This window comes from Vanessa atalanta, chromosome 11, assembly GCF_905147765.1.
Source record: "Vanessa atalanta chromosome 11, ilVanAtal1.2, whole genome shotgun sequence".
NCBI classification, from domain to species: Eukaryota; Metazoa; Arthropoda; class Insecta; order Lepidoptera; family Nymphalidae; genus Vanessa; species Vanessa atalanta.
Window position 1 is genome coordinate 12,730,879 of NC_061881.1, and position 244,334 is coordinate 12,975,212.

The 244,334-nt window shown below is 36.7% G+C and overlaps 3 protein-coding genes and 1 non-coding gene across 4 annotated transcripts; 3 read left to right on the top strand and 1 right to left on the bottom strand.

Moving 5' to 3' along the window:
- Positions 1–30,515: 30,515 nt before the first annotated feature.
- Positions 30,516–222,245, top strand: LOC125067541 (collagen alpha chain CG42342). Its single transcript, XM_047676202.1, has 25 exons — positions 30,516–31,156; positions 204,729–204,799; positions 204,964–204,999; positions 205,341–205,376; positions 206,100–206,135; positions 206,743–206,814; positions 207,293–207,361; positions 207,720–207,773; positions 208,352–208,531; positions 209,487–209,592; positions 210,251–210,460; positions 211,217–211,314; positions 211,439–211,573; positions 211,992–212,021; positions 212,153–212,200; positions 213,409–213,513; positions 214,183–214,227; positions 214,357–214,419; positions 216,390–216,416; positions 216,591–216,644; positions 216,741–216,767; positions 216,841–216,876; positions 217,190–217,324; positions 217,708–217,927; positions 220,126–222,245. The coding sequence occupies exons 1-24, from the start codon at positions 30,796–30,798 to the stop codon at positions 217,888–217,890; spliced, it is 2,217 nt and encodes a 738-aa protein (XP_047532158.1). The 5' UTR covers positions 30,516–30,795; the 3' UTR covers positions 217,891–217,927; positions 220,126–222,245.
- Trnar-ucu lies at positions 154,340–154,412 on the top strand. The gene has a single exon. It is a non-coding gene; the product is annotated as a tRNA-Arg (tRNA).
- Positions 222,246–223,311: 1,066 nt separating the features above from the next.
- LOC125067542 (protein toll-like) lies at positions 223,312–230,945 on the top strand. The gene is made up of 7 exons (XM_047676203.1): positions 223,312–223,725; positions 225,068–225,977; positions 226,052–226,221; positions 227,372–227,517; positions 227,588–227,728; positions 228,162–228,980; positions 229,055–230,945. Exons 1-7 carry the CDS (start codon positions 223,581–223,583, stop codon positions 229,751–229,753), a joined length of 3,030 nt encoding a protein of 1,009 aa, XP_047532159.1. The 5' UTR covers positions 223,312–223,580; the 3' UTR covers positions 229,754–230,945.
- Positions 230,946–240,195: 9,250 nt separating this feature from the next.
- Positions 240,196–241,818, bottom strand: LOC125067543. Its single transcript, XM_047676204.1, has one exon. The coding sequence runs from the start codon at positions 241,816–241,818 to the stop codon at positions 240,196–240,198; it is 1,623 nt and encodes a 540-aa protein (XP_047532160.1).
- Positions 241,819–244,334: the final 2,516 nt, after the last annotated feature.

Consider the following 244,334-nt stretch of genomic DNA (forward strand, 5'->3'; position numbering starts at 1 on the left):
AAAGTCAAACTCAATTCGTGTAATGTCCACAAAGTCCGCCGCGATGAATTCCGCACAATCCTAACGAAACTGCGCACCGCATCTCATGCGCACAAATTACGTACAATTACTGCTTAACTACGTTAAACCATTTTAAACTTAACTCCCCGACCCCTCTAACGCTTAACGAATCTAGACAACCGAGGAGACCAGATTGATATAGCCAGGGTTCTTCATTAATTGGTCGCTTTTAGACCCCCATCTTCTGGTTTATTGCGACTTCAGACGGCGACACAACGGCGTACATATAAAATGAAGCCGTAAATGCCGTACTTAAGGTTATAATTCGTTTGACCGAATCTTTGTTAGGGTTAGACGGAAAGCAATACAAATTGATCCCATCAGCATTGTTGGATCCCAGGATACGGTGTTTAAGGAGCGATCCGGTTGATAGTGTCAGAAATTACGCTATACTAACAGTGGGTTAAGCCGCCGGGTATGCTCTGAATTATAGGCGATTTAACCTTAATTACAGCCATCAAGTGATAGGCAAGTCGCTATGAAGATGCTTTAGCATTTATTTGTTTTTGGATCGAAACTTTCATAGACTACCCGAAGAGTTTTACATTATATAACTCAATTTTTTTTAAACAATGTCTACCCAACGTTTTGTAACAATGTAGTAATTGTATATTTCTTTTTGTGAACTAAATTCATGTTAACTTTCATACGGATCGATAAATCTGAAATCCAAATAAAAATATAACAAAACAAGTAATCTAAAAAGGGCTGGCGTAACACCGGCAGTAAACCTGCTATCTGTGGTTCGTATCATAAATAAAGACAGCGCCGGTGGGCAAACGCCGCGGTGTGACACACGGCCGCGATGCGTGCGTGCCAAACTACCCTTCCATATAGAGTAGAAACATAGGGAGTGTGGCGTAGGGCTGGCAATGTATACCTTACTTTTTTTTACATCATAACATACCTACAAAAGCAAACCTTTAGTTTATTTTAAACTAGCTGATTCTGCGGCTTAACCCGCGCAAAATTTATCCTATCACACCCAAACCGTCACCTCCATTTTACCACCTCGAGGGTAATATAAGTAACCTATTCTCCAATTCTGACATTATTTTCACATCAAATTTCATCTTAATCGGTTCAGCGGCTTAAGCGTGAAGATGTAACAGACAGTTACTTTCTTATTTTTAATATTAGTATATGTTCAACATATAAATCCGCCAACAAAAGTTTCAATAAAAATAAAATATTAGTGTGTATTTAAAGATCACTTTTACGCTCAGAAAGATTATTATACTTGTACAGGCTTACAATATATTACTTAGTTTATTTAACTATATTCCCGGTATTATAGTCAAGTATTGTTAATTATTCTTAGCACTTTATTTGATCTTTGGAAATCTTAGAATAAGATGTACTTGAACACTTCATATATTTTTAAATGTATATTTTGTTGTTTGCACCTACTAAGATACTATTGATAGTACTACTTAGTATTGTTGTGTTTTGTTTAGTATTGTTTGAAAGTTGAGCGATTCAACTTAAGTACAAGCCCAAGGTAAATAACATTGGCTCCCAAGGTTAGTGGCGCATTGGTGATTTGTTAATATTTCTTACGGCCAATGTCTATGGGCGGTGGTGACCACGTATGGTGCATAAAAAGACAAAGGAACAAACTTGTCTAATAATAATCCTGTAAAAATATTTAAAAGTGTCAGTTCTCGTGTATAAAGTGTCAACCCTACGTTAAATACCTAGACTGTTAATACAACTAGTCTGCGCTAGACTTTAGCATGATTTGGCACACATTCAGATTGCTCAATTGCACGACGAAATAACGTAGCTTTAGATTTCGGTGTACATTTTAAAATTCCCTTTTTCAGCAACAAATACCATTCCCATTTTTATCTTACTGCGTTTTATTTGAAAGCAAACGCACGACAATACTATATTTAAGTAATATTTAAATACACACATACAATTATCCCATTCGAATTATCCTAATACGATATATTATACAATTAATCTATGTACTGCAATTATGATTCTGTAATAACTCACGTGATAATAAGTTTTAAGCAACTCTTGAGTGAGAAACGTTTAAAGCGTATCCTTTAAACGATATAATAAATTAATTATTACAGTCAATGCCCCATATAACACTGACGTTTCACGATCGTGGAAATGAGTCTGGAGTTTGTTTTTGAAAATAGCTTCACAGAATCAATAGTTAAATAATAAAACATGAAAACTTTTTTCATTATATTAGCCTAATATTACATTAATAAGAATTCCATTCTTAATCTCGTCTTAGAATCAATGATTTGGTGCTCATTTGGATTAATTTAAAATGTAAGGATACTGCAATTATCTTCCGTGACAGTTTCAGCTTAGTAGTCTTGAAAGTTGAAAGTTGAAGTTTGTCAATTCGGCAGAATTTGCGTCGGTAGTTAAAATTATATCGTCAAGCGTCAAAACTGTTTTTACGATATAATATCAATTTTTAAACTCTTGATAAAGATGTAGATTTTAGCTTATAATCATGAGTTCAATTTCGGGAAAATATTACAGTGGTTTATGTGTTTAATTTGATAAGATTAAGATATCTTAATGGCTTATTTTTTAAGTATTTTTATTTTTTATAGCAAAGGCGGATTTCTTACATAATCATTGGGGTCTGAGATATTATGTCTCACTGGCTCACTCACCCTTCAAACCAGAATAAAATAATACTAAGTATAGCAGCTTGACGGTATATATGATGAGTGGGTGGTACCTAACAAGACGATCTTGCCCAAAGCCCGACCACCGAGTAAAGGTTTATATTGTTAAGTATAATCCGCTGGAGTAATTCGACTTGAAATCAATTAACACATAAAATACAAGAACATTAGAAACAGATAATATAAATCACTAACAACAAAAATGTATAAATGAATCCATTAAAGATTTAATTGAACAGTGACAAGCAATAAGACGTATCGCTAGACAAGCCGACAGTGACAAGACGGATCAGAAATAAATGGCTTTAACGACTTTACAGATTACCCTCTCACAAAGTATATAGTTGTATCGGTTTAATTTGAACTAGTAAAAGTCTATTCAACCAGATCAGAGACATAAGGCACCAATTTAAAAGCACCAACAGATCAACGCGACAAATTGTCGTTCACTAACGAGACTAGCTTATCTTTGATCGGGCAATTGTAAATAAATTTATGTTCCTAGATAACTTGTATACACCCGCATCCAAACTTGCGTTTCTTCTACTACGAGTTTATAATTACAGTTGCGATCAACTTCATCCACAACCATTACTGTTTCAGTATCGATGTAAATATTCGATTATTGAACAAACGCTTCGATGTATGGTATCGCAGTGTTACTGTTATTTATTTTCGGGGGTTTATTCGGAAAGGCAACGGCGACCACGGATCGATTGTTATCACTTGATTGCTCGATGTCATCTGACAACGCGCAGTGAATAGATAGCGAATGGAATACAATAGAATTAAGTTGTGTTAAATCAAAACGCAGCCAGGTCCGTTCGTGGAATAAATAACGAATGGCATCTGATAGAGATATATTGGCTCTCGTTTGCCATTGTTACGGAGGCGTAGGATACATGCTGTCACGTGTTGTGAAATGACAAATATTTTAATAGTCTACGCAGGAAGTGATTATTTAACCGCTTGTCTGCTTTCTTCTTTTTAAGATGTTATCGGCGATAGAATCATTTGCGGGAACACCGCAGTAGGTCCCATTCTCTCGCATAATCTTATTTAAATTGTTGCATTTATAGAGTGAGCCAATTTAAATTGTACAACGATATGTTTTATTACTTATTAAGTAAAATATTTCCAATAATATATTAAAAATGTGATAGTAAAATTTTTTTTGTTATATTTTTTCTTATTCCATTTAAAAAGGCCTATAAGAAACTGAAGATTTTTTTCTACCGGATAATTATGTACTATTACAACTTTTATTAAGGTATTTATCTATCTTATTATTTCATACATTTTTCTTTATAATTTATCTTTATCTAAAATCCTTTCTCAGCAAACCCCAGTTCATGTCCTATCATCGTCTCCCATCTTCGATAAAACGGTTCTGTAGCGTCGATTTGAACAAAACTGCGACATATTGCTCTTATTGACAAAACATTTCTTATCTGCATAAATAATCTAACATCAAATTATTTACAAAAGCTGAAATAGAAAACTAAGAACCATCTAACGTCTACGGACATGTGATGGAAATTAAATGTTTTTATTCCAATTAATTTTATCAAAAGCTATTACGACAGATTTAATTCAACAATATTTATGTATGTGTAATTTTTAATTTAAAAGTATACGTAGCAAATACTTTAAATAATTCCGTAAAAGGCTCTTAAAAGTAATAAGTTGAGAGAGTATAGTGTCGATTATTTTCTTGCACTGCAACCACACTGCGCCTAGTGGACATGCTATAACTCGCCGACCACGAAAGACGTCGGAGCTGCGGCACTCGCTACCAAAAACAGTACATTCTTACACGTGCCAAAACACTGCATACTGTTTAATTAAACGTAAACAATAAAGTACTTAAGTTTATTTACTGTATCCAAATTTACATAAAACGAAGTAACAGTGTGTTAAATATGTTTCCTTAAGTCCTAGACCCCAGTCAAGGCTCATTCGACCACACTGATCTAATGCGACTCGGTGAGTAAGTATATGGCAAGTTCTTCTTCCAAAGCACGACATAAATTTTAAACAATAGTTAAGCAAATTCAGTAGTATATTTCGAGTCTGTTGGTTTTGAACCCGCAATGTTCGATCAATATTGACACTTTCTAATCACAAAGCCATTTAGGCTCTGTAAAACAAAGTCGGGACGATAGGTTTTTTTTTTAAGTAACGATCACCGTAATGATTGATATATGAGATCCCTTCGAAACGTTGACGGAGAAATGAATTTTAATAGTAAGACAACATCACGGGTATGGTTTTGATAATATTGTGTTTGTTCAGAACGAGAGCCTTGTAAAAACATATCGGATGCTTGTTTGCTGTATCCGAAGACAAACGTCTCAATTTCGGAGGGCGCTTTGTTTAAGCAGGGGAACGTTTGATGAAGGGCGAACGAAGATTGTGATTTGGTCGGTCCGCCTTGAGTAATTGGTATGTTTAAGTATCGATTAATAGATGTTATGCTATGAACACATTATTAACATATTAGAGATAAGATACGTTATACGGATATACATAAGTTTCTTATTCAATAGCTTAACGTTCAAAAAGTGCTCTTTATGGCCTTCTTGAAATATAGGCAAAATCCACAAGCAAATACGTATAATTAAAGTTACTTTTATAAGTTAAAACCTTTTTTCCAAATATCTACAACTCTACAGCTACATAATATATATTTTTAGCGGTTATCTGACCACCTCTCTAACACCTTAAGCAATTTATATCTAGTATAAGAATTAACAATTATACTATATATAATGACTCAACAATTATAAAGAGGCAAAATTATAACAAACAATGAAACGGCTCGTATTATAAACTTGTAAATTATCTCAATTACTATTATGCACACTTTCAAAGCCGTTGAACATCAAAAACATCAAAATGAAGATTTCTTAATAACATCTCGCTTAAATACAACCCATATTCATAGCGAGCGAATTCCCTCCGATAGAGTCGACCCCAATAAGCACCCCTATATTGTAAGTCCTGGAGAGAAATGCAATGGGTCATACGCAAATATTTGCCCAACCATAAGATAGTTGGATGTTCACACAGGCAGCGGCTTAGACGCTATCGTTGTAAATACATTAGGAACTGTAATTTTAGATGAGTCTTCGTGGTTTTCTGTTTGACCTAAAGGTTGACTGGCAGAGAATGCCTTCTGGTATTAAGTCCGCATTTTGTCCCACTTACTTTGTAGTGGTAAAAAAAGTCATTAAATAAACAAATAATTTTAGATAAGCGAGTAATAAATTCTGTCATACAAAGACAAGTAAAACATCATCAAATAAATAGATGAAGATTCTTTTTGAGTAGGAGATTTGTATTACTCCATTCAACAAGAATAATTATATTGTATAAAATACATTATTTACAGGATATTGATGAATCTCTCACGAAGGCGCGCCCCTCCACGTTAAATATTATTATCGGCTTGCACTAGTATGAGTAATGCTAGTCCTTACAGGATGTTTTTCTGTGTGTGAAACGACTAATTGTAAAAACAAAGAAAAAGATTATATTTGTTAAGTTTATTTTATTAAAAAAACGCCGATAATTTAATTTGGAAGAGCCCCCGCTTAGAGTGAATGGATCTATACAATATTAATGTAATATAAAAAGAAAGCCGTTGCAGTGTAATTATTTAAGAAAATAACTATAAATATTTGTATGCGAATAAGTAACACCGAATATTTAGTATTGTAAAAAAAAATCACAAATTTGTCATAGTCGAACATTTAAATGAGACACGATATCACGAGATATTTTACAAGTTCCGTGTGAAAGTGCCTGTAAGTTTCATCCGAGTGAATTATCGAGATATCCTGCCTGTTTTAACACCAGATGCTATTTAGATGTTCTCGGCAACATTACTTCGCCCCATCCATTTGTCATAGCTGCTGATGGCTTTAATTTACTATGGGATGTGAGCCTAGGACCTTAGCCCATACGGATAGATTTATAGCGCCTTATATTAATAACTTTATCGTTTTAACGATAAGTATTATTCTAATTTTAAATTATTTATAACGCCCGTGACATTCCTATCTCTGACAATTTCATCTTTTATTATATTTTAATTGTATATTTGTAACGCAGTGTTTCATAGGTTTAAGTACTTGTACTCTCTTTTATTTAAAAAAAAAACTTTTTAAAATTTAAATATTTTTTTCAAGGGGCGCATTCATCAAACCATTTTTATATAAATTTAACTGTTGCTTCTAACTTGTTGTAAATGTATTCACAAAACTGCATGGTATAATTGGCTTGGTAGAATAAGCCCCAATATTTTACTCGAAAGAAACGAAAAGATTTTCCCAGTAGTGGGACATTTATCGGATGTCATTTTTAAATATTAATAATATAGATAAATAATTTATTATATATAAGGTATATTATTCTACACAAGATCGTACTGATGATAAGAGGAGGGAGTTAGTATTCTTGATTTGAATAGAGGATATTAATATATATTGTTCATATATGTAATATACAGGCCTATGTCCAGCATTGGATTAGTGCTGAGCATTTTGGCGGATACTTCTAGATTCTTTTTTTTACATTTTAATATGTACAGACATGTTGTCTGCGCCTTTAGTGTGAGTGGATTTTTTATTACCAGAATGTTTATGATGATATACAAAAAATTGACAAAAAAAGACCCGCTGAGTTTCTTTCGCCGGTTCTTCTTAAGACAGGGTATTTTCTTTTCCAAGCCGGTGGTAGTGTTTCATTTGACAATCAATAGGTTACTGTAATGCTTCTATTTTGAATAAAAAAAAAATGAGTTTGAGTTTAAATTGTCAAAAGAAAAGGCATATTATGATTTGGAAGCAGCGATCGATGGAAGACCATCATAACGTTGTCCCGATTTATAGAAACGTAATAAATAGCGAACCATCAGCTTTAGATAATAGCTCGTTCAGTTGCTCATGAATGAGGAAATTTGATAAAAGAAATTCCTTCAGATCTGAGGGAAATAAACCGTCGATGCCGCCCCGAATGTTCGGAGAAATCGCTTGCTAAATCGGATCGCTCACTATCCGCGCTGGCGGCCATTTTACTATGACGTTTGTTATTTGTTTTCTTCTGGGCTTTATCTGTCACTGTCAGGACGTCGTCCTCGGGGGAGTTTTCAACGCCGACCTATTCGAGATTATGATTTTCATTCTCCGAGATGAAAAATGAAACAACACGACTCGGTCGAGGTACATTTAAATTAAATTGTCTTGGTTAGGAAATTTGTGCTTTGATTTTGAAGAATACTGTTTTTTTTTTTTTTTTATATTCAAAGAAATACTAACAATGCACCAAATTGATTAAGGAATTAAGGAATTACTAGTGTAACTATTTATCTCTCCTATTAAGCTTATCACTTGTGTTAGGAGTGGGGACAACAATAGCCCAAGGGGTCAGGATCGAACCTGTGACTTTTTACATCGCTAAACGGCCCGTAAATCTATTGACCGCTATTGACACTTCTAAATTTATTATTTATAGATAAGTTTCAAAGATTATATTAATATAATATTTAAAACTTGATAGTACCATCGTGATATTGTTATATTAGTCAAAAATCTAATTAATATTAATTTATCGTAATCCAACAGATGCTATCGTATAGTAAATACAACATTTTACCTTAAATATTCAAAAATTGCCTTTGGATGGATGATGTTTGGATTGTAACAATACCAGACACATATAAATCTATTCCCGCATTTAAAGTAATGGTGGAATAAAGACACTCACAAACGTGAAAGAAACCTGAAAAATATCACATAAGTATTTTATATTTATTTATATTATATCAAATAAAAACCACCAAAAAACAATACAACAACATTAACGAGCCTTGCTTAAGAATAATTTTTTTACCATTATCTTAAAAATAAATCGTTCAATGGAAACTATAGGAACAGCATTAAATTTTATTCATCAATTTTGCGGAGTCATATACTCGCTGCTTAAGTTAATTGCGCAAAACATTATGTATTCGTAAGTAATTTACAGATAGTAATCATGTTGATTCGTGAATTATACAAATGTTCAAACATTGAGTTGAAATGTATAAATTATTTAAATTAAAAATTCAGTTCCAAATACATTAAATATTTCAGTTGTAAAATCTTTTTCGTAAATACATTTCGAATAGACGTGTCTCACAAATAAAACGAAACGACATTCGATCAACTCAAAACATTTCCATTAGCGTCTCAATGAATTTTTTAAGTCCGATTAGACAGATCAAAGTGAAGGAGAGACTGTCGAAATGAAACCAATTTATGAAGGCCAGATGTAGGAACACGAGCGGGGTTCGGATGGCGTAGACTGTAGGGGAAGTGTATATCTTTACACAGACGAATGAGTGCGGACAAAGTGCGCCGCGTGGCCGCGGTATCGCTGGACGGAGGCCGACGTCCCTCTCGGTAGCGCCATTCATTTCCTTCTATGTTTGCTTATCCAATGAGGCTCGGATTAAAACATCGGGACATATATTAGGTGCTGTTATGACATTTTAATGGATTGTTTATTTATGATACATTTACAAACGACAACGAACAGAATTTAGAGTTATTTAGAAGATTAAATTATTACTCATATCTACTCATGGTTTACACTGCTTGGATGTTTACGTTTCATGTGTTATTTTAATATTATTACTTACTAGTTGTAACCCACTCGCTTCGTTGGACGAAAGGCGGAGGCATGTTCAACGGAATTAAAACAAAAATCATAGCTTATAACTATCTACAGAGGATTCTGCGTCGACTGGTCAATCGTACCGATACGTTTAGTAGTATCACGTGATTGACGCACAATAAAAATACAATAAATATACATACATATATATAAACAGTAATGACAATTGTTTATTCAAATCGTTTAAGGTCTGTGAATTATTTTAATAAGCAGTAATTCCATATTTCGCCAAATATTTATAAACTAGTTTCGCCCGCGGCTCATATTGCGTTTTAGCTTGTGTTGGTTTCCAGGTATTATTCACACAATATCTTTATAAATGGTAGCCCATGTATTATTTTGATGTATAAGTTATATTATTGTAAAGTTTAATTAAAATCCATTCAGTAGTTTTTGCGTGAAAGAGTAATAAACATAAATACATACAAACTTTCGCCTTTATAATATTATTATCCACTTTTTATAAGTTGCTACTAAATTGCACTTCTTAATTATTTTTTTTATATATTATGTATACAGACATTTATAATCGTATCTTTTTACAGGGGTTTCTGTTGTGTTCTTTAATCGCATATTCATATATATCTCAATGCGTATATTAAATAAATTAATCTAATGTTATTCTTATAAACTATATTTTTTGCGTCATTGTATTAACGGTGGACCTTGCGCAGAGTAACGTTATAAAGTACCTACAAAATCAGCATCCTGTCAGCTTCTCGAAAATCGTAAGGTCTCTGTTCTTTAAGGCCATTTTGATGGTATAATTCCTTATCGCGTTACTTGGACCATTCTCGGCAACAATGAAGGGGACGGTTGCCTTATTGCAGGTATCTGTGTAATAAATACACTTTTCCCTGTGACGCGATGTTGCAAGAACAGCGTGGGATGCGCCATAGTGTAGCTGCGGTTTCGAAGGTGCACCTCGCCCGAAGGTAAACGTATTAATGAATCTACGTACCTACATCAAAATGCATGTTCATAATACTAAATACAGATGATAGGAATACAAAGCTGTGCAGACTTTATACTCAGTTGAAGGAGAAACCGCAACCTCTTGTGTAACCTAAAAGCCATAACTATTAACGACATAGCATTATAATATACACAGTTATGAAAGCCATTAGTAGCATATTTATGTTATCTATGCTACAATGATTTAATATATCTCACAATAGATTTTCTTATTATTTTCGGATTTGCTTTATGAATTCCGTCGATTGACATATATATTTTTTAGTAGAATTATTACTATATTTTAATAATTATTAATGAAGGAATTACTAATATTCCTATGTACCCCTCCTTTTATGCTTATCACTTGTGTTAGGAGTGGGGACGATAGTAGCCCAAAGGGTCAGGATTAATCCTGCGACCTTTTACATCGCTAGACAGCCCGTAAACCATTGCCGCTATTGAGGCTTCAATTTTGCAGTAACAATAAATTTAAACATGATTATAAACAAATGATATAAATTAAACTATATACGCTCTAAAGTGAACAATAAACACATATCCGAAGTGTAATCCAATATCACTTTAAAGTGTTTATTTTTCAAAGTTTCTCAATAATGTCTCGGTGTGGCAATCCAATAAACCCATACAAATTATTGCTAAACGTAAACAGTATACAATCGCTACCACCCACTTTTCACACACGATGGTCAAAAGTGTGTGGGAGGAAAAACAGATATCCACTATTATATCTACCACATATAGCAGTATCATATCAGCAGGACACCGGGCCTTATTTAGTAGACCTTTGACTTAAACATTTTATAGTCGTAAACGTCGCCATCACACTTAACTAACCATATCACTTAATGTAATGGTGCCTTCAAATCTTACGATATCTGTGTGTACTCACAACGATGCTGCAATATAATATACAGTGTAACTCCAGGCACAAGTGACATAACATTTTAAGTCCCAAGGTTGGTGAGGCATTAGTGAATGATTACAGCAGAAAATTTATAGGCCTTGGTGATGATCACTTCTCATCAGACAACCTATTTGAAATTCAGTTAACTTATATGAGTTAAAAAAATAAAAACAAAGTCTAGTAATAAGATTTATAATTATATATATTTTTTTAATAGTACTCGGGAGAAAATTGGCGTTATTGCTTATATTTACCGTCAGTTAGTCAGCAACTAAGCGTAAATACTAAACGCCCGCTCAGATTATGAGAAATATTATCTGTTTTTGACAATTATTTCAGAAGCTGGAAGTAATTGTAGGCAATTTGTATAAAACTTGATGACAAATAAATTTGAACTGTGACGTACAGAGAGACTGGCTGACTGGTTTATTAATATGGAAATGAATGCAGTAGATTGAAATTTTGCAAATAGTAAGAATATATCGAAAGTCGATTTGTAATAATAACGTCAGCATATAAGTTTGAACTTTTGAATAAATTATATGATTACACAAAAATAAAAAATCACCAAATATTTCAAAGACAATTTTTGAACAAAAATATTAACATACTCAACTCTCCCTTTGAGGAGGAGGTCTGGAGCTTATTCCACCACGCTTATGTATCACGAAATTGGATCAACTCAAAACATTTCAATGCGGGTTGGTAGATACAGGTTTCTTCACGATGTTTTCCTTCACCGCACGAGATGAATTATAAACACAATTAATATGTGAATGAAAATTAAGTGGTGCTTGCTTGGGTTTGGACCCACAATCATCGGTTAAGATGCACGCGTTCTAACCACAGCCATCTCGGAGCAAGAATACGAGTCTTCAAAGAAACTCATACGTGGACTTAATAAGATAAACTCAATGGTCTCAAATGGAAAACGATTTGAAAGGCAATCTCCGTATGATAATTTTATTTGATAGTTGACACAATAATGAAGTAGTCATAACACGCGTGGAAGCAATACCAATAGCGGCCGCTACAGTATCGTTAACGTACGCCGCCTCAGCGATAAATGTAAATAACACGCCAACAATGGCCTCGCAGTTTATGAACCCGACAATCTTACTAACTGATTTTAACAAAGCGTATTCTGTTACGATATTCATTTTGAAACGAGCTCAATTAAACTTTTATTTATCTGTGCTGAGGTTAGGGAAAGTGATTGACTTTTTTTTTATAACCAGAAGAAGTTTAAATTAATAATATTCAAAAACAGTTATTCGGCAAAAGTTTACAAAGAGTAAGAGGTAGGAATCCTTTGAATCTTAATTGATGATTATGATATTTATTAAAAACGACATTAAAAAATCTACATTTATGGGTTGAAATTCAGCCACGTGTACATCCACCAACTTATAATGGAAGCGTTGTAAGATAAGCTCCAAGCCTCCAATTTTTTTAACACGACAGAACGAGAGTCTAATCCACTATCCCACTCGTGGGGTATAGACAGGCTTTAAGTTAATATTAAGTATCGTGATTAACTCTTTTATGAAAAGTTAGTTGTTATTACTTTCACTTGGTGGGCTTTATGCTAGTCCATCTGGGTACCAGTCACTCATCAGGTATTCTGCCGCCAAACAGCAATACTTATTATTGATGAGTTCTGGTAAAAGGGCGGTGGTGGTGACCACTTAACATCAGATGGCCAATTGCATGTCCGCCTATTATATAAAAATTAAGCTTTTACAATCAATTTAATATTGCCACAAAATTAAATCTAGAGTGCCAAAATATTTCGCATATCGAATAAGTGAATATGTGAGTATTTTTAACACTGACTTCAATGTTCATTGCGTAATTTGAGATAAATATATAAAATCGACAAATTTTTTTATTTTTTTTTATGTCATAAGGTGGCAAACGAGCAGGAGGCTCACCTGATGGAAAGTGACTACCACCGCCCATGGACATCTGCAACACCGGGGGGCTTGCAGGTGCGTTGCCGGCCTTTCAGGAAAGAGTACGCTCTTTTCTTGAAGGTTCCCAAGTCGTATCGGTTCGGAAAAACCGCCGGCGAAAGCTGGTTCCACAGAGTGGTTGTGCGAGGCAGATTAACACATAATATTGCTTGAAAACATTATAGGCCAAGTACGATAAGGCTAGACAGATATTTATGCAGGCAGGTGGTCACAACTTATTCACCATCCAAACATAAATACTTTGTATTGCTTTATTCCAGTAAAATTTTCAGTGATCCATTTTAATTACACCAACCAGAAACAGCTTAGGTTCTATGGCATCGCATTGGCAGTGTCACGGGTGGTATAAGTTTAATGGCTTGCAGTGGTCTTAGGAAAAGGGATAAGAAACTTACCACAAGGTGACAAAGATGTGACAAGCGGTCACGTCGCCTTTCCAAAACAAATAAAATCGAGCCTTGGTGTATAGCAAATCATTATTACTATGGTATTTTGGTATCGTAAGTATAAGATACAATGCTGATGAAAATTTCCTATGTTCGTCCTCACCCTAAGAGGTCAACCCAAATCGTACCCTCAGATGCGGTCACATTTGTCCCACCCTTGTCTTCAAAGTTCCTAACTTAATTGTTACTTTGCCATTAATTCCAAACAACTTTATAGTTCAGACCTTATGTAATTAAGTCTTTAATTAAGACAACAAAACAGCTAAAGCGGCCAAGCCGACTGGATTGCAAAGAGTTCAGCCTCTGAGAATATGTCGAAAAACCTTAATTATTGGCTCAATGCAGGATTTGATCTTAAGCCACCGGGGTCTGCTGTTTTGTAAGCAAACCCAGACCCACGAGTCATAAAAACTATAGAAGTTAAGCTACTCAACTATTAGTGTAATGTAAATTTACGTGGTGGTAGGCTTCTGTGAAAATCCAACAGGTTAGACAGAACCTGCTCACCATCACCGCCAAGCACCAATTACTAGTATTGTTATGGTGTCGGTTTGAAGAGTAAGTAAGTCAGTATAACTACAAGCACAAATCATCTAATCTTAAAATGTCAATGGCTATGAAGGGTGATGACCACTAAATATTATGTAAAAAAAAAAAATAACTTTACCTAACTTTCTATAAAAGTATTGATTCATGATTGTAAACAGCAGTATTATCTTCATCAAAGGTGATATTTTAGAACCCATTTCCAAATGTATCAAGTACTTAAGATATCTTCTAACCACTAGATATGTTGTTTTAGAATTAAGTCATAAACTAAAAATAAAAGGCACACCGCTTTAACTAGACCTCGATCTCACGAATTATACATTAGAGCGGCGATACAGTTTAATAAAAAGAGCAATAAACAATTCCATAAAGATCAGCGGCGTTAATACTGTACTAAATACCGTCACGACTCCATTCAAATAACTTTATATGATTCAGTTATAGCCCGCAGCTTCATTTGTGTTGACTTTTGACGTAGAGAGGTCGATTGCTCAGGTTCGACTGGCCTTGGATTCTTCTATAACAGATTTCATAATCCAGAGTGCCAGTGTAATCACAGGCACAAGGGACATAACATCTTAGTTCTCAAGGTTGGTGGCGCATAGGCGATGTAAGGAATGGTTAATATTTCTTACAGCGCCTTTGTCTATGGGCAGTGGTGACCAAATATCTTCAGGTTGCCCATATGCTCGCCCGCCAACCAATGCCATAAAAAAAATCATTGATATAAGCTGAATTTTAACTTTTACTTATACTGCATATTGGTGTCTGCAGATAAATGTTGTATTAATGTTTACCACAATTACAAGCACGGGGTTAATAGTATCTGAGATCCCGTGGTCGGCGGCACTTTGACTCCGTAAGGAGTGATTAATATCACATATATAATAGCGCCACCTATAGGTGAATATTAGCAGCTACTAGACGTAGTAATGGGTGGTTCATTTGCTGCATTTGCATTTGCATGCGTGGACAGATAGAAACGAAACCTAATGTATAGATGCGCTTGTAAAACCTTTTTTAAAGAGTTAGATAAATAAATAAATGTAAATAAATATTAGACAACATCACATACATTACTCTGATCCCAATGTAAGTAGCTAAAGCACTTGTGTTATGGAAAATCAGAAGTAAGGTCGGTACCACATACACCTAGACCCAAGACAACATAGAAAACTAATAAACTTTTTTTATACATCGACTCAGCCGGAAATCGTACCTATGAAAACCGGTGTACACACTACTCGACCACAGAGGTCATCGGTACATAGATACGAATGATATTGCTTTGTAGAAACTATTTAGCTATATTTGAATAATATAGATGATATTATTAAATATAATTATCAGATAAATAATATACATAAATAGGTATCTATTGAAATTATTTCATTGTATTTAGTAAGCAATTATAAATATTATAAAATGATTCTGTTCTATCTTTTAGCAAGACAGGGAATTGTTGATCCGCTTTCCAAACGACCGCCAAAACCATAACAGATGCATGAAATCTTTGTTAGGTATATTTGTATACCCTTAAAATATAAATGCATGCACATGATCACAGTTAACATATTTATATTTACAATAACGTTAAACATTATTTTTGTTTAATTTATTTGTGGATTAATTCTTTTCAAAACAAATTCTATTCAAAATAAGTGCACGCGCGAGAGAAAAGTGGACTGTATTTTTGGTATAAAAGGGGTTGTTACCTCAAAACTCTGGGCTCTGACTTGCGAAGACACGTTCTTCTTGGGAGCGCTCCCTTGGTCTTCATACACTCGAAGAACACAGCCAAAGGGATGGGTGATATTATAGGAGAAGGATAAGTCCGTTACACAAGCTAATTTCAAAAGCGCGGCGCACTCACATAACACACGTTACCGCGGTTCACACCAGAAGGGAAGAGAGAAAAGAAAGTACGTCATTCGTCAAACCATTCCATAGACAAAACATAGACGTTTCAACGTACGCATATACCTAAATACGCTACAATAAGTGTTATTTATTAATTAAGAAACTTATAATATTAAGTTACCGACTTCGCTAAGTCAATACGTCCTTTCCAGTAAAAGTTATTTCTTTAATAACATTCCGCAGATATATTTAACGTGCCCTGTTAATGTTAAAAAACCTTGATAAATAAGGCTCACTACTCATAAGAGGATTACAAAGACGTTAAAAAGCATGTATCTGATATTCGTTAATATTTATGTAAGATAAATAATAACGAACTTATTTATTTAATTAATGTACTTATAATAGAGATGTCAATACTGAGTTTCGTGGCAGATCTGCTCGGGCCAATCTACTTAAAGATATATTGTAGAGGTGATAGATTAACATTGATTCAAGCCCGTGAAATTTAGATTTCAATACTTTTATGATTATAATAGCTAATAATGAACTGAGATGGCCTAGTGATTAGAACGCGTACATCTTAACCGATGATTTCGGGATCAAACCAAGGCAGGCACCAATAAATTTTCATGTGCTTAATTTGTGTTTATTATTCATCTCGTGCACGGAGGTGAAGGAAAACATCGTGTGGAAACCAGCATGTATCTAATTTCAACGAAATTCTACCACATGTGTATTCAACCAACAAATACAACCCGCATTGGAGCAGCGTGGTGGGAAATGGCAGTGGGAAATTTGCAGGTTGCTAATATAAAAAAAAGATTATAATTGAATAAAAAATATTTTGATTTTAATTATTTGGAATGGAGAGTTCTACAATACTCTCGAGACTACAATATACTCATCACTCAAGATATGTACCTATATTTTCAACGACAATTATAATTGGATAATATATTATTATATAATATTGGATAATATTATCCACAATTGCCGACTATGAACCTTTCTATTGATATTCCTGTCTGTATTTTACGATGTATTCATATTATTTGAATTCAATTAAACTACAAATATAGTGGCATTCGTATGCGAAACATTTCATTTATACATACTCGTAGTTTAACCGCAAAGCTATTTAGTAGCACCACATTAGTTTAGTGGATAACATTCAAAATAAAGTTAACAGTTTCTTGGGGTATTGTACAAAGTTCTAAATAAACATGTTACTAAAGTAACTTGTAATATAATGTAACAAACATCGGAACACCCACATTTCGGTGCACATGTTGTTGCCGGCTGTTACGGAGTTGCGGAGTTTGGTGACTCGAGCGACTTAGCAACTATTCTGGCACCAGACTTGATATATTGTTACACTTCAGGTTACCGACTTGCGATTTGTGACTCTGGTTTGGGGTGTTTAATTATTGATGATGTGCTAGAAATTCATTTAGACTGTTGTGAAGTATAAAGACAGTCTCTCCTTTTCATTTGGAGAATATCTCCGCTACGCTGCTACAATGCGACTTGATTATCCTATTCCCTGTAATGTATTTTTTCCGATACATATAGATCCTCGTCGTCTCTTCTCCGCCGTGTAAAAGAATAATTATAAATTCTAATAAGGCACATGAAAATTTATTGGGATCGCTCGTTTGAACTCAGACTCTTCCACTCTGAGACATCTCGACTCAAGAGTACATAGAATACATAGAAAAAAAATTATTTATTATTATTTGTCATATCAGTATTACAAGAATTGTTTTCCTCTGAAGGGACATATATTTTTTGACACTATTCCATACCACGACTTTTATTACTTTCTGCATTTGCATATTATTTAAAAAAAAATACCGACAATGCTGAGCAATAAAAAATTTCAAACTCGTCCTTTCCAAAAGTCATTAGTTTTACACCGAATTCGGAATCCCCATATTTTCAATTAAGATAAGTACACATATCCTCTTTATAAGTTAGATAATAAACGAAGTCTTTCACAGTGTAATAAATCCAAAATATATACGGATATATAAGATACGTCGTAAAGTATGCGAATCACAATCTACATAGTTGCTAAAATTGGCACAGTGTGCTCCAGACTTGACTTTGAATGCAAAACTTTATGATAGTAGTGATTAGAACGTCACGCGTCACCGCCAACCAATTTGAGGGGTCCAGGACAATTTGTCTTTTGTCAATTTGGAATTCGCTTGGGAGTTAATAGTTTCTCTAATTGATGTCACTTTGACACTCCGCTGTGATCTGCGTAATAAATTGATAAGTTGATTGCGGTCCGATCGCTTTTCGAAAGGCAATAAATTGGAAAAAGATATTAAGGATTTTGTAACGTCCTTCGCGTTATCTCTTCTCGCAGCTGTTGGTACAGCTTTTAATATTCGCGCGGGTAAATGTGGTAAGGAACCAGTCATGTATTTATATTTCTGAATACTATTATATTTCCTCTTGAGTGATGTCTTACTGTGAGCGAGCGTGGCCTAGATGAAGCAGTTGTTTTGAAGTAATGTTCAAAAATTTCGTGCGTCCCATCAGCATCGCGTTTGATTTTCTATTATAAGAGTTTCACCATCTAATTGTCAATAATCTTATTTCTTCCATTGGAGGTTAGTTTATATCTCGATTCCAAGCTTACGATTTAACGTGAATATCCTAAAGCATCTATTCTATGCGGTGATGAATTATGTTGTTGGTTTTTTTTAATATATATGTACTTATTTATGTCATCAATTTAAACAATTCTTATATTGTAAATATAAAGTTACGTTAACAAAGTCTTCAATTGTATATGAAGTAAGTAATTTCACCATCCCGAGGTAAACAAGGCCGACGAAAATGTAATTTTGAAGTCTTATAAAATTGGTATAATGGTTTTTGTTCGCAAAGTTCCAGATATTTACGAGGCAATATCTGTTAAACACGCAAGTCACAAGTGGGTGAGCGAGGCGACAATTCATAAAACGCTCAGTGGCTCAATTTACGCCCCAAAAGGCCGGCGACACACTCGAGTTTAACTTACTTTGCGTTTCTTTGAATGTTCTGCGTAAATATACGGGTACGTGCAGACTAGTAATATATATATCAATTATAGCACGTTAGTAATAAACACGCCTGTCGCTTTATTGACAATACAATTTAGACAAAGTCGTAATTTTAAAAAAAATAAAGAAGCTACCTGTGAATGTTCCACTGCTGGGTGTGCTCACCTCGTGCTCATACTCAAGCGAGGTTAATTATTAACACATATTAAGCACTTAAAAATACTTGCTTGGGTATCGGTACTCGGAATCAAGGTTAAAATTCATATCTTATAACCACTGGACCATTGCATATCTTCAAGTAAGCATTCCATTTTTAAATATAGTTCGAAAATATTTCGTGTTTCTTACATAATAGTGACATTAACGTTTTGCTTGACAAATCAATCGTTTCATGCAAGCAGACCTTAAGAACTTACCCGACCACCGTAAACAAACCCACGGGCTGATAACGTGACGTCGACCGTTCGGGTTTAAGGAAGATATTACATTTGCCGTCCTTCCCTCCGCATTATTTATACTTCCGTCTGTTTGTTTAAGACATTATGTCATTTTTGATAAATATTCTATAGTACTTTTTTTTACTACCTCTTTTTAATAATTACAATCTCAATTCTATAAATATTCATCGCGTCGCGGTTATTATGGTATCGTATTTGTTTTTGCTGGCATTTCGCGTAATAGAATATTAAATTATCTTAACCTATACCGCGACAGCTTAATTCTATCGTTGAAGAAAACACCGGAGGGGGTTTTGTATTAAAATTACAAGCTTAGGAGAAATCTGCGCTGTGATGACGATAATTTATTTCATGAGGAAACATATGTTTTAACTGAAAGATCATTAAGAAAGACAATGTACTTATATTTCCCACTGATGGCCAAAAGCCTTCTTTCCTTTTAAGACTTCAAACTAATTCCACGACGCTACTTCAGCGCATGTTAACGAATAGATATATTTTTGACCAATTATCTTCCAAAATATTTCATCAAGACAAATAAACATATACATAAAAACTAAGCACTTGAACTCCCAATGATTGAATAAAATTAAAAACATAAAAATCCGTACGATATCCGCGTTTTCCTCAAGCCCGTCAAAAACGTGTACGTATTAAATCTGAAAATAAAATTCCATAAAAGTAGTCAAGACAAAAATAAAGTATTCCGATAAAAATAAAATTCAGATATGAAGATACCGATCCAGGAAACATCAGTTTAAAGAAAATCCGGAGCTCGCGAGGGTTGCCAATCTGAATTTATATTACCCACTATAATACTTTTTATCCCCAAATAAAAACGGTATAGTCGAAGTTTTACGATTGTTCGACTCAAGTTGAACAATTGGCTCGCTTCAGATTTCCCTTGACACTCGTCCAGTTTTCATAATCATTAACCAAACTTCTAGTTTTGTTGGAGAATATTTTATAGATAGGGCTTGGAGTTTAATTACTGTAAACGCTATTATGAATTCAACATTTAAAAACACACCAATATCATTTTCGATTAATAAATCAATTAATCACAGATTAAATTCCGGAAAACGCTGTTTTCTTACTTTTGAAAGTCTGTTACCGAAGTTTATTTTCTAGCCCGTGGAACATTTTGTTTCATTCTTGGTGCCGTTGCAGTACAAAAAGAGATAAGTTCTATAACACAGACTAAATTACTGGTAATTTAGTATAGTCTAGAGCAGTCTCATCTGGTAAGAAATTATCTACTCATACTTCATTTTGAAGGGTAAGTGAGTGTGCATAGGAAACAGTCTCAGTTACCCTTGGCACAAATGACATGACGTATTAAATCTCATTACAACTCGCCCAACTTCCGACTATTAATAATAAATATAGACAAATCACTCGACTGTATAGAGTTAGTAACGCTTTAAAGGAACATTTATTGGCAATAGCTTATTATACAATAACTGAGTTCATGGATGACAATATAACATCTGGGCCATCTGTGGTTAAAACGCGTGCATCTTAACCGATGATTTCGGGTTCAAAACCAGGCAGGCACCACTGATTTTTTATGTGCTTAATTTGTGTTTATAATTCATCTCGTGTTCGGCGGTGAAGGAAAATATCATGAGGAAACCTGCATATGTCTAAATTTCAACGAAATTCTGCCACATGTGTATTCCACCAACCCGCATTGGAGCAGCGTGGTGGTATATGCTCCAAACCTTCTCTCTCCCTCTTCTCTAAGGGAGAGGAGGCCTTAGCCCAGCAGTGGGAAATTTACAGGCTGCTAATGTAATATAACATCTTGCAAATGAAACGATTACTCCCCGTTTCTTTCTGATACTGAAAATTGTATACGATTATAACATTGTACAGAAAACAACAGTTTCTTTTCTTTCCCCGTATATTTTCAGAATTCCTTTTCCATCTATCATAATACTTACACAATAAAACTATCACGAAGTATGGTAGTACTTCAGAGAATTAATAAATTTGCGAGTATTTATTGTTATATGTCTGTGGCAGCAGACAGAACCTTCACAACTATTACACTTTTATTCTCATAAATAAATGGTGTTCATTAAGCGCTCGTTCCAGGACTTGAGGTGTATTAGAACAGGCTTCGTTATGTCGTCCTGATGTAATCGCCTTAGTTAATAACAAGGAACTGTCTGTCCTGTCCGTATTTTCCTTATCCTATTGACATCTTTAACAATTGTACAGCAGGTTAATAGGCAATTATCTAGGATTATGATGTAAGTGCATTAGCTTCGTGCTGATGTAACATCGTTGGTATATTAAGCTACAGTTCGTTGTGTTACGTGTTTTGTTAATTAATATTAAATTGATAAGAACAAATACTGAATATATCTTAAATAATACAATCGCCATGATAGTCTTTAGAAGCAATACAAGGTATTAATTTTTTTATTTTCATCAAGTCTATTTATCTTGTCATTGATTTTAACTCACCGAGACAAATTAATGCATACATTCGCACTGAAAGTCAACCAATATAGGTTTCTATAGTTTAGCGCAAATGTAAAATAGTTTTTATTTTTTATTTTTAAATCTTCTTTTTTCTTTTTTTTTTTCATCAATTAATTTTGAATTAGATAGATAGATTCTTCTCTATCATCTAAGCCCCTCTTAAAACATAATTGCAGTTGTTAGTTTCTTAAATAAATAAATACAATTAAAACTCCCATTCGTCTTAAAGCTAAAATGGATAGATATGAGTGTAATAATCAGGCAACATTTTTTCTATGGGCAATATAATTAACTATTCAAAAAGAAAACCTACGCATCAAATTTATAAATTATTCCTTCATTTGAAATCAGTTAATAATTTACTGGGTGTTAATAAATTATCAACTATTATCGAATAATGTCAATTGAGTTATATTTATTAAAGAATTAATATCAAGTAAGAAGATTATCACATTATATACATAGTACTAAAGTCTTCGTCAGATTGAAACAAGTTGTTCCTCGGAGACAGATCATGCATGCGAGCCGTGAGCTGCGTTGTTCTTCTCTTAATAGTGCTCGTTTGTCTTGGATGTTGCAGATTGTGCTCCGGAAACTGCTGTTTTAAAATGTTAATGAGCTAACTGTGCAACATTATACGTTACCCCAGCTCAAGCGAACTTTTAGTCAATTATTTACTTTGATGTAGTACAGTTCTTAGTTCACTTTATGGAATATATTTTAAATTTATTAGAATAAAAATGTAATAGAAAAATTTATTGTATTTTCAGTCTTCATTAAGTCTTGAAAATGTTCTAATGGTTATCCACTGATTCTTTGAAATAAAATAAATCTACCAAACTACTACCCTTATACCAACGTTTATTTCTTTCCATATATTTTACAAGTGTTCCTTGGCCCAAAAGTAATCTGGAAGAGATTATTCCTTGAGGAACGAGGCTGCCTGTTGCGTCGAATGTAACTTTGTACATTCTAGTAACTTATTCGGTACATATCTACAAGAAGATGAAAGTCAAGACTATCACGTCAATAGTCTAAAATTAAAGCGGGTGAAACTGCGAAGCGCAGCTTATATAATAATATTATATTCTTGTTAATTTTTATGTAAATCGCTTTTAGAGTTTTTTCATTCTCATTTATTACTTTATTATAAAGATATATAGAAGGTGTTACACGCTTATGTTTTTTTTTTAAATAAAATTTAGATTGTATGTTTTATTATATCGAATAGAAGTTCGTCTTCTTCCCTGATAAACCAGGCTATGTACCAGATGTTTATTTTGTTTTAGCAATTTAAACTAAATGTTCAACAAACATAAATAAATAAATTTGATGTTTGCTTACATTGGATTGCTTTACATCTTGTAATGAACATCGTGATTGATTCAAAATTCAATGTCCAATACTTAGGAATTTGAGGGTAACTTTGGAAGTATACTGAGTCTATCTCAACAAAATATAATCATATATTTTTTTGAAATATTTTAATAAGAAAAATATATCTAAGAAATGATTCCAAAGAAAATAAACTAAGGCAAAATAAACAATTCATGTGGACTTAAGGAATACAAATCGTGCTGTGACCATTACAATAAACACGTGTTGTAAATTCATGATATAATTCTGAATTTGAATATTTTGTCACTGTCGTTTTGGTCTAAGTGTGACGTAACGTACAGTCTCATTACTTATGCCTTGAAACACTTTCCTCGTTTGCTTATCATAAAGCTCGCAATAAGAGTCAACAATATACTTTATGCCTCTTGTTCTTAACCGCGTTATTTATGGTGTGAACTAGAGACCATTAAATAATCCAATATATTTTAAACAGTTATTTTTGCTGTCATTTAAGGGAATATATATATAAATTCATCCATAAAAAAAACACGGGTTTTTTTTTATAGCATATCGTCCACACATATTTGGACGAGCAAAGGGGTAACCTAATGGTCACCACCGTTTATTACCATTTGCATTGAAAGAAATATTAACCATCCTTTACATCGCCAATATGCCACCAACCGTCGGAATTAAGGTGTTATGTCCTTGGTGCCTGTGTTATTGTGTGTGCCTTGCTCACTCACCGTTCAATACGGAACACAACAATACCAAATATTGCTGTTTGGCGATAGAATATCTGTTGAGTGTCTACCCAGACAGACTTGCACAGAACTCTACCACCAAGTAAAATATCCTTATTATATGCCCCCGCGATAAGGACACATACATTTAAACAGAAAATAGAATAAAAAAAAATATGAAGTAAATCTGCCATAATTGTATGTATCCATTATCGAAAAAGTTCTAAACTTCTTTAATAGGAGAGCAGGTTTTAGCGCAGCAGTAGAAGAGCATTACACTTAATAGTTGTGCATACTCAATCTATAAGAAGTTTATTTATGTTATAAACTCCAAAAATTTATATATATATATTATTTATGACTGTTTCACTTTTGCTTCAACTTGGTATTTGCTCTAGCATAAATTTAAAAATATCTAATACCGGCTCCATACGATCGTCTAACTGTCCAACATTCCAACATAACTCTAATCTGGCCAACTGACGAGTGATCAAAACAGACTCTCCACACAATCGTTCAAACTTCTTTCACTATGGAGGACGTTGAAATGATAGGTAGGATTCTGCGGTATACCTTGATACTCAAGTTTGGACGGTTTGTTCATGTTAGTCGCCCAACTCGATCTGTGTACGATTTACTGCCATCGGAGGGATCGCGCTAACACAAACCAACATCGTCAAACATTCATAGACTGTGGGAACATCGTGATAATCCGACGTAATTTATTTTTACACCAATACAATTAGCATTAGCAGCCCGTAAATGTCCCACTGCTGGGATAAAGGCCTCCTCTCTCTTTGAGGAGAAGGTTTGGAGCATATTCCACCACGCTGCTCCAATGCGGGTTGGCGGAATACACATGTGGCAGAATTTCGTTGAAATTAGACACATGCAGGTTTCCTCACGATGTTTTCCTTCACCACCGAGCACGAGATGAATTATAAACACAAATTAAGCACATGAAAATTCAGTGGTGCCTGCCTGGGTTTGAACCCGAAATCATCGGTTAAGATGCACGCGTTCTAGCCACTGGGCCATCTCGGCTCCAATACAACTAGGAACCACAATAATGTTTATTTTACCCTCTGTCGGTATTACAATGGTGTCAACATAATACGCAAGTAACAGTAACGGTAATATTATATTGACTTTTTATAAAGCAATTCGACAATTTACCGTGAAATATAACAAATCCTTACAATATTTCGATTCTAATTAATTTTTAATAGAATTGTTGGACCAACGATTTCATTGTGTGTTAAATACCTACCATCTTCAAATGTAATCTTTAATTTTTAACAAAGTTGTAAAGTGATGTCTAAATTATCCATCTGATTTCGAATAAAATATTTAAAACGTTTGATCACATTTAACGATATTGAAAATATCTTCATATCATACGAGATAAAAGTTTCAAACTCCAACTATTTATGGCTCGAATTTTATAAAGCCAATTAAAAGGCCGTAACGTTAAACCGAGGAACACGAGTTAAATTTTAGAATTGACCATTTAGATATTGATAAGGGAGTGGGCTGGTGCCACCTTCGATCGCTTGCGTTATGATTGCTTGAATATTGTTTGAACTAACTTTTTTGTATGGTTTTGTTTAGTATTTGTAAATATTTTACATACTTAAATATGTTAATTTAAGATATTCATCTTAAATCTTAATACTACATATTATTACATACATTATTTATAATTAAAATGTATTGATGTTAAGATTTTAACTCAACAACCAATATCCTTAAATGTACAAATATGTATTGTAACTGAGTACATTTATAGCAGTGTGATGTAATGCCTACAAGAAGTGTCATACCAAAATAACACCTAGTTTAAGCTTATTAATCATAAGTTTCAAGTATAACTAAATAATTTTTCGAAATTGTTGTGTCAGGTTCAAATAAAGATTTATAAGTATTTTGTGTCCTTCCAGCTCGTAAAGCAAGAATTGTCATATGGATTTCCTTATACTAAATCAAACCACATTGAGTTCTATGTGAATTATATTATAGAGTTAAGTAAATAAAATAAGCACTTACTAGACTTTTGTATCGATGTTTGTGTATTTTGTGGTATTTATACCTAAAGGCAAAATTACTTAGTTAATTTTAATGAACTCCAGAAAGTTATAGTTCTTACTCTGAGTCAGCGTATTGCATACATTTTGTTCAGGATTTCCCCGTATGAAACGTATGCGTTTGCTGGGTATTATTACAAAATAATATTTGTAGTGCCGATTGTCAAGAGAAAATTTCGCGAACGAAATAAACTCCTGACTGAAATAAATTAAATCGAGCGTTAGATCACTGTTAACCATATTCGAATATAAAATGTATACAACGTAACGACAGTCGATCCTATTTATTATTAGACATTTATGACGGTTGGTGTGTAAAGGTCCGTGACGCGCGGTCGGAGAGCGTTTTTTGTGGCGCTCACGGCTGCCACTCGGTTCTTAATGACTCTATTAAAGAGATTAATTGGCTTCATAGATTAAAAAAGAAGCTTTAAGTTATTTTTTTCATTCCTTACAAATTTAATTAATGTCGATACAGATCTTTGAGAGTAGGACGAACGGGTTATTAACTACGATTTGTTTTTGGGAAATTTGATATTTTAATTTCTGTCATAAACATTTTTGGTGTAATATACAATTATTATAGTAACAATAAATATGAGGCAATGATAGCTGTTGATGTTATCTGTACGTACATAAGAGTAGTGTGCCTCTTTTATGGCACGACTTATTACAATCAAATGAAATAAAGGTATGATCTCGGTTTTTTTATGGAATCTGTAGGCGGACGTACAAATATGCTGCTTGGTAAATGGTCATCACCCATAGGCTGTGAGGTACATTCACCATTCCTTACATCACCAACGCGCCACCAAACTTGGGAACCAAGATGTTATGTCCCTTATGCATGTAGATGTGACTGATTCGTATTTCAAACCGGAACACAGCTATACCAAGTATCGCTGTTTGGTAGCAGAATATATGATGATAGGGTGTACAAAGCTTTCACCAGCTAGCAGAGTAAGGTGAGCTGAATTTGAAATAGGAAGCTGATCGACATCGCGATACGAAAAGCCGTACACGCTGTTGCAAAAGCCAAATTGATCATTATTTAAAAATGCCACTGTCTTGTAAAACGTTAAAATATTCATTCATTAAATTAAAGAAGTCACGTGGTATTTCAATTTCGGAAATATGTTTATTTGATTTTGTTTTGTTTTTTACGTAAACGCACTAAAACAATCGTAATATATTATTGGAACACAAAACATCACGTAATGCCGCCAGGGTGACCAGCATATAAACATCAAAATTACCCCGAGATGTTTGGGTATGATCGTAATACCATAAGATATGAGATTATGTATAATTTTTGTATTACTTTTCGTAACGGTTAGGTTAGGTTACTCAATGAATTCAATGTCAATGAATGAACAACGAAAATATGATACCGGCTTAAATACGTTAAAGTATAGCCTAAAGTCATCATAAAAAATAATTACATTAAATAAACGACGGCAACGACTAAGAATTAAAATGAATGTTATTATTTTCTTGTGTGGAGAATAGAGTGACTTTATTGTTGACCAATATTTCCGAATACGCACCTCATTCGTTATTGTCTTGCTTGCGATTGTCGTTTGGCTTTTCTAAGATCAAGTCATAAAAATTTATATCTGAAATAACCTAGTAAGGTTAGTTTATTGTGAGTATTGTAACACAGTATAATACTTGAAAATGAGTCATTTAATTGTGTGTAGAAACATTGTTTAATTAGCACACAGACGCATTACGGTGTCTACGACACAATATTACGCACACCACTCTGTAAATATTGCTTCTCTTCATCGAACGCTTTGGTTTACGTGCGTGTCTGACTTTTCCTATTAGTCTGAGAGCTATTCTAGGTTCACGGTTAGGAACGCGTGCGTGCATGGTTGCAAGAATCGGGATTTTTTAATACATACCGATTTCATCATCGCAAAATTAAAAATACAAAATAAACGAGGTATTAGTTTGGGATAAAAATGTTTTTTCGTTATACATATATATGTCACCGTAAAATTTTTAGATTAAAATGTAACTCACGATTTTGTTTGTCCAAATATTGTGAACAGTATCATACTGTTTACAATATAACGGAATAATTCTCAGTAGAAATAATCGATCGAAAAATACTACCAAAATGTTTTAAAAATCCGTTCAAAATCTAAAAGATATATCACAATCACACGATTTTTACAATTTTTCGGAGCTCTATAAAGCTAAAGAGTTTGTTTGTTTGATTAAACTAATCTCTGGATCTTACAGACCGAAAAATATTTATTTAGAAAGTTTAAAGACTAGTACAATACCATACAATATTTTCAGCGATTGTTTGTCTGTGTATAAATTTAACATTAGGTGGATGATTTTTTCGATGTCTTTATACCACCATTTATTACATTATACGCTCTGCTCCCGTCCATACTATCTCAAAAAATAAACATATATCGAATTTTAAAACGATATCTATCTCTACCACATCGATCGGTTATTGTTGTAATTTAATATCATACTAGCTGTGCCCTCGACTTCGTGCGCGTTTGTATTTAACAAAAAAGTTATTGTTCTAGCCTAAGTTACAACATCTATCGGCCAGTGAAAGTTCCGTCAAAATCGGTCCAGCCGTTCTAGAGATTAGCCGGAACAAACGGACAGACAGTAAACATATGTACTGAGTATACATACATAATTAAGCAGATACTCCAATTTTATTACATGTATAGATTAGTAGAGATTCTACGTAGAGTGACATTTATCTTGCACGATATTAATATAGCTAAACCTTAAAAATACATACAAGCTCATTGTAAATTTAGTTTAAACACAGATACTTTTATGTTCAAAAAATGTAAAAAGTATTTCAAAATATAAATTTTCATAAGCTTTGATATATTTATAATAACGCTAATTGTCTTTTCTAATTCTTCTCGAGTGTATTTTTAGTGTAGTGCTACAATATTAAAAAAGACGTGTCGTGGGACAGCCATTAGGCACGTTGACGTAACTAACGGAAGTTACTTACGTTATATATTATGTATTAAGCAGACAAGACGGAATAATTCAGTGTTGAATATTGTTAAAAATAAAACAATAAGAATAAACTTAATAGTGTTATATTGAATTGTATACTAGAAAGAGACAGAGACAAAGAGAAAGAGAGGGAAGGCTCGCCTGCATGACGGTTTCTTTCTTACGTGATTTCTGCCAGTTTACTCTACTGTAAGCCGTATATAGGAACTTCGTTCCAAAAAAATATTGAATTTTATTCTAGAAATTAACTTTTAATACCATTCACTTTTATCTCCACTGATTGATCAAAGTAAGTTTTTAATGACTTACCCTCCCGGAACGTCTTGACTAGCGCTCGCCACGACACACTCCCTCTTTCCAAGTGAGTCGCTTTGCTCTAATCAGAGGTTACATGCGTTTTAGAACCTCTGCATACGTTTGTATAAAAACGGATGTTGTTTGAGATAAAGTGAAACTTCGACACTGATTTTTTCGATCACCATGAAAGATACTCATATGCCATATGTATGCTATTACACTTGGTCAGTAGTGAATCCGGGATTGTCGCTTGGATGAGAGTTAAGAGTAGAGAAAAAAATATCTTATTGTACTTTTGGAAGAGCAATACTTGCTAAATTGATTAATTAGGCTAATACTAATCAATGTCACTGTAAGATTTGTCACGAGAAAACTCAGATGCTCTTGACACCCTTAACCAGGCTGAGGCTGCCATTTATTTATAATATAATTGGTACATGTTTATACATGTTTATCTATTGTGATCTGTTCTTTACATTATGTGCACTACCTAGCGTATAAATAAACGAGTAAATAAACCTTATAAATAATATTTGAAATATTATAGTTATTCAAAATTAATTCATTCAAAATTATTAAATTAATTAGAATTTACTTTGTTAATATTCTAAACACTATTATTGCTCGTAAGGCGTATTATAGACTACTACACTAATTAAAATGTGTTTGTTATGTGCCATCATTAAAAATGTATCCCACGTAATGCGTATACCAAGCGCTAAGGACGAGGACATAAATCTTCTAGTGGTATGCAGATATGACTTTGATATTCCCAAATATCCGCGTTTAACGCGGGCTGATCCGAGGCATTGTCGCATCAAGTTCGTAATCCAGACGAAGCAGTTAGCAGACAGTGGCGTGCCGCCTGCCGAGTAGGAAGGGTGTGTACTCGCGCTCCTCGCGACGACTAGCGAGAATACGATCGAGTTTCAAAACAACGATACCACTTCGACTTAACGTTCCCTTAGCGCTTTTCGTAAATTCATTACAAAACAAATGCGTCTGCTTTGTGTTATTTTTGTACTATCCGAAAAATTTAGGGCTAAGAATATATTTTAATTGTCGTAAAAGCCGGACGCGTCCGTCGTGCGTACAATGTGTATTCAAACGAATTAGCGATGGAACAGCGGATCCCATGAAACTGCAGCCATGATATTCAAAATGGGGGTAAAGCCTCCGGGCAAGAGCCCTCCGAAAAAAGAGACTAAAGAGAAGAAAGAAGAGGAGAAATGTGAGGAAAGATGCCCCGATCCATGGATGTACTGTGTCGTGTTGTGGTGTGCGTGTGCCATGAGTCTGATATCGAGTGGATATAGTCTGTACAAGCAGCAGGGGCTGCAGGACAGGTTGTCGTTGCTGGAAGAGCAGCACTTGGCATTGAGAAGTGCGGTCTTGGAGCCGCAGCAACCCTTGGTCGAGAGGCTTAGAAGGGAGGTTCTCTCCAGGCCACCCGGTTTTTGGAGGGCGAAAAGAAGTATTCGTGATTATGGTGACTGCGTTTGCCCACCAGGTAAGTTCAAATTTTTACTATAATGAATGAAAGCCATCCTTAATTTTCAATAATAACTAAAAACGTCCTGGGTTAGTGAGATGACTAGATTTGTTGTGTAAACTTAATGTGTTTGAAAATAAACATTTCGAAAAAGCACCGCGCGTATCTCCTCACTAGCAAACTAGCTTTACAAATTGTAATGTTTCAAATAACCTAAAATAAATTCATATTTTCGTTTGATTGCTTAATTTTCAAATGTACTATATATTTAAATTAATTCTGTTTTCTTTTTCTTTGCTTATACTATATATTTTATTTAAAACAAACGTCTTTCACATATAACGTCTTATTAGCGTAATCAATGTAATTATTTTTGACCAATAAGAAAATTAGCTTGGAAAACAAAAATAAGAGGGAAAATACAAAACTTAAAACAACAAAATTGTTTATATTATACCTAATTATTTATTCTAAATGTTTTATACGAGAACACACAAAAACAATTGTCTGTGTGTAACAAAACAGAACCACAATATCATTTAAATGCTAAAAAAAAATATGAGTAGGTATAATATTTGTTACAAGCAAATAATATTATAGCTACATTTCAAACTCGACTCAGAAACATAAATATTGAGACTGGTCATACTCGAACAAATTGAATTGACAGGCAAACATACACTCGAGTATTTACCTCATCTCAATGCCGCGGTAAATGACTATTAAAACCGATCAACTCCATCAATATTTGTTCACTGGTGAAAGCATTTCCATCTGGTATATTCAAATTTCCTGTTACATTATTTAAGTTTATCCTCTTCGAGAATGTGCTTCATAGTCCAAGGTGATAGATGGCAGTTTCTAGTTCGTATTTAATGTTATTAACAATAAAAATAAGTTTATTAACAACACTGAGCCGAGGTTCAGTGATTAAAACACGAACCTTAATCGTAGATTACGGGCTTAAGCCCGATATAAGCACCATTGACTTTAGGTGTGCTTAATTTGGATTTATAATCACAGAGGTGAAAGAAAACATCCTTCAAGTAAAACCTGCATTATAACAGTGCGCCGATATAATCTCTACACCTTCTGCTCAATAATATAAACAAAATATACCCTGACAAAATAAATTAAAAATAAATATCGATCTCATAAAAAAATTACTTAATAGTTGTATTTTTTCTCCAAATTTAATTGGGACCAACCGAAAATAATCCCAAATAAAATAAGAAATTTTCCAAATCGCGTCGTAGCTGAAAGAGTTTTGAAAAGCATAGAAAAAATCCAGTTATATTTAACCCGCACATACTAACAGGTGAAATTATTCAAACGCTATGAGCGTTTAAAGGACTACGCGAATAAAACAATAACATCGATTTTAGACAATATCTATTCTAATTATATTATATTATATATTATATTATATATATATTCTATTATATTATATATTTTTAATTATTTATAATTATTTGAACATTTTTACTTGTCAGTCTTAAACGCAACGTAAAAACACATCACACTCTAACGTGGTTCTCCTGATAATATAGTTTACCAATCCCCTAAATATCTCTAAAATATACCAGAATCTACATCCATTTTAGCTGAGCATTTTTTAAATACTTATTTTATTTAAAATTGGTATGTTTTTGTCATATTGCTTCGAGATTGATTATTAAAATTAAATTTATAATATAATATTTCCTACATATAAATAATAAAATATAATTTGTTTGAATAATGAGTTCAGCTATTTCCCTTTGTAATAATGTGTAGTCAATAATTCAAAGAAATTATTGCTACTATGAATACTTTGTTATAGTTTGTAAATCTACTGTATCAGTTACTATCTTCAGATTTTGTCATGGAGGTGTAGGTAGGATATTTTGAACACTTAATAACGAGAGAATAATTGACATTCGTTGAGAATAAACCAGCACGGATACGTTATTTAAATTCCGACCGAATGTATTTTACATTTGAACATGGCAACGCGACATATTGTTTCAATCGTAGTATTGTTTTAAATCACATTCGTGTAACATTCGATCACACATTCGTTGGCGATTTGCATTCATTCAGTGTCATTATTTATATTATTAATGATCGTACGAAATTGCAGCGCACCGCGCACTGTGCGCGACCAATAAATCATTCTATTCAATACGAAACGGATCGTAATTATTCTGATCAATTGTATCTTTCATTATAATGATCCGATCCCGTAATAACAACTTGTTGATTCTGAAATATAATATTATATAGTTAACTATTTTATATATTTTATTATACATATGTAATACCATACTTAATTACTCTTATGTAGGACAATGTACATGCGTTTACATTAGGATTTCAGAAAACGTTCAAAAATCTTAAATTTTTAATAAAAATTAACATTTCAATTCTTAGACGAGCACACCTTGGGAATAAAACAATAGCCTCCAATTAACCTTAAATTAAAAAAAAAATGTTATTGTTATGAAACCCATTAAATCCCTAAATACTTGTTAGGTATGAGATAAAAAAATCGCCGCATTTTTTTCGCCGATTATTCTCAAGTCCGAGGCGTTCATTTACGAAACGATGCTTGATTTTTGGCTATTATTAATTAATTGTAACGCTTCTATTTAGAATAAAATTTTTGACATTAAATTGGTGGTCGGGTTTTGTGCAACCCGTCTGGGTAGGTATCACCTGATCATCATTTATATTATATTCAGATATACTTAGTATAATTGTGTTCCAGCTTGCAGAGTGAGCAAGTCAGTGTAATTCTGTAATTAGTTGTGCCTGTGCACAAGAGACATAAAATTTTAGCACACAAGGTTGGTAGAGCATTGTCGACGTAAATAATGATTATAATTCTCTATGACGATAATGACTGGGCAGTGGTGATCACCTACCCGTCCGCCTACCAAATATAAATAATTTAAAAAGAACTATTTACCCAATCCATATTAATAAACGCACGAATTCTATGTTATTGTGTGTATTGTATAACGTGTATATAGATTTTAATATATTTTGTATAAATTCAAGTTTATCCGATAATTAAACAATCATTTAAATCGATAAGTAAATGTATATTTTACTATGTGAGAAGAATAGTGTCACTCCTTCTCAATTTGTAGGTGTCATAGGAGCCGACTGAGAGAATGCTTTTTAAGTGCATTCGTTAATTGAACACTCAGGCGTCTCAACAACCCGTATGATGACGGAGATCCAACCCAAGTGGAATTAGCAAAAGCATTTCCAAAGAGGTCTGACATCAGAGATGCGACAGATCTCTAATTAAGAGGATAAAGTTGAAAAAATTTGGTATATTATTTAAATATTCGTCTTAACTATTATACTTATATTTTGACACTTTTTTCAATTTTAATCTTTTTTTATCGCGGTTAATATGGACCTCTCAATTTCGTACCAGTGGGTCTAAAAGGCCGACCTCTTCAAAAAAGCTATTAATTTTTTTGGGCCGCAATACGAAGTTAATCCCGGGTTGAAAGCTGTCAACTAACCCCATAGTTATCAGGGCTGCCCTCAGGCGCTGATCGAAAAAATGATAAACGGTCCGGACGGCGCGAGAACGCCGGGGGTGACACTCTTATTTAAAGGTTACGATAAGTCGCAGTTAATACGGGAACAGCTTTTTTATTACGGCTTACTTTAATACTGTGATTATTAGACCTTTTCTAAGTATCGAGATTGAAGGTCTCGTAATAATTCCCCAATTTATCGCCGACTTTTATGATTTTGACAAAATATTATTGTCAACAAGGAAAAATGCCAAACGCAGCCATAAAAATATTGACATTTCTGTTTTTCTGTTATATTCTGTACAAAGCTATCGGTATATCTCATTTTACTCTTAATTTATTCCATAATATTCAATTTAATGTAATAATATCATATATTTTTCTTAGTTTTTTTTTTACTATGTAATTAGTTAGTCGAATAAATAACCAGGCAAATAATTACAGAAAAGCAATGACTCCATTCAAATTCGTGTCCGCATTGTTTGGTTTATCTTCGTTGCATTTAATTAAAGCAGCTTTCGCCTGTCGCTGGGTAAATAAATGAATCCACTAATTTAGAAAATCCGTGGGAACGGCGTGCATTCGATAGAAAAAACAAACAAACTAGGGGTACCGAATACCCGGTCGCGATAAAACTGACGCGTGCATTTGACAGCGCCCTGCGGGTTGAGCCACACGCTTGTACTTAATGCTGTGTGAAGCTACATAAATACTCAATATTCAGATAAAAAACAACGCAAAGAACAGGAAGAACGTTCAAACGTGAGGGTTATATCGGAATATAATAAATATACTTCTTTTTTATCAATATACGAGACAATTCAAACCCTGTATGGGGTAATTTATAATAATAACTTGGTAAATGGTAACTGATATCATTAATTACAACTTTGAGACAGAATTAAAGGATATGTAATTAATAAGGATAATCATACTAAGGTCCTTATTGATGATTATCAGATAATATTTTTTTAAATTCTGTATTCCATTTATAAGGCATGAAGAGTCATCGGTGTCAATCATTTTCAATAAAACAATTCAGTTCAATTTCACATGAAATAGCTAAATGTTGGAAAAATATGTCGGCGCCGTGTTTCGTAACAATGCTTGACTCCATCGTGTTATCAGCGGCGGCAGTGAGTGCCGTACAGCGAATTGATCCGTGATCGCTTTCCAATATAAACCCGTGTCCAGTGTCCGCTCATTTGTTCAGCTTTACTCGGTAATTACATGCATTCCATTTTAGTCGCATTGATTACAAACATATTTCGTTTTTCATTGGAGTATTGGGCGATGTGTTCGTCCAACAATAGAGTTGATACCAATCTACAGTTTACTTCTGGTATCTGCTAGAATAAAAGTTATTTTGAATGAAATAATCACTGGAAAGTTTAATAAGTTATTTAGATATATATAGGTGTATATACTGAAGTACTTATAGTTGATGATAATACAGTACTCTTACTAATACTAAGTACTATTTACTAGTACATGTTTGTTACAAAAAAATATAATTTTTCTTCGAATATAAATAACGTTTGTCGTCACGGCAAGCGAGTCGGTTTTAGACTCAAGGCATGTCGATAAATTTCATATAAAAAATATATGATTCTAATTTTATTACTATAAACATTTCTCCAAGTATGTCTGTTACATCGTATCAAGTATAAACATATATTCTGTCATAATATAGATAGTTACGACTTGTTAATACTTCGCCTATCATTACGCCAGTCAACATAAAAAAAAATGTTTTGCTGTCTGTATTTTACAAAATTAAGAATTTGATTTTAGTGTGTAGTAAAGAATATATTATACCTATATGTGGTAAGTAAGTTAGCACAAAATATATTTTAATGCAGGACTTAAAAGCCAAAAAACCAGTGGTCAATCAAATCGCTTCTAACGATATCTCATTTGATAAATCAGGAAGATATACAGGAACAGATAGACATATATAGCTGGTATCATAGTCCGCCTTTGGGCTCAGTCGTAGTCGAGTAAAACTAGTCACGATGATCTGAAACATAAATTTAGCATTGGAGCGTTTCGCAATGGAACTCCGTACGTGAATCCTCTCATCGTATTATGGGCAGCGCTTGTAAGTGCCAATCCGCATACGAGTCGTCGACTCGTGATCGCTTCCAATACCGACATCCAATCTTCAGTACTATTTACTTGATTGTTCCGTAATTAGATTTTGTACGGCAGAAAAAAAAAAACAATAAAGTGGAAAGTTCAAATAAATCCAGCAGAACATCACCCATATCGAAATTTAAATAATTAATATAAAGTGCTTAGAGCGAGAATGTTCTCGAAACTATTGAAATTAAAATCAGGTCACTACATCACTGGCACAGCTTTATACCATTACAAGATCCACCCGCCTTTAAGTTCGTAGTTGTTTAAGTTGAGAATTACTGTTCGAAGGTAAGGTGTTTTGTTTTTATTTTTACTTTTAATAAAAAAACACTGTTACCTGTGTATAAAACATGCTCAGTGTCTTGTTACACTACAGGATAAAGTTTGGGCGGCTTGTGGTTTTCCTTGGAAGTACTTTTGAGGTTTCTATGTACTTAGCGATACCTGCCTGTTCCGACTAGTGTAGGCACTGCTACTAGTTTCAACAAAGAGTTATTCAATTGGAACTATGCAGTGCAGTGTAACGGAAAACGATACTATATTACGTTAAGCCTGTACAAGTGATATGACTCGCTACGCCAGCAACTTTGAGCGCGCGGACGTCGGAAATACAGATAATTTTTTTGCTATTTTGCGGAAAGGCTTTACGTAATTTTCCGGAATGAAACTAAATTGTGTGTGAGCACAGAATCATATCGTACGGTTGTTCTGTGGAGAGTTTTATGAAAATCCATTGCGAGATTTAATAATGACACCGTGAATTAATTTAATGAATACTTTATTATACTAATTTTTCATAACCTACAAGGAAACTTGTATTGCTTTTCCCAAATATTAATAATTTACTAGCTCTCTCACTAGATTTTTGCTCATATTTCTAAAGAGTAATTTTAACATGACGTATATCGTCTAATGAAAATTTAAAGATAAAAGATCCGCGGAAGCCGTTCCTGTTAGTAACAATGTTTTATATAATATAAGGACGTGATGCTTAGCACTAAACAAAAAGTAAGCGTGGCAAGTTTTTAAGCGACGCTATTTGAGTTACTTAACACAGTCATGTATTTACTGGGATTCATATATTTTAGTCTTGTCATAACATGAAGAAAGGCATTTTTTTGTCTCGTTTCATTCACCTGTCATACTTTATTAGGATAGGCTATATCTCGTTAAAATGCCTGTCATGTCCGTCCATCAAATGCAATTATTATGCGAGCCAACCGTTTAGGTCCACGATGTTCATGTTTGGCGTTACGCCAGACAGTCTAGCCTACTGTATGGTACAGATTAAAAGATCGAGATTACAGATGGTATAGGAGATAGTACTCATTAAGTCAGTGTACTTAATGGCGGCAGCACAACTGGAGACAAAATTAAACTTATACACACACTTAAACATTACCATCGATGAGTTCTATAATGAAGACATTATTTTATAGAAATTGAATTAATCTGATATAAAATTATGATCAAAATTGTCATATAAATAAATAAATAAATATTGGACAACATCACATACATTACTCTGATCCCAATGTAAGTAGCTAAAGCACTTGTGTTATGGAAAATCAGAAGTAACGACGGTACCACACCCAGACCCAAGACAACATAGAAAACTAATGAGCTTTTTCTACATCGACTCGGCCGGTAATCGAAACCGGGACCTCGGAGTGTATTTATATATTTAAAAACAAAATAATCTTCATACGAATTGGTTTTATTTAAGCGCATTTGGAACATTATTCAAAAGATCAACAAAATTTAAAGCCACCGCCGCAATGTAAATTGTACTTCGACGAATCGTCAGGAGTCACTCTTTCCCATCTATTTACAGAGATGTTTTATTAATTAAATGTTATTAAATTATTATTATTTTGCATGAATCTACGAATTCTAGCTCTACGCATTGTATCGCCTACGTAGAATATCTTATCGATTAATGCGTATTCATAAATTAAAATAAAAAAAACAGGAGATGTAAATAGTTTTAATAAAATGTTTACTGATTCGTATTGTTTTTAAGGTAAAGGTATAAATCTTATGTAACTTAGTTTGGCGCAGAACTGAGTCAGAATTTCCCGTAATAAAGCATTCACGATATGCTTATTACGGTGTTAAATGGCAAGGCTTAAGCCATTTACATACAACGATTGTCATCTAACCTCCATAAGCCTGTCAAAGAACAGTTATCATTTATTCTAATATTAAAATAATCTGGCATCTTAATAAGCTCCGTCTGTGTATCGCCATTTCCACCGCAGTATCGTTACACTCTAATAACATCGAGTATAGGAATGTATGAGACTAAATAAGGGAAAATAAATTAAGAGACACAAAAGGTGGATTAAGTGCCGGTGAGGGCTAATAAAGGTCCGAGGTACATTGTTTTGCACCTCCTACATTCTCATAATGATAGAGCTTGTTCCTATACGTACCGATAGGAAAACACTATATAATTATTTGAATGAATACGCTACGGTGAACAGCAAAAATGATGTTATGTAAATGTATAATACAATTATTTTCAATAAGGACTTAAGTATATACTAAACAAAATTAAAAATAGTTACTGTACAAATTAGGCCCGATATGATGTCACAAATGTTATCTATTGAATAATCATTATTGTAAAATAGAAAGAAACTTCGGAAAGTAAGTTCGTTAATTTCTATAGCAGTGAATTAGGCGCATAACTAATCTCTTCAGTTTCCAAGCCATTGTTTAAAGTTCGCAAAGGCTCTGAAATTACTGCGATCCAGTAATTCCGAGTTTACCTAATTGCTCAAAGCCTAAGCTAGGAGATAATAGCCTTTCATTGATTACAGTTTAATATTTACCTTTGAATTTAATTTAAAAAATATTTATATACAGTAATTTTTATTTAATGATATGAGAAGGCGGACAGCCGTATGTGTCATCTGATGGTGAATAGTCACTTCCGCCCGTAGACATGGGCATTGTAAGAAATATTAACCATTTGTTACATCACCACCAATGCACCACCAACCTTGGGAGCTAATATGTTACTTCGGGAACACCCCCAAACCAATACTTCTAAGTATCGCTGCTTGGCGGTCGAATATAGAACGAGTGGGTGGTACCTACCCAGACGGGCTCGCACGAAACCCTACCATCAAGTAAATATTAATACAACGAATAGATCACAATAAATACTCAACAAATGCTGAAAGTTTTAATTTGCTGCCGGTTAACTGATAAATGAAGTTTAGTTGCTTTAATTTAAATTATGATGCCAAGCTCTGGTCCAAAGAGGTTTAAGTAGGACTAGCGTTGATGTTAATAAAGCGATCGATCGGCTTTACCGTAAAGTAGTAAGTAAAGTAGGGCACATTATAATATTTAGGCAGCCCCTAAACAAGTATTTGCGAAGTAAAATTGCGTTTACCGAAGCTTATTTTACTTTCTCTATTATCTGGAAGGGCCAAAACTAATAGCGCGCCGAACAGAGAGCACGTTTAATCAAAACTATGTGATCATTACACATTACGAACTCTCGACGAGCGACGACGCGGAAACCTTTGAAAATTCGAGCCCAACAAAGTTTCAGATTCGTGATCAGCTTTAAAGTATCCGATTCATTGCCGATATGAAATACTCTTTTGGCCTTTGAATAGTTTTCACTAAGTTCGGAAGGCTTAAACTTCGCAATCGCTCCGTGCAGACACGAGCGCTTCATCAATAAATGTTCGAATTAAATTTTCCGAAAGTACAACTTATTTCCGAAAACCATCCATTCCGAGGATCCATTTCGAGGATGTTCTTAAATAGATTTTAAGTTGTATTGTATTTTAAATGTCAATGCTTATAAGCTAAATTAATCAACTTATATTTTCTTGTACCTCTCTCAGTAGGAACTAAGCGATATTCATTAACATTAACACAATCTTATTAAACCTAGTGGAAAGAGCGTGTGTGAGCTAAAAGCTTTCAAAGGTGGCGAGTTGATTCTAATTGAATGTTTGCTGTTGGAGTCCAGGGGCTAAGCCTTGTACGCAAACAAGAAACATGGAAAAACTAATTTCACAGCTCGTACATAGGGAGCATAACGGTTTGATAATGTTTAAAGAAATGATTTCTAAATTACGAAATTTACGCTTGACAAACCCAAACTTTGATCAAACAATAACAAGTCTTAACACTACATGGATGTTGAAGAAAATTGTATGATTTCAGGATGGATATAATTTTTGAGAATCAAATAGAATTTTGACTCCCGGTGAATTTTTTGAAAGCGGTTAAAATAGAAAATTATGTTTCAAAGGATGGTTTAAAGGGTACTTTTTATTTTACTCTCCTATATTTATTTTAGCTTAGTTACAAGTACACGCAAAGCGGTAATCATTTTTGTGGTAAATACATACACACTCATAGACATGGACGAATTTAAGTAATTTCCTGGAATAAAACAATATTAACTAGAAGACTTAAAACATTAAAAAGTTAATTTCAAAGCAATTTGCTATTTAAATTGTTCCGAAGGTCGGAAAGAATTATGCGGTAGACCAGTAAATCCTCCGCGGCGGAGACTAAATTAAAGCCATCGACGAGCAAATGTAGGAGATACATTAATGGAAGTGTTCCGAAGAGTTCGCCGCGGAAAATGTTGAAGGGAGCCATTCTGATGAAACGTGTAGAACAATAAGTTTTCATTGTAAAATATATTATTCCACTAATATACAGAATTATAATATTCTACATATATCATTTCCTTATTTGGACTTACATTGTTGGTTCATCAACAATAAAATTTACTATTTTATTTTGTCCTAATGGACTATAGACTTTGGATATTTACTTATGTAATTGTCTATTAAAGTAGGTTTCTGTTAAATCGTTTTAATTCATGAGTATTTCTCACCAAAATAAAAACACGCCATACTTTTTTAAATAGTTTAGTTAATAAATAAATAATTTATAACAAGAAAGACAGATAGGCGATAGACATTTAGAAAAATATAAGTATGTTGTCAGTACGTCAATTATGTGTAAACACTCAACAATTTTATTATAATGTGCTTTTGTATGCGACTTTTCATGCTAAGTCCTCTGTTTGACTTCACTCAAGATGGTAACATTTTCTCTTAAGTGATGCAAGGTGACGTCGCCTCGGTTGGATGCGACGCGTGTTCGTTGACAGCAAGGAAATGGCTCGAGATGTTTGCTCAGTATATCACTTAAAGGGTACTCGCAGGTAGTCGGCTTGTGGTGAATAAATACGTCGACGTTATTCCGTAAGAAACAAATTGTAAGCGCGACAATAAATATGTACAATCTTACACTGAAATAAACAAACTGTTGAATGTCAATATCTTGCAAGATTGATATTGGATTTAGTCTGAAATTAAGATTATGATAATGATACAGCTTACATGACGCGGCGGGCGAAATAAAAAGAAAACTTTATCAATTACATTCTTACAAGCAGAGCCTCCATAATTATAGGATTAGATATTTTTTCAGACGGGAAATTTGGGGATGAGTTTTTGGTACCCACCTAGACAGGCTTGCACGAAGCCCTATCACCAATATTATAAATAAAGTAAAGCTATCATGGTTATAATGGTAGTTACCACTGAAACCGAATTCTAAGAAGAACCGCCAAGAAAATCGGCGACTATTTTATTCATAATCAAATACAATTTACATATCCCTTGTGAAAATTAACAAACATGTATAACAGCTTTTTTTCATCTATATTATATATTATAATACCTCGCATTGTAATTATGTTGTAATATATTCCTATAAATTATTTTTTATTCTATTTATTTACGTAAACAACAGCTACGTTTTATTATATACAAATATAAATTTAGAAAGAAGTTACAGTACAAATTAGACCACGTGGAATGGTGACGAGGATACCAGCAGCGTTTTCCCGTTGAATTATTAATTAATGTTTGTATTTTTATTTTATCAAGTTTTTGATTGGAACTTTACTTTAATACTTCGCCAGAAAGGTTTGTTTTTGTAACATCGGAAATAATTAAATTTTGTTTTCTTATTTGTATATCCGTACTCATATTAAAAATGCGAAAGTATCTGTCTGTCTCTGTGTCTTTCATGGACAAACCACTGAAGCGAATTTGATGAAATTTGGTATAAAGTAAACTTGAACTCTAAGGAAGGAGATATGTTTTATATGCTTTATACTGTTGAACAATCCCCTAAACGTGAGCGAAGCCGCAGGCGACAACAAATTATAAATATATAGTATGAACATGTCGAATTATGGTAAGTTCACCTTTGCGCATACCTTGTAAAAGGGATAACGAATTTATTACATTGTCAGTGCTGCCATCTACGGGACATACTCGTATGCTGTTATGTGGCAATGTGGCATATTAATAAGCTGCTTTTTGATGTTTATATTACAAACGGTTCTTGTAGAGTCAGTTGACGTTATTTTGCTTTTAATAAATATATGTTTATTTATTTAATTTTATCTTTTGTTTTTGATGACTTCGTTAAAATACTAAGCACATTTTTTTTGTCGAAGTCTCACAGCTGGGCTTTGACCTCCTCTTCTTGAGAAGTTTAGTATAATACCAGACAGGTTGTATATTTTAACTATATTATAGTCGCAGCTCTCTTCAAGTTGTTTTCCTTAACCGACAAACACGATATGAATTATAAATAAAAATTAAGCAATCAAAATATTGACAATGTTCACTCATTTTACACTCTTGGCCATGAAGGCCTTTATTCGCTTAAAAATCATCAATCATAAAGAATATATTCATAAAAGAATCATAAACAAAATCCTATTTATGAGATACACTTCAGATAAAGCCACAAAAAAGAATCTGTATAAAAGATAGTCGAGTGATTATGTATAATGTTAATTTCTCGCACGCAGCCGTCTGTGAGTCGCTGGGATATAATAGATTTCAGCTTTCAGTATCGCAACGCAAAAAGCTCTCTCTGCTCATAGCAAGCTTAAACCTAATTAACTATTCATTGCGCTTCATGATATTTACATTTTAATTTATTCAGTATTATTATTACTGGAAAATTTCAATTGAATCGCACGTTTCTAGTTAAATTGATGAATAAATAAAAGCTAAGTTTTTATAAGTTATTTACAACTAGCGACCCGCCCCGGCTTCGCACGGGTGTAATGCTGATACTAAATAAACTACAGAATGTCTTACAACGTTCACAGTTTTTCAGTCATAGGACAATACAAACTCTAATAATTCTAATTAATGGTCTAATAATTCCCTAATTTGTAATATTTTCGAAAATATTCATTTAAATTACATGCTATAAGGGGCTATATTCATCAATATTAAACTCACATTGTATTTAATTTATCCCTTAGAGACAGACATATAACATAGAGGTTTTTTTAAGATCTTTTTAATGTGTACAATACAAAATCCATTGTGTTATTTAAAAGATCTAAGCATACACAGGGACAGACAGCGGTAAGTTTGTTTTATACTATGAAATGGTGATGAAAACAAGTATTATAAAAATGTAAATAAAGCAATAGCGTGAAATATGCCACTGTTGGGCTAAAGGTTCTTCTGCTCTCGAAGAGTAGATGTGGACCTTATAGCACGGCGCAGCTTCTATTAGGAATGGTGGATACAAGGAGGGTAAATTCATCCGATACATGTAAGTACGCGATGAATTATGAACACAAATTAAGCAGAGTGTTCATGATAACAGGCACTTGTCCGATCTGAATCTTAACTTCAAGTCAAGATTCACGCACCACTGAATCTAACTTGGAAACGTAATATAATAATCAAAACCAAAATATACTTCACTCAAGAAAGCTCTTACAAGTTCTTTCGGATCGTGATTTCACAAGACAGATTAAATATTTAAAGCTGCCGTTCGTTTCGAGATACCGAGAAGAATCGGTAAAGTATATACTAACTACTTTCTTACATCAATCACATAATTATATGTAATTAAAAATTAAATTATATGTTACTAGTCTCTAATAAGCCGTCTAGCTTTCGTTTCGCTTGGTCGCTCAGGTGTGGTCGATGTTTTAATCTCAAATTCAGCGTTCATACGTAATGTGAAATCACTAACATTAATGACAATCAAAACTGTTGGCTTTCTAAATTCTCACATCTATAATGTCGTAATCACGATCGAGAACAGGTTACTAATCAAACGTAAGAACACGCTTCACAAAGAAAAGCTAATTAGCTGCAAACAATCTCGTGTAGGTATAAGTCAATTTGGTCCCACCCACGCGCAAGAACTTAAAAGTCATCAAGTTGATTGAGACCTTGAACACAGATCTTGTAGAACTGGCACGTGGTGACACAGTTCCCTGTTCATTGCCTTAGGGCGTAGTAACAATTAACAAGTTACTCGGAAAGATTAACCTAAGGGATAATTCAAATGTCAAAACTTGGAAAATAGTTTTGAAAGTAGATCAACTGTTGAGTATATCGATTTATTTTTGAGAGGCATACGAAAGAATGAGACATCTGATGTTAAGTGGTATTATGTGGTCGGTGTGGTGGCCACTATGCCATCTCGGTTCAATTGAAATATTTGAATGAGTACCAAAAAATCCTGTTAACACTTAATGGGAGTTTCTGTTTCAAGCCAATCTGATTTTACGGTTTCCTAACGATGCTTTTGGGACGTGTGATGATAATCCACAGCTTCAGTCATCCTTGGTAAAAACAAGCAAAGAATCCCCTCGGAAGTTATTTTTACACCCAGTAAGCTGGTGATAAATTTAACAATGCTATTTCAAGTAACGAATAATGTGTGGGTAATTTTAATTGTTAAGATTGATTGTCATTCCAAGGGGTTGAGAAATGAGCTCTAGAGACTATTCGTCGGTTAAAATAATCTAATTTAAAAATAACTGAAATTAATCTTGTTCTACGAAAGTTACAAAAGAAATTTAAAATATAATTTGTTCCTGTTGTATTTTATAATTGCATAATTTTCATTTTTAATGAAAACGGAGAAGCAACGGAGGACGTCACTATTGTATCTGTCTGTGTGTTAGTATGTTCATATGAAATATGAAGTAGCCTATGCATTAATGTTTATGTTTTCTGTAATAATTCTCTAGTAAAATCCAGTCTAATGTTACCTAGTCTTTACAAGTTTTAATATTTTTAGTAAACAAAAGATTACTTGTTAATATCATATCCATTGAAGTCTTTTAATGGCAATAAGTGTCAGAGATGGTGTATTGGCCGCATTCAAAATTACAATATAGAGTAAACATTAAATTATGGTGGTACTGTTATTGACAACGTAACTAACATTTATGGGATATCTGTGGACAGAGAAGACCATTTCCAATCAGATTCATTTAACCGTCTGCCATTCTGTTATTGAAATTTATCTATGCCTAAAATATATTGATAGTTTGTGAGTAAAGTTTAAGCAGTGCAAACAGAAGCGGGTCACAATGCAAAACGACCACACCTCAGATTTATAAAAAAATAAAGTATAAAAATAAGTTTGTTTAAAATGTACCTCAGAGCTCGTTATGCAGAACACATTGCCAATTACATTGCTCATCTAGATAAGAAAACGTAATTATGTTGGTTGGTGGGATTGAATCTCGCTGTGCGCTGCGCGCTGGGCGCTGGGCGCTGGGCGGGGCCAGTCAAGTCGATAGAGTCATTAGCCGGCTATGTTGTTGATATTTCTTATTTAACCTTCGGTCAGAAAATGAAAGAGAAACTATGAGATATTTTATATAATTTATCGGATAATAATTGAAGATATAATCGCAGTATAAATACATTTATTTGGCATATATTAATAAGATTACTATTGCTAAGACTCTGCTATCTGTCTGTCCGTCTGTCCGTCATCAGGCTGTATCTCATGAACCATGATAGATTGACGCCTGATTTTTTTACAAATGATGTATTTATGTTGCCGCTATAACAACAAACAGTAAAAACAGAATAAAAAAAATAAGTTTTTATAGATAGTGGTACGGAACCCTTCGTGCGCGAGTCTGACTCGCACTGGCGCATCACAACATAAATTCTAATTAGTTACCTCCAAATTTTAAACCCAATGTGATATTCTCGTTAGCCTCACTCGCTACTGTTCCAGCGGTGCCCTAGCGTGCAAGTGCTAACTCGCCAGTTAGTAAGCTTGTTGACTCAACCCATTTTACACGCGCAGTTTATTAGAGTTAACGGTCTAAAATACCACCTCTAAGCCCCTGCTGCACATTACAGATACTATCTGTTCATTTTATATCAACTGAATTATTTCCGTTATAAAGATATAATGTTTAAGTACAAAACTAATAATTATCAGTTATGTTTAGAATACATTTTATTCTGTAAGAACTTATATTACGTCGATCCTTACTCGTGGAATGTTGAACCGAATTACGGTGATACGCTATTTTGATACGTATAACGTTTCTATTTAATAATTATTAAAGTCAATTTCGCATATCACTTGGGACATCTTATGATTGTTTTCTGCGGTGAGGTACAAGTTTATTCTTATAAAATCAGTGTCGAACTTTAGTATTATAATTTAAATTTGTTCTTAAGAGTTGCAATTTGTATTGTATTTTATTTGTGGTATTGTTTAGATATTATATTTAATGTGACTTATTATATATAATAACTAATATATCGGTCTGTAACATTTCATTTACGTATTAAATTATCTTTAATATCAATCTTATAGATTGCCTGTAATAAGACTTATAAATTACTTGACTCAGTCATTAAATATACAAAAGGCCTTAATATGTATATAATTCTAAAGTAAATGTTTAAATTTCTTACAACATCATTGTCTACAGGCGGTGGTGACCACTTACCATCAGGTCCATTTGCTTGCCTATATAATATAATATAAAAAAAACTCAATTGTAGAGCATTGAAAGAATGATCATCTAATATTTCTTAAAGGTACCAATGTCTATGGGTGGTAGTGACCACTTACCATCAAGCGGCCCATTTACTCGTCCGCCTACATATAATACAAAAAAAAAATTAAGTAAGTAAAGTAGCCCTTGCCCAGACTTGAACCCGCGTTTATGGTTCCTACCACTCAGTCATCGGCCCCAGATATATATGTAGTTCTAACTCCAATCAAAACATTTATGACACCAATAACCGCACATCAAACATTTGTTTGTATGTTTTCTTTGTCACATTCGAAAAAAAAGTACGTGACTCGCCTGGCGTCACCCTTTGACGGCAGCTTTTATTTTTATTACGCCCTTTATGGGGCTGAGGATTTATTTTTATAGTCTGTGGTAATTGAAATGCTTTTGTCTCCGGTCTGTGTTGGCTCTGTTTTTTTTTTAAGTATTATACGATTGCTTGAAAGATTTTGAGTATCAATTACATTTTTATTACTGAGACTTTAAAAGTGTATGAAAAAAATATTAATTTGGTTTTAAAATTTATCTCGGTGCTTAAGTTGCTTTCGAAAGGAATGCCTTTTATTCTTAAAAACTTAAGCAATATATTCCGTATAAATACTTACTAAATGATTTTATTCGAACTACAACTTAATATTAAAAAGATGAATAAATAAAAATATAGTTTTTTTAAAGGTATTATATTTGATTGGATTACTAATATGCCCTTAATTGATCTAACAAATGTTACTAAGCGTGTTTTAAAATGAACAATATTTATGAGCATTATATTAAATTACATTTATCATTTAATAATGCAAAATGCATTCGAATAAACAGCGAACATATCTTATGATATTTAAAACGGACCCCTCACAATGATTCGATGCAAATCACTGCAATAAAAAACCAGTTTCGACAATCGTTCCATTTAATATTAATCCGCAACACACAAATAAATACATGCACACATTGCGGACACAAACACAAGCGAACGTGTGTAAAGGCTATCGACTAACACTATGTAACCTACACATACGCAACCCCAATGGTCCAAAGAGACAATGACCTCGGACAGCCCTTTAAAAATATTTGGGGCGATCAACCCTTTATACGGATATTTTGATTTGTAATTTGTTGAAAGAAAACTTTGTCGTTATATGCAATTTCGCTATTATTGTTTTTTAATATTTGCGTATTATAAAACATAATTATATTAATTTAAAAATATAAATTTTTACCCGAGGATATCGCTTTAGGGCCGGCTCATTAATTTTTTATTTAATTCAAAGAGATCGAGAAAAAGCAAATCTAGAATACAGTCTAGAACAGAAAGAGATCTTCATTAAATCGATTATCACACACAATTAGCGTCGTCTTCGAGATGTTCTAATTATCCTGTCTTAGACGCTGATATTGGCGATTGAAAGTAATTTAATTTTTATTATAACTGCAAAGAGGAGAAATTTAAATTCACAAAGAAAACTAATATCACGTGCAGTTTCGTCGAGTGGTCGATATTTCTTAGAAGGAACCTCTCCATATATTATTTACGTGCGAAGCGCCTTTTGTACTCTATTCCTATGACTTACCATTTACCAAACGTTTACCGCATTATGAAACTTTAAAAACACGCTCCGCAAATCGGATGACGGGAATAGATATTTCAAATGCAAAAATATTTCGACGTATTGCTGTTCTTTGTACGTAATTTAGTATTGATATTTAAAACTAGTCAGTAGTTTTTTCCGCGACACCAATTCGAGTTCTTAAACCGCCTTGGACTAGATAAAATATAAATAATTTTCGTCAACGCAAATTCGTAAATTATGTTTTCTCAAACTTTTAATAACGATTATGCTATTTTGACCTCGCGACGAAAACTAGTTATAATAAGTAGGTGATTGTTTTCGTTAAATTGTCATATAATTTATAAAGTATTGTGTGGTTATAATGAGTCAATTTATACAATACTATTGCAAAATATTTCCAACAAAACGTAGATCTTTCAATAAATGTTACACGCCTTGTAGCGATTGTTATGTTAATGTAATGAATCTTTTGTAGTGACATGAACAGGAGCGGTCAGCTCACTATACACACACGTGCAGCGAAATTAACAATAACAATAAATAAAAAATGTAACATTATTTATTAAAATACATATTTGTAAAATTAAAGCGCTTAAATTGTATTATAATGTAAATAGAAACGATGAACAAATAACATTTAACAATAATTCCAAATACAATTTGTTAAATGTAACAAAATTAAAAATAAACTTTGTAAATGATCAAAGTCTACACTCTAGATAACAAAATCAAATTGCTTCTATGTACCAAGTAATGCGAAAAGATCGCCGAGCAGTTACTTAATTAACGTTTAATTACAAACAACATTGAATATTTTGAAACGGAACGCAGCGTTAATGGAAACATAACAATTAGCGATGCTGTTACAGAGCAATAACATAATAACAATAAGGTTAAGCATGGCCATCATTAGCCTCTGTTAGAGGGGCATAAGGTTGAAGTTATAGATATTTCAGGTCCATTGAAGCCGGCTGTGGAACGAACGGGAATCCGTCACACGTAAGTGATGGAACATTGGAACGCACGCAACGCACAATAAACACGTTGTGACCTGTGGAGTAACAGCCTAATATTTCTCCAGTGCGGGGCTTTGATGAAAATAATGATGCACGTCCAAGCTGTTGAAACTGATTTTTCTTTGACATTCCCCGAAATACGAGAGTCTGTTACTAATTTAAACTTCTATGCTATGACGCTGAACAGTTCATTTAGTCGTGCGTTTGTTTATTTGTTTAAATGTGCTCGTCCAGTCTGATTTGAAATAAATACTTTTTGCATTTGCAAAACCATATGTTGAGAAAACTACACAAGATCGTGCTTGCATAGTTTGTAAGACGTTATGTGTAGTTTTAGAATACAAGCTGCAACTTAAGATCTTATTAGATGTTTACCGGAATTTCAAGAATCACTTTGTACTCAAAACCTCTGTACTTTTATATTAAAAACCAAACAATAGGCTATGGACACACCAGCGATGTTTATAGCGACACACACAATGGGGCGTCCATTTGTGTCCACGATAAATATTGTCACATATCCCTTGAAGCACGACATTAAGTCGGATTCACTTATTCTTAGAGTTTTTGTGAGCGAAAATATTTGCAGAGACATTTCCATTTTTTGTTCTTTGTTGCCAGCTTTGCGGCGCGCATTGCGACACAATGCGTACCGAAACTATTTCTTATTGAAGAGAGAATATTATTTAAATAAAAACACATATGGTACTATATCACACGCGCCGTTTGATTTGCTAATATCCGCGGTCGTATTTTTATTGTACATGTATGCATGTTGTAATATTTTATCGATGTAACAGTTTAATGTAATTTCATTCGATTTTGCACAAAAATATACCCGACTCCAATTCTTCTAAAAGTTAAATTCTTTATTGGAAAGATGTACCTACTTAAAATCTAATCATCAATAATTAGATTCATAAAATTTCTATTAATTTTAAATTTGAAATCTTAAAACTCATCGTAGTCGATGTTATAATCTCCGAACAAATGGTAAATATTTCTTTTAAAATTGCATTTTATTTCGTAATCATCATGTTAATTGTCTTTTCAAATGTAAGCCGTCGGTACCGACAGACTGAGTGCAGTAATCGGATTCGCGTCTCATTTTTCAAGCTTCACCCCCCGTAATAGTGCTAAAATCACATTTAAACAGCCAAACGAAAGGGACAAATGAACTGTATAAAGTGACAGACGATGTCATAAAGATTGGAGTACATTGACTAGAAAAAATACGACGCCTGATTTATTGGAAGGTTTCCGCCTTCAATGCAGCAATGAAATAAAAATTTCGTATATTTGCTTTTTGCTATGACTTCAATGATAAGATTTTTTGTACATTTACGCATTATTCTGTATCTTCGAGTATATCGTTCGCGATACCAGACTCTCTTCATAGAATAGGTCTGAAGTCAAACTATTAGATAGTTTATGAATTCGAACATTTCTTTAAAAACACAATTGTTTGTCTTGTTTCTTGCTTACAATAACAACGTTGTGTACAGTCCCTATACAGTAATAAGCTGCAACGTTCAATTGGTAGCGACAGATGTGAATCCACACCCCGCTTCCCTATTTTCTATCACTCACTTTCATTAAGTGCCCGTTTCTAACTATTTTCTATTTATTATTTGTTAAGAAACATACAATTTACACCGAAATTGGTCTTTAAACAATAGCGGGTATCATTATCTCAATTGACGATGAAAAAGATTATTAAGGCGGGATACAATCATGTACAACAGCGGTTTTAACATTTAAATCAAATAATAAATTGAAGGGCCTGCGTGTGTAATTTAGTCCAGAGTGTTCTGCTTCGGCCCTTACAGGTGATATTTATGTTACATCTGCCATTAAGTCACTCCGGTAATGGTCGGGTGTTTTATAATTATAGACAGCTATTTAAAAGATTGATGCTTTTATAATATTTAATTTTTGTTTAATATACCATTACAGGGAAATTGTAAGTTCTTATGAATAATATTTAATTTATTTTTCATAATTGAAATTACAAAAACAAGAGTTTCAATTGAACGCAAAACGGTTTTTTATTTATAAAAATGTTTCTCAAAACTCTGTCGATCGCAAAGCTAAACAGAATACTCAGACGTTAATTAGTTGTGTATTGCGGTAACAAAATATTTAGTATAATCTTTCCTCGCCTGAAGCTAAAGGGATCAGTCATTCAATATGTTGCTATTTACTGACGTCTACACAATCAGTGATTTCTGTTTGTATTTATTTTTTAAATATGCTTTAGACGAACTTGAGTAATTTTGATATTTTCAAATTACTTGAAAATTTATTTTTAGTTACGTGATATGCTCAAATTTATAAAAAAAAAATTACACCCTTAATTCGTCAAATAATATTGAAACTAACTTTGAAAAGCAAATTCAAAATTAAACTCAAAGCGAAAGAAAATAAAATACGATTCCGAAACGGCTTCGCTTGTAAAATTTTCAATATCCGTTTATCCGTCGTTGCTTTTAATCTCGAGTAAATTTGTCACCCTTTATTGAGTTAGATCACCCTCGGATGACGCTGCGTAATGATAACAATCAACGGTTGATACAATGGACGCTGCAATGATGTTTTTCCCCGACGACTCACTTCGGGTTCGTTCAAAGGATAACGGTTGGAGTATTCATTTCACATTTAACGATATCTTGAACCAGTAAATTTAAAGACAATTCTCTTTTGTCCACTGTTGCTCTTTCTTTTGCTCTTAATTTATGTTTAATAAGTTGTGAAATCCCCAGAAATAAAAAGTAAATTTCGACACCGACTGATATTGTTTTAGCATTAACGATTAAACCTTTTCTAAAAACTGTTATAAATTAAACTAAGTCTTGGGTGAAATAATTTTAAAATAATATGCAATTCGGCATCGTATCATTTGTTCAACGTGAGAATGAATTACGTAAACCTATTTATAATAAAACATATTCGAACAGTTATATTGATAATTTACCTTTTGTACAAAGTCAACTCACACGCATTCGATACATTAAAATACAACCCCTCTTTATATGACAGGTGACGCAACGGAAATTAACGAGCCTTAACATCGACCGAAAATTAACCATTTCCACGCGGAAATTAAACCTCGCATATAACGGCTTTCTATTAATTGTTATTTAAATCATTAAGCGTAACATTTTAGATAAGTTTTAAGCACCTATTGTATATTTAAAATATAAGCTTCAATCGACATCGTAAGGAATATTAAAATATTTGATTTCGTATCAAAAATGTTCGCGTATGTTGCGTACCTTATAATTCTGAAGCGGTTCGAAAGTTAAAGAAATAATATCAATGAATAATATGTTGCAAATTGGTTTCATCTGAGTTTCATGTTCAATCATATTCGAATATATTCCGAGAAAAAATGTGAAAAATTTAAGAAAAATTCTCCCAGTCGTGAGCACTCGTGAACCAAATTCAATCACGAATTAGGGCAATCACATTGGCTCAGAAAATTTCGGAAATTATTTTCGTTCAAGATATCGCATTCACGGTTCGCTCTCATCCCAAAATTTTCCAGTAATATTTTTGAAAGCATTTTAGAATAAAACCTTGGAGTTTCAGATGAGCACTGTAATCGCAGGGCCGGCACGTGGCATCTGTCGGGTCACGGGTCGCCGGAACTTTGCTCGCCCGAATAAATTCAGATGTTTTACAGTTTTACCGCCGGCTCAGTGTTTTGCCTTGTTTTGTCTTAATGATATTTGGGCACGAATCCTTGATATTAAAATATCTTGACGATTTTTTTGCAAACAGTAACCGTGCTAAATACAAATAGCATAGTTGACGTATTCTAAGTGTCTCTAGTGATCGAAGCTTATTTATTTTATAATGAAAATGACCTCATTTGGAAAATAGAAATGACCAAAGAGTAATTTTTAGCAGCTTTTATACCTGATATCCTGGTGTGGATAGGTTCTTTAATTCACGTATCATTCTGTACCGTTGTCGGTGCACCTGCAACGAGTCGGAATGCAAATGACTGCGTCCGGCAGTCCCCACTTATCCAATTTGCAAGGCTGCCGTTACTGTCACCTATACACAAATTGCTTAGCTGGGCCTCTGCTAATTGAGCTCGCTTGGTGAAATTCTTTTAAGCCTATTGGTATTTGTTTTACATTTCGCGTTGGATATTCGAGAAATATCCAATTGCTTCTTCTGCATCTTTTCTCAAATATACACATAGCATTTACTCCAACTCCAATTACGTATAAAATATCATTATCTTTTCAAATAAAATATTAAAAATGCTTAATAATTTTATTCAATTATTGTTTATAAATAATAACCGAGAAGTCTTTGCTTAATTACTATTATATTGTTTTTTATGTTATAAACTGTTTTGTAGACATGTTGATCAATTCGAATATATTTCCCTCTCTAAAGAGTGTCCTCTTTGCTTATAACACACTGAATTTATCTGAAGTTTCGGAATACATTTCTGTGTATTTGTTTTTTGTGACAATAATGATATTATAATTTGAGTAATACAATTTTTCGCCCACTTCAAACAACCTGCAGCAGACGCCTAACACGATAGCTTTCTTGCTCCAGCGACCCTTAATACATTTAGCACCTACATCGGGCCGTTTGAGGACGTTAATATTTATTTGGATTATAGCCTCTATTCCTTTCACGTTGAGTATTAAAATTACTTAACGTCTTACGACGTTTCACCGCACCTCATTCCCACTTGTTCTTAAATACTTCAGCTGGCAAGGTCCCTCGCCTTTTTAATATTTTCTTATGAAATATTTTTAAGAACGCGTGAAAAGAACCGTATTTATATCAAAAAGGTCTTTTCTCGCCGCGATTATATATTTAACTAGTGACTCGGTGGGTTTTTAATAAAATCATCAGTTAATATCAAATATTAGAGCGATATCTTTGTAACATTTGCACAAATAATATTAAATCGACGTCAGTGCACATTTTAAATGGACTTAAAATTTTAGCGACATTATGTAATGTTTGATCTATTATGATAAACCTACGAGTCTATACGTCATCTCGCCACAAATAAGTATGCAAAGCTGATTATTTCACATATAGGTAGGTACTTGTATTGACCATACAGTTAGGCCGGTGTGGTGTCCATTTTGGTTTGCTGGGCGCTCCTCGGAATGCACACAAAAACACAAGTTAACCTTAATCATAAAAGTTTCGATAAATGATTATTGTTTTACAATCGTTTGTCAATTTGCAAAAAACACTATTCGCGAAGTCTACAACATGGGCCTGAAAAAAATGGAGATATTGAGAATCGTTTCCTAGTGTATATGTTACAGCCAAAGTAATAAATCCGGATATTATATATATTATCTAAATTTCTACTCAATTTATACAGAAGTAATCACATTAACTAGGATTTTTAATAATATCTTCGTAGACTTGGATAATATAATAAAACAAGTAGGTATACTTAAACATCATACCTAACTATATGTGCAGCCATATTATACTGTTATTTAAAAGTAATAATAAAAATGTTTATTTTAAGAATAAAAATAACATTGTCATGGATAATCATTATACGTTAATTAACATAAAGTTATCTAAGTTTAATTTATTAAGTAAATTAGACCGTATTTATTACTTTAGCTAACTGTGACCCGCTATTATGAATAATATCCGAATAAAGTGATGATTTTATCACATTCTCTAGTCAATTTTGCTATTATACATAATGATCAGTCATTATGTATAATAGCTATTTAATCACTATGACTGTAACATACATATTTGATAATGTTATTTACGTCTGCGAAAACATAAAAGATATTTCTTGAAATTGTGATGTAATACTAATAATACCGGGAACCATCATAAGCTAGTTACGCCTGTTACCCGACCACACCGGGTTAATAATTCTTTTGTGGGACAATATAGGCATTATTACAACAGAAATACAGAAAATGTTCGGAAATGTTCAATCGAAAAATATTTTAAGCAACGTTTGTGTGTCAAAGGTTCTTTTATGGTTTGAGGCAAACCTACAACTGATTCGGAAAGAAACACTTTCCGAATCAGTTGTAAGTTTTTGACGATCAATAAGCAAGCGTAATGCTAGTATGTTGAACTAAGATTTAAACCTTTTTTTTTAAATGCTCCTTTGTAGGAATATTTTCCCCCTCAATGATGATGATAATTCAGATCAGGTAAAGTAATAAACCCCTCTTGTATAAAGCTACTATTATGTTACATCTTTTTGTTTATTCTATATGTTTCAGTGGGTCAGATCTCAGCATTATTTGTTTATAATTACTGTTTCTTCGTCTCTGCGAAAAAAAAAACAATGTCATTTGACATGATAATATCAAACAAAATTTCCATAATCACATTACGTTGTCATATTGTAATTAAAATTTGGCGGTCGTCCAATTCTAAAACCCTAGCTCGTACAAAGCGCCAAGTCGGGTTGTTCCCTACGCGCTTATATCATTTTATATTTTTACGAACCTTTCTCTCAACGTATTTCGGTTGAACGTTCGTCATGGTATAATCATTTCAATATTCCAAAATGAACAATTTTTTACTATTTTACTTCATCCAAAGTAAATCTGATGTTGTTTGTACAAAAATATTATTTTTAAATCATTTTTTAAAAAAGTAAGTACTCGTTATGTGTGATATTATAATTCTAAATTGTTATTTTAAATAAGATTAAATTTTAGTTTATTAGAAGCGATTATAATTAAAGTCAGAGGTAAGCTAAGAGATGAGTTGCGCAGGCCCGCCACACTAATTCCGCCTAGACATGGCCGCCTACACTACGTACTGAATATACTCACTAATAATTCACCCGTGGGCAGGTGATAAATATTGAGGTATTAGTACGAATTTAATGTACTTCGAAGAACTTGTCGCATTCATTTATTAAAATTAATGTGCTTAGATTTTAGCGGAGTGCGGTTGTATAACACCGTTAATAGCCGTAACGTCAGAACTTTGATGGCTTTATCAACTTACTATGTAAATGTTTCGAATCTGTTTAAACGTTTTCCTAATGAAACACTTCTACTGACCTTGTTAAGATCGTGACATCAATAATTACGCTACACACCCGATCGCTGCACCATGCTAACGTTACATTTATCGTAGTATCGATTAAAAATTTACCTTGAAACGAGATTTTTTTTAATTAGTTTGACAAATCAATCTGCTAACAAAAATGTAATTAATGCAATTTGGACATTTTCTATGCGTGCGATCTTATTTGATATAAACTTGTATCCAAGATTTTCGAACCTATAAATGCGTTGTTCATTAAAATTTTTTGAGCCCGTTAATTTACATAATTGACCAAAAACTTGTCCGTATTTTCGTTTAGACCAAATGCGTAATAATAAATCACCGAAGTATAATAATTTTAAAAATGTTTTCAAATATTTAAATAATAAAATATTCTTATTTTTCTTCAGCTTATTTGGACTCTGTTGTGCGCGTGACTTTGTTCGCGCGGACGATAAATATGTACGAGTTATTGTGATATCTAGATATATTCTTATCGTGTCTTGCTTAATTATATTAACATAGCTTGTTTAAATTAATTCCTAGTTCTGTTCGCATAATCCTTGTAAGTCATCTGTGGGCGGACGTCAAGTGGCCAGGACATTGATGCGATGAAAAGGTCCAATCTCTACTCAACTTTAAGATTGCTTCGTCGTTGCCAACCTTTGCAGGGTTTAATGCACACTTCTTATTGCTGAAGGTCCGCCAACTGCGGTATCTGCTGCGACGTACTAACCACATTATGTCTGTGTCTTCTCGTATCGATGGCGAAATAATTTTAATGAATTATTTAGTCTCCTATTTTATTCATTTTTTTTTAATTTTAAATCGACTGACCGACTTGAATATAGTAACTAATAAAATATATGCAGAGATTTTTTTAACAAGGTAATTGAATTTAATTGTAGAAAACTTGTATTGATAAACATATTTACTACCGATGCGTATTCTTTGAATAAATTCATACGATTCGATCGACACGCCGATTTCACTGGTATAATTACTTCAGTCGTGGTATTAGTAACTCGGAAAATATAAAATGCCCCCAGCCGAGTAGGAAACGACCCACCAAGCGTTAACGTAAATTCGATAAAACAAGTTTCCATTACACCATAAAATATAATCTAAACGAGTCCGGAGTATAACATTCAATTACTCGAATAAAACTCGACTATCCGTACACAATAATTAAACTCGGTATTAAATTATTCATGAGGTGCGAGGCTTATGAGCGGCGTCTTCGGTTCAAAGCCATTGGAACTATTAACATTTTATTTATCTCCATTATTATATAGAAAACACTGGAGGCTCGTGAGTTACAGCGCAGGGGAGCACAACGAACGCTAATACAACGTCAGACCACAAGCTGTGGGTGTTCGGGTAATTGATTGATTTGACGTTAACGTCACTTCGAAATAAGCCATAATTGTATTCAAACGGGTGATTATAAAATACATATATAAATGCTTTTAACATAATAAATAAGCATTAGCATCGTATTAGCGTAAGTTATGAGATTTTTTGTCTAAACTTTTATTCAAATTATTTTAAATAGATTTAACATTCCTACATAGATCTACATTTCTTGTAGGTTTTTTTGTTTTTCTGTGAATATTTTTTCTGTATAAACAATTACGACTATGGAAAATGTTTTTAGGTATTGATTTACTTCACAAATATTAGAGTTCGTTACACCCGCTCTCAGTCAATAAAGCGGTCAGCGCATAGTTCCCACGGGCACAATGCTCCGAACGAAATAAACTTGGTTTGTATGGAGTGGCACTATAGTTGCAGAGTTAGGCCTCTACCCAGTGGGTTAATCGCTGCGACCTTTGATGTAGGTATACGAATATTAACCATCGAGTAACGGTAGTGTATAATATAATAATTTACGGATAGGAAATTATTCAAGTAAAAATTGAACCTAGGACCTACGATTAGACTTTATGATTTCCAACAGTAAATAACTAAGAGCCGTCATGGCTCAGCGACTATAATACGTGAATCTTAACCGTTAATTATGGGTTCCAACTCCAGCATATCTATAGCCTTAATTTGTGTTTACAATTCATCTCTTGCTAGGCGGTACGGAAAAACATCGTGAGGAAACTGGATGCGTCGGATGATAATTTGCCACGTTTATCCACCAACCAGCATTCGAGAGACTCTAAAAAGGAGAGGAAGCTTTAGTCCCACCAGTGGGACATCTGATATACAGTTGATATCTATACACTGTTATTTTGGTTCTATAAGTTGGGTGAGCATTAATTGAAATGTCTTGTGTATTTAAAAATTCATATTTGAAAGAAATAAAATTCAATTGCATATGTATTATGAACACTTTATGTAGTTTTTCTTGTATCTTAACTTTCATCAAAGTATAATAGAAGCAGCATTGTTCTCTAATGAACCAAAAGATAAAGTTTAAAGTAAAGGCTTTCAACGTATTTCAGCTCATATTTAGCGCTGTGTATTCGTTGGACGGTCGGTCTGTTCCCTGAAGGGCAAAACTTCATCGCTTTGAAAAATTCTCCACGTCCCGCCAAGTTTCAGATAAGTTTGTTTAAACTCACGACGGAAGTTGTATGAAATTTTCAACGCGAGCTCGATTTTAAGGCTGTGTGGCTCCGACGCTACGTCTGCTTTCACCATTTTTTTTCCATAAACTAGTAATTAGGAAAAGTTTGTAATTATTTGTTACAATAGTTTTAAGCTTAGCCTTTGAAAGTGTGGTATATTTGTAAAATACTCTTCGAGGGTTTAATACAAGTATCACGTGTCCTGAGTTACAGTCGCGATGATCGCCCAAAAATCGTCATCAGGTATGATGACTATCGAAAAATAAATAAAAAAATGTCCTCTTTTTTGCGACTGCAGAGGTTCCAAACTATGGAAGCTTAATAACATTCAATAACGGCCCCGAGGCCCAATAAACTTGTGAGTTCTAAATAAAAAATAAAAACCGAAATAAAATTTAAATAATGACCCAAAAGAATTCAATTCTGATGTAATTTAAAATACGATTCGGATTTACTTTTTGTGAACCAGTTTTGAATTCGCGCGAAACTCGCTGCTTTTGGAGCGTTTTTACTTGTGAATCGAATAATTAATTACCGCACGGCTGTTTGTAATCAATTCTTCGAATCTCGGTTCCATGATAAAAACTAACGCAAATTCGAAATCTCTGAATGTTTTGGGGACGCGACTGAATATCACCTACATATCATCTATTATAGAGGTTAGGTCTGTTTCCCAATTCTACTTCAATAATAGAATTAACAAGATGATATGAACTTTATGTGTTAGATTACACCGGCTCACTGAGACTTTAACCTGAACTAGCACGTAGTCCGAAGTGTTGCTTATGTCCCACTACGCAGCCCCGGAGTCCACGAAATATTCGTTACTTAATCTATCTAATTGCTCTATTTTATGTATAGTCATAATGTTTCTGGATTTGAAGTTAAGTAACCACATAATTTTCCTCTGCTGGGCTAAGGGCTCTTCTCCTTTTGAAGAGAAGTTTTGGAGTTCATTCCACCACGCTGCTCCGACACGAGTTGTGGATACATATGTGGAAGAATTTCGTTGAAATTAGACACATACTTAATGTGTAAGTGTCTCTTCGCAATATTTTCTTTCACTGTTAGCACGAGGGTAATGAATAATTATAAATACAAATTGAGCACATGAATTCAATGACGCTTACCTGCACGCGTTCTAAACACTGCTTGGTTTATGTATTTATATATTTTAACATTTATTAATTTAAGTTTCGAAGCACATTATATCGTGCAAAATAATAATAAAGATACAAAGTACAGTTCTGTGAGAAATTAATTTAAATCAATCTCTCTGATATTTCGCTTCCTTAATATCAATTACCCATCACATTAACCGATATGAACCTTCGCCTTATAAGCGAAGTGCGTTCAGAAATAACCGCAGAGATGCTATCGCCTAGCTCTTATGAAATTATATTAGAGTTAATTAAAGGTTATCTCGTTCCGGATTAGTTCGGCGATTAATCTTTATTTATTGTCGCTAGCTCGCTACCGCGCTGTGTTCGCACCTTCACGAACTTGAATATTAATAAACTTAGTCGACAGTATTATAAATCATATTTTTTAATTAGTTATCTATATTATTTTTTGTTTTTGCTAGTATGACGTATGGTGACTTCATGGTAACCATAGCAACCGCATTGCAAGAACTAGCATATAATACCTTCCGTCAATGCACCTCGAACTATGTCATGTGATAAGAAAAAAAACTTTATTTGTTGAACATCACACTACTTACGCGGCAGCAGGGCTTTGTGCACGCCCGTATGAGTACCTCGTATTGCAATGCCAAATAGCAATACAGTACTGTTGTGTTCCCGTTTGAAGGATGAGAGAGGTTTAACCAGTGTAACTACAGGCACAACGGAAATAACATCCTGGTTTCTAAGATTGGTGACACATTGATTTTGCCTTTGGGCAGTGGCACTTACCTGTAGTAAGATGAGAATCCAATTATAGGTATAAAATATAAGATTGAATAAGGATTTAAGCTAAAATAAAACATTTATCACGATAGTAAATGCAAAATTAGAAAAAAAATAAGTACAAGAAAAGTTTTAGCAATCAGAGCAATATCTCATGTGACGGTAATTTATATCGTTTTACGCGCAGGTCAAACCGGAACAAAGCAATGTAGCATTATAGATGCTCGGTGGTGGAATGATTCTCGGGAGGGTTGCAACACCCCGACGGGCAAAGAGCCCTAACAGCGGATAAATTATAACATTATGAAAAAAAGTGTATCACTCATGTTTTAATCTTTCACAAAAACATTCCAGAGTTTTCTACCGGCATGTTTGTGTGTGGCATCTTTATTTAACAATTCGGGCGGCGAGCACCGATATCATTCAAACCGTAGACAAAAAAATCAATGGAGTTCTTCAAACTTCATAAAAACGAAATCTTCATAAAAAAACACCCAAATTTGAAATGTAAATAAAAATAAACAAAGGTCTTCATCGGACTAACAAATCACTTTGTTTTTGTGAAACAAACACGGTATGTTATCGAAGTTGTGGGATAAACACAGTTTTGCTTTCGGTCCGCCGATACAGATCACAATATTGTTAATAAAACTATGGGAATTGTACATTTTGATAGCCGAGGGCTTATCGTTTCGGCGCTATAGTCTTATTATCTCGGGTTTATATTAGAGCCACTAGCGATAAAATCTCGGTGTAGAATTGTGCTAGGTATTTTTGTATCTTGAATATTCACAAAATCGTTTTGTATTTGACGATTCTCTCCATGTATAGTTTAGTTAGGATTGGATTCAGTTTCCCAATAAGTCTAGCTGGTGAGTTTTACATATCTAGGCGACCTGTATACCGTTGTGTTATTTAGGCGTATTTATTTGAATAAAAAGAAACTAACGTAACAGCCTACAAATATTCCACTACTGGTCTTCCCTCCTCGTTATTAATTCAGAACAAACATCTAACAAAAGGAACAGCTATAACGTCTAAACCAACTGCATTTAATTACCTTTAGTATGATAAAAAAATAGGTTTGTTTAAATAAATTTAAGTAAATAAACTTGTTAATAATAGGTAGTAAGTTAATTTGGATAACTTATAACGTACTTAAATCGGCAACACTGAAAGTGTGACGATTATGAACGATATCTAGATCTTTGATTTCAAAGTAAAGTTTAAGGAATTAATTAATAATAATGATCTACTCTCTCCTTAAGGACAAGGATTCTAGCTTAGGCGAGTAATTTTACGATTTAGGGCAAGTTGTGTGATAAAGTGAGAGTGTGCTTCACACGCATGTTTCTTCGCGATGTGTCCCTTCAGCATCGAGTATGACATTAACCATAATATACAATGAGCTCATTGAAACTGTACCTGTCTCTTTTAAGCCCGTAATATTCAGTCAAGATCGCTCGTTTCATCATTGTAGCTTGTTTTATATTAAAGTTATAAACTATTCTGAATTTCGTCAACATTATGATTTAATATATTATCGTCGCTATTAAATATATTAATATGAAAAAATTATAAAAAATCATTGGGCACTTTATATTCTCTATGAATAACAAAGTAGACGATTAAATTGGCATATCATTAGTGTAAACGTTTGTAGCCAAATATAAAAACGAATTAATGCAGAAATTTCGCCATAATATATTCACCAAGAACCTACAGCTTATTTACTTGTAAAAACCGAATCAACAAAAATATGTAATTAACTTATTATAAGTACTAAATAAGTATGTATACTTACATTTGGTTAAAATTGAACAGTTTCCACCGGTAGTTCTCCTGGTATTATTCTTTGGTCAAAAGTGCCCCGAATCGAGTGATACCGGACATTCCACGTTCGTTGCTGCGCAGGAGGACCAACACACACATTCGCATTTACAATATTTAGAATTTTCGTCGCTACGTTTATATTGTTTGTTTTAATTAGCTACTGTCGTTCAACGTCTCTTACCGATTAGCTTACGCATACGCGGGTGCATAATGCATATCTAGAACGAATGCAGTTTTAAATTTAAATTAATTTGAAGCTGTGTTCTATTAATAATAATTATAAAATACGTTTGAGAAAATGAAATAATAAATAAGTATTTGAAACGGGGTATTTACCATGTTTTTAATTTTTATTTCGTGGAGCTCAATATTTCGACATTATATACGAATGTCTTGTTCACGAGACTAAAGTTTGCGGGTAGATGTGACGGCATTAGAAGTGTCCATATCGGACTACCTCCTTTCTCGTACATTTGCTGCGTAAACACTGGTCACCACTACCTCATATATGAAATAATAAAGTTATATTTCTTTTATAAAAAACAAAACATTATTGTGAAAAACAATAACAAAAAATAGTGTAAATATTTTTATATATAATATTATAAAATAGAAAGAGAAAAAGAGAGAAAGGTCGCCTGCCCTCTCCATAATGCTTTTCCCTTACGTTATGGTCCGCCGGTTCACTCGACGTAAACCGCATAAAAGAACTTCGTCCCAAAAAATGAGAAAAGTCTAAAGTATCTCGGTTGAAGTTTCCGCCGCGTGGCATTTGATCCATGCTTCCCCATTATTATATCTGTTTTGTCTCTGTCAGTTCAAACATGCGTGGATATGTAAGAACTCTAGTGAATGTTATATTATGAATTTCTAATAGTGGTTTGAGATTTTAATACACTTTGATAAATATGCTTTATTAGTCGTGAAAATATTCATATATATCCCATTGCTGGGCGAAGTCCTCCTCTCTTCTTTTAAGGAGAAGGTTTGGAGCTTATTCATACTCGCTATATGTAAATGGCAGAATTTCATTGAAATTAGACTTATAAATTACATGCAAGTTTCCTCATGTTTTCCTTCATCGCAGAATACAAGATGAGTTAGGAGCACAAATTATTCACATGAAAATTCAGTGGTACTTGCCTGGGCTAAGACCGCAATCATCGGTTAAAATACACGCGTTTCAACCTCTGGGCCATCTAGACTTTATATATATTAAATAAAAAAAAAAAAAACAGAACCGTTTTAGTGATAAGAATAAAAAATCATATAAATGCAAGTGAAAAGTTCGTGAACTCACCTTATATTGTAAGTGATTTGCGGACCTCGCCTACGCAAATGCTGCCAACACAAAATAAATTGCATACCTTTAACTGGACAAAACAATTACAACACCGGTACGCAATGATAATTACGCAAGTTTTTGATGTACACGAGTGAATGTAAAGAGTTTATGACCTGTAATAGAATATTATTTTTAAATGTTTATTAAAAGTACTTAAATTAAAATACACATCACCATATCATCGCGTCATAATAATTTATATTTATTAATTGTTGTAATAATAATAAACAATATTATTGCACAAACAAGAATTATAAAAAAAAGAATAATTTAAAAAAAAAGCTTGCCATCTGTCCTTTTATCAAAGTGATGATCTTTCCCAGACAACCTACGAAGATGCGAACTACATTAGGTATATGCGTGATGAACCGCAATGTGCCCATTACTTTTCGTTAGACAATAATCTATCGAAGTGAATTTCAGTTAAATTATAAATACTCTAACCTAATCCGTTTTATTGTTACGTATATCTTTGATAGACTATACAATAAATACTCAAAATACACTATTTCGTCAGTGTTTCGAGCTTGTGAGTTTTTGTAAAAACATGTCATAATACCGTCATGCGTATACACACGTTTGGCTCCCGGAACTCGTGACGGATAATAAATCACAATCAATAGAAAAGGATACAACATCGTTCTGGCAACCTTTTTTTTATTTTCCGCACCCCGCGGTCTCCGCGCGTCGTATCGAACGTTCGGATCACAGCTGAGACAATGTGTGCGATATTATCGTATAAAAATTCAGACGAGGGTAAGAAATATGTGGATGCGGCATTTAAGTATTTTTTGTAAAATAGATAGATGGACGTTCAAATGAGCCACCTGATGGTGAATGGTCACCAAGCCTAAAGACTCCAGTGCAGTAAGAAATTCTTTATAACACCAATGCCAACATTCTTAAAACAGTATGTTAATAAGAAAACAATCAACCCTCAGTGTGTGTTGTAAGTTAGCTGAGTTTCGTTAGATTGTAGTTATGACATCAATAGAATTATAGTAATCATTGACATCTCACAGTGTACGCACAAGCTTACGGTCTCCGCCTTTCGCATTCAACCGCATCCCACCACCTTCTAAATCAGAAAAAAATAATAATAATATTTTTAATTTTAATAATAAGAATAAGATTTGTGAATGACTTCCTTCGTTCATAACATGTCAATTCTTTTTTTTTATAACTATTTCAGGTAAATTTTTATGAAGATTGCAACCAGTATGTAAGTGACCATGGAATTTAATAAGTCTTGGGAGCAATATTTATAAAAAAAAAATAACTTCTCTCAATGTTTTTATAAAACAAATATCATGCGTTTATAATACTGGAGTATCTATCATCAATTTCCTTTTTATCTTTTTAAAGTGCCTCATTCATTTGCCACCTAGCCTATGGTAGCACAGTTACGCTCAACGTCGGTGGTCGTTCAACGGGGGGTCCTTTGCAGCATCCTTCGTACTGCCTTTGTCCCCTGAACACGTATAAGCGTCTGTAGCTAGTACCTATATAAGTGGGAATGAGATCAGAGATGAAAAGTTCTGAATTTTATGCTCTCATATATAATTTTACATAAAATAAATTTAAAATACGCGTGTATCATAGTATATTTTTATGTGACCGTACTTAAGTGAAATACTGAACCTACTAGACTATTAAAGTCAAGCGATTGTATAAATAAATACACACACACATATATATATATATATCATTACTAGTAAATCGGAGCCATAAAATATCAAATATCACTTATGATAAAAAAAACAGGACACCTACACAGATAGAGATGTAAATACCTGCAGAAGAAGTGAACAATTTACATATTTAAAAAAAGCATCCAATGAACTCCAAGAGGATTCCGCTTATTATATTAATTAAAAAATAAAAATATTACGAAAAATTAAATATTCATAAGAATTAATTACGTTTTAAAAATAAAAAGATCAGGTTATTTTAAATTCTTTTAAAAATGAAATCACCAACTATGAAAGCAAATTGTCGTTATTATAGAGCTTATTTAACTTTCCATAACTTTGCAGAAGTTTTCCAATTAATAGTTAAGGTTCGAATTTTTTGTTTTTTTTTACTATCTTTTCAACAGTGACTAAAATACAAAACTAATAGTTTACAAATAATACTATCTGTATTGTCTATATTACGGACAATGAAATCAAATGAAATCGCGGTTTAACTCGGCTTTATCAATCAATACAAGCTTTTATTCAATGCATGTACTCAACGCATCAAATTGAAGTTCTGAGATTTAATAGGTGAAGTTATAAAAGGTTGTTTACATGATATAAGCCGCGATGGCTCAGTGGTTAGAACGCGTGCAACTTAACCGATGATTTCGGGTTCAAACCAAGGCAGGCACCACTGAATTTTCATGTCCTTAATTTGTGTTTATAATTCATCTCGTGCTCGTTGAAGGAAAACATCGTGAGGAAACCTGCATGTGTCTAATTTCAACGAAATTCCATATGTGTATTCCACCAACCCGCATTGGAGCAGCGTGGTGGAATATGCTCCAAACCTTCTTCTCGAAGGGAGAGGAGGCCTCAGCCCGGCAGTTGGAAATTTAGAGGTTGTTAATGTTATGTAATGTAAAAAAAATGATATCATTTTAAGTTACAATACAAGGAGAACGTGTACGTATTGTTCTAGGAATAGCGAACGTTTATTAGAAACACGGAAACATTTATTAATTGAACTAATTGAGATCAAAGGTCTTAACCGCCTTAATTACTGACAGTCGATCAGCCATTATATGAACGAACCATTCATACTAAATGTCTCTATCATCTTCAGCATCATTAAGAAAGAATTCCGTAACGTGTACACCATATTCCAATTATTTTATACGTATTACTATAGCGTGCCATCAACGTACTTGTTACAAACGTAATAAAGGTGGATTTTGCTTGTGTATGTAATGCAAATAGAGCTTAATATTTGTGCGTGCTGTTGACACAATTCTCTCGAGTCCCAACTCCCAAGTTCAATGTGTGTCAAGTGCAATTAGTAGAGAACTGTGATGTCGTTTATATTATATCATCGAGTATTAGATAAATACCTCATTTAAAATTGTTTTATGATTAGTCGGTAAAATTAAATTAATTAGACATTTGACCCTTTACAAATGAAAAAGGTCAAGGTTATATATTTTAATCTCTCCGCTTTAACTTCGGAATACAGAAAATTACGAAAAAGTGTTTATATAATTATGTAAAGTTATACAGCCTAGTTAATTATTTTACCCCCATTTAATTTAATATTACTTGAATTAGATATAATGTTTACTCAAAATAAAATAATTAGGCTTTTGTTTATGGGACACTTTCTATTTTGATTACAAAATATTAATGTAAATATTTACACATTAAATATCTGCCCACTGACACACGAAATCCACGCACACGTGTCTAAGTCAGTAATGATTTTATTTATCTCTGAAATACGTTTGGCTTCTGGTATGAGCTACGTTTAAAAGCAGGGAGAGGTTAGGTCGCTTATACAAGTAAAGTTCGATTAAAACTCTCACAGTATACGTATACACGAGATGGTCACCAATACTGACAATTAGTTAATTGGTGCCTTCGCGTGCCTTCGCTTCGTTAGCTCCTCAATGAACGACCGTGTCCCTCCGTTTGTTTTGTCTAGTGAATGTTTGTTTTGTATTGCCTTAAATTTGATTTACTTTTGCGTCGTCATCATAGACTTTGTTTGATTATCGTTATTCGACACCCGCGAGCCAGCAGCTTCGCTCCTGCTTTATATCCTTACTAATATTATAAAGGCAAAGGCTGTATGTGTGTGCTTTCTTCGTTAGTGAATCACTATTATTAGTGTACATGTGAATAGTTTTAGTATAATAGTATACTGAGTAACCATAAAAATAATTTATTGGTCCACTTGAATTATTAATTCTCTCACTGACCATCATAATCATAATTGGCATAGGTACATATTTCGAGCGTTTTTAGTAAACATTATGCTAAAACGCGGTTGTGCTACGTGTAAATATAACGCAACACGTAGGTATCTATATCACACGTGTATTTATAATGATATAAATTAAAGGGGCGAAAATAAAAAGATAAAAGTAATGCGACCACTTGAAGATGCTCTCCTCTTATTGGTTGCATATTTTCGTGACAGTTATTGCGTTAAGGTGGAACCAGCTGTCAGACACACTGAGAATAAGAAGCGAGGTATTTAATATTAACCAGCGAGATTTGAAACGCTTAATTTTTTATTTTTTTATTATAAAATGATAATTAAATGTTTATAACGCGTGGAGCTCCTTAGTAGTATTTGTTTCGTCGAATCAGAATTATTTCTGCTCAACATATACTTTACAATTTTATTGTTAGTCATCTTTAAAGAATGGGGAATACCTGTTACTCAGTTTATTCGAATGAGTTATTAAATTTATTCTATGATGACTATGAATAATCACACAAAAACGCTTATATTTAAATAAGTTTAAGAATGATTTTTAGAGTTACAAAAAAATAAATAATTATAACTATTACTTAAATGTTGATACATCTATTTACTAAAGTAAGCGCACCCCTCCTCGTTAAATTGTCGCTATAATCATATAAACTTAAATTAAGTGATTTATTTTTTAGTCGTCTCACGCCCGCTGAGACATTTTGTAAGCACGAGCACTCACTCGTGCTCATACACACTGATAATAATAATAATTAAACGTGGAGTGACGCGCCGCCGAGAGAAAAAAGAAGTTTTAGTTTCATCAAATCTATACATTATACTTTACGTAAGTATACCTCGCAATAATTGTCGTATCCTAAAAGTAGATCTCTTACGAAAATATTTTTGCTATTTTTTCAAAATGTTATATATAATATAAATTATTAATTTAAATCAACGTTTAACTTCAAAAAGTAAATAAGAATATATTATAAGAAAACCTCTTAAGAAAATGAACGCCGAGTGTGCGCTGCGATGTATTCGGATGTATTCTCGGTTGGTTAATGGCAGACCGAGTGAGCAGCGCGAGCGGGAATCGAGTCGTTCTTGTTGCCGGATTACTTTGATCGATTAAAACATTCGCCCGTAAGGAATTAATAAAAATATAGAATGACTCAAAATCTGTCGATCCTCCTCGAATCCTAATCTCCGATTATCTCGGCTCCAGATAGCGGGATGATGGAATGATCGTGATCGTGGAGTGCTGTGTCGCAACATGAATAATTCGGTCTCGCGTGTGATCAATCTTGTCCCCGTCCCGGCTCGCTTGATTTCTATTACTTGCGTTGATAGATTCAGTAATGCGGCTGCGGCCGGTATTATACTGTATCATTATAATTAGTCACGGCTTACTCGATGGATATGATATTCCGCTATAATAATAACCTGAGCAGCCATATTGAAAGTTTCCTCGTTTTCTACAGTTTGAACGTAATTTATAATATGCTTGGCAAACGCTTACATTATACAAACTATTAACTGTTTTGTTGTAAGTATTTATTGAATAAAATATGTAGTTTACTTAAAATGATAACATTATTTATTCATTACTGCGTTTCATTCAAGCGTTACGTGTTTCGGTTTTCTATCCATTGACGGGATATATGGTATTGAATTAATGTTTTATGTTAATTATTTAGTTAGCAATGTAATTCGTATAAGAAGCGGTCGCTGTGAACTAAAAAAAGTTTAGCTTTGAATCCGTCTATTGTTTCTTCTGTTTTATAAATCGTTGATAACTAAAGATCATGCATTGCTCTTGTGTTTTCTACTGTTATTGGCAATCTCGGAGAGTGTCGGTCGATGTCGGCATAGCGTGGACAGAGGACGAATGGATTGTGAATAATGCAAGAGTTGAGACGAGCGTCAATCCTTATCAAGAGGTGCGCCGTGCGACACTGACGGGTTTGGTGTAATGTGGCTCGCGTTGCTTTTGTATTTATCTCTGTGCGTTTGTACTGTTCTAATACAATTGCAGCATTTTCTACCGGGGCAGGTTACTTTATGCAGGTGGTAAAGTTTATCTTTTGTTTTGTTACCCAAGGATACTTTATGATTTTATAAAAAATAAGTTAATTAATTTAAATATCGTCCTTTTTGCAAATTATTGCTAAAAGTGAATTTCATTTATGCATGAATTCCATGTTTATAAAACAAAATATTTAAGTAAAACTCAAATATTTTGTTAACTTAATATCATGTCTTTTATACCGTAGTTTTCACAGCAATTATCATCTGCAGCGGTTATGAGCTAACTGACAGTCATGTTATTTTTTATTTAAGAAAGCACCATCTGTATGTGTTGCTCGAATGTTTTACTTCGCCATCACCGGTCAGTTCTCACGATAACGAACTTTTTATCGTTTAATTTTTTTGTCATGGCATGTTACCAATAATTTATTTTCTCTCTGTTTCAGGTAAGTCACCTACACAAACTTTATTGGAATGTAAGTGTTTCTTCATAGCTTTGAATTTATCAAGACATTCTCCAACGGCACCAAACAACATTTCTGTAATAACATGACAAGATACTAATGATTCGATGCTCTGCTCTGTTGGCGGTTTCGCTTCGATACTGGCCTCTAACGTCATCGGTATAAAATTCAAACGTTCGCTTTCTTTGTTACAATTGGAACGTGTTTATTTACGAAGTGTTCGATTGCTAGTCTGTCGAACAAAAAGTAATTCTTGTATGACAACAACGATATCAGATAAGGCGGTCATGAATTATTCAAAAGAAATTTGTACCAACACAAGAATCATTTTCGAATTCGTGAGAGTTTATTTTTTCAGCTTGCTTTAAGTTCTTAAAGAAAGGCGTACGTTAGCTGAAAAAAAAGCAAAACTTTATAAAAAATTTAATACATCTATATGAAAACCAACGTTTAACGAATACAATTAGGTAAAATATATAGTTATAGTTGCTTCCAGCACTAAAAGTGTGTGCAAAATTTAAGCTCAATTTAGAGATTTTAATTTTACAGAACTAGTTAAATATTCAGTTACAAAATTTGAAATACATACTACCAAATATTTTTAGTTAAATAAAAACTTGTAATCAATGTTGAGTTCTCGAAATCAATAAAAATCTAAATTTATCTTAAGTTAGGAAGGCTCTTACGAGCCTTCAATCGCAATTAATTCAGATTAAAATAAAGTTCAAGTAAGTACCGATTCAAAATATATTTTCAAGAAAAACCGAGATAAAACAGTAATTCCTCTCATCTATTAATAATGAAATTGTGAATTTTTGTTAAATATAATTAAATTATTATACATATTGCCAAACATTTAATATTTTGATGGTATTGTTACTTACTACTTATAATACATGTATTAACTTAGGTCAAGCAATGATTCGGTAAGTATTTCTTACAATACGAAACAAGCAGTGAGTAGTGTTAGAATGGCTATTGTTTACATTCTGATGTATCTCAGTTTAACGTACATTCTCCAAACGGCCTTTCGGACAAAGCAGCATTATACCTTCAGAGCGCTGTAAAACTTTTACTCCTCCTTTTAATGTTCCTGGCCACAAAATGTCAAGTATCCATAAAATGTTGTAATGTCGAACGTAAGGTAACGAGATAAGGTCTCATTTCAACCAGAATTCCCCCCACGATACTATACCGTGAACAGTAACTTTATTTACCCAATTGTGAATACCTTTTTCTAGAAGCAAGGAGTTTGTAAGTGTTGCCATGTTATTTGTCAAGCTCTCGACTGAAACTGTTGTTCTGCGGGAAAAAACTTGTAGACAGAATAAAGATAAGCGTGGCACGCTTTGAAGTGTCAGCTGAAGCTAAGTGGAATAGTTGTCGGGGGTCCTCGGAAAAAAACATTTATATTTTGAGCTCAGTACGCTGGAATCGCTTGTGTAAAGAGAATTTGTATTTCCTTGCCTCGGGATAAATAAAATGACCTTAATTAGCTTCACCTGGTGACACCAGAGTGACGTGAACAATAGTTGATCGCTGATATAGATCATTGTCAGCAAATAAAGTCATCATTATCATCACTTTTAAAAAGTAGTCCTTTGCATTCTTGAAGTTTATTTTGTGTTAATGAAAATTGATTTATTAATAACGATCAATCATCATCAAAATATACTTTAGTCGAGTAGGCTCTTGCAACTTCTGAATCGTCGCTATACAAGAATAATTTAAATTTAAAGTTTCAGTTGATGAATATTCGATCGAAAAGAACGGGCAAGCAACTCAATGATCTAAAAATTTAATCACACAGCTGGATAATCATATACAACTGACTTATCTGGGTTGAAAATCAACAAATGCTGAATCCATGTTTTTCATTCTCTGTATAGTCTAATAGTAAGTAATTCCCTATCACATATCGACATTTATATTACACTAGCTTAATTTAAAATTAAGGGTCTACATAAAACGTTTCTATTGAAGGACAAACATACGGAGAAAAGTACTTGTTCCATTTTGGCTTCATAAAGGGGCTGAAACCCTCGCCAAAGTCACATCACATCATGGGATGAGCATGAACATTAATTATTATCATCCATTATAATTCTATTTTTTAAATCAACTCGCCGATACAAGTCGTACCTATACTCGTAAATTCCTTGATAAGCTATCTCTCAGGAACGGGAAGTTTACCCATTATTGTTCATTTTATAAAAAGGGTAATATTACTAAAAGGATGATCGAAGTAATTACGGTCGACTACAAATTGAGCGATTGTCTTCGCCCACGTATGGCCGTGGGCGTGGGCAGTGGGGTAATGGGTTTACTTTAATAGAGCTTGTCTATTTGTCGGGCCCTGTTATTAGTTGATGTGTGAGGCGATGCTTATTAGCCGACCCGTTTGCGTGGGAGCGCAGGAACTGAACGCTTTGTACGTTTTTTGGCTGATTGTGTTTAAGATAATAGGAATAGTAAATATTACAAGTACTTCAGACAACATGTTAATAGTCTTGGAGTACGCTGTAGCTTCGATTATCAGGATTTAAGCCCAATTCCGGTGCTTGTAAAAGTTATTGATGTCGATAAATTTTAAATAGATGCCTAGATTCTGGTAGTTGACCTTTACGGGAAGCACCTATAGCCAGCAAGTCTGTGTTCGAACTCTTTGCCATATTAAGAGGGTGATGGAGTGTCTCTCTTACAATAACTGAAATCGCTAAAATGAAGCCATTCCAATCAACAAAATATATTAACAAAAACAATTAAAGATATACTGAAACTCTATTCAATCCCAAGAATATAATTTTACAATATCATTTAAAACAGAAGAGTCTGTCAGACGAATTACAACAGTTATATTAAGCGATGTATTGTTGAGAATACATCGACCATAAATAAATCATTGGACGCGCAAATAGAATGATGTGTCGTAATTATCAGGTTGATGCGTTAAAGTGATTTGATTGTTCCTGTTAATGAGTTCATGTAGAGCATTTAGAGTACGCGGACGTGTTACGAGCGACACCGAAAACTGCATCCGTTTGTCTCGGTTATATTATTGCATGGGATTTGCATTAATTACCCTTTAGAGACAAATCACAGTAGTTTTATCTTTGTGTTACGTTTGTATACAGTGCATCGTTTCAGTATTGTATGTATTCTTAAGATGTGAATATACGTTGTTGACCTTGCTCGATTAGGCGTTACCGCCCTGTTATTCCGTTGTTAAATGTCACAGGTCAATTCAGTACAACGTCTCGTAAAATATCGTTAAAAATATAGTATAAAGGATATTTTGTAAAAAAGAGCCGACGGCTTCCATAGTTGTGTGTTGCTTAATATTCCAATCTAAATAGAAGAAAATCTTGTTAAAAATATACTACGAAAAAGAAGCTTGTGATATAAAATCTGACAGTTCTTTGAATATTTATGTCTTTACTTATTTATTTTTATTACTTCTTATTGAAATCAAATGAATACAACTCTCACTGGGTTTTAATATACAACAACAATGGGTCTGGATTGGACTTAACGATGAATGTATTAATAATATTCAAATAATCTAACTTGAAGATAAAACACTTTAAACTGAAATACATTTATAGTATAAGGAGCTTTTTATTGTAATACTTTTAACAAATGTAAAATAATGTATCCCCTTTCCTGCAGAGCCGATAAACGTGCCTCAAAGACTACGCTTCCATAAGCTTCCCTTTCCTCGTATCACGTTCTTGAACACCGTATATTTTACTCCGAGGGTCGCAGGTGTCTTTTTTACCCTGCATCTTTACCCGCATACATTTGACAGTTTTGCACATATTTCATTACATACGAAAATAGCACTTATTGTTATTAGTTTAGAGATGATCTTTGTTAAGTGGAAGAAGAATCGTGTAGAGGATCAGAATAAACGCCGAGGAAACCTATTTTAGGATGATCTCTGATACTAGCGTCGCATTGGGATTGTTTTTGTTCGCGGATTTAAATATGAAATTTATGGTGTTTTTACAACTACTTTTAGAAGAGTTCCGTGTCCTTTACAACATACGTGTATGTACAAAAATATTACAGCCATAATAGTGTAATAGTCATACGTGGCTAAAATGTTTTATTCAAAAACTTAATAGAACATATAAATTCTGCGTATACGGAGTCTGTTCCTCCAACTTCCTTGCAATAATAAATGTCTTTAAGTCCTTGAGAAATGATTATACATATTTATATATTTAATATAAGTCAAGGTAGTTCATTTCATTAAATAAGAAGTTATTGTGGGTTTGAATCCGAGCAAGCAATACTGACATTTAATTGCTCAATATATTTTTAATTAATGTCACGTGATAGCGGGAAACATTCCGAAGACACCTGCATGATTCTGATGGAGTTCTCCTTCGTGTATCAACCTGCATTAAAGTCGCATTGTGGGATAAGCTCCAAGTTTTCTCCTTATAGGTCGAGGAAATCTGATCAGGAGTGGAATATTGGTAGGCTTTCATTTCATTTAATTGATACAAGAAATCCTGAAAATAAAAATTGACGGCCTCCTAAATATTGATATATAAAGTTATCTAGGGCAAGTTGTGTAGCTACAAGATTGACTTTAAAAATAACCTAATTACACCTCGCAAGGTGTGAACCGTGAACACGCGAAAAGTTCTCGCTCGAGTCGCACGCGAGCAGCGCAGCGCAGAGCCGAGACTCGCTCCTCAAACACCCACCGTGATGAATATTTATTAATGTAGTTACACTTCGCTTAAGATACCTGATGCGCGTCATACAAAATAATAATTTATTACCTAAATTGTATAAAAGCTGCGTATAAAAACTCTTTTTTTTCGCGCTTTTGTGCTCGTTTTGTTGATGGTTTTTGGCAATCAATGTAGAATCGATACCGTGTACCGAATATTTACTAAAAAAGAAATTGCCATTTCACTCATGCCGACCACAGATTAGTGGGCAATAAAACGAAAATGATCTGTGAATCTATCGTAAAGCTTTTTTGTAGTAGTATAGTTAGTGGGACCATGGTATTTATTACCACTACTAAGTACTAATGTTTGTCGCTTGAATATCTGATGATTGATAGTTTACTGCCCAGACGGACTAGCACAAAGCCCCACCAACAAGTAGCGCCAATAATATAATATAATATAACTGTTAGACACTTCAAAATACTAAGACACATTTTGATTTATATTTAGTAAAGAGTCTTAAAATACGTTTGCGAATACTCTTCATTGAACTTTGTTAAATATTAACCCATGTGAACTGTAATACACAACAAATGTACGAAAAAGACGATGAAGTTGCCCCAACTTGATATCTTCATTTAATATTAGCTGGACGACATTACCATAAACATAGGTCCTGACCAATTCCAGTCACGGTGACCAAAAGACGTATCAGCCAGTCCACAAATGTGTGCTAGTTTATGTCCAAGTTGCGGGCATTTTATTATTATTCCAAGATTATTATTATTATCTAATTGAAGGTATTTTTTTATGTTAACGTAAGAACATTGCATTAAAATATCAATACAAACAAACAACAAAACGACTACGTAAATTTGAGCGCCGCATGCCGACACATGTATGGACAGCCCTGGATGGTCTATGATGATCTCGCTTATTTTAAAGCTCAACGTCAAGCATTACAAGTGGTCCGATAGTGCGACCCGATGACAGCGGCTCGCGAGGGCGCTCGTGTGTTTTTACAGCTAATAAAGTTTTATTGGAGTGCATTGAAGGGCTGAGTTGATGAGAAATTTTATTATTGTAGTGACGTGCGAGGTGTTGCCACGCGTAGCGTTCGTGACGCCGAAAGTACGTCTGATTTATTATATTTTAAACACGGCAAACATATTTAAATTGTTTATATTTTTGATTTGGCTTTACTTTTGATCGAGTTAATTAAATTTATAAATTACATATATTTTCAAGTTTTAATAGTTCTAAAACTGTCTCATAATTTTACTACAACTTTGAATTATTTTTAAACAATGTTTACAATTCGCTTTTAACAAAAACACAACCGCGTAGAAAACGTACAGTGTGTAATATATCCTTAGCAGTCCCTCCGCACCGCAGCGCGTTTAATCAGCCGGGTTTATCACCGTGCCTTTATTTCACTAACTTTGTCGAATGGTTAATGTCATAGTGAAGTCAAGTCAGACTTTGCTAATAAGTGTAAATAATTAATTAATTTACTACGGAAAAAACAAAAGTCTATTAATATAATTATATAATGTCTTTATGAGGCTTGGAGTTTATACCACCACGCCTCAGTATGTATGTAGCTAAATATCTTCGTACCCGTTAACGTTTATCCATATAATCCGACTTCGTTAACATAATAATAGCGTTGAATAATTATTCGTTAATTATTATGCAGTATACGTCAATTTAATTGATTGTAATGAGTATATATGGTTTAATTAATAAATATATAAGATTAACTATTAAACTTTTTACAAGTGATTTCCGATAGAATCTACATTTTGAACAAACAAAAGTTAAATAAAGTATAGCAGCTCTAAACGTAGACGTCAAACTAAATTTATCTCCGCTGTTTCTGTTTAAATTTAAATTAAAGAAATCATATACATTTGTAATAAGGATGCTCGTGGTGACTTCGCCACGTCGAACAACACGTCGCTTATATCTCCGTCGGAGCTCGCGGGGCAGATGAAAAGCGAACCACGTGATTTATGAGCAATAAACGCAATAAGAATAGAAATGACACAAATATCCTTGAACAATAAAATCTTGATGAATAAACGAGAAACTCAATAAATGACAACATATTCTTTGATTAAAGCTATAGTTTGATATTTTATAGGAATTTTCCTTCGCCACGGGTGAGGCTGAGATAAGAAGGATCCCTCGTAATTTATTGTCTATAAACGCCCCATGAGACTATGATTGTGCGTCGAACTTCGAATTAAAAAAAAAAAAACAAATATAATTATTAGACAATTATGAAATAAATAATATATTTACATTTTTACATTAGCAGCCTGTAAATGTTTGGAGCGTATTCCACCACGCTGCTCCAATTCGGGTTGATGGAATACACATGTAGCAGAATTTCGTTGAAATTAGACACATGCAGGTTTCCTCACCATGTTTTCCTTCACCGCCGAGCACGAGACGAATTATAAACACAAATTAAGCATATGAAAATTCAGTGGTGCCTGCCTGGGCTTGGACCCGAATTCATCGGTTAAGATGCACGCGTTCTAACCACTGGACCATCTCGGCAAATAATCTACGTATGAAATGTAAATTGGATTTATACACAGCTCGCTTCATTGTAATTATATTATTATTTTTACATAACTACATATTGTGTTGATAAATGTAATTCTATTCTTCTATTGTAAATTACCTGAACAATTCTTATAAAGGGATTTAATATAATTCAATATTATTATATTGAATTTTATTGAATATGTAACTTTTTAAACCTGTCGGAACAAATATTACTTATGCCCTTAAAGAACTCTTCCGATTTTTGTAACGAGTTCTTTAACGCGGTTTGCAGTAGAGTGAACTGGCAGAAATCGTCACGCAAGGACAAAGCGTTAGGCTCCCACCATGGGGACCTTTCCCTCTTATTCTCATTCTATTATATACTGCTTAATATAACATTACTTAAGCCAACTTATTGTTACTTTTTAAATCACATGGAATAATTACTATGTTATTTATTTTCATTTAATAATTTATAACCGTTGTTAATTTATTTAATTGTATCTGTTATTTAATTTATAATACATGACGAAAGCAACTTCGATCCAAGCAGGCGGCACATATATTTTTTTACCTTCTGTTATCGACACCTCGATAATAACCGTGACTTCCTTCGCTGTGCGTCGCAAAGTATAGAACTCAGCTGGTCAATTATTGTATATCATACTCATAATTTAAGTAAAATTGTAATTCAAAATTGTGAGTATTTCTATTTCTCGTATATTCACTACACACTAGGTGATTCTTTTCGATCAAAACAAAACAATCGTACAAGGAAAGTTTGCTATAATCATAAAACAAAAAATCTCGTTCGACAACTGTTCACCCTCGTGAGGGTTCAAACACCCCCGTAATAGATCGATCGCAATCCCAAGTAATGCGGTTCTTTGTATCCGTTTAATTAGTTCTGATTTGATGACCGGGTCGATGCCTTGAAAATTACCCAAAGCTAAGGTAATCAACACATTTTGATTCAAAATTAACGTAACTATTTTTAAATCGTCATATTCCAAGACTAATTCAATATACATTTACAAAAATACTTTCGAATAAATAAAAAAATAATAATAATAACATTTGATGGAGATTGTAGACAGACTAACGTATAGTTAGCTAATTGAATCTGAGTGGGTGCTCTGTGTGTGCTTGCCTAGGTTAGAGGCTGCAATCTTCGGCTAAGATTAATTTGTTCTAACCACTGAACCATCTTTAGTAAACACATTAAAACAAGTTTACAATTATATTGAACGTATCATCATTGATCTGCGATTATATATAAAGGTAACTCCGTTGAAGGAAAACACATTTAAGCGGAAAAATATTTGCGAATATGTCATGTGTATTAGTGTCATTCTGATGATTTGGAATTTATATTGGAAACAAGATACAAAACCACCAAAATAAAACCTTAAATCTTAATAACTAATACTACTAATGTAACTCTGTAAATGTCGAATCGAGAAATCGAGAACTTTTATTTCCGTCAGTTAATAACAAAGATTAGTTGATCAGTGATCAGATGTATTTATTTTCTAAGAAGATTATAAAAGATAAACATTGGAGATTGAGTCTCGAAAGTACTTTAGTTTTGCGAATTTGTTTAAATTAAAAACGTCTGACGAATTAAAATCAAAACGGTACTTCGTTAAAGTAGGCTCCTATGCGTATTGTTGAATCCCGTCTTTACAAGAAACATTAAAATTAAAGCTACAAACTGTTCGAAACTCAGACAAGAGAATACTTCCACAGAAAAACGGATAAGTATAGTAGCTTCTTTTCTTATCAATCGTTTTATAAATATAATAATCTTATAATTTAACTTGAGATATAAATTTATTTATGTTTAATGTAAAACTGTAAAATGTATTTTTATTATTATTCAGTCAAATCAGATTTTACAGTGTGCTAATGTATGTTGCTAAACCATAATCCAATTTCTTGTGCATATCAGAAGTACTGCATACCGTCTGCATTGTAAGTTTTAACAAAAATGCACCGCAGACACGCTCTCGAAAATATTAAAAGTGGTCGAGAGGGTAGCACTCTTCAATAGAGAGGAGCAAAAAGAGGGCTGATAGAAAGCCTAGTCACATGCGAAACAATAAAAGCAAGAACACTAGCGACGTTCTGTAGAGACGAGTAAAAAGAAAAATGCCTCGATAAATCTAAAAATTTCCGTTCGTACAACAGACGAACGTCACCGTTCGGTTACACGGCCCCGGTGAGCTCTACCGACAACAATGATGCAGTGCAGTACTCCCGTCGTGCTTACGATTCAAACGTCGTAATGAAGACGTTTTCAAAAATTATAGATAAAATTGGCCTTTTTACAATAACTTTCAATCCGGTAAGCTTCGAATTTTGAGCCTATTTTTATATAAAAAAAAAGTAAAGCAAAAACTATATATATTAAAGCGACGTTGCTAGGCAAGGCCTCCTCTCCTCTTGAGCAGTTTGGAGCTTATTCCACGACGTTGCTTCTATGGGGGCGGTGGATACTAATGTTCTTAAGAAAGTTATGGTGCCGAGAGGGTTTTTAATTATATTCATAGCGCCGAACAGGATATGAGTTTTTAAATATGTGTTTCTCGTGCCTAAATGTATATACCTAATGGACGACCTTCAAACTGGAATACGACAAAACTAAGTATCGCTGCTCGGCTGTAGAATATTAAATGATGAGTGGGCGATCCTACTCTACCCAACCAAACCAAACCCTATCACCAAGAAATAACAAAACCAAGAATTCACAAACACAAATTAAACAAATGTAATCTGATTAAAAAATAAATCATAAAGTTGTCATAATATTACATTTTTCAATTCAAGGTCGGGTTACATGAATCGTTTGAACTATTTCTACCGCACATAACATTAAAACCTTATCACGAATTCCAACAATCGCATGTCACGTGACCGGTATCGTCCAATCGTCCGAAAATAAACGTTAATAACAGATAATATTTTATAATAACGAAAATTATTTGTATTTTGATATTCGACTGGAAATATCATAACTTTCTTACAAATTGAATGAACAAAAAGACAATGTTTCAAAACGAATTAATAAATAATTAATTATGTTCGCTTTATTTACATAAATTATTGTCAATAAACGTTTTTGTAATCGATCTGCTCTCTTGTCTGAGTCGCAGTCAGTTAAAAATATTGTTTCAATTGAACCGAAGACATGACCTCCGTTTACTAGAATAGCTCTATTTTAGGACAGTTCATTGAATTGCATTGTTGTTTTTGGTTTCGACACAATCGAGTATAAATTTATTTATTTCGACCAAAAACGTTGTACTAAAACAATATCAGTAGAAACATTAATATTATTGGTAAAAAAAAACGAAATATTATAAAGGGGCTTAACATAAGTATTGTTTGCACTTCATTGTGAATCAAAAATATTAAAGTTTACTGTGAATCTGACTGTTGCAGTTTTACAGTTAATCAATCTCATAAATAGTCTTTTCTAAAGTAACTACTTATATGTAGTATATTTTTGTTTGTAAATATTCAACATTACGAGCTGCTAAGTCTAAGCGAAACAAAAATCAGAAGATCGCAATATAAGTTAGAACCGGTCTCGATGTATGATTGTCCATAACACGTGAAGCAGTATCGGAAAACGATTTGACTCCAGACGGAATCCTCGCAACAAAAGGGCCGGCGAGGAGAGAATAAAACAAAGAAAAGTTTTTATAACTCTCTCAATTGCCGCTATCCACTGCGAGTTTAAAAAAGGAATGCATAAGTTATCTTATGCTGATAGAATAAAGTAACTTCACTATAACACAACATGAAACCATTCTTCCAATAAATCCATATATTATCTATGATAATTTTTAACTTTTTTTCTCTTTTATAAAAATTTAGTCCTTGCTCATAAGCGATAGACTTTTGCTTGGATATTATTCTTTAAATCGATGTCTGTACAAAATCGTCGATTGAATGTACCTTTGAATTGTTCTTATGTTCTAAATTTAATTTTGGATTAACTCACAATAACAAAATAATTTTGTTTCTTCAACCAAATCTTATTTTGTCAATCAACAGGGATTGCCTGCGCATCTGTCTTTCTCGAGCCTAAGAAAATATCACTACAGATTATAAAATTTACGAGCAGGGGAGTCGTGACAAACGATTTAGAGAAAAACCCCTCACGTCGTAAAACAGATTTTAGAATTCAGCTTTAGAATACCAGTGGTTAAGTGCACCGACACACATTACTACACATACATGTTCAGGACATAAATGTATTTGGATCGCAATCAGTGTTTCCACATTACAACAATATTAATATCCGTTTAAATAGAGGTGCACCAAAACATTCCTGCCTAAAATTGCATGTATACTGGACAATCCATTTATTCGGCACTAAATTTAAATATTTCGTTGGTCATTTTATAATGTTATAATTAAAGGATTTGTAACTATTTATTAACTTTCGACAAATAAGTTTTAGCTAAGACCTGCTTTATAATCATTTTTGATTGAAACCTGAAATCATGACATTGACACGTCAGAGACGATGACATTCGATCGACACGACAATCATTTATTTCGGAGACACCGTTCATCTCAGTCGGCACATTCAGATCTCAAACTTGAATCAGTTTAAATTCCCAAGATCTTTTCAATGTGAGAGAACTTGCGGAAAACTTGGTTAGATTTTAGTTCCTTACAATCTGTGAAGTCAAAGTTCCGTAGTTATGTTTCGGCCACACTTGTCACCTCGAGGGACGTGTTTCTATTGCGGTGCTCGAGGATCGGGTGGATGCAGTATTTAGCTCCACTTTATGGTTTTCATACACGTTTTGATATTAAATTTTCTATTTTACGCTAGTGAAGCCAGTTGACCGTACGAGTCTGGAATAGTTTGGATTAGGAGTGACTCAAACAACTTTTGTACTGTGTACTTGTTCGAAATTAACAGTCTTCCCTGTGAGATTTCAGATAATTAACTTCAATTAAATGTGTATTATACGAAAGAAAAACTATTAAAATTATCTTAATAGATGCTTATTAGTATTTAATTGGCAATTGTTTTTGTTAATTATAAATCCGTAATGAGTAAACTTATATAAGCCAACTTTATAAAATATTTATATTGCAATTATATACATATTAGATAATTGTTTAAATATATGTGATACACCTCTCAGTCGCCCGGCTTCTCACGGGTGAAATTTACGAACAAAAATAAAAATGTACCCTATAAAACTCGGAAATAGTGTGGCTCCTACCAGGGATTGTCTAGAATTAGGTGATTATTTCCAGAGATTACCCTTTGCAAATATACAAACCAATTTCCCCCTTTATAATATAAATATCGATAAAAAATTTTAGCGGAGCGAATACATTGGATGTAGGTCTTTGTTAAAATCTCTCGTTCCATATTTTGTAAATTGTTGCAGTGGTGAGTAAATTGGCGAACGAATAACAAATAAGCCTTCTATAAAAACGACACAAACGATTAAAAAAAGTCCGTGGGGCAAGCTTAAACTGAATTACAGAGCGCGTTAACATGTCGCGGCTAAGCCGGAGTCGGCGTTAAATTAGAAGCCATCGCCGGCATTCAGGATCGACCGGCGACCGGCTATTTGTTACCTCTGTTTTTCTTGCGAATTAGCGCACTTTCAACGTTCCCTTGGTAATTTTCCTTTACAATGTTCCCTTTAATCATTTCATTTGCAATGCAAAATTAAAAGAACGAGCATGAATAATTTAAATACAGCTTTTTGGCGGCTGAAAATATATTAATTATAATTTAATGAAATGCTTAAAAAATATATCGTTACTACGAAAAAAGAACTACCTGAGTGGTAAATGGTCAATGGGCACTGAAGCTGAAAGAAATATAAACCTAATTTTTGTGTCAACTGCGACTCACGGGATCTACGATTGAAGACAGTTACGAGTATAATGAATCTCTTGTACCTGTAATAACGATGAATATGAGCATTGAGGATAAAAACCAAAGTTAAATAAAATAAATAAAGCGTGTAAAGATATTTAAATCGATTGTAATCTAACGAATTGCCAATAAAGGCTATGTTACTGTAGCGATGCGTCATTTCAAAACTTAAAAAAAAGGTGCAACTTCGGAATCATGTAAAATTCATCAGATCAAGTCGCCAACATCCGTGAGGAAATTATAAGCGCCGATGCGCAACTTTTTGTGAGTTCACATTCGACTTCTACGCTGTGAAGGTTTATAACTTTTGTGATACTGTTGAATCTTTCATGCGAATAATAATGGAGAAGATGTGCGTCCTATAATACTATTTAATATTTATTTTGAAGAAATGACAATATGAAGACTAGTCTTCATATTGTCATTTTTCTAAGATGAAAATTTGTCCAAGATTTGAAAATTTGGCCTAAAAATATCTCTATGCAAAAATAAAAGTAAAGCCTTAAATTCACTAAAGCTGGACAAAGGCTTCCTCTCTGGTCTAGGAGAATCTGGACTTCAGTTTCAGCAGTTACGACTGGCTATTAATATTTAAATATAATAATAATTTGGAAAACATTAATGTAAGTATGTGTTTATTGATATAATAATATTGAAATGCTAAGGACAGGTTATTTCGTTTGACCGGCAAGCTATAAAATAGAAAAAACAAAATGTCCTTGGGAAATAGATTTTGTGGTGAGACTCCGCATAAGTCTAGCAGGGTTGTCACTCCGTAAAACATGTACTTAATAAATATTTGTCATAATTCCGTAAATAGTCTTAAAGTATTTTTGGGCACTGTTTGAGTAACATTTCGAAGTCGAGATCAAATAACAAAGTATCTAACGTAACAGCTAAATTTCTACACAAAAAATTGTAACGTTACTAACATGAAACTGACTACAAAAATATGTTTTATACAGCTGTCTTGCACATTGTAATCATTATTTTATACTTTTTGCAGATTCGTATTAGGTAAATGCTATGAAAGGAATCTGTGGTGGTACTCGTAATATGTATACGGGTGAAATAACTAAACTTAATAATTACCATACCATTTATGTATATAATAATGGCCTGGCTTGTGAGTTTCAACTTCATGACGCAATGCAAAATTCTCATTCTGACTAATAAAACATTGCCCTGTCCAACGAGACAGACGGACCGTGAAGACTTATTCGGAGACTCGTAACTGGTCCATGTCGAGATAGCTATATCGGGAGCAGGTCGTGACGGAGTGGAACTTGAGACGGAATAAAACCGCAATATTTTTTATAGAATAATTCAAGAAATATGTCTTCAATAAGCAGGTTTATCGAGGGCTTTCTCTATTGACATAAGATAACTGATGAGGATGGACGTGTCGGTACATTTTCTTAATGGCAAATTACAAAATGAATCATTATTTTCTTTTATGTGCGATTGTGGCACTTATGAGTAAAGTTCACAACAATGAGCGAACGTTATGCGTAAAAGAAAAACGAATATTTGAGCGGCGTTTGGCACGCAAACTCTTAATAACCTATAACGATACCTACATATTTAGTTTTTTCTTCTAATCTAGCCTTGATAGACTCAACATTGACACATTATTCACTAAAAAACTGTAAAAAGCCTTATATTTTTTTTAAATAATGTGTTTTCTTTTATTTAAATTTATAAAAATATAAGCATTGGTTTTTTTTTAATATTTACATTCGATTGAGCGTGTTATAAAAAATTTTGAGATTGCAGTTTTATTTTTTATTTTGATTAAAGAAGTATTGTGCAAACTTTATAAATAACGATGTTTTTGTATTGCTGTCCTTTGTGTTGCGAGGTAATTCTTCTACCTTTTTAACCCTAACACTTTATTTATTTCAACATCCGCTCTTCCTCTATTATCTCACACCTCCCTTTACTCTGGGGTCGGTAAACCTTTTATTAGCAAAACGATAGCATCAACCGCGTTCAATATGACGCTTGCACCCAAACATTCACAAGCAAAACGAGCTACATCAATAACGCCCCACACTTACTTTTTGTGAAGAATCTGAAATTACATACGTCAACGCATTCAATGGGGCATTTAAAAGCATTCCTGTTTCGCCCCACGTGTTAGTCGGCACTCCTCTATTTTTAGCTGTACCTTGACAGATGCAAGCACCGGTGCCAATGTTCGCATGAAAAAATTAAAGGTCGGACTGAGCTAAGCCCATTTTCCAGTTGTCGGATTTCTGCATTAGGAGCTCGTTAATCCTCAATTACAAAATGTTCCCACATCCGCCACGTCACTTATACTTTGTTCGTTCGTGTATCGTTACACACATATCTGTTGATACACCCGAAGCAATTTAATATTCTGTTAGAATGTTAAAGCTACGTCACAAGTTAACATGAAAAATGTTAGTTCGCCGACGCAACTTTGATATATTCAAATGTACTGTTTCAAAAGTTCTTTCAAAGTTGATAAGTTCGTAGGAGCCAACAATATATTAAGCAAGTAGTGAATAAAAAAGGAATCATTAGTTCTTTTTTTAAAATAGGCTCGAAAATGGAGGTGCCGTGTTTCACAGTTAGACGGTCGCGACAACGAAATCTGTCAGCGAGCGACAGCGGGTGTCGCTGTGTCGCGTACTCGTGTCAATCTGTCGAGCTAATTTACGAGAAAGCCGGTGACTCGACAGACGACACGCGGGTATTTTCAGAACGCAATACGTTTTCGATTGCCCCCATCAGTTACATGTTTTTGTGGAAATTCTAGTGGTAAACGTACGATTGGGAATTTGTAACTGATGATGACAATATTACACAAAGGTTTCTATAGTCTCATGAATATATCAAATTGAAGGCTGAGTTGTTAAAAAATGGTTATGAAACGTGCATGACGTGAAATTCTGCCACAACGACAATAATCCACTTGGTGAAACTTTATGATAAAGTACACAAAGTTAGTAAAAAGTAAATACCCATAAATACTTCAAGGTTCTTCGTTTACGTTTTGTATAGACATGAACAGTACATAGTTCAGAATATAAAATGCTTTGATTTTACTTAACGACTTGTCTACTGATGAACTTTGTACCTCCATCGATTGTATACACAAAGCTTTCATTTCTTTTGAATGTTAAATTACTGATAACAGAAAGAATTGTCGGTGTTTAGATGGTCACTGTAGTATACTCCTTATTCGTAACCGGTTTGAAACGACAGCGGTTGTAGTAAATTGACCATCTATTTATTTGAACCTGAGATTTGTTCACGAATGTAATACCTATATAGTGTGAAAAATAATAAATCTCGATTCTTCAATCGTCGTACAGACTGAATATGGTCTATCTGATTTGAGAACACACCTGCCTCCTCGTTCCCACGTAACAAAGTGCATGCATTCTTAAAATATATTCATTCCTCGCAAGTCGCAACGTGGCGCTCAGTTCAAGATATACTTCAGGCTTAGGTTACCAAAACATTTTACAAAATATCTTTCTTTTATTTTTACATCCTTCATTTGTTAAAATGCACTGAACATTGGAGTTCTTGCGGCTTGGTTGATATCATTGAAATAATTGAGTACTAGTACTAGAACTGATCGGAATAAACCCACAGGTAATATTATTTCAAAGCCACTAGTAAACCTCTCACTAATTCAGGCTCAATATATTTTTTTTTTTTCTTTATTATATGTGTTAATGTGTATATATCGGTAAATAGCCCACCTAATGTTATGTGTTAATGCCCCTTGACATTGTTACTGAAAGAAATATCAACCATTCCTTACATCGCCACTGCGATGTAAGGACGACCACCAACCTTGAGAACTGATATGTTATGTCTCACTGACCTTTCAAACCAGAATATAAAAATACTAATTATTGCCGTTTGGCGATAGAATACGTGATAAGTAGGTGATACCTTCCAAGTATCATAGCGTTTAGGTAATGCTTGACTAAACAATAAAAAGCCAGTAGATTGCATTAGCCGGCAGCAGGAATAGGTTTTTATGACTTCGTTTCGAATAACGGTCCATCAAGTGTCATATTTTAGCAGCAAATTGCCCTCGCCCTATTGGCGCAGTTATATTTGCGAAGTGAACGCTTCCCAGGGGATTGTTTGTCAAGATTAGGCGCGGGACATTGAGATCGTTATTTTAAATCACGCCACTCAATTGTGTAATAACATTTCCACTTGGATAGTTAACGATATTTCTCCGATAAATATTTTTATGAAACAGCAGTAAAGGATTTATGGCCATTTAACTGACAATAATATCGGTCACTACAAAAGAATCATTTATTCGTTTCGTGCGGACTTTACTCATTTTTTATAACGTCAATGTCGAATTCACTCTCGTATTCACCGTTACGAGTGTTATCGTCTCAGCACTTTTATGAATCCACGCCCGGATCTTTTATTGCATATGAATCTGTAAGGCGTTTTCAATTTTTATGCACTTATTATACATTGATATACGTCATAGTACTGATTTGCATCTCTTATTTTCACCTTTATGGTCGAAGTCCAAAAAAGATTTTTTTATTGCTTTACAAATTTCAGCCAGTGCAGTGTAGAACTTTTAGTACCGGGTTCATAAAAAGAACATTTTTATGTTGCGTAAAAAGGTGGCTTAAGGCCTATTTTATCCCAAACCTTATCATATTTCTAACATTTTAATTCATAATTGTAAAACTTAGACTGACAACGATAATTACATTTTGTTTGACAATATTATGTCAAATTTATTTGCTATGAAATCACCTATTTGGCGCGATTCTTCAGATCTGAAAGTCTTTAGAATAAATATTCAATAGCAGTAGATCATCTTATTATTTATCTTAGCATTTGGATAGTTCGCTGCAGCCAGCGGGGCGCGACATCTCGTAAACTTTTATCGGCGCCGCCACATCTGCGACGATCGTAATGCCAACTCGATTTGTCGAAGGATTGTTTAGATTTTCTTTTTATTACTTACAGAGGATAGACTTCTATAAACAAATATATTAAAATGTGTGAAAGCGAAAAATCAATATTTCTAACTCCAATTTTAAGCATATTTGAAAAAGTGTTTTTATTTAAATAATGTGTGAAAGCTGTTTCATTGAATAGTATAACCGTATACGAACCGATATAGACCTGCTTGGGGTTGTGAAAGTCTCGAACCTGAATTTTTAGATTAGTATCCTCCCTATTTTCGGCTCCAGCTAAACATTAGCAGTTATGGAACTATTGCTCTTTTTGTTTACGATTACATTTATAGGTTTAAATAGACTAATTATGGTTTATTAAGCATATCAAAGCCAAAGCCATCTAAAAATTCATCAACAATGTTAAACAACAATAGTAACGTATTCTAAATGTGTACAATGAATACTATTCAGATAGTACAATACAACATTCCCTTTCAACAAAACCGGAGCGACGCATCCCTCGAAGCGAATCATTTGATTACAAACAAATCAAGACAATGGTGTCAGATGTCGAGGTGCGGCCGCGGCGCAGCGTGCTCCTGTCACTACACGGACGAGTACAATGCGCGCATGTGTGATAAATACCTCCAGCATCCGGTACCACCTTTAGACATTAATTTAGATTTTCGAAAAATCATAGAAATGCAACTTTTGAAACAATCTTATGTACTAAATGAGTGGTTACCTACCACCCACTCATCAGATATTCTGTCGCCAAGCAGCCATGCAGCCATGCTTGGTATTGTTGTGTTCCGGTTGAGTAGTGAACTACAGGCACAAGGGATTTTAGTTCCTTAGGTTGGTGGCGCATAGGCGAACCATCCTTTGGTTAATATTTCTAACAGCCACAATGTCTATGGGCAGTGGTGACCACTTAACAACAGGTGGCCCAATTGCCGGCCCACATACTCATTACATATGAAAAAAAAAATACTGCCAGACTCATCGTTCGTAGCGAATCGTTCCATTTTAATTATTTAGTTTTGCTTCAACTTATTTAAATTTTTTTTCCTCAAAGTTTTGTGGAATTGTTTCGCCATTTAGATATTACAAATATTTTTTTTAAATAAAACACGTGCAATTAACTACATCCATATTCTCCACCTGTCACCTGTAAATTTAATGTACCAACTTACATATTAATTGTACGATACATACATAGATGTGAATATATTTTATAAATTATATTCATAAATTTACTTGGTGCTTTGTGCTGGGAACTCAATCATCAGATATTCTACCCCCATACAGTACTTAGTATGGTTTTGTTCCGGTTCGGAGGGGAGTGAGCCAGTGTGATTGGAGGCACAAATGACATGGCCAGTGCCAATGTCTATGGATAGTGGTGACCACTTACAATCTGGTGGCCCATTTACCCGTCGCGGCTACTTATTAAATCAAAAAGGCATCTCATTTGAAATGTAACTCAACACAAATATGCCCACACTCGACACTCGACACCTGTGCAGCATTCTTATTATTGATCACAATTTAATTTGAACCTTATTACAAACATTTAAAGTGCATTAATGTGCTGTTACCTGTCTGTAGTTTCGATTTCAGTAAGAGATTAACAATGAAGGCTTATGCTTAGTTGGTTTTTGTCGTCACAGTAAGTATTAGCAGAGGATTGTGCGTTTAATAATATTTGTTATGACAAGTTTGGGGAATGCTTTTGACTCGATAACTATTGTAATACTTCTAATGTTGACAAAGGGTGTAAATTATTTACGGCCGGATCTAAAGTTGACAAAGAATTCAAATGTTTCAATGTTTAAAAAGTTACGTCAATAATAGAAATACTTTTAAAAGAATTTATCTTTGTTAAGATTTACTTTATTTTTATTTATTTGTTAGTAGTCGTGTGTCGAATGATATATTTGCTAGGGGGCTGTTTTATATGAATCACATCCTCTTTTATTTAAAGTCTAAACTTTCAATTTAATTTGACATCGTTATGGCGTGAGAAATATCTAAGGATTTCAGGATTTCATATAATGTCTTTACGTGTAACTACAGCACTGAAAACATTTATCAATTGAAATATTTAATTTCCTTTCACTAACAAATGGTAGGTATTTTTCAATGCTCTACACCGCCACTTGTCCAGTCGACGCCGGAAGTGCGATAACAGCTGCCGAAGGCTGACACGACTTCCTCTTACTCGCAGAGTGCATGATTCATTTATTTTCTACAAAAAATGCTTAAGAAATATTTTACAGAAAAGAATTCGCTATAAATGTATTGAAAGTGTTGATGTAATGTTTTTAAAACATATCGGACATGAACTCGAAAGGCACTTTAATCACTCAACACTTCGGTCTAAAATTCAGTTTTCCATTAGGATATGTAAGCGAGGATCAACACGCAAAACATGTAACTAATGTGATATCAGTACAGTAGACCGTAATATTCCCACTGCTGGTCAAAGCTTATTCGACAACGAGGCAATTGTTCGAAGAAGAAAAAATCCCGCTGAATTTTTTTCGCCGGTCTTTATAAGGTCTGAGGTATTGCTTGACGAACCGGTGGTAAATTTTTTGACAGTCATAAAGTCAGTGTAGTGCATCAAAGTTTGACGTGTTCTAGCCACTGGACTATCATGGGTAATTCATGAAACATATAATGTTTCACCAACGATTACGTAATTTATTAAATGAATTAATCGCTACGTAACGAGTGACATCAATAATTAATATCCGTATTAATTGAAAAAGCTGAATGTTAACATTCAGTAATGGAATCGACTGCTTTCAACCCCACATACATCACCAGGCAAATTCTATTACACACTTTGATCTACTCGGGGGCTTTAGCTCCAAACAACGATTCATTTAGCAGCAGCCAGGGGGATGATATTTTAACGCTCCCAAGACATATTAATCCTCATTAAGTCCGATAAATTATTCACTTCACTTTGGAGTACCCTTTTCAGGTCAATACTCTTCTGGGAATACGAGTATCCAAGATTTTAGGTTTTCTTAAAATATTCATTTGACACATGTTTGAAACTTTACCAGCGACTTGTTTAAAAAATCAAGTTGTGTAAAGTTTGATTTGAAAAGGTTTCTGTTGCGTGCTTACTATAGAGGATGGTTATTATTAAATTTGATTATCGCTAATATTATTTATTTAAAAATTCATTCAATGGCCATAAATTCCGACGCATCATAACTGCCGGGCGTTCCATAAAGGTCACATTTTTCACGTGAAGCATCTATTGGCGCATGATGATGTTTCGTGCGGCGTATGACTGACATGTATACCGTAACAGCAAACGGCTCGACACTCTCCTATACCGTCATTCCCCTCCTCACCGCCGCATTCTATTCCCTTGTTTATATTATGATTATACTTTAAATAATGTCTTACAGGCTTGAAAATATGAGGCCAACATTTCGCTATCTGAGGCCTTATAAGCTAACTACTTGAAAATCGAGCGAGTTCATCGCATACAGAGAATCACTTAATATGCAAATGCTCGGCATATTTTTGTGACGTTTTTATATTATAAACATTACTTAGAGCGGGCGCCTTATTTTCCATAAATGTATTCTAGAATATGGAATATCGTTGATTTGTTTTCTCGGATACTTATCCTATCGATCGGCGAGATAAATTTAAAATCAGCTGAAGGTCGATTGGAAAATGAAAGTTAAATGAGTCATCAATAGCAGAGCAAGGCGACATTCGCCAATCGGGTTAATGGAATGGGCGAGTGAATAATAAAATCATCCAAGCCGTGTAACACGAGACCGCGATCGCCGGCCCACCGGCCGCCGGCTCGGCCCGTCGTCTGCTGTTACGCCGTAAAGGCTACCTATATCGCTATCTGTGATACATATGTGAAATGTTTTACTTGAATTTAGAACATAGTATTCGTCAATATATATCTTTGTTCATCAAGAATTTGGAATAAGCAATTGAAATAACATTATAAATAAATCAAATTCGACGACATTCTAAGTAAAAGTGGCATTGCAAATAAATTGATGCCTTCTTCTTCCGTTCGTTTTTACAACAAAGTACCCGTACATCTCTTTAATAAAATAACTCTTCAGTTAAGCCAATCACACTGTATCAGTATATTTATTTAACAAAAATGCATAAATTGACAGATTGATGGACACGGACTAACAGAAAAAAACTTGTCGTATATATTTTTTTCTTTATTTGTTTCTTGCCGGATCTTCTCGATGAAATCCACATTCTAAACGCTAGGCGATTAAATAAATATACTTAGTCTGTTGGAACAAAAATAATGTTTAATCATCACTAACCCATTTACTTAGATGAAATAAATAATGTCACCCGATATAAACCGTCACTGAAGTAGGTACCAACATTGATTCTTCTATCGCCACACGTTAATTCTTTGTTTGTGTTGACAGCGGTAGGTTTGAAGGTGTGAGTTATAGTTATTACAATGACTGTGTCTGTGTGCGAATGAGGCCACCATTAGGGGAATTCCTGCTCGTATGCTATTTTTAAAGAGAGTATTATTTCAGTTATTAATTGAATATACATAATTATTCGCCTTAATAGACTGTATTTTTTTTTAAATAAATAAATATTGGACAACCGCACATACATAACTCTGATCCCAATGTAAGTAACAAAAGCACTTGTGTTATGGAAAATCAGAAGTAACGACGGTACCACAAGCACTCAGACCCAAGACAACATACAAAACTAATGAACTTTTTCTATATCTACTTGGCTGGGAATCGAACCCGGGCCCTCGGAGTAGCGTACCCATATAAACCGGTGTACACACTACTCAACCACGGAGGTCGTCTCGTCTCAATGTTTACTGGCCGTACATTTGTTATTTCTTAATATTTAAAATTAATTAATCGGTATATCTGTTGCTTTGTTTCGACTTATAAAAATGTTAACATTCGGTCATGCTATAGCCTTCGTCTACAAGTTTGCGTGAAGTTTGAAACTACAAACTGGACCAGTAATAATGCTAATGGCTCCAGCGTTGTTCTGTAACACAATTATCTGAACTCGGCTGCGCATCGTCCTGATGAGTGCCTTGGCGTATTGCAGCTAATCGTCCTATCGGATCGCTGCTGCATTTTCCTTTAAGCTTTCATTATCCTTAAATACATTAGAAAAAACTTTCTACTAGTCGTTAAACAGTGCAAGCTAAGTATTTTGGCCACATTTATTAATTCAATATTTATATTTTAGTTTTAATTAGTTTTTATAACCTCTTTTTGTTAAGCTTTATATAAAGTATTCTTTTGAATAATATCTTCATTATTCGTTAAGGAATCATTATAACTAAGATATCAAACGGACATTAATTATATAACAATGTTTTGATTCCACATAAAAATGACTTTAAGACTTATAACCTTGCCTTTGAAGGCGACCCTACTGCTTCTATATTCGTTATTTTACGATGAATGTTGTACGAACACTATCACTATTACTTCAATTCGTATTTCGTGCGAACGAAATAATACATTTCATATTGATATAATAATCTTGATAGAACACACGCAATCCAGAATTAATCTTATTGAAACTTAACATTCATTTTGTGTGAAGCGAGCCTTAACCCTCGTAAAGCCACATCGAAAACACTAAATACGCAAACTAACCCATTATAAATTCAATTAAGGGCGTAAGACGCAGACTATTTGAGACGGTACGGGGGGTCTGAGGCGCGAGGGAAGGGGATAAACATATTGCGGGCCACTTGGGCTTAAGTCAAGTAATACCTTCCCGCTGGCCCTTGATAGTGAGAACAATATCATCACGAACAATGCGGAGCGAGGACAAGAGTGACGCCGAGAGTGAACGAAGACATTATACAAAACTGTTACCGACATATGTTTTCGTAACAAATTTGGCCAACAGTGACGCTCAAAGAAATAGCGGACACTCGAAGAACTGTAAAGTAGCGCTGGAACAAAATACTTCTCAAATAAAACAGACGTAAAACAACCTAAGTAGATTGTAAATGGTATTACGTAAAAATTGCTGTATAAAATTACTTTCAGCAAGTTAACTCATATCGCGTATGAAAGTAATATATTTTATAGCAGTATTTCACGAAAGAAAAGTAATACTGAAGTGTAACAATACCGGCCGTTGTGTAATTCGGAACTTCGTCCATTCCATTCGGTTATTAGATATCTAATTTTCTTTACGAGAGTTTGGCTTTCTTCCACAGGATACGTAGCGCCACGTACCGCTGTTCTGCAGCGTGTCTCGCTCTACCTTTGGTCTTCATATCGTCTTTCTCACTCATACACGATGACTTAATTAATATAAAATTAAAAGTGATATTGATTTCGAATTTAGAATTTACATATATGTATATTCTTAATTTTTTCTTCTCAGTCGTTAATTTTTTGACTTGAAAGCGTTCAATTCAAAAAACTTTGTCGTCTAGTATATTATAAATATACTTTTTTCAGTAGGTAAAAATCACTTTTAACTATTAACACATATATTACCAAAGTACTAAAGAACTCTGTAGTTACTCTCTTTCATTAATTTTATATACATGTAATAATCTATGTATAAAAATGAACCAATACTTAGAAGATGTACAGAATTTTATCATAGAAACAAAAACTTTGCCAAAGGAAGGATGTATTGACTTTGTGATGTCGGAAGTTTCTTTTACAGCGTAGCGATACATTTCTCATTTCTTCTGTATACGAGTACGACGCGACGGCGCGCGGCGTGTCGTGTCGTTGACGCAAGTCTCGATCGACGACATGTTTTAAAATTGTAAATCTCTATATGTATATAAGCGAATCACGAATCTCAAGAAATAATCTCAGAAACTATATAACCTATAAACTTGAAATTTGGCAGGTAGGTTTCTTATAGGGTGTAGATATCCGCTAAGAACGGTTTTTACGAAACTCCACACCTAAGGGGGTAAAACAGGGTTTGGAAGTTTGTATGAAAGTCCTAGGTTTTGAAGCTAGAGACTTGAAATTTAAAATGTATTCTCTATAGATAGTATAGAGGTGTAGTAATAATGTATCATTAGAAATCAACCCCCTTTTGAGGTTAAAAGAGGGGATGCTAGTACTAAATATTTTTCTCTATAGCTTTAAGAATTAGTGAGCAAATATAAGAAAATATTTTTTTTTATACAAGCATAGTAGTAGGTTACTCATAAAGATCTTATATTGTTCTTTCGGCGAAGTTATTTGTTATACCGAAAATTGCGTACGATGTTTTTCTGTTTTCTTTTTTTCATAATCTCTCCGAAGTGAAATCATTTTGTAGCATGTAATTTTCATCAGCTCGGGTCCAAATTTCTGACCGTTTTTGAACGAAACTGGAAAAGGGTCGCTTTGTAATTTGTTGAAGGAAAGTGTAACAATGAAGGTTCTTTGATCGCAGGTACTAACGTAATGGTACAATCAGAGCCATTCATTTTGATACAGAACGAAACCCATACAATACAGTATGAACTCGATTAGTGTTTTTATGTTGTTAATTTAACGAGATAACTCATTACGTACATAATCGTATAATGAATGATGCCATCCTTTTCGTTTGTATATCTGTCTCTGTCTGTATTGCTGGCAGATTCAATATTGCTTGCTTTATAACTTTTGATCACAAAATATTAGTTACATTGATGTCACTGTATTTATCGAGAAGAAGTATTTGTTTCTGCTGATGACACTCGTAGTCGTTCAAAACATATAACGTCAGTCAAACCGGAATAACTATTTATCATAAAAACGATATTGATAAATATAGTTACAGTTTCAAGAACATAAATATACATAGAGTTACTAGTATGGAGGAGAGTACAAGTCAGGGCACAATCGAGATGCACTTTGCAATCCCTCATTCTTACAGTCCGATGGGAATCCAACCCGACCGGAGAGTAACCGGAGTTACCGGAGTAAAACTTGAAACGAAAACTGAGTACTAAGTTTAGAACATCTAATTTAGCATATAAGAAATAAAAGCACTTGATGTGATTATTCATGAGCTCGTCAGCTCCTCAAACTTTGCTCCTCGCACTCTTAATCTTTCAGCGGCCAATTCGTATATTATTAGATACTTATTCTGAGAACGGCATTTATACTCTGGAATCTTTTGTAGTGCGCATGGCTTTTTGATTATTTTTGTGCATTATTATTATTCAGTGAATAATGCCCTTTAAATAATAAATATATTATTTTATTAAAAAAGTAATTGTATATGATTTATTATTCAAAATAGTCCAAGGTTCAGCTAGCTAGGTTGATCCGAACACACTCTTGATTGAATTTGAATATTCTAAATTTCACCTTTCACGGCGAAGGGAACCATCGTGATAGAACCTGCATAGTTCAAATTCCATTCCACCACATTTATACCCACTGAAGCAAACGAGAGCAGCACATGTGAACCTCAAATGCGGAGAAAACTTCAAGAGGTGATTTTTGCCCAGCAGCAGGTAAACGGGCTGCTACTAAATAAATTTGTTGCAATTTTATTGTTAACTCTGTAATAAAAAAATAATGGTAATAAGTAATGGATGGTTTATTAAATCGTAAATAAATTTATCTTGCCTGCAAACATAATTATTTTCAGTTATTTATTTGATATTAAAGGGATTTTGATAAAAATATCGTAAGCTGCATTCGACGTGTGGTAGAAACCTTGTGTTTACCACAACACAGTCTGCGCCAGGCATTAAACTGACACAATTTAGTGCTCACTAGGAGCATGCAGCTAATTCGGAGAATTAATAGTTTCATTGCAAAGATATCGTGAAAGACACAATGGCTTATATGGCTACTGTAGCTCCGATCTTAATATGTGGTGCGGTCGGGAGTATGCTGGACGTAGTATTAGCGAGCTGTTCCTTGAATCGGATTGCAACTTTATAAAACTTATGGCCGGGTTTTGTACTTTGTACAGACCTGTTTGGATTGTTTTTTTTTTTTTTTTTTATTGCCCGGGAGGGCAAATGACTCTGCTCCACCTGATGGTAAGTGGTAGCAGAGTCCAAACGCGACGACGGCTAGTGCAGTTGGGAAAGGTGATCTGCTCTAGCCGCCCCCGCCTTGCCGGCCCGCAAGATGCCTCTTCACGCCTCGCTTGAAGGAACCCAGGTGTAATTGGTGTGTTCCGGTGTGATGAGTGAAAGAGTCGGTGCATTTATTGGGATATTGGCAGTGTAAAGCTGCTTTACTTCTTGCATTGCTATTTTTGATCAAAATCACTGTTTGTCTTGTTTTTATTTACAAATAAAATTACTAATATTCCTATTTATCATCTTTTTAAATGTGACTCATGTAAACCAATGCACTATTGACGCTTAACTTAGGAAAGTTGTAATTCACGGTTTTTCGCTTCTATTAATAATGAAAACCGCATCGAAATCCGTTGCGAGGTTTCATTTCTGCCAATTTTAATATAAACTAAATTCTTATCACGGCTTATGAGATATAATCTTTGAAATTGCAACGATTGCGACCCAATAATATCAATGTAATGAAACCCAAGAGATTTGATATTTGTAACTCGATATTATTATAAGCCTGATTTAAGAGCGAGATTATTTTAATATTTTGATGTGGAAATTAGGTATCCTTCGTTTATAAGTATTTTAATCCGCTTAAGTATTATAATCATTAATTAGACTTACAAATCGCTGGCCGCGCCCGCTCACAGTGGGGCGGATAAAACACAACCCGGTATTGTTGTAGGCAGCTAAGTCCACGTCTTAGCGGCTTAGAAATTGAACAACGCTTAAAACCCGCTTAAGATACTAAATGGGGCTAAGTGAATGTATTATGCGGACAGATATTGTATGGAAATCTCACATGTATGTATCATTATGTATAATATCATATAATATATGTTAAACTAAAGATAAAAGTCTGCAATTGTCCCACTATTGTGCAACAGCCTCCTCTCGTAAGAAATAGATTGTGAGATTATTCCTCTAACTGCAGTTTTACACGATGATTGTAAGATTTCTTACGATGTTTTCTCTGTACTGCCGAGTAACTACGAGTTCGATTATAAGCTCAGATTAATCACGTGAAAACTCAGTGAAAAGTCCAGCTTCAAACTGTGAAGCGTCTTGTGGTTGAAGATATTAAAGATCATTCCATATATGTGATCATTTTCGATACATAAAGTATTTTATTTTGATTTAAATAAAATGAATTTAAAGGAAACTTTTCGCACGCGTACAGTGAAGTCAACTTTATAGTTCCCAGAGCCGCATCAACAATACATATTATTTTGGTTTTATCTATCATTAAAACCGTAAATTATACAAATTATACCTTACCATCCAACACGGCGGTCTATTTACAAAAGTCCTACTTTAAAAATTATAAAAACCCGAGCAGTGTATCATTTAGTTGCGTGGCCTGTAATTACAGTAGGAGGCTATTAAGAGCATGGCAGTGAAGTATGGTGGGGTAATAAGTGCAGTTCTTAATAGTACATCGATTTCAACGCAATCGTATTAAGATATCCGTCGCCCGCCACGCCTGTTGCAGCGTTAAGTCTGGGGAAGAAGCGATGTATATATAGTATATACGGTCTAATTATTAAATAAAAAATAATATATATATATATTTTTTATATATAATATATATATCATCAGTCCCATAGACATTGGCGCTAAAACAAATATTAACCATTTCATACATCACCATTTAATGCACCACCAACCTTGGGAGCTAAGGTTTTATGGCCCTTGTGCCTACAATTACACTGGCTAACTCACCCTTCAAGCCGAAATACAATATAAATACTGAGTATTATTGTTTGGCTTTAGAATATCTGATGAGTGGGTGGTGTCTACCCAGACAGGCTAAATCAAAGCCCTACCACGAAGTTATTGATTCAATATAATTTGAGTTCTAACAAAATTCCTACCTTATCCTTCTCTTAATGAAGAATAATTTAAAGAGGCTGATTAATTAATCAAATGGAATTTTTAATTATTTGCAATATTTAAGAGCCGAGATGGCCCAGTGGTTAGAACGCGTGCATCTTAACCGATGATTTCGGGTTCAAACCCAGGCAGGCACCACTGAAATTTCATGTGCTTAATTTGTGTTTATAATTCATCTCGTGCTCGGCGGTGAAGGAAAACATCGTGAGGAAACCTGCATGTGTCTAATTTCAACGAAATTCAGCCACATGTGTATTCCGCCAACCCGCATTGGAGCAGCGTGGTGGAATATGCTCCAAACCTTCTCCTCAAAGGGAGAGGAGGCCTTTATCCCAGCAGTGGGACAATTACGGGCTGCTTATGTTATGTTTATGTAATATTTATTGTACCAAAAATTTGATTTAAAATTATTTTTTTGAAATGAGTCATTTAATTTGTAAATATTTGATGATGAATATCTGATTATAGCGACCGTTCGAGTGGAGCTCACGGTACGCGTACGCTGTAGCTCGCGTCTCGTCCGCGCCGTAACGAGCGCTCGCTTATTTACTTTATCAATTTCTATCATTACCTCAACCGCATTAATACCGATCGCCTCTCGCCGCCGGGAATTGTTGTTGCCTATAAAACGTTCATTGTTAACGAGAGATGGAGATACCGGCGACGGTGGGCGTGGGCACGTTTATATCGCTTTGTACAATAAACTAAATATGATTAATTTTAATAAATTTCTCCGTGCTACTTTCGAAAGAATGGCTTAGATATAATTTTAAATACATGCTATTATTATTAAACACGACATTTTCAGTATCAATAAATTACAACTACTAATTTGATACTGATAATGATTTATATATTGATATTTTTTTATTTTTGAAACTAAGCTTATAATAAGGATCAAAGACGCCATTTTAAAGTGTTTATTTAAGGTTTATCATGATAACTGTTGCGACAAAGATAACACGCGGGACTGTAAGACGAAGCTAACGGCACCTCATTAGTCATATTAAGATTGGTAGCTTACGGGCTACGGAGATAAAAATCATCCAACAGATGCAGCAAGATGTTGTGTCAACATGTCCTGCATTATTTGCAAATTTAATCTTTCCTAAATATATTTAATTAATTATAATATATAGCGTGAATAATAAGTATCGTCATATTTATTTGAGATTCGCGTACGGATGTAGACTAATTTAATTATTTATATCTTGATAATTACATCACAAAATTATGTACCACTTGTCAATTAATATAATGCTTTATATACCTACGTATCGTGTAATTCTTTGCAGATTGCCAATCCGAGCCAGTGATGATTACGCTAAGGGTTTTTTTTGTATACCTTTAGTCACTTTCTGTTAGGAATATGGATTATCGCACAATTTCTAGGTTGTCCTCAGTACCAACCGTTGCGTAAGGATAGAAAGGCAGACGGTCTCTGGTTAACAATAACCCCGTGAAAAGTGAATCCCGTCCGCGCTCCGGTCACACCTTTCTCCGACATTATCATTACTTTCTCCATAAAGTTTGTTGTTTACAGTTCAATATCAAATTCAAAAATCTTTATTAAGCATTTAATGGAAGCATTTACAAACAATTTCTTATTTATTGTCAATATTCAGCCATTAAATCGCGATGATATTCCATTAATTAACTTGTTATTTAATTTTTGACATAATTAAGACATTTAATTGCTGATGTAAGAGGGTTTTATCACACACTGATGACAATTAAATCAAAGCTTTGTAATATGAGAATAAGATCCCTTACTCTGTCATAGCACGCTTTTAGAGTACCTTCTAAAAGAGTATACTCTAGAATATTCTCGAGTATCTTCTGCAGTACCTATAACTGGCAAGCGGTTTAAATCAAGAAGCGCGTAGATACATACTTACCTAAAAAATATACCTACGGTTCCTGATGGACGTAATACAAGTCCATTGTTAGCAACATGTTAGTGTGTCACTTGCCACGATATCTCCTGTAAGATCGGCTCCACCCCTGAATGTTGTCGTAAATCATTTGTCGCTCGGGGTTGAGCGTGTTTCGCGCTGACGGCTTAATTACAAGCCCGTGTGTATACACTCTCTCGAGATAACCGCTCTCCGCCGAGATCACTGGTCGCCACTGTCATCGCGAAAGGTCGTATGTGAAAATAAGCTCACGGTACTTTTTTGTTAGAAATTTAATCATTTATAAAATAAACTCAAAATGCGTCAACATGAAAACGGTAGATGACAAAATATAAATTAAAAAATACATGATGAAATACATTGCTTTTTAAAGCCATTTTTTGAGTTTTTTTGTATGATTTATTTTCATACCAAGTTAACTAAGTAAACGTGTATAACGTATATTAATAAACTTAATCTGACCACTTAACGCACCACTTTCAAAATATTATTATTAAGTACTCCGGTTTCACTTATGTAATTTATCGAGGAACGTTCGACTCGTTTCGGGAATACGGCATCCGCATTCCTCGATAAATAACGTTAATGTAATCGGAACAGTAAGTAATAATACAATTAATTTGACATTTATTTTATATTTTAAATATAGAATGGAAGTGTTTAATTTAATAAATCATTTATACGTTATTTATTAACTATTTAGTCGCCATCGTGGTGTTTTAGATTACAGCAGTTTGATTGAGATTAATGATATCGAAGTTTGAAACCACTCGTGTGTTTTAGTCGCTACAGTTTCAAAACAATATACTATCTCGCGATTGTTTGTTTGTTTGTTTCTTATTCGTCGTAACGTCGACACTTCATTTCAAAATATATAATTGCAGCCGAGAACACCCAGTGGAACACTGCTTACATGGTGCAAACCTGTCTGGGTAGATACCACCCACTCCTCGGATATTCTACCGCCAAACAGCAGTACTATTACTGTTTTGTTTCAGCGAAAATTCAGTGTAACTACAGGCACAAGGGACATAACACTTTAGTTCCCAAGGTTGGTGGTGCATTGGTGATGTATGGAATAGTTAATATTTCTTACGGCGGCATTGTCTATGGACGGTGGTGATTACTGAAAAAAATAACGCAGTGTTCGAGTCTCAAACCCCAAACTCCCATTGGTATAGTGTTGTGGAATAAGCTCCACATCTACTCCCCAAGCGCAGAGGAGCACAATTTAAAATGATTATTTTTTATGACCACAAATATTTAATCGGCTTATCTGCGTTATTAACTGTTTGTACATGAATATTTTACGTGAAACAAATAATATTAGGGATAATTATTTCCGTCTTAGTAATGAAATAAAAAACGTAACGGCGAGGGCACTCCAAACCTAATTAATATTGAAGGTTTTCGATTCTACTAAATTGAAACGATTTTTTTTTACTAGAATACTTCTATTTTTATATCTTAAAGCAAAATCTTTAAGAGCAATTAGAATAATTGGAAATCGGATTAAAAATAGTATTGAAAATATTTTTATTTATTTTGAAAATTAAGTTAGTGCCGCGTGGTTCTTTTATTCAAACGATTGGATACGCCGTGTATGTGCTTTTAATTAAAGCTACGCAAGTGTATACAATGAAATTGCAAAACGAACAAAGGTATGAAAATACATAAAGTATTTATGCAAATCGTAAAAGAGCATTAAATTCGCAGACAAGCAAAATGTTCTTATTACGGGCCAAATCCAATTAAACTTGGAATCGTTTGTTCCGACCTGACAAGCTCTCCTGCTCGTCAAAACTACCGCTCGCCGCAGCCTGAAGTGTTGATGACGTAAAAAACGGCTACTATGAATATTAAACAATACTCGAAATTAAGGCATGAATATATTTTACAATTTTTTTTATTCTCGACGAAACTCTTCTTAAATGTGTAAATGCATTTCATTTGGTAATCGTTCTGTTAATGAAGTGAAGTCATCCCACGAACTTATTTACTTTATAATTGTGTTTACCAAGTGTATTGTCGACACTTAGGTTTCAAAACTTTGTCATATTATAAACCTACAATTACTCGACGATTTTGAGACCTCATGTAATAAAAAAATATATTACTGAATTATGTTCGGTTAATGAGCCGAGATGGCCCAGTGGTTAGACCGCGTGCATCTTAACCGATAATTTCGGTTTCAAGCCCAGGCAAGCACCACTGAATTTACATGTGCTTAATTTATGTTAATAATTCATCCCGTGCTCGGCAGTGAAGGAAAATATCGCGAGGAAACCTGCATGTGTCTAATTTCAACGAAATTCTGGAGCAGCGTGGTGAAATATGCTGAAATATGGTGAAAACCTTCTCCTCAAAGGGAGAGGAGGCCTTAGCCCAGCAGTGGGAAATTTACAGGCTGTTAATATAATGTAATGTAATGTAAAAATATCTTATTCTTAATGACGTTCATTTAAACACAAGCCTTAAACATATTGTATACGAAGAACTACAAATAATGTCGCAAAGCGTATTTTTATTTAAATTAGTTTTGTCGTAAAGTTTTCGTTTCTAAAACTGAGTTAATTTATTCTGTAGCCATTCTTTTTTCCATTTCACACGTGTCCTCATCGCCAATATACATATTTCCTCGACTTTATTCTTCTTTACGCGTCGCTCGTGTTCTACGTGCAGCTGCACTGGAAATTGCCTTCAATAATAATTTAATAACACGCCTCGCGGGAGCATGTTTATGTTCTGAGCTGAAAAATGTTTCCTCATATTCATTTCGAACTTACTTCGCCAGTTCTCTGCGAGAATGTGGGTCATATTTTTGCAAAATATTTGTTTTTATGGTACATTGCGAAATCCTAGTTTATCGTCCTATCATAAATAAAGTAGGACGGAAACGTCTTCCTAAGTAATCATAATAACTATTTCTTCATCTCAAAAGAAGTTAAAATGAGGCCAAGTTGAGAGAGGATATTGAATAAGTTTCAATATCGGCAGCGATTAAAATTTTTCATATTGGAAGTTAAAAATATTCACGATACCAACTAATTATTTCGTGAATATTAAACGTATCCAATAATACACTTTATATATTTCTAATATCGATATCATTACAGAACATTTTTTATAATTTTATTATAAATATCGTCTAAGACCCGATTCGATTCGGACCCGAGTTGCGATCAAATGTTTACAAGGCAATCCAATTACTCTGCATAATATGTGTTTGTACATAATGTAACGAGTCGCCGAGCAGAGCAGACGAGCAGACAAGGCGGGCGGCCACTTCGCCGATTGTTTGCCGACATGTGTAAACTCATCAGGTTACAAAACGTTGGGGAACGAAGAAAGGCTTGAATCGATATTTTGTTTTAACAATTGCTCAGCAAAATATATTTCTCCGATGGAATCCAAAATCTTGTGACTGCTTCGCCGATAACCGCTCCACTCGAGCGCTCATTTACAAAATACGTCGAATATCATTAAAACAGCAGTCGTCCTATTCTTGAGTGACATCTATGTCGCCGTTGCTACGAGTAAAATGCAATCATTATAATATTTGTATAAATATACTTATTATAAAAGACACTTGTACAGTATTTAAGCTTATTACATGAAATGACGTACCCGAACGTACCTGTTCTAGTGAATACCGTGACTGTTATTCGGGTAGGCGGCGCTGCGGATCGTGTAACAATAAAGCTATTAGTCTGATGGACGTGGCCCACAAATTACTACTATTTTATTACTTATTAGTATCGACTTACACGCCACTCACCTCTCAGCCCTTTTAGCGCGGTGTCGGGTTAAGGTCATCGGGTGCTCGTCCGGCCCACCTCTGATAGAATTTTCTAATGTACAATTAGTATCGTATTGGCAACTTATTGTTTGAACGTTCTTGTATCTAAAATGTCCAAATATATAATATGGCAAAGAGTATTGTATATTACAAAACCAAAAGCCCAACCTATATGTTGTATCAAGTTTTTTTTGACCATTTTTCCTTTTTCGAAGGTGGATTATTTTCGATGTTACCTTACAAATTATTTAAATTTTATAATTAAATATACTTAAATTTATTTATCTTAATATTGTCTTTTTCATAATGTTAAAAGTTAAGTAACGGCTCGTTGATGTCCCAGTGCTAATTGAAGGCCTCTTCTTGTAGAGAGAGGGATTGGAGAGATTTTTTATTATGCTGTTCCAACATGCCTCGGTGGATACACTCGTAGCAGAATTAACTTAGACAAATATGCTGCTTACCGAGTTGCTCTCCCGGATATGAATCAGTAAACTTCGTTTTAGATGCACATGTTCTAACTACTGGGCCGTCTAGCCTCATTTTGGTTTATATGTATGTAAGCAAATTTTGGTAAATACTTTGAATTTTTCACCAGTACCACATAATCAATTTAGTTGAAACTTTCTACCCCTTTACACTTTCAGTGCTGGTAACAATATAATCTTGTTAATTAATTGTTAATATACTTTATTGTACACCACAAAATACAGAAATCTTAGGACTTAAAACAAAAAAAATGTATTACTAAAAATAAGAACAAAAATATAAACAAATATTTGATGTGTTCGTACAACGGGACTTATGGCTAATTAGCCATCTCTTTAAGACAACCTTGACTTGTTCCAATTTTTAAGTGTAAATTTTTCTTTCTTAATTTAAAATGAACTTCGACTCTTATGCGATAGTGTGTGCGCGGTCATTAAATTAGAAATGTATAGATTATATTATATTATGATGTAGTATCTCTCGCTCTATCATTAATAATGTTTCTCCGGAGTGTTCGTAAATTAATTACGAGTCCTCCGTCGCGCGCGTCTTGTTCCTACACTGGAGTGATTTATGCCACTTCATTGTATCACTACAGTGTACTACGAGAGTAAAGACACGAGGAGATAGATGGGAACACGCCGCACTGATTGTAGGGCGTTTCTTGATTAATCTACGCGAGGATGATCTACTCGTCTCTCAAATACAACTGGTCTGACGCGTGGTCTGCGTGTTGTCGCTGACCTCGAAAACAAATGATTCAACTTTGATAGAACTCTCAGTTTGATTTTCTCTTATCTATCTATCTACTTTCTCTATCTACACGATGTAATTACATGTAGCCGTCACGTCGTCATACTACCAGTATATTTACATTTTAATCATTTGGATTTTTCAATGCTGCATTAACAATAGTAGGTTTTAGTTTCGGAACAAACATAAACTATAAATTTGTAATGTAAAAACAAACATTAAACATTGATATACTAACTAGTAACTATATATGTATATTAAAGGCAGGCAACGCACCTGCAGGCCCTCAATGTTGCAGATAAATTTCCATGGGCGGTGGTAGTTTAGGTGATTTTAAGTAAAACCTGTCGGAATAGTTGGTGCGTGTATATTTTGTATGTGTTTTTCAGAAAAAGCGTATTCTGTCGCAGTCGTCGAAGAGAAAATTAAAATTGCTTTTCGATGTTCAAATACTTTTAATGTAATATAATTAAAATGACACCATATCATATTACAAAACGTTGATCTCCACAGGAAATATTTTTAGAAAATTCCTTGACAGCACAATATATACATATACCTAAATTTAAATCACAGTAACTATTTCTACGTTTAAAATATGGTAAAATATATGAACTTAATTTATTTATGAATTATATTGAAATTAATTTCAATAAAAGATTTTAAATATTTTCTTATATCATACAAAGTTACAATGAGTAATTTGAACTATGTGCGGAAACGTTATCATGCTTACAGTAACACGTAGAAAATGATACTCGAAGCGAAAACGACGTATTAGTGTATGTATTGATACTGATTGCGATGTTATAGATTTAAAACTCACTATTAAAAATAATAATGATATCCGTTAAAAGTCAGGTCGAGCAGCTAGTTAATTGTATAAAATTTTCTTACAATTAACACAAATCGGATTCTACTTGTGTGCAAAGTGTGTTTCCCACGTCAGGGTAAATCTTCCAATCTTTAATATGTTTTTGCTTAACTTTCGATCTCCAGCCGTCGTTTTAACAGGTCAAGCTAGCAATTACCAGAGATAGGCTATCTCCTCATTGGCCACTATTTCTCAGCTGAGATAAGCCAGGCTTTAATTAGACTGCTTGTGGCGACTCGCACGCTGTAGGTGTGAAGAATTCTTATTACCTGTTCGTGACGCTAAAGTTCTGCCGTAATGGATTAGGGCCATGGAACCTTAATTAAAATTGATTATCCGATACCTGCTTCTGGTGTGCTCCACAAAAGTAATCGAATTATTATGATAAAGCAAAACATGAACGCGGAACGGAGAGATAGTGCTCGATTACTACATATTAGAAAGACATTCGCATTCAACCTCAATAAATCAAATCAAAATATACTTTATTCAAGTAGGCTTTTACAAGCACTTTTGAATCGTCATTTAACAACATATTTAAAGTAAAGCTACCACCGGTTCGGAATCTAGATTCTACCGAGAAGAACCGGCAAGAAACTCAGAAATAATTTCCACTAACTTAGTATAAGCATTAGCATTTTTTTTTTAGCATTAGCAGCCCGTAAATGTCCCACTGCTGGGATAAAGGCCTCCTCTCCCTTTGAGGAGAAGGTTTGGAGCATAATATTCCACCACGCTGCTCCAATGCGGGTTGGCGGAATACACATGTGGCAGAATTTCGTTGAAATTAGACACATGCAGGTTTCCTCACGATGTTTTCCTTCACCGCCGAGCACGAGATGAATTATAAACACAAATTAAGCACATGAAAATTCAGTGGTGCCTGCCTGGGTTTGAACCCGAAATCATCGGTTAGGATGCACGCGTTCTAACCACTGGGCCATCTCGACTCACTTACTATAAACACGACTCAATTTGTGTTTTTCAATTTGTACAGGAAAACAAGTACAGAAAATATTTACTTGTCTTTTGAAAATTCATCTCTTCTTAAAAGGACACCCTTGCTCGGAAGTTATCCAGGCTGTTATTTTACTACTTACACAGCGCTATCACCGCTACTATCGCGGTGACCATGTTCTCTGTAATGTCCATGAATGATAAGTTTAATTCAGTTCTTATCACTAACATTCTCGTATTTCACTTCAGTATCGACTTCGACTCAGTGGCCTTGTTCTTCAGAAGGGTTGAGATAATGAGACAAACGAATAAGGTAAGCATTAAATTGTAGGTCGCTAAGATTTCGAAACTCACGTATAATGTGGCACATTATAATGTTCTACTAACAATAGGAGAAGTAGTCTAACAGTTCTAAGGGTGAAGAGATCTCTTACAAGTTAAGCGTCTTTTGCTGATCTGCTCTAAATTAAAAAGGTATAAATATCCCTTTTGTTTTGGACAAGAGGCAGTGAAGACTATGTTGAGCAGATTTTTTACAGTATATGCACATATGCGCATCGTGTAAAACCGTTTGTAATTTATTATTAACAAAACTAAAAGTATTTTGTTTGGGTGCAATAAACTATTATAATTATTGCACGACTTTTCGTGTGCTAAAGGGTTGCACTGGCTTAGTTCATAACTTAATCTAAAATCGCAATAAAAGATATTCTGTTTAATGAGAAATTAATTGCTTGCAATTGATAATAATTGACAGAAGACTGACCGAATTTTGGCCACTTTGGCAGAATAATGTTATATAACATTATACTGCCAAATTAATTATATTTTATAGCTAAACACATGTGCACTTTCCACTCCCTCGCTCTCATACTCCGGTAGGCATCACATACTCCGATACTATAGTAGAGACATAAGACAAAGATCCAACGGCATTACGTGCTTTCCGATGAACAGGATTGTCGATGTACCGTCAATTTCGGTCCGAATTGGTACCCAAAACCTCGGGATCTGCAGCATTGTAAGCTTACTAATGGACTGTTCAGCCAGTTTATTTATTCTTTATTCCCTCCCTCTCATAAGTCATATTCATAATAATGTAACATATCCGATACAACCCAAAACTGTACAGGCGCAGTACCGATGGCTTTACGTGCGGAGAGCGCGGGAGAATTTTTCGATGGGAAAACCCAATAAATTTTAATCAGCCCAACCTTGGGTTTGAAACCAAGACCTCGTCATTTGCGGCCTTAGACCTAGCCACTACACCCTTGACGCATTGATAAATTAAAAATATGATAGTTAATTAAACGTATAGCTTCTTCTTCATTATAAGGTACTAAATTGGTAGTGATGCATCGGTAGTATCTCCCGCCCCTCGTCCCGCGCTATCGGCGCCCTGAGAGATTACTGCTATTTATTACTTCTCAATTTATCTAACAAAAGGAATATATTGTTCTTAACGATTAGGCATTCGCTATTTTATAGCGCCGCATTACGAGATAGCTGTGCTTAATTGGTTGCTAAGCTTAGTTCATATCTCACGCTCGCTATACAGGCTGAAGTCGCAGAGTGTGCGTCGATAGCCAAAGCTGAAAATACAAATTTCGTATAGTTAGTGACTGCTTTCTTTTTATGTTGCCATTTATCTTTTATTTTTTTTTATGACGAATCATTAGCACGGGTGTGTTATTGCCAAAATGAAATAATGAGCTTAATTAAAATAGACTTTAAAAAATCTAATCATCCCGTTTCAGTCTTCGTAAGTTGCGGTGCTCCTTTAAACATTGATTTATACCTACAAGGATTGCCGAATATGGCCGAATAGAACTTTTAAGAATCAGCCTGTATAAGAATACTAGTAAATTTGCTATACTATGCTATCGCTTCGAGGTAAATTATATGCAATGTGAGAAATACATTGTATGCAATTAGACGATAAATAATATAGAGACTGATTCGTGCGGTGTCGTAGGCTCCGCGTTGCGCCTAATTGGGAAAGCTAAACTCACGCCTTGTGCCGGTGGCGTTAAATTTTAGCTTGAGGAAATCACTTATCTAACTGATAAAATAATAATTTATTCCTGTCCATATATTTTATGTACATTTTAACTCAAATTAATTACGACTGTATTTTCATTGTATATATTGGTTGTGTTTCAAATTAGTTTCCTATAGTTGATATTGGCGTTTAATCAAAAAATAATTCAATATCGAAGTTAAGAATATACACTGAACTGGCGATAAGGTCAGCGAAGTTATTCTTTTTTTCGATGTTTATTGGAAAAATCGTTCCACTTATTAACCCTGTGTAGTCAGTGAACTCTGCCGGATAATATCTGATTATAATACGACAATACGAAAACATTATTCTATGAAGCTAACAATTGAATTTAATGAAACTTTGCTGAATGAAAACCATAAAATTTTACAGCCGTAAATGTAACTTACAGCATTACTTTAATATCGTAGACAATGATTATGGTCTCTTGACCGATTTGGCTAATGGCTGCTATTCTCAACGAAGACTATTTAATAGCGTAGAATAATCCATAAATCACAATGTCTAAACACTAATTTTCTTAATCCGATATAACGGGAGTTTACGTGGTTTCCGAGATACGGGACTAACATCGTCAATTTTCTTAAACTTATTAATGAAAATTTGTTACAAACTCTGAACTTATTACTTGTTCAACTCTGGTCCACATGCTCTGCAGATGCACTGACTTACCCTTAAAGGCAGTCAAATCGAACGACCCTATCGGTCGTAATAGATCGATCGATATAAAGCATCGTAATGATATCTTAATGCTAGGGTTCGTATCTACGATGCAGCCGAGCGTGCAACCTCCGGCGCGCGTAGCACCCGCGTCGCATCGAGCACGCATTGCCGATTGCTGCAGACGCCGGCTCGTCCACTCGCAACTAATACAGTGGAGCGACCGCACATACACATGACACATGTCTTGATCGAATCTATTCACTTAAATGTATCATCATTTACTGGAAGGCATACTTTTATTCACATTCTGTACATTTTAATAATCTTAGGGGTTTTCAGAAACTATAAAAAACATTATAATATAAAGTTTGTGGGTAGTTAATAATATAAGTTGCTTCTTTGAAATTTACACCAGTATGTAGTGTTAGAAATATTACAAAAAGTTTGAGTAAAACGACGTGGGGTGTGCCGAGCGGAGAGATTGCATGGGTGGATTCTGATAGTGATATATAATGTTTGTGTATTATTTAGAAAAAAATATATGTTGGAATAAATCCTTAATATTGGCAGTGCTTAGTACGGGGTGAGGGAATCGCTTGTAAAGAGACTGTGTTTCTTATTTAATATGTAAATATAATAGAGTATCACACAGCAGGAATAAGTACTAAATGGGCTACTTTCGACCGCTTTTGCCGTCTCACGTGGGAGGGTTTCATCATATATGATTTAGTATCACAGATAGCGAACGCCACGTTCTCTTCATTTTCGGCGAAACGTTCTCTGTCACCTCGGCCGTGGGCGGCAGATGGTGTCATATTTTCGAAACGTCATGCAAGTTTATTGGCGACGCGTTACTCTTGAACAGTGATTTATTTGACATCTTTATTCGACTGTTAAATGTTTTGATATTTCCTGTCCTATTGGGAAATAAACGTCGCCTACTTTACAATGACTCGATCACAATTAAGTCGATTGGTAAGTATAATAATGTCCTCCTTTTTCAAATTTTAGCTACGGTTGTCAATTTTATGAACTAGTAATCTGCACAGAAGATGTAAACGCAAGGGTGCAAATATGTGCAAACACAAGTTTAGTCTCTATTGCGTTACTCCATAAGCCGAAGGGACACGGCTCGGTGCTGGAGTGTAATATTGTATATAGTATTGGCCCAACTCAGGATACAAACCTGGTTTTTATAGAACAGTTTTATATAAACGATTAAAAACTTTATTTAAATAAATCTTATAACCAAATTTATTCATATTACTTAAGGAATAGCTGTCGAAATTAGCGTGTAAATTACGTTAAATTCTCAAAATATTTAAAATGAAATGTGGGTTGTGTCGTGGTATTAATGTTCAAGACTTCGGCCGTTTGTCTGCAGGTCACGTACCGCGATTAATACAGCGCCTTCATTTCTCCTAATCATCTGCGGAATTGAGAAGCGTTTTACAATTTAAGATATTTTATATTTGAACCGTACTTTATTATTCATACACACAATGCGATAAAAAAATGAGAAGCATATAAATGAAAAAGTAGATTATAGTCTGTAAGTGTCCCACTGCTGGGCAAAGGTTCGTGTAAATACTTATAACGTTAAGCAATTCCTATTTGGTGTGGTGGTGTATACAAATACTGGCGTATTTCATTATATAAGTTTTCCAGCGGATCACAAGCGCTAAAATTTTACTTCAAATAGATTTATTGGTCTTTTTATTATAATATATTTTGTTGGTATAATAACTAATTGACAGACACTCTTAAGACACCTTGTACATTCAAGAATCTAGACGTATTCGAAATGTGTTGCTGTGTTTTATAATTCTAAGCGTAATCATCAACTTCTGGATCACGTGGCGCTATAAGTAAAGTCGTTTCGCTTAATTTATTTTCAAGCTAAAGATAGGTAGTTAATGAGCTTTTTAACTTACTCTTTCTATATTTGAACGTCGTATCAAAAAATATATTATTTTAAATAAAATATTCAGAGCTTCGATATTACTGCGGCGTTTCGTTCGATTAGGAAACGTTCTATCAAAATCTGGTCACGTACCAGTAATATAGATCCATCCGGGCTCCGAATCGCTCTCGTTAGCACCAATTAGAATTAATGTATTAAATTCCGGTAATTTTTGTGATGCCGTTGTGTGATATCTTTGAGTTTATAGATTGTTACAGCCTTAAATGAAATATTCTAAGCTACTTATAAAGGAAGTGAGCCAATGAATAACAATTCATTTAAATGTGAATATTATTTTCAAAATTTTCTGTGATAATATAAGTTTTAAATAAGCAACAAAGAATTATAATATGTCTGACACATTTTGTTTCCGGTAAAACGAAGTAGTCTATCACTTATTTTTGGAAATCTTAAGACTCTTTAGTCTCAATGCCATTTTGTGAAGTGAAGTTCAAATTACTTATACATTTATATGTGAGGATAAATCGCCCCTTGATTGCACTCTCTTGGTTAACGGTTATGAGAAAGTAACTGCAAGAAAACAACTTATTTAATAAGAATAAACACTTCTTAACTCTGTTTACTAAATAACCCCGCATTTTCTCACCCCTCGATAAAAGTGATCGATGATCCCAAGCGGCCCTAATTTCCAAACTTTGACCAAACCCAAACTTTTACCAAAAGTTCGAATTCTCGCGTATTTTTGACAGTTAAATAGATTTTCAGCCTTTCAATGTGAAACCCTTTTCAACGTCCATTTCTAAAGTAACCAGCTATTGAGTTAATAAATAACATTTAATTTCACTTATTAAAGAATTAAAATACGGTGAGTAAATTCAGTATTTTTCTCAGTGTTGCCAAATATCGATAAATAAATTTAAAGTATAATATATATACTGTTGCAATATGCTCGACAAACGATATCACATTATCAATCTTCTCGATGTCATTACTCCCACCATTCAATACATTGGATTCCCCTTTTGAAACTGTAACAAGTTTTCTATCAATTATAGGAACGGGTTCCGGGACGCTAAAGGCAGATAATCCTCATGCAGAACTCGTGCGGCGTGCTGAATGGGCACTCGTTGCTCATTGAGGGGATTATGTCTAACCACTCATAACTCGTATTTATAGATCTACGCCACTGCTCTTCTTTAGAAACACTTCAACTGACACGAAAAGCTACGATGGATTTAATCAGTGAAAAAGAAGATTAAGATGATTCGAGACATTATCCAAACGAGAAACATAACTTAGATAAACGTTCACATAAAAGTTGTGATATTTATTATTTCTTAGAATTAGCTGTTAAATAAGAAACTTCGGTGATAATTGTAGCCTCCGAAGTCCATATTTCCTCTTAATCAGATTTGAAGTGAGACGTTCGCAGTACGTAACAATACACGAACAGACGGGCGGTTCGCACCTGAACACTATCAGTGATCTATTGTGACGCAACAGCTGCCAGTTATGAAGATATTATCACCCTCTCCGATGGTATCTCTGTTGTTCGCCGGCTCGAGTTTGCAGATGGTGAGAAGTGAATTAAAACTGGTGGCATTCCATTGAGATTATACATTTTTTGCTAAGATTAGCAACTTACGAGTATTTCGGTTAGTAGTCTATGGAAATATTTATTTTTTCTTTGTGTATTTTTTTTTTTTGGGTGATTACCTATCTCATGCGTACTCGTACTATTATTGTTTATGTAAATGTATTTTTACAACATTTTAAATTTTAAGCGAAGAATATTAGTATTTTATTACCTTGTCGGCTCGCTTATAATCGCGTACAAAATGTCAATCATAAGTCTTAAATGTAAATGTCATAGAATTTGTTCATGGAGTCTGTCGACTGTGCATTATAAAAAAACCTATTAAGTTTGATCATGTCACGTTAGTTCGTTCGTTCAAACGGCGATAATAAATTCTCACTGCAAGTTATTGTCATCGCATTAATAATATAAACGCGCCATAAAATATATATAGAGGGAGATAAAAACGGATTCAAATCTGCGGCGAACCTGACAAATGGCTGCCGATCAAGTTTACAACTTCCCGAATGCTGCGGAAATGATTCTGATTCAGTCGACGAACTATTGCGATAAATCGCATCGCGTCGCGCCGCAGCCTCCCCGCTCATTTGTATTGTTCACACGTAACCGCCGCTGCCCGGTGAAATGATGCTGTAATCAATATTTTAAATGTATCTTTTAGTGAGAAATCTTATCCAAGAAGTTAATTCGAAATATAAAGTCGGAATAGAATAGAATTTACTTGTTATTTATAACACTTTTATTTAGTACCTAATCATTTAACGGTTCATCGGATTTTTTAATGGAGGCTATCTAGCCTAGTGCTGCTGTCTACGGAGGCAAATTTTACGATTGATTATTATTTGGACAGAATACCTACACAATAAAGGTCTTTACTTCATAAGCGATAATAATTAACGTTTGTCTTCACCTGTAAGGGCGTTTGTTTCAAATTTTGCAACTGAATTAGAAGACATTTTCCTTGAAACGATTTAATTTAAATTTTGCACACTCTTGATTTTTGTGACAAGATAATCTGGTACACTCAATTTTATTCATAACAATACGAGGTATACGTGAGCTTCTACATTATATAAGCAAAGCTTGATTTTAATGGATTATTTTTAATTAAACTTACTAATATATTATACATTCTAGTTGACGCCCGCGGCTTTACTCGCGTTTTACGGGTAATCGTCAGGTGTTAAGCATAAAAATGTATGTCTATGTCCTTTCTTGGGGATTAAGTTTGCTTAATATCAAATTACATGGAATTCAGTTCAGTGATTTGGCCGTTAAAGAGCAACAAACCGACAGAAAGAGTTACTTTCGCATGTATGATATTAATATAGAGAGTATATATGTCGGGCTGCAGGATGAGGCACTAGAATATCGTAAAATATTTCCAGATCGAATATGGTATTACGAACATTTTTTGACTGCAGTGATAAAATATATGACAGAATGTGTGTGTCGAAGCGTTATGTAATACTGACAACGCTTGCGGCTCGTCAAATCAGCTTCCGTATTGCTGACATCTCCGACATATAACTCTTAATCAAAGATATTTCAAAACTTAGAGATTAATTCAGCTCCTCTGCTAATTCAACTCGTGCTCAACGGCGAAGAAAACATTGTGATGAAACCAGCTCGTGGCCGAACCAAACCTAAGATATATGCATTGTCTAATCCGGTGCGGTGCAGTGTGCTGGATTAAGCCCCGTATCAGTCCGTTCCGGTCCGTTTTACTTCAATGCGGTGGACATTGATGGCCCTGTTACTCACTTATTTTATATTTTTTCGATATATAACTCCGTGTAGTTATAAGTAAGTTTATTCTTTAAGACTAATCGAATCATAGGTCGACGATTCAAGGACGGTATTCTTCTAAGCAAATTAAAACACATATACATTTCTAAGATCGGACCTTTCGTGGTGAAAATGTCATAATATTTGAAAGCCTTATATAGTACTAGTTTATTATAATGTTCAGAATATCTAAAAACTGTAATATAATAATAATAATAAATAATGCAAATTTTATTGCGTATCGATTTAACGATCGTGATCTAGATTGTAAAAAACCAATGAATTAGCAAGATAAATAGTGGCGAGTTATACTCTAAGCCCACGATAGGAACATAGATGAGTAATGGCGGAATGAAATTGTATTGTGGTCAATAACTGTATGTTCTTAATAATTAATGGTACCTCGTAGAAAGCTCGTATGTTTTGAGTCACGGAGACAAGATGCCGGTTGTAAATTAAATAGTTTACCTGTTTCCTCGAGCGTGTAATTGACCTAAACATTACCCGCCAGTTTCTGAAATGATGAGTAAATTTGTATGACTAGACACTGAACGCTTATTGGTTGCCTTTGTAACATCAGCGGTCAGCAGCCAATGACAATTCAAATTCGAATCGAATACACTATCTATTTATAAAAATAAATTAGGTTCAGTAGTATTTATATTACTAGTAGAGTAATATTTATATTTTACGTATTAATAATTTTCCTGTTTTATTTTAAATAATATTGCTTTAAATCTCCTCATTATAATACTCCTTCGTTTCGTGTGTTTGATCATCAAATTTAACCAAAATTCGATTATACTTCTAACATTTCAGATAGTCAGACGAGCTAATATTTTACCGCTAATAAAACACCAACTACGGAATCTAAAACTGTTATAATTATTTTTTTACTGACCGTTCAAACCGAAAAACACCAATATAAAATATCAGCGGGTTGAACTACCACCGGTAGAAGACATTCAAACACAAATGATATAGAGGTCATTATGTATTTTGAGTTTAATCTTCTATTATGTTTATAGACGTACTAATTAAATTATAGCAACTGTTTAGCTAGCATTCACTTATCGTGAAATTGAATCAGACAAATCGACTGTAATATGAACTCCTACAAGATCCGCGACTCCCGCATCAATAAATCATTGGATCCACTATCACGTAGCTTGCCTCGTAATTCATACTCGTTCTACGTAATTTATACGAACCACCGCCCCCCCTCCCGCCTCGCGTGCGACGATACGCGGTATCTAATATTGATGTTAATCTCATGCGTGATGTGGGAGCCAATATCGTCTCATTCTGATAACATTTACAATTTTTCCTCTTAAACGTGCTGATGGGGCTCAGTCGTCCGAGTATGTACCTATATAATGAATGAATACTTTCATTAACAGCTTAATTGTCTTGAAGCGCTTTCAACTTGCCTCCTTAAAGTCTAAATGTGCAAATAATATTCAAATCGAGCCACTCTCCCGAACAATGAGTAAATGTCTGGAAGATGAGCAAAACTCATTTCGATCGTTAACAGAATCTCTCGAGTAATTCAACGTCAAACCGTCTTTATCTGCGATCGCGGTTAGTATTGTGCGTCGTACAGTAAATAATTTCATAATTAAATCCTCGCTCATTCCACAGTGAGTACGACGTAAGCCAGTTAAGGGTTGCTGGTGTAAGAGCGCGGCTTAGAGCGGTTTGCAGCGATCGTTACTAAGATTACAATACATATTTACAGGCATTAATTATATTCATTGAAACTTTGCCAAAACTAAATGATATCGCTATGAAATAAAATAATAAAAAATTCGGCTCCAGGAAGGTTGTTGTGTGTAATGCGTGCATATTTAAGATTTTTAAAGACTTAACTCCGACTATAATTATTAATATTGAACCGTATCCATAAATTACAGTAGCTGTTTTATGGCTTAAAAATAACAAATAACATAAATTTAAGATAATTACCACACAATAGTATTATTATTTCAATTATGTATTCAAGTAAAGAATATAATATTAATTTTCTGTCTATAAACAAATACTTCCTTTTCCTTCCTTCCAAAACGTCTTAAGTTATTGGTGCATTAGCGATGTCCGTCTTAAAGCGCGCATGGCCAGAGATAACTAATATTACTGCTACTATGGTAATGGTAACTACTTACGATCAGGATTGGCAGTTTGCCTACTTATACAATATATAAAAAAATCGTTGACGTGCGGGAGAGAAAATCAGATCACAGCTATACTGTGGCAAGCCTTTATTTTAGATATCGCTTGTGACTTAAAACTGAAATACTCCATTCATGATTTTGCGCACTCAATTCGTACGCCATCGCCGTTTATGAAGTGCCGTTTTCCGCAATAAATGCTCGGCGTATTACAGTACAACTGATTATATCTTGTTGATCAATAATCATTTAAATATTACATTGTAAGAAGTTTTATGTATATTCGCGTTCGCTTATTCCATAAGAATATACTCGCGTGAAGCGGAGTCTGGGGGCGCGTCTTTTGTCCGTGGTCGCTTATCATTAAGTGGTACTTTTCGCAGCAATTAAGTGCAGAGTTCGCTTGCGGCTGAACGCTGACTTTCGCTTTATAAGCTCAATATGAGTTAATGTCGTTCTAACTTATAATGTTTTTGTCAGATACTAACTCAGCGGGGGTTGCGAAGCCTGTTTAAATTGTCTTGTAAACAATTATACAGGACTTCTCGTTGCCAAGTACGTGTTTATGACAGGACTTTTAGGCACCAACTGCGTGTTTCAAAGCGCATACAACTCCAATAATAACAATAATAAGATATCATAAGAAACATTTATATTTACATAGAAGAATGGGATAATAAATAATATACTCAGGTGTCATAATATTTTACCAAAAATAAACGTTTATTTTTTTTAAGGGAAGGGTTGATATTTTATGGTTACTCAACGATGTCAAATTCGCAACCCGCCCGCTATTGTCTTACTCACTCCTAACAAAATCTTAACATTTAATTAACAATATACTAACAACATTAGTAATTGCTTGGAAATCAGACGGCGATTGTTATAAAAAACGAAATTAAAATGACAATTTATCTGATTATAAAAGGAATGAAATGTTTATGAGACTTAAAACTAAATTACAGAGTTTATTTATACATTCTCTGACTTAAAACGTTAGACATTACAAACGATAAAAATAAATTTATCGACCATAAATTTAATTAATTAATTAATTATGAATAGCGTATCTTGAAAAGTGGAAAATATTTAACCTAATATAAAGGGCGACTATCGCGCCACACCATAATACATATATCGTGATAATGAGGCGTGAAGATTATCAAAACTCGAGTAATAATCCGGCTTACTCGTAACAGAACTGTTGACAGGTCTCACGTGGGGAATAATGAATAACAAAATAAATCGTTGTAAAACTATTAAATACGGTCGCGTGCAAATATCACTAACCGATGAAGGAACAATGCCAGAAAACTTCACACGGGAAGACCTTAACCTCTTAGATGAGATCTAGTCTGTGAGAAAATGCCCGAGAGGTGGTGACGCCATTGCCTAGATCAGCGTCAGCCAATTAGAAGGAGCCAGCAACGCTCAACAGCAACTGTACAAAGTTTTAACTCAGTGTAATGAATGTTGCGCGAGCGCATAGAGTAGTAGCGATAACAATAATTATTTTTGATTGAAAAATACTTTTTGAATTCTGAATAAGATAAAGTTAATTTTAGGTTTCATTGTACTAAATTGAAAAACGATGAAGATCTCACAGAATCAGTTGACATAAGAAGGCGGCTTAGTCAGACTATACAAACAACGCAACATATAGTATGTTGTTCTAAGTATTCTTTTATTTAGTTCTATCTTTTGTCTCTTAAAAGATTTTTCTATATCATGTATCAATGGAGTAATAAGTCCTTTGACGAAATTATCGCAACTTTCTAGTAAATGTCGCTTAAAGGTTTGAGGCGAAGACTTTCCAAATAGATATCACTTCATCTGAGTAAGCTTTATCCTGAGAGCGACACAAATATAATGAAGGAGATATCAAAGCCCTAGCAGCACACGCGTCTCGGATTGATCTGGATGGACAAACTTCTCTCAAAAGTAAGACATTTACACGCCGTTACTTTGTACAATTTATTAATAGTTTGTGGAGCACTCAAATCAAGATATATTTTATTCAAGTAGGTACTTACAAGCACTTTCAGATAATAAAAATAATGTTATTGAAATTCCGCGCCAATTTCGAATGTACGAGAAGAACCGGCCAGAAAATCTGTAGTTATTAATTTACCATCATTAAATTATAGATAATAATATTATATGAATTGAATAAGATTAGCTACTGTTATAATTGATACGCACTCTACACTTTAATATCATCTACTAAATAATTTATTATTATTTATTAATGTTTCTTAACTTAGCAAATACAATAAAAGTAATTCAGAACAGTATCGTCTACTTCTGTTCGCATTACCATTTACAATTTATGAACGTAACAAAGATTAATTTACGTCGAAAAGTTTTTTCGTACTTGAATAGAAAATTTAGCAGTAAATTCGAAAATGTAAATCAACTATATTCTTCCGAAACGCCGTTCAAACGTTGAATCTTAATTATAGCCAGCTCGAATGCCTACGCAGCACTGAACGTCCAATTTACGTCCGTCCGACGTACTCCAGACGAACCGACTTAAAATATACGCCCCATAAAGTCGCTCTACTTATTTGGTATTTAATTAACTGTCATCCTTTTCTGTCCATCTTATTAGTATGAAATATGACAACCATCTTGTCTTTAAATATAGTGAAGCACTTCATTCCATTTGATTATGGCTCTCGTAAATTATATCTTGTTATTTTGTTCGTGAATAGCTATTTGTTATCTCAAGAAATACTCGAACATTTGCTTCTTTAATTCCGTGTTATATAAACTACTGAATTAATAAAACACTGTTATTGATTAAAATGCTGGGTTTATTTCGACTTTTTCTGCTTATAATTGATAGGCAAAGGCGCTCATGGGCACACTCACCAGCGAATCTCCTCCACTAGTCCTTAATATGTTATGTGTGGAGACTGTGATTTCACTGACTCACTGAATACAGTAATATAAGTGATTACAATAAATTGATGAGGCGTTACAAACGCCGATAAGTTTGCACGATACATTTCTTTCACGATACTCTACTACTACTATACTAGTTGATAGACAATTCCTTTAATTATTATATCAGAAATAAAACCTAAAAGTGTTTAATTAATTTGCAGCATATTCGCTGATGCTAATGCAAAATTAAAATTACAAAACGCGTTGCACTATTGATACTAAACTTTTGTGACTGAAAATGTGATTACTTCACTCGAAACGCCTAAAACTAATCTCTTAATGATCTCCAGTAAGTTAGCTGTCGTCTAATGATAATGAAACCCTTTGCCCGCATCTCTGTCATGATGTGCCTCAGTGCTAGTTAGCGTTGTTTGTTCCAATATCAGCCCTTTTAATTAGAACGATGGCGCGAAGGGCACTTTGCGTGTGATGTTCGAAAATGTTCACATTTACTGTTCGCTCTCCCATTAACAGATTCACTGAAAATTTGTGGTTTTTGATAATTAATAAATGAGCGCTATATGTTTTCATACTGAACATAGACAGATGTCAACTAGACTTTGCATTTAAAGATACTCTGTGTCGTATAAATTTCCTCATAAGAGATATAAATCGTTACCAACAACAATATGAGAACCATTACAATTTAAAAATAAACCGAAACACTCCTTATACAAGTACGCTCGTAATTATAACTACTTTTGAATTGTGTAAACAATTTACAAAATTACAAAAAACAAATTTAATGTAATATTCGCTTCCATTGAAATTTATGTAACATTTAAAATTTACGAAAATTATATTTAATATTATTAAGCTAACTCAGTAATATAACTTTGGTTTGCTCAATTTTCATCCATTTCACGTGCCGTTGTGTTACATAAAACAAGCTCCAGTGCCGCCGTTATATAGATAAGAACATAATTTATTTTATTTTAAGCATCAAACTAAGATTAAAAATCAAATGACGCTGGTAAGGATGACCAAAGTATAAAAAATGACAACAAAGTACATTACGATAACCATATTATGTTAAAATATAACAAAGTTATAATTTTATGAATTCAGGGGACAGATCACCTCTTTTATGGCGACCATGGCTCCATGGCGGAATACATTTCATCGGCCATTAAATTTTACGACATCAACTTTTCAGTCGGGACTATAAAATCATTTCACATTATACACGCGACTGCGACCGGGGCTGTTTCAGACTCACCGACGAGCTGGCGGCTGAGCGCTGTGCCGCTGACAACGAAAACTACACGTTATTCAATTTACTTAACAGGTGTTTGACGTTCAATGCTGTGTTTAGTGATGTTTTTACAAGCACTCCACTTATTTATCCGTAATTGAGCCAAAATAAATCATATCAAAATATATTTTTTACGTAGGCTTTTAATAGTCACTTTAGAATCGTCAGTTTACTGAATTATATTAAAAGGCACGATTCGGAATGTAGCTTCTATCGAAAAGAACCGACATGAAATTCTGTAGTGAAAAGTGCAAGACAAATCTCTCTTTCAAATTTTAAACCGATGCCATCCGACCGATCGAGTTTCTATTTATTAAAATATTTAGTAAATATAATAAAATAATGTTTGTGATAAAATGTTAAATAATGGCCAAAATAAAGGTATCCTTGTGGCACCTTTCAGCTTTTGAAAACGGCCAGGAGGCAGTTACTATGCCACGCTATGTCTGTCTGTATAAATGAGATATAGTTAGAGAACTTATTTATTACTTATTTCTACTCCGTATTGACTACTACACTAAGAAAGTTTTCTTTCTAAATCTTACGTAAAATGTTTAATGTTAAGCCTCCAAAAGATTACAATATTTTTTATAATAATTAAAGAAATATTTAGATAATTAAACAGATAATTAAAACAAAATAAACCACAAAAAACTTAATTCTTTATGTCAGGAATATTTAAACGCTTTCGTCAAAATATTTAAAAGAATTAGCTAATTTTTACGCAACTTTCAAACTCAAATATGACCGCGCTGCATTTAATTGCTTGAAAAACCTTCGCGCATTTGTAAAACTTACTCGGTATGTCAATTTAACTGAAAATGGACTTTAAATTTTCGACGTTATAATACAATTTAGAATGACATATTTCGTAATTGCACATTTTAATCTAGACTTGAGTTTTTGTCGACTGCAATTAGACGTCCGCGACAAAGCGGGGAAGAGATTTCAAAGGATTAAATGTTTCTGTTACATCGCTTTTTGTAGAAATGTCTTTGCATCTCATCCGAAATGTTCTCAATAATTATCTTTCATTTATGTTTTTGTTTCCGACCGTAGAAAATTATTTAGAAATATTGGAATTATATTAATGTTAAATGTATTGTTTCAGGTAAGCCGACGTAATGCTCACATCGAATCGGTTCAGCGTTGAGGTATTCGCGTACGTGTTGTTATAAGAAGAAGGAAATGGACTTGGGCCAAAATATACACTGCTTAGTTTTAAATGTTAGATGAAGATGCAAAATAATAATTTTGAAGTTCATAATATACATTTGTTACAATGTATTAAATGAAATGATGTATGTCCGCGCCCTCACACAACAAACCCGTGGCGAACGAGTGCGAACTGCCAACACCTAGAATAACGCTACTCATCAATAACCCTTCGTCCCTCGAGGCGGGCGCGTCGCGTACAATCAACAGCGGAAATGGTAAAACGTAATATCATTTCAGATTTTTCTCGTTCCGACAAATGAGACACTTCATCTCATGTTATTTAAATCACGAAAATATGTTGGACAACACAATTATTGTTGTCTGTGAGCAAATAAATGGGAAATATTAGCATTTTAATACAAAATATTATTTATACCGATGATAGTACGTTAGGCAGACCTGTCCGGGTAACCATCCACTTATAAATTATTCTACTGCAACACAACTCGCATTGCTTATGGATAAGTTCCGGTTTGAAGTGTGAGTGAGCCAGTGTACTTGCAGTCACGAAGCATATAACATCTTAGCCACGTAGCTTGCCGTTAAAGCGAAAATTTGTTAAGGTCTGCTCACAGATATGACTAAAAACTAACCAAAATAGTTTATAATTAATACAGTAGTTCGTAGGTTTACTTTAATCCGATAATAAGATGAGTTCAATCGCTCTGATAGCTTCACTCTCCAAGAATTACTTATCGAAGCGAGTTGCACATTTTTAATATGAATAAAGATGCCGCACGTCTTTATTCATATTAAAAATCTTGTATCGTCTCGATATCCAGTTCTTTAATCTCCCACCTCACGTGTGTCGTTGGCTGTACGAGAACTCGGATTTGTAATAGTACAGCGCTGCACCCGTAATTGGACTTCTTCGACGACGCCTAATCCGAACCAATTTGTAAAAGTGAGATCGGTGCGAACTTCACTGATTGCAGCTCGCAAACTGTAATTTCGTGTGTTCTCGCCTTGCTCGCGATTTTCCCTGTGGCTAATGAATTCTCTAAATAGTTGCTACGTTTGCTACGTTTTGCTTCATTACCAAACGAAATATTTAATTAGACTGGCGTTCGAGTTAGCACCAGGGCTATCTGATCGAATCGAAAGTGACGTGACGTGGAAGGTGAAGTAGCCGTGTAACGGGTTAGAGTAACTTTAGTGTTACTAAAGTCATACTTTTGCTAAACTTCTCCACTGAAGTTCTGTTAGGTAATTGAGTCTTTGTTAGTCCGTAGCTGGAAACGGACGCGCAAAAGATAACAGGTTTGGTTCACTAACGAAGTTATTGTTAGCTGCTGATAAAGTTGAACACTGAATAACTTTCGAATATTATTTGAGGTAATTTTATTAATTTTGTTTTGAAAGAAAACTTCATTCATAAATTAAGTGGATCCATTCTGAATATACATGTCTAATAGATTTTCTGCCGCGACACCGGTAATAAATGTTTTGAATTTGACTAAAACTATGCGCATTTTATTGATGCAGCGCATAATTCGAGCTATATTTGCAGTATATTTGCAAATCTTTGCTGTGAGGTTTCGCTTCAGCTTGTAAAGTCGTTAGGTGTACATGATGAGGTGGGGTCTTTGTTTTCGCGCCAGGTGTGGCGCGAGCGTAATGGCGTGCCGATTGCATTAAATAAAGCAACGCCAACGGCTTAGTATTTAGCGACGAGTCGTGAATAAGTCCTTGTTTAGCTTCAGTAGTCACGGCATGTACAAAAGGGTTACTACTGTTCTTTGGTTTAAGCGTGCTAATTGGGTGCTCCGGCCAAACGATCATTTTCTTTTGTGCTTTTGATTAATAAATATTATAGTAATTGCTGTTTTATAGTACTAACGCATATGCGGGAACATATCAGTATGTACTCATACAAACAGTAATGTGATATGTTAAGCGACTAATTAAAGATTTTAAATAATATATTTAAGGTTTAATTTTTTTTTTAAGATTTTACTACGTGTGCTTATGTGTCAGTCTTTTTTCTGGTAATAGAGTAACTATCTCAACAACTAGTATGGGGACTTGAGAGGATATTCCTAAGAATAGTTGGTGTCAATAAGTATATACTACACATAACAATATATAACAATACAGCGTATTCATAACACACACACACACACACATGATATAATATAATGAATACATATTCCCAATTTATTTTACACTTTAATTAATTTAATTAAATTTAAAATAAGATATAATATTTAAGCCGACAATGAAGATTAGGACATAACAAAATTGTAAAAACGTTGAACTGTAAGGAGCGAGTGACACGTATTAATTAAACCTTTGCGAAGAACAAAAGCACCATTAGTCAGTGTCCCTCTCACGCATTAAAAAACGAACCTTCGAAAGTTAACGAAGTGAACTGCAACAAAAAATAGATTCAACGTCACCGGACAGTTGTCCCTGCGTTTTTACGTAAAGGGTATTTCTGTGAGTGGAGATAACTTCGTTCATTTATCACAGCTTATCACAGCCCTTGGTTGCGAGGTATAATTAAATGCACAACTTGGAACCTGACATCTTTTTCTTTAAATTCCATAATAGAATGCAATACGTCTCAGTTATTCGTCACAATAATGATGACGACCTCCGTGGTCAAGTAGTGTATACACCGGTTTCCATGGGTACGCCACTCCGAGGTCCCGGGTTCGATTCCCTGCTTTAGCTACTTACATTGGGATCAGAGTAATGTATGTGATGTTGTCCAATATTTATTTATTATTTATGATCTAAGTTACCAAGATTGTCATAATTACCCATAACAGAGCTTATTGAAAGATCTATATTGAATAATAAGCTTTACTCGTTTTAACTTTAAACTTAGACTTAGACTTTATACATCAAAAAAGAGTACTTGTTTATGATCTTTAATTATTTTGTAATCTTAGGTATATTAGGTTTTTGTATCAGTTGTTTTGTATAGAGAGACTACTTTAAATCCCGGAAAATGCTTTTACTATATAAATGTAATGTCAACTGTCAGCGTCCGTACTAATAAGAAGACGACTGTCAGCGGCGTCACAGCACTGAGTTTTAAATTATACTTTTAGTGCTATAAATAAAGTTGTATGGCTATAACTTGTTTAACATGATAATGCACACTTAATACAAAGACTACGTGTTATTGATAATAAGGAAATAAATATAAATTATCAAAATCTGTTTTGTACAATAAATAAAAACCTATTTTACCACCATCCAACGCCAATCTAATTACTGTATACCGTTTCGTATGATGTTAGAGCCAGTGTATTTACACGCATAAGGGTCATTACGTCTTAAATTCCATATTCCGAGTATGGGATTTAAGACGTATCTGTTTAATATTTTATTTGTCGCATTAGTCGCTCTCCAAACTTCATCCAGTTATAAACCCTAACTACTGAAAATAAAATAACATTCAGAGTTGTGTCTACGCAAGGAAATGACAATTGATGTCGAAATGGCCAGTGTGATGGCTTATTACTTTTGCTAGATGACCGTAACCTATAAAAAAAAATCCGAAATAAATGAAATGTGACTGCAATTTACACGTAACGCTGCACATTAAGAGTTAGGGGATCGCGTTAAATGTACTTCAACGTGGGCCCGTCGCCGCGGGCCGCCGCGGGGCGCTCCCGTCCCGAGGATGATCGCATTAGCTTAGTTTACGAAAAATGCGCTCCGAGATCTAATTACGGTCTTTTGATAAAACTTTCGGAACGACTTTCCCGATGAGTTCGTGCTTCATTTTATAAATTGTTCCGCCGACCCTCGCGACCCTCGCTGCCTTCGCCACCGTCGCTCCGTCGCGACCGTCGCCACCGTCTCGCTCGTCGTTCTGATTTTATCTCGTTATATTTCTCCCTTCGTTTTGGACTTTCGTCCGTTTGTAATTATATGTCGAGGCATAATGTTTGTCAGTAAGGCCGTACAGTGTACAAGTTATTTTGTTGTAAGGTTCACTTTATATAATTTTGATTTCCTCGAATTAAGTAAAACGAAAGTCCCGAGATTTCTCACTACTACATAAAAATCTCTTAAATAGATCTTTAGTGTTCGGTAGCTGATATACAATTCATCAGTTCAATAATTATAAGCATTACAGGAGTATATTTTTACGGTTTAAAAGCATGTTTTCTTTTTATTTATATAAATACCAATTTGACTGACTAACACATCGCACTGTAGTGTGTGCGTATTGTCGAAAATTTGAGGGGGGGGGGGGGGGCGTGGGGCCTTCGTCGCGTTATCTTAAGTCGCACTAAGAAAGGACTTTGTGAAACTTTTGTTTTAAGAGGATGGATTATTGTTGTCTGTTAATCTGTGAATGGCATTATTTTAAGTCGACACTAAATACTCGATTTTTGAATATAACAAACGTATTGCGCTGAAACGTATAACGCGCTAATATGTTTTGTTTTGTGTTTGCGAGGCCACGACGCGTCTTGACGGTGACTGCAAGTCATAATGAGAATATTTCGCACATATAAAGTATGAGCAGCGCGACGATGAGCGCCGGCTACGGCTTCCTATACAATCGTATAATTTATCTCCGAAGGTGCCCAATCGAGTGTAAATCCAAGCTTCCTATCAGCCATGATAGAGGGCTTATCTTCAAACAGGATATTATCAATTGCAACTACACGCGGCCAAATCTAGACCGAGCCTGGTAGTTCTTATCGCGCACGATATAAAGTTCAGAATGACTGTAAATTTCAGAATACGTTACCTATAGTATTCTCGTACATTAGTCACATTTGTCTGACGTAATCCATTCGACACGGTGCGAATTTTCTCGAATTAGGGCTGTCAAAATAAAAACTGAAATACTTTTATTTGGTTCCTACTTTCTAATTTCAAGAACCTACAAGATGTTTAAATTTGTTAAATATTATGAGACTCTCATACCTCATTGATTTAAATTTATGAGTGTATTGAAGAAATAGAGATGAAAGGACTATAGTTTATAGTGGGTAGATTCTATAACATCATTCAACTTTTGCCGACATTTAATAAAGTGTTAAATAATAAATTAGTTAACAATTAATAAAGTGTTAAACCACCCTTAATTCGGAATGTAGATTCTAAAGAGAAAAGGTGAGAAATAGTATATCAGCTATTTATTAACATTTCAATACGGAACCGACATCAATAAAACCTAATTAAAAGCTAATTTAATATAAATAGGATTATGGTAAGCCGAAAATGAATGTATTGTGTTTGCGAATGATGATCCAATTAAGATATTTGAATCCTAATAGACTTTTACAATACAATAGGGTATTTTCGGTAGAGAAAAATAAATTATGAGATTTGATAAAAATAAAATATATGTAGACCTATACTTAAATATTTTGATATTGAGCGCATAATCATAAAACCGCATTATTCATTAATAGCATTGAAATTAAAAGTCGTAATTTTTAGTCTGTATATCACGTGACCTAAACCACGAGCCGCCATGGTGTGGCATCAGATAGGCGAAAACTGTCATTTCAATATCATCACTTTGATAAACAACTTTTCCGGAGTTTTAATGCTAGTCTTTGCACATTACACTCAACCATAGTGCTTATAATTCATTATTATCCCAAGAAAAATCCCAAATATTTATAGCTGTTAACTTTGAATGAGTGCCCGTCGTATACATACATATAAATCAAGCGATGCCATCAATTAGGAATCTAAATTTATTCCATCGAATTATTTAAAAATAATGAATACCCGGTAACCCTAATCATTATTTTTCCTTCATCAAACTAAATACGCACGACATACTGGTATTAAATTAAGAACGTCACTATTGAAAATATATCCGCCTTATAAATCCTTATTTATTTATATTAGCATTCATTTGCCAGAGTTATAGATAAGATACGGATTAGTTAAGTTTATTGAATAGCCAATAAGCATTAGTGGAAGCATTGAGAATATTCTGAAATATCATAAATTTAAACTAGTTGTATAGAACTCACGCACACTATCGAACCTCTCCATTGATTCGTGTTCTTTGCGTCACGGACACATTTATAAGAAAGCAGGAACATCGGTATTCGGTTCTTATTGGTAATTTCTTATGTGTGTAACACACACAAGTTAAGATGCGATAAATATATTTCAATATCTGCAAGAAATGACGTAATAGCTGATATGTGTGTATCAAAATTAATAAGACGACGTGTCGCGGTGAGATTTTAATACTTTTCCTCGGTGATTTGACAGCGATTACCCGGTGACGGCGCTCAAACGGGTGAAGCGTTAAGGGCAGGATCTTGACATTTTACTTAATAAATACACGAATAAAAGTTTCCATACAAAATAATATAATCATCACAAAATAAGCAATATTGCTCTCGTCACACAGTTCATATATAAGCTTTTTATTACCTAAGCAATTATAAAAAGGATAATTTTCTATTTGTTTGCAAGAGATTTTAAATCGATATATGATAGAATAGACTTAAAACTATATTAAGAGTTAATATGTGCGCTGTATCAAGTATCTATTATGTTCTTAACTACAATCAAGTTTCAAAAGTCAATCATTACTTTGTTTTAACAAAAATATATTATGACAAATTTTAGCGCAGACATCTGTGAATAGCTCCTCTTGTGGCTCATATGAAAATATTATTTAGTCGTCTTAAAAACTTTTGCAAAAGATACATTCTCGACCTTAAGAGTACTGTGTGTTAATAACGGCGCGCGACGCACTCCGCGCCGCCGGCCGCGTGCGTGTAATTCATATTTGATTACCGGCGCGCTCATCTCCTGTAATTACCGCGGCGGCCGTGATGACTGTTTTAAAGTTTTTAAGCAAATTGTTAAAGTGTTTGCGTTGTTAACTTGCACGAAACTGCAGATTTTTTAGCATTAATTTTACATATTATTATGTCGGTTACTCTAAGAAATATATATTTGTATTTAGAGGTAATAATTATAAAGTTACAAACAGTGATTAGGTACTTGTGCAAGATACGTAGCGTCTTGGTGTCCCTGGTTCGCGATGCATCGGCTGTGAATGCAATGATTAATATTCCTTACATTGCTAATGTCTACGGGCTGCACCGCTGGCGACTCACCGCTAAGTGGCCCATTTGCCTCTCTGCCTTCCTATATTAAATAATCTATGTAGCTAGTAAATAGACATATCTTAAGGTTATTTAATAACTATTAATAAACTCCTATCTACAATAAAAAAGAAGCACCATCAGTCAAATGGTCTCCTTAAAGCATCAGAGACTGAGGCTCTTAAAGGCGGATGTGGGCGTGGCCGCGACAATTGTAACGCAACTGCGTTAGCAACTACACTGATTACTGGCAACTAGCGCTGATTACCGGTGACACGTTGATTACCGGCGCGATGATACGCCACACTGAATTACCGCCTCCATTTTAGCGCCAATTTAAATCTATAAACGACACTCGTATCGACGACAATAATATTATAACTAAGTATGTTAGTTATCTATACGTGTGTACATGTGAACATATGGCGAGGTAGTCTATTTAATCAGACTCAATTAAACAGTTCTAGGTTCATAGGTAGTCTGGGTCGCGACCTGAATGCCAGCCTGCGGTGGGTGGCGGACGTCCGGTGCGTGGCGCACGCTATAATTGGTGCAATTGACATTCCAGCCCCGGCTTTACGAACTCGTCTCCAATAAATAACTTAAATAGGAAGCATTTAGCCCCAATACTTCCCGAGTCCTGCTTCGTGCGTCGCCAGCGGCGCAAGCGTAACGGGAGAATTATTGCCGATTAACTCGAATCAACGTCGTGTTTTTTAATCTTTAATAAGAAGTTAGAAGCTCATCGATGTTATAGTGCAGAGAGCAAATTTAAATGTTGTTATAAATAAAGTTAAATTATCAATTCACAGTAATCTCGGTACATTATCTCAACGACTGTTCTAAAATTATTCTCGAAGCTGTCCAACTCCCAACGAAGCAGCTCCCGAGGAAGATCAGATAAGTGAATACATTTACCGAGATAAATATTGTTTCTGAACACGCGACGCGCAGTCACAGCGGAGCGTTGTCTTGTGCGAAGTGGTGCAACGCTAACGACAGTGATACGCTTCGCGCTGATCGAATCATTTCTATGGACGATGTATACGTATTTATCTAGAGTTTTGTGTGCAGAGAATCACAGCAAAGACAGCTGAATTATCTTTTATAAATAACTTGAGAAGAGTATTAGTTTCGCGATTGTTACTTAACCACAATGCAATAAGTACCTAATTGTTTTCAAATTGAAGAACTTACGACTTACGCCTTTATTGAAACTTATAGAATACATAGTTTATACCTGTTTATTATTTTTGTATAAAATACCTAACGTTGATTTATTTAAGTAATTACTATAATAAACCTCATTTAAAATTCGCAATTATATTAACGTAACAATAAAAGTTTTAATTATTATCAATTAAACTGCTTAATTTAAAAATAAACTGTGAAATTTACCTAACGTTAAATTCTACATGCTTTTATGTGGCTATATTATTTAATTATCGTTCCGACTTCGGGTAAAACAGTTTTATCTCGTGATGTTTTTAGCGCCAATGAGATGCAAAAATTTAAATTGGCGAGTATCTTATATAATACTTATCTTCACAAAACGTTCAAAATGAATGCGATATTTTTTGACAATTCAATTAAACTGAAGTTTCCAAATATAAATTTTAAAAATGATTTCTGAATCTTATCTATGGAATAGATCTACGTATGATGTATTTTATATAAATATATCATTTGTTTTGAAATCGCCCGGACTGACAATTTTTCTCAGAGTAAACTAATTCACGTACTTACGTCTCAAAGACAATATAGCTAATACCCGTCCTAAAACTAAATAATACAGGAGGTCCAAAGCAATCATTAGTTTTTGCGTGAAACCAGAAAAGGCAGACAAACAAAACTCACCTCTTTACAACATCAGTACGATAAGCGACACATGTTGCGCTCTGCGTAGTGTCTGCCGATGTCGTGTGAGATGCACATTAACTAGCGGTTATGAATCAACACCTCTTAAAGAGAATTTATTAATAATGATTTATGGCGGCAGACGGCGGGTATGGATACGTGTTTATATCAGTAGTAATATTACATTATATTCCAATCGAATAGCTGAACCAATACTTGATGATAATTATTATTAAAATGTCTGCAATAACTAATAAAAAAATCTAATTTATTTTTATTTTATTTACAAGTTTATAATGTTGTAAGAAGATATATGCTCGCTCATGAATGATCGGGTAGTTTCGCCCTGTGTGTTCAAGGTAAATTTTGGAATAAGGTGATCTAGAAAGATACTTTTAAGGTATATACAAAAGACATTTAATACACTGTATTTTAAAGTAGCATTGAAGTTTTTTGTGTAAAAAAATGAGTTTTTACCAGCTTGTGACACGAAACAAAAAATAACATTATTTATATAAATATAGGTGCACGTTTCCTACAGTTTACTCACCCTGTATGATCGTATTGAACTAGCACTTATAGCTAACAGAATTCGTCATCAATTATTCCTCACACTCAGCACATTTAGCGAATGTCTGAGGACTACTCGCTTCTGATAGTCATAGAGAATTAATAATATAAGCTAGTCAAATAGTAGTCTAGATAAGTATTTACCTATTTAACGCCTAGGTGTCAACTGTTCATGTTTACGGATATATTATGTCACACTCGATCTGACATTCTCGCAATTATACTATTAATACTAAATATATGAATAAAAATAAAATAAAATTAAGTTAAGATAACACTCAATGCTTGAATTATTGTGATATATATTTCAAATATCTGAACGTGCGGCTTGACCCGCGCGAAATATTTTATAATTTTATCTAGAACATAAACCGGCACCGCCTATTTTAACCCCTCGAGGATAAATTAAAAAAATAGCCCATGTCCTTCCCCGGGGACTTAAACAATCTCCATACCAAATTTAATTAAAATCTCTTCAGTGATTTTAGCGTGAAGAGCTGTCAGACAGACTTTCGTATTTAGAATATTTTTATTTTATATGTAAATAATATTATATATGTAAATGTTTATTGCTTAATACAAAATAATAATACTCTATAAAAAGCGAGTTTAACACTAATCAAATACATACAAATCATCATCATCAGGTCAGCGGGAAGGCGTCCACCGTTAGACACACCAATACACACACATAATTATACAAGTAACTCTATGAAAGTAGTCTAAATAAAAAAAATATGAAAAAAAATCTCCGAATAACAATAAAGTCATATTTGGTACGTGCGCTACCGATGCGGTGTAATTACAGAGATTATTAATCGAATATTTGCCTCGGACTCGTTTCCAAAACCACAAATCGCTGCGCTCGCGTCAGAACACTCGCGCTTTTATGTGAAGCTGTATCGTACGTCTTAATAAGCTCGCGCTGAATAGTCGAGCTTTCTGGTGGATTTGCAAAGCTCATTTAATATCTGCTCGCGCGTATAAGCTCAGTAATTAAACTCTGATGAGCATAGAAAATGAACCTTTGTTCAACTTCATAACTTTATAACGAGGTGCAATAAGCAGGTTGTATTTGCCACTTATCTAAGCTCGGCTACGATGCTATTCTTGCGTTATAAAATAGTTTCATTAAACATTATTTTATACAACTAATAGCCACCGATTTATTCAGTGGTTTGTTTCTGTGGGGACAGGTTGGTTCTCTTTCATAAGACGAAATTACTATGCGCACAGATTGAGTGTGGTAGTTATATTCAGGGGCTAAACATTGTTTGATACTTATAAGCATATGTTGATAAGCTTTTGTTTGTGATAAGTTGTGGCAACTGATATATGATATACATATATAAGTGTTAATAGTATTAAATGTTCTCGTATATTCTAAGCTAGTTATCGTAGAAAGATTGACATCTTTCCGGTAACAGCGCCAACTATCGCGTTGAAATCACGTCGGTGACTAGATCTCGACGCATGCGCTCCGTGCTCCTACGAGCATTTCTCGATAAATACCGCAAGGGAAATCGAAATAATTAATAATAATAATAATGTAAGCAGATAAAGTTTATTTAGTAAAATATCTTGTGTTTAAGAAACTCCTCATGAAAAAAAAAACCTAATTAATAACCTTGTAGTTGAACAAAACTGTTCATTTAAATACAATGCTCGCACGTATATAAGTAACTCGTTAGGATTCGACTTCAGGCGCGTGTCAAATATAATAGGCACTTGAACGACAGCTGAATTATTATCGAAGTAAAGCGACGGCGCGCACTAACGATACAAAGATACGATGAAGAAAATAAATAAATAAATATACAGTTCCCGCCCCTTTGGAAGGCACCAAAACTGGCAAAATACTCATTAGACTTTGACTCAATTAAGACATTTTCCATTAAAATCAACGGGAACTAACTCTTAAGCTTACGAGTATTTATCATCTATACGATATAAGTTTATGTTCTACGCAATTATTTATGCAAAAAAAAATATTTTACTACAAAAAAACCTTTACCGCTTAATATATGCTTTACATAATATATATTATAAGATGTTGTAGAAAATTCTCCTTTTAATACTTTATCGTTGGTATTTGAAAGTTTTTTTTTTGTCACATTCAACTCATAGGTGACATCAGTAGATATTTTTATATATAATAAACTCCTAGCAGAAATGCACGTAGGCTATACGTCCCAACTACAGGAGCACCGACAAATAAGGAACATTGACATTTAATTGAAGTGATATCATTAGTCGATATCTAAAACAAACTAAAGTATTCATTATAATTCGGAAAAATATTGTGTTTTGAATATCGGTGAACTAAATGTCGGAACTTTAGAAGTTAAATAAAAGTGGATTAAAGCAGTTTAGTGGATTAGTCTTGTATTAGGAATAAAGATATATAAATCAAGATCTGTTTGTAGCGTACCCTACAGGAGAACTATTAGCAAATCGCATGGAATATAAATCTAAGGTTTGTTTATCTTCACTTCTTCTTCGATTGGAATAGGTAACATTTCTGTCACTTCTATTGGCAGCACGAGAGTAGTTATCAACTAAGGCAATCATTTGCGTCGCGTCACGCCACGAGATAAACGCATTGCCACTGCAGACAATCACATCACCGCCTTGCATGCTACTGATCGATATCACTCACGAGGCGAATTGTGATCAGATAGTATCAACTCTGTGTCGCGCTAAACTACGCGTATAGTCAACACGCTCTCGGATTAATTATGCTGAACGTTGTGATCTTTGAAATTTAATTTAAATTACATTTCAAATTTGCCGCAGTTAGGTGTGTAGCTGTAGGTCATGAGGTTTGAATCCTAAGGCAATCTTGAATCAATTATATATTTACGATATTTATGTATTCCGTTGAGAAACGTTGGCGATACTAACTAAAAACTTCTGTTTTACATGTCCTTCTATCACTTTACGTAAGTACACAAAATAACTATATAACTTAGTTTGTTCAAAAACAAAAAGGTACAAATATTTATTTAACTCCCTCAAACTAGGAAAACTAGTGACTTTGTACGCGAATTCAGTGTATTTGTTGTGAACCGTTTTTTATTTAATAATATAGAAGATATTTTTTGTATTTCTTCATGAAATATACTCAAAAGGTAATAAGTAAGACCGCTCACTTTATTCACTTACTTAAAAAATACGAACTCAATTACGTAAAGGCTGCGCCGGATCGTATCACAAAAGCTGCATTTAAGCCTCCATTTCAGCTCCATCAAGCAACACGCTCCTTCAGACAAGCCTACGTCGAAGCAATTAGTCGCGCCGCGGCTCGCGCTAAACTCATTACGGTCTCACCTGCATGCGTCTGTTCTAATGTTTAGTCTAAGTCTGCACAGAGTGTACAATATCACTCAGAGCCATAACACGTGCTTCTATTTCTGTATTGCACATCGCAACGATACTCTACATACCGTGCAAATCTTGTTCAGAATAATAATTCTTTTATATTAATGTTTTACTTGACGTTCATTTTATAATTAGTATTTATTTTTTATGTGATATACATCGGACAGCTGACAGTCCAAAGTCCCCTAATGGTAAGTGGTCACCCCCACTCATAGAAATAGACTTTGTAAGAAATATTAACCATTCTTTACAACACCAATGCTCGACTAACCTTGGAAGCTAAGATGTTATGCGTGCTTATAATGTGCTTGTATTGAATCATATGGTCCTGTGCGTGATTACACTGGATTACGAACCCTAATCAGAACTAAACGGTACTAAGTATTGGTGTTTTTCGATAGGAGATGTGTTAAGCGTGTGGTACCTATGTAGTGGGCTTGCCTACCATTAGGCAATCAAAATGTGAAAGCATTTTTAAACCATCGCCCTTTAAACGAGATGTCTAGATTAAGCCGTTGTATATTAAAGTCTTTGACTGCATTCTATTGCATAATTAATCATTTCGAGTTTAAGGACAATTTTTAAATTCAATAAGTGGTAACAATTTTTTTCTCAAGTTTACACGATTTTGTAAAAGTACATTTTTATAGAATAAGATTTAAGCCTTCTTTTGTTAAAAGACTAATATTTTTATCTTCCTTTTCAGAAAAGATTTAAAATCATCTGAGGTCAGAATCGAACAACAGACTTTCACATCGATAGGCGGCCTAGCGCTGACTATTCAAGTTTAACCATATTAATATGATATTAGTAATATCGCATTAACAAAATACATAACATTGTATAGTGTACTCCGAGGCTATCAGGCCTCGCTCATAATAATAAAGTTACACACGTGCACACAATGCACTGCGACACCGCTTGCAAATTACCCTCTGACACATCGCCGCGAGGCTAACTACGAGTACACTTACATTATAGGCTGTGTTGACGCTCTGCGCAGCCTCCGCTCATATTAACTAATATTTTACGTCCACGTATTACACGCATATTAATACTTAAATCAAATAAAGTGCATTGAAACAAATATCACGTTACGTGATAAAATACAATAAGTTGGAAAAAAGTTTTGGTATTTATTTTTAGCATTGTTAGTTCTTACTTTTTTTCACCTACGTCAAATTCCAAATGTTAGTATATCACTACATAGAATAAAACAAAGTCATTAAAACAATAAAAAAAATGTTATCCTTTGCTTTTTACGAGAAATAATCGCTTATTTTCGAAGCGATTTTAATCAATACAGCATTAATCCTTATCCAATTAAGTACCTTAAATACATTGTTCATTTAATATAGATCAATATGGCCCTGAACAGGAAAATGGTGTGAACGTTATATATAAAGCCATTCTGTAGTATATTTTGTATCAGTATTGCATCTGATGCGTGCGAAGCCGCGGCGGTTCGCTAGTTTTTCTATAAATGTCACGTCGCGACACATTTGTCTTAGGAGTACAGATTTAAGAGTTGTTGTTTCAATTGGAGTTTTAAAAATGAGTAACTACTGAGTGACTTGCCGGTTTGTCTCAGTAAAATCCTCACTCCGAATCCGATCCTGTCGAAATCTATTTGAATGAAATTTGTATGGATCTGAAGGTTACATGTCCTTAATATATAATAGTTCTTTATTTAATTTCACAGTGCACGAGTCACTGGTAAAATTTAATAGCAACACATTTTACCTAAAGCCATTTGAGCTCGCTACATTTTGAAAATGATAATAGACAATGTCGTGACACAAACATCAATTGAAATAGTTTTACACGACAGTTATTGTTGCCGCGTCCGTCTGTGACAGACTCCAGCTGTAAAGCATCTCGTTGACGCGAAGTTACAGCGACCGCTTAAGTGTCACGCTTTGTTTAATTTAGAGAATACAAACGATATGGCCTACTTAGGAATATTTATTAATAAAAAATAATAATAATAAAACATACATTTTATAAAATTTCATCGGCTTGGCTGCTTGATTGAATATTTCTTATAGGCGAACTGTTTAGAATAGAATTCAGTTTCAATTACAATTACTATCGAAGAAAAATGTATTTCTATTAATTTCTGATTGACTTTTGTTTCTAGATCCCAGTTTTTCGCCCAAATTTAATTTAAAAAAAGATAAAGTTCACTGACACTACCTCGAGACGAATGTAACGAGGCAACCATAAATATATTCAAAATCAGACAAAGGTGGTGTCGCAAGCTCGCTCATGTGACTAGCACAATGCCCACTAGAACATAATTAGTGGTATTTCGTTATTCGCAGTCACGAGCCTCTCATTACCGTTACTCATCGTTGTTGAATGTCCTACGGCAGGAGGCTTTCAATACTAACTGCATTTAAACCGACTTAAGTAAACATATCCTTAATTATTATCATCTAATTATCGAATTTAGTTTTTATTACTACGCAATGACTGTACTCAGGGATGTATTGATATTCGTAGTTTCTCGCCAATCAAACGTCATGTATGTGGGGACTAAATAAAAATATATGGTCGCCAAAAGGATGAACCAGCGTCATTCGCATCGCTAGTATCTCAATCAATTGAAATGATAATCGTTTCAATAATGTTTTAAGTCCTGTTTCATAAATGTTGTCATCACGACGCGACTCATAATAGCGACCGGTCGACCATTGATTTTAATCACAGCTGCATAAATTCTCACTGTAATCGAATGATTCAAATATGGCCAATTTAATTTCAGAACATAAATAATGGCGCTAATTTACAACAAATGAATTTATGAATGGGTCTTTAGAATGTAATTTGTAATTAAGTCATGATATCGTAGACATAAATTACTCAGCGTTCAAGATACGAATATTAATTGACGTCGATTTAAGAAAACTGCCGCTTTGCATAATAGCATTTTGGCCAACATTCGAGTCGCCGAATAGCCCACAAGGAGCGAGTCTCATAGTTTAGAATAGTTTAAAATCGAGCTCGAGGTACCTCCGCGTCACGCACGCATTAAGCATTCTCCGGAGCCACAGCCGGCTCCCGAAATCAGTAAAATAGTGGCGTTTGTTGGTCTTGTTTAAAATTCAAGGATCAGACGCGGGTACAATTCTGAAAGGAACGTTTCTTTTTATGGGGGTCACTTGGGTAAATAACGCGTCTTCATTCGGGGCGTCGCATTCGAACCACGTACGAACCGCCCCAACGTCGCCTTCTTTGTTGGACACTTTGAATATTTTGCAGCATCCGATATCATAGATTGTGATCCTAGATACGGATAGGTCGGCAGAATCTAAGATTTATATAATTTATTATTCTTCGCGCTACCAGAAACAAAATTACAATCTTTCCAAAAAATATTAAGTTTGTATAGACTATTATTAATGTTATTATCGATCACGTATAAACAAACGTTATGTAATTAACCATATTACTGGAAAACCTGAATAAAAACTACCAACGGAAGACGGCGTATTATTAAAAGTAGAAACAAAACACATCTGATGTTGATGAAATTACTTAAACGTCTCAATGAATTAAAAAGTGGTTAAGCAATCGAAATGACTGCGTTTTTAGGGAGAGTAATTACAGGAAGTGTTGGCACAGATGGGCAGCGCGGAGATTGCGTCGTCGAGGAATATCAAAAATGCATTACCGGATGGAAGAGAATAGCAGTACATGAACACAATTTGCCGCGTCGGAGTCGTCTCGGGCTCATCTGCCACCATTCGCATGCCGGACGCGTGTCGCGCTCCGCTAATATTTTAGAGACCCTCGCCCTTAACAGTGCCGGGGTTCACAGTTACGTTCGATCCGATGAATTTCGAAATTATTTTTGTTAATATATCTTGTAATATTAAGTCTTACTTTACAATATAATATTTGGCATTTGATTTGTTAAAGGTAACATTGAATATACTATAATACTTATTTTATACTTACTATTTTTATTAATTTCGCCACGAAACGCTTTAGGACGCAACTGTCCGTTACGTTTCTTTTACAATTTGGCAAAGACTTTGGAGTATTTTATATAAAGAGAGATACGTATTGAACTTCACCGGCACTATTTGAGTTCCAATCTAAATACTTAAAGGAAAGTCAAGCTCTGTATTTCCACCGCATACTATTTACACATTAAAGTGGAAATCACGGGGGATCGCTAACCTTCGAGCATAAAGCGTCGGTATCGACTCGGTGTTTACACAATCCAATCGGAGACTGCAGAGAACTGATTTCCAAATTCATGAGCTGAAATGTGCAATCGTCGATATTGGCCCAAGTCTCAGCCGACGCTCGCTCTGATCATCTTCTTTATAATAAGAATATTCTGCTTTTTGAATTTTCATTTATAAAAGGAATTGAAACCAGATCATTTCGATTTATCTTTCTAAATGGGCATTATTTATAATCAGCAGTTGGTATGTTATCGACCTTTGACAGTAGTGCCGCGGACACTGCATATTACGCCGTAAGTGTGTCCGCCGCCACTACTGCAAATATTGCGTCCCTCGTGCCCAGCCTGTACATAATTAAATTAATATTGTTCTAATATTTACTCGAAGGTCTATTAGGTTAGATTAGTTTTTTAATCCTACGAAACGCAAATTTAGATATTTTAATAAATCTCAGAAAACAGATCGATCGATCGATCGTTTTGCCCCCGCATCGCACGGGCGCAGCTTAATTAAGAAAATTATATGATTAAATACATTGCTTGATTTTTCTCGAAATTGTTTGTATAAATATATTCTCTTTCAAATAGGATGGATTTTATAACAGAGTAAATGTATCTTTATTTAAAAGTGTGAGCAAGTGTGAGTGTACTCCCGGGTAAACTAGTTGATACAACGTGCTTCTCCCATAACCCGTTGCTCTGAACATCTCTTAGATTAGTATACATAAAGTTTCCTCTCCCCGGCGAGTGCAGTTCATTTGTTAAGGCTGCGGAGCGCTGCGGAGTACTTTTGCTTTGTTGAGGATGAGTTTGTTGATTAAAGAAATTTAATATTGTTAAAAACGACCACTAAATTGTAAAATTTAATTCAAAGGAAAACATATTCATTGCCTGCATATTTACTCGTAAGTTATTCATTATTCTGAATTAAAGGAGGTCTTCGGTGGGTTTCGTTTATATAAGGTGATTGAGTATCAGTACGTATTATCTGTATCTGCTTGCTGTCTGCACTGATCGTAGTATTAAATAGTTATACTATTTCATTTTCGATAGTCATATCGATAGTCATCTGCACTTCACCCCTTAAATAATATAAACTATATCTCCCGGAACGAGAGCATAAATATAAATAAGTATATGGTTATTGCATTCAAACAAACAAAATGTCAAAAATCATGCGAAGATTACTTACAATGTTGGGAATTATAAGTTTATTGATCCAAGAGTTACTACGAACGTTCAATAAATATAATTATAATAATAATTATAGTAGCTGTTCGCTGTAGTTCGTTTGCGTTACCTATGTTTTCCCAAAAATGTCTGAATTAGCGGCCGCTGTCCACGCAAGGAACAGGCTTCTTTCATTCCACATTTCATTACAATCGGTTAAGTAGTTCAGTTGTCAAACAAACGGACAGAGACGCTTTTATATTATAAAATGAATCAAAACAAAAATCGTCGCTTAATCTTGTTTTGAATCATTTTCGTTCGAAATATCTTACGTGCCGTATATTTTTTACGGCATCCATCTTCAAACGGATTCGTTCCAGTCGCAAGTTCGCCTTTATTTGGTATAAGTATTTTCGTTACAAATAATTCGGGCCGACGACTCGACAAGGAGAGTAATGGATCGCATTGAAACCGATTATATATCGCCGCAAACGAATTCCAACTCGCTGATGTTTTTAACGATATTTATTTTGATCCAATTATAGCAAGACTGTCAATGCTTTCGCTTGCCTTCAAACTTTAGACGTCTGTTTTGTTTAGTCTTATTATTTCCTTTTATGAAAGCATTTTAAAGATTTTCGTATATTGTTTAAACTTGTTCAGAATTTTCGTCATGCAAATGTTTTTTATTTATTTTTCACTTACTTTTTTAATCTTTTGATTCTCAATTAGAAATGAACACGAAATAAAGCATAATGAACCGATTCAAAGAAATCAAAAAGTTTAGATGTTCCGCGCACTGCGTCGTCAATCCGTTCTCGTAACAAAAAAAACGCGTCCATAAATTTCAAATAACACTGAATTGAAAGTGAACTGCGTTCATTAAGGCAAATTATTGAACGTGACAACTCGTAAAGTCACAATCATATCTCTTGTGTCTTGGCATATTTTTTGTCGCGTAATGTCATTCCTCTGTTTTGATACAGGGACTATTCTTCGTCTTAATGTTTGTTTGAACGGATTTAGAGTTCTAAATAACTCAGACAGATGTACTCGGTCTTAGTCTTTCGCTGTGAAGAATAACATACGTTAGACGCAGTTTAGTTAATATCTAGGACTTAAGGCGGCCACGTACATTCATCAGTCGGTCGCTTTTTGCGATATTAATATCGAAATATCGGACAGTTGAAAATTGTTGTAAATAAATTACTTTCAAGAGAGTTGTTTCAGTGAAGAGAATCAACGCAAATATGATAAATCGGTAAAGTTTATCCGAGATAATCTCTAAGCTGCTCACTGATTTCTCTAATATTTTCGCTACAAAATAAGCCATTTGCTTCACATTGTGTTAGGAATATTTATATTTACAAAGCTCGTGACGATATTCATTTGACTATAAACGTTTCTGCGTAGGTACATTTCGAGGGAGAAATCTACGCAAAATCCACAGAGACATATCCACACGTCGCGAATACAAATCGCCCCTTCTTTCGTATCTGTGGGGAAAGTCGTATACGGTCACTAGTCGTCAATAAAAGCAGGGGAGCCGTCTATATTGGCCGGTGACGTGCGTGCGGCGTGCGTCGCTCAGATAACGCGCGGGTAAGCTCACGATATATCGACGGATGCGATGGCAGGAAGAACTGCTCGATAGGATTATTTTTTACTTTATACACAACACTACCCATTCGAGTACACATTCATTTATAAATCATTTGATACGCCGTGTCGTTGTGTTTGTTGAAAATCAAATTAAATTTTCTATCTAAGAACCTGTTTATATGGTCCCGTTTTATGAATTTAATTTTTAGATAAATAAAAGATATATTTACAATCAAGACACATGAATTCGAGATCTCCGACGCGATGTGTTCGAAGCTTAACGGTAAGATAACAGAGTGATCTCTTTACTCTTATTAGGTGTAGACGTAAATCAACTCGAGCGGTTGTAAACTTGCGAGTTACGCTCGAGCGCCGCAAATACTGGCCGCCGCTGCAGGGCTGCGCGGCCATCGTGCCACAGCGAGTGTCACGAATATGTTTCATTTTGCGCTGGAATCAAAGTTAATGATGCAGTTGATTTTGTCTGCCACTTTACTTATACAAAGGTTAAGTGTAAGATTAGGATGTCAAAATATTATATTTTGCATATTCGATCATAACGTTATCTGGGATTTTGCGACGACATTGTCGTTGATTTAGATAATTACTGAGTTTCTCGGTGGTTATTTTCTGGATTGCGTCCGAAATGGTCCATCAACAATTATTTTTGAAGTAAGAAAATACTTGTAAAAGTCTCCATTAATAATGTTTAGTTTCATGTAAATTGGTTTCACGTTTCTTTACGGAGACAGCCCTTAACCGTCACCGGTCGCGAACTCCGCTCAGCTGCTTGGACGGACGCCAGAACGCACACGCGGCCGTCGCGATCGTCATTAGACGAATTCCACTATTATTCGTGTTGCAATTGTTTTCAGTTGGAAATAATTCGTTTTGCTTTTAAAAAGCTTAAAAAAGACAATTTGTAGTAAAACTAAGTTTTTTTTTTATAGCGGTTGTATCGCGTAGTTAGTCCTCCTTTGATTGGTCATATCCGTTTGTAGTTACGCCAGAGTTGTCCACGGGACAAAATAAAATTCAGGTATTGGACTTCAATGTTGACTGTATATGCGGATAGATGTTCTATTAACATCTAGATACAATATCGTTTGGTTCTATTTATTGCCAAATATGTATTCACGACTAATACGCAAAATATATAAAAATGATAGTGATACATAATCCAATATATTATTAATAATGAGTAATATAGAGTTATTCTAGAAGTATTTAACTTTCGTATTAATTATGCAAAAATATTTTTCTGGAAATTGTTTTTCTTTAATCGCTTCACGCACTTTTAGAAGTAATTTGCATACTGGGGTCCGGTGATCGTCTAGTCTTGTTTTCTTCGGCTCATCTTGCCAAAACTTTTCTGAATTCAGTGAATCAGTTAAAATGGATTGAATGCTATCTAATAATATCTTTTGGCCCTCAGTACTCTACAGCATAAATCATAAAATCAGCAAAATAATAAATAATTGGCGATCGCATGAAATTCGCTGTATATATTTAAATTCACCCTCGTATAAATCACCAAGTATAAAGTCACAGAAATCATTGAACCGTTTTCTTTACTTACAGTACTTTTTCATTTTAATGTTACTTTACTACTTTATTAGCAAATAAAAAATAAAATAAAAATAAATTCATTGACATCAAAAGTAAACATAGTAACAAAACATCCAGTGGTCCCGCACTAGGCAAGCCTGTCTTGCAAAAACCAACCAAAACGTATATTATTTTCTATTTGACTTATTTATAGGAATGCAATAAGAAGTCAGACGATATGAAGCGCTTACTATCGCCCAAAGACATTAACATTGTCAGAAGAGACAACAATTCAATACAGCGCCTATACGAGGCCCGACAGAAGAACGTTCCCTCTCCAAACAGTGATTCACTTTTTAACGGATGGAAAAGTAATTGCGGCAACCTAATACTTTAATTATTTACCGATTCTATTAATTGGCCCTAATTGATATGTAGTAATTGATATTAGTTCTCGGTAGGCTTAATCGATTTACGTAGCATTGATGACTTTGATAAAATCAGTGATAATTGACTGAATTTGACGACCTCCGTGGTCGAGTAGCGTGTACACCTAAAATGTAATCTCGTAGAGAATAATATGACTTGTCTATTAATTTTAAGATAAGCTGTGAATACATTAATCGGCAAATGTAAAAGTATTTGCGGTATCTTATTTAAGAATAGAAGACTAATTGCTCCGGGAAGGATGTGTTTACTTTGCGAAGTCGGAAACATATTGATTTCATAGACAGAATAACTATCTACTTTTTAAATGATATTATTGGTCTAAATATATCTGGTTTCATTTATATTTATGGTAGGCTAAATATACCCCCTAGTTATTTTTATATCTGTGTGGTATACGATGGTATTAACAATGACCCAGACATCATTATATGATTCAAAAAGGATACGTCAGCATCCTTGATGAAATTAAATTTAAGATAAAAAATAATTGAAATAATTTCGGTAATCACCGGGAATCGAACTGTTAAGAATTTGTAAGATGTTCTCTTGCATTAAACTGTATCGAATTCTAAATAACATTTTTAATTATTATATTTATGTAAGTCTTTTCTAATAGTTTTACATGGTGACTTTGTGCAAGCCCTTCTGGGTAGACACCGCCCACTCACCAGCAGTAGGTACTTAGTATTTATTTTGTTTCGCTTTAAAGGGTGAATGACAGTGTAACTTCAGGAACAAGAGACATAACATCATAGATCCCAGTGGTGAATTAGCGATGTAAGGAATACTTAATATTTCTTAAAACGCAAATGAATTGATTTATAAAGACCACTTACTGTACCTGACAGTGCATTTATAGTCCGTCCGTCCACTTGCTTCATGAAAAACTATAAATAACAGATTTTGTTTTTCCCGATATATATTTAAATAAAATAGTACTAAATTGAGTTGCTTGCGTGGTTTAATAACAAAGAGTTATTTAAGGGAATGTTATTAAACGTGAAGGTAACTTGAACTCATACGAAGTCGTGTGTACATATATAGACCTTGGCTCCGAATGTTATGTTGCAAACAGAATAATAACAATATTTTCTTAAACTTGTTCTTGTTTCTTTTCAGGTAAGGCCTTTCTCGGTTACTTTGAATCACGTCGCCGCCCACGCGGGCATAAATCTGGTTCGTACAAATTATTAAACTGTCAATGATTCGCCGACATCGTAACGGTCGTTTAAATCACATGGAAGTTTTAATTAAAATTTTTATAACCACCTAATGAGGAAAGAGCTATTACAGAACGGAAACGAATCGTCGATATCGCGGCGAATATATCTTACAAATGGACAGTTAGTGTTGTTCGTTGTTGATGGTAATGGAGGAGATTTGTCGCTGCTACCGGGCGGTGCGGCGGGGCGGCGGGGCGGGGTGCGGCGGCGCGGGAGGGCTAATGACGGGTCACGCAGATCGCAGCAATAAATACAGATTAGCTGCATACAGCCGCCCGGCCACACTGCGTGCCCAGTAACGGAGCGTACACACCGACGGCAGGCGGCGATACGGCACAGACAACTCGTACCTACATGCAATAGATCAGCAATAGACGTGTACGGTACACGTACTGTAGACGAATAATAAAAAACAAAAGACAACAAATTTGTTTTTTTTTCTTCAGTCTAAAGTCAAAAGTTGAAATTACTTATTTGCGAATAACACGTTCAAAATGTTTCTGACACAAAGCAAAGCAACTATAAATCTTTCCACTGCGAACATACGATAGAATCTTGTGTAAAAAACATAAGTGTAAATAGTAATCACTTATTTTACATTTCCTATATTAAATTAAATATGGATCAAAAATAAAAAAAGATACAACCTTGTCTAACTAAAGGCTGAGCATACGAAGGTATGATTGTCCCATTAATAGATTCTTTCCGCACACTCAAGAAGGAAAAAATAACCAATCCAGATAAATAACAGGTAGGCACGTAAGGTGTTGACTATCTTTATGTTTAAACGTAATAAGGCGATCGTTAGATGTGCGCTAATGATATGCGGTCCATCAATACTACACAATATTAGAACACCGACGCGTATTTTTAGTATCCGGTTGTTTGTGTTTTGTAAGGGTCAGATGGTGTCGTTGAGTATGATACCTCACGTGTATTTGCTTAAATATTGTCATTGAAAGTCCTATAAATATTATTACGACGAAGCAAGGACTAGTAACAAAAACAAAAGTGAGAGCGTCCAGGCTGCAGTGTGAAGGGGCTGCGAGCGTTCTGAGATTTGAAATATTGATATGCTTCACGTCAGCTCTCGCTTACTGTTTATAGGAGAATGGAAATTCTATAGAAGTTTTCGTTGTAATAACCGAGCCCCGCACAATACGCGTCGATACGATCTTTATACGTTTTGTAAAACAACATTTGTAATTTATGTATTTTATCACTGTATTCATTGCGTAAGGTGATTACCATATTATTTGAAAAACTTCATAATATAAATGACATTTGTAGAACTTTGCAATGCAAATGAAGTCTCGAATAGCATAAAAACAAATCGTCTTCTAAACAGTATGTAAAGCAGTGGATTTGGCCGCCCCACCGAGGACCGTAGTACAGAGGCGACGCGCTGCCATTTAAATTCTGCTGTGGTCGTCCGCGCACGCTCCAAGAATCTAAAAAACGTTCGAACAGTAGCAGAAAATAGATGCGGTATTGTCAAAATGAAAATGTTAAATTTCAGAACAATCTGCTCAGTGTTACGAGTATTCGTAACGATGTATGATATGTGATATATATTTACGTTTCCGCAGTACTCTTCTATAAGCTAGATAAAGAGTGCGCCGCAAAGGGTTAACGATACCCACGGCGGCGCGTCGTCGCGCGTCGCGCGTCTTACCAATCGACATTACACATTCTCGTAATTTCCCTTTTTGCTTTCAAGGCTTATCATGAAATGTATTTATTACGTATACTTCTCCCCCGACAGCTGCAAGAAAATTTAAGAAACAAGTCATGTTTCCACAGTTTAGCATAAAGCCTCACGTTTTCGCGACATAAGCCGTCGTTATCTGTCCGCCGCGGGCCGCCATTTTTCTGGCTCAGAGTGCGTCGCGGGAAATATTGTCCGTCGCTTAGCGCGTCGCACCCTCCTGCCATTTGCATATATTTACATTATAATCCTTGTTGTTTGGTGGAGTATTCGCGTCGGATATTATTTAGATTACGCGAGGGCGAGTTAATGCACCGCTCGGGTCAAATAGTTGTATTGACTTTCGCGAACCGCGCTCGCTCCGTGATTAATGCGTTCCGTTCACTGTTTCTCTTGTTTTTGTTTTTCCGACGTTTGTTAAATGGACTATTTAAAAGTTTATTATTAATCATTTCGAGGCGGACCGCTCTCAAAATATCTGAGAGTTACGACACGACACCGACGTATTTTTAATTACATGTTGTTTGTGTTCTAAAACTAAATGAAACGTAACCTTTTTCACCGCGACGATGAAAATTCAAATACTCAAAGCTTAATCTCGTGAGTATTAAATAATATAATCGAATAAAGCGCCTCGGTCTGTTCTGTCTGGTCTGTAGACGACAAACGACAATGGTAACGACCTGTCGCAGTCACCGAGATCGGTCGGTCCAATCAAAGGCTGTCAGCCGCTGATATCAGCTCTGCGAAAATGTTCGATTAGGAACACTCCAATTCGTCGAGTTCAGTCTCTCGTGACATCTCCACTCGTTAGCAAATACTCCACCACTACGCATTGTGCTACGTATTATTTTATTTCTAATACACTTTTATACTAAAAACTTCATTAAAAGTAACAGTTTAAACTTGTCTAATTTTATGTGGCCGAGATGACCCAGAAGGCCGAGGCGAGTTTAACCCGAGCGAGCACTTCCTAGTGCTTAATGTGTGTTTATAATAATTCATCTCGTGTTTATCTAAAAATATTCTGAGGAAAACAGCACGTGTCGAATCATATTCTGACTTAAGTGAATCCACAGAGCTACACCACGCGGGGAGCAACTTAGTACAAAAGATTCTAAACTTCCCTTTAATCAATAAAGGACGTGATGGACCAGCAGTGAAACATTAACAGGTTACTTTACAGGCAAGACGAATGTTCGAATGTATTGTGAATGTTCTGTCTGAAATTCTAAAATCCTGCTTGTTTTAGTATTAGTATAATTGAGACTTAATTATGCTTATTTAATCTAGCCTAATAATATGTGTACGTATCATAATTAGCCAACGTAAATATCGGGTCGGGACACGGGGCGAGGCCGTGGTTTGTCTAATCAAAGGGCGTCAGTGGTCTATCTGTCTGTGCGAGTGCAGGATTAGGAAGCCGTCCAATTTGTCAGCGGGCGCGTCCGTCACCCGTGACACTTGCTCTACCGAATCAGTGACGTTTAGTTATACGGGCGATACTCTACTGTATAACGACAAGATTATATTGAAGATTACTCAGATTAATATATTTAGAACTATAGATTTGAAATTATTTTATATTTCATTTTTAATATGTACAATTACAACAACAAAAGAATCTAAATATTATAATTATTAATTTTATTTATTGCCGACGCATTGTTTGCTTATCTCTTAATAAACATGGCTAATTGTAATCATCATTATCCGACTCGTATCAGTCATTAATACCGGGCATTGAATATTTAAATAAAAAAATTGTAATATCTTCAAATTTATTTTTTCTGATCGACCGATTGATGCGAAAACATTTTATTTATTTAGAAAAATTTTGACTTATACAGCTGTCTGATGTAATGATGCAAAAATATGATATATAAACGAATATTCTAAATTTTATGTCAATGACATATTGCAAATGAATAAAATAGTTCCGGTACTTGCTATAACGTAAGTCGCAATTAGCGTCAGGCAGTCGTTGATCAGTGCAGTCGCCGCACGCGGCCGGGATTATCAAGCCATCCAGCACGTCACCGGCGCGACTGTCACCGCGCGTGACAGCTCGCAGCCGCTCTGCGTGACTTACCGTCGACTGTCACTCAGTGTACGTCGGAACTGGCGCGTACATTCGAATCGATATGTCATTTACGACATTTGTCATATAAGATTGCAAATATCTGCTTTAAGACGATGGCATTTCCATGATCATCTCATACCGACCTCGTGATTGAAAATTTGCTAATTTCCTCAACCTGTTCAAAAACACGCAGTCAAATTATTGTTATTGTAAGTATGTAAACGTCCCGCTGCTTTTTATAGTACAATACATAGATAAGGGTGGGGTTTGAAGAATTTGAGAAGAATTATATGGTTAGATGCAGGTTTCCTCACGATGTACTTTAAAATACCTATCAAAAAAAAAAGTTTTTTTTGGCTCTAATCGCAGTCTACCTCAATAAAGCAATGTAAGCCACACTTGCTCAGCAATGGAGTTGTAATCGCCGCTAATCACTAATCGTGTGTGTAGTTATATTTAGAATACTATACGGGTGGGGGAGCAAGGGGAGGGAAGGAGGAGGGGCTTCGAATGTCAAATATGTTAAGCACGGGAGACACGTAATCAAGCGACGTGCGGTTACCAGTTATACCTATAGACTGAGTTTAATGATCTCTGATATTCCTATCTTATCCTATCTAGGTATCTATGAGTGTATTGCTGTTATTTACCTGCCATTTAGCGAAACATAATATATAAAATATATATATCTGTAACAAAATGATTGCTAGCTTATTGATATATTTATATTGATTGATGACAAGTAGAAAAATTGAATAAAAAAATTGTAATTATTGTTTATATTTAATTATCAAACACGTCCAACTATCTAACTCCGACGTGTAGTCTGTGTATGTCTTACGCTAAAATCAAACTCCTCGTTATTATTCTAAATTCTGTACTTAATTCGATGTATATCATAACTTAAACTTCAAATGAAATATCTCAATGAATAATTAAACCTTTAAAGAACGTGCGCATATTACGAAGATATACACTGACATGAGATGTCAACATCCATTAATATTAGACGTAATGAAATTTCCAGTGATCAAAATTTAGAGGATCATTAACAAGCTTAGCGCGGGCTTGCGGGCGGAAGATTAAACTTAAGGCGTAGTTGTAGGAGTGCGTTTCCGGTAAGCAAATTATATCGTAACCTCCAGTTGCCTCTCACAGCGACCTCTCACAAGACCGGGAGGCCAGGGCTGATAAGACTAAATAATAGAACGCCCCGACTGAACCAAAAAAAACGTGCAATCGTCGGACAGTGTTTCGATGTTTTTTTGCTTAGAACATAAAGGATAAACGACATAAATTCTCGTGTTGTATTGAAAATAGTTATTAAACACATGTTGTTTCATTTATTCGTTCGTTCAATATATTTGACATAATTGCCTTTGATGGAGGAATATTAAACAGATACAGACCATTTCCAGATACTGTATAGAGAAAATATTATTTTTGCTAACGGTTAGTAATTGCCTACGAGGCGTGATTCAACTTCCAAATTAGTGTAAAAACTTATAGGAAGAACATAAAGTTAAGCGTTAATAACGATTCGTTCAATATAGGAACCGTGCATATATATATATATAGCCATATATGCCTTTAAACTTTGGTCATATCAAACTTTAATAAAAAGTACTTTTTTATATCGGCGAAAAAATCGGCTAAGTTTTTAATTTCCCTTAGAATAAATATCTGAAATGAAAGAATAAACATTCTCTATTACTGTTATATTAATATACATTATTATGTTACATTTTATGTATATATTTCAAATTGCCCTGAGTATAATAATTTCGCGCCAGCCCTGCCCGCGCCGCGTCGCGAGTAGCGAGCCGCGCTGCAAAGATAGCTGGATTACGTCAAACAAGTTATCAAAACACACACGACCTCCAGATTTCATTACCCCTGAATTAAGTCAGCAGTAGTTGTACCGACTTAATCTCAACACCGATGCGAGCGTCGCTCGCACCCACATACTCCGTGTACATGAGAATGTGTGCACAGCGCGTAATCATTTCCGAATTCATATAGATTACGTTGACACAAATTTCAGGGTACTATATTATATAACTAAGTGAACGCTATTGTCTATCGCATCGTGTCAACTGTTTAATTTAAAAAATGAAAATGTAATAATAATCGCTTTAAAATAAATATTTTTGCTTATTTCTGTTCTACCGATAAATCAATTTGCTTTGGCTGTTTAGTATAATATTATATCCCTATATTTTTTATCTTGTATAGACTTAAAGTAATAGGTACTTATTATTTACAAAAAAACCTTTTGTAATACGATCGTCGGGAGTGTCAAGGGTATAAAATACCTGGGAAGTAGGGCGACCTCGTACGGGAAGGGCTAAACGACAAATAAAGAAACAATACTTGTATTTCATACACGATAAAGTTACATTTACATACAGTAATGTGACGTACACTCCGCAGCACACGACGTGCACTAAAACACCTTTGTTGTTATGTATGTATGCCAGTCAAACCCTGAATAATATTGGAATAGTCATTTTGTTACAGCTACATATCATAGCTATTTTGTAATTTGAAGAAGTACTACGCTTTTTATAAGCATAACTCGTGTAGTCCCTGTGGCGCAGAGGATAGCGCGTTGGACTTCTAATCCAAAGGTCGTGGGTTCGATCCCCACCAGGGATGGAAGCAATACAATTTTGGAATTCTTATCCAATTATGTTAATGCAAATAAATTATTTAGATTATCGATAGTTTTACAAATCGATTAAACTATTTATGTTCATAATAATATGATGAATTGATTCAAGATATTGTCGATCTATTTTATAAAACTACTTCGAACTTGGAACAAAGGGTCAAGGAATTAATTTCACCAACATTCGTTATATACATTTTATGTCATATTGTATACCCAATGACAATATGATTGTGTGTAATCGTTATAAACAAATTTTATATACATTATCTGAGTATTACATTTTAACATACGCTGCGATTCGCTCGCTCTGTTCGTGCAGTGTGTATGACACCGCCGCCAGTCGACTGACACACACGAGCCAACCTTTGAGAAACAACATTATTCCTAGCAGCCGCGCTGAGATCACGATACAAAAGGCAATTCAGGAAATAATGTTGAAGGAATGTGTCGCAATACTTCACTTCGAGATTAAGAACAATCGCTTGTATTTTATTTATTATTTCGCGTGTTTCAGCGTAGATGTTATCTAATTGCCTCGTAATAATAATATATATGCTTGTATATTTGATATGTAATGTAATGAATGGGACTCGCTAACCGACGACAATAGACTGAGCTATGTTTTGTCTTCTGTATTCATGCAAGTGTCATTTATCGTGTAAACTGTATCTAATGTCAAATATAGTTTATATTTGACTCTGGTAAATAATTTTTTTTAATACAGCTAGAGGCATAATGACCCAACCGCACCTATCAAAACATACTCATATGGCGATAAAATCTCCATAAGAGCGCGATGGTCATCGACTAAATATAATGAGTGGGTGCCGATGTCGTCTCCTGCGCGGAGCTCTGTTTAGTCTAGACTGATATTATTATTGTTTACTTTACTCAAAATAGATCTTCATACGGGGGGAGAAAGTTGCACATGTATTACTCACTCGTAGTTCTATTTCTTTGAAACAAATGATCCACTTCAATTCGTTAGTGTCAACAGTTATGTATATCGATAACCAGATTGAAGCGGACCTCAGCACTAAGAAACTGTTAAAATTAACAATAATTACGAATCTTAGTATCATAATATATAAAGTAAAGTAATTAGACATGACAACACTTAGTATCCTTTTACACAGACGAGAAAGAGTAAACTACAATTTTTAGTTCTGTCAACATGCCACAGTCGGTATTATTACATTTATTGTTATAGGTATAATCTTTCAGTGACCAATTTAGTCGTATGAATTTTTGTCTAACACGAATTATTTAAAACATTATATAATAATTAAAGTTTTTTTTTTATAAACAATTAAATGTACAGACTGACCATACAAATATAATCATATGTATAGAAAACGATTTGTAGAGATTCGTAAGAGAACGTAGGAGCTACTATTTTAGAATTACCGATGCATGTGAAACGTGACTCGTTGAGACATGTTATAAATATGCGGGGCTAGGATACGTCCTAGCGGAGACCCAGATTAGCCGATCACGACCGAGAGTTATGCACGCTGAACAGATTGCATTTCAACACTCTCACAACATTCTGGAACGGATTGCCGACTCAATGATATCAGTTCCTTGAATAAATTATAACTTACTAGTTCGCTGCTGAACTTACCTATCACTAGGAGTATCGGATTCGAAGGCGTCTTGAATTTCCACCTTTTTTGTTTGTAAGTGTGTTTTAATATAATTTACAGTAACAGAATATATATTTCCCACTGCTGGGCTAAGATCCCTCTCCCTTTAAGGAGAAGGTTTGGAGCATATTCCACCACGCTGCTTCAATGCGAGTTGGTGGATACAAATGTGGCAGAATTTTGTTGAAAATAGACACAAGCTGGTTTCCTCGCGATATTTTCCTTCGTCGCCGAGCTGAATTATAAACACAAATTAAGCACATGAAAATTAATTGGTGCTCTCCTGAGTTTAAAATCGTAATCATCGCTTAAGATGCACGCGTTCTAACTACTGGGCCATTTCGGCTTTATTATTTTTATAATAATAATTATATTATTTTTTGACTCCCAGATTGTAAAATAAATAAACCACCCTGCAAAGTCCCCAAACTCTTACAAAGAGATAATATTATGATGTAGTCGCGCAACTCATATCTCGTTCCGTCCGATATAAGTCCGTACTATTTGCTTTGTACGCATTCGCTCATTCTTGTCTTTATATGGAAGGCCGCCGTTAAGCCGGCAATCTGCTCGCAGCACTTAGACTAAATTACACTCGCTTTTATTTAATTTGGTGGCGGCGGTGGGCGTGGCGGACCACACTTGACGAATTAATGTAAGCCAGTAATATTGTAGGGTGTAATTTATGTGAGGCATGGCCCGTAATGCATCATATCTGCCCGTAAACATGACCAGCGCGCTTAATGGCTGGTTTCCCTCGCATAACTCATGCGCCTACTTTCTGCAGCGCGATTGAGATTCAAAACATGTCTTTAACGGTGCTTATATTTACATTTTAAATTATATTTATGTATCATAAAAAACAGATACTAATAAAATTAAGATCATTGCGGTGTCCAGCCGGTGGGTACCATTAGCGGCGGTTACATAGAACTACTCGTAGACCGCTAGAATGCGACTCGTCTACGAAATTATGAATAAGAATTATTACATGGAGACATTATTCATTTCACGCGCTCGGAAATGAGATTTCCTTTCTTTTAGAAATGTTCAAAAGTTTCTTATTCATAAATAAAATACTTTTGACGGCGACCATAATGGAATTTAGAGCACTGCCTTTTCCTATTAATGATAAATGGGTTTATAATTTAATGTTTTTACAGGAACTCATCTGGAAATAAATCTTTTTATATTACCTTATATACATATATACATAGATCAAAATCAATGGTAATATTACAAAGTCGCGAGTAAGTGATACCAATAATAAAAATAAAATAAATTAAGAAATAGAAACACATTCGTAGTGAAACTATCACTAATTTTAGAGTGTCCGAGAAAACGCAGCATGAAACTCAATAAATATTGTTTTACCGAAAAACAACCTGTTTATGCCTCGCTGCTGGGCAAAGGCTTCCTCCCCTTGTGAGGAAAAGGGATGAGCGTACTTTACCACGCTGCAAGAATGTTTGATACAAGTGGCAGATTCTCATCCACAACATGCAGGTCCACGACATGTTTCACCGCCGAGCACGAAATGAATAATTAATACAAATTAAGCAGTGCTTACCTGGGGTTGAACCCGCAATCATCGGTTACGATGCACGCGTTCTAACCACTGAGCCATCTCGGCTCATACTTGTTACTTTATTTCTTTTCATTACAGAATGTCGCGTGCCTTTTTGATTTCTTTTCATGGTCGTGACAATAAAGTTACAAGAATATAAAGTATATCCTATATATTGATTATCTTAATTAAAACAGTGACAAATGTTTTCTTATACAGAGATGCATAACTACTACTCACGCGTCAGATATTCTCCGGCTCTGCAGAATTACTTATTATTTATGTGTTCCGGTCTGAAGTGTGAGTAAATGTAGGAAACTTTAGTGAGGAATACTACATGTGTGGACAATGAAATTTTGCCACAGGTTTGTCCGCCAACCCATTGGAGCCGCATGTTGGAAAAAGCTCCAAATCTTGTCCCTAAAGGCAGTATATGTATTATTCCAGTAATGGGTCTGCTGTTACTTTAAAGAAGTTTGATTTTAAGCCTATGCAAGTTTCGTATGTTGAAATGTAACGGCAAAATCAGCGATTACTCGTGATACGTGTGCTGAATATTCCGGTAAATCTATAAGGTGCAATTCCCAAAATTGTTTCTAAAGACGCCTCGCTCGCTCCGATAGCGGAAGGCAGCCAGTGTGTGGGCGGCTTTATCTATTAAGAGGCGATCACACGCGCGCATACAAATTGACGCATTAAAGACACGCAGCGTCGATTACAATCTTAATAGCTTTCTCAAATGAAGCTATATTGAAAATTTATCTATGAGAGAATGTTTTGATTGTTCTCAGAATAGACACCGGCCTATTAATATATGAATTCAAAAAATATACATAACATAACATATAACACACATACAGAACTTTAAAAGCTGTATAAATACGTTCATAAACATTCAAAGGTTCACATAAACACAACACGTTGTTGAAACAAAGGCGATTAACAAAACAGCGTACCTTTGCCAGCTCGCTATTTTATTCGAACTATAAAATGTCATCTGCCAACCGTACATAATTGAAGACTTTGTAAGCGTTATTAAAAGTGTATCACCGACGCAGCGACTACAAAGTCCAGGGACGTTGTATTTCACTACTCGAGAGGGAGACCGGAGACCGCGCTACGAGCGCACGACAATGTAATCGGTTATTGGCGCGGGTAACGCGTTCAGATCAACGAATGACGAAACAAAAGGAGTAAGTTTCTTGTGTATTGAAACTAATTTAATTTGGAGTGTTGGAGTGGGACGTATCGAGCGTTCCGAGGGCGGGTCGGTCAACTAATTGAAAAAGTTTTTGTGTCGCCCGCGCTGTGTGGATGAACCTTTATCGAGTGGCGTCACACTGAATGCGATTGTCGATTTCATTTTCACATAATTGAATTACTCGGTGAGGTGGGGAGGGGGGTTTTTAGCTTTTTGAATAATGGTTAGTGTTTTTGCACGAGTCGATTCGCCAAAATTATTATGATTTTATAAGAGGCTGATTAAAATCGTGGGATCCTTTACTTTATAGACACAGGTTTATTAGAGTACGAAATCTCAAAATAATTATTAATAGCCCGATGACTGTTCTTTAAACTTTAATAATGATCGAGTATCGTCATTAAATAAAAAAATATAAACAAATTAAAAACTTGTCCATATGAAGTGATAAAACCAACTCAAGTAGAATTAAAATCAGATCGCATCGGCATCGAGTAAATTCATTAAAAAGCAATTACACAAAAATAACAAACAGACGTACCCGTTTAATTTATCCGTATCGATATGCAAAACCACCGCCGCCGACCGCCGGACAACTTGTCAATGTATTTAATCCCTTTAACGCTTTGTCGGACCGTTGGAGGCTCTTTTTCATCGCAATCGTTTAATTAAACGCGGACACACAAAGGTGGACCGAGTTTTTTACACATTTCCATATTTACCCGGCGATTACATCGCATTACGGACGTTATCGGCGCTGACTGCTCGCTTCGTTATATTTTATTGTTCGGCCGGAACCAAAAATTGTCGCAGTTAGTATTTGCAGATTTTAATTCATAAATGTTTTTCAAAGATTTGTATATACTTAACCAACAAACTGTATTATGTTAGGGGTATAATATTATAGTTTCGAGCGATATGTTGCTATAAGAACTGACGCTAAACAGTCAAACTTTTTAGTTCAGTTAAAAAAAAAAATTCCATACTATAAATTCTATAGAAATGAATGTCAGCAACAAATAATCTTTTTTAGAAATATCCCCGCAGTCTCCAACACCGCGCCACACACAGAAACGATACTAGAAATAAACAATCCCCATTATCCCGATCAGTGCGAGTTTCGAGTACAAAGTCGAGTAACATTTTCATTACAAGTTCCCGTCAACTGATACTCGCGCACGCGCCCGCGGCGAAGTTTCCGAACTCGCTCAGCGGTGATTGAGGGATGATAATGAAATCTATTGTGAGCGCGAGCACGTATCTAATCTATCGGGAGAGCTCTCGCTGCTTTCTTTGCTCGCGTTATCATCTTAGTGGTAATTGTTTCACGAGTATTATTACTACTTTTTATTTGTGTATTTTAAGGAAGCCAACGAGCGAGTGAGAGGCCTCAGAAGCCCAGCACAACAAAATGTGTGTAATGCCAAACTGCACCTTAAATGGACACGAGAAAAGAATGAATAATTTAAGTTAGTGACCGAACGTTTTGTAGAAATATTCGGAATAATCATAAACTTTATTTCTTACAATTTAGTCTAAGCAAGTGAAACCGTAAGCGAAACTAGTGTAAAGTAGCGATTCCCCGCAGACGCAGACGCAACCCTGACGGCGCTCGACAAAGGAGCGCTCTTCCAACGTCACTGATAATAGGCACTTGCTTAAGAGATGCAGTTTTTTAAGAGGAGCTCACACTTAACCAGATTACCCTTTGTAGACTGTTCTATGTTTTTTTTTTAATTTTGATCTTGTTATGCTTCAAGAATTTTCTAAGATGCGAATTATCAAAAGCGTACGCGTTGCTTAAACGAATTTTAGCTGTTTGGTATTTCGAGATCTCCTCCCATCTACAATAATAAATATAGACGTTGAAAAATATATAGAATCTACATTCCGAACCGGTGTTAGCTTTATTTTTAATAGTTTGTTAAATGACGATTTAAAAGTGTCTACTTGAATAAAGTATATTTTGATTTGATTTGATTTGAAAATGTGAAACAACCGAATTTAATTAAATTTGTTTTTTTTTGCGTAACAGCTGACAACCGACTCCTAAAACCAGAGCGAAGCCGAGCTAAACTAGTATTTATATATAATACGAATATGTAAGTACGTAACGACATTTATTTTTTTAAACTGTTCCACGGAAATTAGCTTTGTTACAAACACACACACAAAGCAGCTTTACCGCAGCTGAGTAAAAGAAATTACTGGTTATAGTACGGATACTGTTATTAAGTACTTTTCCTACAATAGAACGGAAGACGTCCAATTTGTAAAACCTTAAGTAAGTTATCAGAGACTCAGAAACTCCTACCTAATTACGTACATTTACTGGAAGTATTACGTTTTACACTCGAGTTAGTAGCCGGGCGTCATACGTCTCTCGCTTGAAAGAAAAATGACTATATTTAGTCGATGCGTACTAAAGAAGTTTGCAGATAATGATAGTCGTAGGTAAGTTTGGTAAAGCGAGAATTTGTAAATAAAATATATCGACGGTAGACAAATTTAGTCCATTTCCTTAAATGATGTAATGTCAAGATAGTTGAACAAGTGAACATAATTGAACTATCTTGGTCTAACTCATATTGCCTTTTAAAATGTGCATGTTGAAAGTTATATATTAAATTTGTATATGTAGAAAAACGAATGAACAAGGGTCGCTCGAATGCGTACACGAGAAGGCGCGGAGCTCAGCCGCTGGCGACAAATGTCCGCGACTCTCATTTCTCAAGCCCCTCGTTTCTAATGAGAAAATTGTTGTCCGCCAGGAATGTAATATACTCCCCACGGACCGAGCTGCTCTAAGAAAATTTGCTTCTTTGTTTATTTATTTAATACTTTGCATTCCTTTTAGGATGCGATGGGGATTTCGTTCTCGTTACCACCGCGTCCTCGTTATCTTAGAGCAGCAATTTAGATTCGCTCCCAAGATAAATGCTATTAATTGCCAACACAAGATGTGGAGGCCAAGACATCAGTTTTGTTTACAGACTCTGATTAACTGCAATTTTATATTTAATTACTGCAAACTGCGACTAAGTCGTCTGAATCTATATCCGAAGAGATTGTTTCTCTGACATACGTTATCAAGTCTCATTAGAACAATTATTTCTTAAGAGTAACAATGATATTCTTTAAGAACTACCTTCATATCTAACTTGTGATTTGTAATATTTGGCTTCGACCAGGGCGGCTTCTTACCAGAGATTAGCTAACTGCACAGGACATATAATAGTGACCGAGTTTGTATATAAACACAGTTATACTCTCTATGCCCTCACTCCCCTAGTACATGGGGCAATATCACACGACCAGAGTGAGATTTCCGTGCTTTCCGATTGGGCGATTGTAACACTGTCGTCATCTGGTGAGAAAACCCAAATAGTTATTTGGCTGTCCCGACGCGCAATTCGAACCATAGACCTCGAGGTCTTCAGACTTACAAGATAACCATCGAATTGGTTTGGTGAAGCAAAATAGTAGCAATATTACTTTAACAAATATATCTAATGTTTTTATTAACTCATTTCTTCCTATCATAATAAAGACAATGAAAGCGCTCGGGAGGCCGAGCAGCCTCCGAGTCATGTCATGTCTTGTCACGTGTAACGGTTTCATTACAATCTCCGGTAAGAGCCTACAATATTGTAATATTATTGTGTCCGTCGTTTATCTCGACGATCTGATCGCTCGTGCTAACAAGAATCTGCGGATCGGCGTGTCAATTCGTTGCACTCGACGCTTAAACTCGGTGACCAGCTTTAACAGCTTATCATTATTTATAGGCAATATTTGAACATACATGCATTGAATATATAATTGTACAACACACTGTAAATCGGGAGACTGAATTTTATATGCCTTGTCCTTGTAAATTTAATATCAGTGAGCCTCTCATTCTCTTTCTCCTCTCATTCTCCTTTGTAATTGACCTATTTATGAATCAGTTACATTGTCCCAGATGAGACCTGAATTGCGATAGGATATCGATAAAATAAGGTATTTTAATAAGAGAACGTAGTGTTTTTTTATTCTTTAAAAATTGTATTTCCACATCGAGACACGTGTAAGTAATTCTATAAGTCAAGCAAGTAGCGAGAGATGAGCGTTTCAGTTGCGCCCGTCTAAAGCATTTGTCTCCATAAAACTGCAGCCTCCGGTTACTCTAGATGGCAGTACACTGCACGACGAGCTTATCTTTTTAAAAAGTTTACACTATTACCGCCTTTAAACTTCCTAACATAAGAGTTGGAATGGGGTGTTGTATTTGGATGATATATTTGGTTGCATTACTCTAGAGAACAATACAAGTCGCGCCGCAATAATAATTCAGATAGTCTTGTTAAACCACGCGAGATGCTGTTGAGAGAAAATTATGTAAGAGCTCCGTCATTGTGTTGTCGTTTTCTGCTTTAATTTTAAACAAATGTAATAACGTTGCGCATTACATTACAATGCATTACACTGCAAGAGCAGACGACATTACTGCTTTGCTTAATAATATAATATTTGCTTAATAATAAAGAAAATCTTACGTCATAGGAACATATTTTTATAATATGTCGCTTTGATGAATTAAAAATAAACGTCAGAAAGGATATAAATTCAATACATTAATGTAACTCACATCCGACTCGAGATAACATCAAAAGAACTAATACGGGGGCGACACGGAAATTCGTTTTGGACAGCAATACTAATAAATATTAAGCTCTTTATTGCCGCCGACCACCGCACGTAACGGCGCCAGCGGCGGCTGCTACTTCTGTTAAGTCCTATTAAACTTGCTCTTTAGTCACAATTCACCATTTCTATGGACTAGACAATAATTTTTTGTTATTATTACTTTTTACTTATTGATTGATATGCGCCGCCCGGTTACGTATGATCTTAAACTCTAAGTCGCTTGTATCCGTTGTACACTTTGGTGGAATAACCAAAAGTAGTTTACACTTACTCAGGTGAGGTTACACACCTGACCTAATATTCGATTACGATGAGAGTAATCATAGAAACTAAAGAATAGAAACTAAAGCTTTTTTTACTCGAATCCTATGAAAAATTCTCAGAAGAGTTTTGAGTATACAATAATATAAAAATGTTAATATCTGAGTTTGTACAGAATTTTTGACTATAATACTGGCCATGGAACAAACAACATTCCCAAAATACTATTCTATATAATGTCATAAGAATTAGAACTATAATTGGTAAAAGAAGACACGGCAGAATTGGCCTCATACACAGTTGTGCTCGACATCTTTACGAATGGAGTAAGCCCGCTACTGCTGGGTACGGGTGCGCGAATGTGACTATCATAGCCATCGTTCGTCGGTAATGTCGCACTCACAATTCAAGCAATAGCAGATCAATTATAACCATCGTAGAAGATTTAGCGCCGGCGAGTGGTGGCTTATCCACAAGCTCCCAACAGTATTAAGGATTCGAGCTTCCCGCGTTGTTTAATATCGGGATTATTGCGTCATATCTCAGCTTTATTGCCATTCGCCGCTCTGCTGCCGATGACTTTGGCTTTTTCTACAAACGTTTATGGAAACAGTAAAGTATAAGTCGCAATATTTATCCCAGTGCTACATGCCCACGGGGTGTATTGGAATCTTGCCTGACTTGACTTACACGTAACGTTACAGGCCGAACGTGTTCTTGTTTCTTTTATGATTTTATTGGAATGGAATCCATAAAATAAGAAAGCATTCAAGCATCCTCAGTTATAATTAAGACACATTTCATGATAATAAGGCAATCATGTGCACTCGTTTATCCAAAAACTTAACCAATCTTCATGTCACTTAATTAAATTCAAAGCTCAAATTCTACCGGCAGTTGCTCTCGTCTCAACTCAGTAGTTGCTCTTTTGCAACATTTCACTTACAGACTGTATGTCAATTAAGTACAATTAAATTTATGTCAATCTTGTCTGAAAATCAGCAAAACCTAAGTCCACGCTATTTTTTAATAATTATAATCTTGTATTGAGGGATATGCCTCATTTATCCATGTTTTTTGTCATAATACTAAATTTATTAATAGCTTTAATGAAAAATAGCAGTGGAATCTTATTAACAGAAAAATACCCGAGGATGTATTAACTTTGCGGGATCGGAAATCGTGTCGGAACTAGGTGTTATAAGTTTGCATTTACTACTCGTATCTATACAATGATAGGCACGGTTGCGTTCAAACGAGAAGTTTCTTCTTCTTTTGTGAAATACCCCTGCTTGGTAACATAGACTACATGCAATTTAAGACATTGTCTTAAAAAAAACTCATAAACAAGCTAACACAGCAAAATGCATTAATATCTTCACACTAAATACACAATGTGTCACACACTGACACTTAACGCAATTCTTGCGTTTAGGTGTTTAACATAGTGTAACATAGTAGTGTATATAATAATACAATCCTGAGAGATTGTATTATTTTTATTTTATAAATTTCACAATCATCACCAACAAACAAAGAATATACATCATCACTTTAAAAAATTGTTGTTTATACAATTATTTCCGATGCTAATAATGATTTTATCGTATCAGCAAAATTTTCGCTGCAATCCAAATAGTCGTGGTATCTCGACCGGCTGGAGCAGCGCCAACTTAGCCACGGAGTAGAATAAAAGGCATTATAAAAACGCCACTACGCAAACGCAAATTTAACTCGTATTTTTATAACGGCAAAGCTTATTTCGCGTCACACTTTAAAAGGATAACCGCTAAAGAAGCTATTAACATTAGTACCACAAACTTGTGCCTTGTTTACGCGTCTTGAGAATGCACTTTCTGTTGCAAGATGTCTGGAATATAAAGCCCTGGAGCTGTCTGAATTCGGATCTTTCATTATATGAGATGGTAGTTGACTCCGTACCGTTTAAAAATAAACAGTGGTAAATAGATTTTAAGTGTAACAGTCATGTAAATAAGGTTTAATTTTCATTGCATATTTTCTTAATTAGGACGCAAATATTAATAACGTTCTGGAACGATCAGATGATCCGATATTATGAGCGGCGTGTACAGTGATACGGGTGAACTAGGAATGTTTCTTTTAATAGCAGCCGTTAAATACGTCATTTGTGTAAGATTGAATAACGCAATAAATTATAGTACTAATGAGATTCCAGATGTTTAATTTGAATTCATTGAATGTGCAATAAATAATAAACTGGGCGCACGTATATCAAATTTTCATGGGAATGAAATCAAACAAATTAAAAACGCAACTCGCGTTTTTAATTTGTTTTTTACACATTGGTGACTAATAAATGCGATGCGACAGTGTAATATTATTATGTAAACTACACGTTCTTATACCTTCTATAGCTTAGGTGTTATAAAGTTCTACTCAGGCTTAGGAGTGACTTGCGATTGTATTTTATTTTGGTTGGATAGTGAATTTGCCAATATACCAAATAATAATAGACATGAAAGTCATATTAACGGTATGGTGCGATGGCATTTTTACTAACACAGCGTGATACTTGTTTAATAACTCTACCACTAGCGGACCTTTCTTTTGTAGAGACAGCTTTAGCAACAAAACGCAGAGGGAGATACCTGAATGTTCAATAATGCAAGGACTCGTGCTATCGACTGGGTTTGCCGACGAGTTGTTTTGTTTAAAATATGTTCATTACATTTAGATGATTTGAAAATGTCTTACAAACCAGATGCCCGCCTTATGAATATAATCTCGTTTATAATTGCGTTCCCTCGGAGGCATAGATCACGCTACCAGTGAGACGCGTAATTACGAAGCTTATTGCCCGCGCCTGTCCGCCCGCGGTATTGTTTTACAGCCACTTTGCCAAATTGCTGCCTCGTCATTATACTGAGATCCACCTCACCTTGAACGCGTCTCTTGTTCGTTTTCAGTATTTTATCTTAAATATTACGGCAAATTGCTAATTACAAATACGATAAACATTGTGGGATATTTCAAAGATGACAATGTAAGTGAAGTTAAGGTAAGATTATGGTCAATTAGAGTATTTTCCACGCAATATTTGATAATATAATAGCCTGTACATATTCTTATGTACATAAAACTTGTCTAATTCAGATGAAATTGTCGTAGCATCCTGGAATTAGCCCCAAACCTTCTCGTCAAAGGGAGTGGAGGCCTCAGTACTGGTATTTATATTATATATTATTATTTCCTGCAAGATTATGTTGTTCTTATGTGCAAGAAAATTGCAAGTGTTTGCAATGTTGTTATCAAATAGATTTTTTGATTAGATCAGACCTCGACGCTGTCCGGCTCGTAAATCTCAGGTACCGTGATTACCCTACTATGCTATACTATACTGTACAGTGATTACTAATAAATTCTTACCAGAATAAATCTTAAATTATTATGAAGTTAAGTGCTCATTCTAATCTGTAAATATAGTTAAAAATTTATCCAGTGTATAATTATAGATTTATCAAACTTGTCTTGCAACCAAAACAATACTTCCAAGCTTGATGAATATTGCCTTGAGAGATTCATTTAAAAGTAGCACATATTGATTTTAACATCACGCGGCAATATTGATACGGAAAAGTCGATCACAGATTGAAAGAAGTTGGAACATTCAGTTGTGCTGAACACGTAGTGAGTACTTCTTACACGCGAGCGCGCGCCTCGGTCTCCCAACTCGTTTAACTATTGTTCCGGTGACGCTCGCCACTGCGAACCGCAGAGACAAACTGAACTTAAAATTTTCAAGAACATTAAAAACGCATTTCAGCTTAAATATTTCAAGCAATTGAAGAAATTTAAATGGCATCCTCCTTAAATGAGCATTAGTGGGAAGCCATAAATTAATTTTATAGCTCCTGAAAATTCTTATTTAGTCGCACAATTCACAAAATTTTAGCAGAGCCACTTATCTTATCTTCATTTGAATTTTACATAACTCTGCCGCTCGCGCGAGATATATTCTTTGGTCGTGACGTTTTATCCTACCAACATCTTAGAAGTATTCGCCGGGTCGAAACCGGAGAGCCGCAACGCAGCCCCTTCACTTAATATTCTAACTGCTTGTTTGTACTTCTCCGTAGTCTTAAAGTCGTAAATAAGGGTGGCAGCACACGCGCGATTATCCTCGTGCGGCGTGCGGCGCGATTTGTCTCAACAGTTTAAGAAAATGCAAATGAATGCTAATCGTGACAAGGGTCTGGCGACATCTCGCTTGCCGGGACGCTGATAACTGGCTTATATCTATGAATCTGCAGTAGGTTCAGGCTCGAGTCGATATTTCTCTACTGGTAAGTCGTGAAAATAAAACGTAACACTTTTTCTTAATAGTAAGAAATTAAACAAATCACTCATTTACCTAAAATGTATTTTCCAACTGAATTAGGTACAGTACAGACACTAAAAAGTACTTCCATTTTGCTGTATAAATACAAATAACACACCGCTGTCATTACTATCAAACGCTTCAGGAAGGGTGAGGTCGTGATGAATGTCACGTTCCGCTCAAGACTCGTTGACGAAATTGCACATAATCGCGGTCTTCCAAATCCGCCGCCTCGTGAGTGTGGGGAAGATATTAAGAAACACCCCCGACGTGAAACGCAATTTTTCATACTTTATTTTAATGTTTACCGATACGACATTAGGCGCTTTCATTAAGTTCGCTGAAGCTGCGATGTATTCCAATTGAATTTACGCTGAAAACAATCTGTTTGGACAAATTGAGAAGTTGGAGGGCGCATTGATTTGCATAAAATAATACGCGAGCGCTCGCTCCGCGGTCGGCGGCGTGTTGTGCGCGGCGCCCGCACCTCCGCGCTCCAGCGAGACTACGAGTAGCTTCCAATAATATTGTGTCAGTAAGCATAACATTAATGAAGTTCAGGAAAACTTTGATTACTTATCAAATAATGGAAGCCGTACATTATACATTTTCATTATAAATGCGCTGCAGCTATCGTTCATTTTAAATATTATTGAAAGGCAAGCAGAGTAAACAATTAACTCTCATGCCGTCGGATACGTATAAGCTATTTCTTACACCAGCCTTGCGCCGCCAACCACAGGACCAGGAGATGTTATGCTCTTTGTGCTTCTAGCTTCCCTGGCTTATTTATACTTCAAATCGGATGTGTTCCGATTATTAACCCTACAAAATATTACTATTGGACGCTACAGGTGCTGAGTGGACACTGCAACAGTTAGTCAATCACGTGCCGTCGTCACGGCACGTTTCTTTATGTCGTCTTCACAGTACTAATTACAAGGTTACATGTACATGTACTGTATATTTATGTTTAATTGGAGATCCGAGAAGCTACGAGTGAGCCCAATGGCCTTGAAAGGCTGACATAATGTGAGCTGCTGTACATTATTGTTTAGCGTCGTCGGAAGTCGGAAATGAAAACAGAGCGGTCGGCGGACATAACAATCAACATAATGAAGAGCCGGATTTATGCCCTCAGCGAATATGTACGAGGACGAAATAAAACTGCCGTTAGCATTATTTTGTTCTGAAAATTGTCTTTTTATTGCGGTAGCGGTTTTATCCGTTGCCTTATATTCACATAATATTTACATTTTAAGTGCATTTTATGTCGAGCAGGAGACACGCATTTTATGACAAAAACCTTACGTTCAAAACCTGTGCAGTGCTTAAATATCTCCGAACGACACGTCGACTAGGGTTCGATGCAAGAACGCAAGGAGTTTCAATTTTTTTAATCAACAAATTATCTTATTTTGTAATAAATAAAAATAATTATATAATACTATAATTGAGAACTATATTGAAAAAAACACATCATCGTTCGAAGTGTACAAGAATCTCGAGTATGTTTTTAATACAAGCATATTCACAATATAATACCCATATAAGATTTAACGATTCTTTTTACGAGGAAAACTCTCTCGCGGCCATTAAATAAAACAGGAACGTCGCAACAATAAGAACTTCAATGAAAAGCAATAACCTCAGGTATGAGTTCGTGCACACTTTTTGAAATCACCCTGAGCTGTCTCGTCCCCGAGCTGCGCTATCCGTTTTGAACCTTAGCCGCCTCGTCCTTAAGACATTCGACGTCTTCATACGGTTCTAAAGTCTATCGCGTGGAAGTGAGCATTGTCTATGTTAAAGTTTTCGAACTCTATTACGAAGGTAATAAGGAAGGAAATGTTATCCGTTGAATTTAAATGTTCGCCAACAAAATGCAAAGTAGCGTCGTCACTAATTGACAATGAGTTTATACGAAAAGTTTGGCGATGGTCCCGCCGCGGCGGCGGCGCGCGCATCTCCTCAAGTTTTTATTGCTAAATGAGAAATTAACACGAATATTTATGAGCCTATACATATTTTATTGTAATATTCTTATGTTTTGCTCCGACATCAATTAGAAAGACTGTATTTCAAAGTAATTCCATCCGATATGAATAACTTAAATTTATTAAGAGCTGCGTACTCTTTGTTAAGGATCCTGTTTCGGATTTCGTTATTATAAAAAAATAACCTCAATATTGTAAAGTATTTCTAGCGAATCCATTACATTGTCATGAAAAGAACGACGTAAATATATTTGCGCGGTCGCTTGTGCACTGAAGCGCGTTTTATTCACCGCAGCGTTTCCAGCAGCGCGCTAGATTTGATTGCGTCTCCGTCAGTTCCTGTCGAATGAAAGACTTTGTTCTTATAACGTTGAAGTACACAAGACATGCACGGCCCCAGATGTTTTGTGTTACATTTGCTTCTCATTCGTTCGCAGTATGAGACCACGTCGTGTTAATAATTTTACAATTTGTATGTTCTTAAGTAATAACATCTTCGGTAGGAAAACGTATCTTTTTTAATCACTCTTAAGTACTCACCCTATCTGTTAAGTATCGAGGTGTAACGCGACATAAAACTGCAAAAGTACAGCCCTGAATTCAGTTTATATTTCAAACGCGGGCTCGCGGGCGCAGCGACAGCGCATTTTTCATTGTATGCAGAGGCTTAAGTGGAAAGTTCGCTCCATTGCTATGACCCGGACTTTATCGTTCTTGTACTGCGTACAGTCCTTCATAACAACAAAATAACATAGAATTGTGTATTTATACACATATATTTAAAAGCCTTTAAGTTCTAGTAATATCGCCTCATGTTCCAAATTAATGCTGGTTTTAGATCAGCGATTTCAGAGTTCTACATTTTGGTCCTCGAAAATTGATGGGACACATTAAACAGCGGAACGAAATAAAAGATACTCTCTCCATAATTTTGAATCATGGTTGAGCTATTATGTAAACAAGCGTAGGTGAAAGAACTACGTCCTGAATTTCTAACCTCTTGGGACAGAAGAGACTTCGCGAATCCAAAAACGACCAATATCCACTTAACGACAGGCGTTGGCTAAAGAACAAGTAAGAACATGTTATTATAACATATAATACACGCATCTACGAAAATTCCGTTAAAAAATAACTTTATTCAATTAGTTAATTTACAGTCAGTGTCACGCGAGATCATGTAAGAATACTAACGAAACCCCCGCACACCCAATCCTTATCAGGAATTTAAAAGTGATGGTAGAATAAAGAAACATTGCAGTCCTTATTTGAGCAGTCGTGTAAAAACAGAGATCACAAAAAATGCAACTCGGAAGGAAAAGCGGACGAGACCGTTGATTGAAGGCCATTTTCACGCGAACTATAAAGTATTAAGTAATAAGTTATTTATTTGAAGGGATATTAAAATACACAAATTATAAGGCGGATGACAATAGCAACTCACGTGCTGATGTGGTGACTATATCTATCTCACTCATCATCATCAACATAAAAATAAAGTTCATTTCAGTGCAATAAAAAGTCGGGTCTCAGCTTTGTTTCAGGCAATGAGAACGAAACGAGTCCCTCGTTACGGTCCCGCGGCGGGCGCTGCTCCGGCCCGTCGTAGTTTCACGAATTAATTCCATTCCAAGGCTGCGCTGTTTGCCTTTCTGAGTAGTTTCCACAATTTCGTACGCTCTTGTAATTTCTAATGTCTAAACTGATCACTAATGACCAAGTTGGAGAGCAGCGGTGTAAATAGAAGGAGAAAACTAAACAATAAAGTTTTGAGGTTCGTTTCACTAATCAGTATGATATAGTCATTGTAACGGTTGTTTTCGTGAACATTCTAAGCCGTTGATGTGAGCTGGCAGTGCAAACAATGCAATCGCTCTTTATTGTCTGATTAATGAAATAGTTACGAGAACTAATAGGTTAGGTCTTGTTATTTGTTTCAGTTCTTATTATTACTCATTAACAGTTAGTTAATTCACGACCATTATTAGACATGCAGAATGCCTGCTGTCCGGAGACGACTCGAGTCAAGTATAAAGCTGGTATCACAATGGAACGGAAGCGCGCTAGCGGCGCAGAGACGCGACTCAATGGAGAACTCGTGAAGCTGTGGCTTCGCTAGAATGTAAACGCTTAATTGTTATGACTCTATCACTTTTCATATTGAATTTATTTTAACTACATTTTTCTAGTCGTAATCACAATGATATGTGTATACCTTCAGTAGTGAATATACTGAGACATCTCTCGCTCCCACTTAATAGCTAATAACAAAGCTTAGAATGGGATGCGATCGTGACCTTAATTTACAAAATGTAAATAGCAACGCAATGAATCAATTAATCGAACTGTAACTATCAAAACGCGTCTCACTATAGTAGGTACTACTTGTTTCGTAAAAACAATTTCTTACTTTTTAGTTTCGATATGTTTTGTAAAATTTTAGCTCCAACTATAAAAGCACATGTATTTTGAGACGATTCTAAGTCGTCTCTACCGCACCTTTCTATGAAAAGCCATAAACAGAAGAGGAACACGAGTAAATGTGGCGACAAGTCGTGACAGCGCGTTGTGACGGGATGTTGGCGTGTCGCCGCTCGTTGCTGACATAAAACTGTCAGCCATATGCGGACGCACAGCAGCCGTTGAAATAGGGCGTCAATAGTTCGATACCTCATTGAGAAGCAACGAGCCGGGCTTCCCGCCAGGAGAGCGTGTCTGTAGCGATGTCGGTAATGATCAGAAAAAAACGCAATTTTTTTTCTTTTTCTAACAACTAGCGACTCGCCCCGGATTCACACGCGAACAATTTAGTAATAAAGAAAATGGAATAATAATAAAAAATATATTTGTGATTAAGTATATATGTTTTGTGACGTTTATCAATTTATATTTTGTATAAGTATGTCATACGTAGATAAATGAATTCTATAAAAGTGAGTTTAAGTTAAACATAGATCAAAATGCGTCCACAGCGAATGTAAATATAAAATAAGGTCAAAAATATTAAAATTATAAATTTAACCCAATTTTGCCTGAGCAATTTACATACTTGGGCCGCTCTCGAGGCACAGGGTTGCGTGGGATTCGAACTCCCTGAAACCACTGCGATGTAGGTGTTCGACACAAAGGTGACGGCGCGAATTGACGCGAACAAGGATTTGCCTCTCCGTGCTTTATACGGAGCACGCGTCTAGCGTATCCCTATCCGTGCTACAAATCTACCGCAGAAGGCTAACCTTGCCACTCCTTTGAACATGATAGTTTGTGATTTTTCCACCAATGCTGCTGCGTCATATATCCAGTCATTTTTCATCTGACACATGACTCATTATAAATACAAATTAAACTCGTCATCAGTTCAGTGGTCTGCAATTGTACCCACAAAGATTGTACAAGATTCACGTTTCCTAACAATTGTACCATTTTGGCTTGATGTAATTATAATATATAAATTAATACTTTATATTATATCAGCACTTATTTACACTCGCTTTGTCCTAAAAATTCATTATAATCAAATACTCTTACCAAAATTAAATTGTTTGATCTTCACAATATTACTCTTACATTTTTTTCATCTTTCTTATCTCGAAATACGTTCAAGTAAAACTATCGCAAGACCCACAATTTTTTCTACATTATCCTTAGCAACGTTCAGACCGTAACACATTCCGCGCGGGGCATGATTACGTGTAATATATAAAATTGCAAAAAGCGTTTACCCCCGCCCCCCAGCCCTCGCTCTTGATTGCAAGTAAATACCGACCCCCCATTCCTACGCTCCGACCCCCGCACATCGCACCCCTCTAGCGCGCGCCACAGATAACTCCGTTTAGCAAACACTTGCATGCGTTTCTGCGTATTTTTCGCACCACAAGTAAAATGGAGAAAGGGTCTCCAAAAGACATAGCATGAAAAATTATTACAACAATTTACTTAAATAACAAGAGATCTTCATTCGACCCTTAAGACACGGATTAAGCTAAGAAAGTTCAAACAATTGGTCTGTTTCGTAGCTGAAGGTGCAGATTACGAACAACTCGTCTATGCAGTGAGTTAAGCGCAAGAACTTAGTGTTTATTTGGGACAGGTTCGGTTCCCTCGCGGAAACCGCCTGCAATAATAATAATTCTCACAGTCGGTATATTATTCTACCTTTATATCAGCTTCAGAACAAAGAGCCCTACCGGTGGCGAAGTTTGCAGTAAATCTCATAAATTAAGTTGGAATCCTCCCCGCCATATCATCCGCGAATGCAAATGTATGCAGACAACCAGCAAACACACCTTCGAGTGGCTGGCTTACCTCGCCGACGCGCGCGAATCTAACCCTTATCATATATTAATATAAAGGTGTATCAGCGTTTATTTATCTCTCGCCATTGACAGGTGGATTCGATTCCCCGGCAGTACTCTGCGGCGCTCTAAGAAATCACGCGAATGTGTAATGTTATATTTGCGAGAACTTCTTCGTATTTTTCGTTTCAGAAGCTCTTAGAGCCGCCGCGAAGATACAAATAAAGCTACTTAGTGCTGTTTGAATTGCACATGTAAAATATATTTTTGTATTCTGAACGCTTCATATAAAATGAAGTGTAGTTCGGTGTACAAAGGCAGCGTCCGGTAAGAAAGGCTAATGGCAGCCGGGAGCTCGGTTTTGTGGCATTCTCTGATAAGTTAAGTATAAGGAGTCAGTTGCAGTTATCACTTGCTCGAGGTTTCTCACAAAAACTCGTCTGGCTTCGCTCGAGTCTGCGCCGTTTTTACGCCCATCTGCTCGCAACTGATAATACTTTCAGAACACAAGCCGTCGCAATAAATCTATTATAATTACTATTTACAAACTATATAATTACTACTTTACAAACTATTCTAGAATAACGTTGAATAAATTAATAAAAAACGCAATTGTAAATTAAGTTGAGTTAAAGAAAGTCGCTAAAGTTTTAATCTACCAACGTTCACCAACCGATTGTGCTGAAATTAGCACACACTTTTTTGCGTCAATGTCAATATAGTCTGATATACTTAAGGAATTTCATTAATTTTAGTTTTTTTTATCCTATTTGGTTTGTTTTTTATCTCAAGTACTTTATTTTTTATACTAATAAAATGACATCGCCAGCATCGATTGTATACGGAGGACCGACGCACCGCAATAAAATCGATGCTGGAATCGTATGCCATAGTATAGTGTTAATGCAACTGCAGAAATATCTTCATACCCCGCACTCGCGCTCCGAGTGCGGATCTTCAACAATTACCATCACTCAATATAAGCCAGCTTGAGCGGAGTGCGCTCAGGGCTGCCGGCGTGTAGGTTTGCGCTTCTTTTGTCCCTTGCTCATTCACGTTGAACACTTTAAGTTTTCTTATCATATTTATTTGTCTACTAAGCTGTAATTATATATTATTCTTTATAAATTTACATCCAGCGTCGGTGCGTCTTGGAGCGATCGTGTTATTGACGGGCTCGACCGATTGTTGAGGATACGCAAAAAATATTCGAAACGATGGTTTAGTGTGTTTGCTTATTGTTGGTTTTTTGTAATATATTCTGTGTTCAAATTAGCGTTGATTAGAACAAAATGTCGTTAGGTCTGCCCGGGTATGTGTACGAATAAAAAATAAAATTAATTATAGTTATATGTTATGTTAAAATCCGCTCCGCGCTGTAAAGCGAGTTTATCCTCGACGCATTTCTAGTTGTCTTGTACTTGCCATCCCTACGTGTCCCAACAGTAAAATCTTAAAAGTAGTCCGAGTGGAAATCCGCGATACGATTGCGAATAAACACGAAGATGAAGTCTGGTATTAAGATGCGCTCACAGCGGCTGCTCGCCGCTCGTGGGTCGAGCAAATCCGATATAGCCTGTGCTAGGTTTGATCAATCAGATAGAATTCATTTATACACATTAGTAACGTCTTGAGTCTACTTTGCCGTTTCATTATTTTGGACCAACTGTACAACATAACGATACGCCTGCTATATTTCAATTACATTCAGATGATATGCATTGCGATGTACATTGTACGAAATGAGAAACATATTAAGTGCTTGGGAAAGATAATATTTCAAAAATCCAAATACAAACAATTATTTGCAAGAGATAGTTTGGGATGTCACGTGTTAAGTTGCGAGAAACGCACGTGACACGCGTCCCGCCGTGCGTGACCACTGACCCACTAACGACCCGTGAAATTCACGCTCCGTGGAAATCTCTCATCAAAACAACTGCGTACTTACGAGACATCTCCTCCATGTTCGGACGAGGGTTTAATGGAAGCCGTGGAACGAATAGTTTGACGGATGAGCGCTCTCTGGTTAACAAGTAACCTATTGTGTGGATCACGTGACCATAAATATCGGATCGATCGTTATAGCGCATATATTTTACATTGATGTTATTAATCTACGAAACTGCACCACTATTATTATTACCATATACATACTGACGAAGACGTAACTAGAACGATGTTTTCGTATGTTGATAAACTATTTCTGTCGTTCGATATTGCAGTGCAGGGCTGTGTCAGCTCTCTGAATTAAATATTTCCTCAGTCACATAGTCTGATAATGACAACAATCCACGATCGGAAAGACCAGGCGCAAGAACAACGGTACTACAATTTCCAATTTCCGACGCACGGTAACGGGTCCTAGCCCAGTTCTTAACTTCTTGCTGTTACCGAGAACTTAGGACTGATTTTTCTTTATCAGCCCGGCCCGAACTCGTCACCATTTGCTCATTGATCAGCCACTAGACAACGAGGAAGTTCATCATAATTAGTCAATTGCAATCATTCTCATCGCACTGTTGAACATTCGACTCTAAAGTCAAAACTGAGAATTATTTTAAGTTAAAATTATTACAAGGCCATAAAGCTACTCGTAAAAATAACTTTCATAAAGAAGAGAATGAGCCTCTCGGAGATGATCAGAAAACGGTATCCGCATAGACAGCTGTATCTCCTTGAGATTCGAGAGAACACAATTACGGGCCATTGAATATAATCCAATTTATTTCACAATCGCAATCGGAACATCTTTGCGAATTGTAATACATAGTTTCTTACGCGTTTAAAGGCTATGAAATTCATAGTATAAAATTTTATCTCTTTTCAAATAAAAAAGTGCCGAAATACCTCGATCTGGGCCCCATTATCGAACTTAGAAACACACAAAAATTAAAAGTTATGTGTATGGAATGACAGTCATCAGTCGCAAGTTTGGCGACATGAGGCGGCTAATGAGGCGGCTTGTATTCAGAGGACGCGCCGCGCCCCGCGCCCTTTTATTGTCCCTACGATCGACTTGTGATGCTGCCTGTTCACATAACGAATAGCACCGTATAGCATTGACAATGTTTCTTTATGTACTGTTATATAACTCTAATGAAAGTTAATCTCAGCTCAACAAAAGAATAGTTAAATTACTATCGGCGCCAGTGTCTATGGGAAGTGGTGACCATTTACCATCCGGTGGTGGTGGTCCGTCAAATCTGTTTATAAAAAAATAGCGAGAAATCCGTTCAACTGTACTAACTCTGCTCAATATTTGATTACTGACGACCACAATCAGTAATTACTGACGATCACAGGATATAGATGGTCATGGTCATCATGTACATATAATTATGATTATTTTACAAAAATTATAGAGAGAGAGTGATTGAGTATCAGTTATTACCAAAGATTATGTATGTACCTCAGTAATCTATAATTGATCGGTAGCTTTTCTATTTCTTTTTTAAATTTCTCAACATTGATCCTTTCTTTGTAAATTATGTGTCTTGTGAGAAAACAAAAATTGTTCCGCGCTAAATTATATTTTATAAATTATTATTGTGGAACATACCGACATCGTAACGGCAGAATTAAGGTTTTATAACATTATATTTCGCACACGATGGCTGGAGGCGATCGTATCACTATATGTGCTGTCGTCTAAAGTCCTTCGTTTGATTTTTTTTATTTTCATTTAGTCCTCATTGAAAGTTTTCTGAAATTTGCTTATAAAGGCGTAGTTGTCAAATTAAATTTGTCATTGAAGGTTTTCAATAATTGAGTCATCGTTCTTTTGTAAATAATAGAGATTTTCTAAACACTTAAACGTGGAAATGGTAAAGGTATCGTGTAACGCGATAATAAACACAAAGAAAAATGTCAAAATAAATAAAACAGAGCCTTAGGCGCGCGGCGCGGCGCGTGCGATAACATGAGGACAACACGTTTTGCTTTTTGTTTAGATTGTTCATATTAATTAAGCGATTTTGTGACTAATATGATATCACGGTATTTCCAGCCATTCCAGGAGTGTACTTAGATTAAGTAATAATATTTTAGTTTAAATAATTGTAAAAATATGCGCTACGAGGATTGTCACGACAGGTATCATGATACTTTTAAAATATAAACGTCATGCCCTTTCATCAGCTATTCTACCGATAAACATCAACATGCTGTGCACAGTACACAGGGTGTGTTCTGATCTGAAGGGCGAGTGAGCTGGTGTAATTACATGGACCTTCAATTACCCTGGCCCATAAAATCAGAGACATTTAATTATTGTAACTTATTAATTTATGTGAACTATGACGAATCATGCATACCGAACTGTCAGGTCGTTCGGATACGACTCCTATGAAGTAATGGCTATTACTCACGACACAACAAAACTATGGAGAAGTTATCAAGATTCAAATGACTCAAACTAAACGTCGTATATTATCTTTTATTAGATGATTAGATTCATACAATAAATAATCATTGTAATCGATTTAGAATATTCTCGCTGCGGGACCACCCGCGACGCGGAATCGGATTCGTTTGATAAGGCCATCAAAGTATCGGCCTTCAAAAGAGACAAGACCTGAATGGGAGGTCAGCCCCAGCTATTGAATGGGACGAAATAACCGTTTATCTATATATCGCCGTAACGCGTACACGTGGGCGCTGCGACAACGCCTCGTCATACGTCGCACATGATGAATCGCTTTTAAATGCATATTTCGGTAACCTGGATGGCCTAGTACTAACATGAACTATTCAGTCTATTAAGTATCATTTGTATTGTAGAATTACGTAATAATTTGTCAGGCATTATATCCTATTAATATAGGTAACTTTTAAATATATTTATATACGAAAATGTACGTAGAAAGGATTTGTTTATACATAAAATTAATATAAATAAATAAAATGCTAAAAATAAACAGTAACTTTATCTCAATTTATTTGTAACGACATTTTTCGCTTATATTGAAATAAATAACATGCATATTTTATAGGGTTTTTGTAAATAAAATAGATTAATAAAAAAGCTGTAAGTTTGCAATTTGGAACATTAGATTGATAGACATTACAAGATTTAAAATAAACGCATGAAAATGTCAAGGGGCGTGTGATGAGTTGTAGGACAGGAACAGGCCCGAGACAGCGCTGGCTCGATAGCTATTACGAGTATGTCAGACTATCTTTTTATCTGTCAATTTTTTAAATTAATGTCGCGGGATACGAACCCTTAATTTTTCTCGTGCGCAGTTGAGACGGATGTCTACTAGATAATATATTCCAAACGATTTAAAAATATTTCTTATGACGACAGAATATATATTCTGGTTGTGCATCTTTTTAATAAATATAATAATGAACAATATAAATGATCTTTTAATCTTATTGCATTTTCATTAACAACGATTTAATCTTAATAAGACGTGAGCATTGTATTTCGTGTACATTATACGCGGTAAATACTTGTAATTCCATCAAACGTCCTTCGGACAAAAGGTCGTCGTCTCGCGACGTCCATGTGACTGACGTGATCATCTCGTAGATAGTGAGATGGTATTTTAAAACCTCTCTCGTATGCCTTGTAGGAGTCACCGACACGTCGTGTAACTGGAATGTTAAATTTATTAATACAGTGTTATTATTCTGTTACAGGTAAAACAAATAGTGCCAAGTTTCCACTTATCTGCGTAAGTTAATCTACATTATGACAATTAACGTCAAATATACGTATAGCGTGTGAAGGAGCCCTTAGTTCCAAAATGTTCATGCGATCCAGTAATGAAAAACTCCGCAGCAACCCTTTACCAATTAATTGCTGGTATAAGCTGATAAAGCTATCAAGATACAACTAAGTCGAGCCGAGTTGGCAAACTCGTCGCCGATAGACGCAACTTTGTGTTTACAGCGGAGTTCGATAACTCGAACTATGAAACAGTCGTTTAAAGTGAGCTCCGGTTACCAATCTACATATTATCGAGACATACACGAAGTTATTGCCGCGGCTACATCACTGAGACCTGCTGGCTGGTGGGTACGAGTACACATTCCCGGGTTCTTCGGTAAAGACTATTCGATATTGTTCTTGCAGCGTTTGTGTTATAATAAATAACTTTATTAATTATGAACATTAAACCAGTTAATAATAAGAACAATAATATAAAAAACTTTCGTCATGAAAATATGCATAGCTTTATTAATTTAACCGCACACCAACCGATTAAATGTTATCAAAAATTAATCGATAATTCAATTCGGAGAAAAAGTTTCTCAATCAGAAAGCTGTCAGGAGGCGCACAACACGTGATCGCGCCCCACACGAGCGACGCGCCTCTGGGAATGAGGAGCAACATTAATATGGCGAATGGAAATAATAAATCAGTCCGCGAATAATATCGATACCGACTCGACAACTTCTTACTTCACCGCAGCACTCCATTATTTATTTTGTCGATTACGTGCGTCGACATATCTCATCTCGGCAGCGCGGCGGGGTGGTGCGCGGGGTTGGGGGGCGATGATATGTTGGTGAAGTAGAGCGCCGTCTTAGCTCTGTTTTTATATCTCTCTCGAGGCTCTGCGCGAGTAACCGAGAAATTACAACCTCACGATAATATAAATTCTGAACAATGCAATATATATGATATTATACTTTGAAACGTACTCTAGGATTCCTCTTTCTTAGAGAAATAATGTTACTCCTCTCGATATAAGTATAGGAACACAAACGAGTACGTCGACTGCGGCCGCCGCGAATCGATAGCAGGGCGGCTGATTATGATTAAGCAATGTACTTTCTCCACATCCTTAATTTAATTAATACGTATAGACGTATGTTTTAATTTAATTAAGATAAATGTAAATTGATCCATGCAACTGGTTTCACTTCGGATGTTATGTTTCTACAATTACCTTAATACTGAGTACGATAACGATTTCTCAGCTGCCAAAAATGACTCTACGAATGTTTCACTCGAGATAACGTTTAAATTAAAGCTACTCTGTTTAGGCCGCGTTTCATATTTCTTTCTTTCTTGCCTCGAACATTGAGGGTCGGGATGTTTCTCAAAAGTGAAAAGACCGGCTTTCGCTTTTTGTTTATGATCGATGCACTGATAGACAGGGCCGCCGGTAGTCGCGGCGCTGGGTCGCGGCGACCTCATCGCTCATGAAGTGGGTCGTCATCCGTCAGTGCTCGGGCCGCGATTAGCGCCGCTTTTATTTGCCCGTCTTTCCTTCTGCCGTTCTGCAGGAACTAAACGAATTAGCTCGCGATTGCAGTGACGTACAGATTTATAACTCCACGCCCGTATTTATCTCGACTCGCCTCGACCGGGACGTATATTTATGGGCAGGTCTCAAAGTGTAATTGTCGCAAGCTGTCTCGCTTGACGTGATTGAAATTATTGTCGACTGGCATTCTGCCCCGCGGCGCGGACCGCTCCTTTGTCTTATCTTCTTGGAAATCTGATCACTACCGACAGGAACAGGTTTAGATTGAAGAATCGACTAATAAACGTTAGAGCTGCTTCGCGTGCGAGCTGGCGAAGCGTGACTTCCCAGAACATTGTCGCAACGGCTTCGAGCAAAGTTAATAAATTAATTTAGATTTACAATGGCCAGCATGAATATTCTCCAGCGTGCTAAGCTGCCGCCGAGACATTTCGTCTGCAGGTGCGCGTCGTGTGCAGTCTCATTTACATGCAATTTGTCGTCGCATTGAGTGCACGAACACACGAACACTACCTGCTTCATGTGTGAATTGCAAGTCGCAGACGATTCACCGCACTGAACGCCGGCTGAACTGCGAGTACCGACGAGTATAGTACATTATAGACAAGACCCTAACTAAGGCCCGTATTTACATCATATTATGAGTATGATGTCGCAGATAAGATTATATCGTTTGAAGGTAAATTATTTTTAAATTCAAGTCAACAATAAGTTCATTGTGTGAACATAAAGAGTCAGTATTCTTAAAATCAAAGTCGCATCGCGTGATTCTATTTCCTCGTTACGGTATATCTGCGGATATGATCGCAAATTATAATGTCTCTACTACAGCTTGCGAGTAAGCCGAATCCAACTTGGATCGCATAACTCGCAGGTAAAGCTGAATATGATGGAAGGCCCTTCAGTTCGGCAAGGTCCGGCCGACACCCACGTAACCGCATTAGTTCAAAATCGACAAATAAATACGTCAATATCGCGTGGAGATATTCATAAAGCCGTCCCACCGACAGTAAATAGCTCGCGGTGAATAGCACTCTCCGAGCGCATTTATCAAACACCACAATACACGTCACATAAATTGTACGCAACGAAATTATTTATTGTGCCCGATTACGCTTTACCTAAGCCCGCGTCGCGTCGCGTCCGACTCGTAATGATGTTTTATTTTCAAATTAACGCCAAGTAAACGTATTGTATGGAGACAAGCTGTCGAGTCGAGCCTTTACCAAATTATACTAAAACTTCAATAACGCGATACTCGCGCGGCAGTATTTCTCAGATAGCATCGATTTACGTCGTGACTCGAAACTTGTCCGTGTTAATTGTGTTTTAATATTCACTTCCTGTTCCAGTTCAAGTGTGTTAGCGAACAATTTCAATAAAAGTATCAATTAAACGATTTCTTACGATAAAGTATCGTTTTTGAATGTTTTTACAAAAATTAAGGAATTTTTTAATAAATAAAGAAATTAATTAATGGACAGGTGTAACTTTTTTTTTAAATTACACACATAAAAAATTAAAATATTCAAGATGGTAGCATCTTAAAAGAATAAGAAACCTGAAAATCATTAAAATAATTAGTGAGGCGGCTAATTTATGGCGTGTCTCGTGATTGTGAGCGGTACAACTCCGCAGCGACAGGTCCGCGGCGCGAGGTACCCGCCGCTGCGGCCGGGGCTGCTGCGCCGCATTACCCCAGTCGCTGACTTATTGCCGGACGCGGTTGATTTAACGTCATAATCGTTGGTTCCGACGCGCGCCTCTTTGTCATCTCCACCCCCCTCTCCCCTCCGGCCGGCGCCCCCACGTGCGAGATCTTATAGATATTGGTTTCAATTATAATTTTAAATTTCAACGCGGAAGTAAGGCAACCATGAACCCCTTAACGAAATTTATTGTATAAAGAGAATTGTAACTACTTCCTAATAGTTTTATTACTTTAGTTTTTCTATTACCTATGTAAAGCTACCAACACGTGATGTTAAAAAAATATATGATTCTTGTACAGCAACAAAATTTAAAAATACACTAATTCCGGATCATTCTCGTGTCTTAATATAACTGACTGATGCTGTTAATAACATTAGAAACTCTACATATCAGCAGTAATGATATAGATTCTTAAGTCATACGTGACTCTGTCTGTATGGCCGTTCACATAATTACAATCGCGGTACATAATCGTCATCTCGTTATTCAAGCCGTGCGCCACTCGACGGAGACTCAGCTGTTTAATTATAAAGACGAGAACGGCGAGCGGCGGAGTGCGGACTCCTGGAGACAGCAGTAGTGTCAATCAAGACGTAACCGTCTCAACTTAACGGATTTATTTATTACTGCGTCTGTCAATACTCCGCTGGACGAAGATATATAATATAATATTATCAGTTTCAATTGCTGCTTGATTAGGACCTTTTGAAACTGCGCTACGCGGCAATTAATTTGTACCGTCAGAAAAACAAGTGGTTAAATGTTTTCGTTAAGTGTCACACGGCGTCAATATGTCAGTGTCAATATGTCAGTTTGGTCTTGGAATGGTCTTGTCAAATGCAACCCTTATAGGATCTCTCTCGTGTCTGTCTGTCTTGTCTGATAAGAGTCAATTTTCTGAGTGGGAATTATGTACTCATGAAAAATAGTAACCTTATCCCAAAACATTTGACGTATCAAAAGCACTTGGCACTCGATAAAGTATGCAAAACACAAACGTTTAGTTTTGGAAATAAACTCGTTGTTTCAAAAACTACTTAAACTGATATTCGATTTTTCAAATGACGAAGACGATAAAATCGATAGTCTTTGTTAAAATCGTCGCTGTAGTTGATCGCCACGCCACGCCACCTTATGCGACTAATTAAATGTAAAGCTAGATAATTAAAGTCAAGGATGTATTCAGTATTAAAATACAAGTACACAATAAATGAGCTGTTGCTATATTATGATTAAGTTGAAAGCTAACAAAGAACGCCCAACCTGCGGCGGCGAGCGGTCGCCGCGCGTAATTAGGGCCAGATGCGAGCATAAACCGCCCGCCAGATTTATGTCTCTTCAGCTGAAATGGGTAAATAAATATGTTTTTTGTTCTGATCCTCCCAGATCGCATTATACGGCGCCATCCATCATAGCTCTGATTAAATTCGCTGTTAGAGTGATCGCTACTGATTTATCAATCTAAGTTACTGTGAGAAGTCCGTCCGTCCGAAGCCTCATGTAGAGATGATTCCCATTTCAATTGTGATTTCTAAAGGGATATTTTAGATGCCATTGCGACATTTCTACTCCGAAGTTTCATCAAATAATACAACAGCAACTACATTACATCTCCTCGTGAGTATGTGAGACGTTCGTATCATAATATACTATTATTATATTAAGCGTCGCAGAATGTTGCTTTATATTATATTTCTAAGTTATTTTAGAAATTTTATCGAAACGTTATTCTTGTAAGAATGAATAAAACGATCAAAGGAAACTTTCTTCTTTCTTTTTCAATGAATTCATAAACATCTTACAATTAATATTCAGCCCGCGGTCGCGGTTGTTCTTAAAAATACATTCCACGAGATACTTAGCAATGAAGTTTTTATTTTTATACACGAGTTACCTAGTAACCAACACCACACTTTTGTACTAAACACTGTGGCTTCAATTTCAACTTATTTGGTTAAATGTAAGCTTCAGAATTGAAAATATTAATCAGTCTTCTTTAATATTCTGTAAAATACATAACAAATCGTTATTTATCAAATTTTAATAGTTTCCAATTAAACCGATTTTGTGTGAAACGTTAAAAACGAAAAGCGTTTACAATACCTCTAATAGGTAAACTACCGATAACACCAATGAGAGACATTTCTGTCATTAGTAAGTTGATATTTGACGGAATAAAACCAGTAGTCGTGTTTGATATTTAAAGATTAAAGATATTTGATGTTTTCCTCGATGTAAATATCAGTTCTAGTTGTTATTCTTATTGCTATATTATAATCGTTTATTTGTTGAAAACTTTGTACGTTATTGCGACAATTTAAAAAAATAACCAAACTTTTTTCTTCAATAGGTGATATGCAAAAATAAAAATCAACGTAAAATTTAAACATTACGCACCCAAAAGTCGATTAGGAATTCAAAGCCCACATAATTCTATTCAAATTAAACCAGTAACTGTCAACTATGATTCGATTATACAAAGATTAGACAATTTAAAAAAAATCTTTAATAAATTTCAAAGGAGTGACAATATTTACTATTTAATGTTACTCGTTAAACAGAAATATATTGCTGTTAAGTGTGTTTATTGTTTTTAAATACACTATTTACATGAGGCTGATATCGTATGCCGGTCGCGACACCGCGTGGCAGCGGCTGCCTCCCAAGCCGACCGATGAGATACATATCGAATTAAAAATAGAATAATTTGATTCGATGTCTGTAATGCAGTCCCCGTCTGTACAGACGTAATCTCAAGTGAGCAGGATCTAAGATAACACGCACCTCACATGTCTCGAGGGTGGTCTGCGCGCAACTTACTCGAAACGCTAATACTGTACACGAACACGAACAGACAGACATTTCTAAATTTGTCTCTGTGTGTAGAGAATGAAACACAAGTTTATTCATGTTTGGAGTACAGTATTACAATCAAGTGAACTGATAATTCTTGTCATGTATTATATCTGGATTTCACCCGCGAGCACCTTGTTATTATTTTGGCCGACATTTCAACGACGTAGCGTCTGTCACGGTCACGAGCCGCCAGCGTCGACTACACGAGTTTTTTTTCATCTACTTCTATTACACTTTTGTTATCTCAATATGAATGAAAAATGACGTAATTGATAAATATAAACATGAATTAATATCATTCATTTCATTATAGCACTTTTGTGCAGTATTGCATTAAATGTGAAGCTACCGCCGGCTTGGAAAGTAGATTATACCGAGAACCTCAGTAGTTACCCTTTTCCACAATCGTCCAATAAATCCATATATATATGGATTTAATTGTACCTTACTGACATACTCTGTATTTACGATTGTGGAAAAGTGAAAAAACCAATAAATACTAAGTTCACACTTTATTTACTTGGTGGTAGGAGCTTGTGCAAGCCCGTATGGGTAGGTACCACCCACTCATCAGATATTCTACCGCCAAACATCAGTACTCAGTATTATTGTGTTCCGGTTTGAATGGTGAGTGAGTGTAACTACAGGCACAAGGGACGTAACATCTCGGTTCCCAAGGTTGGTGGCGCATTGAGGAATGGTTAATATTTTTTACAACGCCATTGTCAATGAGCGGTGGTGACCACTTACCATCAGGTGGCCCATTTGCTCGTCCGCCTACCGATATCATAAATAAATACACATATGTATATAATTACCTTTAATGTAATCTTTTATTGATATTATTTATTGACCTATTTCTCAATATTTTATTGACATGAGCCTAAAATTTTAATAGGCTAAGTAAAAATAAATGTGGAATCTAATTATAGAAGCAAACTAGGTGTTATTAGGCTACCTTTCCTCTTCGCATCTATACAACGATTGTCACAGTTTCTTTGAAAAAGATTGATATTATTGTGAATATACATAATATTGTTGTAAGCATAATATTTTGAATCATAAAAATAACAGACATCTTAAATATTCTTTAGTCTGTTCTTAAACTGGATTTATAACGAGGTACAGTATTTACTAGCTCATTAATTTAGGGACGAAATGAGTATTGTCACATGCTTAAAATATTTTTTTCAAAATGTACCTCCGTCTCAAATGTTCAATCGAATTTAACCTGGTTGCACACTGTGTAAACCTACCAAAGAAGCAAAATATATATGAAAGATGCCTCTTCCCGCAGAGAGACTATACATGGAGTCGCGCAGTCCCGCATCGCGAGCTCACTTAGCGAGCCTCATTACGAATACGAGTTGTCCGCGGCCGCGGGAGCTGTGCGTTGCGATCAAAACTTTGCAAATACTTTCATTTCCATAATTAACTTTATTCCTCCGCTTCGTCTCCGTAACGAGCTGACGCAGACGCCGCGCTGTCTACGCGCTAGCTGTACAAACAAAGGTAATTCCATCTCGGGAGGAAGACACTTATGTACAGAGGCTCAAAATTCAAATAGATTAAATTATCTTTATTTATTAAAAGGGAGCTAAAGCGCTCAAAACTGTTTCTTTAGATATTTTTTATCAAAAAGTATTTAGCATAATTTGAAAGTTAGGGCTCTACGATCAATAAATAACAATACATGACTAAATATGTAAGTATTCGCGTCTTTATTCTAAATAAAAGGACTATCCACTTTCGCCCCTAAAAAAGGTATCTGCACGGACGTGACTATCTTCCGACCGGACAACATGCCTAGATGGCTCGTACGTACGTACGTATGTATAAGTTATATAATAATATAAGCATTTCTGCATTCTATTGTGATGTCACAGAAGATGTAACGCTCGTGCTTAACGTCTATATTACGAGTCTCGCCAGTCGCCACCGAGAGCTCGCGGACTGTTCGTAGTTACGTTCTCGCTCGGCGCACGCCACTGCACTCCACATTTATCTGAAACCCGAGCTGTTCGGGATTCTGTCACAATAAATAATAACTCGTTAACAATGAAATATTACAAAGTTATTGTTACTTCGTTTCGAATCCTCTGCTCTATACTTATTTTAACCGAACTGACGCTAGTCCTATTGGATCCACTTCACTCCAAGCCAGTTGCTAGAGCGACGCTTATATATTTGTAATTTATGTTTTATAGCAAAAGAGATTAAATAGTGAAACTTATAACTACTTTTTACTTGATATTTGAGATTTATTAAAACTTTAAGGAACATATAAATAAACGAATGTGCAGTTAAAAGTGAACTTTGAAAAAGTAATTTCTAATAAACGAACAAAACTGTCTCTTAAGTATAATCTTAATTCGACATATTTTGTACAAAAACTCGTTTCGGAACATGAGTTCACAATCAAGTCAAGTTAATGAAGAAGTTATGTATAAAAGGGTCTACTAATGAGGATTTTCTAATCAAAGATATTACAATAAGCCGAGCGCCCGCTGACTGCCCCGCTGTGACGGCGCGCACACCTCCTCCCTAATGATCATAAACGCTTGAATGCGATTAAAGGTTGTTGTTGATTATCACCGGTTATCAACGATGACTTCATTCAATCAGAAAACAACAGTTTCATTCTATGGTAAGATCAAGAATTTTTTTGGTGCGTACAAAATTCGTAAGCATCTAAGTTTTTTAATCAAAATGCAGAGACCGTCCCTTGATTCTTAAGATTTGCCCATTAGCATGACAATCGTCGCGAGCGATGACAAGCGTCACTTACACCTGCCTCCTGCAACATGCCGGCTCGGTCGGCCTCCCTGTTTGAATGGTGTTTAAACCGAAGCAGTAAGGACTAAGATGGTCGCATTGTGTTTGTTTACACTAAGACGTGACGAATGTGTCGAAAACAGGCACAATCACATCGATCTTCAGACGCGCGGTACATTGAAATCAGCGATCACGTCGAAAAATAACGAATAAAATACTTCAAGTAGTTTGTTTAATTTTAATGATTCATAATTATTTTTACACATTTTTGTACAGAGTACATTATACAATAAGCAATATCCCTTTGTTATGTATATAATATAGAGATTAACTTTATGTAAAGAAACATAAGTAGAGATCAATCTTAGCTTTACATTTTATTAGTATTATTAATCGTGTAAATTTAAAATTTGAAAAATCTTGTAATTGCCGACTTAGATAAAATATAATATTATATAGTACAGATACGTCCTGTGTCTATTTACTGGCAAACGACGAGACCGCATGACGTATTTTACGTCAAACGCTCTGCAAATAAAGTCAAATGAGTTGGACTATCAAACGCAGGGCTTTCATTTTTGTTCGCATCGGTTCGACGCGAAGCTCCATTGTCATGATAATGCCGCACGCCCACATGACATCGACACTAGGCTGCCAGTAAAATCACGCCTCTAGAGATCTCATCAAGGAATGTCACGTCAGGTGCAGCAGCTCGTTTGCGTCGGTAGAGCGCTATCCCGCGTCGTCATCTGCGTCGTCATCGTCGGTGCCGTGTGTCGCCTAACGTGCGGGGCGGGCCCACGCGCACACCGCAACCCGAATCGTTCTGTGTACTTGCGATGTTCTGTTTAAATGTTTTGGTTCGTGTCGTCATAAATTTACAATGTTTCTAATATTGAGGTAAACTATTTTAAATCTCAGTCAGATAGATTGCATATCAATTAGGTAAGGAGCCAACGCCACTGTGACCCCGCCGCGGTATGCCAATGATTCTTCTCAGTAGCGTTGTTAGTTCATAGAAGTAGTGGTTAGTTCATTAAATTATATTGCAAAGACAATTCATAAACTATTTTTAAAATTTATCTTTTTTAATTCGTTTTTTTAATATGGCAAAATTCATAAGCAATGTAAACAGTTTGTTTCATTTATAAGGATAGGATAACTCGACTCGTCCGGGTATAGATAATGCACGCCAGAACATCTGGCGAGTAGGAGATTCTTTGCTAGACTCTGTGGAACCCTGCGTTTCATTGTCTTTAATTCATTTTAGTAAAATATTTTGTAATCGGCAATAAGTTATTACGCAGAGCAATAACTTCGTGCTAATGGACATTCTCGACTAACGATTGAATTACTTAACTGTTTCTGTGAAACGGACGTTTTGGCATTGAAGACATTATGTTCTTGTACTCGTTCGATTGACTTGACATTATGAACTTTCGAAACGGACAGAACATACGATGCAGTCCCACGCAAAGGTTGGACTGCCAACGTCTACTTTATTAGACGGTACGGATTAACTACAAATCACTAAATAAAATGATTAGGCAGGCTGAGATCAAATGCGTGTAAAGAGTTTACGGCTCTGATGTGCGCGCGTGTGCGTCGGCCCTGCACTCCGGGCACTCAATCATTTAGCGGCCCTGCATCATGCATGCTTCGGCCGAGCGGCCACTACTACACGACTACACTGCTCTTGCATTGATAAATACGTGCGTGTCGCTGCGCCCCATTCAATTACACTAAGGCTCGTATCGAACTGGCGTGCGGCGAGCGTGGGTGGTGATCGAATATGGAAAGAGGAGAAATTCAATCGCGAATACAAAGCTAATACTCTGTCGTGAACTTCAAATAGAACTTATGCTTGTTGTCATAGATTAGTTTAGCGGAAGATAAAGATAAATATAGTCAGGTAATTATATCAACAAAGCAAGTATGATGGAATCACATAAACGTTTCCTTGTATTTGCTTGCAACAACTAAAGTAATTACTTAACTGTACATCATTATTGTGAATGATGAAATCAATCTATTTCTTGGATGGTCTAGTATATGTCGTAATTACCATTACATGTATTAAAGAAAATTGTTAGATCTTCCGCATCTATCCGGTATTGAGGCTTCGTGCCGGTCTACCTTAAACATCAATACTTTGTATTGCTATACTCCCATTCGAATATTGAGTGAGTTAGAGTAATTATAGTCCCGAGGGACATATCATCCTACATCCCGTTGTTGTCTAATTGGTTGATATTAATGACACCGCTAATGTTTGTGTGTACTACTCATCATCGGGAGGCGCACTTACCACTGCGTGTCTTCAAAAAAACTCTAATGATATAAATTTCTCATGGAGATTGAATATTACGTGGAAACATAACAGACGGGCAATAGCAATTATCATAACCGACGCTTGTATAATTTAATTTCATACTTAAACAATGTTTCGTGTCACTTAGCAAGACGCTGTAAGAGGCGCTGTCACGCGCGTTGATTTACAACACGCCCGACAACTGACCCCGGATCAGATTCAAGTTTTATTAATACCATTTAAATTTATTCAAAGTAAACTTTACATTACAAGTTTTCTCTGAATTCATTTGAATATCTCACGAGATACACCGTTGTAATTGATTATTTGGATCGACATAATTGAATGAAAGCGGCTTAATTGTGAGATTACGCGGCTACCCGTTTGTGTTCGGGCATTCATCATTATAATTCCGATAATGTATTAGCTCCTACACATTAAAAGGTATTTTGGTGGGGTCATCCTGACTCCTAGGACATGGAAATGAAGATTTATGTATTTGCCAAAAAAAAATCGGTGGAGCTGGTAAATACATGTTTTTCTTATATACAATTATCAATTAAGGTCACCCTAATCGTATGTCGATATTAAATAAAATATCGTAATTTCGAGTGTCGATATAAATTGAATACCAATAAACCTTGTCAGGATTGATATTGATGTTGCGACGGTCGCAGATGAGATGCGGGCCATTATCTCGCGATCCAGAGTCGGAGTTTGTCTTCGCACCAACTCATTATGTTAGCAAATATCTTCACAGATTTTCATACAATTCTCTCCTAGAAGTTAGGAAGCAACATTTATTTATTCCATGCTTCATTTCGCGATCCATGTTTTATGAGATATTTAAGAAGTTTTAATGTAGTGTAATTTTTAAAGTATTAGTTTGCCATCGACGCACTGGATGATGCACCCGTATGTGAGACACACTACTAAAATATGTCTTGCTCAATCGACTGGTCAGACTCGTTCAGGTGGACATCATCATCATCATTATCATCATCGTACGGGTAGAGAGTTTTTTTTGTAGAACGCATTATAACTATACCAGTATTCGTTCGAAAACAGCTAGTATAATATGATATATCAATAAAACCTACACAAAAGAGGAAGTACATATGAATTATGTTCCAAAAATAGCAAAACAAATAAAGGTCGACACATGTTTCGGTACTTAACGAGGAATAAAAATAGCACGTCACTAAACGCGACGGAGCTCGGCAGGTGACCGACCGACCGACGTAACCGCGTGACGCGACGTCACGCAGAGCAGCTCCGCCGTAGCCGCGGGATGTGACATTGGGTTCAGTCAACGATTAACTTCCACTAGGAAAAACGAAATGTACAAAATAATAACCGTCACTATCTTATCGAGAGAGAATATCGGTCGAAATCGATTGATTGAAATGGTATATTTTAATATAATTACATACAATCTCAAACGTTGATACTTGAGTCAACATCCTCCCGCTTAGTTAGTTTTTAATCAATATGAAGACACGAGGGTGAGGGAGTTGTCTCTCGCGCCGTGACCTGCGGCTATGACGAATTGCACACGCGCTGACGGAGACACAGGACGGCCGCAGGCGGCGACGACATCGCGTTAACCTGATGAGATATGCTGAACTAACTATTTCAGATAGAAATAACGCAGAGGCTAGATTCTCAGTCACTTGTCAGTTTTTTAACGATTTATTTACTGATATTTCATTATTTTGATTGTAATTTTAAGCATTACAAACTATACAACCAAATGGAGTAATTAAATTGCAAAAAAACAATAAGCAAACTCGATTGTCATATCCCATGTAAGAATTCATCGTTCTCATCCAATTACCCGCAGTGGCCATGTGGCGGAGCGCTTATTACAAATATTTGCCTGTTCCCAACACTCGTTTCTTCAGAACGACATTAATCACAACGACGAAAACCAGAAACCGATATTATGTTTCGGTATTTCATAATACAAGGGTATGCGTTTCAAAAATTGCTGTACGGTCTAATACCAACTCGTGTCGAGACACGAACAGACCGAGACTGAATAAAACATTAGTCAGGAAATATCTCTAACGACATAAGATTTAAAGGGCAGTCGTGTGTCCGATAACAATGCGAGTACCCTAGCAGCTGCTCATTGACAACCCACGGCAGAGCTTCGTCTAAACGAGCTCGTGGGCATGGATGGCGGGCGACGAACAGACGCAGCACGTCTGGCGGCCTGTTAGGGGAAATCATTAGCCGTATCTCACCCACTGAAGTACGACACTGGAACTTGTGAAACCGACTTTCAAAATATCAACAAAACGTGCGAGTGCAGAGCTCGTGAGGTTATATTTTAATAAGCTTTATTGTAAAGTCTTATTTGCCAGCGGGGAGCAAACTGTCTCAAAACAAGGAACTTCGTACGGTGACGTCTGACGATGCGAAGACGAATAGAACGATAAGATCTGCAGTGGCGTCGATATATTGTATGGATGAGTATCTTGACTTAATTAGATGAAGCATGAAATATTTAATAAAATTAATCGTTATACGATGGCGTATTACATTCAAAGCTTTAATTTATAAAAAAATCGTTGAGCAATCCTCCAGATGGTTCACTCAATCGCCTCATTTTCCTTTAAGAGTGGCATTACTATCGTAATGACTGCGAGTGAGTGCACTGCTGTTACAAGGAAGCTCAATTACTGCGCTCCGTCGCGCGTCGCGCCGGCCTGCTTCCATGGCGGTCGCGTCGACTCCGAGTGACTTGCATTTGTCACCGACGCACTCGGTCCGCCGCGCCGCCCGCGCCCTCGTGGAAAAGTATTGGAACTTTCAAAGCCATTGTGCTTCACTCCCGCTGAGTGGTGACCATTAATTTCCGACCCATTACTATAACGCTTTCATCGTGGATTTAATGGATATGTGTCATATGCAGTGAGTTTTTTGCTTATCAATAAAACGTGTGCAGAATTTGACCTAGCAGATGTCAGATTTCTCCAAGCATTTAATTTCAAGTCTACTGAAAACTAAATAATATAATTCATACAAAACAATTATTTTTTTGACAATATTTTGGGATTATTTGTATCAGTGACAGTATATCAAGAACGCCCTAAATATATTCGTAAATTGACTTGCTGGGATGTGGCTTTTTTTTAAAAGGATTTTTGTGAAAAGGAAGCATTCACAACTGAAACTGTTCACTAGAGGTTATTCCAATTACAAGCAACTGGAGCAAGACTGACTCCAAATGACCTCGGAGCTTTGTATAACGCGAAAATGGACTTTACAATCAGATGAACCAAACGTTTGTTCCAACATTCTATGAAATTGATTGATCAAAGGTTCTCTTCTATTTGTATTTAGAAAACACGTAGTCCCAAAAATGACGCTCAACGCGACATAACGATTGCATTAATTCTCTCCTTCGTCTACAAGATAAAATGTTTTACACGATTTTTATTATTTATACGTTTTTATATATGATTACAAAATCGTAGAACGTTTGTAGTTAATTAAAAAATAATTCTAGAGTAGTATTTTAAGATTGCGAGGGGTGCTTAATGCCAGTCTTAAAATATTCTAAATATTCCCGTGGGCACGCGTCTGGCTTCCGCGCCGGGATCATCCGCCACGCTGTATAATTCATAGAGAAAAATTGCAAAGTCCAAGCGAGCGCGACTCGAGGTATTAAGCTTCGGATCTCTTAGGGTCGAGCCCTATTCTCCTCGTGCTGTCGCCCAAATCTAATTTGTCATATCGTCCTCATAAATCATGCGTCCAATTGAGACACAAAAAATATATTATGTTTTCTTTTTCAAGTGCATTCTCTACTTATTCATTTTATTTAACACTTTATTATACAACTCACAATGAATACATAACTTATATCATAAAAGTCATGTTCATCCCCTGAAGACATTTCTAATGCGCAAACCAATTTTAGTATTTTTATTAATTTAAAAATAAAGGTAGGCGGTAAGAAGATAATAATGTTTTGTGTGTTTTGTGCATATCCAAACTACAATACGCTACATTTTCTCTGTCGAATCTCTAATCGAAGGATATCAGTTGGAAACCATAGACAAGTCTATCTGATGTAATTTCATCCGGATATGTAAGTCGTTTACAATATTCGAAATGTCTGATGAGAAACACTCCTCATTACCTCATATTCCACGAAGCAGTTTTTCATTATTCGTTATCGTTTCGACAGTGAAAGCTAATAAAAGCTGTAACACAAGAGAAACTATTCTCTTTAAGTGGCCAATAAATAAACGATGACTCTTATCACGTCGGGACAGCAAATTAATGTTTTACTCGTTTTATATAATAAAAGCATTTACTGGCGCTTCGATAACACCTCGTCTCTGTTTGTTAAATGAGAGGCCATATATTATTCTGGACTCTGGATTATTGTAATATGTTCTTAATAAATAATAAATGTTCGTGATAATGATCTGTATCTTTATGGCGTTAATTCCGTCCCGTTTCGTAATGAAGTAAACGGCGCGGCTCGTTAACGCCACCGTCCGACAAATCCGATGAGTTTTCATGACCCTTTATGAACTTATCCACAGAGCTAGTTTTATGAACTCGGACGTGTCAAATATCATTACCGCTTTACGGCCGTAATCCCTCCATTTTACAGACACGTTCCATAAATTTCTCAGTTTACGATTCGACGTGATTCATTTGTGAAATTATAGTAAACATGAATTTGCTCAACAAAGATAAAAGGTCAAATCACTGATCTTTGAAGTCGTAACATAAATGATATCATACGATAATGGATTTCATTTTTCACAAATAAATAATATACTAGATGTTAGGGCTTTTGAAGGTACCGCCAAACAGCAGTACCCAGTATTGTTGTGTTCCGGTTTGTAGGGTGAGTGAGCCAGTATAACTACAGGCATAAGGGATATAACATCTTAGTTCCCAAGGTTGGTGGCGCATACGCAATGCAATAGTGTTTCTTGCAACTGCAATGTCTACGGGCGGCGGTGACCACTTATAAGAACTCTGTAGATATTTCGACGTTTGTGAATGTTAAAATATTTATAAAAAAGAGTAACTGCTAGTTTTCATACGAGTTCTAAGAGATATAACATAATCTAGTTCTTGTTAAAGTAATAATTAGGTTCCCTGTAGCCGACGAAACAAAAGAGCAAGAGTTTTTCAAGCGATGCGTGTAATGTAACGATCGCTGTTTTAATAATGAATATATTTTCACGTGTTCAACGTTGTTTTGTTACGTTTTCGTGTGCTGTTTATTGAAGCGTTTATAAATGAATAACTATCGTTTTCTTATTGTTGTGTGTTTGTGAGCGCACATTTGCTTAGACGTGTTGTTACACGGAACCAGTCGAAGGGCCGAAACGCGTCTCGTATGTAATCACAGCGTTTACGAATACTCTTCCGCCCGATAGCGTAACCTGACATTAAACAACACCATTAATTGCCCCACTCGAACCCTGTCATCAAAACACTCGCTGCTATCATTTCATTCACACGACTCGTTTATTACGGACCCTTAATAAATAATATACTTGTAAGTGTTTAAGACAAACGGTTAGGGTGCTGAGGTGTTATTGATATTAATAATTTAGTCGAAAACATTAAACATGACACGAATGAAAAAAAGCTGAACTCTTAAAACGTCGACTTGACTACAAAGTATGTCAATTGAGTTAAGAGATCTTCAAGAAATGCATCTCTGCTTAGAAATGCACGACGTCGTTTGTGAAAACAAAGCGGAAATAAAACCGTGGATTGAGAGCGCTCGAGGGAAGCGCCGAGACTCGTGACACTCGACGCGACACTACACGTGCACTAGACGGGACTCTAGACGGGACTCTCGGGACGCACTCGCGCCTGGTGCCGCTTGTCGCCGTGTTGATGACTGCGGCTGCAACACTCGTAATGCGCTCAAATTAACCTGCTCCGTGACACCGGAAAGTACACCGGCCTACGAGCCCGAGGATATTTTTTCTTTATTTAGTTACATTTTAATGATATCATACGCATCATTTAATTGTCTTCTTGAAAACGGCCTAATTTGAAAATATAAAGGATCACGTTCGGTCGAGTGTTGGCTACATACTTGGAAAACATTCTGAATGTCTGTATTTGTAATTTAATATTGCGATATCGCAACGCAGCGACGTGACGTAGGTCGCGGCGACACTCGTGCGGCTCGTACCGCTGCACATTATCATGCAAAGTTGCTTACTCGCAAGGCCCCGCCGTCGAACTGCGCTCTGAAGCGTCTTCTTACTGTCTGTGTACAACTTTTACTGTCTGCCGACTAAATTAAGCCTTCCTCGCGTGCCGGCTCCCGCGTTATAATATAATAACTAAAGACAACTTTGTACAATTATACCGTACACTAGTTTTAATTGCAATTAAGGAAATTGTTTGATAGTATTGTAGACTAGTGGTTGTGGAAATTAGTGCTAAGCGAATCTTCAGTACCGAGAGCTCAGAGTTAAACGTATCTTATAATCAAATCACTTATGTCAATGTTTGTATAAGAAATGATGTATCGAGGAACTCACAATCTATGTACATGTCGACTGACTCTCGTTTCCTACACACATCTTACGCTTTCCTAGCTGATGTCTATGCTAAGCCATTTCTACTTTATAGCAAATACCTTTTCACGCGTGAAACGCGTTTTTGCTGTTCGTCACTGAGAGTAGGGCCCAAAACTACTCTACAAAGTGTTGCTGTGTTTTTGTTTTTATAGTATTGGTAGATGGGCGAGCAAAAAGACTACCTGATGGTAAGTGGTCACCACAGCCCATAGACAATGGCGCTGTGAAAAATATCAACCATTCCTTACATCGCCAATGTGCCACCAATCTTGGGAACTAAAACGTCAAGTACCTTATGTCTGCAGTTACTCTGGCCCACATAGGTACCCTCAAACCGGAACAGAACAATACTACTGTTTGGCTTTAGAATATCTGATGAGTGGCTGGTACCTACATAGACGGACGTGCACAAAGCCAAGTGAACAGGATTAGTAAGTTGTTGTCGGTGTAAGAAGTGTATTTACAGTACCGGTACGTGTGGGCAGTCACTTATAATCTTTGCTTTTTTAAAAATAATTGCATTTCAGTAGTCAAGGATTGATTCTGCTACGGTAAAATACGAGAAACTAAAGTACGAAAGCACAATCAGTCCAGGCCAGTATCTGCAATAGGAATATAATTTAACACAATTTCATTGATGCCCTGTATTGTGATTTATGTATCTATTAGTTTTAATTAAAAGAAGAACTGTTGGTGACGTGCGTCAACAGAAATTATAGCTAATTTTTCATACGATGTACATATATAAAACACCGTGGAGAATGTCGACATTGAGTAGTATTAACTTGTTATTTGAGCGAGGCGAGAGGGCGTCGCCCTGTGTGTACCCTGTCATTACTATCCGTAATGCGTTGGCCGCGGGAATGCTTCTAATCTATTCTTAAAGACCGAAGGGATGAAAAAACTAAATTGCTTAACATTATACCCTTGAAAATTATCCACTAATTTGAGGATTTTTAACAAATTATTCTAAGTAGTAGAGATGAAATTATAGCAATATTAACAGTTTTTTTATAAAAAGTTCGGCTCGAGTTTAGAGATCTTTATTAGTTGCTTTTTCATAATCATTATTCCTTGGCGAGTGTCGTAGGTAAGACGAGCGCGCTCGCTGCATACACTGAAGACATTAATAAATTATTACTGAATCTGAAAATAATATTTTTTACCGTCGAAAAAATAACTATTTATATCGTCAAAACGTTTAATCGTCTATATTTATTTAATGTGACATTTTAAGCGCCAGTTTAGTGTGTTTACAACATAAATAACAATAAGTTGTAGTCAAGAAAACGATCGCAACTGGAAGATCCAGTCGAGAGCGCGGGAGCGAACTCGCTGAGGATATTAATGGCGTCGCTGCGCTACAAACAACTGTTAACGACAACAACAACACAACTTAGACCATTAGCATGCTTTATTTCTTACTTTTCCTACTTTTGCCGTTTGCTTCACCCCGCTCTCCCCGCTCACTCACAGGACACTTCCCGCTACATCGACGACTTTAAAAATTCACACAAATACATAATCACGTAGTCTAGTCTATTACTTTAGAAAAAAATCGAGCATGTTGTCGCGGATGTCAGCATAGAACAAGTAATACGCGCCAAATAAGTAACTGATAAAATATGCCCACGACAAAGAACACTTTAACAATTAGTCAACCAATAAAAATAAAAACTATACATTATTCTTTAACGTACGAAGTAATCCAACATCATCAAAAATTAAATAAAACCACTTAACCTCAAACGGTACAAATTTCGATGGTATGTCGCGCTGTGCAGCCGCTCCTTCACTGCATTATGCAAATGGCATCAACAAAAGCCCTCAATTTCGCTCGCAAAACTCTTGTAATCTGACGATTTTACAAAACACAATATTTTCATTACGCACTTCGAGGGTCCTTGGAGAAAAAACAAGATTACTTTCTGAAGTATGAAGCGAAATGACGCTTAGGCGGGGCTAACTCAATTTGCGCGCAGTTCGGGTGGAGGCATATTTACCCCTCACGGCCACGGCCGGTGGATTAACTCGATTATCAAAATTCACGGGGCGGCAATGGCCCGATAATACAGGGCGACTCGCATCGCACACTGTCAGCAACTCCCGCGTTCCTGTCCAATATGAGTGCGACATCTCTCGGGACCTTTTAGGATCTATTACATTGAAGAAGCGAGTTCGTCGACCGGAACGTTACACGAGACCTTCAATCTTCAAGAACCGCTTCTTCAAAACAGCACAAAATAGTAAACTTATTATTCGAATAACAATTTCTATTCGATATAATTTAATTTTAATAAACCAAAAAATAATTGACTGTGTCGTGTCTCAGAGTGCAATACATTATTTTGTATCTTCGCTAATCTGCATTCGAGGAGGAGGAGGCGCAGAGTGGGAAGCAAGACCGTGTGGAATGCTCGATATTTAATTAAAGAGATACTTTTGACGGAGCCGCGAGTTGCCCGCGGACGCAGGCGATTAAACCTTATTGGGGATATAAATACAGTCTCTGCTCCTTAAAAACATAGGTTTACTTCAGCCTTAAAAAATAGCATATACATACTATTATGTAAACTTTACTTCTGATAGACTTCTCTATACAACGTAACTTTGCAAAACATTTTAAAAAATCCTACCAAGCAAATAAGATTTATACTTATAGGAACATATATATAATATATATATTGAGCGGTATCATATATTATATATGTATATATGTGTTCGTGTGTGAATTATACATAATAATATGTTTTTCAAAAGTAAAGCAGCTTCAAACACGTTTAAACAGAACAAACAAACAAACAGGCATAATAGGATTATGATTGTATTAATATATAATAATACAATTAGTAAAACATATTAAATGAATATTTATGTGCATACGGTACGGGTGTTATTAAAGACCGCGCCAAACTCGGAAACTACTATTTTAAATAAAAAAATACGTTTGCGCTAGACAGGTCGTATACTGAGAAACGATACACAACATAACACTACAGTACCCGAGGGTACCGGATCCATAAATGTCAATCAAGCCGGCAAACTGTAAGTTTAAAGCAAATACAAGCGCAGGGCACAGCTCGCGTAATGTAATAGCGGATTCTAAGGGCCATTTAATACACGTGTTATTGCGATAACGCTGCGAAAACAATGTCCCGATATGATCGGACGGTTATTTATATGCAATTAATTCGGCCGGCGCTATAATTGAGCACCGGGCCTCCTTCGGCGTCGATCGCCTCGCCGCATCGTGTTTGCTTACCGAATTTCCGAACACCACCCTCGCTATGCACTACGCTGACACTACCATAAATCTTTGTAATAATGCCAATTAGGTATTATTTTATCAACAAATCTCAAATGTATTTAATATAGAAATTATTAATATATAATTAATTATTACTGTTTAAAAAAATATGATATTCGTAATTGTTACAGCAAGAAAGCAAAAAAGCGTTATTTCCCCTCCACGTTGTTCGTCCACGTCCGTTCCTGTGATGTTTCCTGAATAAAATTATATACGATTTTTTATAATATTATTGTCATTACCATATACTATAGTAGTCATTTAATTATTCTTAAATTGTGTTTTTTATCTAATTGTCTTTTCTTCGTCCTTCAACAACTTCAGCAACTTCGTCCCGACGCCTTGTCCCGAATTAAACAGAAGGTCAAACCCTAATAACTAGCTGCACATAAATTGAACATGAACCAATAAAGTTTTCAGTATTTTAATTATTCTTATCATATATTTTATTATAATATATAAATATATTTTATCAGGAGCCAAGATGGCCCAGTGGTTAGAACGCGAGCATCTTAACCGATGATTGCGGGTTCAAACCCATGCAGGCCACCATGCAACCCACTGAATTTTCATGTGCTAAATTTGTGTTTATAATTCATCTCGTGCGCGGCGGTGAAGGAAAAATCGTGAGGAAACCTGTATGTGTCTAATTTCAACGAAATTATACAACCGCATTGGAGCAGCTTGGTGGATATATGCACCAAACCTTCTCCTCAAAGGGAGACCTTAGCCCGGCAGTGGGAAATTTACAGGCTGTTAATCTAATGTAATATATTTTATTATAGTTTATATATATTCTCTAATCGTAAATGGGCCAGTCCGAGGAGCACGGCTCCTCCACGTCCCAAAGTCGCAAACACGAGCGCGCGGAACACTTCAAATGATAAAAACTGTTTGCGGATGTAATTGAATGTGAAATGAATTCGACGGGCGCGAGGGCTAGAGATCAAAGCGTAGCCGCGGGCGCGCTTTGTATAGGCTCCTAATTCATTCCAAACAGTTACTCCCCTGAATCTTCTAGGCTTTCATTTCAAAGACAATAATTTATAATAATATACTAAAACAATAATAAGAACTCAACAATTTCATTTTTAAGGATTTCACATTTGGCACCGTAATGTGCTTAACTTTACATTTTTATTACTTTTTACACAGGCATCGTGTCGGCCTACGACAAAGCATGGATGCTTCTCCAGATAATCCGGATAATCCGCGCTCCGCCATTGTCGCGTTTTTGCACGTGTCGTCTGAGAGCGCCTTTACATAGTAATGTTTCACCTACGAGCGAAATCAACACAAGATATTATTAAATATTTGAATAATATTTTAGTACTCTTATTCATAACACTTCATACCAAATGTTGTAAAGACAGTTTTAATATAGCAGTTTAGGATTGAAAGTCATTTGTAAGTAATCCCAAAAAGAATTTACAATGCGGAGAGATCTATTATGACGCTGGGCGAAGTTGGAGATGGCAGCACATGAGCAAAAATAAGCCACGTCGGTACATAATGTAATATTTATATTACTATTGTTCTTAGTGAAGTAGCTGTAGTTCGATGTTGCTACCTATAGGCTCGTCCAGACTTTGTGTGGTTTAAATAAGAATTTTCACAGAAAGTTTCTCGAAATCAGTCCAGTCGTTTTGGAGTTCAGTTACATGCAAACGTACAGAAGATTACTATATGTAAAGATTACCTATCTATTTGTTTACGTATTCTTATACCATTGCGAGGAATGAAATGTAAACTAATCAGCCCAGTCCCTTCGAATCGTGATTTATGACGAGCAGTTTGCTTCGTAAATCAAATAACCTTAGGCCACCTCTATAACCGGAGATATCGACCCATTCAAGTGCGTTCATGTGATAACATTTTTATATTAAATATAGGTTTTAGGAGTATTTCGATTTGTCACCAATACCTCTGTCAAATGGTTTGCATAATATAATTATTTGCAGACCAACGTTTTCCATCGCGACCTGTCTGAGACTGAATCCTCGCATCACCGTATATAAATAAATAATATATCGTTAAGTATTACAAAACTATTGATGAAATGAAAACTTTAAGTGAACAACTTGCTTTCTTATGGAACTGAACATAATTGATGTCGCGTATAATACGCAAGCTGGAGCGAGAATCCATTCTGTAAACATATAATATATACTCGGGTCGCGTGGACAATTCAAAGTAGTTGTCACTCGCTCGCAGACGATTAACGTAACATCAGTGCGATAAGAATGCCAAGGAGTGCCAAGAGCGACCCGCGTCGACGTGACACCTGTCACTCGCCGAGACCGCCGCCGTCTCCGACACGTCATTCGATTATGACGACCTCCTCTGCAGATAAACGTCCGCGGTCCGTTGTAATTCAATTAAACGTTTTGTCGTGAGCGTGTCAAGAGATTTGTAGATCGCGTGCACTTTGTACCGCCACGTGTCGTCGACGTCGTATCGTGCAAACTTTGCATAAGTTAGTTCACGAGGGTCGCCGATGACGACGGCGCAATGACAACGCCGGCTGGTGGCCGTCTAGACGCGCAGTTTACGACCTGCCCATTGTCGTACAAATCTTGGACTAACTGTTCTCAGCTATCATAAAACACGACGTAAAGGACGAGGCCATTCGTTACACGGCACCATGTTATGTCGGGAGCTCGTTACCGAACGACCCGTTCGGCTGGTGAGTCCTCAAGTCCGAGGGCTGGAGTAAAACACACAAGGAAGTTAGGATTTAGGAAAACATAAAGTTACTATACATTCAATACACCGGCGAGGTCTGAGTTCAACGTTAGAAAAATAATGAAACGAGACCGACCTGTTTATAGCATCCACCTGACACGACTTAGGTACATTTCGTTACGTTTAATGGGAGTGTGGTTTTATGGAGGCTGGTCACAACAGTGAGCAATTAAAATTAATATACGAAACGGGTTCAGTAGATATCGATGCTAACACGCAGCAGTAGTGTGGGAGGATGAAGACTGGTAAGAAGAGTACTCATTCTAATAATAATATTATTTTTACATTTTATTAAGTCATTTTGAAAATTTAATAAATACGTATTTTAATAATGGATAGCGTTAAAGAAGAATTAGGCATGCGTGTCCTTTATGATATAGTCGATAAAAGTTATCAGCACTTTTAGATAATATGCATTAGATGTGAATATTGTCCGCATAAAAGCCAGGTTGGCAGGGCGAACCCTAAGTGTTAGGGTTTGTCAGAAGTGTGGGTGACAATTCGGCTATTTGTTCGAGCCGGCGGAGAGGTGCTTATGTCGAGGCGTCCTGCTTGAAGCGCCTCTCGACGCTGACGTCACGGCGGCGTCACGTCATCGAGAGCCCACTTTACTAGCCGCCCAGCGGTCCGCCACTGAGTGCCACACAGCTACAACTGTATATTGTATATATTGTATAAAATATTTCTTTATTGTTAGATTTTATTGTCAATCAATTCATTGTACTTTGGGTTTGTTGCATCTAAATTCAATTACTATGTTTTTCAGGTCCTCCGGGCCCTCCTGGCAAGCGCGGCAAGAAGGGCAAGAAAGGAGATTCAGGCGAGCCGGGACCTCCGGTATGTACCATTTTCGTAATCGTAATGTATCAGTTACGTTTCCTTTTCGTAAACAATAAATTTTGTTTTTTATATATTTTTGTCCCACATTTATGTATTATTATTGGAGTAAATATATATTCTGTGGCTTGTTTTGTTTTATGTTTTTTTACATTTATTTACAGGGGTTGATGGGAGCTCCTGGGAAGAATGGATTCCCGGTATTTTTTTTATTTTTTATTTCAACTAGTTTTTTCTACTTATGTACATAGTGTATACTTCCTTATATTTATATATATATATATGTGTGTGTAACTGTCACACTGTATTCTAACTAATCTAAGGTTTTATCTTTTATATATTTAATTTCAGTTTTTAACGAAATTTTATATGTCCTTATCGCTATCGTAACGTAGACTATCTAAGAATAATCTTCTGCACCAACTCTATACACTGAAAACTAATAAACACAACATATTAGACCAACAAAAAATATTGGGAGGGTGTTGTGTTGAATGTTAGTGACCTTCGTATACCTCAACGATACGGATTGACGTTTCAGGGAAGCAAGGGCGAGAAAGGCGAACGCGGTTTTATGGTAAGAGCCGGTCATGACTGGACCCCGTAGTGCGCCTCACTGTCCCCACTAACCATTGCGTCGCAATTTACTGCTGCCTTGTAACCTTAAATGACTTAAACTATGGAAAGTTTGTTAAAATTCATTGTAATGTCTAGTTGTGTTCTGTCCACGGCGACGTACGTTGGTGTAAACACAACATTCAGAGTGAATGGCGAGGGCAGCAGTAACGAGCTTGTCAGGTTACTAGTTGTCTAGTAACTTGAGCCTCCAGGCATTAGTTGAGAAGTCCTGTACAGGACCTAGTCGCATAATCGTGCGGTACACTGATGGTCTACTGTTATTTCACATGTGTTCCCACTTTATTTTTCGTGAAGTTCTGACTTGATTGACTGCTAACAATAAACATAAATAATACAACTGATTTTGCTATTAAAGTATGAACACGTGTTTTCTTAGAAATCCTCAGCTTTTACAGTAGTGGGTTTAATTTAAATAATACATTAGCTCGTTAAATAGTTCTTGATCTTATAACAACAAAATATCTAGTGAAAAGGATGCCTTTTAATATCTCGCTGTAGCTTTACTCCTTGCCTTCATATTATCTCTTCCGCTGAGACTTTAACTTTACTGACCGTATTTAATTACTTGGCTTAAAGTGATTATTGGTGTGTTGTATTAGAATACTAACATTCCTTGAATTGTTTCTTCACAACAGATATCAAAAATAATTTTATTTTTCAGGGTCCTATTGGTCTGGACGGTCCTAAAGGAGATCCCGTAAGTAAAAGTTAGAGTTAGCATTTCAATTTTTAAAAAGTTCTTTATAACAACTGAACGGGCTAGTTAGCACACGTTCACTCAATTCGTCAGATGTCAGATGTCAGGTAGATCGGAGAGCAATCGGGGTTGTCGTCAAGCAAAGAAAACAATATGTTTGTCAAGCCAACCGATACTACGGAGCGTCTTTATTACACTAAAAGTACATATAAAAATGTAATAACATAATGATCGTAACTGGGTCATACGAATTGTGTGACGTCAAGTGCTTACTAAGCAATATGAGAAGTACCAAGTCCTCCTCAAGTATAACATTCGGTCCGCGAAGGTTCTTCTGTTTAGCCTTATTTTATCACACTGTAATTGTCTGTTTCCTGTATAACATGCGGGTACCTACGCTTAGAAGTTTTCCTTCCTCATAAATAAAGCAAATAATATTAGGTACAGTAAGTTCTGAGTTTTATGCCGGGACTGCAACCTGGAACTCAAAGTAAATCTGCGTTTCCTGTCCAAAAACACGTATTATCTGTTTCACTTAGTGTTTATAAACTTGAACGATTGAAAATAAATTTATATTTAATATTGAGTAAATACTTTTGTAACTCAGGGCCGACCCGGAGACAAGGGGCAGAAGGGAGAACATGGCAACCCCGGATTCGACGTCTTCGCTGCTGTCAAGGTAATAGACCAGATTATACGTAAAACAAAACATTATTTATTTATTTATTTATACTTTATTGTACACCACAAGATACAGATTAAAATATGTTACAAACATTACATGTAGGTATTAGATTAAAATAGATGTACTATTTCGATAAACCAATTTAAAAATGGAATAGCCTGTAAAACCACTATTTGAATAAGGTCACCTTTCTTTTTGAGGAAATGGTTTGGAATTTTCTGTACAATGCTGCTGCAACGCGGGGACACACATGTGGCAGATTTTCACCCGACACATGCAGGTTTCATCACGATGTTTTCCTTCACCGCCGACTACAAATTGTAGACTACAAATCATTGGTGCTTACCTGGGGTTAAACAGCAATCAAATTTAAATTCACGTGCTTTAAATACTGGGCCATCTCGGCTTTTAAACTGCAAAATGAAAAAAAATGAAGTTGACAACAAAATGTGTGATGTTCCGGCGATTGCAGGGCGTCAAACGGTCGGTGGACAACTTTAAGATGCACCCGTACACCACCGCGGAGATCATAGCCGTCAAGGTACCGTGACGCATCCTCGTAGTCGCGACTTGGGCTTTTCTGAAATGTGCTGTTTGGTTGTGTTCGAGAGAGCGGTGGAATCGTTTGCGGCTTCGATATGACGATTATTTTGCGCTTCTGTTACAATACATTATGTTCACGTGGATTATTTAATTCATTTCGTTGTAGATAGATTTTCGTACTTTTTTATCTTAATGTTTAGATTTTATTTTTTGTTTTGATGTCACTCGGACCTGAGGTAGTGGAGCGTTAATTGAACGATTTGTTGTGAGATTCTGATATATGCTCGCGCGTTTCCCACGTCCGAGTGCTGTCAGCTTGTCTGGTGTGCGCATGTACTGATGCGGTGTATCCGTAGGGCCTGCAGGCGGCCGGTCACAACATCTCCGCGCAATCCATCATTCAGCTTAAGGTGAGTCGCCATCTCGTCGCTCGACACGCTCCTCATTGACCACTTCCTCCATTGCAACTATAATCACACCGCTGACTATTTCACACCTAGTAATAGACTAGTTAGCAGCGATTTTCAAGCAGGAAAAAGACTTAACTAACCCTTAACTTATTCTAATAGTTTGTATGTACACTAAATATTTTCTTTTTTACTAAATCTTTATTGAGAAGTTTGATAACATTTTAAATTATTTGTTTTGTTCTGTTAATATAAAGTCATGAAAATATTACTTATATAATAACGGTGATGTGTTTTCTTCCTGAACTATCCACGTATCTTGTTGTTTGATAGATTGACTCGTACCTGCTACTAATTCATCCGTTTATTGCTTGCATGCGCTGTCTGTGGCTTAGTGTTTCTTTTGTGTTTCGATATTTTCTGCATGAGATCAAAACTAAATAAAATGTACTTGTCTCTTGTAATATATTACTCCGGCAACGAAGAAGACTGCAGTGCTTGTAACTCGTAATAAATGAAACATGACAGTGCTTTTAAAAACCAAAAAGCTTTATATAATCATATAATATTTATATGTACAGGGAGAGCCTGGAGAACCAGGCCCTCCGGGATCACCGGGCCCCCCTGGGAATGAAGGAATAGCCGGAGCAGAGGGGAGAGTCGGGCCTCCTGGTACGCCTGGTCCAGCTGGGCCCATAGGCTCACCCGGCCCTGTAGGGCCTATAGGACCTGTTGGACCACCAGGACCTATTGGACACAAGGTATTTGAAAGTTTTGTTGATATGCCTATATGATATGCCTATATTGAACGAAAGCGCGACCATTTTTAAATAATATTTCTTCATGTTTAATATCGATAACGCTTAAAGTTCTGGTCCTCACGAATCGACTTGATTCTCTCAATTGTGATCGTGCCATCGTACGTCAACGTCGATTTCTCTCATTTGTATAGCAATATTGATGTTTTAGGCGAATTAATGAAATGATAAAAATGATCCAGAGAAGCTAATAATGCTATAATTTAAATAAAAGGAAAATAAAAATAATAATATCTATAAGATAACCTTCCGAGTTTATTACGCACAATAATTATAATAGTATTTCTTTGTTATTATTATTATTTGTGCTAAAATAATTAATTTGGGATATTTCTTTAATAACTTTTTGCTAGAGAATCCTTTTGGGATGTTTTTCAGAAAGTGGGCATACTCAATGTTGCGTCACAATATATTTACAACAATGTTATTTATCATTTTGATAGAGTCAGTGATAATCATTTCGTGAACATGAGAAGTAAGGATAAGCTTATAAACCAAGCTTTATTAACTTTGCGGAGTTTCCGACTCCGCAAAGCAAATTCTTCTAGGGGCAAGGTATTCGTTCCTATAATATAATCCGCAGATATTTTTAAATTTGCTGATTCATAAATTCAAATAATTTGTTAAAAAAGTGCGGCACTAATACTTGTTGACTTTCAGGCAGGATAGATTATATATAATTGTATTTAACTGTCTTTGTATTTCAAAGGTAAGAAAAGAGTAACTACTGAGTTTCTTGTCGGTTCATCTCGGTAGAAACTACATTCCGAAACGATGGTGACTTTACGTTTAACACAGTTTTTTTATTTTTTAAATATAAACTGTGTTTTCCTAATCACCAGAAATGGTATCGAGCAACAAGATTTCCTGTTTTAACATTGCCCATGTCATTTTTCAGGGTGACAAAGGCGACAAGGGCGAGAGAGGTTTTACAACGACACTGAAGGGCGACGCATTCCCAACCGGCATCATCGAGGGCCCGCCTGGACCTCCCGGACCTCCCGGTAACGCATCGCGTCGTTAACTCCTAGACCGTACGCCGCATACGTAACGCTACGTAGCTTTTCGAGAACACTGCTTGGATCAGTAGCACTCATTAAAGTAAAAAAAATATTATCTCAATGTCTGCGTCGTAGCGTTTCGTGGTGGGAAAACCGTCTGTCAGTATTTAAGCGGTGGCATGTTTGGTGTACGCTTGACGGTTACGGAGCTGGGTGCAGTCCAGACAGACGTAACGCTAATCCAACTAATGCAGTAGATATGTTTTACATTTAATTGATATCGATCCTGCACAAGCTTACCTAGATTTATCTTTTTATTTAACGACAAGGCTTACATAACAGTTTTTGTTTGTGTTTTTACAACTTAGCTAACATTTCTAACTAGATAATATGGTAAGTACATTACCCGGTGAACACCTACTAATGTGTCTGTAATGAAGCCTAACCTCAGAGTAAGAGCTTAAAGTAAAATTTCTGTCCCGTATTAAATTTTGCAATAAAAATCTAGTAATCATAAATTGCTATAATACTTTGCGAACGAATTTACAACGTTCGGAGAAGGTTCCGCAAAAGGCGGCAAGGGGCAGCTGTGTCAGTGACGTCAGACGTAAAGCGATCAGTGATCGGTGTAAGACTTGTAAGCTATGCCGATGTGTTGAAGGCACGGAGGGCGCGCGTGGGGAGCGCGGCGCGGCGGGGGCGCCCGGCCCGCCCGGCGAGCGCGGCGCGCGTGGCAAGCGCGGCAAGAGGGTAACCCCGCATCCCTCCTCGCCTGCGCCTCGATTTCTATTCGCTCCCTACTCGCTCTCTATTCGCTCTCTACTCGCCACTTACTCGTTCAACTTTTCGCTTCTTCTCCTCAGTTCGAGCGGTCTCACCGCCTCTACTGCTGTTTTAGTTTATCTGTAGTTCCTCGATTGACAAAAATACATTGATTGTCAAAGTACGAACAATGTGTTGAACATTTTTCCAACTTTACTGATTGAACTCTAAACACGTTTGAAGGTAAATCAAACAAAGCCTTTCACCGATGTTACTACTTCTAGAGTTTCTCATGAAACCATTGCGATGATCTCTATTCTCTATTCGATGATGGTTCGACTTCCTCATTGGTTTTCGAGTTGCATGTACAAAGGCACGTCGCGGGCACGTCCGCATGTCGCATGAGCCACGCGCCTCCCACTGCTAACGGTTGTGTTACGCGTAGATTGTGATGGTACAAGTGACGACTAACTATAGCTTCTCGGGGTGGCTTTAAATCGGCGACAAGCGAGCAAGTCGCCTGCATCGGCTTCGAGCCTTGAGAACGATCAGCGCCGCTAATAGAAGGTAATTTGTACCGCTTAAATTTTTTTTAGTTGTTGATTTGTAGAAAATTAGTAGTAAGTATTTTAAAATACTTCGTACTGAAGAAGTATAGTTTTATGTTGTTGATTTATTACTGGTATGGGTTCCCTGATACGACTTAGTTAATCTCCATATTACGTGATTTTTAAATATGAGATAAAATATTTATATAACACATATAAAATATATAACATGACGTCCCTAGTAACCGTAATGTATATCTTTATGCAGTGTAATAAAATAAAAATAAACTAACTTATTTATTAAAATAATGTTAAAGGTACATCGGGAAAGGAAGGAGCGGCGGGTCCGCGGGGACCACCTGGGCTAGACGGCCGACCTGGCGACCCGGGTGTACCCGGCCCACCCGGGAAACCGGTATGTCGTAACTATATATTATATATATAGTACATTCTCGGATTTCATTTACATGTGGAACTTTGTTTATGTTTTAGTTCCTGTTATACAAATTCTAAAATGGTCTCTGTGACTTCTTTTACAGGGTGAGATGGGACCGAAAGGCGAGAAAGGAGACTACGGGGACATGGGCTCTCCGGGGATGCTGGGCGCACCAGGCCTGCCCGGCCCGCCGGGATACCCCGGCCTCAAGGGCGAGAAGGGTGACAAGGGGGACTCTGTGAGTAGACTCACTTCACGATCGTCTAAAATTAAAAACTGTATCCAATATATCTTATACAACTCGTGATTGAAGTCGGCTCCTTGAAACATTTTCGAATCATCATTTTACAAGAGACATCAAACACCTCTACTCCACTACCACCTCTTTGAAATTTAGAAATTACCGAGTAGAATCTAAGAAGTAGGAAACGCAATTGTTACTCTTTTTGTTAAATGAAATATCTGATCCGCTATAAACAGACATACAAATATAATTATATAATACACCTTGTATGGAATAAACGTTAATAACACCACGCTTTTAAACCAATATAAGCCAGTATCACATGATGGCTCGTCAAATCTTTCCTAACATGTCGCTTTCTTCTATTTCTCGTTTCCGGCGCGTTGTATGCGGCGTTGGCGGCGGCTCTCAGCAGAAGTACCGGAAGCTGAGACGCAGGCAGGTAACTATCCTCTCCGACACACGCACACACATACACACACACACACCAAACACGCTTATACACAAAGTAATTCCAAGCACGATATTATTTGGTCTATTGTTTAGAACTGTTAATCTTTATACCCACTGTTGAACTTGCAGGGAGACGGCACCGGATATGAGCTATACGGACATGAGATCGTAAGTACCAGTTTATCTGTTTAATATTGGATTTATTTTTAAGTTATATTTTATCAAAACATTAAATTAAACTTTATTCTATACATATTGTACAAAACAAGGGTGGCTATACCCTCGAAGCATTGATAAAGTAATCGAGTAAATCGATCTAAGCCACTCTATCTATTATTAGAGTAGATCTCACTTTGGAAATTTTCGGTGCGGCTGAGTTCCAATCACAATTAATAATTTTCGATCATTGTACTAATGTTGAATATGGAATAAGAAAGTCTTTACGAGTAACAGTCGTTACTCGTATAAACTTTCTTAGTAAAGAAGCTCATTCTTTATTATCTGCATACATTGATAGGTTAAGTCAAGCCAACATTTTAGTTCTTCACTATTGAAAGCAGATGTACTAGCACTTGGTGATTGGGCTTTGTGCAAGCCCGTCTGGGTAGGTAGCACCAACTCTGCAACATAGATCATCATCGAGACTCCCGTGGACCCCTTGGGATCCATATGGACCACTTTCGGACTAAGGCGTTAAAGCACTGTTTATTCGATCCAGTTAAAAATTTGTACCGTTGTTGTTGCCACTTATATGAAGGTTTCTAGCATACTGCGAATACATTCACGGTGATTAAAATTTCGTTTACAAAAATGTAACGGCCATTTTCACTGAAGACCAGCTAACTGCATATTGTGCGCAACCACAGTAGAGTTCTCATAATACGACGGGTCGTCAAATCCGGAACGACCAGAAAGTTACAGGGTTACTTCCCGTGGCTCGGACAAAAACAACAATTTCCAAACTCCGGAATATGAAGATATTCTTAACCACAACCTTACACGCGAGCCACTCAGCCAACAAGATACACACAAAACATTAAAACAGCCATTGCAATGCGAGTCGGCCTTCAGACAGTTTTGAATTTAAAGTGATTATTATGGCTTGTGTTACGCACACATATTCTGAGACAACAAAATGTTATGATTACGATAAAGAGTTCAAACGAACGAAAACTCAGTCGCCAATAACAATACAAGAAAATTATATTTCTGTTCACATTAAAACTAAGATATAATACTATTTATTTATCTTTGTTTGTAAAATCTTTTTTTTTTCTAGATAAATAATTATACTATAATAATTATATGTATTCGTGTGACCAGAAAGTGTTCTCATATTCTGGTGGCAAAATATAAAGCATGTCCTGTGTGTACAGATGATGGGTCCGCCGGGAGCGCCGGGGCCGACCGGACCGCCCGGCGTGGCCGGTCCGCCCGGCATCAAGGGTGACAAGGGCGAGCCCGGCACGCGTGGAAAGACGGTACGTACTCGCTGCGCTGCTGCCCGCGACGTTGGCAACATGTACCTTTTAACGTTTACGTTATTATATATAGTCAATCAATTAAACATCGAGCCGAGGTGAGGCTCCGGCTAGAACACGTGAGCTTTAATCTAAAATTGCGGGGTTATGGTCATACTCTGCGGAGAAAGTAAGCTACATGAATTAGCATTAGCATTAGCAGCCCGTAAATGTCCCACTGCTGGGATAAAGGCCTCCTCTCCCTTTTTGAGGAGAAGGTTTGGAGCATATTCCACCACGCTGCTCCAATGCGGGTTGGCGGAATACACATGTGGCAGAATTTCGTTGAAATTAGACACATGCAGGTTTCCTCACGATGTTTTCCTTCACCGCCGAGCACGAGATGAATTATAAACACAAATTAAGCACATGAAATTTCAGTGGTGCCTGCCTGGGTTTGAACCCGAAATCATCGGTTAAGATGCACGCGTTCTAACCACTGGGCCATCTCGGCTCACTCAGCTACATGAATGAAACTACCAAAACTACGTTAAAGCAGCATGTAATATACTGCAAAATATGTGCTCGTCGACAGGAGAGCAGACCTTAGCTCAGCAGAATTATTTTTAGTTAGAATTTTAAATATCGTTTTGTACCACCATAATAATTGAAATATTATTTCTATTTTAGGGAGAAAGAGGGGAGAAAGGTGACCCTGGTCCCATGGGACTACCGGTAAATATATTTACATCTTAATTTTTATAATAAAAAGAACTGATCTAAAGATCTTCAATCACAACATTTTAATTTGATTATATTATATTCATATTGTATATCTCGGACTCACAAAAGGAATTCGTTCAGGGTCCAGTAGGCCTGCCGGGAGAAGCGGGCGAGCCTGGCCGGCTAGGCGACGTCGGACCTAGGGTGAGTATGCCGACTACCTGATTATTTGACATAGCCGAGATTCAAAAAATCATGTCTCACTCATTCGAATTGATACCAATAAGAAAAAGAATATAAAAGATAATTCATGACATAAATATTAGTCGTCGGCCGACCCCTCTCACACAGACACACCTCTAACCGACTAACCGAGCGTAGTAGCGTACCGTAGTACCGCCGCATGACGTGACGAGTGGCACTAACACTAACCGTGGTGTGGGCAGGAGAACCGCTGGCCGCCGGACTTCGCCTTCACGTAGGAGCGAGCGCCGCCGCGCGCCGCGCCGCCTGCTGTAAATTGTAATATTTGTACGTAATTAGGCTAAGAGTTGGATTTAAGACGTTACCAAATTTAGATGTAAGTGTTGAAATCTGTATAAATGATATTTTTCATAATCTTAGGTTGTAATTGTAAACGCATCGATGCCGAAGGCAGTCTCCTTCGGCGTTCGACGCGTGTGTATCATTGCTCACTTTCATTCTACTCGTCTAGCGTACACTTGTATAAATCTTCGTCGATAATATCTTAAGGATTTTCTGTAACATTTTTCATTCCTTGTAGTGTTTCGTTCGTGATGTAAAGTACTCATGTTCTGTGTAAAATATATCATTAAATGTAATGTATGTATGTAGTAATAAGTTGTAAAATGTTCATCGATCAGAGTAACTATTTTGATTCAAATAAGTATATATTTGTATAATAGAGTACGATCTCAGGAGAGGAGAGGAGCCGACGTACTCCTCGCGCGATGTCGGTGTCGGGGCAGTGCTCGCTCTGGTGCTGCTAGTTTACAAAGCCACGACCACTGCCGTGCGACCGAGCGCGTCGAGTCTCTCGCCTCTATAGACAACTATAATAATATTTCAGTATTTATCGATATCGATATCGCCCAATTCTTAGTCTAAGTCCTATAATATCGTCCTATGATTATTATTATTCGTCATTTCTATTCGTGTGTAATCTATAATTAAGATGTAAGTCGGCGTCAGCGCAAGCAGCTTACGCATTGTGGTTCTCAAATTTGTACCGTTAATCTGTTGATAGCGAGACCTGTGGAGATTTGAAAGTTTATATTTTGAAGTGGGAGAACGCGAAGTGCGAGCTGCAGTGCGCTGGCGAGCGCGCCCCGCGTCGCCTGAGTCCCGAGCGCTCCGTCCGCACTGATAACCTTCATACTTTAACGTCGATTCGTGCGTTTTCGCTTTTACCCTCGTCTATGTATCGTCATGTTCTATTTCGCTAATGTATTTTAAATGTCGTCTTTTATAATTGTTCTAAATCGAATGTACAAAAATGTAACGATTTTTAGGCTAAGTGTTTGCGGAAACCGATAAAGAATCGAGGCTAATCATTGACCGTCGGCTCGTCGCGAGCGCGTGTCGCCGCCGCCCGTTAGTCCTTCCCGTCGTCGTATCGTATGTCGTAAGACGTGTTACGTTAAGTGTACGTACTATAAATTTACCTAATTAAGAATTTAGTTTTTTTATAAAAATTTAAAGTTGTCATTTGTACCATACTCACGAGAGCATAAAATATTGTTGTTCACAAATTATTTTCAAGGAAAATAAATAAATATTTGCATGCCGTGCATATTCTGGTCTTTCTTTTATCTTCGCATTCCTTCGCTCTTTCCACACACAGTGTCGTCTATCGCCTATGTAGTGCGCACAGGCGGCGGACGAAGCACACTGGTCGGTGCATGATCGAACCATACTGTTTGGGACCGTCTTGAACATATAAGTTTTTCGACTTTTATGTTCTGAACAAATAAATCTGTCTCAAGTTTTACACTTCATACTTCTGATGCATGAATGGTTCTAAAGTTGCATCACTTGATTACAATTAAGGCAAGTAAGAATATCAATACTATTTATAGAATATTATGTGCATCACTAGCATGTCCGTCCGCCACGAGAGCGCCATGTGATCTGACGTGTGTGTTGTTCCGCAGGGGCCGCCCGGTCTCGACGGCATGAAGGTGAGTAGTACAGGAACCATTCGTTCGAAAAAACAAGTAAAAAAGGAATTGCAAAAAAAAGAAATTGAAATCACGATAAGTTTAAATTTAAATATACTTTTTTTCAATATAAATGATAAGGAATGTGTAGTCAGATAGTTAGCAAATCGTGTATGTGCGTGTATGTATGTGCAGGGCGCGCAGGGCGAGCCGGGCAGCAAAGGCGAGCGTGGCGACCCTGGACTACCAGTATGTCACTCTCTTCAAACGAAATTCTTGACACATTCTAAGAACTTGTATTTGTAATGTTTGAACTGAAAATAATATTGTCTTGCGACATTTCAGGGAACTGACGGAATTCCCGGTCAAGAGGTAAGTTGAGACTTTGGGTATTGACATCGCAATTATGTAATAATAAAAATTAACCTCCGCTTTCGCTCAATAGGGACCTAAGGGGGACAAAGGATATAAAGGAGAGCCAGTAAGTGACGTTTGGACGTTTACCACATTTACTATCACCCCCACCTCATCTACCACTAACTTTCTGTTCGTAACACATCCTGCATGTATTATAACTAACGGTAGTATTACACGAGCACACACAATATGACCTTATATACTCTTTACCGAATCCGAGGCTAATATTTGCACTCAGCGTGTGCTTTTCAAAATGAACAAACATTTTTGTACTAGCACGCGTATGAGCGGCATATTTTATCCTGTAAAAATAATAAAGCGATGTATGACGCTTACACGTCGAAAATATATCACTCAAAGCTCGTCGTCACACTCAGGGTCCGGCCGGGAAGCGCGGACGCAAGGGCGACAAAGGCGACCGCGGCGAGCAAGGCGTGCCCGGCCTCGACGCGCCCTGCCCGCTCGGACCCGACGGCCTACCGCTCCCCGGCTGCGGCTGGCGACCCTCTAAGGTACCGCGGCTTCCGTCTTGGCACAAGATGTATTACGACAAAAGAAATAACTGTAGATGCATGTTCTCCTATAACATAAATTACTAAAACCTAAACATTCTATTAAAATAATAATAGTAATGTGTAGATCTAATAGTAGTTACATAATCACTAACTGCTTCTTACTCCGCCTACCGTCTTAACCTTCGCGGAGTGAACTCGTCGAAACGTATAGAGTATTCGTTTACATTTAGTAGTAGTATAATTGAACGTCGAGAAAAATCTTCGATGAGCCTCAGAGTTCACTCGTGAAGAACCGGTGGACCCCGTAGCCACTCGGGTCGCGGAGGAGTAGCGAGGGAGTGCGCAGAGGGAGTAGCGGGAAGTAGTTGTCGGTGTGGCAGGAGGCGGCTCGCGAGGATCGACCGGGCGGCGCACGCTCCGACGAGGAGGGCGAGGCAGAGGCGGAGGGCGAGGGCGAGGCGGACGAGGCGGGCGAGTACGACGCGCGCGAGGACGAGCTCGACGCACCACGCGACTACGACGACTACACCGACAACGCACACCACGAGCCGCACCGCGACTAGCGCACCCGACGCGACGACGCTGCTCCGCACCGCGCAGGTGCGAGTCGCCGCTGTGCGCTTTGCGACCACACTGACTGTATATAACCCAGACATGACTCAGCCAGAGGACGGACTCACCTAGATGGCATATGATCGCTATATTATTTACCGGTACAATTTATTGCAGCTGACATAGTCCTAAACAGAAAATACTATACTCATTATTATCGGTATTCATGGGTATCAACTCACAAATGTCATCTTTTTTTTAGATTCGATATGAAGTAGTTACGAAATAAAATCATTTGATAAATACTTTATTTGATACTGGACAATGTTTGTTTCTAATTGCATTTACCACGTCCAGGATATTTTCATGTAAGTAGGTAAATGTAAATATTATAGGTAAGTGTTTCGGGAATCATACTTTTTTATTATTTTAATGTAATAATATCCTATTTAATATATCGATGATCTAGAATAAAGACGTGCAAAAAAAATCAATTCTGAATTTTTTATGCCAAATGTACTAAATTATCAGGTTCTTAGCCCATAGAATTTGAAAATGTAAATTCAAATTTTAAGAACTTCTACCTTTTCCTAAAGTGAATATATGTCTTAACTGATATCGAGGTGGGCTTAAATGAGTTAGTGGCAGTTATTACCCATTGTAAAAACAACAAATCATGTCTACTTGGTGGTAGGGCTATGTGCAAGCCCGTCTGGGTCGGTACCAGCCACTCATCGGATATTCTACCGTCAAACGGCAATACTTAGTATTGTTGTGTTCCGGTTTGGGCCAGTGTGATTACTGGCACAATATAACAGGGATATAACATCTTAGCTCCCAAGCTAGGCGGCACATTGGTGTAATATAAGGAACGGTATTCTTACAACGTCAATGTCTGTGGGCGGTATTTGCCCGTCCTCTTATATAAACATAGTGATAAACGCACCTCCGGCATATTACTTGTGCGTCTCTCGAATATTCGCCACTAACAACGAATCAATATATATTAATATTGTTTAATCATTCAACTCGGCGTTGGATCTAAGACGTACTAAGCGATGATTAGTCGTATCAAGTAAGCTGAACAGATAAGTTAAGTGACCTCAGTTTAATAGTCCACTCAGTCAGGGAGCAGCACGAAAGCCTATGTGCTTTAATAGACCCTACATAAAAGTGATCATAATGGTGTACCTAAAGCAAACAAACAAAAGCAAAAATAAAAAAGCAGTTTAATTAAATATATTTATTTCAGTGACTTCTGAACATAGTCACCATTGTCGAGTTAGGAAATTAGCACAGCTACCTAATATACCTAACTAAATATAGGAATTGTATATGCCCCGTTATTGCACACAAAATGTTGAGTTTCAGAAGCCTAAACAGAAATTTATAAAAACGGCTCTCCTAAGCAATTACAAAATCAGCGTCTTTGTCTTATAGACCATCGATATATACTTAAAAAGTTTTTGTTTTTAATATCTTAATAATTCGAAAAGATTGAAGCCATATTAGCAATAGTAATAATAACTATTTCCTGTTTTATACACACATGCTCAGCTGTGTTTAGGCACTCTATACTTGACAGTACGCACACTCGGGTCATACTCACACGCGCTCGCTTATGTACATAAACACGCCACCTCATGTCCCTCCCAGTACAGCGCACATTGGAAAGGTACAGTACGTTGTATAATTAAGTTTATTTGCAACTTCAAGGATAATATATTTTGATTGGGCGTCGCTTAGTTGCAATGACATCGTGAGTATTACTATTATTATACCACAACATATGGTTGGTTGTTCAGTGTAGGTGGTTTTTTATTACTAACTATTATATTATCAATTTTATGGCGCGGAAGTGCCGTCATTTTGATACTAACACTAATTGTGTGTTGGCTTGCTTACATCTAATACAAGGCATTAAATAATACCTACTAAAGTTATTGTACTTCTTATCGACCTGAGTTTAATAATTGGCACTATTAAAGCTTTCGATTAAATTTCACATTATAATCATTTCGAATGTCGTTATCTTCAAAGTTCTCATGTAACTATAGTACATTCTAGAACTATCTACTAAGAAAGTAAAATTATAAATGAGTCAGCTGTCAAAATATAATGGATATCGTTAGTAGATACTTAATGCTTAATGATTTCATTTAGATTTCGCTCCATGCTGGCCGTTTACCAATTATTAGTTGTCCGTAGAACCTAATTACTTATCTAATGAATGTGACGCGCGCCAGGAGGCCATGCTGGCGTGGCTGCGACGGCGCCTGGAGCTCGACGCGGTGGACAACGACCTGCGGCCCAACGCGCGGCCCCCCGCGCCCCTGCGCATACCCTGACTACGAAACCGCAAAGTTGTATTAATAAAACCAACCAACCTGATCTATGTCTACAGCTTATAGCTGTTTATACCATAGAATACCTACTCGCATGGAATATATCACACATAATTAATGTGTTTTAAAATATATTAGGTATACTTACCTACTTAGGTAAATACTTATTTTAAAAATTAATAGTGTCTGTTAATACGATAACATTTATTTCTACAAGGCGTACCAATCGGCCATTTAAGTATTGCATCAAAGAGTTCTATTTTCTATTGAGATTTTTTGCCGAGAATCTAAATTAATTTCTGAAATTATTTTTTATATCACACCTGTCAGACATTTGTATTTTAATATTTGTTCTTACTTACATTATTTCTAAAGAATTTACCTAGACGCGTAATGACTCAGTAAACCATTGCATTATGAGTGACACGCAACTGGTATGTAACTAGGTACCGATGTAACTAATTATAACGATTATTATCTTCTAATTAAATAAATTACATTTATGCATTAAAGGCACGGCTACCAGCTAACGCTTATGCTGTCGTGTTACCAGTGTTTACTTTTAAACTGTTTCCAAAAAATGTATCATATTTTTTCATTGGAATACATTATGTAGGTATAAGTTTATGTATTACGCATCAAGTATTAGCGCGCTACACATCGCGGAAAAGTTCTAACAGGAAAACGACTTGAAGATTACCGATGACCTCGAGCAGTCGTCGCCGCGGCTGCATCACCGAGTCAATGTTACATTTAAACGCATACCTACGACTGCTAAGCGTTATTATACTTGTTGCAGCCCAGCTCACAAGCTTTTATTCGATATATCTCGTTAGTGTGTAAGCCCCAAATCTTGCAATTGTGTTTAAGTCGATTTCTTACAACCGTACCACCTAAAATGTTGCGCACCCTTTTGCGATGTAGACAATAATGACAATTACTGAATTTTACTTAGCGTCATAACTTCTATTTAGGTAATAAAAGCCTGATTTTTTAAAATATTTTATATTTTAATAAACTTATTTAGTAATTTGTTTGATAAAAAGAAACAATCTCAATTTCTTCTTCTTATAGTCTGTTTCTTGTTATTGTTATCGTCTATCATTCTGGTAGACTACGACTAAGTTTTAACATTTATTGTGAGTAGTTGAAGATAATTATATTTAAAGCGTCAAGTCCGACTTGTGTTTTACGACCGAGTATGATGTCACGTGATGAGGCAGAGTTGTAATAAATTATTGTGGACCTTCTAATGTTATCCATGATTTGTTAAAAAAATGTAAATAATGGTAGTCATAAAATGTATGTAATTATAGAATTGAAATAATTTATAAAGTTGTAAGTATAATAAGTAAATTATAAGTTAAACTGTACATACTATTTACTTATAATGCTAGGCTTTTAAAGGCCTCATTTAAACGGCCTTTTAATGTTGTGCGGCACGTGAAGAGTTGGATCGATTCTCCTTTCTCCTTCATGAATAATTTTACACACACAAGAAGAAAGCATTGTTGTATATTACTTTACAACCACTGTGCAACTTTTATTAAGGCCATTAATATATTATCTTAATGTACACCTGAAATAATACGTAAAAAAATAAATGTCATCTTCGTTACCGTCTTGGTATATATATTTTTAGAATAATTAAAATTCCTCTCAAAATGTCATACAAATAATTCGAGTCAGTCCCTTCTTGCGCTACGCTGATGTTGGAGTTACCGTAGGCCCTACAAATAAGTATATTTGTGGCTGGACATCATCATTAACTGATATATATATTTTTTGTTTTATTATCATTTAAAATATACCTAAAGTTAGATTTTGAGTTACATCATGCAAATGTCAATGACCAATGTAATAAGTAGGAATGAAAAATAGTAAAAAAATTTAAAATATTATTGGTTCAGTCCGCATCAATAACAACGACAAGTAGGTATACAAAATGTAAGAATATCGTGACAAACGTGCTATGGTCCTGACTACGGAACTCTATAAAAACTATAATTATAATATGTATCTGAAGAGTATTGTAAACAATAATAATAATACAATAATACTTTTTATATTTGTAAATATTTTACTTTATAAATTTGTATTTTAAAAATAAATATAAGATTTTCTTTTTTTAACTTGTCTTTTTAATTACATTGACTATTCATTGATTATTATTGACTAACGATACCTATATATAATCTTAAAAACAAAAGATGTCAAATATGTACTTATGTCGCAGAGGCGATAACACCTGCCTAAGCTCAACCTGTCAGGACATTGAAGAACATGCACAAAACTATAAATAAGAGTTTAATTCCTAAAAGTTAAACTTATAAAAGGAAGTTTTCAGGGAAGGACATGAGCAATAGAAAGTGAAGGTAAATTATTAAGTAGTAGAGCACATGGCGCACGTACTGTGAACCTCTTTATTAAGGCTTAGACAAGCATCGTATGGAACGCAATATCCTAATAATAACATCATACTTATATTACAATAACCTTGAATCCGAGATTAGAGACGCACTGGGCAAACTTAAGGCCAATAAATCAGCCGGAGAACTTGCATTAGGGAAAAGATACCAAGGAACAAACAGTATTTGATCCGTGTAATCACGTATGGGTCACAGGTAGAGGATTAAGGATTGGAAGAAATCTTTATTATTTATAAATAAATAAAAAATCGTACTGTCGCATTCATATCTCATGCAAACAAAATAATAAAATAATGGGCGTTTCAAAACAGAAAAGGGGTAATACAGGGATGAGAGAGACTCTCCTATCTAACTCTTGATGGCATCAATGTCTGATATCATTTTATCTATGAGAAATGTGTTTCTTGCCAATAATGTAATATAACATAATATTCTTTAAGCTTATTTACTTAACTTAACTTTATAGTTATTTACAAAAGTTTAAAACCACTCAAACAGTCTATTGCCTCTTTTTTTTACTTTAGGAAGTGAGTTAATCATAATTTATAAATATTGGGAGGGTGTAGTATTAGTCTGTGGTACATATATAACCGAAATATAGTCTGTAAAGTAAACTCGTTATCTGACGTCTGTCATTTTGTCAATTGCCATTTGGCATATAATATTTATGTTTTACGAAACAACAAGTTGTGGTTTCGTTAATTCGATCATTTTCCTCATTGCTCAAGTTGCTTCTCGATATCGAAATCAATAAAAAGTGTCAAATATAGGATAAAGGTGGTTTCAGTAGACATTTTTACACAGAAAACTGATGGAAACTTACAAATTTCTCTTTTGATAATATCACTTTATATGTAAACACGTTATGAAAGTTTTGAAAGTGAATTCGATCAAATGGATAAGGATTAAGGCGTTTACGAAACAGAAATGCCATTAAATAGAATTTGGATCTGTGTTTGGACATGCTTAGTGTTAGCGGCGGCAGAGGGACCGCGTTGCCCTCCATGGGCCACTCAAGACCAGTGTCAAGAAAACGGCTCCGTGGTCGATGAGCACTTTTTTGTAGTCAATGGTTTGTATTAAAACTTTTACCGTAAAACGTATATTTATGGTAGTTAAATTATTATATTTATTGGTATATAAATAAACTAGTAGTATTGCTATTAGTCAAATTGTGTAAATGATAACATCAACAGGAAAATGTTGTGGTGATACTAAACAAATACATGAACAAATATTATTATTACATCTAAGAAAAATTGTATGTGCCAAATAAGTGTTCATTTATACATTCCATGAAATATTTTCTGTTCATGTGTGTCATTACGAAAATTATGTGAGTCATGGGTTTATGCACAACTTCAGTAGCAGTGCTGCATTACATCGATTATCTGTTTTCTTCTCATGATATTTTACGACTCTGGTTCTGGTTAATTATTTTCAAAGGTGAAAACCAAGTCTGTTAGATGAGGCAGTAAAGCAAAGACAGAAACTAGTGGAAAGAATATGTTCTCCAAATATTGACACTAATTCAAGAAGTGATTCATGTGTACCAAAAAGTTAAAGATTAATATAAACTGTAATTGTTTTTTTAATTGTTGTTGTTTTGATTTATTTTTTCATTATTGATAAAAGTTTTTATAAACATTGGGTTGAATGAATAAATTAAGCATAGCTAACACATACATAGTCTCGTCTCGTCATGAGATTTGTTTGTACTTGCTTTTATTACCTCTGTATCTTCAAAACATTGTGATGTTTTAACTCTCTCACTTAAATATTCATAACATTATTGTACTATTTAAAGCAAAGTGGCCAAGTTTGAAGATCAGAGTAGGATAGTCTAAACAAAGGAATCCAAAATCGCCACTATCATTAATGCTTTCCTGACTATGATTCAAATCAATTTCTAAATTATTAACAAATTCTTCTCTGAAATAATTGCTTAAAATAAATATTGATTTCAACTGCCTTTACCGTTTTCTATTTGTGTACTGTGCATGATGGATTCTGCAACCTAAAATATTTGTATTAAATAAATTAGTCTGTTTTTGTATGTCTAAATAGATGATTCTACTAAGAAAGATTTATTCCACTCACAGTGCCTTGATGTACTTCAATATGCATTATAACACTCTTCAGACACTCTGTCACTACCCGTCTGTCAGTAGGACCCCTTTGCCATAGCCGCACAAAATTGCTTTGCAGCAATTCATGTCGCAACAGCATATTTGTGTTCTAGACCAACAACCAACCATACAATTTAAACATAATTAAAATAAAACAGCCATTGTCATTAAAGTCAAATACCACTGTAATATACCACTTAAGGGCTCCTCTCCTTTATGAGCTTTGTTAAAAACTGTTACATGCATTTTATGTAGCTATATTTAATGTAGCTGTATTATTTTAAGGTCAAAAACTGCAAATAACCTCTGATGTGCGATATTTTCATCTCACTTGCCCGGAAAATGTTTCCTTGGAAAGTGAAGTACTGCCGAGATTCGAGAGAGCCGTCAAGGTGCTGTACGTGAAGCTGACCGCGTGCGCACCGCCGTCGCAGGGCTACGCCGCTGCGCTGCAGGCGCTCAACATCTCGGTCCGCAGCACGCTAGAGCTGGATAAAACACCCGCGCAACCCGAGCTGCGCGCAGTTCACTTACGCGACTTAGACATCGCCTCGCTCGCTATCTCGTCTGCCGCTGCACTTCTAATACCCGACCCCGATTTCGTCGAACCGCTGGTTACTCTGCGCAATTTGCAACTCACCGGCGTCACACTTTCGCGGTCTGCCACGCTTCTCTTGCCACAGACGCTACAATCGTTGAGTCTCAACAACGTCGGACTCGCGAGCATCCCCGCCGATGCGTTCGCACGCCTCCCCAAGCTCTCACGTTTCGTCGTGCGCGACGACCTTCTCCGAGAAGTGGACCTGAGCGCGGCGCCGGCGCTTGAAGTCGTGCAGCTGACCGCGCCCGTCGACGGCTTAACGCTCGGGCCTTCCATCGAGAACGTGACTCTGCGCAATGCTCATAGCGCTGTCCTCCGCGGAAACTGCTCATCATTGCGGAACGTGGTCATCGACAACGTGATCACGGCGCTACCGGCCGGGTGGCTGTCGGCGTGCCCGGCTGTCGACACGTTACGTGTGTGGCGCGTGCGGAGCGGGCTCATGGGCGCGGACGAGCTGCGGGGAGCGCGTGCGCTGCGCGTGCTGGAGGTCCGCCATTGTGGGCTACGCACGTTGCATCCGCGATGGATCGAAGACGCGCCCGCCCTGTACCGGCTCGATCTATCGTCAAATGAGCTGGAGCAGCTCCCGAGGTACCGGAGCCCGACCGCTGTCTTAAATATTATGCTCATCTCGTTTACTTATTAATTCATCGTCTGAACCCCAGCGAGCTCGTGGACGCGGCGCCGGCGCTAGAGGAGGTGGAGATGTCGAGTAACAGACTCGGGCGGGCGGCGGTGGCGACGCTGGCGGCGCTGCCGGCGCTGCGCGCGCTGTCGCTGGAGCGCAACCCGCTCGCCGACCTCTGCGGCTCGGGCGATGCCTACGTCGCTCACGGTTTGTTTAGGATATTTTACGTTGTTATAAATCTTATTTGCGTCAGTTGTAAAAAGTGTAGTCACTTCAAAAGCACGTTTTTTTTTAAATATTGATTCTATCAATTGAATTCTAGACCAAACTCTTCGTCCTATTAAGTGCTATATTTAGTTTTAACAACGCTTCCTTTTCAGTTTCTAATGGTATTATCAGGTCATCTAGATAAGCCAGTAAAGTACCATAATTTATAAGACCGTAAAGAAATGTCATCTATAAATCTCTGGAATACAGATGGTGCTGTACACAATCCAAAAGGTATTTTAAGAAATTAGTTGTGCCATTGCGCCTTTACATTTAAAACAATAAAATCATTCGGACAGGTAGGGGATTTCAGGTTTAAGTTGCCACGGTTGTCGCATCTCTTCACGTGGTTTTCATTGTTAAGGAACTAGCAGGTGCAGGACCAGAATATTTAGTTCTTTCAGTCATATTTTTCCTGAAATCACTATAGATATGCAACTTCTTGCTAAAATCTTTAATATCAGTCGCACCGTATAATATGGCTTTATTGGTTTCAATGTCATGGGTATCATCAATATCGTATTCTATAAGTGCAGAGTTTTCTACAATAACATGTAGTGTTAATTCTTACATGGATAGGAAATAGCGTTGATAAGTTTCTTCTTTTTTCAACTAGTTTTTTATGGATAACTGCACTATTAATCACAGGTTAGATTTTTCTTTAAACGTATTAAGTCTTTTACTCTTCCGAAAGATCGTAAAAATAGTTTTGAAATTCCATCTAAAAGCCTCTTCGCGTAAGTAATCCAATTCATCACCAGTAAAAATGATCATTGACTTCTCTAATTCTTAAAATGAAATCTGTACACTTTAAAAGGTTTTCAAAAAAGTCCGCGATGGTATATTTCTGTCTCTTAGGGATAACCCACAATAACAATTTTTTTTTATCATATACTTTTTACGAGAAATATTGGCTTATTTTCGAAGCAATTTTAAGTACTTAATACAACTTTAATCTTTATCCAATTAAGTACCTTAAATACGGCGGTTTGATTGTCTAATGACTGAAACATTGTGAACGTTGGAAGACATTCTGTAGTATATTTAGTATCAGCTAATATGAATACGGTCCAAACGCGTTTGTCCGCAGTCATGTCGCCGCTGTGGCAGACGCACTCGCTGCGCGCGCTGCGCCTCGCGCGCACCGGCCTCGCGCGCATCTGCCGCGACTGGCGCTCCGACCTCGTGGCGCTCACCGACATCGACCTGCGCCACAACAACATCTCGCGCCTGGAGGTGAGTGTCGCCGCGTCGCCGCGTCGCCGCGTCGTGGCGGAGCCTCCTCTGTACGCGTGTGCTCTTGCAGTTCGACGACCTGCAGTGGCGCCGCACGCACACGACCACGGTGGACGTGCGAGGCAACCCCGTGCGCGACGTGAGCTACACCCGCGACCAGTTCGCCGCCGTGCTCGCCGGCAACGTGTCCGACGACTTCGCCTCGTCTCGGGTACGTTCACTCGAAATATACTTCCTACAAAAGACGAGGGACGACCGCATAACGAGGTGGGGCATCTCGTGAGCTACTTCGACGACCGTGCCCGTCAATATCTCATGCGAAATAAATTAGCTTTTAAAAATATTCTGGAATCCTCCTGATATTTTATAAACAAATACCTGCAAGACACCATGCATCAGTATATATCATTGCTCAAAATTTGTAGTCGTATATTTCACGGCGCTGGCATAGTATCTGTCGTACCTCGGAAAGGTCACGGCGGGCAACGCGCTCACTCGTAATTCAAGCAAAGCTCTCATCGGCCGCCGCCGACTCGTCGAACCGACGGAACCGGTACGACAGATTCGAACCTTCGTCGCATTAAAGTTTCAAAACTACGCGATCCAACAAAAGCGAGCCCATCAGTCGATAATCGATCTCGCAGTTGACGTCGCTGCTCCTCGACGCGCCGCTGAAGTGCGACTGCTCCGCGTACTGGTTCGCGCGCGCCGCCCGCGAGCGCCCCGAACACGCGCGCGCCGCCCTGCGCGACGCGCGCTGCGCGACCGGCGCCGCGCTGCTGGCCGTGCCGCCGCACGCGCTGCTGTGCGCGCTGCCCGCCGCGCTGGGCCCCTGCGCCGCCGGCTGCGCCTGCCTCGTGAGCGGCGAGCGCGCCGAGCTGCGCTGCGCGCGCGCCGGCCTGCGCCGCGTGCCGCGCGCGCCGCGCGGGCTGCCGGCGCGCGCGCTGCTGCTGCCGCACAACAACATCTCGCGCCTCACGCCCGACGACATCGCGCCGGAGCTGGAGGTACGAGCGCCCTCGACCGTCGATCGTGCGGCTCGAGAGATCGCGTCGGCCGATGCGCCCTCGGAGTCGTCACATTTTAGACGATTTTTTCGGCCGCAGGTCCTCGACCTCTCCGACAATCGGATAGTCAGCATCGACCCGGCGACGACGGCGGTCCTGTTCGACGGGAGACGCTCCGTGCGGCTCGCCGGCAACCCGCTGCGCTGCGACTGCGACTCGCTGCCGCTGCTGCGGGCGCTGGCGGCACACGTGCGCGCCGCGGGCGCGGAGGGCGCGGAGGGCGCGGGCGAGGCGCGGTGCGCGGGCGGGGAGGACGCGCTGGCGGCGGCCACGCGGCTGGCGGCGCGCTGCTCGCCCGCGCTGTGGCCGCTCGCGCTGGTGGGGCTGGCGCTGGCCGCCGCCTCGGCCGTGGCCGCCGCCTGCCTGACGCGCCCCGTCGCCCGTCAGCGCTTCAAGGTGAGTCGCGTCCCGGCGCAGCGGACTCGCCCCGGAGGCCCGCTCTCCAATGACCCACTCGTCCCTCGCGGCAGCGGTTCCTGTTCGAGCGCGGCCTGTGTCTCCGCTGGCTGCTGCGGCCGCTGCGCGAGGACGACGACTCGGAGCGGCCGTTCGACGCGTTCGTGTCGTTCTCGCACCTGGACGCCGAGTTCGCGGCGCAGCTGGCCACGCGGCTGGAGCGCGACGCGGGGCTGCGGCTGTGCCTGCACGAGCGCGACTGGACGCCGGGCCGCTGGATCCCGGCGCAGATCGCGGAGTCGGTGTCGCGCTCGCGGCGCACGCTGGTGCTGCTGTCGGAGCGCTTCCTGGCGTCCACGTGGGCGCGCGCGGAGATGCGCGAGGCGTACGCGGCCGCGCTGCGCGACCAGCGCCCGCGCCTGCTGCTGCTGCTGCTGCCGGGCCTGCGCCCGGAGCTGGCGGCCGCCGCCGACGCCGACCTGCGCGCCTACCTCGCCTCCGTCACGTACCTGCGCTGGGACGACCCGCATTTCTGGGACAAGCTGGTCCTGGCGATGCCGCGGCCGCGCACGCGCGTCTCTCCCGCGCCCGCTCCGTCGCCCGCTGCCGCGCCCGCTCCGTCGCCCGCTCCCGCGCCCGCTCCGTCGCCCGCTGCCGCGCCCGCTCCGTCGCCCGCTCCCGCGCCCGCTCCGTCGCCCGCTGCCGCGCCCGCTCCGTCGCCCGCTGCCGTCGACCCGCCCGCGAAGACGCTCGCTCCTCCGCCGTCCGCCTGATCGTTATCGACTGAATATACGTATTTGTTATTTCGCGCAGATACATCGATGGGCGGTTGTAACTCATGCCTCTATCGAATGTTTGAAGGTCATAAGACTTAGGAAAACAATCCTCGCCGAATGCCCCTTCAAGGGTCTCTCGAGGATCTTTTAACTTCGATAAGTGATTGCCGCGATTATGTGACGGAAAATTACGAAGGTGATCAAGAACAAAAAACTTTAATCTTCAGACTTCAGACAGAGCGTATGTCTGTGTTCTTGTCGTGTCTGCGGAAAATATATTTTTATAAGTACTCGTTTTACTTGATACGACGAATAGTATCATGAAAAATAGATAACTATTTTTGCTTCTAACAATTTCGATAATACTAAGATATAAGTTAGCAACATCATCTCGAATACTTAGAATCTAAAGTGACATTTTCTACTAAAATAACTTTAAGCTTAGATAGGAGAAATAATTATACACTTAAAATTTCTTTTATGTTAAAGAGCTAGAAACATTTTTTGTCAATCATGACGTTACACCATAAATATTTTAATTTTATAAATTAAATGTATTGGGATTGAAAGTTATGTGCCATAATTTTATTGAATCGACCTTTGTAAATAAAGATTAGATAAAGAAGTAAATGAACAAGAATGTCTTACGCCATCTTATGAATTTTTTAGTCTTATATTGTACAAGTTTCAGAGAAGTTTGGATTGATGAATCGCTATTTTCACAAATGTTATGTAATATCTTCCGAAATATGCATTTTATAATCATAACATGTGTGTGTATAATGATCACTACTGAGTTCTTGATCGGGTTTAGGTACTATTTACACTATATATTATTACTACAGAGTCCCCGCCGTAGACCCTACTCATCTTGCGGCATACTCTGACATACTGTTAAATATTATATGCACAATCAGACACAATGGGAGTTAGACATAGACAATTTTACTTTATAACAAGTATTATTGTATGGCAAAAAATATACATATGTTTCTACTAGACTGACCAACAGATGCGCAAGTGATCACACAGGTCGGACAAATACAGGGTTGTGTTTTAGTTTCGGATGAACGGGGGGACACTCGAGCAGACGAATTTATATTAGGTATTAATAATAAGTTTAAAACGTGTTGTGGTTATTCTACAAGTTGTACCGAAATGTTAAATGTAATTATACAAGTATAAAATTTATTGTTTTATTTTTTCAAGTTTTTTGAAATATACAATTATAAACTGTTTATGGAATTGTTTTATTTTAAGACGTCATCGTTTAAAACGTCTAATAATTTTGACAATAAATGTTTTATTCGAAACAAGAAGAACCAAAAAAAAAACAAATATGATTAAACTAATCATAACATAATTATATAAACATAAACCTTTCACAAATTGATAATGTTTCTCTTTTGTCAGAGATCTCAAATCAACAATCATTACATTGGTATCATTTTATAATGTAACTATACATTTAATATTCAACAATTCTTGAAGATTTAGATCGCCATTCAAAAATGCAGTTTTATCGTCAAGATGATCAACGGCCTAGTTAAGCTCGGCAGCATTTGCGAGTAGAGTTCTAGAAGTTGAGTGTCTTACCACTTGACAAAAAGTTTCCTCATAGTCGATTCCGTACTTCCGTAAATAACTTTTTGCTACCAGCCGTGCTTTGTAGTTCAAAAGTTCATAATTCAAACCTATTTGCACTTTTAACTTTATTGGTTTCTGGTTCTTTGCTTTCTCAACTAACGTCCATCATTTGTTGTAGTTAAACGATTAAGGGGACTACCTGAGCTAAATGCAAGTTTTATAATGCAAAAAAGTATATAATCCAATGCGGTAAACCAAATGAAAAAAATATATGATAATCTTCAGGATACATGCTAGTTATTTGTTATTTTGAAAACATGATGTAATTAATTTGATACGATAGAAAAAAAACACAAAGTTACCTCTAAAAAAACCTTTTAACCAATAATAACTATACTTATATTCAATCATTTTAGTTTTTTCGCCGCATCATTCATTACGTTACGAGATATTTTTTTGTAATTTTAATTGTAAATTCATTGTTTCATGTTTTCTTATAATAAATATTATTCTTTCTTGTAAATAAATATATTAAGTTGAAATAGTGTAGTAGTAATTAGGCATTTGTTTTTTTATTATATTATATGTTATAAATTTTAATTGTGTAAATATGGGAAATCGTGAGGAAAACTAAAAAAAGTTTATATAAATTAAGCGCCGAACATACATATAAACGATATTAAAAGGTAAGAGTATTTTATTAGTAAACATATTTTTTTATATAAATTATGAATATTGAAAACATCTTTTAGAAATAATGTGCAATCAGTTCGCATAGAATCAGATTTTTCGAACTATTCTTTAAATATTACGATGGAGAATTTGGTCAAAGAATGGATAACATCATTTGAGTGTCTACTTTCGATCCTCATGAACACGAAGTAATTTTATATTTTTCATTAAAAGTACTATGGGGCATGTTTAGATACATATTTTTCAGATACATACTTTTATAATTAATAAATATATAATTACTAACATATATATATTTTTTTTTACAGAATAAAGAAAGTCGAAAACAATAACACGGAAGCTATTTATATTGCGTAAGAGTTTAATTTTATCGATTTTGCTTACAATAGGAATTAAAGTTATGTATGATCTAATTTTAATAATAAAATAAAAGTATAGTAACAAAAGAAAATGTAATTGTTGTGAACCAAAGAACTAGAATATTTAGAAGTGTCATTTGTACGTAATTCAAAAATTTTAATTTTTTTGTAACGTCCGCCATATTGGATTGAATATGGCAGCAATTCATGAATCGTGTATTGTCTCATCAAGACTAAATATGTGTGCCAACTTTCAGCTCCATAGCTTCAGTGGAAGTGGGTGTAATATTGATTGCAAGATTCCAGGACATATGTACATACATTCATACATATAAGTGAAACTAAATAAAAGATTATAATAAAAAATTAACACTAAATGTTTTTTTTTGTAGTACCAAATATAAATAAAAATATTTTAAGTTTAATTAAATCAGTTTTATTTTTTAATCATTTTCGAATAACAGTTAAAAGCAATACAAATAATTCTAATAACCTATCTATTTTTAAGAGATTTATGATTAAACCTAGTTAACAAATGATTCAACCAAATCGACTTGACGACATTTTTTTTTTCTAGTATATACTTAGATGTATTTTTTTAAATTGAATATATATTTTTTCTTTGTGAACCGATATTAATAAAACGAACCAACACTACGCTATATGCTACCCCACGGTTACTACACTACAAATTTCGAACACTTACGATTTTATTATATAAATAGGTTATCAAACATTTATTTATAAAATGTTAAAAATTGGTATGTTTAATATTTAGTATAAGAACTAATTGTGGTATAATAATATTTAAAAAAAAAGGTTAAATATATCTATTTTATTGTATACAAAATATAAATAAAAATATGTAAGTTTAATTGAATCAGTTTTATTTTATAATCATTTGTTAACTAACATCGAAAGAAATAAAAACAATTCTGTGTTCTGTTGTCCTATCTATTTTTATGAGATTTATGATTGATCTTACTTCGCTCGGTTTGGCGCCATCTATTAGAATATTTGGGCGTAACCTCGTTACTTCATATTAACTCGCTAATAGTCTTGTCATAATATTTAAGGTTAAAATTATATTAAAAGACAATATGTCTATTTAGATGTGAAACAGTGAACTATATAATATGTATTTCAGATTTTCAGAATTAACAAAGTTACATACAGACATTCGTTCAGAATTATGAATGAAAAGAATAAAGAACTATTATTATATTTTACTTAAGTCTATAATAATACTTAAGGCCTAAAAAGATGGCGTTACTAGTTTCAGTTGTTGCACCATAAATTTGAATAGATCGATTAGAGCGGGCACAAGTGAATCGAGGTTCAGTTCCGACGTCGTATAATGTAAAATAAACAAAATATCACTACGACGTTTAAAAATATAAAAATACAAGAGACTGTGTGACTAAGCGTGCTTGAGGTAGGTAGGTAGGTAGGTAGGTAGGTAGGTAGGTAGGTAGGTAGGTAGGTAGGTAGGTAGGTAGGTAGGTAGGTAGGTAGGTAGGTAGGTAGGTAGGTAGGTAGGTAGGTAGGTAGGTAGGTAGGTAGGTAGGTAGGTAGGTAGGTAGGTAGGTAGGTAGGTAGGTAGGTAGGTAGGTAGGTAGGTAGGTAGGTAGGTAGGTAGGTAGGTAGGTAGGTAGGTAGGTAGGTAGGTAGGTAGGTAGGTAGGTAGGTAGGTAGGTAGGTAGGTAGGTAGGTAGGTAGGTAGGTAGGTAGGTAGGTAGGTAGGTAGGTAGGTAGGTAGGTAGGTAGGTAGGTAGGTAGGTAGGTAGGTAGGTAGGTAGGTAGGTAGGTAGGTAGGTAGGTAGGTAGGTAGGTAGGTAGGTAGGTAGGTAGGTAGGTAGGTAGGTAGGTAGGTAGGTAGGTAGGTAGGTAGGTAGGTAGGTAGGTAGGTAGGTAGGTAGGTAGGTAGGTAGGTAGGTAGGTAGGTAGGTAGGTAGGTAGGTAGGTAGGTAGGTTAGGTTAGGTTAGGTTAGGTTAGGTTAGGTTAGGTTAGGTTAGGTTAGGTTAGGTTAGGTTAGGTTAGGTTAGGTTAGGTTAGGTTAGGTTAGGTTAGGTTAGGTTAGGTTAGGTTAGGTTAGGTTAGGTTAGGTTAGGTTAGGTTAGGTTAGGTTAGGTTAGGTTAGGTTAGGTTAGGTTAGGTTAGGTTAGGTTAGGTTAGGTTAGGTTAGGTTAGGTTAGGTTAGGTTAGGTTAGGTTAGGTTAGGTTAGGTTAGGTTAGGTTAGGTTAGGTTAGGTTAGGTTAGGTTAGGTTAGGTTAGGTTAGGTTAGGTTAGGTTAGGTTAGGTTAGGTTAGGTTAGGTTAGGTTAGGTTAGGTTAGGTTAGGTTAGGTTAGGTTAGGTTAGGTTAGGTTAGGTTAGGTTAGGTTAGGTTAGGTTAGGTTAGGTTAGGTTAGGTTAGGTTAGGTTAGGTTAGGTTAGGTTAGGTTAGGTTAGGTTAGGTTAGGTTAGGTTAGGTTAGGTTAGGTTAGGTTAGGTTAGGTTAGGTTAGGTTAGGTTAGGTTAGGTTAGGTTAGGTTAGGTTAGGTTAGGTTAGGTTAGGTTAGGTTAGGTTAGGTTAGGTTAGGTTAGGTTAGGTTAGGTTAGGTTAGGTTAGGTTAGGTTAGGTTAGGTTAGGTTAGGTTAGGTTAGGTTAGGTTCCGCGGCGATCGCGCACGCCGGTGACTGCTCCTCCGGGGCGGTGAAGTGCGGAGTGATGCAGCGCGGACCCGGCTATATGGGGATGGTCCGCGTCACCTGCCCCCTCACGGCAGCGAAGAAGCTGGCCGCTGCCGGTCGCCTCCTCGTCGGGTGGAGCTCGGCCAAGGTGGCCGTCGTGGAGCAGCGCCCTATGCGCTGCTACAAGTGTATGGGCCTTGGCCATACACGGGCGCTCTGCCCGTCGAAGGCGGAGAGGGGAGGCCTGTGCTACCGCTGTGGCTCGGACGGCCACAAGTCAGCGGAATGCACGGCCAAGATGCGCTGCGCGGTCTGCGCAGAGGCCGGCAAGCCTTCGGGGCACCTGATGGGGGCCAGGGATTGCAACCCCCCCATCACGAAGGGTAAAGCGGTCCAAGGAACCAGGACCGCCCCGCGCGAGGAAAGCCGCCAGGCTACGGAGGAAGCTCAGAAGAATCAAGTATGCCAGCACACCTGAGCTTCCTACAATCGAACGTGAACCACTCCGCCGGAGCGCAGGACCTTCTGCTGCAGTCCATGGCGGAGTGGCAGGTAGACCTGGCGGTGGCCTGCGAGCCCTACTTCGTCCCTCCCCTACCTCACTGGCTGGGGGACTCGGACGACACCGTGGCGGTTCTCACGAGGAGCGGAACGGGCCCCCCCCTCTCACTCATCGAGAGGGGCTCGGGCTACGTAGTGGTGGGGTGGGGGGAGTACGTCGTCGTCGGTACGTACTTCTCCCCTAATCGCAGCCTGGCTGAGTTCGAGACTTACCTCGGCTTAGTCAGAGCTGCGGTGGCCAGGCAGTCGCCGAAACCGATACTGGTTCTCGGCGACTTAAACGCAAAGTCGCGTGCCTGGGGCAACCCCGCCACGAATCCGCGAGGGAGGGCCGTCCAGGTGTGGGCCCTGCTCTCCGACCTGTCCCTTCTAAACAGGGGGCAGGTTCACACCTGCGTGCGACATCAGGGGGGTTCCGTGGTGGACGTTTCGTTCGCCACCCCTGTCGTTGCACGCAGAGTGGTCGACTGGAGAGTGGAGGAGGAGGTGGAGACTCTATCGGATCACCGGTACATCCGATTCGAGATCTCCACCTCTAGCAGGCCGGCGGAACCCCAGAGGGTGCCGACTACGCTGCCGAGGTGGTCTCTCGGCCAGGTCGATCGAGAGCTGGTCAAGGAGGCCGCCATCGTGCAGCGGTGGGGTTCCGCGGGGAGGACGGAGGGCGCCAGCGCAGAGGAGCTGGCGGGCCGCATGCGCAGTTCGCTCAAGGAGGTCTGCGATGCGGCCATGCCTCGGACCCGGCGCAGGGTTCCGCGCCGGCACGTCTATTGGTGGTCGCCCGAAATCGCCGACCTTCGGGCGACGTGCTGCCGGGCGCGGAGGGCCTACGTCCGCTGTCGAAGGCGCAACGGCCTCGACACGGACCTGGAGGGACGGATGCTGGACGCTTATCGCCAGTTGAAAAAAGATCTGCAGCTGGCGATAAGCAAGGCCAAGGAGAAGGCCAGGGAGGAGCTTCTGGCGGGTCTCAATCGAGACCCGTGGGGGCGCCCGTACCGCGGCGTACGCGGAAAGTTCCGCACTCAAGGCGCCCCCGTCACTGAGACGCTGCCGCCGGAACTCCTCCTGCGCCTGGTCGGGGAACTCTTTCCCCATCCAGGCGAGCATGTCCCTCCGCAGATGGCCCCCCGCTCCGTGATCGAAGACGCAGTGGCTCCACCACTGATCACGGAGCGGGAGATGGAGATGGCCCTCGGCCGCTTGAGGGCCAAGAACACGGCGCCGGGTCCGGACGGGGTTCCAGGGCGTGTTCTGTGCGACGCCCTGGAATTCCTGGGTGCAAGGCTTCGGGAGCTGTTCGACGAGTGCCTGTGCAGCGGGCAGTTTCCGAAGCCTTGGAAGGAAGGAAAGTTGGTCCTGTTGCCGAAGGAAGGTCGGCCGATGGATTCCCCTTCGGCATACAGGCCAATAGTGCTGCTGAACGAGACGGGCAAACTCTTCGAGAAGGTCCTCGCAGCCCGTCTCGTTCAGCACCTCGAGGAGGTCGGTCCGGGTCTCTCAGAGGCTCAGTACGGGTTCAGGGCGGGCCGGTCGACGGTCGACGCCCTGGACGCCCTGAAGACTCGGACGACGGAAGCGGTGGCCCGGGGGCAAGTCGTCCTGGCGGTTTCGCTCGACGTGGCGAACGCCTTCAACAGTCTCCCTTTCGAGACGATACGGGAGGCACTCCGATACCATGGGGTGCCGACCTATCTCAGGAGGCTGCTGGAGGCGTACCTCCAGGACAGGGAGGTCCTCTGGGCGGGGGTCGATGGGAGGCTGGTCCGGCGTCGGGTAGGCTGCGGCGTTCCACAGGGGTCGGTTCTCGGCCCAATCCTGTGGAACGTCGGTTTCGACTGGCTCCTGCGAGCTCCCGTCCTTCCCGGGATGGGGGTGTTGTGCTACGCTGACGACACTCTCGTCACGGCGACTGGGCGGGACTTTCGGGAGGCGGCACGCTTCGCCGAGGTCGGAACGGCTCTCACCGTGGACCGTATGGGAATGCTGGGCTTGAGGGTCTCCATATCCAAAACGGAGGCCCTCCTGTTCCACGGTCCACGGCAAGGACCCCCACGAGGGGCGAGTATCACCGTCCGGGGGACGGTGATCAAGGTGCAGGCCCAGATGAAGTATCTGGGCCTCATCCTGGACGGTCGATGGAGCTTCGGGCAGCATTTTGTCCATCTCGGCCCGAGGCTCATCAACGCCGCCGCCGCTCTCGGCCGCCTCCTTCCGAATGTGGGGGGGCCGGGATCGCTATGCCGGCGTCTATATTCCGGTGTAGTGAGGTCGATGGCGCTGTACGGTGCCCCGATCTGGGTCGACGCCCTCACCGCTGACAACCGGGCCCTGCTGCGTAAGCCGCAGAGGGTCATAGCGGTGAGAGGCATCAGAGGGTACCGTACGGTGTCGTGGGCTGCGGCGACACTTCTCGCGGGCGATCCGCCCTGGGAGCTCCAGGCGGAGGTGCTCGCGGAAGTGTACCGGTTCCGGGTCGAGGCGAGGAACCGCGGCGACCGTCCAGGGTCGGCGGAGGTCGGGCGGATCAGGGCTCTAGCCCAGCGAGCCCTGATCGCCCGATGGCAGGAGGATCTGGGGTCACCCACGGCGGGCCTGGCGACAGTGGAGGCGATCCGGCCCCACTTGAGTCGCTGGGTCGAGAGGAAGAAGGGCACACTCACCTTCAGGATGACGCAGGTACTTACCGGGCACGGATGCTTCGGTAAGTACCTGCACGGGATAGCGCGGCGGGAGGTGTCACCCTCCTGCCACGAGTGTGGTGCGCCAGTCGACACGGCGCACCACACCCTGAGTGAGTGTGCTGCGTGGGGGCCCCAGAGGCACACCCTTGCGGCGACTATGGGCGGAGACCTCTCGCTGCCGAGCATCGTCAACGAAATGCTCGGTAGTGAGACGTGTTGGTCGGAGATGCGCTCCTTCTGCGAAAGCGTGATGTCGCAGAAGGAAGCCGCGGAGCGGGAGCGGGAAGAGGATGCCGCTGCAGACCCGCTCCGCCGAAGACGACCGGGGAGGAGGAAGAAGCGCTACGCGCACCTTCTCCCCCCGCCTCAATAGGCGTCGCAGGGACTAGGGGGGGTCTCAGTACCCCGAGAACCCCCTCTAGGTGTTGGAGGCCCGCATAGGCGGGCCGACCGTCAGGGCGTCACGGTAGCATGCGCAAGCGATCCCGTGGCGCCCGCCGAAAGACGGAGAGGGTACCGCTGGTTTTTTAGTGGGTAAACCCGGCGTACCTGGGCGCACTCGGCGTCCAGGGCTCCGGGGAGTCCCACACACCCCCCCACCTTCCATCACGTGGGGGAAGCGCGTAACGCGTTTTTCCAGCGAGAAAAAAAAAAAAAAAAAAAAAAAAAGGTTAGGTTAGGTTAGGTTAGGTTAGGTTAGGTTAGGTTAGGTTAGGTTAGGTTAGGTTAGGTTAGGTTAGGTTAGGTTAGGTTAGGTTAGGTTAGGTTAGGTTAGGTTAGGTTAGGTTAGGTTAGGTTAGGTTAGGTTAGGTTAGGTTAGGTTGGGGTACATGTCAGTCACCTCCTCGTGGTGTACCCTGGGCAACGGGGCCGGCTTGAGCTTGCTCGTCGGCCACGGCTAAGACTGGCGGGAGGGATGCCGCGGGGCTGCTCCTGGTACGTCCCTGATCGGCGTCAGGGCGGACCATGTGAGTGGTCTCGTTGGCTAGGAGGGAGTGGGAGGGCTCGCTACTCGAGCCTCCCAGGTGTTTTACACCGGCGGTCAGCGGCGGAGCCTACCATCTTATCCGCCGCAGGGCGTCAGCTTCGTTGACGCCCAGCCTCCAGTGGCGAACTCGGGGGAGTTCGCTACATTCTTACGTGGAGGATGAGGGGGAAGGCGCGCACTAGGCGCGCTTTCCATGAATATTCAGCCGCCTTACGGCGGCTGCCGCTGGTGGGGTCGCGGTTGCATGCCCTTGGCGATCCCGTGACCTCACCACTCGGCGGCATGGTGGAAACCCGAGGATGGTTTTAGTGGGTAGGACAGGGCATTAGCACTTGCGTGCCCTGGCACGGGGCATTAGTTCCCGGTTGAGTCCCACATACCCGTCCCGGTCCCCCGACCGGGCGGCATGCGTAAATGCATTTCCTCCTCGTTAAACAAAAAAAAAAAAAAAAGGTTAGGTTAGGTTAGGTTAGGTTAGGTTAGGTTAGGTTAGGTTAGGTTAGGTTAGGTTAGGTTAGGTTAGGTTAGGTTAGGTTAGGTTAGGTTAGGTTAGGTTAGGTTAGGTTAGGTTAGGTTAGGTTAGGTTAGGTTAGGTTAGGTTAGGTTAGGTTAGGTTAGGTTAGGTTAGGTTAGGTTAGGTTTTTTTTTTTTTTTAGTACGATAACTAATACCTCTAACATAGTCAGAGCCTTTTCTTACTTTGACAATTCTAGACGAATAGGGAAAATCCATCATGGACGCCTGGGAATGGAGGGCCCAGGCAGTGCCGGACTCTTACCGGCTAAAAACCCTATTCGTCGGCTCAATTTTCAATTTTCTATTGTTATATTTAATTTTTAATTTTTATGTATTTCTATTTTATTTTATATTTCTAAATGTTATCATACGCTATTCTTAATCACTTTTATTCTTTTCTATTACTTTCTTTACAATTTCGATACAAAATTTTAGAAACTTGTCTCTATTTTTACTTATCATTATTTTCTGTAGATTTTCTACCGTTATTGGTGTATTAATTTCGTGCTCCAAGTCGAAGCGTCTTTGCTGGAATATGGGACAGCTAACAATTAGGTGTGGGACTGTTTCTTCCACTCCTTGTTCGCAGGCACATGATGGATCCTCCTTGCACTTAAAACGACTCAAGTACGATGAGAATCCACCATGCCCCGTCATGATTTGCGTGATGTAGCCATTTATTTCAATCTTTTTAATGATTCTATGCGCATCCTTTGCAGAGGGGAAAAAGAGTTTTGTTATTGCCGCTGTTTCTCCTAGCTTGTATCTTTCCTCCCACAGTCTGAGCGTTTCCATCCGTATTATTCGCTTGAGGAAGGAAATCGGACATCGGTCATAGTCTGGCTTCTTTTTGGAACGCAGGGCAGCCTCCTTTGCCAGTTCATCTGCTCGCTCGTTACCCTCTAATCCCACGTGCGCCTTTATCCAATACAAGGAAACACTCTTGTATTGGAGTTTTGTTCTCCTTAAGGTGTTTCTTAACTTCACGGCCAGGGGGTGGGTCGATCCGAGGTTTGAGATCGTTTGGAGAGCTGACATGGAGTCGCTGTAAATTCCAAAGTCCCTGCTCTTATGACCGAGAACATGTTCGACCGCTCTGTATAATGCTAGGAGTTCCGCCTGGTAGACGGAACAATACGTTGGTAGCGCCAATTTTATGGTTCTTGTTTCAATACCCTCCTCCCATACTGAAAAGGCTGCGCCCACCTTCCCCTCGATTTTACTTCCGTCTGTAAAAATTTTTACTTCGTGGTGTGAGTTATTATACTGTTCCTGATTTATCAGGCTGCCAAACAGTATGATTGACTGTAGCGACGGATGGGGAGACTCAATGACTGGCGCCATCAGTTCAACCTCTCTGTCTCCAAGTTCAGGGCGAGGGAATCCTTTTTTGGCTTCATACAGTGCGGCTGCTTCTTTTATTCGAAGGTCGAGGGGAAGTATCCCTGCCAGAACCAGAGCAGAGTTTAGCGATACGGTGCGGTACGCTTTGCATAGCTTCTGGGAAAATCCTCTCTGGACAGAGTCTAGTCGTCTTCGAATCCCCAGTTTACTTGCAGCTGGCGACCACGCACCGGCGGCATACAATATAACTGGTTCAACTGCTGCCGTATAGATAGTTTGGATGACCTTCGGATGCAAACCCCAGCCAACACGAGCTGCCCTAGCCAATTGCTTGTATATGTTTAGTGCTTTTTTACAAACATTGGCCACGTGTTTGTCGAATGTTAGTTTGCAGTCGATCGTGAGGCCCAGCAGTTTCATTTCGTCTGACATTCCGATGGCCACCCCTCCCATGCTCAATCGTGGTGTGTCGTGTTTCAATTTCCGCGTCACTATCATTGCACAAGTTTTGTGCGGCGCGAATTTAAGGCGATTTCTAATGCCCCACATTCTAACTTGGTCGAGAGCAGCGTTGGCACATCGTTCTATCGCTAAAGCTGAGTCCCCATCAAAGACCAAAACCACATCATCCGCGAACGCCTGATAATAAACTCCCATTTCATCCAGTTGCTTTAGGAGTGAGTCCAGGAGAAGATTCCAAAAAATGGGCCCGCCTATAGACCCCTGCACGCAACCCTTGCTAGTCTCTATTCTGCTCTCCTCCCCGCAGTATCTTAATCTAACCGCTCTCTTGCTCAAATAACTATCGACGACTCTCCTCAGGTTGGTTAGGTTAGGTTAGGTTAGGTTAGGTTAGGTTAGGTTAGGTTAGGTTAGGTTAGGTTAGGTTAGGTTAGGTTAGGTTAGGTTAGGTTAGGTTAGGTTAGGTTAGGTTAGGTTAGGTTAGGTTAGGTTAGGTTAGGTTAGGTTAGGTTAGGTTAGGTTAGGTTAGGTTAGGTTAGGTTAGGTTAGGTTAGGTTAGGTTAGGTTAGGTTAGGTTAGGTTAGGTTAGGTTAGGTTAGGTTAGGTTAGGTTAGGTTAGGTTAGGTTAGGTTAGGTTAGGTTAGGTTAGGTTAGGTTAGGTTAGGTTAGGTTAGGTTAGGTTAGGTTAGGTTAGGTTAGGTAGGTTAGGTTAGGTTAGGTTAGGTTAGGTTAGGTTAGGTTAGGTTAGGTTAGGTTAGGTTAGGTTAGGTTAGGTTAGGTTAGGTTAGGTTAGGTTAGGTTAGGTTAGGTTAGGTTAGGTTAGGTTAGGTTAGGTTAGGTTAGGTTAGGTTAGGTTAGGTTAGGTTAGGTTAGGTTAGGTTAGGTTAGGTTAGGTTAGGTTAGGTTAGGTTAGGTTAGGTTAGGTTAGGTTAGGTTAGGTTAGGTTAGGTTAGGTTAGGTTAGGTTAGGTTAGGTTAGGTTAGGTTAGGTTAGGTTAGGTTAGGTTAGGTTAGGTTAGGTTAGGTTAGGTTAGGTTAGGTTAGGTTAGGTTAGGTTAGGTTAGGTTAGGTTAGGTTAGGTTAGGTAGGTTAGGTTAGGTTAGGTTAGGTTAGGTTAGGTTAGGTTAGGTTAGGTTAGGTTAGGTTAGGTTAGGTTAGGTTAGGTTAGGTTAGGTTAGGTTAGGTTAGGTTAGGTTAGGTTAGGTTAGGTTAGGTTAGGTTAGGTTAGGTTAGGTTAGGTTAGGTTAGGTTAGGTTAGGTTAGGTTAGGTTAGGTTAGGTTAGGTTAGGTTAGGTTAGGTTAGGTTAGGTTAGGTTAGGTTAGGTTAGGTTAGGTTAGGTTAGGTTAGGTTAGGTTAGGTTAGGTTAGGTTAGGTTAGGTTAGGTTAGGTTAGGTTAGGTTAGGTTAGGTTAGGTTAGGTTAGGTTAGGTTAGGTTAGGTTAGGTTAGGTTAGGTTAGGTTAGGTTAGGGGTACATGTCAGTCACCTCCTCGTGGTGTACCCTGGGCAACGGGGCCGGCTTGAGCTTACTCGTCGGCCACGGCTAAGACTGGCGGGAGGGATGCCGCGGGGCTGCTCCTGGTACGTCCCTGATTGGCGTCAGGGCGGACCATGTGAGTGGCCTCGTTGGCTAGGAGGGAGTGGGAGGGCTCGCTACTCGAGCCTCCCAGGTGTTTTACACCGGCGGTCAGCGGCGGAGCCTACCATCTTATCCGCCGCAGGGCGTCAGCTTCGTTGACGCCCAGCCTCCAGTGGCGAACTCGGGGGAGTTCGCTACATTCTTACGTGGAGGATGAGGGGGAAGGCGCGCACTAGGCGCGCTTTCCATGAATATTCAGCCGCCTTAGGGCGGCTGCCGCTGGTGGGGTCGCGGTTGCATGCCCTTGGCGATCCCGTGGCCTCACCACTCGGCGGCATGGTGGAAACCCGAGGATGGTTTTAGTGGGTAGGACAGGGCATTAGCACTAGCGTGCCCTGGCACGGGGCATTAGTTCCCGGTTGAGTCCCACATACCCGTCCCGGTCCCCCGACCGGGCGGCATGCGTAAATGCATTTCCTCCTCGTTAAACAAAAAAAAAAAAAAAAAGGTTAGGTTAGGTTAGGTTAGGTTACCGCCCCGCGCGAGGAAAGCCGCCAGGCTACGGAGGAAGCTCAGAAGAATCAAGTATGCCAGCACACCTGAGCTTCCTACAATCGAACGTGAACCACTCCGCCGGAGCGCAGGACCTTCTGCTGCAGTCCATGGCGGAGTGGCAGGTAGACCTGGCGGTGGCCTGCGAGCCCTACTTCGTCCCTCCCCTACCTCACTGGCTGGGGGACTCGGACGACACCGTGGCGGTTCTCACGAGGAGCGGAACGGGCCCCCCCCTCTCACTCATCGAGAGGGGCTCGGGCTACGTAGTGGTGGGGTGGGGGGAGTACGTCGTCGTCGGTACGTACTTCTCCCCTAATCGCAGCCTGGCTGAGTTCGAGACTTACCTCGGCTTAGTCAGAGCTGCGGTGGCCAGGCAGTCGCCGAAACCGATACTGGTTCTCGGCGACTTAAACGCAAAGTCGCGTGCCTGGGGCAACCCCGCCACGAATCCGCGAGGGAGGGCCGTCCAGGTGTGGGCCCTGCTCTCCGACCTGTCCCTTCTAAACAGGGGGCAGGTTCACACCTGCGTGCGACATCAGGGGGGTTCCGTGGTGGACGTTTCGTTCGCCACCCCTAATC

Bases quoted from the DNA above. Each gene is read 5' to 3' on its own strand.
- LOC125067541 (XM_047676202.1), top strand. From the start codon at position 30,796: ATGATATTCAAAATGGGGGTAAAGCCTCCGGGCAAGAGCCCTCCGAAA. The intron at 31,157-204,728 runs GTAAGTTCAAAT...TATGTTTTTCAG, and splicing joins TGACTGCGTTTGCCCACCAG to GTCCTCCGGGCCCTCCTGGC. The intron at 205,377-206,099 runs GTAAGAGCCGGT...TTTATTTTTCAG, and splicing joins AAGGCGAACGCGGTTTTATG to GGTCCTATTGGTCTGGACGG.
- LOC125067542 (XM_047676203.1), top strand. From the start codon at position 223,581: ATGCCATTAAATAGAATTTGGATCTGTGTTTGGACATGCTTAGTGTTA. The intron at 223,726-225,067 runs GTTTGTATTAAA...TATTATTTTAAG, and splicing joins GCACTTTTTTGTAGTCAATG to GTCAAAAACTGCAAATAACC. The intron at 227,729-228,161 runs GTACGTTCACTC...TCGATCTCGCAG, and splicing joins ACGACTTCGCCTCGTCTCGG to TTGACGTCGCTGCTCCTCGA.
- LOC125067543 (XM_047676204.1), bottom strand. From the start codon at position 241,818: ATGGGAGTTTATTATCAGGCGTTCGCGGATGATGTGGTTTTGGTCTTT.